At 40.5% G+C, this 288,358-nt stretch overlaps 3 protein-coding genes across 4 annotated transcripts; 1 reads left to right on the top strand and 2 right to left on the bottom strand.

Annotated features, from left to right (window-relative positions):
• Positions 1-33,325: 33,325 nt before the first annotated feature.
• LOC139452320 (phospholipid scramblase 1-like) lies at positions 33,326-43,982 on the bottom strand. Of its 2 annotated transcripts, none has more exons than XM_071233753.1 (6): positions 43,909-43,982; positions 39,980-40,057; positions 38,715-38,913; positions 36,554-36,665; positions 35,617-35,722; positions 33,326-35,152 (listed from the first exon to the last, which is right to left on the bottom strand). In XM_071233753.1, exons 1-6 carry the CDS (start codon positions 43,952-43,954, stop codon positions 35,058-35,060), a joined length of 636 nt encoding a protein of 211 aa, XP_071089854.1. In that variant the 5' UTR covers positions 43,955-43,982; the 3' UTR covers positions 33,326-35,057. The 2 variants fall into 2 exon arrangements, with proteins under 2 accessions (XP_071089854.1, XP_071089853.1); XM_071233752.1 differs by lacking the exon at positions 43,909-43,982 and adding an exon at positions 43,314-43,502.
• A 10,032-nt stretch (positions 43,983-54,014) lies between these two features.
• LOC139452426 (uncharacterized) lies at positions 54,015-201,280 on the top strand. Its single transcript, XM_071233899.1, has 36 exons — positions 54,015-54,084; positions 89,511-89,624; positions 102,537-102,751; positions 112,598-112,742; positions 112,929-113,030; positions 113,385-113,619; positions 113,754-114,163; positions 114,742-114,810; positions 115,042-115,155; positions 115,429-115,484; positions 115,800-115,955; positions 117,317-117,461; positions 117,648-117,749; positions 119,087-119,710; positions 122,331-123,038; positions 123,833-123,865; positions 135,497-136,171; positions 136,554-137,216; positions 137,402-137,464; positions 137,910-138,268; positions 138,353-138,442; positions 138,580-138,975; positions 139,074-139,150; positions 139,454-139,517; positions 139,823-140,065; positions 141,462-141,564; positions 141,894-141,999; positions 142,407-142,546; positions 142,757-142,860; positions 143,626-143,769; positions 149,354-149,540; positions 150,425-150,618; positions 151,425-151,652; positions 156,206-156,320; positions 161,456-161,597; positions 200,817-201,280. Exons 1-36 carry the CDS (start codon positions 54,015-54,017, stop codon positions 200,998-201,000), a joined length of 7,575 nt encoding a protein of 2,524 aa, XP_071090000.1. The 3' UTR covers positions 201,001-201,280.
• A 27,065-nt stretch (positions 201,281-228,345) lies between these two features.
• On the bottom strand, positions 228,346-230,410 carry LOC139453176 (homeobox protein HMX3-like). Its single transcript, XM_071234807.1, has 2 exons — positions 230,128-230,410; positions 228,346-229,043 (listed from the first exon to the last, which is right to left on the bottom strand). The coding sequence occupies exons 1-2, from the start codon at positions 230,408-230,410 to the stop codon at positions 228,346-228,348; spliced, it is 981 nt and encodes a 326-aa protein (XP_071090908.1).
• Between the last annotated feature and the right edge of the window lie 57,948 nt (positions 230,411-288,358).

Raw genomic sequence — 288,358 nt, forward strand, 5'->3', positions numbered from 1 at the left:
CTGAAACTTAGTGTCTAACTAAATGACAAAACTTAAGTCTTAGTCTTTTGTTAAATATGACTTAAGTTTTTCCACTAAACTTGAGTAAAAAAACAAGAAAACTAAATTTTTTTAACTGACTTAAGTTTTATTTATGACTTAAGTTGTTTGATAGATACGGCCCCAGAGTTATATGGTCTCTGCTAAGACGCAGCCAGGACACTTCACAAATTTTGCCAAGTGGAGATCTATATAAATTGCAAAACAATTTAGTGTGGACTCTTGCCAAGCCGGATCATTTTTAATATTTGTGCTTCTGTCCCCAATTTAAAACAGTTAGATCTAGATTTTACCGAAATATGTGCAAATTGTTACCTTGTTTCATTTTGTCGCTATTTGTACATATATGCATTTGCATCACATAAGCAGCTGACCAGTACAGGCAGACGTGACATCTCAATGACTAGGGTTAGAATAGCTCCCCTATAATAAAGGGTAGTTCCTCTAGCGGGCGGACCGATGGAAAGGCAAGGAGAAGCTATATGAAAAGGCATTTGTTATTTTGTCTGAATGTAGTTGAGGGGGACGGGCGGGGGAGATTTTACGTGCGCTTTCCGACACGGGGCCCCGCCAGGCCATTTATTACCCCCGTCACACCAAACGGGTTATATAGCTAAAACGGCACCTCAGCAAAACGGCACCTGGCGAAAACGTCTGTAGCGACCAGAACTGGGATAAACACCGTAGAGAATTATATCTCTGGCATGCAATTATGTGTTTAATTGACAAACATTCAATAAGAGCAAAATCATCTGCACTTCTTGTGTTTTGTATTTTTACTCCGTTCTGCAAAGTGCGCCAATGGCAATGCTACTGACTTGATATCCGACATTTGCAGCTAAATATAGCAGCGTATAAAAGTGGTAATGCGGAACTAAAGCGGAATACAATTTCTTCTTTTTATGCATATCGCTCATGAAAAAATGTAATTCCTATAACAATGGTCGTGTTGCCTATTATCTGTCATTACTGCCCATTGCCATGTTTAATTTCTAACCATGATATCACTCCCAAATGTATTATTTAATGGTCTATCATATCATAACCTTTGTGAGGTGGTGACATGTTTAATAACAGAGTAAATGTTCTGTTAAAACTTAAATAGCTATCTTGGCCACTTCTGAACACAGTGTTTTCCTACAAAATAGCAAAAGCCAAATGAAAATAAATTATTCTCTAATTTATGTATTTTAAAGATGTTATGCCACTCATTGGTGGGGATACTAGCGTAATAATTCAAGTTCCTAGGATGTTTGTGTTATGCTATTTTTCAAGAGTTACGAGAGTTGGACATTTCTTCTCATACACAGTAACACAGCAGGTAAATGTCTAGGAATAAATACTCATGACATTGTACAATAGGCCATGATGTTCACAAAATATATGTGGGAGGGTATATGTACATCAATATAATAATATTAATTATTTTGAATATAACTAAGTGTGTCATTAAACATCAAACAATGTCAGAGTTGAAAGGGGTACAGTTATATTTGTACTATTCAAGGGATTTCTAAGCCCCAAATCCTCATAGCCCTCTGGCAACTGATGCGTGTATTTTTGTTTGTATTCTCAAGTTCCGAAGTCATTTTTTGTAAATATTACTATCATTATCATGTTAGATGTTAGTGGTAACAATTATTCAAAATCACTCCATTTGATTATTGTGTACATGATAATAAAAGCAACTATTTTCTTATATTAATGGTGGAGGTGCATGTAACTGCTTCCACGCATAGCAGATGCAAGATGTGAGAGAGTTTGTGCTTCATCTTAGAAGTCCAACTTAAAAAATAATAGAAACTAATTACGTATAGAAATATTAGAGTAGAAATTGTTGAAAAAGATTTCTCTTGTTGAAAAAGATTTCTTTAATGTTCCTTTGATTCACCCACCACCCTATTCTTTTTCTCATTGTTTTAAAATAAAATATACCATATGTAATACCCGGCATGACAAAATCTCCTCCTGGTCAGCATTAAAATAACTGGGAAACTTATTGAACCATTCCATGTAGCTTATTGAGATATATACGTTAAAAGCTTTCATAACCGTTTTGCCAGCAAAATGTCCTCATATTTCTGGGGAGACCATATGGAATCTAAATGATATTATTTAATATGATTGAAATATTTAGAAAGGTTTCAAAATTACCAACTTAAGACAGATAACATATATTTAATAAACCCATTACTAATGGAGATCTGAACTTGTCATCTCATGCTCTGTCATCATTGACATTAATATTTGCAAGACAAAGCAACAGTAAGAGTTATCCTCCCTTCACAACTTGATCAAAATGGTCGTCTGGTCCTTGATGTTGAAGGCCAAGTGGCTGAAGTTTCTAAGAAAATATTTCTTTGAAAGACGGGAATGTGTAGGTAAGTCATTATACCTTTACTTTTTAATTTTTTTCTGTGGTTTCTATCAAGGCAGGTACAGACCTAGCACAATGTCATACATTGTGCAGTCAGTCCCTCCATGATGATCAGTTAGCCTATTACAGCTGTGAAGGGGACAAAGCCATTTTTTAAAACTATGTAGTTTCATATGCAAAGCTTATTGTCAAAGTACATGTTTCTCAAAGGTAGTAAATGTGAATGACAATAAATGTTCAGAAAACAAAACTCTCAAGATTCCTTTCATTCTTGAAAGCATTACATTTATGCCACTTCTGGTCGAGGGGAGATGAGTATTAATATAGTTGAAAATTTCTTAAAATTAGAAATATTGACCATTGCATTCAGATTCTGCTCACAAACTAGAAATGTGCTTACTATCAGCGGCCAAAAGAAAATCTTAAGATTCCATTATTTGTCAAGTTTATAGGTGTTATCCCATTTCTAGTCAAGGTTATATAAATAATAATATAGTAGAAAATCTCTTACAATTAGAAATCTTGACTCATAGCATTCAGGCTTTGCTCACAGGTTTGAAATGTGTTTTACTATCATCAGCCAAGAAGAAATATTAAGATTCCATTAAGTGTAGATTTTATAGGTGTTATCCCATTTCCAGTTGAGGGGGATATGAGTAATAATATATAGTAAAAAAATCTCTTAAAATTAGAAATATTGACCCATAGCACTCAAATTCTGCTCACAAGTTTCAAATGTGATTTACTATCATCAGCCAAGATGAAATATTAAGATTACCTTAATTGTAGATTTTATAGGTGTTATCCCATTTCTGGTCAAGGTTATATGAAAAATAATATAGTAAAACAATCTCTTAAAATAAGAAATCTTGACTCATAGCACTAAGGTTCTGCTCACAAGTTTCAAATGTGATTTACTATCATCAGCCAAGATGAAATCTTAAGATTACCTTAATTGTAGATTTTATAGGTGTCATCCCATTTCTGGTCAAGGTTATATGAAAAATAATATAGTAAAACAATCTCTTAAAATAAGAAATCTTGACTCATAGCACTAAGGTTCTGCTCACAAGTTTGAAATGTGATTTACTATCATCAGCCAAGATGAAATCTTAAGATTACCTTAATTGTAGATTTTATAGGTGTCATCCCATTTCTGGTCAAGGTTATATGAAAAATAATATAGTAAAACAATCTCTTAAAATAAGAAATCTTGACTCATAGCACTAAGGTTCTGCTCACAAGTTTGAAATGTGATTTACTATCATCAGCCAAGAAGAAATCTTTACATTCCATTAAGTGTAGATTGAATGATGATATTGTGTATAAAATGTCCTAGGTTGATTATGACCTGTGAACATCAGTATAGATTGATGTATTACCACCTGCCTTGGAAGTGTGTATTTGTCTATTTCTAGACTTGCTAAAGCCAAACTGGGGAAAGTGGAAATTGATAGTTTATACTGAAGGGTTCATTGGTCTGTTGAGGACTCAAACAACTAAATACAGGCAAGCTACTGCTAGCACTGACTCTACATGCTAGCCATAAACATGTCACAAGATGATTCCCTAATTACTACTGAATAGTTGTCTGTTCAGATCTCTTACTGCTTATGGCAAGGTTATGTTTTAACTTTTTTTAATGTCCGCTTGTCTGGAGCGTATGTCCAAAGTTACAGATAACCTATGAGTATCACTAACACTGACCTTTCTCATTGATAATGTTGTAGCAAGCCTATGATGCAGCTTACAAAACAAAAACATATTCAAGTATATGTAGTTGCAAGAAACAGTATTTGACAAATTGTTATAACGAGCAACACTGTTTTGTACTGTGTGCTCAATCAAAAAAACTGCGCAAAATTCTGTTTAGAGTCTGGCTGTAAAAGGAATATTCATATCATTATTTTCAAGAAGTTACATGCATAGTCTTTAATCTGATATCTTCAAAACTTATATACTAAGCCACAATGAGAATAACTGCCTTTCAAAATAAGGCATGTTTTCTTTTTGTCCCACATTTTATTGCAGGATTCAAATTAGCTTACCATATTGCTGCCATACAGTCATGACTACTTGGTGCAGACAGAACTAAATGACAACACAATAATAATAATATTATTATCGTAAAGAACCATACTGTTACGCCTTCATCGTTTACAAACTAACCATTTACATTTTCTCTATGCTGATAGAAATGATTATGATGCGAAGGTCATTGGCCAAGAAAAGAAGTTCAACAACAGATCATCAGATACAGGCATATGGAAAGCTGTAGATATGTAGACCCGTTACATGTGATCCAACCAAAAAACAGCACATTAATTATAACCTCAGGACACCTTCTTTAAAGTAAGGGTATACTTTGACTAGTAGCTCAGATTCTCAAAAGTTTTTAGGGGTTCCAGAAGCACATATGGCCCAGTCTAGACAAACACCTTGTCTCTGAAATGAACATATTTTACAGACCAAAACAGTTGTTAAATTATAGTTATAAAAATATAATAAAAAGGAGAGACTGGTTATAATTGTTTCAGGGTCTGTATGGCAGACTAGACCCAGTCATCCAAGGCATGCAATTAGCTGTGCAGAGTCAGTTCCCTTATACATGCCAGAATACTATGATTGTGGGTTCTAGTCACAGAATTGTCCAGGTTATGTTTCTTGGTTTAGCAGCAGAATGGTAAACGTCTTCGACTTGCATCATGTTCGGCATTCATCTCCCATTAATCTGACATGCCATGATAGGCCTGAAATACTGTTCCAAGTAATGTGTCACCAAACGAAGCAGATTATTTGTTTCTTGTTTGACACTGCACTTGTCAATATTCTAGCTGCATGGTTGGGCCTGTGAATAATGGAGTCTTGACCAAAAAATCCAGGGATTAATACATGTGACATATGGATATAATACAGCTAAGTAAGATATATGAAAACAACAATAAGTGTAACATATGTTTTACCACCTTTTTTTAAAATACCATCCCATCCATAAAGCTTTAATATTATCAAATATATCATTCTGTCAAGAAGTGGCATTACCTTTTTAAAATGTATAAACTGTTGAATTTGCTTTTGTTTGAGGATAGTCAGTTCCATTACAACCTTGCTTTCAAGGCAAAAGGACAAGAATTTTTATTTGAGAAGAAGTTGACTTCCAGTATATTATTTGCCAAAGGGTCCATGTAAGATGATGGTAGCAATTTTGTATTATTTCTAAGATTGCAAAATGGTACATATGAAATAAGAAATGTCACAATAGGTAGTTTGACTCCTATTTGAATTTCCTCCTGAATCTGTTGTGATTGTGATTGGCTTAACAATTGTTTTTACTGGTTTCAGGATTAGAACTGACAGAGAAACCGGTTATGGGCCGGAAACACCACATTTGAAACGCAGATAGCCCCGCGAATGCAGAACAGAGTTTTACTGTTGGTACCGTAAGTGTCACATCCATGGATTAGCCGTGAATGGGTACAGAAAGCGCTTAAGAAAATAAATCCTACTCGAGTTCTTGACTGTGTTTACAGTTACAATGAGTCTACTCACGAAGCAGATAGTTTTACAAAGGGCTTGTTTCAGAACACATAAAATATTGAAAACCTTTCATATGTCGAATCATAATATCATCAATATGACACTGAGTAAAAATGCATGCTTAAAGGGGCACTGATCTAACGCAATTCCCCGGGACTGGTTGTTGCCTTTGTTATTGTTTTTTCCCAGTGAGTACCCGGATGTAGAGCAGAAATCTAGACTAGCTCGCGACCTCTGTTGCGCCATTCGTAAGCGCATTAGTCACTTTTATGGATACCGGTAGTAATAAGAGCGTATGGTCACATTGATCAACAAAATGAAATACAGTTTTCGAGATAATAAGGAAATGTAGGTATTTTTGTGGGTAGCATCGGTAATGGTGACGAAGTTTTGATAAGTCACTTGCTTGGTAATTTTGCGATTTTCGTTTACACTATTTTGACTTGCAACACAAAGTAAATATTTCATCTGAGCATTGCTTTTTTTATAGTGTGTATATTTTTTTACTGTCAAAATGTGTAACATATTTATTAAACGTCTAAATATTCAGTTATTTTACAAAGTGACTGAAAAACATTTCCATCTGTATTATTATGATAACGAATTCCAAACATTTTGATGTTTAATGTCATCACCAAGAGACTGAAAATGTTACGTTGAAAAGTACATTTCTATGTTGTTTGGCTTCTAATCCTACATAATAATCTGTTGTGATGTTTGTAGGCCCTTTTGATCGTCTTAATCAATCTGGACAGATCTTTTAGTCAAAATGACTGAAATATTTACACATTTTATAAACTGCCTGAGAGAATCACATTTTACAAATTGACGGTAATCTATACACGCTTACAAAGGAAATGACCTATGAAAACAACGTCTATCGCGCATTGAAGAATTTCCCAACCAAGACGTAGAGAAACAAGAACGAATCGGTTCAAATGAAGGAAAACAAAATGCAAATACCATAATTACAACTTACCAAATTTATGTGTATAAATAGGCAGCTTCCTTGTTCGAGGAATGTATCCGTGAATATCCACACAAAGGAATAATGTCCCACTCATCTGCAGCTATACAAAATAACTTATTCGATGTCACGTGTCTCTGTAACTATCAAATATTCTAAAAGATATATATCGTTTCGGGATATTATAACCAGTGTTCGTTTCTCAACTGATCACTTGGATTGTTTCAGGTGTTTCACATAGGTGTCAAGTCTCAAGGGTTGGCTGAGAAAGGCCACGTGACAACTATTTTCATAACGTCCACGGTTCCTAAAAAATCCACTGAGTTTGATAACAATGAGCAACCAATCAACGTATTATCAGTTAACCCTTTGAACAAAGTATGTTGTTTTTACATCGGCACTTCACGCCATGATATGAGTGTATTCCCTTTGTTTTAGTAAACCTAGACATGTAAACACTCACTTTTGACATATCCACTGTGCAAGATAACAGTGATTAATCAATCAACGTATTTTCTGTTAATCCTTTGATGACTAGGAACGATCCGTTGATTTACCTAAAAAAGTAAATCAACTGATCATTCATCTCTTGCTGGGCTGCCACGTGCATATTACATAACGCACATTTCACCTCACTTCAAACCTGGATATAGATTGAATAATTACCCCAGACACAATAAATGCCAAATGAGAACCTTTGTCAGGTAATCTAAGTGGTGCTACCACTAATTGTACCTGTAATAAATTCATTAACTGAGCATCAAGTGAATGACGACAAATACACAAGTGTAGGGTTATACGAGAAAACGTTGATGACAACAAGGGAGTAGTAATCGTATTATCGACGCAATCCGAAATCCGAAAATGCTTTCACTGCATGGATACCTTTTTTTAGTATTAAACTATAACCATCTGGGGTATTTCCAAATGACGACTTCCGATGAGCTCCGCCGTTCTTTTTGTCTGTTTGTTTAGGCTGAAGAAATTAATTAACATGCGCCCTTTGTCGAATCTTTATAGATCACATTTAACTAATCAGTGTTTATTCAAAAATGCGTAAAACAAATATTGCCTCCAGCCTCCAAGTTTATTTAGCTGTCCTTGCAGACGGTAGCCCAGTCTCTGGTCACGCTCAGTTGCGTTGCGTATCATCCGGGTACTCACAGGGGAAAAAACAATAACAAAGGCAACAACCAATCCGGGAAATGGCGTGGAAATGTGCAACTGAGAGGGACTTTTAAGAGAGTGTGAGACGCAGACAGCAGCTGTATGAGACTTTTATTATGAGTATTTAAAAAAAATATATATCAAATATAATGAAACGGTAGACATTTACCAAGAAGTGTTACTTATAGGCCTTGGACGAGTCCAAATTAACTACCCGGGTACCCACCCCACTATTACCCGACCCTACTCGGGTACCTGCTGTTGGTCCCAAGAGATAAGTACAAATGTGGAACAGGAATAGTTTGACTGTAGCCCTGGCAAAATGTATGTAGGTATTCATAGAAAATGATCTGGTCATGCATACACTGAAGATGATTGAAGTTTTACCTCTATTCAAACATATAAAGTCTGAAGGAATGTGCATAGTCAGAAAGAAATGTGAACATTAGTCACTTATAGTGTAACCGTGGAAGTTCAAGATATTTTTGTCATTAAACAATATATCACGTGACTAACCAAGGGTCTGGGTTGTCCTGTGGGTATCTGGTCCTACTCAGTACCCGAGTTCCCTGTCCCAGCCCTAGTTAGTTAGTACAAGTTTACAATCCACCAACGATGTTCTTGATTGTAATAGAACCAAAGATGAAATACACATACACTGGTCATACACATTCTTAAGACACCTAAAGTTACTGGAGTTGATTGCAAATGAGTATTTAAAATTTGCTGAGGGAAAGCTACTCCCTGGTATGGAAAAGTTATTAATTTTCAACAGCGGAATAATACCTGAATATTGGCTGAATGGTATTATCTAATCTAATCATGAAAATATTTACTATTACCAGGGTAATATAAACTGTGTTGGGAAATTCTTTACTGCTGTATTAAGTACAAGAATTGCACAATGCCTTAAACAGAGTGAAATACTGTCAGAAAACGATGGTGGCTTTTGCGGAGGTTGTAAAATATTTAATTATGTCTGTATAACCAGAGTATTTTGGAAATTCCAGATAACAACAGGTCACCTGAATCTAGTTCAAACATAAGATGACCTGCACCATTTGGAACAAGTCCAATTTCACAAACTTCATGAATCAAGTCAATATCAGTAAGGAACAAAGCCAAATTGCATGAAGGATTTTGAAATGATCTTTGAGCTGGTAGATTGTGGCATTTTATAAGCAAATGATTTGGAGTGCAAAGTTCATATTGATCACTTGTGAATTCCAAAAACGTCTCGTCAACTGTAGAATTGGCAATATATGGTATTGTCTCCCCAACCACTGTGGCATCACCAGAAGTGTAATTTAGGGGAATTGGGAATGACTTAACTTGATAAAGTTGTGTTTCCCTATCTTTGGATGTTACTGGTAACATCATAGTGACATAAACAGTACTGTCATGTCTTATGTAATGTACCTTGGTAGCTGTGTAATAGTATGGCAAATCCTTATGAACCAGATGGAAATTTGGATATTTATCCTCTAATGCTCTCCTTTTTTTTGATAGAGCACGCCTTAAATGTCGGAAAGGTATCAACTCAGGTGATAGTACATTTTGTAACAACATATAATCCTGTGCTCAACCGATTAGTATTCCTTTCAACCATAGTAGCAAAATATAACTCCTTTGCAACAAGTTGTATCCAATGTGCATAGATGGCCTGAAACCATCGTATCTTATAATCCTCTACCTTTATCAGTTCAGTCAATTCAATATGATTTGCAATTATACCTTGCTTCAAACCATCCATTCTGTCATTGGCCTTAGACATGGATGGACCCATGTAATCCTGTGACACATTAAAAGCTGCTTCTTCAGCTCTCATTCTGTATGATAAGATATTGATATGTTGACATATTATATTCACGTCACTGTCAGGGTGGCACCAAATAAATTGTGTGAGAATTCACCAATAAAAGGTAGCAATGCTCTCTTGGAGCGAGTCTGAGAACCAACAATTTGACCTTGAAGAATAATGTTTCTGATCAAAGTAACCCCTTCTAACATGTCTTTGAAAGTGTCGTCATGTACGCGATAAGTAAAATTCAATATAGCCCTCATATTTTCATCACAGGACATATGATTCGCCTGAAGACTAATTCTTACTAAAGTACCGGTATTCATGGAAATGAAAAATAAACTGTTTTGCTGGATTTAATAATCGACACAAAGCATTATGTAGGTGTAAATACAAAATAACAAAACAACTGGAAAAGTACTGGTCTGGATTTGCTAGTTTTATCTCAGTGCTCAATACAAAAAGTACTTTACAGGAGGTAATTTGTAAGCACTTTCAACATTCAAAAATTAAACTAAGTCCAAACTGACATGGCAGAAACAGGCTATAGGCATTATACAAATTACCCTGGAAAAAAGTTATCAAAACAACAATGAAAATAACAGCTATGTTTATGTACATAATAATAATGACATGTAAGTTGATGTTTGAGAAGGGAATATGTTACTTTTACGTTCTGATATTTTGACGATGATTCACTATCCCACAATGCCACTCACAAATCACTAACCACTGACAAATCACATGCATGTGGGTTTCAAGCACCTGTTTTCATCTGTCGTCAAGGTGTCATAGGTCATGGACATTCACCTTGATCTACTAACACCTGGTTATGCTCAGTTTCACAATAGTCTGTTTTGTTCATATTTTTACACACTTTTATGTGTAAAAAGACATAAAAACCTTTGATATGCTGTATTTGTGCCAAGGCCCAATTAGTACTAATTGAGTTGTTTGAATATTTATATATTTTGTATATTAACTGCGTTTATTTTAAATCTGAGATCGAAAAAATAGTTTTTTATTCATTTCCGTGAGTACTTTAATACTTTGTACACCATGTCAGAACTCCTGAAGCAAAGACAAAAAGAAACTATTCTGCCTGACATAGATTATCAGTATGTACATTTTACCTCAACATTCAAGTAGATCTCCATACATTAACTATGGTAATAAGCAGTACTTCTTTTTTCTAGTTTTATTTGCCAGGTACTATACTCAACAACAAAAGTTCCTGTGACACCAATATTTTACTGTATTTTTCAAACAAGTAGAGTTTGGTTTTCAATATTGTAGTACATGTATAGAATCAAGTCACAAAAACGCAACTGCTACAGAAAAGTATGCATTCCATGCAAAAGTTGACTTTTATGCAAGCCCCATGCATTTCACTACCCAAGAATGGGTATAAAAACATGTGCGTTAAAGGGATTCCATATGCATTGTTTAGCATCATGCTGACAACAACCACTCAGAAAAACAACAAAATTATGCAATTATTCCATGTTACGAAATGCCACGCTTGTCCGAAAATGAGCACCTGTGAGCCATTTGGTGTTTATGGCAACGTTGGCAACAGATGAATGCAGTCAGAAACCATCCTCAGAGTGGCAGGCCACGCGTAACCAATAATCGACAAGACAACTGGATTCGAACAATACACCTACGAAATCGATTCCAGCCAGCAACAGTGACTGCAAGAAGCATCCCTGGCCTTTGACAAATATCTTCACAAACCGTACGTCACCACATCAGATGTGCAGGGATTGTCGCCAGAAGACCCTCCAGACGTCCCATTTTGACAGGAACCACCGTCAAGCATGTCTACACTGGAGTAGACAGCGTCTACGCTGGACGGCCATGCAGTGGGGACAAGTTATATTCACTGACGAGTCTCGTTTTCACCTCAGCCACAGCGATGGACGGATTCGTGTGTACCTACGTAGAGGTGAACGTTACGTCAATTGTTGTGTCATGGAAGAAGATTTGTTCAGGGGCGGCAGCATAATGGTATGGGGTGGGATTACAGCAAGACAGAGGACCCGTTTGATAGTGGTAGAGGGAAATCTCAATCGACAGCGCTACCGCGACGAGATCATTGGCCCAGTTCTACAGTTTTTGCGTCGTCATGGCCCAGGCATTACCTTTCAACATGACAACGTCTGGCCTCATATTGCTGGACTTGTTCAGTTTTCTCTTCAACGAAACATTGTGAATGTCATCGCCAGGCTGGCTCACTCCCCTGATCTCTCACCAATCGAGCACATATGGGATGAGATGGATCGGCGCCTTCGACGTCAACCACGTGTTCCACATACACAGCCGGAACTTCAAACATGCTTCAGCAGATATGGACAGATATCCCACAGGACTTTGTGTGACGCCTGGTCTATTCCATGAGGGGCGGTCGGGTAGCCTAGTGGTTAAAGCGTTCGCTCGTCACGCCGAAGACCCGGGTTCGATTCCCGACATGGGTACAATGTGTGAAGCCCATTTGTGGTGTCCCCCGCCGTGATATTGCTAGAATAATTGCTAAAAGCGGCGTAAAACCATATTCACTCACTCACTCACTATTCCATGAGACGAACGTGTGTTGCTGGCATTGCAGCCAGAGGTGGACGCACACATTATTGATTTGTAAATTGACATTTTGGCATGTTCATATTTTTTATGAAATCACACATTTTCTGAAGTCAGTATGGCAAATTAAACCATTTGAACACTAACAGGGGTCTTTTATCTGTTGCAAACCGAAATTGTTTCAGATTTGGTAAAAAACATAACTTTGCATTAAATCTTATTCAATGTCACAGGAACTTTTGCTGTTCAGTATATATTATTACTTATATGGCCTCGACCAGAAAAAAGGGAGAACACCTGTAAATCTACAGTTAATGGAATCTTATAGTCCTGTTTGTTTACTAGTTCTGTCAATGTCACTATTCCTTCCATTTGGAAGTGTTGGTAAGCAACACAAAAGTATAGTTTCTTTGTATTGAATACCGATCTGTGACCCCCTGTTTTCTTTGGGGTCACAAACACTGTGCTCACAAACTGGTTTCTTACTGGAGAAACCCACTGCACTGCCCCTTTCTCTGGACATTATGTCCATATCTGATTTTTGCATTTTTAGTTCTTTTGGTTCTGATTTTTGCTGAGGAATTTGATTGAATTCTATTCTGTACCCCAGATCAATGTTTAGAATGTAATGATCCTTTGTCAACTTTTGCCAATTTTTTATGAAGTGTTTTAATCTCCCCCCTACGACATCAGAGGTCACGTGACCAAACTGACCAATCAGAGGCTCGGAGCGATTTTGTAGCGCTGCACCTAACTACTGATTTGGTTTCTTTTGTGGGTTGGTGGACATTGTGGGTCATGCGTGAAGTCATGATGACGTCACGTCCGGTTCCGGTGGCGCGCTCATCAAAGATGGCGGCACTTCCGGTTCTGGTTGTGCACCCAAGATGGCGGCACGTCCGGTTCCGGGAGGCGTGCGCCTCCAAGATGGCGGCACGTCCAGTTCCGAGGGGCCATCTCCCCATCCAACATGGCGGCACGGCGCCTCCAAGATGGCGGCGGCAGCGGCAGAGGAGGGAGGGAAGGAGGCGGCAGCGGAGGAGGGAGGAGGGAAGGGAGTCGGGTTCTTTGGTTTTGGTTTGGTGGGTGGATGGTTGGGTGGTGATGGTGAAGAGGGTAGTCAAAGCAAGGATGAAAGTGTACATTCCGGAGAGATGGGTGGCCCTGAAATGGGCCGTTTGATCTTGAAGAAGAAGAAAACTTTTGTGGCGCTGTCCAAGAAGCAACATCAAGAAAAGCTTGTTTGAAACAGGAAGCGGAGACCGACTGAATTATCCACAACAGCAGCAGCAACAGCAGCAGACAGGAAAACGGAAAACCCAGAGATGAAACCTGCAACACCTGCTACTTTGGCCGTTGGCTCAGAGGTAGCTGCATTTACTTCTTCACCCCCATTACTGCAGTGCCACACATACAAGGATGGATCGTTATCTTTCATCTCACAGGACACTTACTGGCATGGGTTAAACGCCTCATGTACGTGTCCTTCAGGATGGTGTTACAATACACGCACTGGAATGTTCCGTCATGTGCCTTTGTCCCAAGAGCATAGACAGGCAGGCAGCCTTGACACTTGTTGCATTGCCATGGAGGAGGGGGTGGCAATGCTTCTGTCTCCATGTTCCGGTGCCCGACCTGAGCCCTGGTTTTCCAAACCGGACAGACCCTTGTGTTTCTTTTCCGTAGGAAATGGATTTTACCATGGGAGAGAAAGTACAACTCTAGTTCGACCAATCAGAGGTCAGCACCGGCAGAGCCCAGCCTCTGATTGGTCCAAAACCCAAGCCTCTGATTGGTCAGATTTTGATCCTGTATTTTGGGTAGTTATGTACACCGCCACCACGATCATGTTGCGGATTAGTCATCTGAATTCTAAAGGTGGACCGCCATGGACAGACATGAACGTAATGTAGGAATGCCTACGTGATGTACTTTGTGTCTCCATGCAAACGTGATGTCACTCGTGACTACAAACAGACGTTGTTTTGGTTGTTTTTTGGTTTGTTTTATAGACATACCTGATGTTGTCACTCGCTCATCCATGCCGATGCATGTCTTCAAACAGATGTTTATAAATGTTATTATTTATAATATTTAGATGGATAAGGATAGAGAGAGAGGTCGATAGACATACATGATGTTTTACTCGTGTCTCCATGCAAAGGTGGTGTCATGTGTGTACGCATACATACATACATACATACATACATACATACATACATACATACATACATGGTGTCATTCGTAGGCGTGTCCCTCCAAGAGGACTGGGGAGGATGCTCTTTTGGATTGTCCTTGTTTGTGTTGGCAAAGCAAAGGATGACAGTGTTCTTTCGGGAAAGATGGGTGGCCCTGAAAAGGGCCGTTGGAAAATAAACAGGAAACGGGAACCGGAAACGGGAACCGGAACCGGAACAGGGAAACGGGAAACGTGCTCCTAGGCAGCCAGCCATGCTACACCATTCGCGTTGCTCTGATTCACATTCTCCTCACAGAGATAGTGTAGCTGTAGCTTCTTCTTGTGTCCCACCAGACCGTTCAGCTTGACCGGTCTCCATGGCCTAGATATTTTACATGCCATGGAAAAAGTCCAACAGTCCAGCAAAGCCCTTAACATCGATGCCACCATGGTTGTGACCTTAGTACATGTAGCAGATCCTGACTGGCTAGGATCAGGCAGTGGCCGCCACCATCTGAAAAACATGGTTGGACTTGAAGCATTTTTAATGAAAAAGGGGTATTGTACGGATCAAGAACGAAGATCAATCCTGTTTGGCAAGGGCCCTTGTGGTGGCAAAGCATTATGCCCAGAAGCCCAACCCTCTGACCCAAGAATGGACCAACCAGCGAATGAGACTGATGAGAACGAATCGAGTCGACGTTCAAGGCATTAGGGCAGAGCGCCTTGACATTCCTTGACACGCGTGGGACGTGCCTTGGCCAAAATCAACTATCAACTGAAAGTCTACAGTCAAGAGGTGGACCGGAGACTGATGTACAAGTGTGATGAGGGTCCACCCAACGTCACTGTGCTGCTTTTATTCCATCATGAGCACCACTATGATGTGATCACTTCCATGCCAGCCTTTTATGCGTCTTACCATTACTGCAAACTCTGCGACCACCGTTATGATCATCCCGAAAAACATCCCTGCAGCAAGCAATACCGCTGCCACCGCTGCCTCCACTCCAGCTATTGCAGGCCCAAGGAAGAGCACGGGATCCCTTGCTTAACATGTCAACGATGGTTCACAAATCAACACTGTTACACCCAACATCTCCAGTCACCATCAGTTGGAAAACCCAGCGCCTGTCAATCGATTCACAGGTGCCTGACCTGTTTTCAGCTTTTCCGCTTCTTGGAGACCCCCATTGCTCATCACGAGTGCTCAGATGAATGACGTCCATGCTTAGAGTGTAGAGAACCCGTGACCCCAGACCATCGCTGCTACATGACTGCCTTCTGTGAAGCCCACGATGAAGAGGAAGAGGGGGAAGAGGAAGAATTTTACAACCAACCTGACGAGACAACGTCAAATACCTCTTCTATGATTTTGAATGTAAGCAAGACAGGGGGGAGCACATCCCAAATTTGTGTGTGGTGCAGTTAGGATGTGGACGATGCATCGGTCAAGAGACAAAGGAGTTGTCCGAACACTGTCCATGGAGACAAGAAGGTTACGGTCCAAGCCGCGAGATAGTGTTTCGAGGCCCAAACACGATACGCGATATGTGTGTCTGGTTGACGGCCGTTGCTGAAAAAAACAAGAAGAAGAACCAGGAGGAGGAGGGCGGCGTACGCAAGGGGACAACAGCACGGCTAGGCAAAAGAACGGAACCCTCTAAACCCATCCTCCAACAAAACGTCAGCGACGTCTATCACCCCAGGAGGAGGAGGGGAAGGGGGAGGATGCCATGGAGATGGACACACCCACCCTGTTGGAGGAGGGGAAGGAGAAGGAGACCACCACCACCGTCCGAGAAGGAGGAGCTCATTTATGTGATTGCACATAACGCGCGAGCCTATGATCTGCACTTGATCATGTAGGTGAAACTCTCCAACAAGATTCGGAATAGACAACAGATTTTACAGGCGACCCTGGGATGATTGTGTTTCGAAGACAGTTTGAATTTCATACCCTACCCGCTGAAAGCATTTCCAAAGATCTTTGGACTGAAGAAAGGGTATTTTCCACACTTTTTCAATACCAAAGCCAACCAGACCTACAGAGGTCCCTATCCACCAGCTGTCATGTACGATCCCGATGACATGTCTCCCGCGGAACGCATTACCTTCCTCCAGTGGCATACCAAGAAAGTTCAAGAAGGAGCCTTGTTTGACTTGCAAGAAGAACTCTTAGCCTACTGTCAGAGCGATGTCGATATTTTGGGACATGGATGTGCTGACTTCCGACAAGAACGCCATCAGGACGGTTCGCATGGATCCCTTTGTAGAGGTGATGACGCTCCCTGTGTTCACCATGAAATCCTTTCGAAAACACGATCTGAAACCCGATACCATAGCCATTCTTTCACCTCAAGCCTACCAACCCAAGAGAAACTATTCCCAGGCCTGTATGAACTGGTTAAGTTATCTCATGGAGACCCACCCCGATCTGCACCTCCAGCACGCCAGGAATGGAGGTGAAAAAGAGTTCACGTGCGGAGAAGGAAAACATCATTACAGTGTGGATGGCTACGATACAGCAACAGGCACCATCTACGAATTCCTGGGGTGTTTCTGGCATGGATGTCAGACATGTCACAAGACCGAATGTGGAGAACTTCATCCCATCCTGGGTACGTTGATGGGAGCACGTTATACAGACACATACCACCGCCTGAGTCTCTTGAACCAACACCCTGATGTGAACCGGTTGTCACCCTGTGGGGATGCGAGTTTAAAAAAATGCAACAGGAGGACTCCACTTTGCGTGGTTTCTTGCAGGGACCCACTGTATCCACTCACCTGGTCAGCTAAACCCTCGCGACACCTTCTATGGAGGACGAACCAATGCCACTCGATTATGCTACGAAGCCCTAGAAGCTGAAACCATGAAGTATATTGATATCAGTTCACTTTATCCCTACATTTGCAAGACCGAAGCGTTTCCCACAGGACACCCGACCCTTCTCCATCAACAGCCTGTGGACACGTTGTTTGAGCTGAAAGGACTCATCCAATGCCGTGTCCTACCCCCGAAACAACTCTAACATCCGCTACTACCCTACAAATCGGGTGGAAAACTGCTCTGTCCTTTGTGCCGCACATGTGCCGATACCCGGTCAGACTCACCCTGCGGGCACACGGACAAAGAGAGGTCTTGGGTGGGCACGTACGCCACTGTAGAACTCCATGGAGCCGTGAAGAAGTATGGCTACAAGGTGCTTCAGATCTTCGACGTTTGGCATTTCTACACCTTTGCAAAGCATGACCCTGACACCCAGCAAGAAGGACACTTTGACCCCTATATCGACCGTCATTTCAAGGAGAAGCTCAATGCCAGCGGATACCCCGATCATGATGCTTACATCACAGGACATCTATGACAGAGAAGGCATTCGGTTGGACAAGGACCGCATCGAGAAGAACCCAGGACTCCGCACTATTGCCAAGCTCTTTCTTAATTCGCTCTGGGGTAAGTTTGGACAGCGTTTTGACTATAGTTAGACTGTCTATATGAGCGACCCTGCGCAGTACTTTGCCTTGTGTAGAGATGACCGAAAAACCATCGAGGATGCCACCGTCGTCAACGAACACATGGTGGAAGTGACCTATACCCACAAGGAAGAATTCCAAACCCCTCATTCTCATTTCAATGTCGCCATAGCTGCTTTGGTCACCGCAAAAGCGCATCTCAAGCTGTACGAGACCCTCGCCCTGGTGGGTCGCAGGGCCTTGTAATTTGACACGGACAGCGTCATTTACATTCATCGACCCCATGAAACAAGCTTGGCCATTCATTGGGTGAGTTTACAGATGAACTGGACGGAAACACCATCATGACGTTTGTGTCAGGATGTCCCCAAAACTATGGCTATGAGGTAATGAACCCCAGACCCGATGGAACGCGCACGACCTGCGAAGTGCGAGGGTTCCCCTTGAATTACAGAAACCAACAACACCTCAACTTTGACACCATGAAAGGACTGATACCGGGACAACGGCCTGGGAAGGAGGGGGAGAAAATCAGCTTGGATTACCCTCATCAGATCATTCATAAAGGACCTCGGAATGGGAATGCTCTTGTGACCCGACCCACCCAGAAAAGACTACCGCACCGTTTACGACAAGCAACGCATCATCTATGACGAAACCACAGGCCTGCCTGTAGACACACTCCCCTTTGTGGACAGACGACTAGATCATTTGGTGTGTCACGATGTTCTTCACGTTGTGTTGGCTGTTGGGGTTTTATCTTGAAGACAGACGTGTTCGGAGAGAGTACCATCATGTGTTGACTCACATGCATAAAGACTTGGAAGAAACAATGGATCGAAAGTGGATTGACAACCGCAACCAGAACAACAGCACCAACCACAACAACAGTAGCAGCAGACAGCGAAACGAAAGGGAATCCTTTTTGAAACCTGCAACACCTGCAAAAAGACAACCACGGAAGAAATTGTCTCTGAAGATGCCTCATCAAGAACAACTGTAAGTCCCATGCTAATCTTTGGAATGTGTATGATGCCGTTATGATGATGATGATGATGATGATGATGATGATGAGTATAACGAATGCATAACTATGATCGTGGGTATACTTAAGGGTTCTTTTCTTGTTGGATTGACAGGACACCCATCCTTCCTTCCCCCGATGTCAGTTCACCCTATTGGAACACTGGTAGGAACAAATCCCTCGGGAGCTAACCTATTCGCCTAATGTGCCTGTGATGATGACGACCAGTGACGGTGATGATCATGAAGCGCTCAAGCTTCCCACACCCACCCTGCTTGATGCTTCTTGGTCACCAGCATCACCGGAGGATGTCATCTCCTCAGGTATGCCAGTGGTTTGCGACGACGACGACAACGTTGATGACGATCCTTATGGAGAAGCTCAACTCACTTCCATACAGCGTGAATGTAGTGCCTGTCGCCACAACAACATGTTGAGATACATAAGCTGCAACAGTGGTCAAGTGATGTATCATGTCTGTTTCAGGGAGGCCATAGACTGCACCTGTTTTACTGAGGAGTCGCAAACATGGTTGGAACCTGTTTGGGTCAATATGATGAAGGACCACATCTTATCGGTGACCTCAAGCTCTTCGAGTGAAGATGGAAGATGAAAGGTTTTCGCGTTGTTGAAGGGACATGCAAAGCACTCCCTCCTCAGTTGTCTTTTCCTATTTCTTATGTATCTGGTTGTTGTTGTTCATTATTAAACAGTGATTGATTGAACTGACTCTTTGTGTCTTGATTGATCTCAACTCCAATAGGGTGCCGAACCGAGGGTAGAGGCTAAAAGTAAAGTAAAGAAAAAGTAAAGAAAAAAATAGATAAAAGAGAAAGGCCATGCTTGAAAGATCCACATGGTGTTCAGACTGTGGTAAGACATTTTCTAGAAGAGAGTTGTGCTTTCTCTCCCATGGTAAAATCCATTTCCTATGGAAAAGAAACACAAGGGTCGGTCCGTTTTGGAAAACCGAGGTGCAGGCCAGGCACAGGAACGAACCAATCGGTGTGTTGCGTTTTGGACCAATCAGGAGGCAGGGTTCCAGTACCTCTCCTATAAAACAAGAGCGAAACCACACAAACACTGCATTCTATGAAATCAACCATGTCGTCTCGATACAACGGTATGAAGTGCCAGACCAACAGTCACAGTTACCTGTACTGCCCTGAAGTGACATGTACCGAGTGGCACGCTCAAGGTCACCGCCACTATGTCTGTCCGAAGATAAGCAGTCAAGATAATCAATAATATAAGCAGAAGACTCCCCAGGGCCCATGTTACAACTGTCAAGTCGTGGGTCATTTCGCTGCAGATTGTCCAGAACCCAGTCGAAAGAAGACTCCCAAGGGTCCATGTTACAACTGCCAAGTCGTTGGGTCATTTCGCTGCAGATTGCCCAGAACCCAGTCGAAAGAAGACTTCAGCAGCGCCGTCCATGTCGACACAAGTGACACAAGTGACACAAGTGCTTTATCTCATAGAAGCCTGCATATCGATGTCTGTGCCCTAAAAGAATGCATCGCACAACTCCATGTGGACGTCACACCACGTCTAGGCAAAAGAAAACAGGACAGAAGCCCCTCAAGAAACCACCCTTCAAAGCGCCGACGACGTCATCAGTCTGAGGAGGAGGTAGGTGGAGGATGAAGAAGATAGATCATATGAGCAAAGTGACTAACGCATGGCACATGCTGCTCCACTGTTTTTCCAGTTTCCAATCGTTTCCGGTTTCCAGTTTCCAGTTTTCTAGTGTTCCAGTTTCCAGTTTTCTAGTGTTCCAGTTTTCTTACAGTTTCCAGTTTCCAGTTTGTTTTCCAACGGCCCTTTTCAGGGCCACTCATCTCTCCTGAAAGAACGCTTTCATCCTTGCTTTGACTACCCTCTTCACCATCACCACCCAACCACCAACCCACCAAACCAAAAACAAAGAACCCTCCTCCCTCCTCCCTCCTCCCTCCTCCTCCGCCGCCGCCTCCCTCCCTCCTCCGCCGCCACCGCCACCGCCATCTTGGAGGCGCCGTGCCGCCATGTTGGATGGGGAGATGGCCTCAGACCACAGTTATCCCCCCTAAGTTTTACCATGAACCGGAAGGAAAATAGGAGAATATAGTGCCCTGTTCAAATGGGCTGTTCAGCCTTTGCCAATTTTTTTGGAGTGACTTGTGATAGCTTAAATGAAAGATTAGACAATGTAGTATGTTGCCAATTTTTTGTTAGCCACATGCTGTGAAGGTATTGATTCCAGCCTCCCATGACTTGACCCCCAAGTTGAAGGCTCGAAACTTCCGGTGAGCACTGTTGACAGTGGTTACCGCGAAAGGGGGCTGGTCAATGCAGGCCAAAACTCTGTGTATTAAGTGACAAGTGGCAGGTTGGTAAGCATGCAACAGGACAACGTCCTACGACCGATAATAATTATGGTGGGCTGTCATGCCACTGTAGATTACAAAGAAGGAAATTAATTGTGGTCTGAGGCCAGATGGCCCCTCGGAACCGGAAGTGCTGGCATCTTGGATGCGCGCGCGCCACCGGAAACGGACGTGACGTCATCTTGAAGTCAGGCATGACCCACATTGCCTTGCGTAGGTCACGTGACCTCTGATCAGAGGTCACGTAACCAAACCGACCAATCAGAGGCCAGGAGCGGTTCTGTAGCGCTGCACCCAACTACTGATTCGGTTTCTTTTGTGGGTTGGTATAAATGGATGCCGAATCCTGTGTGTTGTGAACCCGGGTAAGACGACCCGTCAGTACAGATGTGAAACCAATTTGGCCAATTTTTGTATGATGGTGTGATGGCTTTAGCGGTGTTGGGGTCGGTTTCTTTATTTAGTTTGGAGGAGAGTGTTGTGTCTATATTGGGGATTTGTAGTTTGGGTGTGAATATGTCGTTTAGGTTTGTGGTTAGTCTCAAATCGTTTAGGTTGTGTATGTTTAAGTAGTTGAGTAGTTGAGATTGGTGTGAATAATGGGGGGTTTTCGTGCTAGTGTTTGGTGTTTTAGGCTTATGTTGTTTTTAACCTTCACCGGTCTAAGTGTACTAAAATTCATGAGTGGGCGGGGCTTATGTGACCACGTGGCACTTGTTACGTACACACTGCATGTCACCTGAACAGGGAAGTGCATCAGACTTCTGTAACGTCTTTGTTAAATCAGCGATCATATCAATGAATCCCTATGAAATGAACAAAGCGAAATGTATATTGCAAAGTGTTGTTGAAAGATTGTGTATTTTTTAGACAAGAATGTTATAGTAGGATATTTTAATCTCTTTGATTTTCACCTTTCTTTTCGTCATTTGTCCCTGGAAAGTAAAACTACTGGAAACATGTGCTGAATACGAGGGCTGGTCAGAAAGTTCTAAGGCTGACTAACTTTCAGTCTCATTAAAATCAGATCTTAGTTCTCGCTACCGCTAAACAAAAATCTGAGGACATTCCATTACGGGTCACGTCAGACCGACCTTGCGCGGACTGACTAACTTTCAACTATATGGACCAAAACAATGTGAACTCGTCAATATAGTACATTGTTTGAGTTGTTCATTGCAAGTGTATTTTGGTCTGTTGAGGCCGTTTATATATCAGTGAAAGCCAGTAGAACGTGATAGGGGTCCAAATGGACACAGAAATGGAAAAGAACGAATACCGAGCAGTCATCAAGGTTTTTACTTTAGACAAAAGTACTCCCCAAGAAATTCGTGACCTAATGTCACAAGTGTATGGGGATAAGTACAATAGCTATTCCACTATTAAAAGAATTTAGCTGGGAGAACACGCCTTGATGATGGCCCTGGGTCTGGAAGTCTCTCAACTTCAATCCACTGTACACTTAAGACCACTGGAGGTTTAAGGGCAAAACACACGTGTCGCTATCAGAGCCCAGGGCCCTGTTCCACAAAGCGATCGTAGCGCTAAGATGATCGTAACTCCCACACTTTATCGTAAGCTTATGACAGTCGAAGCGCTATGATCGCTTGGTGGAACGGGGCCCAGGACAGATTTATATGGCTACGTCATGTACGTGAAAGAACCATCACGGCCACCTCCACAGTTACGGCAAATCCAGGATTGCATATGGATATCAGTGGGGATGGTAGACGACGTATGTACAGGCGTCGCGGGGAGCGTTATGCACGAAACTGCACACAGGAATTGCACCGATTATGTGTGGGCAGCTATCTCCTACACTGGTAGAACAGACTTGGTGTTGGTTCTGGAAAATGTTACGGCAGAACGTTACACAGTTGAAAATCTTCGGCCACACCTTCCCATTATGCAACAAGCGAACGTCATTTCCCAACAAGACAACGCCCGACTTCACGCGGCAAGACTGACAACAACATGTTTCAGAAATCACATCATCCAGGTCCTGCGATGGTCACCAAATTTAAACCTAGTCGAACATTTATGGGATGCACTAGATCAACGACTGCGAGCACATCAGCAACCGACACAGAACCTCCAACAGTTGGCACAAGCACTGCAGGCAGAATGGGTGAACATTCCACAGGCCACAGTTCAATCAGTTAACTGACGTTACATGTATAAAGGCGCACATTCGCATGTTTGTGAGAGATGAGAGCAGGTCTTTCGACGACTGAGTTTAAGAATGACATTATATGATAAAAGAGGTTATCACACTTATGTTTTAGGATTGTAAATATCCTGTATTATGAAAAAGCACATTGTATTTAGCTCTCCAAGGCTCGCTAAATGAAATGTTTATTCCTAATACAAGATACTTACCATCGCCAAAAAGCAGAAGCGTTATAACCTTTCTTGGTAACAGACGAATGCAGTCAGAGACCATCCTCGGAGTGGCAGGATACGCGTAACCAATAATCGACAAGACAACTGGATTCGAACAACACACCTACGAAATCTATTCCAGCCAGCAACAGTGACTGCAAGAAGCATCCCTGGCCTCCAACGAATATCTTCACAAACTGTACGTCGTCACCTCAGATGTGCAGGGATTGCCGCCAGAAGACCCATTTTGACAGGAAACCACCGTCAAGAAGACGGTGCAGACAGCAATTACGTTGGACAGCCCTGCAGTGTGGACAAGTTCTTTATTCACTGACGAGTCTCGTTTTCACCTCGGCCACAGCGATGGACGGATTCGAGTGTACCGACGTCGAGGTGAACGATACGTCAATCATTGTGTAATGGAAGAAGATCGGTTCGGGGGCGGCAGCGTTATGGTATGGGGTGGGATTACAGCAAGACAGCGGACCTGTTTGATAGTGGTAGAGGGAAATCTCAATGGACAGTGCTACCGCGACGAGATCATCGGCCTTGTTGTTCTACCGTTTTTGCGTCGTCATGGCCCAGGAATTACCTTTCAACATGACAACGTCTGGCCTCATATTGCTCGACTTGTTCAGTATTCTCTTCAACAAAACAACGTGAATGCCATCCCCTGGCCGGCTCGCTCCCCTGATCTCTCACCAATCGAACATATGTGGGATGAGATGGATCGGCGCCTTCGACGTCAAACACGTGTTCCACAGACACTCCAGGAACTTCGAAACATGCTCCAGCAGATATGGACAGATATCCCATAGGACTTTGTGCGACGCCTGGTCCATTCCATGAGACGAAGATGTGTTGCTTGCATCGCAACCAGAGGTGGACACACACGCTATTGATTTGTAAATTGACATTTTGGCATGTTCATGGTTTTGTTTATGAAATCACGAATTTTCCGAAGTCAGTATGGCAAATTAAATCATTTTAACACTTACAGGAGTCTTTTATCTGTTGCGAACCGAAATTATTTCAGATTTGGTAAAAAAAAATGACTTTGCATTAAATCTTATTCAGTGTCACAGGAACTTTTCAGTTGTTCAGTATATTTAGGTACACAATATTATTAATCAATTGTGTTGGTTGTAAACATTTAATGAGATTGAATATTTTGACCAAAACCAACTGTGAATTAAAGGAAGTCCTCAGTACTTCATGATCTTATGGTCAGTGTGTGTTAGTGGTCACAGCTCATGCTATCAGTTTTGAATATCTTACTTACTGCTGAGTTGACTGGTACAATGTGACTGCGGCAATAGCCAGGAAGATCATCCATCCAGGAGATATAATTCAGCCAGGTGTTCAAGGTGATAACGCAAGCAATCCTTCCAAACTCTATGCGAACTTTCGTCCTGAAATTATCAAAATGACATTAATTTTTTAAAATACGCATCAGTTACAAATATGGTATTCGATTCAATTCCCCATTTTGACAATTGACTTGCAATTACATGTGTGTTTTGTATGGTGGCCGAGAGGGGAAATGGCTTTCTCGCTTTCTCGCTCTATCGCTTTCTCGCTTTCTCGCTCTATCGCTTTCTCGCGGTATAGCAATATTTCCTTTTGGCCACTATATGTGTTTCTTTACGATAGAAAGTATATACCTAAAACAACATTAATGAATTGATAAACCTGACTTCAGTGGGGGGAGGGGTTTTAATCATAAAAGAGAGCTGAGATTTTTCCAGTCACATTACAAATTATACATATGGACAGAATGTTGAAATTTTCTCACTATCTACTTAGACATCATTCAACAGTACAGATATAGGTGTTTTTATAACAATCCACGTATTTCTGCGTAAAAAAGAATTTGATTGATTTATGGCCCTATTTAGGAGTTTTATTGGATCCCCCGCCCCCAGGCCAAGTTATCAAAACAAATAGCAAATAACACCGCTCATTACCGCTGAGTAGTGCGTACTAAAAAACAATATTTTTCCCGATAGAGCGAGGAAGCGATAGAGCGAGAAAGCGATAGAGCGATTAAGCGACAGAGGGAGAAAGCGATAGAGCGAGAAAGCGATATTTCCCATAATGCCGTACATTAAAACGGTTTTTCTGATATTTAGTGATCCATTCCTGTAATTCTCACCACAACTTTGCCTCTTATGATTGGATTTTTTAAACATCTTGTGGTAGATAAATATGTTACAAATGCACACATACTTTTTTCTCGTTTAGCTTGTATATTTTCTTGTTGTGTAGTAAATACGCAAGATTCACAGAATACAGATAGTCAATGTTCATATTTTAATTTTGTACATAATAACCCCCCCCCCCCCCCCCCCCCCCTAAAATTAACTACGTCTGTACAGTTAAATTATGTTTTAAGTAAATAGTGAGAAAAGTTCAACATTCCCTCCCAATTGGAGCAGATACCACATGCGGCCCCTATAGAGGTCAAGAGCGGATATTGCTTAACCGCGAGAAAGCGAGAAAGCGATAGAGCGAGAAAGCGATGTCCCCTCTCGGTCACTATAGTCTTGTGTGTCACAGAATACACGCAACTTTTTGGGAACACCTGGTATGATTAATATTTTGATACTGATTCATGCTCATGATACAGTCGGGACTACAGATGACACACTCTATATATCATACAACTGCAACCTTTACACCCTACAGCCAACAGAACACATCCTACACCTGCACGGCGCCCAGTAAACCTACACCTGGTATACGGTTGGTGGTACCAGAGACCATATAAAATCTATTATATGGTCTCTGGTGGTACAGGTTCTAGTTGGTTTGTTGTTTAACGCCGTACTCAGCAATATTCCAGCTATATGACGGCGGACTGTAAATAATTGAGTCTGGGCCAGACAATCCAGTGATTGATATCATGAGCATCGATCCACGCAATTGGGATCGATGACATGCATCAACCAAGTCAGCGAGCCTGACCACCCGGTCCCGTTAGTCGCCTCTTACGACAAGCATAGTCGCCTTTAACAGCATGCATGGGTGGCTGAAGACCTATTCTAACCCGGATCTTCACGGGTCGGGTGGTACAGGAAGTCGTGTGCGTTTGTGTGTGGGTTGTGTGCGGGTGATACAGGGTCTGTTGTATGGCTGGGTAGTACAGCGAGTCGCGGTTGTATACGGCTGGTTGGCTGGGTAGTACAGCGAGTCGCGGTTGTATACGGCTGGTTGGCTGGGTAGTACAGCGTCTGGGTTGTATACGGCTGGTTGGCTGGGTAGTACAGCGTCTGGGTTGTATACGGCTGGTTGGCTGAGTAGTACAGCCTCTGGGTTGTATACGGCTGGTTGGCGGGATGGTACAGGGAGTGGCGGTTGTGTATGGGTTGTGTGGGGCTGGTTCTTTAACATGTTGATAAACTGCGAATGTATTATTGACCAGAAATTGACCCAGATTCAATTCAGTAGAAGGACCAAGGTTTTACAGTTGAATTTTATAAACTGACCTTTTGAATCTAATGCTGTTTTTTGACTGTTTTGAAATCGCTATTTTTTACATGAATATTCCATGTCGTGAATTGAACCTGCAATCTCACATTTCGTGTTGAGTTTCGTGGTTTGTTTTCCCACTGAGCCAGCGGAGTAGGTGGTGAAAAGGTGTTCAATCTTACATGTCATGACTTCAGTTGTGTCTTTCTCGCTCACGCTTTCATCGAATTCCTTTAATACCCCGAAGCACGTACTGTATTGTTTCTCTGTAAGGTATCCCAATGTCTTCTTATTCATGCTGGTATTTCTTGCATTTAGACGAGTTGAATATAAAAAAAACCTCCTCGGGCTTAACTGAGAATGTAAGCCCGGGGCATCGGGCTTTTCGATCCCCCCAAATATTCCTCTGCCCTGGGCTTACATTTTCAGTCAAACTCTCGGAGTCGGTTTTCATCCTTTACCTGGCGAACTTGTGTCATTCCGGGACAAGACGTGCCCCTCTCGAAGATTTCCATATTGGCATACGAACACCAGAACTACTTCAAACAAGAAGGATAACACTTATTCTACCCGATTCTTATTGTAAAATGTAGAAGTTATAGCAGCGCACATTTATTCCGGTTGTCAAAGCATTGGACCTCTCTGGTATAAATATAGATTCTATCATTTTGAAAAAGAAAATATTTGGCAAACAATTTAACATTCATTCATTTTCAGCTGTCGTGACTGAATTTGTCCTTTCGTGGACAACGGTAACAAATACTATACAAGTCTTTGAATGGCATTTAGAAGTGATACACATAATATAGAAAAAAAATGGATGTCAACCTCTTTATTATCAGTAACACAACGTTAAGGAGTATTTGCTTACTCAATCGCGAGAATACAGCCCGGGCTGTCAAAACCAACATTAACGTCACTGATGTATCATTGAATATGTTTACACATATAGACTAGTAATATGTCTTCCTAATACCACTTTATAATGCACTGTTGATCATACATAAAGGAAATGTGTTGCTTAAAGTGAAGCCATTTCCTCTATATTCTCAGTTTCCAAGAAACGTTTGATCTGTGTTTGATCCGACTTGGCCCAGGTGGCTAAAAACAACTTCAACTTGACAGGTGTTTACATCAAATGTGTTTACACCTATAACATGGTATTATATTTCCCTAAATACCACTTTATAATGTCACTGTTCAACGTTCACATTCTCAACATTGTCTCACAGAGAGGTGATTGGTCTGTGTTCGGTCCGACTTGGCCCGGGGATTTAAAGCAACTCAAACCTCACAGATGTATCATCAAATTATTTATACCTAAGGAATAGTTATATACCTACCAAATATCACTCAGTAAGGTCACAGTACATCGTGTTAACACTTACACCATTAGCAATTCTCCAATCGTAAATACGTGGTAGAAAACGAATGCTTTGAATCATAAATGATACAACTGCTAAATGAATAGTAAAAGCCTCGCATTGTTCAGTTTACTGATCATTGTAACTATGGGTTTAGTGACCAGGGCCCACTTGCACAAAGCGATCTTAGCGCTAAGATGATCTTAACTCCCATACTTTAACATAGGCTTACAATAGTCGTAGCGCTAAGATCGCTTTGTGCAAGTGGGCCCTGGTATATTAACATTTGTCATCAACAGGTGATGACAAGATCCCACACCAGTCACAAGCGGCGAAAGGAGAAACGCGTCAAAGGATTATTCAAAACAATTAGATTCTGACAGGTTGCGAAGACTAAGAGGAACTACTGAAGATCATGAAGCTCCTTATCGTGACACTGTTACTGCAAGGCCACTTTCGGTGTTACAACTATACAAAACCCAGCCTTCCTAACCCAACCGTCACCCATGTACTACAGTGTTTGTTTATGTCCCAAATTAAGCGCAAAATAAGACAAAGAGAGAGAATTTTTCACTCTAAGCCAAGAAAAAAATACAATTTGTGTTATAACCATAGCAACAACAATCCTTAAACAGCAATTTGGTATCACACTTTTCACCTCTGCGATGCAGTGGAGTTAGCAACAAAATAAAAGCCAGAGAACTGTTCACAAACAAAAAAACAATTTCTACAAAGATGACATGAAATAAAACCAGCAGTTGAACATATAGAAAGCAGAATAAGTGATGCGAGTTCATTTATCGCAAGTTGACGACGCGCAAAGGGAGCCGGGAACCAGCTTACTGTACCGGCTCCTAGCTTGGCGCAAGTTGACGACGCGCATAGGGAGCCAGGAACCAGCTTAGGGTCAATGTAGCGCCAGCGCAGCATAACCAGGGAACCAGATTGAGCGACACGGAACGCAGGCGCTCAAGGGCAGGCAAACCAGTCAATGTTTAGCACAGTTAAGCCAAGAGTGTTCTCCCTTCAGTTGTGCCGGAACACGTTTCTAGGTCATAAATGGGAGTGATATCAAAATAAATAATAACAAATTTACATACGCAATTTTATTTTTAAACATTGAATTTGCGTACCAAATACGAAAAGGTGGTTGGGAGGCTCATTAATGTTTAGAGTTTTAACGTACAACTACATAATTAAGGGACTGGTAATTTATTACAGGGGAAGGGGTGGGGGAGCGGTGAGATTGGCCTAAGGACTCTCTCTCTCCTATTTTGTTTAGAACATGCACTCTTTGTTAATAAACCACGATGATTTTAATAATCTCCTATTCAACATTGCATGTGGATCTACACAAGCGCGAGATATTTTACTTCGGCGCTTTCTAAGGTTCATGGAAAGTGTGTTTGAACAGGAAACTGTTAATAAATGTTGTTTCCGATTGTTCTCTCAGTTCGGAGGTTGGATAAGAACATTTTCCTCGGTCTTGACTGAGAATGTAAGCCCCGGAATTGGGAAATTGCGGAGGTCAGAAGGAGATTTTTAATACTTTACAAAAAAACCCACAATACTGAGTGGATGATTGTTCCAGTAATAATCGAAGCTGGTAAATACTAGTTTAAGGAGTGACTGAAAGCACTATCAACAATCACCACCATGGGAACATAATAGCCCACAATGGCAGGAAGACGGTTAGGGGCATGAAAAATGACATATTTGTAAAAACAATTCGAATAGAAAAAAATATAATTTTGAACATTATTTAGTGACAGGTCATTCTTCCCCGCCCTGAAGGCGGGGACGTATACGGGAAACGTTAAATTTGTAGCATGTATGTCATGTTGGTTTATTTGAAATTTCAAGCCACGCATTTACGGAAACAAAACATACAAATCATGTGCGTGGAATGTTGATGCTATTCTTTTCCAGCAATAAGAGATACTTCAAAATCGTCTTTATGTAGTTAATTGATGCACCTGACCGTTTCTGGTCATTAGCTGACATTATTAAACCATTCATGTGTAATCCGATGTCCTTTTTTCCTCACGGACGAATTTTCTGATTTTCACGGTGCATACAAAGAAGAACTGTACTCCGGAGATCGTCAATAACAGCATAATATAAAATATGTTCTGAATAGCCTTATTCATGAACAACGATGACATGTCAATTTAAATGTAATATGTCCACATTCTACATTCCACACTTTTGATTGCTTGGATGCTCATGTTCACTGGAAATATTTGCAATAGTTATATTCCGTATCATGAATTAACCCAGTCCCCCGTTTGTTTTTTTTAATTTTAATTGCACCGCACATAGCCACATGTGAAACGTTTGGTAGCCAAGTCAAAGCAAAATCGGAGTAGTGTATCGGCGAATATGCATCAAGGCTGTAGTATCTTTCAACCGTTTAATGAAATTCAATGTACAGCCGTAGCTCTGGTCGCTATCATATATTTTGTGTCCCATGGCTCAAATCTATTTGCGTCTGTACCGTGTTCCACTGACCTCGATAATCGGTTGGATGGAAGGCACAACTCTCTACAGTCACATAGGCTATGAGGGGTATTTAGGTCATAATCAGTTTTATGGCCCCGTCACAGGTGCTCCAAATATTGAAGCAGGGAAAACAAATTTCATAGAATCATTTTAACAAGGAATACTGATATCCCAGTCACTTTTGGTAACTTTTAATGATGTCTCTATTGCAATTTTTACGGATTTTGATTCGTATGTATTATTTGACTCCCATCAGCGGAATGGTTTGGGTCAGACTTATCCGAATGGACAAGCAGATTTACTTCTGTTTAGTAGTATGGATGAATTGTTATGTTACATCTTAACAGTATATCAGGCGACTATGCTTGTCGTAAGAGGCGACAAACGGCTTTCGTTGATGCATGGCATCCATCCCAATTGCGTGGATCGATGCTCATGATATTAATCACTGGATTGTCTGGTCCAGACTCAATTATTTACAGTCATATAGCTGGAATATTGCTGAGTGCGGCGTTAAACGACAAACCAATCAATCATCATCATATGAACTCAAACCAGTAATTGATACAAGTAAACCACATTCCACAACAGTTACTGACACTGGATAAAAACAGTACATAGAAAAAGACCAAGTAACTCAACTCATCATGTTCACAATTACTATTCTTTGAAAGAATTACAAAAATGAAACTGACCAAAATACGCAAAACAAGAGACGAGGAATCTCCGTTATTGATTAGTTCCGGTATTGAATATTCTCGAACTATGTGATAATATTTTGAGTATGTGCATCTGTAGTTGTGACAAAAAGACCCTTTTTTGCCATATGGAGCCCTTAGTATTTTCATTTACATTTTTATAACCAAATACCAAGTGTTAAAAGAATGTGATCTATTATTTGAGTATGTGCATCTGCCAAAGTTGTTGGCGGTTTTGATACTATTTCAAAATGTTTACATTTGTGCCAGAAATTGCTTCCATTTCCTTCAATCTACTTTGTAAATAACCCCATGGATGCTTGCCGTAAGAGGCGACGAACAGGATTGGGTAGTCAGGCTCGCCGATTTGGTCGATGCATAACATCGTATTCCAATTGCGTAGTTCGATGCTCTTGGTGTCAACAGAGACCATATAATGTATCTATTGTATGGTCTCTGGTGTCAATCACTGGATTATCTGGTCCAGACTCACGCCGTTATATGGCTTGAATACTGTTGAGTGCGGCGTTAAACAAGAAACTATTTTTAAATAGACCTACCCTATGCACATGTATCAACTGCATTGCCCAATACTCAAAATATATTTTTAAAAATTCCACAACAGCGTTGTGTTATTTGTGGTTAATATAATTATGCTCCATCATGCCTTTCAGTAACATCATAATTATGCATTGGTGAGGCATCCATAATTATGCGTTTGTGAGGCATCACATATGGCGGGGAACTTTGATGCTCTGCATCAATGTCTTCATGTTTATTATAGGATGGGTGGTCCTGAAATAAATGCTACATGTCAGGAAAACATGATACAGTCCTTACACCAATCCCACCATATTGAGACATGACTAGTCCCTAACTCATTGGTGTCACAGATGAACAGAACTTGCGACAATGCCAAATCCAGGTTAGAATGGGTGACCAGTATCCTTCTCTTGTCCTATACAAAAACAACTAAATGGTTTGTGTGATCAGGCTCCAAGGCTTGGTTGGTTGCATGTCACTGTATCCTAACTGAGTGGGTCGTTGCTCATAATATCAATCATTGGTTTCGATACTGATTTTGAGAATGGAATAGTGTGGAGTGCAGCATTAAATGACAAGCAAAATTATCATTGATAAACACAAACAAGTTTTCAATAAAGAATTTATTCAATCAATCTAACCATTTGGTAACCTTCAGGCTGTTGCAGTAGCGTAAAATCAGCTGACCACCCCACCATGACAACCAGCAGGAAAGATGGATCTCAGAACAAGGATAGCTCATGCACAGTTTCAATATCATAGGCCTGGTAATGTCAGGAAATGCAGAACATTTAGAGGCATATGATAAAATGGCCGTTTGGGAGAGAAAACGAACACCTTCTACATAAATATCAATGTTTTATTTGGTATCAATTGGAAATACAAAAATATACATAAAGACTTTCAAGAAATACATGGATTATTTAAAGGATACCTCAATATGTTCTGTTGAAAGACAATATGTGTTAATTGTTCAATATGCCAGATAAAAGGATAAACAATGGAGTCATTCAGCTCTGCAGGACACCATAATCTTCTTCAATTTTTGCTACATCATAGGATAAATGTCCTACAGCACAGGAGCATAGTGTTATGAATGGGGCATATTGAATTCTAATTTTTACACAGCATGGTACTGGTATGTACATCGTGTATATTCTATGATATAAATAGTAATAATCTGAGAGGACTTGCGAGAGTGAAATCTGGATGTGAAATTGGCCACAGATCAGAATCAAACCATTAAAGTGAGAGTTATTAGTTTGTGTAGCCAAGGCCTCCATATAAAGACTCCCTGGTGTAATACAGTAATACAGGTACTGTAGGAAAACACTGTTAGGCTAGAGGCTTCCCATATTCAAATATGGCCTTCCCCCACTGTGGTTTAAAAGAGTTTCAGTTTTGAAATATATGACTAATATATGTACACTGAAGTACCAAAGGAATTGGTTAGCAATATAAATTAAGTATGGAATCAGTCTGGCTGAAGTAGAAACTAAATTTACTTGTCCAGGCAAGTAATCTGACAAAATCTACCTATTTGGAGGCTACTTGTCCAGAATGTTCTGGTACAAAACATGGTATGGTCATCTGTGTTAAACCTGTCTTTTTGAGTTTTTATTTGCTTTACCAAATACAAATCACACAATTATTCAACACAATACACACCTTGAATGTTTTTGTTTTTTTAAGGATTGATTATCAATAATCCTACCAATGTTAATGACATTAGCATACAGTGGAAACCCTCTTATCAGTACCCCCAGATATCCGGAAACCTAGCCCACTGGATGATATTTATGTGAAACAAAATATATACCACATAAAATGCTTTGTTTATCCAGAAGTCCAGTGAATTTCAACTATCAACAGTGCAAAATACACACTATTAGGGACCCACTTGCCAGACAGTTTACACGCTTGATGTTGTTTGTTTTGCAATTCATCACACGGCATACAACATCAAAGAGCTGGGTATCATGCAATCATAGTTTTTAATCATGTTAACTGAAAAGGCATTAAGATATCCGGGAAATTGTTTATCCAGACATTATTTGAGAAAACATAAGTGTCCAGACTGTATATAAGTTTCATCATCATTGATATTTTGGTTACAGAGTTTTCCAAACCACTGTAAAACCAGATCAAGGTTTAAAGGGGTATGTTAATGGGAAAAATCACAGCAGGACAAAAAACATCAGATATGCACCTGAAATGTAACATATATGCTACTGGGGAGCAAATTTCATTATATAAAGGCAGCTTTTGGAGGGTCAAGTTCCATAAGTGTTTTGGAATTTAGTCAGTATTTGTGAGACCTTATAATAGTTCCACACAGTGTCTGTGCGATTTTGCCACTTACATTCATGACTCCCAAGCAAATGTCACAATTTTTCAGTCATACTGGAAGTATCTGGAAAGCAGTTCATGTTCATTTCCCTTCTTGAGATTATAGATTCTAGTCCGGAGATTTCATTCTGTGGGGCATGCTGAGAGACACTGGCTCTCTGTCCAGTGGGGCCTTCCTGGTACCAGTAACTTGTCACATAACAGTTTTCACAGGACTGCCTTTCTCGATTAGCATCGACAGTGTTTCTCAAAATAGTTGAAACCTATCAAAAACACAGCTCCAAATATTGTCAACTTGTCTTTTACACCAATATCCTTAATATCTGCAACACAGAAAATATTTAATTAGAACACATATGAGACATTACATTAATTGTTGCAAAATGCTTGGTTAACAGGTTCTACCATAGCAATTGCTGGCTTTTTATGAAATCAAACCACATTGCATAGATTGTTAATCCAAAAGCTATGGAACTTCAGACTTAACACTCAGATTGTTGTTTTCTTTAACAGCTGTTTTAAGTGAACAAGCAAGTTTTAAACATAAACTTTGTTTTCTTGTTGAAAATATCCATTTCAATAATTATATATATTAAAACTGTAATGCAAGGAATAGAACCACTTGAACAGGTGTCATTCATGCTGTTAGTGTTGACATGTATGTGAAGGGCCAGCTTCATCAGTCAATTAGTTTCTGAACAAAACCAGTTGACAGAAGATGGCTGATGTTATAAGCCTCGGATTCTATTGAGTGTGAGCTAACATGTCTGCATCTTAAATCACTCACATGTTAGAGAGAAATCATTAGCAGCACCAATAATGTCCCTGCATCCAATCCAGTGCTTGGATAGATCAGCAACCTTGTCCTCCTTCTCCCTGGGGCCCTCATACACCTTGTGCCACACAGAGAATCACACACTGAATTAATTAGTAGATATCTCCACAACCTCTACACATGCAGACAACAGATATCACCTCAGACATGGAATGTGATATCAGCACACCACCAGCGGTAGAAACTAAATTTACAGTCCTTAATGCGATGATAACACTTAGCAAAACCCTTAAAATTGGCAAATTCTACTTATGATACCTTATCTACTGGGCAGTTTGGCAAGGACTACAAGACTAGTGCAGAAAACTGACATGGAATGTGAAATCAGCATAACACTGACATGGAATGTGATATCAGCATAACACTGAAATGGAATGTGATATCAGCATAACACTGAAATGGAATGTGATATCAGCATAACAATGAAATGGAATGTGATATCAGCATAACACTGAAATGGAATGTGGCATCAGCATATCACTGAAATGGAATGTGGTATCAGCATATCACTGAAATGGAATGTGATATCAGCATAACACTGAAATGGAATGTGATATCAGCATAACACTGAAATGGAATGTGATATCAGCATAACACTGAAATGGAATGTGATATCAGCATAACACTGAAATGGAATGTGATATCAGCATATCACTGAAATGGAATGTGATATCAGCATATCACTGAAATGGAATGTGATATCAGCAGAAAACTGACATGGAATGTGATATCAGCATAACACTGAAATGGAATGTGATATCAGCATAACACTGACATGGAATGTGATATCAGCATAACACTTAAATGGAATGTGGTATCAGCATAACACTTAAATGGAATGTGGTATCAGCATATCACCGACATGTTATATGACAACCATAACACTCACGTGAAATGTGACATCACCACAAGCCCGACAATGGCAGCAGTCCCCGACTATTGTGTACAGCAAACCTTCCTTCAGGTTGTAAACATTGTAGACAGGGGCCCCACAGCTCCATCTGACAGAACAATCAACACCTGAACATTAGCACATGAACATTAGCATACTTGACAATACAACAATTGACAACAGCACAATGGACATCAGCAACTGGACATCAGCAACTGAACATCAGGAACTGGATATCAGGAACTGGACATCAACTGGACAACAGCAACTGAATATCAACAATTATTGACAGTAGCGGGTGACCTCGCCTAGGTGAACACTTCCAAGCTGACTGTTGTTCATTTCCCGATGAACGTCAGTATGTCACATGATTACGTTGTCAATCAAGCGGAGACATACAGAACTACTTTAGGGGAATTCCTCAATCTCAAAAATAACATTAAAAATCATTAGGGACAACTGACAACATCAATGCAGGCTATGAATGATACAGGCTTTGAATCCAGACAGATCATATATGTCCAAAAGTGTCCATTCAAAGCTATAACAGAGAATGCTCAACTTAGCTAAAGAAATCACTGATCTCCACACTGTCGTGTATATTGCTTTGGGAAATCCAACCGTGCTGCCTCAAGCGGTATTCCCCATCAGCAGCAGCCGTAGTATGACTCATGCACACACCCAAAGTTCACAGAACGTTAATATCAATCCATTTTCAGCATTAGCTGGGTCTGGATTTCTCTCCAACTCTAAGAACTTTTTTGGGGTGCTCATTTCAAGTGAATGACATTTCCGTAGCCACCATTTTCTACCGTTTGTAAAACCAAGGGATGTCACTCCAAATGGAATGTTTGGGACTCTCCGTGTTGATATTGATCGCTTTAAATAATTCTAATTTGAGGTTTAATGGATAGTTTTGTTATTATTTATGTATCTGTCAATATAAGGATTGAAGTTCTTCGCATATCATGGAATTTGCTTACGGGAGTCACTGTCTTCATCAGCTGATGAACGTCAACAAATACAACTTCAATCCTCAAGTGAACATCAGTAACTAGATATGAGCAACTGGACATCAGCAACTGAACATCAGCACACTAGACATCAGCACACTGGACATCAGCAACTGAACATCAGCAACTGAACATCAGCAACTGAACATCAGCACTGTGAACATCAGCAACTGAACATCAGCACACTGAACATCAGCACACTGAACATCAGCACACTGAACATCAGCACACTGAACATCAGCAACTGAACATCAGCACACTGAACATCAGCACACTGGACATCAGTAACTGAACATCAGCACACTGGACATCAGCAAATGAACATCAGGAACTGAACATCAGCAACTGGACATCAGCACAATGGACATCAGCAACTGGACATCAGCACACTGGACATCAGCAACTGAACATCAGCAACTGGACCTCAGCAACTGAACATCAGCACACTGGACATCAGCACACTGGACATCAGCACACTGAACATCAGCAACTGAACATCAGCAACTGAACATCAGCAACTGGACATCAGCACACTGAACATCAGCAACTAAACATCAGCAACTGGACATCAGCACACTGAACATCAGCAACTGGTCATCAGCACACTGGACATCAGCAACTGAACATCAGCAACTGAACATCAGCAACCGAACATCAGCAACCGAACATCAGCACACTGGACATCAGCACACTGAACATCAGCACACTGAACATCAGCACACTGGACATCAGCACACTGGACATCAGTAACTGAACATCAGCACACTGGACATCAGCAACTAAACATCAGCAACTAAACATCAGCAACTGGACATCAGCAACCGAACATCAGCACACTGAACATCAGCACAGTGGACATCAGCACACTGGACATTAGCAGCTGAACATCAGCACACTGAACATCAGCAACTGAACATCAGCACACTGGACATTATCAGCTGAACATCAGCACACTGGACATTATCAGCTGAACAACAGCACACTGGGCATCAACAACTGGACTTCAGAAACTGGAAATCAGCAACTTGACAATACAACAATTGATATCCTCACACTGGACAACAGCACACTGGAGTGCGAGACAAGATGTTTGCATATGACAATAGCTGCAAGGATTCTCAGATTTCTCTGCATTGATTACTTACATTTCTCTCACAGTGCCTATCGGAGTCCCTGGAGGAGAGTGGATGGCCATCTCCTGTAGATGACAGCACATCCAACAACAGCGGGTTGAGCATCGTAACGGTCGGTGGAGAGAGATCACATCTTGGGATTCGTTGTCACTAAATTTCAACACAAGTCCACGAGAAGAACCCAAAACCTTACGTGCCAAACACACACCAACTGCAACACAAACACTACACATGTTACACTGTGAATCATCTCCTGCAATCACACACCAACTGCAACACAAACACTACACATGTTAAACTGTGAATCATCTCCTGCAATCACACACCAACTGCAACACAAACACTACACATGTTGCACTGTGAATCATCTCCTGCAATCACACACCAACTGCAACACAAACACTACTCTTGTTACATTGTGAATCATCTCCTGCAGTCACACACCAACTGCAACACAAACACTACACATGTTACACTGTGAATCATCTCCTGCAATCACACACCAACTGCAACACAAACACTACACATGTTACACTGTGAATCATCTACTGCAATCACACACCAACTGCAACACAAACACTACACATGTTACACTGTGAATCATCTACTGCAATCACACACCAACTGCAACACAAACACTACTCTTGTTACATTGTGACTCATCTCCTGCAATCACACACTAACTGCAACACAAACACTACACATGTTACACTGTGAATCATCTCCTGCAATCACACACCAACTGCAACACAAACACTACTCATGTTACATTGTGAATCATCTCCTGCAGTCACACACCAACTGCAACACAAACACTACACATGTTACACTGTGAATCATCTCCTGCTATCACACACCAACTGCAACACAAACACTACACATGTTACACTGTGAATCATCTCCTGCTATCACACACCAACTGCAACACAAACACTACACATGTTACACTGTGAATCATCTCCTGCTATCACACACCAACTGCAACACAAACACTACACATGTTACACTGTGAATCATCTCCTGCTATCACACACCAACTGCAACACAAACACTACACATGTTACACTGTGAATCATCTCCTGCTATCACACACCAACTGCAACACAAACACTACACATGTTACACTGTGAATCATCTCCTGCTATCACACACCAACTGCAACACAAACACTACACATGTTACACTGTGAATCATCTCCTGCTATCACAGCCCTCATAACAAGCCGTATGTCCTGACCTTGTGTACATGTAACAATAGCAGGCAGTGACCTTCCTTACCTTCATACCCATACAATATCTGTTTGCCATCAGCATCACAGATTTGATATCTGTTGCTCCTCTCCCATCCCAAGAGCACTGCAACAATAGAACTGACAATTAACAGGAGGGCCTTAATCAAGAGACAGCAGGATGGAGCTTAGCAAGGTGAAGCTAGCCTACTGGAGATGTGCCATGTTTTCAATCTGTGTTTGTACATGCAATGAAGAAAATACTCAAGGTGCAAGATTAGTTCACAATATTTCTGGTCTATGAGATTAGTGCATATGCCAACAACCTTTCAATTGAACAATCATTGATTTCAACATTTCTTTTTTATCCCAAAATAAGTTTAGCTTTTCCACACACCCTTTGGTGTGCACAAACATATGACTCGGTCCCACAATTGTTACACATCTACTTCCCCCTCCACTAAGCTTCTCACAAGAACATATGAGGCGGCAAAACATGCTAATATCATCTTTCTAAAATGATCAATATAATTCATGAAGTTTTGTTACGATGATTGGACATGTTGGCAAAGTTAAATATCATCTCCAAGCTACAAATTTCTGTTACTCTATACGTCTACAGAGGTCCATCATACACCCCGTTGACAGATTCACACCGTTGTAATGTAGATGTTCAATATACCTGAATGTTTTTGAGTGATTTCTGAAATAAAATTGCAGTGTGAAGATTAAAGGATTTTCTGTGATGTGATTGGTTTATTTGCTCCTAACATGACCCGATAATTTTTCAACAAACTTCAAAAAGTGATGTTTACAAAGTATTAACTTCACCTTTTGACTTTCACACAATTTTTGACCGGAACTACTTTTCATGGGGAATCCCCAAGATGTCTCGATCCCCTGCTAACTATGATCTTAAGGATCAGCAATATTGGACAATATAATAACATTCCCTTTTTACACAATGTTTCATTAAAACACTTATTTACATATTCACATTAACCCATGAATGCCAAGGACACATAAATGTCCCTCCTCTTCGACCCTTTAGTTAAAGTCAAATGAAATTCAAAATATATCATGCTCACAAATGGACTGCAAGTTTTCAATTCTGTGGGAAATTCCCTCTTCTGCAATATCATGCAAAATTTCTAAAAATGACCTCTGAAAATTTGGAACTTCATACTTGAAACAAATTACAAAATCACCATTATTATTTGGTGTATGTTTTGAAATCAAAATATCAGATATTTATTCTGAGAAAGCATTTCGAACATAGCATATTAGTGATCAGCATAATGATCATGGGTATCTGTTTTTAATTATCAACCACCAATGATCATTTTGAAACATCACCGTTAACCCTAGAATCAATTAGAATGTTTTGGAAAACCCGCTAACACGAACACCGAAGTGAACTTTCCATGAACTCAGCTGTGATACGCATATCCTCGAATTCCTCATACATTTTAGAATCAAATGATAAATGGTTTTTGTCACCAATACAAACTGTCTAGATGAACTCAAGCAAAATATATTAGGTGAGAAAACGAACATTGTGCTTGAACAACTGCACTTGTTTGAAATGTAAACAAAGCAAAATTCAGATTTTATACTGTGTATCATTTTCTCTTATTTTGAGAGATCCATTCTAGTCGTTGTATACAATCTCTCAATATTTTTATAATATGCATGGGAAGAGTATCGTAGCAAGTATTAGGGAATCAAAAATAGATACATTACAATGATTTGGTAAATTCAACAGAAATTGTCAAAGTTTCCGCCCTGCAGCATACAGCATAACTTACGCAATATCACACAAAACAACAAGGTATTTATCGGCATTTGTGAATATATTTCTTGGTTATAATGAAAAACATAAAAACAAATAACAATACTTAGATTGTCAGAATGTTCCCGACTACTCACATGGCACACTGAATCACTGAATCAATAAAAGTCCTCTCGAAAAAATCCTTCATACTGATGTCAGTAGACACGCCTTTTCTAACAGTTGATCACCGGTTGTGAAGTTATAGGTCAACATATGTTGTACATATTTGGTGACTTCTTTGAGGTGAAGGTCATTTGAGAAAAGAAAGTCATTTCTGATGTAACTCTCGTTGATTAACAATGATTTGTGTTTTCATAGTTATGGAATTGGAACTACTTTGTTTTGAGTATGTATCTGGTAAAGTCACTGAACACTTGGAACAGTGTAAGTTTTAGCATGATGCAGTCCTAATAACAATTAGCTCACCCCACCCAACCTATAATACATTACCAGTCCCTAAGAAAAAAGATAATTGAGCTCCAAAGCGTGAGTGACACTAATTTTAAGGAGCTTGAAGCCATGCTTTTAATCAATGTGATATTCTGTAATATACATGTATACCAGCGCCCCTACATAGTTTTTGAGCCTTTGAGTATCAACTCACACATAATTATTTTCATTGGGTATTTACATTTAACTTTGGGTATTTAAGACATATTTACCCCCTTGGGTCCAGTCTATTGACCAATGAGTGAACATTTAGAAAAAACCCATCATCCGCTTAAAATGCTGTTTCATATAACTTCTATTTTGCACCTGTTCATGTGCTGTCCCATGTTGCATTGGTGCACAACATTGATGTATGTCTAAGTTACAATAAGTGCAATTTTCAGTTAAGTAGGGTTCACGCATAAATGGCGTCGATCAGGAAATACAGATCAGGGCCTACTTGCACAAAGCGATCTAAGCGCTAAGATGATCGTAACTCCCATACTTAAAGCATAGTCTTACAATAGTCTTAGTGCTAAGATCGATTTGTGCAAGTGGGCCCAGGAAATACTGGACACATTGGGTAATTATGCATAGTGTCATTATACTATTGGGTTTATGGGATGTTCCATGTGTATTTGTATGTAAGATTAAAGGTTAATGCATGATGATCATTTTGTGCATATTTTATTCAGTTATGCAGCTTATCTGGTTCTGTGATATTCACAACAGATGATGGAATTTAACAATACAGTTCACACATGCAAATTGGAAAAAGGGAGGATACATAAGCCTACAAGATGAACTTTTATTAAAAAATGGTTATCATCACTGATTATAACCGCATACTCAAGCACGAGTCATGTTTTACCAACTAGTACTCAACTAGGTCGGTAATAAGGTCGGGGTACCCGGGTTGTCAATTTGACTTTCCCCAGCCCTTATTGATAGTGGACCTTTCGGTAAACTATGTCACTCGATACTTTCGCCAGTGCACAGTGTTGCGTGTGTCATTCAACTAGATCAAGAGGTTTTACTAGATTATTTAGTTAGTTGAATTAGTTTCATGGTCAACAGACTATTCCTTTCACTATACATTGCCCTGGTATTTTCCTTATACCTTCTAAAACATCTAAATGCTGATGAACCCTGAGCACGTTCGTCTTCGTCAAATCCTTCAAGCCTAGGGGTTGATAACCCCCTGCGTCCGTGTCAGCTGTCAGCGTCGTCTTCTCACCAGACTCGGGCTGGGCGGAAATCACCTGGTCTACAGCTGAAATCATGATCTACCTCACTATTCCCATGTTGCACGACTTGACGGACGTTGTCTACTGGAAGTAAGGGACATAACCCCATCTTATTTCACTGTTGAATACCGTGTAAGATATGCCCACACGTGCGTGTTCTCGTTCACCTTGTTCAAGGTGGGTATTAAAAGATTAGGGAACAACCACTTGATTTCCAGGGAGTGGGCCGGGATGTTTTATAAACAATATTTAAGACCTTGTTTTGTTTTATTTTGTTACATAAACCATGCAGCCATTATGCTTCGCATTGTAGAAAAATATTAATAATTTTCCCTTTCTTGCAGACGAGTCCAAAGAATACACATTATACAGTTAGTTATTTTTCGTATTTAATGACAAAACGTAATTAAGCTCCTACATATTGAAAGGAATTTAATTTATGCTGATTTCAAACAAAATTCCAGTCACCAATTTCAATGCGTGGTTGCTCCCAGTGATGAGGTGCTGGGGACATATATATTCAACCACGTCCCCAATGCCAGTCACTGGATTGTCGAGTTCATTTACACACTGCCGTGATATAGCTGGGGTGAGGCGTTAAAACAACAGACAAACAAATATACAAGTTAATTATTAAGCGATGGTGTTATACGTACAAGTCTTCAGATATTTCCTGTACAATCTTGTAGTTTTTCTCATGACCGGTCCTATTATTTAACACAAATCTCAAAATCATTGAGTTAAGGGGTGCGATTTGAAGTTAAATTACTGAAACAAATATCGAAAAAATAAAACATATAAAGAAAATTATCACACACACCACTATTCTTTTCAAATGTTGAATCTGATTATATTCGAACTGACGTAGTGGTCGTAACTTAGTCTTTGAAGGATACAATGTTAATTTGCTCATGTTAAAAAAAGTACATTTATAGTGTCATATATTCTGTATACTATTTCATAAATAATATTGAAAGTCAGACATTTTCAAACGTTCCTGCGTGGCCCCATATGGTTCACTGGGTGTAAAACGTCAGGGCAATCTTGATTGGTGAATTCTGAACATATATATACAACTGCAAATAATTACTGAAAAAAGAAAAAGTCCATCCTTCATGATCCTTGTTAAATTCCTATTTCAAATCAATCAAACCAGATCTTATAGTTCTCGCTACCGCTAAACAAGGTAGTCAAGCAACGTCCAGCGATCAACAGATATAGACGGCGGCGAGTATTAGACCTTCTCCTGAAGACAAGAGAAAAGACTCAACATCTTCCACGTGTTTTGCCTGAGGCGCATCCTCGGAATCAGCGTCAACATCGCGACTCTCTTCACACTGTCGAAACTGGCTCGGCCCAGTCCGTCGCATGGTTAACGGGAGGGTCCCGACAAACCTTTTGAAACCCGAGGAAATCAGACTCAGCAGAAGAACAGTCGGGGTGCAATTAGACGAGACTCCATCTGCAAGTGCAGCCACAAGTGACTGCCATTCCCGAGTAAGCCTGTACATCTACAGCTGACTTACCTTTAACCGAGGCACAGATCCATTATCTCCAAAGATCGACGGATGCCCACATGAAAAAACCCACAAAAACAGCAATTTGACCATCCTGTACAGACGACGAGCATAAGTGTCCAAAGAATACTTAGAGGCGGACCATTTGACAGCTGTTGGCTGTGATGGGGAATGACAATTAAGCATCATATACCCTTACTTGGAAATAAAATACAATATAAACATATATATGAATAAAAATAGTTTATTGCAATAACCTGAACTGACGAGCAAAAGGCCTGTTACCAATTAACATTGTATGTTTCTAAAAGCAGAAAGTAAATATACTTGAAGGTCAAAACACATGGATCAACAACATCGTTACAAGTTACGCCATGAGAATCAAGTGGGCCCAAATGTACCCTAATGCAGTTTGAGATGCAGCAGTTGGGAGGATGATTGGTTTGTTTAGGCCAGGATATGCAAAGGTGTTTGCTGTTTTAAGGGCTTGCTTTAGCTTTTCGATTGCCTGTTGAATCGTTGGACCATTCGAAGGACGCGTCTTTTTTCAGAAGGTTGAATAGTGGGGAGGCGATGCCAGAAAAGTTTGCTACAAATTTGCCGTAATTCGAGGCCAAACCTAAGAAATGACCACGTTATGGACATTTTTAGGGGGTGGGATCCATGTGACTGAATCTAGTTTTAAAGGATCAACATGGATGCCATCTTTGCTGAAGATATGCCCCAAGTAGATGACTTGTTTTGTCGCGAATGTACATTTCCTGGGTTTTACAGTGAGTCCTGCTTCTTTCATCTTGAGGTGATTCAAATGTTCTGAAAACGTTTCAGAAAATAATATAACGTTATCTATATACAGGTATATTAATATATAAAGCAAATTCATATCTTTTAGACCCGTGAAGTTCCGGGGAAGAATAGATCGTCAGCAACCCATGCTTGCCGTAAAAGGCGACTATGCTTGTCGTAAGAGGCGGCTATATGCTTGTCGTAAGAGGCGACTAACGGGATCGGGTGGTCAGGTTCGCTGACTTGGTTGATGCACGTCACCGATCCATATATTGCATGGATCGATGCTTATGCTTATACAAAGGAAGTCTAATGGGCCTGGTGTCACCTGTTTCTATTTGGTAATGATGTAAGTGAGTGTGTGAAAATCCTGACTAATCTGAGGCAAAACTGATCTTTGTGATTGGAGAAATGCATTTTACTGTACGTTTGTACTTCAATATTGTCACTATTTTAAGAACGTTTTTGAGGTCAAAAGCTCCACGAGGTTCAGTGGTATTGTTATAGTGCAAACCACTTCAACTGGTTTCTTTAAACTTCATTTATCCAAAATACCTAATTGTTTCAATATGTTTCCAAAGTGCACAGAAATTCTATCTCTTTTTTTCTGTTTAATGTATACAGCAAACATTCAGCGTGTCCCCTCTAATCTAGAAACAACAGTCTCAGCACCTAGAAATGAAGAAAAAAAACCATCCCCTACCCCAACCCCCCAAACTCCCCAACCCCCACCCACCCGACCATAACCCCAACCCCACACCTTACATATCAAATGTGTCGTTATTTTTATTCATTTAAAAAAATAGTTGATAACCGGCTTATGTTGAAAAAAAAATCGTCTCCTAAATATTAAGAAATGCTGTTCTCACTCTATCACCAACACCTAAATATTAAATGGTTGATACCTTATAGAAATATCTGTGGTCTAGATTTATGAGGAAATAACAAACTAAGAGAAGTAAACATGATCGAAATTATCACTGAATTTATCTGAGTAGATCTGTTTGCTGTCAACGTTTTGATCTTCAGTCTGCTAGATCTTTTGGCATACATATACATATAGTCGTGACAGAGCGTTTATGTTCAATGTATTCAAGTTATTTAATGTATACAATATTAGTAATTATAAAACTCTGCTACAGTGCGTATAGGATCGTTTAATTTCTTTCATTTTCGTTGTATTTTGAGAGAGGGACAGAAGAGGAGAGTGAGTGAGCGAATGGATTCAATTTATGTCGAATCCTACGATAGCATTGCGGTACTACATGAGGGTCTATGTCCCCCCAGAAATCCCACGGGGAACACATTACAGAACAGTATGATCACAGACGTTTCTAGCCACCATGAAAATATCTCATAATCAGAGCAAAATGAAACAATTGTATCAAACCAACTAATATATTTCTACATAGCAACAGATCTTTCTGAAACAAAAACCAATGTTCTATAGGATGCTGTCTGCACCATATCACCTGCCCCGGGCTGCCGTCACTGTCATACAAAGTGTCGACCCCTATCTGATCTGCAAATATATGTAGATTTAATTTAATGTAATTTACTGTTGTGTGTCAGATAAGACTAACCTCCACACCCAAGTCTGCTGTGTGGGCGGCGTTGCTCGGTTTCTAGACACAACCTATATCTTATTTGCGGCGCAACTCGATATTATCCACAGTGGTCCGTCAGTGTCCTATTGATATGATATGTACGCGGCACAAAGTGTTTCCAGAGGGTGTGGTACACATTGGTATGTGATCAGTCTTATCTGTGATCCAATGTGACGCATAAGAAACAGATGCATGAAACGAGATATGTATTTAATGTTGTGCGCATAAACACAGCTGACGGTCAACGGATAATGTTTAAACATCTAAAGCAACATTATTCAACTTCTTTCAGTGGCATTTAGAAGTTGGAGTGATGAAGTAAGACGAGTTCTATGGATGAACAACTTCTTTATTACAATTAGTGCGACGTTTCGGTGTAGATCCTAACACCTTTATCAAGCAATAGATGGATAGGGCTTACTTACTTACTTACTTATATTGGAGATTTAACGTGCGCTTTCCGACTGCAAGCGTATGTCGCACACGGGCCCGGCCAGGCCATTTAATGTGTTTCCAAAAAGGGGAAAAGTGAGTTTGTGCAACCCAGGAGGGGGCTTTAGGGGTTACTTATATAGTAATTTTGAAATTTTGAGATTTGGAAAGAATGCCAAGAGTGGGTGGGGGACGAACTAAGGGAGCTGTGTGTGTTGGGTGGTTATCAAATAAGGTAGTTTTGGTTTTAATATTTTATTTGGGGTTTAAATGCGACTATTTAGTCCTGTTTTTATTAGGTATATGCCTAAGGCTTTGAATTTTTCTAATTTATTTTGTGGGTTTAGGATTGATTCTAGTGTAAGTCCGGTTTTAAGATTTAGGGTGGTCTGTAGTGTTGTTCGGTGTGTTTGGTAGTGTGTGCAGTGAATGAGTACGTGTTCTGGTGTTTCTTGTTGTTTGCAATGTGGGCAGTTTCCTGTTGTGTGTAGTTTAGCTATTTTACGGTGATTATTTAGTTTGGTGTGGCCTGTTTGTAGTTTGGTAATTATTCTGTCGATTTTTTTGGATGGGTGTAGTATTTTGGGTTTATTTAAGGGTTTTTTGAGTACTTTCCTGATTTGGCTATTTGAGTTTTGGTATATATTTTGCCATTTTTTGTTAATTTTTTGTTTAGTGACACTTTTGATTTCTGATTTTGAGCTGGGTAAGTTTAAGCTTATTTCTGGGAGTTTAAGGGATAATTTTGCTGCTTTATCTGCCTTTTCATTTCCAAAGATTCCTACGTGGGCGGGGATCCAAATGAACTCTATTTGTTTACCTACCTTAGTTAAGTTGTTTGAGCTATTGAGTATTTGATTTATTAGTTTGGGGCGGTTTTTAGTGTTTTTATTTTTGAGGGCTTGTAGTCCACTGAGAGAGTCGGTTAGGATGAGGATTTTTTGGTGTTTTTTAGATTGCTGATTGTGTAGTGCTGAGGCCATGCCCATTAGTTCGGCCGTGAATATGGATTGGTTGTTTGGGAGTCGGTAAGATTGTGTGTCTTTGGTTGGTTGTGCGATGTGGACTCCGAAACCTGTGTGTTTTGAGATCGGATCTGAGGATCCGTCTGTGTATATGTGACACCAATTTGGCCAATGTTCATGTATGTATGCTAGTGTGGTGGTTTTAGCGATGTTAGGATCGGTCTGTTTATTTAGTGTATCGGCTAGTGTTGTGTCTATTTTTGGTATTTTAAGTTTTGGAGTGAAGATATTGGATGATTTATTGTTTTGTTTAAGATTATTTATTTTGTGTTCGTTTAGGTAATTGGTTATTCTTTGGGAAATTGGAGTAAGTAGTGGATGTTTCCGGGCTAGGGCCTGGTTTCTAGGGCTAATATTTTGTTTTATTAAGTTTTCGATTAGTGGGTTTGATTGGGACGCGGCCCAGAAGTTTAGGGTAAGTTGTTCCCTACGTAGTTTAAGTGGCATTTCTCCTGTTAAGGCCTGGAGTGAGGTGGAAGAGGTGCCATGTTGAGTTCGTGTGATTAGTTTTAGGGCCTGATACTGGATTGAGTCTAGTTTTTTAATGAGAGAGTTGTTTAAGGTGTCGTAAATGGCACTGCCATAGTCTAGTTTGGACCTAATTAGTGATATATAGAGTGAGAGGAGGGTGTTTTTAGAGGCCCCCCAGTTGGAGCCGGTTAGGCATCTTAACGTGTTTAGGTCTTTGCTGCATCTGGTTACAAGGTTTTTAATGTGAGCATCCCAGGTGAGATGTTCATCGAAGATTAATCCTAAGAATTTGGTTTGTTTTTGGAATTTGATTGGTTTGTTGTTTAGTTGGAGGTTTAGGGTGGCGGGTTGCATATTTTTGTGTTTAAATACTATTCCTGTGGTTTTTTCTGAGTTTAGGGAGAAGCCCCATTTGTCAGCCCATTTTTGTATTTTATTTAGAGATTTTTGTAGTAAGTTTTGGGCCATTTTAATGCTTTTAGTGCGGATCCAGAGGGCTCCATCATCCGCGAATTTTGATGTGTTTACTTTGGGGGATAGTCCCTCGAATAAATCGTTAATCATAATATTGAAGAGTGTTGGGCTTAGGATGCTGCCCTGGGGAGTGCCATTTTCTAGGGGACATTGGTCCGATAGCGTTTGGTCTATGCCCACGGTGATTTTGCGGTTTGTTAGGAAACTTTGGATGTAGTTAATTATTTGACCTTTAAGTCCTATTTTTTGTAGTTTTTGTATTAGTCCGTTATGCCAAACCATGTCGAATGCTTTGGAGAAGTCTAGAAAGATGCCTGTAGTATATTGTTTGTTAAGTTGGCCTGTTTTAATGTCCTGCTCTAGTCGGGCGAGGTTATCTAAGGTTGAGCGTCCAGGAGTGAAACCGCTTTGGTCTGGATTTATTATGTTGTTTTGTTCTAAGTAGTGTTGTAACCTGTTTTTGGCCATTGATTCCATTACTTTGCATAAGTTAGAAGTTAGGGAGATTGGTCTGTATGAATTAGCCTGGTCAGCTGGTTTATTGGGTTTGGGGATTGGTATGACCAGGGCTTGTTTCCAAGGTGATGGGACCTGTCCGTTTAGATATATGAGGTTATAGAGTTTCAGAAGAGTTTGGAGTAGTTTGGGTGGTAGTTGTTTAATTATCTGGTATGAAGTAAGGTCTAAGCCTGGGGCTGTGCCCTTTTTCCTATTTTGTAGGACGTGGAGTAGTTCTTCCATTGTGAAATGGAGATTAATTTCTAGGTTATTATCTTTTGGCTCTTTGGTAAATTTGGTTTCTGCTTTTAGTTGTTCCTGGAATTTTTGGTTGAAGTTGCTATTGCTACTGACGGCCGAGAAGTGATTTGCTAGGTTATTAGCTTTTTCAGTGGGGTTTGTTGAATTGTTTACGTTGGGAGTTTTTTTTATGACGTTTAATGCCCCTAATGGCGTGGATTTTGCGCCAAACTGTTCTGGCGTCTGTATGATGGTTAATTTCTTCGCAAAATTTTTTCCAGTCTCTTGTTTTAGCTGTTTTAACTAAGCTTTGTACTTTGTGATTTAGTTCATGTGCTATCTTTAGGTGTTTGGAGTCACGTTTGGCTTTATTGAATGCGGATTTGCGTTTACGCCTCGTTTGTTCTATCTCCTCGTTCCACCAAGGAACCGAGGGTTTGCCTATGCTGGTTGTTTTGAAAGGAATGGAGTTTTTAGCTGCGTTTATTATATAGTCAGTGAGGTTTTTACAGTAGATTTCGGGGTCGTTACTTTCTAGGTCAGCTAGGTTAGCCTGGTTGCAAATGTCCTGAAATTTGTAGGGCTAAACAACATAGGTATATATACACTTATTGACATCTAAGTTGTTACAGTGACTAATTGATGGACACAGAAAGGTGATTAAGCTAATTGGAAGCCAGTGGATGACTAATGAACACAGAGTAAACAAGCAGACTGATGGAGATGATGGAAGCCAATGTATTAATTGGATGGACAAAGGGATTTAGCAATTAGGTGATGGTAAGCAGGCGGGATGTAATAGCCTTGGTCTGTTCATTGCTAGATGTTTTGTAAACGTCTGGAAGTAGGGACATACTTTAGGTTTGAGAAAGTAGGGATGTGTTGTAAGTTAAGAGCCCAGGATTAACAGTCGGCTTGTGAATTAGAATAAACGTCGTGCAGCTCGGCGACTCTTCTTCACGAACCTACAGTTAATCCTACTTGTCATGAACGTCATGTTCACCTCTTATTACCAGGAAACCTTTATAAAATACACCAGGAAACCCATCAATTTATCCACTATTTGTGTATTATCTCTTAAACAACTACATATTAATGTATGTATATACTGGTTCAGTCGTTATACCCCCCACAAGATAATATATGAGATATAGATTTACAAGTGAGTTGATATCTGCTGTCGAATGGATACATGCGGTACCTGACATTATTCAAGGTGTATTTATGTCCAGCTTGTTATGTATTGTATTCAGAGATTGTAAATCTGAAGTACGTGAAGAGTAATATGCGGTCGGCTCTCCTCTACCCAGGGCCTATTTTACAGATAAAAACGATTGAGACATGTAATGACAGCACTGACCTGATGGTTATCATACAATGTGTGCCATATGTAACAAACTCAATCATTCCACCAAACATCATTGTATGACACGATTAGAACATTCGCGACTGTAAATCTGAACTGAAAAAAACTCTTAACCTCGCAGGTGCCATGTCCTAGCTCTTGGTATATACTTGTACAACTTGTTGCATGTCTACAGAGATAGATCGCGTTTATTCCAACATTCTGATGCGAAAGTAAAGCTAAATGTAATACTCACTGATATGTGAAAACCCAGCTAGAAGTATGCATAAACTACAGTCGTAAGATTCGTTGCTGGACAGTTTGAATGGTGTATTTTTGTTATATTGAGAAAAACGTTAAAAGAAAGGATCGTGTGCTATTAATTTTTATCAACCATTATCTCTTAATATGTGATAGATAGTCTGACGCATGAATCGTATTTTGAGTAAACACTCAATCACAACACTTATTTCGTTATCACACACACGTGGAGAAAACATGCGAGTTTTTACACAAGGGTCGTGCTGCCCATGTCAAGAGGCAAATGACGCAGGCATACGTTTCACGGCACCAGAACAATTCAGTATAGGCAAAGCATTGTAGGTCGAATCCTCCATGTTTTCAAATGTTGAATGTGCTGTTATATATCATTGTTTCTTCATACGGCTGTGTTAGTGATTTCTGTATTGGATCAGCCATTGTTATGACATTATCACATAAGCTGCTACTAACGCACATTAGAGCTTCATTATGTACACATTGGTTATTGTCTAGTACATATTAATCGCAAATCCATGCGTATGGCGCTCCGTTATGGGGATCAACATGAAACTGATGAGTGAATTTGCGTTGGGTTTAACGCCGTTTTTAACAGTATTCGAGTTACATCACTGCGTGTCAGCTTAAAGTGGGAGGAAAGGCCGAAGTGATGCAGGTCTCAGACGTTTACCAATTTTGTGTTACCCACGAGCACGGGTATGGTGCTGGCAAACCTAGAAACATAATCAGGGCGAACCGGGATTCGAACCCACAACCATAGGTTTCTGGCGTGCCCAAAGGACGCATCTCTGCCCAGTGAATTGCGGCGCCTTCGACGAGTGGGCCACCCGCACCCACATTCAATGGTTTCTAACATGTTATTGTAGTACGGTCCCCGTGCATTCCCCGGGACAACAGTCTCATTTCCATGGATGACAAAATACTCCCTCCCTCACGCTGATTGTAAATACATATTCGTATGTACTGGACATAGTTTAGCGTGTCATTTTATAAGAAAGAGACAGAAATGAGGATTGACGGTGTCTCAGTGGTATTCACTGGCATTCATATGAGTTTATAGTTTGAGTATCGCTATCACATGATTGGTGTAGTTGATAACTATTAGTTGTTTCAGTTGTTAATGAAGGTAGTTTCCGTGAGTGTGGACGCCCTGCAGTATGGTATTGTTGGCCTTCCAGTTAGCACAATACTCTCTCATCATTTCGACTTCGAATAAATTGAAAACAGTTGCAGGAAATGAGTCAATTGTAAACTTCCATTATTGACATGTATCTTTATGTACAACAACGCCTGTGTCCTACATATGCACCTTCGTACGTTCCGACATTTGTGGACATGACGTTATAGAGTTCAGCTATTATACCCGTCCTTACTTTGTAGCAACACACGTTATGACACAGCTGATAATGGCCAGGTCGGCAGCTGTGGGCGAGGCCAGGGTAGGTATATATAACCCGACAGACTGGGTAGTCGGGTAGTTTCAGCTGTGCACTAACCTGTCACTAGTCTTCTAACGACGTTTTCAGGATTGGACTGTTTTGAAAAGGCAAGCAAGTACCATTTTCCCATTTTGCAATTTCGCATGTATATTTAGCTGTAAATATGTTTATTTCTCTTTGACTGTACATGTAATTGTTTCTAATTACTCGATTCACAATATAATTACATAATTGAAAGAGTGATGATGACACCTAAAAGGTATTATATATCTTGCCCATTGACCTTGCCCTCCTCTGAGATATTAATAACGAGGTTAAACTGAACTCATTTATTCATATTTGTATATCATCATTGACAAACAAGCTAGCTTCAACCGACAGAAATGATTTTCTTGCTGTTGATATTTGTAAGGAAACCCTATATTTTCAGATTGTGTACATCGTTTGGGTGGAAGAGAACAATGTTCTCGCATATTCAAGTTCTCATACTGGCGTGTGTTATGACAGTTGTTCATGGCGAAACATCACAACGTATGTACAATGTTTTAATTTACTGTGATTATTGATGCTTGTAGTTACAGATATTATCTCGTATATAAACTTTGCCGTTATAAAATTAACCATGATCTTTCACCTTAACAAATGAAAGCGCCCAATCGATATCCTAAGAAATATCGGCTGAACTCGGCAAGAGTCAGTTATACTATTCTGTTGTGTGTGTTTTTTTAGTTTAATGCCGCGGTCAGCAATACTACAGCTATTTGAAGGCGGTCCGTAAACAATCGAGACTGGCCAAACAATCTGTACGATTAAGTTACAAGTATTGTCGGATCATTGGTTTTCTGACGTCATACGTTTTCGGACGGCTATGTTTATAGCGATTACTCGCGCTATAACGAGGGTGTAGCATCACACATACATTGTAAATACTCAGATGATGGCTTGTTTTTAAGAGAAAGTTGTCTTTTATGAACGAATGAGATGTTTTTTTTACAGTTGTTCGTGCGGTTAGAGAATGGTTAGAGAAAAAAAATACGACTGTTTCAAAAGCGTCCTAAAACCCATATCATGGGGATATACCATCACACATTAAAGAAAGGACTAAATGAACTAAAAAGATACATAAAAAACAGTCAGACTTGCAGATACGTAACTGCTTATTCCATATACTATGCAAAAACACTACAGGATATTTTGTCTTGTTTTACACCAATGTCTGGCATTAAAAGTCAGTGATATATGTGCAGGAACATTTCCGAAATCAAGCTCCCAAAACACAACGTTGTGACAGTCATGCACGTGACCTCAGAAAGAACATGCAATGAGTGGTATTCCAAATTTATCAGTCACAGGTCAATACTATCGGGACAACATCATTGCACCACTGGTGGTGCCATTTGTACACCATGTTGGGCAACGTTCATTTTTCAAGAAGATAATCCATGTGCTCACAGTGACAGGATTGTGAACCGGTTCCTCCAACATGGCTAGCACGATGTCCTGACCTTTCCCCCCAGTGAACACTTCTGAGACCTCATTGGCAGACTTGCACGTCAAAATCCACTCCCCACTTTCTATGAACTCGATCTGTCTTGCTCCATGAGAAGAACAACATGAGTCAAGCTGACATTGGTCGAATCATCAGAAGCATGCCTCGACGAATTCGTGCATGTCTGGCCACTACTGGTGGTTTTACCCGATATTAGTGACGTCGGCTTCAAAATGCAGATTTCGCGTTTGACCTCCGACCTCTTTAACGGCCTAATACGCCACTATCCCACACACCAACCATTAGAACCCATTAGATGTGTTTGCTTACTCCCCAGCTGATATGATCAGATCATTTCCATTTGCCAATACCATGTTGATCAGAAGATATGTGTTGATGCTTTTCACTATCCCCTACGTTTTTGGTATAGTGTGTATCATTTGTGAAAAACGGTACATCAGTCACGCTACCACATCAGCTTACCATCACCTTATGATTGTTGTCACAGACATCGGTATTTCGTCACATGTAACATCCAGATAATCTTGTCTTTGTGCAATGTACAAACATTCTATATTCGTAGACTCTTATACCTGCGCTGTACTATAGCAGTATGACAAATAGAGATGTGATCATTCCACTATTGCTGAATATATGGTATAAGGCATTTGTTTAAGAATTGACTTTCACTTTGTGTGAGTTCATTGGAGTATGAACCTTCATAGAGAGAGAGAGAGAAACTGTATGGCTGTCACAGCTTACAAAGACTGGGCACCACTTAATGAAGGTTCATACTAAAATAGACTCACCCAACGTGAATGGGAATTCTCCAATATATTTCTCGAAGGATCTATACACAACTTCATGTGGTACGTGTGGTACTTCATGTTTACACTGACATACAACAACCCGCTTCCCAGAATAATATAGTTCCTCAAAAGAAGAGGTGACATGAGCCATGTATGCTGAAATCTATAAAGAACTACCTCAGTAAGTCAGTGATTGTGCGTAGTAATACATTTATACCAAGTGTAGGAGGAAACATTTCCGAATCCGTCAACGTGACTGGAGAGATTTCAGAATTTGTTAATGACCCTGTTGTCAGCACTGATCCATTGGTGGATCATTGAAAGGTGATTATTGATATGTGTCCAATAGATACTGAGGTACATTTGCTGTAGACTGTCGAATACATAGCTTTCTGTAGACTGAGGCTGTCTGGACACGGATCAAGTCCTTAGTTTGCTGTTGACTGTCGAGTACATAGCTTTCTGTAGACAGTCACTGCCTGGACACGGATCAAGTTCTTAGTTTGCTGTTGACTGTCGAGTACATAGCTTTCTGTAGACTGTCACTGTCTAGACACGGACCAAGTCCTTAGTTTGCTGGAAACTGTCACTGTCTGGACACGGATCAAATTCATGGTTTGCTGTAGACTGTCAACGTCTTTACACGGATCAAGTCCAAAGTTTGCTGTAGACTGTCACTGCCTGGACACGGATCGACACCATAGTTTCCTGTAGACAGTCACTGTCTAGACACGGATCAAGTCCATAGTTTGCTGTAGACTGTCACTGTCTGGACATGGATCAAGTCCATAGTTTCCTGTAGACTTTCAATGTCTGGACACGGATCATCTTCATTGTTTGCTGTAGACTGTCACTGTCTAGACACGGATGAAGTCCTTAGTTTTCTGTTCACTGTCGAGTACATAGCTTTCTGTAGACAGTCACTGCCTGGACACGGATCATGCCCGTAGTTTGCTGTTGACTGTCGAGTACATAGCTTTCTGTAGACTGACAATGTCTAGACACGGATAAAGTCCTTAGTTTGCTCTTGACTGTCGAGTACATAGCTTTCTGTAGACTGAGGCTGTCTGGACACGGATCAAGTCCTTAGTTTGCTGTTGACTGTCGAGTACATACCTTTCTGTAGACAGTCACTGCCTGGACACGGATCAAGTCCTTAGTTTGCTGTTGACTGTCGAGTACATAGCTTTCTGTAGACTGTCACTGTCTAGACACGGATCAAGTCCTTAGTTTGCTGGAAACTGTCACTGTCTGGACACGGATCAAATTCATGGTTTGCTGTAGACTGTCACAGTCTAGGCACGGATCAAATTCATGGTTTGCTGTAGACTGTCACGTCCTTAGTTTGCTGTAGACTGTCACTGCCTGGACACAGTTCAGATCCATAGTTTGCTGTCACAGTCTAGACACAAATCGTGCACGTAGTTTGCTGTAGACTGTCACTGTCTAGATACGGATCAATTCCATAGTTTGCTGTAGACTATCACTGTCTGGACAGGGATCACGTCCTTAGTTTGCTGTAGACTGTCACTGTCTGGACACGGATCGACACCATAGTTTGCTGTAGACTGTCACTGTCTGGACACGGATCAAGTCCACAATTTCCTGTAGACAGTCACTAGCTGGACAGGGATCACGTCCTTAGTTTGCTGTAGACTGTCACTGTCTGGACACGGATCGACACCATAGTTTGCTGTAGATTGTCACTGTCTGGACACGGATCAAGTCCACAGTTTCCTGTAGACTGTCACTGTCTGGACAGGGATCACGTCCTTAGTTTGCTGTAGACTGTCACTGCCTGGACACGGTTCAGATCCATAGGTTGCTGTAGACTGTCACTGTCTAGATACGGATCAATTCCATAGTTTGCTGTAGACTGTCACTGTCTGGACACGGATCGACACCATAGTTTGCTGTAGACTGTCACTGTCTGGACAAGGATCAAGTCCACAGTTTCCTGTAGACTGTCACTGTCTGGACAGGGATCACGTCCTTAGTTTGCTGTAGACTGTCACAGTCTATACACGGATCAAATTCATGGTTTGCTGTAGACTGTCACAGTCTAGACACGGATCAAATTCATTGTTTGCTGCAGACTGTCACAGTCTGGAAACGGATCAAATTCATGGTTTGCTGTAGACTGTCAGTCTAGATACGAAACAATTCCATAGTTTGCTGTAGACTGTCACTGCCTGGACAGGGATCACGTCCTTAGTTTGCTGTAGACTGTCACTGCCTGGACTTGGTTCAGATCCATAGTTTGCTGTAGACTGTCACAGTCTAGACACGGATCAAATTCATGGTTTGCTGCAGACTGTCACAGTCTGGACACGGATCACGTCGATAGATTGCTATAGACTGTCAACGTCTTTACAAGGATCAAGTCCATAGTTTGCTGTAGACTGTCACTGCCTGGACACGGATCGACACCATAGTTTCCTGTAGACAGTCACTGTCTAGACACAGATCAAGTCCATAGTTTGCTGTAGACTGTCACTGTCTGGACACGGATCAAATTCATGGTTTGCTGTAGACTGTCACAGTCTAGACACGCATCTCGTCCATAGGTTGCTGTAGACTGTCACAGTCTGGACACGGATCACAACCATAGTTAGCTGTAGACAGTTACTGTGAAGACACAGATCAAGTCCTTAGTTTCCTGTAGACTGTCACTGTCTGGACACGGATCGACACCATAGTTTGCTGTAGACTGTCACTGTCTGGACACGGATCAAGTCCACAGTTTCCTGTAGACTGTCACTGTCTGGATAGGGATCACGTCCTTAGTTTGCTGTAGACTGTCACTGCCTGGACACGGATCAAATTCATGGTTTGCTGTAGACTGTCACAGTCTAGACACGGAACAAATTCATGGTTTGCTGTAGACTGTCACAGTCTGGACACGGATCAAATACATGGTTTGCTGCAGACTGTCACTGTCTGGACACGGATCACGTCCATAGATTGCTGTAGACTGTCAACGTCTTTACACGGATCAAGTCCAAAGTTTGCTGTAGACTGTCACTACCTTGACACGGATCGACACCATAGTTTCCTGTTCACTGTCGAGTACATAGCTTTCTGTAGACAGTCACTGCCTGGACACGGATCATGCCCGTAGTTTGCTGTTGACTGTCGAGTACATAGCTTTCTGTAGACTGACAATGTCTAGACACGGATAAAGTCCTTAGTTTCCTGTTGACTGTCGAGTACATAGCTTTCTGTAGACTGAGGCTGTCTGGACACGGATCAAGCCCTTAGTTTGCTGTTGACTGTCGAGTACATACCTTTCTGTAGACTGAGACTGCCTAGACACGGATCAAGTCCTTAGTTTGCTGGAAACTGTCACTGTCTGGACACGGATCAAATTCATGGTTTGCTGCAGACTGTCACAGTCTGGACACGGATCACGTCCATAGTTTCCTGTAGACTGTCACTGCCTGGACACGGATCGACACCATAGTTTGCTGTAGACAGTCACTGTCTAGACACAGATCAAGTCCATAGTTTGCTGTAGACTGTCACTGTCTAGACACGGATCAAATTCATGGTTTGCGGTAGACTGTCACAGTGTAGACACGGATCACGTCCATAGGTTGCTGTAGACTGTCACAGTCTGGACACGGATCACAACCATAGTTAGCTGTAGACAGTCACTGTGAAGACACAGATCAAGTCCTTAGTTTCCTGTAGACTGTCACTGTCTGGACACGGATCGACACCATAGTTTGCTGTAGACTGTCACTGTCTGGACACAGATCAAGTCCACAGTTTCCTGTAGACTGTCACTGTCTGGACAAGGATCACGTCCTTAGTTTGCTGTAGACTGTCACTGCCTGGACACGGTTCAGATCCATAGTTTGCTGTAGACTGTCACAGTCTAGACACGGATTAAATTCATCGTTTGCTGTAGACTGTCACAGTCTAGACACGGATCAAATTCATGGTTTGCTGCAGACTGTCACAGTCTGGACACGGATCAAATTCATGGTTTGCTGTAGACTGTCGAATACATAGCTTTCTGTAGACTGAGGCTGTCTGGACACGGATCAAGTCCTTAGTTTGCTGTTGACTGTCGAGTACATAGCTTTCTGTAGACTGAGGCTGTCTGGACACGGATCAAGTCCTTAGTTTGCTGTTGACTGTCGAGTACATAGCTTTCTGTAGACAGTCACTGCCTGGACACGGATCAAGTTCTTAGTTTGCTGTTGACTGTCGAGTACATAGCTTTCTGTAGACTGTCACTGTCTAGACACGGACCAAGTCCTTAGTTTGCTGGAAACTGTCACTGTCTGGACACGGATCAAATTCATGGTTTGCTGTAGACTGTCAACGTCTTTACACGGATCAAGTCCAAAGTTTGCTGTAGACTGTCACTGCCTGGACACGGATCGACACCATAGTTTCCTGTAGACAGTCACTGTCTAGACACGGATCAAGTCCATAGTTTGCTGTAGACTGTCACTGTCTGGACATGGATCAAGTCCATAGTTTCCTGTAGACTTTCAATGTCTGGACACGGATCATCTTCATTGTTTGCTGTAGACTGTCACTGTCTAGACACGGATGAAGTCCTTAGTTTTCTGTTCACTGTCGAGTACATAGCTTTCTGTAGACAGTCACTGCCTGGACACGGATCATGCCCGTAGTTTGCTGTTGACTGTCGAGTACATAGCTTTCTGTAGACTGACAATGTCTAGACACGGATAAAGTCCTTAGTTTGCTCTTGACTGTCGAGTACATAGCTTTCTGTAGACTGAGGCTGTCTGGACACGGATCAAGTCCTTAGTTTGCTGTTGACTGTCGAGTACATACCTTTCTGTAGACAGTCACTGCCTGGACACGGATCAAGTCCTTAGTTTGCTGTTGACTGTCGAGTACATAGCTTTCTGTAGACTGTCACTGTCTAGACACGGATCAAGTCCTTAGTTTGCTGGAAACTGTCACTGTCTGGACACGGATCAAATTCATGGTTTGCTGTAGACTGTCACAGTCTAGGCACGGATCAAATTCATGGTTTGCTGTAGACTGTCACGTCCTTAGTTTGCTGTAGACTGTCACTGCCTGGACACAGTTCAGATCCATAGTTTGCTGTCACAGTCTAGACACAAATCGTGCACGTAGTTTGCTGTAGACTGTCACTGTCTAGATACGGATCAATTCCATAGTTTGCTGTAGACTATCACTGTCTGGACAGGGATCACGTCCTTAGTTTGCTGTAGACTGTCACTGTCTGGACACGGATCGACACCATAGTTTGCTGTAGACTGTCACTGTCTGGACACGGATCAAGTCCACAATTTCCTGTAGACAGTCACTAGCTGGACAGGGATCACGTCCTTAGTTTGCTGTAGACTGTCACTGTCTGGACACGGATCGACACCATAGTTTGCTGTAGATTGTCACTGTCTGGACACGGATCAAGTCCACAGTTTCCTGTAGACTGTCACTGTCTGGACAGGGATCACGTCCTTAGTTTGCTGTAGACTGTCACTGCCTGGACACGGTTCAGATCCATAGGTTGCTGTAGACTGTCACTGTCTAGATACGGATCAATTCCATAGTTTGCTGTAGACTGTCACTGTCTGGACACGGATCGACACCATAGTTTGCTGTAGACTGTCACTGTCTGGACAAGGATCAAGTCCACAGTTTCCTGTAGACTGTCACTGTCTGGACAGGGATCACGTCCTTAGTTTGCTGTAGACTGTCACAGTCTATACACGGATCAAATTCATGGTTTGCTGTAGACTGTCACAGTCTAGACACGGATCAAATTCATTGTTTGCTGCAGACTGTCACAGTCTGGAAACGGATCAAATTCATGGTTTGCTGTAGACTGTCAGTCTAGATACGAAACAATTCCATAGTTTGCTGTAGACTGTCACTGCCTGGACAGGGATCACGTCCTTAGTTTGCTGTAGACTGTCACTGCCTGGACTTGGTTCAGATCCATAGTTTGCTGTAGACTGTCACAGTCTAGACACGGATCAAATTCATGGTTTGCTGCAGACTGTCACAGTCTGGACACGGATCACGTCGATAGATTGCTATAGACTGTCAACGTCTTTACAAGGATCAAGTCCATAGTTTGCTGTAGACTGTCACTGCCTGGACACGGATCGACACCATAGTTTCCTGTAGACAGTCACTGTCTAGACACAGATCAAGTCCATAGTTTGCTGTAGACTGTCACTGTCTGGACACGGATCAAATTCATGGTTTGCTGTAGACTGTCACAGTCTAGACACGCATCTCGTCCATAGGTTGCTGTAGACTGTCACAGTCTGGACACGGATCACAACCATAGTTAGCTGTAGACAGTTACTGTGAAGACACAGATCAAGTCCTTAGTTTCCTGTAGACTGTCACTGTCTGGACACGGATCGACACCATAGTTTGCTGTAGACTGTCACTGTCTGGACACGGATCAAGTCCACAGTTTCCTGTAGACTGTCACTGTCTGGATAGGGATCACGTCCTTAGTTTGCTGTAGACTGTCACTGCCTGGACACGGATCAAATTCATGGTTTGCTGTAGACTGTCACAGTCTAGACACGGAACAAATTCATGGTTTGCTGTAGACTGTCACAGTCTGGACACGGATCAAATACATGGTTTGCTGCAGACTGTCACTGTCTGGACACGGATCACGTCCATAGATTGCTGTAGACTGTCAACGTCTTTACACGGATCAAGTCCAAAGTTTGCTGTAGACTGCCACTACCTTGACACGGATCGACACCATAGTTTCCTGTTCACTGTCGAGTACATAGCTTTCTGTAGACAGTCACTGCCTGGACACGGATCATGCCCGTAGTTTGCTGTTGACTGTCGAGTACATAGCTTTCTGTAGACTGACAATGTCTAGACACGGATAAAGTCCTTAGTTTCCTGTTGACTGTCGAGTACATAGCTTTCTGTAGACTGAGGCTGTCTGGACACGGATCAAGCCCTTAGTTTGCTGTTGACTGTCGAGTACATACCTTTCTGTAGACTGAGACTGTCTAGACACGGATCAAGTCCTTAGTTTGCTGGAAACTGTCACTGTCTGGACACGGATCAAATTCATGGTTTGCTGCAGACTGTCACAGTCTGGACACGGATCACGTCCATAGTTTCCTGTAGACTGTCACTGCCTGGACACGGATCGACACCATAGTTTGCTGTAGACAGTCACTGTCTAGACACAGATCAAGTCCATAGTTTGCTGTAGACTGTCACTGTCTAGACACGGATCAAATTCATGGTTTGCGGTAGACTGTCACAGTGTAGACACGGATCACGTCCATAGGTTGCTGTAGACTGTCACAGTCTGGACACGGATCACAACCATAGTTAGCTGTAGACAGTCACTGTGAAGACACAGATCAAGTCCTTAGTTTCCTGTAGACTGTCACTGTCTGGACACGGATCGACACCATAGTTTGCTGTAGACTGTCACTGTCTGGACACAGATCAAGTCCACAGTTTCCTGTAGACTGTCACTGTCTGGACAAGGATCACGTCCTTAGTTTGCTGTAGACTGTCACTGCCTGGACACGGTTCAGATCCATAGTTTGCTGTAGACTGTCACAGTCTAGACACGGATTAAATTCATCGTTTGCTGTAGACTGTCACAGTCTAGACACGGATCAAATTCATGGTTTGCTGCAGACTGTCACAGTCTGGACACGGATCAAATTCATGGTTTGCTGTAGACTGTCACTGTCTAGATACGGATCAATTCCATAGTTTGCTGTAGACTGTCACTGTCTGGACAGGGATCACGTCCTTAGTTTGCTGTAGACTGTCACTGTCTGGACACGGATCAAGTCCATAGTTTCCTGTAGACGGTCACTGTCTGGACGCTGATCTTATTCATGGTTTGCTGTAGACTGTCACTGTCTTGACACGGATCACGTCCTTAGTTTCCTGTAGGCTGTCACTGTCTAGATACGGTTCAAGTCCATAGTTTCCTGTAGACTGTCACTCTCTCGACACGGATCATCTTCATTGTTTGCTGTAAACTGTCAATATCTGGACACGGATCAAGTCCATAGTTTCCTGTAGACTGTCACTGTCTGGACACGGATCAAGTCTATAGTTTTCTGTAGACTGTCACTGTCTGGACACGGATCACGTCCAAAGTTTGCTGTAGACTGTCACTGTCTAGATACGGATCAAGTTTATAGTTTGCTGTTGACTGTCACTGTCTGGACACGGAGCATATTCATGGTTTGCTGTAGACTTCACTGTCTGGACACGGATCACGTCCTTAGTTTGCTGTAGACTGTCACTGCCTGGACTCGGATCAAGTCCATAGTTAGCTGTAGACTGTCACTGTCTGGACACGGGTCGACACCATAGTTTCCTGTAGACAGTCACTGTCTAGACACGGATCAAGTCCATAGTTTGCTGTAGACTGTCACTGTCTGGACACGGATCAAATTCATGGTTTGCGGTAGACTGTCACAGTCTAGACACGGATCACGTCCATAGGTTGCTGTAGACTGTCACAGTCTGGACACGGATCACAACCATAGTTAGCTGTAGACAGTCACTGTGAAGACACAGATCAAGTCCTTAGTTTCCTGTAGACTGTCACTGTCTGGACACGGATCGACACCATAGTTTGCTGCAGACTGTCACTGTCTGGACACGGATCAAGTCCACAGTTTCCTGTAGACTGTCACTGTCTGGACACGGATCACGTCCTTAGTTTGCTGTAGACTGTCACTGCCTGGACACGGTTCAGATCCATAGTTTGCTGTAGACTGTCACAGTCTAGACACGGATTAAATTCATCGTTTGCTGTAGACTGTCACATTCTAGACACGGATCAAATTCATGGTTTGCTGCAGACTGTCACAGTCTGGATACGGATCAAATTCATGGTTTGCTGTAGACTGTCACAGTCTAGATACGGATCAAATTCATGGTTTGCTGCAGACTGTCACTGTCTGGACACGGATCACGTCCATAGATTGCTGTAGACTGTCAACGTCTTTACACGGATCAAGTCCAAAGTTTGCTGTAGACTGTCACTGCCTGGACACGGATCGACACCATAGTTTCCTGTTCACTGTCGAGTACATAGCTTTCTGTAGACAGTCACTGCCTGGACACGGATCATGCCCGTAGTTTGCTGTTGACTGTCGAGTACATAGCTTTCTGTAGACTGACACTGTCTAGACACGGATAAAGTCCTTAGTTTGCTGTTGACTGTCGAGTACATAGCTTTCTGTAGACTGAGGCGGTCTGGACACGGATCAAGTCCTTAGTTTGCTGTTGACTGTCGAGTACATACCTTTCTGTAGACTGTCACTGTCTACACACGGATCAAGTCCTTAGTTTGCTGGAAGCTGTCACTGTCTGGACACGGATCAAATTCATGGTTTGCTGTAGACTGTCATAGTCTAGACACGGATCAAATTCATGGTTTGCTGTAGACTGTCACAGTCTAGACACGGATCAAATTCATGGTTTGCTGCAGACTGTCACAGTCTGGACGCAGATCAAATTCATGGTTTGCTGTAGACTGTCACAGTCTAGACACGGATCAAATTCATGGTTTGCTGTAGACAGTCACTGCCTGGACACGGATCGACACCATAGTTTCCTGTAGACAGTCACTGTCCAGACACGGATCGACACCATAGTTTGCTGTAGACTGTCACTGTCTGGACACCGATCAAGTCCATAGTTTGCTGTAGACTGTCACTGTCTGGACACGGATCAAGTCTATAGTTTGCTGTAGACTGTCACTGTCTGGACAAGGATCAAGTCTATAGTTTCCTATAGACTGTCACAGCCTGGACCTGGATCTTATTCATGGTTTGCTGTAGACTGTCACTGTCTGGACACGGATCAAGTCCACAGTATTCTGTAGACTGTCACTGTCTAGACACGGATCACGTCCTTAGTTTGCTGTAGACTCTCACTGCCTGTACACGGATGAAGTCCATAGATAGCTGTAGAACGTCACTGTCTGGACAAGGATCAAGTCCATAGTTTCCTGTAGACTGTCACTGTCTGGAAACGGATCATATTCATGATTTGGTGTAGACTGCCACTGTCTGGACACGGATCAAGTCCAAAGTTTGTTGTAGACTGTCACTGCCTTGACACGGATCAAGTCCATAGTTTGCTGTTGACTGTCACTGTCTGGAAACGGATCATATTCATGATTTGGTGTAGACTGTCACTGTCTGGACACGGATCAAGTCCTAAGTTAGCTGTAGACTGTCACTGTCTGGACACTTATCAAGTCCATAGTTTGCTGTAGACTGTCACTGTCTGGACACGAATCACGTCTATAGTTTGCTGTAGGGTGTCACTGTCTGGACACGGATCGTGCCCGTTGTTTGCTGTAGACTGTCACTGTCTGGAAACGGATCAAGTCTATAGTTTGTTGTTGACTGTCACTGTCTGGACACGGATCATATTCATGGTTTGCTGTAGACTTCACTGTCTGGACACGGATCAAGTCCACATTTTCCTGTAGACTGTCACTGTCTGGACACGGATCACGTCCTTAGTTTGCTGTAGACTGTCACTGCCTGGACACGGATCAAGTCCATAGTTAGCTGTAGACTGTCACTGTCTATACACGGATCAAGTCCATAGTTTCCTATAGACTGTCACTGTCTAGACACGGATCATATTCATGGTTTGGTGTAAACTGCCACTGTCTGGACACGGATCAAGTCCATAGTTTGTTTTAGACTGTCACTGTCTAGACACCGATCAAGTCCATAGTTTCCTGTAGACTGTCACTGTCAGGACACGGATCGTCCCCGTTGTTTGCTCTAGACTGTCACTGCCTGGACACGGATGAAGTCTATGGTTTGCTGTAGACTGCCACTGTCTGGAATCCGATCAAGTCCATAGTTTGCTGTAGACTGTCACTGTCTGGACACGGATCAGGTCTTAAGTTACCTGTAGACTGTCACTGACTGGACACTTATCAAGTCCATAGTTTGCTGTACACTGTCACTGTCTGGACACGGATCACGTCTATAGTTTGCTGTCGGGTGTCACTGTCTGGACACGGATCGTTCCCGTTGTTTGCTGTAGACTGTCACTGTCTGGAAACGGATCATATTCATGGTTTGGTGTAGACTGCCACTGTCTGGACACGGATCAAGTCCAAAGTTTGCTGTAGACTGTCACTGTCTGGACACCGATCAAGTCAATAGTTTGCTGTAGACTGTCACTGTCGAAACACCGATCAAGTCAATAGTTTGCTGTAGACTGATACTGTCTGGACACCGATCAAGTCAATAGTTTGCTGTAGACTGTCACTGCCAGGACACGGATCAAGTCTATAGTTTCCTGTAGACTGTCACTCTCTGGACACGGATCAAGTCCATAGTTTGCTGTAGACTGTCACTGTCTGGACACGGATCAGGTCCTTAGTTAGCTGTAGACTGTCACAGTCTGGACACGGATCAAGTCAATAGTTTGCTGTAGGGTATCATGGTCTGGACACGGATCGTGCCCGTTGTTTGCTGTAGACTGTCACTGACTGGACACGGATCACGTCCATAGTTTGCTGTAGACTGTCACTGTCTGGACACGGATCAAGTCTATAGATTGCTGTAGACTGTCACTGTCTGGACACGGATCAATCTATAGTTTGCTGTAGACTGTCACTGTCTGGACACGGATCATATTCATGATTTCCTGTAGACTGTCACTGTTTGGACAGGGATCACGTCTTAAGTTTGCTGTAGACTGTCACTGCCTGCACACGGATCAAGTCCATACTTTACTGTAGACTGTCACTGTCTGGAAACGGATCAAGTCCATACTTTCCTGTAGACGGTCACTGTCTGGACACGTATCAAGTCCATACTTTCCTGTAGACGGTCACTGTCTGGAAACGGATCAAGTCCATAGTTTTCTGTAGACGGTCACTGTCTGGACGCGGATCATATTCATGGTTTGCTGTAGACTGTCACTGTCTTGACACGGATCACGTCCTTAGTTTCCTGTAGGCTGTCACTGAATAGATACGGTTCAAGTCCATAGCTTCCTGTAGACTGTCACTCTCTCGACACGGATCACGTCCATACTTTCCTGTAGACTGTCACTCTCTGGATACGGATCATCTTCATTGTTTGCTGTAAACTGTCAATGTCTGGACACGGATCAAGTCCATAGTTTCCTGTAGACTGTCACTGTCTGGACACGGATCAAGTCTATAGTTTTCTGTAGACTGTCACTGTCTGGACACGGATCACGTCCAAAGTTTGCTGTAGACTGTCACTGTCTAGATATGGATCAAGTCTATAGTTTGCTGTTGACTGTCACTGTCTGGACACGGATCATATTCTTGGTTTGCTGTAGACTTCACTGTCTGGACACGGAACAAGTCCACATTTTCCTTTAGACTGTCACTGTCTGGACACGGATCACGTCCACAGTTTGCTGTAGACTGTCACTGCCTTGACACGGATCAAGTCCATAGTTAGCTGTAGACTGTCACTGTCTGGACACGGATCAAGTCCATAGTTTCCTATAGACTGTCACTGTCTAGACACGGATCATATTCATGGTTTGGTGTAAACTGCCACTTTCTGGACACGTATCATATTCATGGTTTGCTGTAGACTGTCACTGTCTGGACACGGATCAAGTCCACACTTTCCTGTAGACTGTCACTGTCTGGACACGGATCAAGTCCATAGTTTGCTGTAGACTGTCACTGTCTGGACACGGATCAAGTCTATAGTTTGCTGTAGACTGTCACTGTCTTGACAAGGATCAAGTTTATAGTTTGCTGTAGACTGTCACTGTCTGGACACGGATCATATTCATGGTTTCCTGTAGACTGTCACTGTCTGGACACGGATCAAGTCCACAGTTTTCTGTAGACTGTCACTGTCTAGACACGGATCACGTCCTTAGTTTGCTGTAGACTCTCACTGCCTGTACACGGATGAAGTCCATAGATAGCTGTAGAATGTCACTGTCTGGACAAGGATCAAGTCCATAGTTTCCTGTAGACTGTCACTGTCTGGAAACGCATCATATTCATGATTTGGTGTAGACTGCCACTGTCTGGACACGGATCAAGTCCAAAGTTTGTTGTAGACTGTCACTGCCTGGACACGGATCAAGTCTATGGTTTGCTGCAGACTGCCACTGTCTGGACACGGATCGACACCATAGTTTGCTGCAGACTGTCACTGTCTGGACACGGATCAAGTCCACAGTTTCCTGTAGACTGTCACTGTCTGGACACGGATCACGTCCTTAGTTTGCTGTAGACTGTCACTGCCTGGACACGGTTCAGATCCATAGTTTGCTGTAGACTGTCACAGTCTAGACACGGATTAAATTCATCGTTTGCTGTAGACTGTCACATTCTAGACACGGATCAAATTCATGGTTTGCTGCAGACTGTCACAGTCTGGATACGGATCAAATTCATGGTTTGCTGTAGACTGTCACAGTCTAGATACGGATCAAATTCATGGTTTGCTGCAGACTGTCACTGTCTGGACACGGATCACGTCCATAGATTGCTGTAGACTGTCAACGTCTTTACACGGATCAAGTCCAAAGTTTGCTGTAGACTGTCACTGCCTGGACACGGATCGACACCATAGTTTCCTGTTCACTGTCGAGTACATAGCTTTCTGTAGACAGTCACTGCCTGGACACGGATCATGCCCGTAGTTTGCTGTTGACTGTCGAGTACATAGCTTTCTGTAGACTGACACTGTCTAGACACGGATAAAGTCCTTAGTTTGCTGTTGACTGTCGAGTACATAGCTTTCTGTAGACTGAGGCGGTCTGGACACGGATCAAGTCCTTAGTTTGCTGTTGACTGTCGAGTACATACCTTTCTGTAGACTGTCACTGTCTACACACGGATCAAGTCCTTAGTTTGCTGGAAGCTGTCACTGTCTGGACACGGATCAAATTCATGGTTTGCTGTAGACTGTCATAGTCTAGACACGGATCAAATTCATGGTTTGCTGTAGACTGTCACAGTCTAGACACGGATCAAATTCATGGTTTGCTGCAGACTGTCACAGTCTGGACGCAGATCAAATTCATGGTTTGCTGTAGACTGTCACAGTCTAGACACGGATCAAATTCATGGTTTGCTGTAGACAGTCACTGCCTGGACACGGATCGACACCATAGTTTCCTGTAGACAGTCACTGTCCAGACACGGATCGACACCATAGTTTGCTGTAGACTGTCACTGTCTGGACACCGATCAAGTCCATAGTTTGCTGTAGACTGTCACTGTCTGGACACGGATCAAGTCTATAGTTTGCTGTAGACTGTCACTGTCTGGACAAGCATCAGGTCTATAGTTTCCTATAGACTGTCACAGCCTGGACCTGGATCTTATTCATGGTTTGCTGTAGACTGTCACTGTCTGGACACGGATCAAGTTCACAGTATTCTGTAGACTGTCACTGTCTAGACACGGATCACGTCCTTAGTTTGCTGTAGACTCTCACTGCCTGTACACGGATGAAGTCCATAGATAGCTGTAGAACGTCACTGTCTGGACAAGGATCAAGTCCATAGTTTCCTGTAGACTGTCACTGTCTGGAAACGGATCATATTCATGATTTGGTGTAGACTGTCACAGTCTGGACGCAGATCAAATTCATGGTTTGCTGTAGACTGTCACAGTCTAGACACGGATCAAATTCATGGTTTGCTGTAGACAGTCACTGCCTGGACACGGATCGACACCATAGTTTCCTGTAGACAGTCACTGTCCAGACACGGATCGACACCATAGTTTGCTGTAGACTGTCACTGTCTGGACACCGATCAAGTCCATAGTTTGCTGTAGACTGTCACTGTCTGGACACGGATCAAGTCTATAGTTTGCTGTAGACTGTCACTGTCTGGACAAGGATCAAGTCTATAGTTTCCTATAGACTGTCACAGCCTGGACCTGGATCTTATTCATGGTTTGCTGTAGACTGTCACTGTCTGGACACGGATCAAGTCCACAGTATTCTGTAGACTGTCACTGTCTAGACACGGATCACGTCCTTAGTTTGCTGTAGACTCTCACTGCCTGTACACGGATGAAGTCCATAGATAGCTGTAGAACGTCACTGTCTGGACAAGGATCAAGTCCATAGTTTCCTGTAGACTGTCACTGTCTGGAAACGGATCATATTCATGATTTGGTGTAGACTGCCACTGTCTGGACACGGATCAAGTCCAAAGTTTGTTGTAGACTGTCACTGCCTTGACACGGATCAAGTCCATAGTTTGCTGTTGACTGTCACTGTCTGGAAACGGATCATATTCATGATTTGGTGTAGACTGTCACTGTCTGGACACGGATCAAGTCCTAAGTTAGCTGTAGACTGTCACTGTCTGGACACTTATCAAGTCCATAGTTTGCTGTAGACTGTCACTGTCTGGACACGAATCACGTCTATAGTTTGCTGTAGGGTGTCACTGTCTGGACACGGATCGTGCCCGTTGTTTGCTGTAGACTGTCACTGTCTGGAAACGGATCAAGTCTATAGTTTGTTGTTGACTGTCACTGTCTGGACACGGATCACATTCATGGTTTGCTGTAGACTTCACTGTCTGGACACGGATCAAGTCCACATTTTCCTGTAGACTGTCACTGTCTGGACACGGATCACGTCCTTAGTTTGCTGTAGACTGTCACTGCCTGGACACGGATCAAGTCCATAGTTAGCTGTAGACTGTCACTGTCTATACACGGATCAAGTCCATAGTTTCCTATAGACTGTCACTGTCTAGACACGGATCATATTCATGGTTTGGTGTAAACTGCCACTGTCTGGACACGGATCAAGTCCATAGTTTGTTTTAGACTGTCACTGTCTAGACACCGATCAAGTCCATAGTTTCCTGTAGACTGTCACTGTCAGGACACGGATCGTCCCCGTTGTTTGCTCTAGACTGTCACTGCCTGGACACGGATGAAGTCTATGGTTTGCTGTAGACTGCCACTGTCTGGAATCCGATCAAGTCCATAGTTTGCTGTAGACTGTCACTGTCTGGACACGGATCAGGTCTTAAGTTACCTGTAGACTGTCACTGACTGGACACTTATCAAGTCCATAGTTTGCTGTACACTGTCACTGTCTGGACACGGATCACGTCTATAGTTTGCTGTCGGGTGTCACTGTCTGGACACGGATCGTTCCCGTTGTTTGCTGTAGACTGTCACTGTCTGGAAACGGATCATATTCATGGTTTGGTGTAGACTGCCACTGTCTGGACACGGATCAAGTCCAAAGTTTGCTGTAGACTGTCACTGTCTGGACACCGATCAAGTCAATAGTTTGCTGTAGACTGTCACTGTCGAAACACCGATCAAGTCAATAGTTTGCTGTAGACTGATACTGTCTGGACACCGATCAAGTCAATAGTTTGCTGTAGACTGTCACTGCCAGGACACGGATCAAGTCTATAGTTTCCTGTAGACTGTCACTCTCTGGACACGGATCAAGTCCATAGTTTGCTGTAGACTGTCACTGTCTGGACACGGATCAGGTCCTTAGTTAGCTGTAGACTGTCACAGTCTGGACACGGATCAAGTCAATAGTTTGCTGTAGGGTATCATGGTCTGGACACGGATCGTGCCCGTTGTTTGCTGTAGACTGTCACTGACTGGACACGGATCACGTCCATAGTTTGCTGTAGACTGTCACTGTCTGGACACGGATCAAGTCTATAGATTGCTGTAGACTGTCACTGTCTGGACACGGATCAATCTATAGTTTGCTGTAGACTGTCACTGTCTGGACACGGATCATATTCATGATTTCCTGTAGACTGTCACTGTTTGGACAGGGATCACGTCTTAAGTTTGCTGTAGACTGTCACTGCCTGCACACGGATCAAGTCCATACTTTACTGTAGACTGTCACTGTCTGGAAACGGATCAAGTCCATACTTTCCTGTAGACGGTCACTGTCTGGACACGTATCAAGTCCATACTTTCCTGTAGACGGTCACTGTCTGGAAACGGATCAAGTCCATAGTTTTCTGTAGACGGTCACTGTCTGGACGCGGATCATATTCATGGTTTGCTGTAGACTGTCACTGTCTTGACACGGATCACGTCCTTAGTTTCCTGTAGGCTGTCACTGAATAGATACGGTTCAAGTCCATAGCTTCCTGTAGACTGTCACTCTCTCGACACGGATCACGTCCATACTTTCCTGTAGACTGTCACTCTCTGGATACGGATCATCTTCATTGTTTGCTGTAAACTGTCAATGTCTGGACACGGATCAAGTCCATAGTTTCCTGTAGACTGTCACTGTCTGGACACGGATCAAGTCTATAGTTTTCTGTAGACTGTCACTGTCTGGACACGGATCACGTCCAAAGTTTGCTGTAGACTGTCACTGTCTAGATATGGATCAAGTCTATAGTTTGCTGTTGACTGTCACTGTCTGGACACGGATCATATTCTTGGTTTGCTGTAGACTTCACTGTCTGGACACGGAACAAGTCCACATTTTCCTTTAGACTGTCACTGTCTGGACACGGATCACGTCCACAGTTTGCTGTAGACTGTCACTGCCTTGACACGGATCAAGTCCATAGTTAGCTGTAGACTGTCACTGTCTGGACACGGATCAAGTCCATAGTTTCCTATAGACTGTCACTGTCTAGACACGGATCATATTCATGGTTTGGTGTAAACTGCCACTTTCTGGACACGTATCATATTCATGGTTTGCTGTAGACTGTCACTGTCTGGACACGGATCAAGTCCACACTTTCCTGTAGACTGTCACTGTCTGGACACGGATCAAGTCCATAGTTTGCTGTAGACTGTCACTGTCTGGACACGGATCAAGTCTATAGTTTGCTGTAGACTGTCACTGTCTTGACAAGGATCAAGTTTATAGTTTGCTGTAGACTGTCACTGTCTGGACACGGATCATATTCATGGTTTCCTGTAGACTGTCACTGTCTGGACACGGATCAAGTCCACAGTTTTCTGTAGACTGTCACTGTCTAGACACGGATCACGTCCTTAGTTTGCTGTAGACTCTCACTGCCTGTACACGGATGAAGTCCATAGATAGCTGTAGAATGTCACTGTCTGGACAAGGATCAAGTCCATAGTTTCCTGTAGACTGTCACTGTCTGGAAACGCATCATATTCATGATTTGGTGTAGACTGCCACTGTCTGGACACGGATCAAGTCCAAAATTTGTTGTAGACTGTCACTGCCTGGACACGGATCAAGTCTATGGTTTGCTGCAGACTGCCACTGTCTGGAATCCGATCAAGTCCTTAGTTTGCTGTAGACTCTCACTGCCTGTACACGGATGAAGTCCATAGATAGCTGTAGAACGTCACTGTCTGGGCAAGGGTCAAGTCCATAGTTTGCTGTTGACTGTCACTGTCTGGAAACGGATCATATTCATGATTTGGTGTAGACTGTCACTGTCTGGACACGGATCAGGTCCTAAGTTAGCTGTAGACTGTCACTGTCTGGACACTTATCAAGTCCATAGTTTGCTGTAGACTGTCACTGTCTGGACACGGATCACGTCTATAGTTTGCTGTAGGGTGTCACTGTCTGGACACGGATCGTGCCCGTTGTCTGCTGTAGACTGTCACTGTCTGGACACGGATCATATTTATGGTTTGGTGTAGACTGCCACTGTCTGGACACGGATCAAGTCCAAAGTGTGCTGTAGACTGTCACTCTCTGGAGACCGATCAAGTCAATAGTTTGCTGTAGACTGTCACTGCCAGGACACGGATCAAGTCTATAGTTTCCTGTAGACTGTCACTCTCTGGACACGGATCAACTCCATAGTTTGCTGTAGACTGTCACTGCCTCGACACGGATAAGGTCCTTAGTTAGCTGTAGACTGTCACTGTCTGAACACGGATCAAGTCAATAGTTTGCTGTAGGGTATCATGGTCTGGTCACGGATCGTGCCCGTTGTTTGCTGTAGACTGTCACTGACTGGACACGGATCACGTCCACAGTTTGCTGTACACAGTCACTGTCTGGACACGGATCAAGTCCACAGTTTTCTGTAGACTGTCACTGTCTAGACACGGATCACGTCCTTAGTTTGCTGTAGACTCTCACTGCCTGTACACGGCGGATGAAGTCCATAGATAGCTGTAGAACGTCACTGTCTGGACAAGGATCAAGTCCATAGTTTCCTGTAGACTGTCACTGTCTGGAAACGGATCATATTCATGATTTGGTGTAGACTGCCACTGTCTGGACACGGATCAAGTCCAAAGTTTGTTGTAGACTGTCACTGCCTGGACACGGATCAAGTCTATGGTTTGCTGTAGACTGCCACTGTCTGGAATCCTATCAAGTCCTTAGTTTGCTGTAGACTCTCACTGCCTGTACACGGATGAAGTCCATAGATAGCTGTAGAACGTCACTGTCTGGGCAAGGATCAAGTCCATAGTTTGCTGTTGACTGTCACTGTCTGGAAACGGATCATATTCATGATTTCCTGTAGACTGTCACTGACTGGACACGGATCACGTCCACAGTTTGCTGTAGACTGTCACTGTCTGGACACGGATCAAGTCTATAGATTGCTGTAGACTGTCACTGTCTGGACACGGATCAAGTCTATAGTTTGCTGTAGACTGTCACTGTCTGGACACGGATCATATTCATGATTTCCTGTAGACTGTCACTGTTTGGACAGGGATCCCGTCTTAAGTTTGCTGTAGACTGTCACTGCCTGCACACGGATCAAGTCCATACTTTTCTGTAGACTGCCACTCTCTGGACACGGATCAAGTCCACAGTTTCCTGTAGACGGTCACTGTCTGGACACGGATCAAGTCCATAGTTTCCTGTAGACGGTCACTGTCTGGACACGGATCAAGTCCATAGTTTACTGTAGACGGTCACTGTCTGGACGCGGATCATATTCATGGTTTGCTGTAGACTGTCACTGTCTTGACAAGGATCACGTCCTTAGTTTCCTGTAGGCTGTCACTGTCTAGATACGGTTCAAGTCCATAGTTTCCTGTAGACTGTCACTCTCTCGACACGGATCACGTCCATACTTTCCTGTAGACTGTCACTCTCTGGACACGGATCATCTTCATTGTTTGCTGTAAACTGTCAATGTCTGGACACGGATCAAGTCCATAGTTTGCTGTAGACTGTCACTGTCTAGACACCGATCAAGTCCATAGTTTCCTGTAGACTGTCACTGTCAGGACACAGATCGTCCCCGTTGTTTGCTCTAGACTGTCACTGCCAGGACACGGATCAAGTCTATAGTTTCCTGTAGACTGTCACTCTCTGGACACGGATCAACTCCATAGTTTGCTGTAGACTGTCACTGTCTGGACACGGATCAGGTCCTTAGTTAGCTGTAGACTGTCACTGTCTGGACACGGATCAAGTCAATAGTTTGCTGTATGGTATCATGGTCTGGTCACGGATCGTGCCCGTTGTTTGCTGTAGACTGTCACTGACTGGACACGGATCACGTCCACAGTTTGCTGTAGACTGTCACTGTCTGGACACGGATCAAGTCCACAGTTTTCTGTAGACTGTCACTGTCTAGACACGGATCACGTCCTTAGTTTGCTGTAGACTCTCACTGCCTGTACACGGATGAAGTCCATAGATAGCTGTAGAACGTCACTGTCTGGACAAGGATCAAGTCCATAGTTTCCTGTAGACTGTCACTGTCTGGAAACGGATCATATTCATGATTTGGTGTAGACTGCCACTGTCTGGACACGGATCAAGCCCAAAGTTTGTTGTAGACTGTCACTGCCTGGACACGGATCAAGTCTTTGGTTTGCTGTAGACTGCCACTGTCTGGAATCCGATCAAGTCCTTAGTTTGCTGTAGACTCTCACTGCTTGTACACGGATGAAGTCCATAGATAGCTGTAGAACGTCACTGTCTGGGCAAGGATCAAGTCCATAGTTTGCTGTTGACTGTCACTGACTGGAAACGGATCATATTCATGATTTCCTGTAGACTGTCACTGACTGGACACGGATCACGTCCACAGCTTGCTGTAGACTGTCACTGTCTGGACACGGATCAAGTCTATAGTTTGCTGTAGACTGTCACTGTCTGGACACGGATCATATTAATGATTTCCTGTAGACTGTCACTGTTTGGACACGGATCCCGTCTTAAGTTTGCTGTAGACTGTCACTGCCTGCACACGGATCAAGTCCATACTTTTCTGTAGACGGTCACTGTCTGGACACGGATCAAGTCCATACTTTCCTGTAGACGGTCACTGTCTGGACACGGATCAAGTCCATAGTTTCCTGTAGACGGTCAATGTCTGGACCCGGATCATATTCATGGTTTGCTGTAGACTGTCACTGTCTTGACAAGGATCACGTCCTTAGTTTCCTGTAGGCTGTCACTGTCTGGAAACGGATCATATTCATGATTTGGTGTAGACTGCCACTGTCTGGACACGGATCAAGTCCAAAGTTTGCTGTAGACTGTCACTGCCTGGACACGGATCAAGTCTATGATTTGCTGTAGACTGCCGCTGTCTGGAATCCGATCAAGTCCATAGTTTGCTGTAGACTGTCACTGTCTTGACACGGATCAGGTCCTAAGTTAGCTGTAGACTGTCACTGACTGGACACTTATCAAGTCCATAGTTTGCTGTAGACTGTCACTGTCTGGACACGTATCACGTCTATAGTTTGCTGTAGGGTGTCACTATCTGGACACGGATCATATTCATGGTTTGGTGTAGACTGCCACTGTCTGGACACGGATCAAGTCCAAAGTTTGTTGTAGACTCTCACTGCCTGTACACGGATGAAGTCCATAGATAGCTGTAGAACGTCACTGTCTGGACAAGGATCAAGTCCAATAGTTTCCTGTAGACTGTCACTGTCTGGAAACGGATCATATTCATGATTTGGTGTAGACTGCCACTGTCTGGACACGGATCAAGTCCAGAGTTTGTTGTAGACTGTCACTGCCTGGACACGGATCAAGTCTATGGTTTGCTGTAGACTGCCACTGTCTGGAATCCTATCAAGTCCTTAGTTTGCTGTAGACTCTCACTGCCTGTACACGGATGAAGTCCATAGATAGCTGTAGAACGTCACTGTCTGGGCAAAGATCAAGTCCATAGTTTGCTGTTGACTGTCACTGTCTGGAAACGGATCATATTCATGATTTCCTGTAGACTGTCACTGACTGGACACAGATCACGTCCACAGTTTTCTGTAGACTGTCACTGTCTGGACACGGATCAAGTCTATAGATTGCTGTAGACTGTCACTGTCTGGACACGGATCAAGTCTATGGTTTGTTGTAGACTGCCACTGTCTGGAATCCGATCAAGTCCTTAGTTTGCTGTAGACTCTCACTGCCTGTACACGGATGAAGTCCATAGATAGCTGTAGAACGTCACTGTCTGGGCAAAGATCAAGTCCATAGTTTGCTGTTGACTGTCACTGTCTGGAAACGGATCATATTCATGATTTCCTGTAGACTGTCACTGACTGGACACGGATCACGTCCACAGTTTGCTGTAGACTGTCACTGTCTGGACACGGATCAAGTCTATAGATTGCTGTAGACTGTCACTGTCTGGACACGGATCAAGTCTATAGTTTGTTGTAGACTGTCACTGTCTGGACACGGATCATATTCATGATTTCCTGTAGACTGTCACTGTTTGGACACGGATCCCGTCTTAAGTTTGCTGTAGACTGTCACTGCCTGCACACGGATCAAGTCCATACTTTTCTGTAGACTGCCACTGTCTGGACACGGATCAAGTCCATAGTTTCCTGTAGACGGTCACTGTCTGGACACGGATCAAGTCCATAGTTTCCTGTAGACGGTCACTGTCTGGACGCGGATCATATTCATGGTTTGCTGTAGACTGTCACTGTCTTGACAAGGATCACGTCCTTAGTTTCCTGTAGGCTGTCACTGTCTAGATACGGTTCAAGTCCATAGTTTCCTGTAGACTGTCACTCTCTCGACACGGATCACGTCCATACTTTCCTGTAGACTGTCACTCTCTGGACACGGATCATCTTCATTGTTTGCTGTAAACTGTCAATGTCTGGACACGGATCAAGTCCATAGTTTCCTGTATACTGTCACTGTCTGGACACGGATCAAGTTTATAGTTTTCTGTAGACTGTCACTGTCTGGACACGTATCACGTCCAAAGTTTGCTGTAGACTGTCACTGTCTAGATACGGATCAAGTCTATAGTTTGCTGTTGACTGTCACTGTCTGGACACGGATCATATTCATGGTTTGCTGTAGACTTCACTGTCTGGACACGGATCAAGTCCACATTTTCCTGTAGACTGTCACTGACTGGACACGGATCACGTCCACAGTTTGCTCTAGACTGTCACTGCCTGGACACGGATCAAGTCTATGGTTTGCTGTAGACTGCCACTGTCTGGAATCCGATCAAGTCCATAGTTTGCTGTAGACTGTCACTGTCTGGACACGGATCAGGTCCTAAGTTAGCTTTAGACTGTCACTGACTGGACACTTATCAAGTCCATAGTTTGCTGTACACTGTCACTGTCTGGACACGGATCACGTCTATAGTTTGCTGTAGGGTGTCACTGTCTGGACACGGATCATATTCATGGTTTGGTGTAGACTGCCACTGTCTGGACACGGATCAAGTCCAAAGTTTGTTGTAGACTGTCACTGCCTGGACACGGATCAAGTCTATGGTTTGCTGTAGACTGCCACTGTCTGGAATCCGATCAAGTCCGTAGTTTGCTGTAGGCTCTCACTGCCTGTACACGGATGAAGTCCATAGATAGCTGTAGAACGTCACTGTCTGGGCAAGGATCAAGTCCATAGTTTGCTGTTGACTGTCACTGTCTGGAAACGGATCATATTCATGATTTGGTGTAGACTGTCACTGTCTGGACACGGATCAGGTCCTAAGTTAGCTATAGACTGTCACTGTCTGGACACTTATCAAGTCCATAGTTTGCTGTAGACTGTCACTGTCTGGACACGGATCACGTCTATAGTTTGCTTTAGGGTGTCACTGTCTGGACACGGATCGTGCCCGTTGTTTGCTGTAGACTGTCACTGTCTGGACACGGATCATATTTATGGTTTGGTGTAGACTGCCACTGTCTGGACACGGATCAAGTCCAAAGTGTGCTGTAGACTGTCACTGTCTGGAGACCGATTAAGTCAATAGTTTGCTGTAGACTGTCACTGCCAGGACACGGATCAAGTCTATAGTTTCCTGTAGACTGTCACTGTCTGGACACGGATCAGGTCCTTAGTTAGCTGTAGACTGTCACTGTCTGGACACGGATCAAGTCAATAGTTTGCTGTATGGTATCATGGTCTGGTCACGGATCGTGCCCGTTGTTTGCTGTAGACTGTCACTGACTTGACACGGATCAGGTCCTAAGTTAGCTATAGACTGTCACTGTCTGGACACGGATCAAGTCCACAGTTTTCTGTAGACTGTCACTGTCTAGACACGGATCACGTCCTTAGTTTGCTGTAGACTCTCACTTCCTGTACACGGATGAAGTCCATAGATAGCTGTAGAACGTCACTGTCTGGACAAGGATCAAGTCCATAGTTTCCTGTAGACTGTCACTGTCTGGAAACGGATCATATTCATGATTTGGTGTAGACTGCCACTGTCTGGACACGGATCAAGTCCAAAGTTTGTCGTAGACTGTCACTGCCTGGACACGGATCAAGTCTATGGTTTGCTGTAGACTGCCACTGTCTGGAATCCGATCAAGTCCATAGTTTGCTGTAGACTCTCACTGCCTGTACACGGATGAAGTCCATAGATAGCTGTAGAACGTCACTGTCTGGGCAAGGATCAAGTCCATAGTTTGCTGTTGACTGTCACTGTCTAGATACGGATCAAGTCTATAGTTTGCTGTTGACTGTCACTGTCTGGACACGGATCATATTCATGGTTTGGTGTAGACTTCACTGTCTGGACACGGATCAAGTCCACATTTTCCTGTAGACTGTCACTGCCTGGACACGGATCAAGTCCATAGTTTCCTGTAGACTGTCACTGTCTAGACACGGATCATATTCATGGCTTGGTGTAAACTGCCACTGTCTGGACACGTATAATATTCATGGTTTGCTGTAGACTGTCACTGTCTGGATACGGATCAAGTCCATAGTTTGCTGTAGACTGTCACTGTCTGGACACCGATCAAGTCCATAGTTTCCTGTAGACTGTCACTGTCAGGACACGGATCGTCCCCGTTGTTTGCTCTAGACTGTCACTGCCTGGACACGGATCAAGTCTATGGTTTGCTGTAGACTGCCACTGTCTGGAATCCGATCAAGTCCATAGTTTGCTGTAGACTGTCACTGTCTGGACACGGATCAGGTCCTAAGTTAGCTGTAGACTGTCACTGCCTGGACACTTATCAAGTCCATAGTTTGCTGTACACTGTCACTGTCTGGACACAGATCACGTCTATAGTTTGCTGTAGGGTGTCACTGTCTGGACACGGATCATATTCATGGTTTGGTGTAGACTGCCACTGTCTGGACACGGATCAAGTCCAAAGTTTGTTGTAGACTGTCACTGCCTGGACACGGATCAAGTCTATGGTTTGCTGTAGACTGCCACTGTCTGGAATCCGATCAAGTCCGTAGTTTGCTGTAGGCTCTCACTGCCTGTACACGGATGAAGTCCATAGATAGCTGTAGAACGTCACTGTCTGGGCAAGGATCAAGTCCATAGTTTGCTGTTGACTGTCACTGTCTGGAAACGGATCATATTCATGATTTGGTGTAGACTGTCACTGTCTGGAGACGGATCAGGTCCTAAGTTAGCTGTAGACTGTCACTGTCTGGACACTTATCAAGTCCATAGTTTGCTGTAGACTGTCACTGTCTGGACACGGATCACGTCTATAGTTTGCTGTAGGGTGTCACTGTCAGGACACGGATCGTGCCCGTTGTTTGCTGTAGACTGTCACTGTCTGGACACGGATCATATTTATGGTTTGGTGTAGACTGCCACTGTCTGGACACGGATCAAGTCCAAAGTGTGCTGTAGACTGTCACTGTCTGGAGACCGATCAAGTCAATAGTTTGCTGTAGACTGTCACAGCCAGGACACGGATCAAGTCTATAGTTTCCTGTAGACTGTCACTGTCTGGACACGGATCAGGTCCTTAGTTAGCTGTAGACTGTCACTGTCTGGACACGGATCAAGTCAATAGTTTGCTGTATGGTATCATGGTCTGGTCACGGATCGTGCCCGTTGTTTGCTGTAGACTGTCACTGACTTGACACGGATCAGGTCCTAAGTTAGCTATAGACTGTCACTGTCTGGACACGGATCAAGTCCACAGTTTTCTGTAGACTGTCACTGTCTAGACACGGATCACGTCCTTAGTTTGCTGTAGACTCTCACTGCCTGTACACGGATGAAGTCCATAGATAGCTGTAGAACGTCACTGTCTGGACAAGGATCAAGTCCATAGTTTCCAGTAGACTGTCACTGTCTGGAAACGGATCATATTCATGATTTGGTGTAGACTGCCACTGTCTGGACACGGATCAAGTCCAAAGTTTGTCGTAGACTGTCACTGCCTGGACACGGATCAAGTCTATGGTTTGCTGTAGACTGCCACTGTCTGGAATCCGATCAAGTCCATAGTTTGCTGTAGACTCTCACTGCCTGTACACGGATGAAGTCCATAGATAGCTGTAGAACGTCACTGTCTGGGCAAGGATCAAGTCCATAGTTTGCTGTTGACTGTCACTGTCTAGATACGGATCAAGTCTATAGTTTGCTGTTGACTGTCACTGTCTGGACACGGATCATATTCATGGTTTGCTGTAGACTTCACTGTCTGGACACGGATCAAGTCCACATTTTCCTGTAGACTGTCACTGCCTGGACACGGATCAAGTCCATAGTTTCCTGTAGACTGTCACTGTCTAGACACGGATCATATTCATGGCTTGGTGTAAACTGCCACTGTCTGGACACGTATAATATTCATGGTTTGCTGTAGACTGTCACTGTCTGGACACGGATCAAGTCCATAGTTTGCTGTAGACTGTCACTGTCTGGACACCGATCAAGTCAATAGTTTCCTGTAGACTGTCACTGTCAGGACACGGATCGTCCCCGTTGTTTGCTCTAGACTGTCACTGCCTGGACACGGATCAAGTCTATGGTTTGCTGTAGACTGCCACTGTCTGGAATCCGATCAAGTCCATAGTTTGCTGTAGACTGTCACTGTCTGGACACGGATCAGGTCCTAAGTTAGCTGTAGACTGTCACTGACTGGACACTTATCAAGTCCATAGTTTGCTGTACACTGTCACTGTCTGGACACAGATCACGTCTATAGTTTGCTGTAGGGTGTCACTGTCTGGACACGGATCATATTCATGGTTTGGTGTAGACTGCCACTGTCTGGACACGGATCAAGTCCAAAGTTTGTTGTAGACTGTCACTGCCTGGACACGGATCAAGTCTATGGTTTGCTGTAGACTGCCACTGTCTGGAATCCGATCAAGTCAATAGTTTGCTGTAGGCTCTCACTGCCTGTACACGGATGAAGTCCATAGATAGCTGTAGAACGTCACTGTCTGGGCAAGGATCAAGTCCATAGTTTGCTGTTGACTGTCACTGTCTGGAAACGGATCATATTCATGATTTGGTGTAGACTGTCACTGTCTGGACACGGATCAGGTCCTAAGTTAGCTGTAGACTGTCACTGTCTGGACACTTATCAAGTCCATAGTTTGCTGTAGACTGTCACTGTCTGGACACGGATCACATCTATAGTTTGCTGTAGGGTGTCACTGTCTGGACACGGATCGTGCCCGTTGTTTGCTGTAGACTGTCACTGTCTGGACACGGATCATATTTATGGTTTGGTGTAGACTGCCACTGTCTGGACACGGATCAAGTCCAAAGTGTGCTGTAGACTGTCACTGTCTGGAGACCGATCAAGTCAATAGTTTGCTATAGACTGTCACAGCCAGGACACGGATCAAGTCTATAGTTTCCTGTAGACTGTCACTGTCTGGACACGGATCAGGTCCTTAGTTAGCTGTAGACTGTCACTGTCTGGACACGGATCAAGTCAATAGTTTGCTGTATGGTATCATGGTCTGGTCACGGATCGTGCCCGTTGTTTGCTGTAGACTGTCACTGACTTGACACGGATCCCGTCCACAGTTTGCTGTAGACTGTCACTGTCTGGACACGGATCAAGTCCACAGTTTTCTGTAGACTGTCACTGTCTAGACACGGATCACGTCCTTAGTTTGCTGTAGACTCTCACTGCCTGTACACGGATGAAGTCCATAGATAGCTGTAGAACGTCACTGTCTGGACAAGGATCAAGTCCATAGTTTCCAGTAGACTGTCACTGTCTGGAAACGGATCATATTCATGATTTGGTGTAGACTGCCACTGTCTGGACACGGATCAAGTCCAAAGTTTGTCGTAGACTGTCACTGCCTGGACACGGATCAAGTCTATGGTTTGCTGTAGACTGCCACTGTCTGGAATCCGATCAAGTCCATAGTTTGCTGTAGACTCTCACTGCCTGTACACGGATGAAGTCCATAGATAGCTGTAGAACGTCACTGTCTGGGCAAGGATCAAGTCCATAGTTTGCTGTTGACTGTCACTGTCTGGAAACGGATCATATTCATGATTTCCTGTAGACTGTCACTGACTGGACACGGATCACGTCCACAGTTTGCTGTAGACTGTCACTGTCTGGACACGGATCAAGTCTATAGATTGCTGTAGACTGTCACTGTCTGGACACGGATCAAGTCTATAGTTTGCTGTAGACTGTCACTGTCTGGACACGGATCATATTCATGATTTCCTGTAGACTGTCACTGTTTGGACACGGATCCCGTCTTAAGTTTGCTGTAGACTGTCACTGCCTGCACACGGATCAAGTCCATACTTTTCTGTAGACTGCCACTGTCTGGACACGGATCAAGTCCATAGTTTGCTGTTGACTGTCACTGTCTGGAAACGGATCATATTCATGATTTGGTGTAGACTGTCACTGTCTGGACATGGATCGTTCCCGTAGTTTGCTGTAGGCTGTCGAGCCCATAGCTTTCTGTAGACTGTCACTGTCTAGACACGGATCAATTTCATGGTTTGCTGCAGACTGTCACTCTCTGGACACGCATCAAGTCCATAGTTTGCTGTAGACTGTCACTGTCTGGACACGGATCAGGTCCTTAGTTAGCTGTAGACTGTCACTGCCTGGACACGGATCAAGTCCATAGTTTGCTGTAGACTGTCACTGTCTGGACACGGATCAAGTCCATAGTTTCCTGTAGACTGTCACTGTCTGGACACGGATCAAGTTTATAGTTTTCTGTAAACTGTCACTGTCTGGACACGGATCACGTCCAAAGTTTGCTGTAGACTGTCACTGTCTAGATATGGATCAAGTCTATAGTTTGCTGTTGACTGTCACTGTCTTGACACGGATCATATTCATGGTTTGTTGTAGACTTCACTGTCTGGACACGGATCAAGTCCACATTTTCCTGTAGACTGTCACTGTCTGGACACGGATCACGTCCTTAGTTTGCTGTGGACTGTCACTGCCTGGACACGGATCAAGTCCATAGTTAGCTGTAGACTGTCACTGTCTGGACACGGATCAAGTCCATAGTTTCCTATAGACTGTCACTGTCTAGACACGGATCATATTCATGGCTTGGTGTAAACTTTCACTATCTGGACACGTATCATATTCATGGTTTGCTGTAGACTGTCACTGTCTGGACACGGATCAAGTCCATAGTTTGCTGTAGACTGTCACTGTCTAGACACCGATCAAGTCCATAGTTTCCTGTAGACTGTCACTGTCAGGACACGGATCGTCCCCGTTGTTTGCTCTAGAGTGTCACTGCCTGGACACGGATCAAGTCTATGGTTTGCTGTAGACTGCCACTGTCTGGAATCCGATCAAGTCCATAGTTTGCTGTAGACTGTCACGGTCTGGACACGGATCAGGTCCTAAGTTAGCTGTAGACTGTCACTGACTGGACACTTATCAATCCATAGTTTGCTGTACACTGTCACTGTCTGGACACGGATCACGTCTATAGTTTGCTGTAGGGTGTCACTGTCTGGACACGGATCGTGCCCGTTGTTTGCTGTAGACTGTCACTGTCTGGACACGGATCATATTCATGGTTTGGTGTAGACTGCCACTGTCTGGACACGGATCAAGTCCAAAGTTTGCTGTAGACTGATACTGTCTGGACACCGATCAAGTCAATAGTTTGCTGTAGACTGTCACTGCCAGGACACGGATCAAGTCTATAGTTTCCTGTAGACTGTCACTCTCTGGACACGGATCAAGTCCATAGTTTGCTGTAGACTGTCACTGTCTGGACACGGATCAGGTCCTTAGTTAGCTGTAGACTGTCACAGTCTGGACACGGATCAAGTCAATAGTTTGCTGTAGGGTATCATGGTCTGGACACGGATCGTGCCCGTTGTTTGCTGTAGACTGTCACTCTCTGGACACGTATCAAGTCCATACTTTCCTGTAGACGGTCATTGTCTGGACACGGGTCAAGTCCATAGTTTCCTGTAGACGGTCACTGTCTGGACACGGATCAAGTCCATAGTTTCCTGTAGACGGTCACTGTCTTGACGCGGATCATATTCATGGTTTGGTGTAGACTGTCACTGTCTTGACACGGATCACGTCCTTAGTTTCCTGTAGGCTGTCACTGTCTAGATACGGTTCAAGTCCATAGTTTCCTGTAGACTGTCACTCTCTCGACACGGATCACGTCCATACTTTCCTGTAGACTGTCACTCTCTGGATACGGATCATCTTCATTGTTTGCTGTAAACTGTCAATGTCTGGACACGGATCAAGTCCATAGTTTCCTGTAGACTGTCACTGTCTGGACACGGATCAAGGCTATAGTTTTCTTTAGACTGTCACTGTCTGGACACGGATCACGTCCAAAGTTTGCTGTAGACTGTCACTGTCTAGATATGGATCAAGTCTATAGTTTGCTGTTGACTGTCACTGTCTGGACACGGATCATATTCATGGTTTGCTGTAGACTTCACTGTCTGGACACGGATCAAGTCCACATTTTCCTGTAGACTGTCACTGTCTGGACATGGATCACGTCCTTAGTTTGCTGTAGACTGTCACTGCCTTGACACGGATCAAGTCCATAGTTAGCTGTATACTGTCACTGTCTGGACACGGATCAAGTCCATAGTTTCCTATAGACTGTCACTGTCTAGACACGGATCATATTCATGGTTTGGTGTAAACTGCCACTGTCTGGACACGTATCATATTCATGGTTTGCTGTAGACTGTCACTGTCTGGACACGGATCAAGTCCATAGTTTGCTGTAGACTGTCACTGTCTAGACACCGATCAAGTCCATAGTTTCCTGTAGACTGTCACTGTCAGGACACGGATCGTCCCCGTTGTTTGCTCTAGACTGTCACTGTCTGGACACGGATCATATTCATGGTTTGCTGCCGACTGTCACTCTCTGGAAACGGATCACGTCCATAGTTTGCTGTAGACCGTCATTGTCTAGATACGGATCAAGTCCATAGTTTGCTGTAGACTGTCACTGTCTTGACACGGATCAAGTCTATAGTTTCCTGTAGCCTATCACTGTCTGGACACGGATCAAGTACATAGTTTCCTGTAGACTGTCACTGTCTGGACATGGATCGTTCCCGTAGTTTGCTGTAGGCTGTCGAGCCCATAGCTTTCTGTAGACTGTCACTGTCTAGACACGGATCAATTTCATGGTTTACTGCAGACTGTCACTCTCTGGAAACGGATCGACACCATAGTTTGCTATAAACTATGTGGTGTTAGTGGCATACCACAGACACAGGCCAATTCACTGACGTAAGAGACAACATACCTTGCAACTCTGCCTGTGTGGTGTCAATTGTATACCACAGAGACATGGTCCATTTCAATGTCGTGAGAGACAACATACCTTGCAACTATCTCTCTGTGTTGTCAATGGTATACCACAAAGACACAGGCCAATGCACTGACGTGAGATAAACAAACCTTGCATCTCTATCTGTGTGGTGTCGTGTAGAACAGAGACACAGGCCAATTCACTGACGTGAGATAAACGGCCTACCTTTAGAATACAGTACCACAAACTTTTCAAACACGTGATCATACCCTATGACGTAATTTGTAGTATTTTGTTGCCAGTCAAACCAGCGAAACAATGCATGAGTGTGCATAAGCTCCTCTCAGTGATCTATTATCTCTACACGAAATGTCATTGAATACGCCAAGCGCTGTGGAGAGTTTTGAATATTTGTTTACTGAATATAGCCTGCGGCGGCGCATTTTATAGCAAGCGCTAGTTTACGAAAGCACTTTTATTTTTTATATATTTTTTATTTCGTTTTTCTCGTAATTCAAGTGGCTAAAAGGGTTATAAATGGGAACTAATATACATATATTATTTTTTCGGTGCATTAATTTTCATTATTATGCACAAGAATGTAGTTTGTTAGGGATATTTAGTGGTGCTGAACACATCTAAATGTCGCCAGTGTTAGGGTAGGTTATCCCGAACTCTATCCTTAACCCTTGGATCCCCTTTACGATCAATCACCCCTTTACGATCATTAGGGTTAGGGGCTAGGTACTCGTTTAGTGGCTATTGTAAATTATATAGCGGCTCCTTATATTCTTCCCACAAAAACGTTGAGTAAAAAGGATGAAATGGTTTTGTGTCGAACATTTTGGCTACTGGAAACTGTCCTGGAACATTCACACAAGCCACTTTCACCGGCTGATGCATCTTAGTCTTGCAAGTTCTGAAATAACTACGTCACAGTCACTTCAAACAACTTTATTGGGACCTTACATCTATCAAAAGTGAAAAGGCTTACTATCACGGTTTTTTAACTCTTTGTGTTCCGATAAGGGCTCCCAAGTTGGCCAACGCCTAGCCCAAGTGGTATTCGTTCACTGTAAATCATTCCCGAGTACACAGGCACGTAAGATAAGGCTTTGTACCCTTTCAGGATCTTCAGCTCACTGTTAGTGATTGTTTGGTCAGATTAGATGTGAATTAAGAAATTGCATTTAATATTGATACGGATTTGCTCCATATGCCTGTTTTGTCCAACCTGTCTCTTTCACAAGCAGGTACTTGTACATCACAGAATCGATCAGAGTCTTATTGGTGACAGTTGAGTGTAATATATAATAACGGGCGGGTCTGGTACACGATACAGATAGTATTTGCCGTGAAATAGATTACAATATTATCATCGTACAGTCACGTTAGAAAGCGATATATCTTTCAAAAGAAAATAGAAGGTATGCATCGATTTCTGAGTTAAATAAAAAAGTATACTGGATGTATTATCATATTGAAATATCACACAGACGACATAAACCAGTAGTTACATAGTGAATTTTAAGAAACTCTGTGTGTTTCATTTGACTCAAATGTTGTTTATTTGCTGTTGTTAGAATGGTTGAGCCTTCAACGGATTACGCATGAAAGCCATTTTGCAATTTGTAAAATAGAACACGTACTGCTTCGTTGATTGCATTCATGGATAGGTTTTGTATGGTCTTTCCTTCTTGTTAAATGTTGTAGGAAATTCTATTTCCTAGTATTTTACTTCAACAGAGTGCGACGTCCCACAAGGGATGCAGAGTGAGGGTATTCAAGACATGGCACTGGCCGTGTCGTCTGCAGCCGTTGGGAAACCCAAACAACATGCTCGATATGGCTGCTGTCAGAGTGAGTGTTTCTGTATATAGTTCTAGATATGGCTGCTGTCAGAGTGAGTGTTTCTGTATATAGTTCTAGATGTAGCTGCTGTCAGAGTGAGTGTTCCTGTATATAGTTCTACATGTGGCTGCTGTCAGAGTGAGTGTTTCTGTATATAGTTCTAGATGTGGCTGCTGTCAGAGTGAGTGTTTCTGTATATAGTTCTACATGTGGCTGCTGTCAGAGTGAGTGTTTCTGTATATAGTTCTAGATGTGGCTGCTGTCAGAGTGAGTGTTTCTGTATATAGTTCTACATGTGGCTGCTGTCAGAGTGAGTGTTTCTGTATATAGTGCTAGATGTGGCTGCTGTCAGAGTGAGTGTTTCTGTATATAGTTCTACATATGGCTGCTGTCAGAGTGAGTGTTCCTGTATATAGTTCTACATATGGCTGCTGTCAGAGTGAGTGTTTCTGTATATAGTTCTAGATGTGGCTGCTGTCAGAGTGAGTGTTTCTGTATATAGTTCTACATGTGGCTGCTGTCAGAGTGAGTGTTTCTGTATATAGTTCTATATGTGGCTGCTGTCAGAGTGAGTGTTCCTGTATATAGTTTTACATGTGGCTGCTGTCAGAGTGAGTGTTCCTGTATATAGTTCTACATATGGCTGCTGTCAGAGTGAGTGTTCCTGTATATAGTTTTACATGTGGCTGCTGTCAGAGTGAGTGTTCCTGTATATAGTTCTACATGTGGCTGCTGTCAGAGTGAGTGTTTCTGTATATAGTGCTAGATGTGGCTGCTGTCAGAGTGAGTGTTTCTGTATATAGTTCTACATATGGCTGCTGTCAGAGTGAGTGTTCCTGTATATAGTTCTACATATGGCTGCTGTCAGAGTGAGTGTTTCTGTATATAGTTCTAGATGTGGCTGCTGTCAGAGTGAGTGTTTCTGTATATAGTTCTACATGTGGCTGCTGTCAGAGTGAGTGTTTCTGTATATAGTTCTATATGTGGCTGCTGTCAGAGTGAGTGTTCCTGTATATAGTTTTACATGTGGCTGCTGTCAGAGTGAGTGTTCCTGTATATAGTTCTACATATGGCTGCTGTCAGAGTGAGTGTTCCTGTATATAGTTCTACATATGGCTGCTGTCAGAGTGAGTGTTCCTGTATATAGTTCTATATGTGGCTGCTGTCAGAGTGAGTGTTTCTGTATATAGTTCTAGATGTGGCTGCTGTCAGAGTGAGTGTTCCTGTATATAGTTCTACATGTGGCTGCTGTCAGAGTGAGTGTTCCTGTATATAGTTCTATATGTGGCTGCTGTCAGAGTGAGTGTTCCTGTATATAGTTCTACATATGGCTGCTGTCAGAGTGAGTGTTCCTGTATATAGTTCTACATATGGCTGCTGTCAGAGTGAGTGTTTCTGTATATAGTTCTATATGTGGCTGCTGTCAGAGTGAGTGTTCCTGTATATAGTTTTACATGTGGCTGCTGTCAGAGTGAGTGTTCCTGTATATAGTTCTACATATGGCTGCTGTCAGAGTGAGTGTTCCTGTATATAGTTCTACATATGGCTGCTGTCAGAGTGAGTGTTTCTGTATATAGTTCTATATGTGGCTGCTGTCAGAGTGAGTGTTCCTGTATATAGTTTTACATGTGGCTGCTGTCAGAGTGAGTGTTCCTGTATATAGTTCTACATATGGCTGCTGTCAGAGTGAGTGTTCCTGTATATAGTTCTACATGTGGCTGCTGTCAGAGTGAGTGTTCCTGTATATAGTTTTACATGTGGCTGCTGTCAGAGTGAGTGTTCCTGTATATAGTTCTAGATGTGGCTGCTGTCAGAGTGAGTGTTTCTGTATATAGTTCTACATGTGGCTGCTGTCAGAGTGAGTGTTCCTGTATATAGTTCTATATGTGGCTGCTGTCAGAGTGAGTGTTCCTGTATATAGTTCTACATGTGGCTGCTGTCAGAGTGAGTGTTCCTGTATATAGTGCTAGATGTGGCTGCTGTCAGAGTGAGTGTTCCTGTATATAGTGCTAGATGTGGCTGCTGTCAGAGTGAGTGTTTCTGTATATAGTTCTACATGTGGCTGCTGTCAGAGTGAGTGTTCCTGTATATAGTTCTACATATGGCTGCTGTCAGAGTGAGTGTTTCTGTATATAGTTCTACATATGGCTGCTGTCAGAGTGAGTGTTCCTGTATATAGTTCTAGATGTGGCTGCTGTCAGAGTGAGTGTTTCTGTATATAGTTCTAGATGTGGCTGCTGTCAGAGTGAGTGTTCCTGTATATAGTTCTAGATGTGGCTGCTGTCAGAGTGAGTGTTCCTGTATATAGTTCTACATATGGCTGCTGTCAGAGTGAGTGTTTCTGTATATAGTTCTACATGTGGCTGCTGTCAGAGTGAGTGTTTCTGTATATAGTTCTAGATGTGGCTGCTGTCAGAGTGAGTGTTCCTGTATATAGTTCTAGATGTGGCTGCTGTCAGAGTGAGTGTTCCTGTATATAGTTCTACATATGGCTGCTGTCAGAGTGAGTGTTTCTGTATATAGTTCTACATGTGGCTGCTGTCAGAGTGAGTGTTTCTGTATATAGTTCTAGATATGGCTGCTGTCAGAGTGAGTGTTCCTGTATATAGTTCTACATATGGCTGCTGTCAGAGTGAGTGTTCCTGTATATAGTTTTACATATGGCTGCTGTCAGAGTGAGTGTTCCTGTATATAGTTCTACATATGGCTGCTGTCAGAGTGAGTGTTCCTGTATATAGTTCTACATATGGCTGCTGTCAGAGTGAGTGTTTCTGTATATAGTTCTATATGTGGCTGCTGTCAGAGTGAGTGTTCCTGTATATAGTTCTACATGTGGCTGCTGTCAGAGTGAGTGTTTCTGTATATAGTTCTACATGTGGCTGCTGTCAGAGTGAGTGTTCCTGTATATAGTGCTAGATGTGGCTGCTGTCAGAGTGAGTGTTCCTGTATATAGTTCTACATATGGCTGCTGTCAGAGTGAGTGTTTCTGTATATAGTTCTACATGTGGCTGCTGTCAGAGTGAGTGTTTCTGTATATAGTTCTACATGTGGCTGCTGTCAGAGTGAGTGTTTCTGTATATAGTTCTAGATGTGGCTGCTGTCAGAGTGAGTGTTTCTGTATATAGTTCTACATATGGCTGCTGTCAGAGTGAGTGTTTCTGTATATAGTTCTACATATGGCTGCTGTCAGAGTGAGTGTTCCTGTATATAGTTCTAGATGTGGCTGCTGTCAGAGTGAGTGTTCCTGTATATAGTTCTACATATGGCTGCTGTCAGAGTGAGTGTTTCTGTATATAGTTCTACATATGGCTGCTGTCAGAGTGAGTGTTCCTGTATATAGTGCTAGATGTGGCTGCTGTCAGAGTGAGTGTTTCTGTATATAGTTCTACATGTGGCTGCTGTCAGAGTGAGTGTTTCTGTATATAGTTCTATATGTGGCTGCTGTCAGAGTGAGTGTTCCTGTATATAGTGCTAGATGTGGCTGCTGTCAGAGTGAGTGTTTCTGTATATAGTTCTACATATGGCTGCTGTCAGAGTGAGTGTTTCTGTATATAGTTCTACATGTGGCTGCTGTCAGAGTGAGTGTTCCTGTATATAGTTCTACATATGGCTGCTGTCAGAGTGAGTGTTTCTGTATATAGTTCTACATATGGCTGCTGTCAGAGTGAGTGTTTCTGTATATAGTTCTAGATGTGGCTGCTGTCAGAGTGAGTGTTCCTGTATATAGTTCTATATGTGGCTGCTGTCAGAGTGAGTGTTCCTGTATATAGTGCTAGATGTGGCTGCTGTCAGAGTGAGTGTTTCTGTATATAGTTCTACATGTGGCTGCTGTCAGAGTGAGTGTTTCTGTATATAGTTCTAGATGTGGCTGCTGTCAGAGTGAGTGTTCCTGTATATAGTTCTACATGTGGCTGCTGTCAGAGTGAGTGTTCCTGTATATAGTTCTACATGTGGCTGCTGTCAGAGTGAGTGTTTCTGTATATAGTTCTATATGTGGCTGCTGTCAGAGTGAGTGTTTCTGTATATAGTTCTAGATGTGGCTGCTGTCAGAGTGAGTGTTCCTGTATATAGTTCTAGATGTGGCTGCTGTCAGAGTGAGTGTTCCTGTATATAGTTCTACATATGGCTGCTGTCAGAGTGAGTGTTTCTGTATATAGTTCTACATATGGCTGCTGTCAGAGTGAGTGTTCCTGTATATAGTTCTATATGTGGCTGCTGTCAGAGTGAGTGTTCCTGTATATAGTTCTAGATGTGGCTGCTGTCAGAGTGAGTGTTCCTGTATATAGTTCTACATATGGCTGCTGTCAGAGTGAGTGTTTCTGTATATAGTTCTAGATGTGGCTGCTGTCAGAGTGAGTGTTCCTGTATATAGTTCTAGATGTGGCTGCTGTCAGAGTGAGTGTTCCTGTATATAGTTCTACATATGGCTGCTGTCAGAGTGAGTGTTCCTGTATATAGTTCTACATATGGCTGCTGTCAGAGTGAGTGTTTCTGTATATAGTTCTACATATGGCTGCTGTCAGAGTGAGTGTTCCTGTATATAGTTCTACATGTGGCTGCTGTCAGAGTGAGTGTTCCTGTATATAGTTCTAGATGTGGCTGCTGTCAGAGTGAGTGTTTCTGTATATAGTTCTACATGTGGCTGCTGTCAGAGTGAGTGTTCCTGTATATAGTTCTACATGTGGCTGCTGTCAGAGTGAGTGTTCCTGTATATAGTTCTACATATGGCTGCTGTCAGAGTGAGTGTTCCTGTATATAGTTCTACATATGGCTGCTGTCAGAGTGAGTGTTTCTGTATATAGTTTTACATATGGCTGCTGTCAGAGTGAGTGTTCCTGTATATAGTTCTAGATGTGGCTGCTGTCAGAGTGAGTGTTCCTGTATATAGTTCTTCATATGGCTGCTGTCAGAGTGAGTGTTTCTGTATATAGTTCTACATATGGCTGCTGTCAGAGTGAGTGTTCCTGTATATAGTTCTACATATGGCTGCTGTCAGAGTGAGTGTTTCTGTATATAGTTCTACATATGGCTGCTGTCAGAGTGAGTGTTCCTGTATATAGTTCTAGATGTGGCTGCTGTCAGAGTGAGTGTTTCTGTATATAGTTCTATATGTGGCTGCTGTCAGAGTGAGTGTTCCTGTATATAGTTCTACATATGGCTGCTGTCAGAGTGAGTGTTTCTGTATATAGTTCTACATGTGGCTGCTGTCAGAGTGAGTGTTCCTGTATATAGTTCTACATGTGGCTGCTGTCAGAGTGAGTGTTTCTGTATATAGTTCTAGATGTGGCTGCTGTCAGAGTGAGTGTTCCTGTATATAGTTCTACATGTGGCTGCTGTCAGAGTGAGTGTTTCTGTATATAGTTCTATATGTGGCTGCTGTCAGAGTGAGTGTTCCTGTATATAGTTCTACATATGGCTGCTGTCAGAGTGAGTGTTTCTGTATATAGTTCTACATATGGCTGCTGTCAGAGTGAGTGTTTCTGTATATAGTTCTACATATGGCTGCTGTCAGAGTGAGTGTTTCTGTATATAGTTCTATATGTGGCTGCTGTCAGAGTGAGTGTTCCTGTATATAGTTCTACATATGGCTGCTGTCAGAGTGAGTGTTTCTGTATATAGTTCTACATGTGGCTGCTGTCAGAGTGAGTGTTTCTGTATATAGTTCTAGATGTGGCTGCTGTCAGAGTGAGTGTTCCTGTATATAGTTCTAGATGTGGCTGCTGTCAGAGTGAGTGTTTCTGTATATAGTTCTAGATGTGGCTGCTGTCAGAGTGAGTGTTTCTGTATATAGTTCTACATGTGGCTGCTGTCAGAGTGAGTGTTTCTGTATATAGTTCTAGATGTGGCTGCTGTCAGAGTGAGTGTTTCTGTATATAGTTCTAGATGTGGCTGCTGTCAGAGTGAGTGTTCCTGTATATAGTTCTAGATGTGGCTGCTGTCAGAGTGAGTGTTTCTGTATATAGTTCTACATGTGGCTGCTGTCAGAGTGAGTGTTTCTGTATATAGTTCTAGATGTGGCTGCTGTCAGAGTGAGTGTTCCTGTATATAGTTCTAGATGTGGCTGCTGTCAGAGTGAGTGTTCCTGTATATAGTTCTACATGTGGCTGCTGTCAGAGTGAGTGTTTCTGTATATAGTTCTAGATGTGGCTGCTGTCAGAGTGAGTGTTCCTGTATATAGTTCTACATATGGCTGCTGTCAGAGTGAGTGTTCCTGTATATAGTTCTACATATGGCTGCTGTCAGAGTGAGTGTTTCTGTATATAGTTCTAGATGTGGCTGCTGTCAGAGTGAGTGTTCCTGTATATAGTTCTAGATGTGGCTGCTGTCAGAGTGAGTGTTCCTGTATATAGTTCTACATGTGGCTGCTGTCAGAGTGAGTGTTTCTGTATATAGTTCTAGATGTGGCTGCTGTCAGAGTGAGTGTTCCTGTATATAGTTCTACATATGGCTGCTGTCAGAGTGAGTGTTTCTGTATATAGTTCTACATATGGCTGCTGTCAGAGTGAGTGTTTCTGTATATAGTTCTAGATGTGGCTGCTGTCAGAGTGAGTGTTCCTGTATATAGTTCTACATATGGCTGCTGTCAGAGTGAGTGTTTCTGTATATAGTTCTACATATGGCTGCTGTCAGAGTGAGTGTTCCTGTATATAGTTCTATATGTGGCTGCTGTCAGAGTGAGTGTTCCTGTATATAGTTCTACATGTGGCTGCTGTCAGAGTGAGTGTTCCTGTATATAGTTCTACATATGGCTGCTGTCAGAGTGAGTGTTTCTGTATATAGTTCTAGATGTGGCTGCTGTCAGAGTGAGTGTTCCTGTATATAGTTCTACATATGGCTGCTGTCAGAGTGAGTGTTTCTGTATATAGTTCTACATATGGCTGCTGTCAGAGTGAGTGTTCCTGTATATAGTTCTACATATGGCTGCTGTCAGAGTGAGTGTTTCTGTATATAGTTCTACATGTGGCTGCTGTCAGAGTGAGTGTTTCTGTATATAGTTCTATATGTGGCTGCTGTCAGAGTGAGTGTTCCTGTATATAGTTCTACATATGGCTGCTGTCAGAATGAGTGTTTCTGTATATAGTTCTAGATGTGGCTGCTGTCAGAGTGAGTGTTCCTGTATATAGTTCTACATATGGCTGCTGTCAGAGTGAGTGTTTCTGTATATAGTTCTACATATGGCTGCTGTCAGAGTGAGTGTTCCTGTATATAGTTCTACATATGGCTGCTGTCAGAGTGAGTGTTTCTGTATATAGTTCTACATGTGGCTGCTGTCAGAGTGAGTGTTTCTGTATATAGTTCTATATGTGGCTGCTGTCAGAGTGAGTGTTCCTGTATATAGTGCTAGATGTGGCTGCTGTCAGAGTGAGTGTTTCTGTATATAGTTCTACATGTGGCTGCTGTCAGAGTGAGTGTTCCTGTATATAGTTCTACATATGGCTGCTGTCAGAGTGAGTGTTTCTGTATATAGTTCTACATATGGCTGCTGTCAGAGTGAGTGTTCCTGTATATAGTTCTACATATGGCTGCTGTCAGAGTGAGTGTTCCTGTATATAGTTCTAGATGTGGCTGCTGTCAGAGTGAGTGTTTCTGTATATAGTTCTAGATATGGCTGCTGTCAGAGTGAGTGTTCCTGTATATAGTTCTACATATGGCTGCTGTCAGAGTGAGTGTTTCTGTATATAGTTCTACATGTGGCTGCTGTCAGAGTGAGTGTTTCTGTATATAGTTCTACATATGGCTGCTGTCAGAGTGAGTGTTTCTGTATATAGTTCTATATGTGGCTGCTGTCAGAGTGAGTGTTCCTGTATATAGTTCTAGATGTGGCTGCTGTCAGAGTGAGTGTTCCTGTATATAGTTCTACATATGGCTGCTGTCAGAGTGAGTGTTTCTGTATATAGTTCTATATGTGGCTGCTGTCAGAGTGAGTGTTCCTGTATATAGTGCTAGATGTGGCTGCTGTCAGAGTGAGTGTTCCTGTATATAGTTCTAGATGTGGCTGCTGTCAGAGTGAGTGTTCCTGTATATAGTTCTACATGTGGCTGCTGTCAGAGTGAGTGTTTCTGTATATAGTTCTAGATGTGGCTGCTGTCAGAGTGAGTGTTTCTGTATATAGTTCTAGATGTGGCTGCTGTCAGAGTGAGTGTTCCTGTATATAGTTCTAGATGTGGCTGCTGTCAGAGTGAGTGTTCCTGTATATAGTTCTACATGTGGCTGCTGTCAGAGTGAGTGTTTCTGTATATAGTTCTACATATGGCTGCTGTCAGAGTGAGTGTTCCTGTATATAGTTCTACATGTGGCTGCTGTCAGAGTGAGTGTTCCTGTATATAGTTCTACATATGGCTGCTGTCAGAGTGAGTGTTCCTGTATATAGTTCTACATGTGGCTGCTGTCAGAGTGAGTGTTTCTGTATATAGTTCTAGATGTGGCTGCTGTCAGAGTGAGTGTTCCTGTATATAGTTCTAGATGTGGCTGCTGTCAGAGTGAGTGTTCCTGTATATAGTTCTAGATGTGGCTGCTGTCAGAGTGAGTGTTCCTGTATATAGTTCTACATATGGCTGCTGTCAGAGTGAGTGTTCCTGTATATAGTTCTAGATGTGGCTGCTGTCAGAGTGAGTGTTTCTGTATATAGTTCTAGATATGGCTGCTGTCAGAGTGAGTGTTCCTGTATATAGCTCTACATATGGCTGCTGTCAGAGTGAGTGTTTCTGTATATAGTTCTACATGTGGCTGCTGTCAGAGTGAGTGTTCCTGTATATAGTTCTATATGTGGCTGCTTTCAGAGTGAGTGTTTCTGTATATAGTTCTAGATGTGGCTGCTGTCAGAGTGAGTGTTCCTGTATATAGTTCTATATGTGGCTGCTGTCAGAGTGAGTGTTCCTGTATATAGTTCTACATATGGCTGCTGTCAGAGTGAGTGTTTCTGTATATAGTTCTACATGTGGCTGCTGTCAGAGTGAGTGTTCCTGTATATAGTTCTATATGTGGCTGCTGTCAGAGTGAGTGTTTCTGTATATAGTTCTAGATGTGGCTGCTGTCAGAGTGAGTGTTCCTGTATATAGTTCTAGATGTGGCTGCTGTCAGAGTGAGTGTTCCTGTATATAGTTCTACATGTGGCTGCTGTCAGAGTGAGTGTTTCTGTATATAGTTCTAGATGTGGCTGCTGTCAGAGTGAGTGTTCCTGTATATAGTTCTACATATGGCTGCTGTCAGAGTGAGTGTTCCTGTATATAGTTCTACATATGGCTGCTGTCAGAGTGAGTGTTTCTGTATATAGTTCTAGATGTGGCTGCTGTCAGAGTGAGTGTTCCTGTATATAGTTCTAGATGTGGCTGCTGTCAGAGTGAGTGTTCCTGTATATAGTTCTACATGTGGCTGCTGTCAGAGTGAGTGTTTCTGTATATAGTTCTAGATGTGGCTGCTGTCAGAGTGAGTGTTCCTGTATATAGTTCTACATATGGCTGCTGTCAGAGTGAGTGTTTCTGTATATAGTTCTACATATGGCTGCTGTCAGAGTGAGTGTTTCTGTATATAGTTCTAGATGTGGCTGCTGTCAGAGTGAGTGTTCCTGTATATAGTTCTACATATGGCTGCTGTCAGAGTGAGTGTTTCTGTATATAGTTCTACATATGGCTGCTGTCAGAGTGAATGTTCCTGTATATAGTTCTATATGTGGCTGCTGTCAGAGTGAGTGTTCCTGTATATAGTTCTACATGTGGCTGCTGTCAGAGTGAGTGTTCCTGTATATAGTTCTACATATGGCTGCTGTCAGAGTGAGTGTTTCTGTATATAGTTCTAGATGTGGCTGCTGTCAGAGTGAGTGTTCCTGTATATAGTTCTACATATGGCTGCTGTCAGAGTGAGTGTTTCTGTATATAGTTCTACATATGGCTGCTGTCAGAGTGAGTGTTCCTGTATATAGTTCTACATATGGCTGCTGTCAGAGTGAGTGTTTCTGTATATAGTTCTACATGTGGCTGCTGTCAGAGTGAGTGTTTCTGTATATAGTTCTATATGTGGCTGCTGTCAGAGTGAGTGTTCCAGTATATAGTGCTAGATGTGGCTGCTGTCAGAGTGAGTGTTTCTGTATATAGTTCTACATGTGGCTGCTGTCAGAGTGAGTGTTCCTGTATATAGTTCTACATATGGCTGCTGTCAGAGTGAGTGTTTCTGTATATAGTTCTACATATGGCTGCTGTCAGAGTGAGTGTTCCTGTATATAGTTCTACATATGGCTGCTGTCAGAGTGAGTGTTCCTGTATATAGTTCTAGATGTGGCTGCTGTCAGAGTGAGTGTTTCTGTATATAGTTCTAGATATGGCTGCTGTCAGAGTGAGTGTTCCTGTATATAGTTCTACATATGGCTGCTGTCAGAGTGAGTGTTTCTGTATATAGTTCTACATGTGGCTGCTGTCAGAGTGAGTGTTTCTGTATATAGTTCTACATATGGCTGCTGTCAGAGTGAGTGTTTCTGTATATAGTTCTATATGTGGCTGCTGTCAGAGTGAGTGTTCCTGTATATAGTTCTAGATGTGGCTGCTGTCAGAGTGAGTGTTCCTGTATATAGTTCTACATATGGCTGCTGTCAGAGTGAGTGTTTCTGTATATAGTTCTATATGTGGCTGCTGTCAGAGTGAGTGTTCCTGTATATAGTGCTAGATGTGGCTGCTGTCAGAGTGAGTGTTTCTGTATATAGTTCTAGATGTGGCTGCTGTCAGAGTGAGTGTTCCTGTATATAGTTCTACATGTGGCTGCTGTCAGAGTGAGTGTTTCTGTATATAGTTCTAGATGTGGCTGCTGTCAGAGTGAGTGTTTCTGTATATAGTTCTAGATGTGGCTGCTGTCAGAGTGAGTGTTCCTGTATATAGTTCTAGATGTGGCTGCTGTCAGAGTGAGTGTTCCTGTATATAGTTCTACATGTGGCTGCTGTCAGAGTGAGTGTTTCTGTATATAGTTCTACATATGGCTGCTGTCAGAGTGAGTGTTCCTGTATATAGTTCTACATGTGGCTGCTGTCAGAGTGAGTGTTCCTGTATATAGTTCTACATATGGCTGCTGTCAGAGTGAGTGTTCCTGTATATAGTTCTACATGTGGCTGCTGTCAGAGTGAGTGTTTCTGTATATAGTTCTAGATGTGGCTGCTGTCAGAGTGAGTGTTCCTGTATATAGTTCTAGATGTGGCTGCTGTCAGAGTGAGTGTTCCTGTATATAGTTCTAGATGTGGCTGCTGTCAGAGTGAGTGTTCCTGTATATAGTTCTACATATGGCTGCTGTCAGAGTGAGTGTTCCTGTATATAGTTCTAGATGTGGCTGCTGTCAGAGTGAGTGTTTCTGTATATAGTTCTAGATATGGCTGCTGTCAGAGTGAGTGTTCCTGTATATAGCTCTACATATGGCTGCTGTCAGAGTGAGTGTTTCTGTATATAGTTCTACATATGGCTGCTGTCAGAGTGAGTGTTCCTGTATATAGTTCTATATGTGGCTGCTTTCAGAGTGAGTGTTTCTGTATATAGTTCTAGATGTGGCTGCTGTCAGAGTGAGTGTTCCTGTATATAGTTCTATATGTGGCTGCTGTCAGAGTGAGTGTTCCTGTATATAGTTCTACATATGGCTGCTGTCAGAGTGAGTGTTTCTGTATATAGTTCTACATGTGGCTGCTGTCAGAGTGAGTGTTCCTGTATATAGTTCTATATGTGGCTGCTGTCAGAGTGAGTGTTTCTGTATATAGTTCTAGATGTGGCTGCTGTCAGAGTGAGTGTTCCTGTATATAGTTCTATATGTGGCTGCTGTCAGAGTGAGTGTTCCTGTATATAGTTCTACATATGGCTGCTGTCAGAGTGAGTGTTTCTGTATATAGTTCTACATATGGCTGCTGTCAGAGTGAGTGTTTCTGTATATAGTTCTAGATATGGCTGCTGTCAGAGTGAGTGTTTCTGTATATAGTTCTATATGTGGCTGCTGTCAGAGTGAGTGTTCCTGTATATAGTTCTATATGTGGCTGCTGTCAGAGTGAGTGTTCCTGTATATAGTTCTACATATGGCTGCTGTCAGAGTGAGTGTTCCTGTATATAGTTCTACATATGGCTGCTGTCAGAGTGAGTGTTCCTGTATATAGTTCTATATGTGGCTGCTGTCAGAGTGAGTGTTTCTGTATAAAGTTCTACATATGGCTGCTGTCAGAGTGAGTGTTCCTGTATATAGTTCTACATATGGCTGCTGTCAGAGTGAGTGTTTCTGTATATAGTTCTATATGTGGCTGCTGTCAGAGTGAGTGTTTCTGTATATAGTTCTACATGTGGCTGCTGTCAGAGTGAGTGTTTCTGTATATAGTTCTACATGTGGCTGCTGTCAGAGTGAGTGTTCCTGTATATAGTTCTACATGTGGCTGCTGTCAGAGTGAGTGTTTCTGTATATAGTTCTACATGTGGCTGCTGTCAGAGTGAGTGTTTCTGTATATAGTTCTACATGTGGCTGCTGTCAGAGTGAGTGTTTCTGTATATAGTTCTACATGTCTACAAGCGTGGACGATTATGATTTTAAGCCGTTTTAGCAATATGCTTCCAGCTTTATCTGCTGTCCCGGTTTTCTTAAACAACAAGACAATCCAATCGCCCCATGTTCGTATGGAATAGTGGTGCTTTTCGTGTGCTTGTTACTGCTACAGCCGAACAGCGTTATCCCCAATACGGGTACCCGGGATACATTCGTAGCTCCTAGGCGTCAGTTGGTCCAGACTTTTCTACCAGATACTACTGTGTTGTAGTCGATGACTGATTATCTTTTTTTCAGTTATCCCAAAACGCCCGGATATAACTATATTGAAAGTCGCTTATTGATGTTTCCGATAACGAGGTTCGACTATTTTTAGAATTCAAAGAGAAGTTATCAAATGGTTTGATGTGTGACGGCAACTTGTAACTACAGCTGACTGCGGTGCTGCCTGGTGTCCAACCGCGGATGACAACAGTCCGTACTTCGAGGTGCATCTGCAAAACCTGACCACTATTGCTTCAATTAAGTTCCAACATCCTACATCAGCAACACCCCCATGTTCCGACTTTGCAACGGAATATATGAAGACGTTTCGACTGCTTTACAAACCCGCCATTGGCTCAGATGAATTCCTGGAATTTAATCACGTAAGTTAAACATCTATTATTAGTTTAATACCGAAAGGCACTACGTTTCAGTAGATGTTATTAGCACATTGCACAATATGATCCGTAAATATACTGAACCAAATTAAAAACTTCACAATCCTAAAATTTTAACATTTTGACCAGTTATCATTGTGGGCCCTTATTGTGTATTTAAACAGTAATGGCCACGTATTGTCTTCAGATAAAACCCGTTTTTGTGCAGGTGAATCTATCAAAATCATGTGCACAGCACTATAGTGGCAAAAGTGGTTTTTCACGTGCAACGGGTCACGTGGCCATAATACCGCACGTGTTTTCAGCCATACTTGTTAGCAGTCATTAACAAAAAAAAAAAAAGGAAAACAAAAGTCTTTACGGCCATTTGTCATGCCACACCTTTCAAATGTGCAACGTGAACGTGCCATCGGCATGTTGCAGACGGGAACGTCCGTAGCTGAAGTTGCAAGGACGATGGGTTGTAGTTGACGGACTGTTTATGATTTACAGACGCGTCTACAGCAAACGGGTACCACCGCTGATCGCCCTCGGCCAGGTCGACCACGTGTGACGTTACATGCAGAGTGTCGTCAGATTGTCTTACGTCACCTCAGTAACCAATTTTTGACGGCTACATCAACCAGAAATGACCTGTTTAGGGGTAGACTGAGTGCCCAAACTGTTCGAAACCGTCTGAGAACTGCTCACCTTCAAGCACGACGGCCATACTGCGGGCCGATTCTGACTCAATTACACAGACGTCAACGTCAATTGTGAGCACAGCGACACTTACGATGGACTCAGAGGAATTGGAATCAAGTCGTCTTCAGTGATGAATCCCGATTTAATCTTCGATGTGCTGATGGTAGGGCGAGGATGTGGAGGCGCCGTCATGAACGTTACGCCCAGTGTTGTGTACAGGAAGTTGACAGATTTCCAGGCGGAAGTGTCATGGTGTGGGGTGCTTTCTGTGGCAATGCACGTTCCAGGCTTCTTGTCATTCGTGGCAACCTCAACGCTGCTGCTTATCGCGACCAGGTACTGGCACCAGAACTTCTGCCTTTTATGCCAGCACATGGACCCGGTTTGATCTTCTAACACGACAATGCCAGACCCCACACAGCAATTTTGACAAGAAATTTCCTTCAGAATGCGGGAGTCAACGTCATCGACTGGCCATCAAGGTCTCCCGACCTCAATCCCATCGAACACGCCTGGGATGCTCATGGCAGAAGTCTGCGCACTCTCCAGAACCAACCACGGAATTTGCAAGATCTTGGCGCCATTTTGCAGCAACAATGGCGTCGTCTTCCCAATCATGTGTTCACAAGCATCACAAGGTCGATGCGGAGGCATTGTGTGGCAGTTGTCAACGCACATGGTGGTCATACACGCTACTGAACTTGTCTGCCATCAGGTTCTCGTGCTTGGGACTTATGATTTAAACTGTTGATGTTATTACCGAATACCGTAGGTGCTTGGAACAAATTATGGTTACCACCGTTAATTCAAATCCTTCTTTGGACATTATTGATCAAAAATTACCTTCTCTGATACATTTGTCGGTTGTATATCATATATGGGATTACTTTTAAAAATGTGAAGTTTTTAATTTGACTCAGTATACAAGAGACGATTGTCTGATAAAGAATTCACCATTTTACGCGGAATACTAAAACCTTAGTTTGCAGTTTCTTCTAGAACGTTAACAAACTGACCAATTGCGAAACATAAACACCAAGTCGTGATGAAATACAATGTGCGAGGAACGTCTGTGGTGGAACCAGAGTGCAGACACAGTTCACAGCAAGTGCCCTGGGCTCAGTGGTTCAAAGTAGAGGCGCCCCCATGTCTAATTCTAGCCTCGTCACACACCTGTGTCTAATTCAATGATCGTCCTTACCCGTCGCACACCCATGTCTCATACAAGCTCATCAGACACCTATCACACACCTGTGTATAATGCGAGTCGCGTTACACATCCGTAACACATCTGTGTCCAAGTCAAGCCTCGTCACTCAGACGTTGCACATCCGTGTTCATTCAAGCCTCGTCTCTCACCCGTCACACACCTGTGTCTAATTTAAGCCTCGTCACTCAACCGCCACACACCTGTGTCTAATTCAAGCCTCGTCACACATCCACACATCCTTGTTCATTCAAGACACGTCACTCACCCCTCACACACCTGTGTCTGATTAAAGCCTCGTCACTCTCCGGTCACACACCTGTGTCTAATTCAAGACTCGCCAGTCACCCATCACACACCTGTGTCTAATTCAAGCCTCGTCAATCACCCGTCACACACGATTGCCAAGTTCAAACCTCATCAGACACCCGTCACAAACGATTTCGAGGCGGAAGTGTCATGGTGTGGCGTGCTTTCTGTGGCAATGCACGTTCCAGGCTTCTTGTCATTCGTGGCAACCTCAACGCTGCTGCTTATCGCGACCAGGTACTGGCACCAGAACTTCTGCCTTTTATGCCAGCACATGGACCCGGTTTGATCTTCTAACACGACAATGCCAGACCCCACACAGCAATTTTGACAAGAAATTTCTTTCAGAATGCGGGAGTCAACGTCATCGACTGGCCATCAAGGTCTCCCGACCTCAATCCCATCGAACACGCCTGGGATGCTCATGGCAGAAGTCTGCGCACTCTCCAGAACCAACCACGGAATTTGCAAGATCTTGGCGCCATTCTGCAGCAACAATGGCGTCGTCTTCCCAATCATGTGTTCACAAGCATCACAAGGTCGATGCGGAGGCATTGTGTGGCAGTTGTCAACGCACATGGTGGTCATACACGCTACTGAACTTGTCTGCCATCAGGTTCTCGTGCTTGGGACTTATGATTTAAACTGTTGATGTTATTACCGAATACCGTAGGTGCTTGGAACAAATTATGGTTACCACCGTTAATTCAAATCCTTCTTTGGACATTATTGATCAAAAATTACCTTCTCTGATACATTTGTCGGTTGTATATCATATATGGGATTACTTTTAAAAATGTGAAGTTTTTAATTTGACTCAGTATACAAGAGACGATTGTCTGATAAAGAATCCACCATTTTACGCGGAATACTAAAACCTTAGTTTGCAGTTTCTTCTAGAACGTTAACAAACTGACCAATTGCGAAACATAAACACCAAGTCGTGATGAAATACAATGTGCGAGGAACGTCTGTGGTGGAACCAGAGTGCAGACACAGTTCACAGCAAGTGCCCTGGGCTCAGTGGTTCAAAGTAGAGGCGCCCCCATGTCTAATTCTAGCCTCGTCACACACCTGTGTCTAATTCAATGATCGTCCTTACCCGTCGCACACCCATGTCTCATACAAGCTCATCAGACACCTATCACACACCTGTGTATAATGCGAGTCGCGTTACACATCCGTAACACATCTGTGTCCAAGTCAAGCCTCGTCACTCAGACGTTGCCAACCGTGTTCATTCAAGCGTCGTCTCTCACCCGTCACACACATGTGTCTAATTTAAGCCTCGACACTCAACCGCCACACACCTGTGTCTAATTCAAGCCTCGTCACACATCCACACATCCTTGTTCATTCAAGACACGTCACTCACCCCTCACACACCTGTGTCTGATTAAAGCCTCGTCACTCTCCGGTCACACACCTGTGTCTAATTCAAGACTCGCCAGTCACCCATCACACACCTGTGTCTAATTCAAGCCTCGTCAATCACCCGTCACACACGATTGCCAAGTTCAAACCTCATCAGACACCCGTCACAAACGCATGTCAAGTTAAAGCCTCGTCACTCACTTGTCACGCACCCGTGTTCATTCAAGACTCATCACACACCCGCCACACACGTATGTCAAGTTCAAGCCTCGTCACTCACCCGTCGCACACCTGTGTTTAATTCAAGACCCGTCACTCACCCGTCACACTCCTGTCTCATCCGTCAAGCACACATGTCTAATTAAAGACACACCCGACACACCCGACACACACGCATGTCAAGTTCTAGTCTCATCACACCCGTCACACACCTGTGTCTAATTTAAGCCTAGCCTCGTCACTCACCCGTCACACATCCGTGTTCATTCAAGCCTCGTCACTTACCCGTCATACATCTGTGTCTAATTCATGCCTTGTCACTCACCCCTCACACACCTGTGTCTAATTCAAGACACGTCACTCACCCGTCACACTCCTGCCTCATCCGTCAAGCACACATGTCTGATTAAAGACTCATCACACACCCGACACACACGCATGTCAAGTTCAAGTCTCATCACACCCGTCACACGCCTGTGTCTAATTCAAGACTCGCCAATCACCCGTCACACACGCATGTCTAATTCAAGCCTCGTCACTCACCCGCCACACATCCTTGTTCATTCAGGACACGTCACTCACCCCTCACACACCTGTGTCTAATTAAAGCCTCGTCACTCTCCGGTCACACACCTGTGTCTAATTCAAGACTCGCCAGTCACCCATCACACACCTGTGTCTAATTCAAGCCTCGTCAATCACCCGTCACACACGATTGCCAAGTTCAAACCTCATCAGACACCCGTCACAAACGCATGTCAAGTTAAAGCCTCGTCACTCACTTGTCACGCACCCGTGTTCATTCAAGACTCATCACACACCCGCCACACACGTATGTCAATTTCAAGCCTCGTCACTCACCCGTCGCACACCTGTGTTTAATTCAAGTCTCGTCACACACCCCTCACACACCTGTGTCTAATTCAAGACCCGTCACTCACCCGTCACACTCCTGTCTCATCCGTCAAGCACACATGTCTAATTAAAGACACACCCGACACACCCGACACACACGCATGTCAAGTTCTAGTCTCATCACACCCGTCACACACCTGTGTCTAATTTAAGCCTAGCTTCGTCACTCACCCGTCACACATCCGTGTTAATTCAAGCCTCGTCACTTACCCGTCATACATTTGTGTCTAATTCATGCCTTGTCACTCACCCCTCACACACCTGTGTCTAATTCAAGACACGTCACTCACCCGTCACACTCCTGTCTCATCCGTCAAGCACACATGTCTGATTAAAGACTCATCACACACCCGACACACACGCATGTCAAGTTCAAGTCTCATCACACCCGTCACACGCCTGTGTCTAATTCAAGACTCGCCAATCACCCGTCACACCCGCATGTCTAATTCAAGCCTCGTCACTCACCCGCCACACATCCTTGTTCATTCAAGACACGTCACTCACCCCTCACACACCTGTGTCTAATTAAAGCCTCGTCACTCTCCGGTCACACACCTGTGTCTAATTCAAGACTCGCCAGTCACCCATCACACACCTGTGTCTAATTCAAGCCTCGTCAATCACCCGTCACACACGATTGCCAAGTTCAAACCTCATCAGACACCCGTCACAAACACATGTCAAGTTAAAGCCTCGTCACTCACTTGTCACGCACCCGTGTTCATTCAAGACTCATCACACACCCGCCACACACGTATGTCAAGTTCAAGCCTCGTCACTCACCCGTCGCACACCTGTGTCTAATTCAAGACCCGTCACTCACCCGTCACACTCCTGTCTCATCCGTCAAGCACACATGTCTAATTAAAGACACACCCGACACACACGCATGTCAAGTTCTAGTCTCATCACACCCGTCACACACCTGTGTCTAATTTAAGCCTAGCCTCGTCACTCACCCGTCACACATCCGTGTTCATTCAAGCCTCGTCACTTACCCGTCATACATCTGTGTCTAATTCATGCCTTGTCACTCACCCCTCACACACCTGTGTCTAATTCAAGACACGTCACTCACCCGTCACACTCCTGTCTCATCCGTCAAGCACACATGTCTGATTAAAGACTCATCACACACCCGACACACACGCATGTCAAGTTCAAGTCTCATCACACCCGTCACACGCCTGTGTCTAATTCAAGACTCGCCAATCACCCGTCACACACGCATGTCTAATTCAAGCCTCGTCACTCACCCGCCACACATCCTTGTTCATTCAAGACACGTCACTCACCCCTCACACACCTGTGTCTAATTAAAGCCTCGTCACTCTCCGGTCACACACCTGTGTCTAATTCAAGACTCGCCAGTCACCCATCACACACCTGTGTCTAATTCAAGCCTCGTCAATCACCCGTCACACACGATTGCCAAGTTCAAACCTCATCAGACACCCGTCACAAACGCATGTCAAGTTAAAGCCTCGTCACTCACTTGTCACGCACCCGTGTTCATTCAAGACTCATCACACACCCGCCACACACGTATGTCAAGTTCAAGCCTCGTCACTCACCCGTCGCACACCTGTGTTTAATTCACGTCTCGTCACACACCCGTCGCACACCTGTGTCTAATTCAAGACCCGTCACTCACCCGTCACACTCCTGTCTCATACGTCAAGCACACATGTCTAATTAAAGACTCATCACACACCCGACACACACGCATGTCAAGTTCAAGTCTCATCACACCCGTCACACACCTGTGTCTAATTTAAGCCTAGCCTCGTCACTCACCCGTCACACACCTGTCTCATCCGTCATACACGCATGTCTAATTAAAGACTCATCACACACCCGACACACACGCATGTCAAGTTCAAGTCTCATCACACCCGTCACACGCCTGTGTCTAATTCAAGACTCGCCAATCACCCGTCACACACGCATGTCTAATTCAAGCCTCGTCACACATCCGTCACACACCTGTGTCTAATTCAAACCTGATCACGCACCCGTCACGCGCACGTGTCTAACTCAAGCCTGATCACGCACCCGTCACACACCTGTGTCTAATTCAAGCCTGATCACGCACCCGTCACACATCTGTGTCTAACTCAAACCTGATCACGCACCCGTCACTCACCTGTGTCTCATTTAAGCCTGATCACGCACCCGTCACACACCTGTGTCTAATTCAAGCTTCGTCACTCACCCCTCACACACCTGTGTCTAATTCAAGTCCCGTCACTCACCTGTCACACTCCTGTCTCATCCGCCATACACGCATGTCTAATTAAAGACTCATCACACACCCGACACACACGCATGTCAAGTTCAAGTCTCATCACATCCGTCACACACCTGTGTCTAATTTAAGCCTAGCCTCGTCACTCACCCTTCACACTCCTGTATCTAATTCAAGCTTTGTCACTCACCCGTCACACTCCTGTGTCTAATTCAAGCCTCGTCAATCACCCGTCACACACCTGTGTCTAATTCAAGCTTATTCACACACTCCTCACACACCTGTGTCTAATTCAAGCCTCGTCACTCACCCGTCACACACCTGTGTCTAATTCAAGTCTCGTCACTCACCCGTCACACACCTGTGTCTGATTCAAGCTTCGTCACTCACCCGTCACACACCTGTCTCATCCGTCATACACGCATGTCTAATTAAAGACTCATCACACACCCGACACACACGCATGTCAAGTTCAAGTCTCATCACACCCGTCACACGCCTGTGTCTAATTCAAGACTCGGCAATCACCCGTCACACACGCATGTCTAATTCAAGCCTCGTCACACATCCGTCACACACCTGTGTCTAATTCAAACCTGATCACGCACCCGTCACGCGCACGTGTCTAACTCAAGCCTGATCACGCACCCGTCACACACCTGTGTCTAATTCAAGCCTGATCACGCACCCGTCACACATCTGTGTCTAACTCAAACCTGATCACGCACCCGTCACTCACCTGTGTCTCATTTAAGCCTGATCACGCACCCGTCACACACCTGTGTCTAATTCAAGACTCACCAGACACCCGACGCACACGCATGTCAAGTTCTAGTCTCATCACATCCGTCACACACCTGTGACAATTTAAGCCTAGCCTCGTCACTCACCCGTCACACATCCTGGTTCATTCAAGCCTCGTCACTTACCCGTCATACATCTGTGTCCAATTCATGCCTCGTCACTCACCCCTCACACACCTTTGTCTAATTGAAGCCTCGTCACACACCCGTCACACAGCTGTGTCTAATTCAAGACTCGCCAATCACCCATCACACACCTGTGTCTAATTCAAGCCTCGCCAATCACCCATCACACACCTGTGTCTAATTCAAACCTCATCAGACACCCGTCACAAACGCATGTCAAGTTAAAGCCTCGTCACTCACTTGTCACACACCCGTGTTCATTCAAGACTCATCACACCCCCGCCACACACGTATGTCAAGTTCAAGCTTCGTCACTCACCCGTCGCACACCTGTGTCTAATTCAAGACCCGTCACTCACCCGTCACACTCCTGTATCTAATTCAAGCCTTGTCACTCACCCGTCACACTCCTGTATCTAATTCAAGCTTCGTCACTCACCCGTTACGCTCATGTATTTAATTCAAGCTTCGTCACTCACCCGTCACACACCTGTATCTAATTCAAGCTTCGTCACTCACCCGTCACACTCCTGTATCTAATTCAAGCTTCGTCACTCACCCGTCACGCTCCTGTATATAATTCAAGCTTCGTCACTCACCCGTCACACTACTGCGTCTAACTCAAGCTTCGTCACTCTCCTGTCACACACCTGTATCTAATTCAAGCTTCGTCACTCACCCGTCACACTCCTGTATCTAATTCAAGCTTCGTCACTCACCCGTCACACTCCTGTATCTCATTCAAGCTTCGTCACTCACCCGTCACACACCTGCGTCTAATTCAAGCTTCGTCACTCACCCCTCACACACCTGTGTCTAATTCAAGTCCCGTCACTCACCTGTCACACTCCTGTCTCATCCGTCATACACGCATGTCTAATTAAAGACTCATCACACACCCGACACACACGCATGTCAAGTTCAAGTCTCATCACATCCGTCACACACCTGTGTCTAATTTAAGCCTAGCCTCGTCACTCACCCTTCACACTCCTGTATCTAATTCAAGCTTTGTCACTCACCCGTCACACTCCTGTGTCTAATTCAAGCCTCGTCAATCACCCGTCACACACCTGTGTCTAATTCAAGCTTATTCACACACTCCTCACACACCTGTGTCTAATTCAAGCCTCGTCACTCACCCGTCACACACCTGTGTCTAATTCAAGTCTCGTCACTCACCCGTCACACACCTGTGTCTGATTCAAGCTTCGTCACTCACCCGTCACACACCTGTCTCATCCGTCATACACGCATGTCTAATTAAAGACTCATCACACACCCGACACACACGCATGTCAAGTTCAAGTCTCATCACATCCGTCACACACCTGTGTCTAATTTAAGCCTAGCCTCGTCACTCACCCGTCACACATCCGTGTTCATTCAAGCCTCGTCACTCACCCGTCACACACCTGTGTCTAATTCAAGACTCGCCAATCACCTGTCACACATCTGTGTCTAATTCAAGCCTCGTCACTCACCCGTCACACACCTGTGTCTAATTTAAGCCTGATCACTCACCCGTCACACACCTGTGACTAATTCAAGCCTCGTCACACATCCGTCACACATCTGCGTCAAATTCAAACCTTGTCACTCACCCGTCACACATTCGTGTCTTACTCAAGCCTCGTTAAACTCACATTATAACTATAAACTATGACAAAATTATAACAAAAAAATACTTATGGCGTGACCTAATATATTTCTTTTCCAAATCGTTTTACTAGAACCATGAATTGTTTTGGACATGTGATTCATGGTTCTCGCATGCTATACCTTCACAGTGGTAGTCTTGCGCCAATCAAACGCGAAGTAACACTAACAGAACTCCAACTATGACTAAACACAAGAGTATGAAATGTAAAGGTATAATACATACGTATTTCTCGGGGTTGCCACTGCCACATATAATCAAATAACATATGTATTTGTTTTAGGACATACAGTCGATTTACAACAAATCACTAACATTTTGGGTGGGATTCAAGCCATATATTGTCACAAAAGCCATCAGGATCGAACCTCAGACATATGAAAAAACACCTTGTTTTAAATTTGAAATACTTGGATGCGAACCAACAGGTGAGTGCTTATATCATTTGGATATATCTTGTATACCTAAAATATACGACGTTAAACCCAATTTCACCTCACCTCACATAGTTCATTAAGCTGAACGGTTGATTCCAACAAATGAAATTTCAAGATCTGTTCTTAGAATATCAAACTCTTCTCAGTGTTGTTTTACAAAGAGGTTTTCGTTTTTAGGTCTTTGCCAGAAGGACTTTTGCAAACACGGAGGAACATGTGTAGGTGATAACCTCTGTCAGTGTAAAGGAGCGTACTTCGGGGAACAGTGCCAATACACAGGTACAGTGTGACTGTATACCGACCTGAATAGTACCCGTGAAGATCCGGGTAGAGAATAGGTCTTCAGCAACACATGCTTTCCGAAATCTGAAGCGACTATGCTTGTCGTAAGGGGCGACAGTCGTAAGTAGTCAGGTTAGCTGACTTTGTTGATGCATGTCATCGTATCCCAATTGCATAGATCGAGCTCACGATGTCAGTCATTATATTGTCTGGTCCAGGCTCGTTTATTAACAAAGCGCCGTCAAAATGTTGCTGTGTGCGGCGTTAAACAAACAAATAAACAAACAAACACGACATGTATAGACGACCTCGTGGTTATACATACTGTAATTTGATTCATGCTTGTTTCAGAGATTGAGATACACACATTTATAACCAAGTTCATATTCTTGAGGATTGAAAATAACATTCTGCTAACCACGTCTTTCAACATGAGTGTATCGGGCAGCGTGGCGGTGGAGACTTTGGGGACACAGAGCCTCATCCGTCTGGGCAAGGGAGGAACAGCCACGGTCGCAGCAGGGTCAGGCCAGCCGTCTTCATGCCTACATAGTCTCGACACCTGTCTTTCTGGTTTCACCTACAGGTAAGGAGCAGGACACGTGTGTCATCTACCGATAGGAAGAAACCTAGCAATGATGATTATAAAACATTAATTTTCTTACGTTACATCAGTTCAAGTGTTCAATGATGGAAACGTTCTGCATTTATCCCCAACAGTCTGACACTGAACATTGAAAATGTGACATCACGGAAGCTATACCTGATTTCTAATGGAGTAGATGAAACTTCTCATAATGGAATATGGCTGTACTATGAAGGGGCGACCTTGTCATGTCACGTGGCCACCTCATCGCACGTCTGGGGGATCGACGTGAAGACTTCTCTTTTACTCAGTGTCTGGTACACGATTGAGATCTCCTGGAACAGAATTCTAGGGCTTCGACTCCTACTCAACAGCAAGACCATCGGCAGCATTACCCAGTCAGTTGAAAGACAACCTGGTAATTTTCCGACAGAGGCGCTGAGTATTGGGTCCACGCTGAACACAGGCGTCATCATGAGAATCTATCAACTACAACTGGCACCTCTTGTCAAAAGCGAGCTCATAAGGGCCCAAATCACAAATGGTTTGTTGCTTTCGATTTTTAAACGTTTTAAATACTGCGATCATTCTGACTGTCCTCTTATCTTTGATAGATACTTTGCACCCGTCAAAATTAAGATTGCAATTGTAGAAGTGTGTTTGGGTTAGGTGCATGAATGTTCGTGTAGGTGTTAAATTGATGTACTGTTATGCACTGTTGGTTCGAATAACTGATTATGGCATTTGGGTTATCAAGGCTGGTTTCAGTAAAGTCTGTGATATAGCTATACTACTGTTCAAAGCTGGTCATTTACTTGGAATTCCGAGGTATGCGAATAGTAAAGATACTTGATACTTCTAATTATGAAAAGAAAGTTTACTGCATTTGCAATAGCTGGGCCATTAGTGTTAACATTCCGAAATCCTGGAGCACGCAAAACAAAGCATCCAAATACATGCCCTGGCAATAGACCGGAACTACACCGAACGTAAAATAACCAGCCACATATTCAACGTTTTCTCTGGTCTATCGTCATGCAATTTATTCAAAATGAAATATGAAACATAACTTTCTTATAAAGCTCAAAAGCGCGTACCTACATCTAACGCTACGTGTTCCAGGACCCCTTCCAGCAGCTACAGCACCAGGCACAGCCACAGTCACGACTCCCTCATCACCCACACAAACTGGTATGCTGGTTAGTCGATACAGACGGACGGTTCTGTTTTGTTATGTATCTTCTACGTTCAAGTGGCAGTGACTAAGCCATTGATTAAAGCCATCAAGCTAACCACTGGTTTAACAGTTTCTCCGTGATATACTACTACAATACAACTTGAATCGGGAACAACCTCACTCGCTCACTTACATGAACGCAACACCACCTGCTGGTTCCAAAATTGACATCTCTCTTTCTACAGTTTGTGAAACACCGCTTGGAATGTCGGACAAAACAATAGCTGATGCCCAGTTGACTGTGTCCACTATCGACCCACACCACAGCAAGGAACAGCTTAGATATGGCTGTTGCACAGGTACCAATCTCCCCCCCTCTCTCTCTCTCTCTCTCTCTCTCTCTGTGCGTATAAATATATATGTGTGTGTGTGTGCGCGCGCGCGATAATAATCAGCCATAATGAAACATGGTTTTCAGTTTGAAAGATTCACAGATAAGTAGCCCACCTTATAACTGTCCACAAAGTTGTGTTCGTAGTAAATATCCTTTGTAATTCTGTGATAGTGATGCCTGACAAGATGTAAGAGTACTATAGTATGTGTGTCCATGCATGAACACTGTCTGTTGTCAGAGGAACACATCGGCGCCTGGTGCAGCGCGGACACAGATACTCATCCCTGGGTTCAGGTAACTGTTAACAACATCTTCACAGCATTAGTCACACTACTTAGTCACATTTTGGACATAGAGTTACTGCATTCTCCAGTATCCGAGCAAATTGACAACGTCGATGATACATGAATTTTTGGACAACAGAAGCTGTGAAACAAAGGACGAACACGGATAATGGCATTATGTAACATGTCCCTGTCACAAGCTTAATAGTAACATACCTATACCAACAACCTGCACCAAACAACTGCTCTCTCATACACACGTTATTTACAGCTCTTGAGACGAATACATAAAAGTCAGATCCTGGCTGTTTGATTCCCCCCTTAGGTGAAGCTAAAGACCCCGATGGCGATATCTAAGATAGTGTTCCAACATCCCGCCGAAAGGAACAGGACCGTAACCCCGTCACGTTATGTGAGAGATGTACAGATGTTCTACAATAACCTCTTCACAGATACATCACGTCTGGAGCTGTACAGTCAGGTCTGTTAAACTCTCCACTGTTCAGGGCGTGAATTTGTGTTCGATGTAGCAGTGTTTACCCATACTCAGGTGAGCTACAATCGCCACTGTTCAGGGCATTTCCTGTGAGAGATGTAGCAGTAATTAGCTGTACACCTAGGTGAGGTGCAATCGCCACTGTTCAGGGCATTTCATGAGTGACATGTAGCAGAAACTAGCTGTACACCTAGGTGAGCTACAATCGCCACTTTTCAGGGCATCTCCTGTGTGAGATGTAGCAGAAACTAGCTGTACACCTAGGTGAGCTACAATCGCCACTGTTCAGGGCATTTCCTGTGTGAGATGTAGCAGAAACTAGCTGAAAACCTAGGTGAGCTACAATCGCCACTGTTCAGGGCATTTCCTATGTGAGATGTAGCAGAAACTAGCTGTACACATAGGTGAGCTACAATCGCCACTGTTCAGGCCATTTCCTGTGTGAGATGTAGCAGTAATTAGCTGTACACCTAGGTGAGCTACAATCGCCACTGTTCAGGGCATTTCATATGTGAGATGTAGCAGAAACTAGCTGAAAACCTAGGTGAGCTACAATCGCCACTGTTCAGGGCATTTCCTGTGTGAGATGTAGCAGAAACTAGCTGTACACCTAGGTGAGCTACAATCGCCACTGTTCAGGGCATTTCCTGTGTGAGATGTAGCAGTAATTAGCTGTACACCTAGGTGAGCTGCAATCGCCACTGTTCAGGGCATTTCATGAGTGACATGTAGCAGAAACTAGCTGAAAACCTAGGTGAGCTACAATCGCCACTGTTCAGGGCATTTCCTGTGTGAGATGTAGCAGAAACTGGCTGTACACCTAGGTGAACTACAATCGCCACTGTTCAGGGCATTTCCTGTGTGAGATGTAGCAGAAACTAGCTGTACACATAGGTGAGCTACAATCGCCACTGCAAGCAAGCATATTTGACACATATGATGTAATTCATGACACATGAGACGTTAAATCGTCTGAATATATTTTTGTTCGGACCTGAAATAGTACAAAACTGATATATTTTATTAGGTTAGTGTATATTATTCGATAATAACTGTTTTCGTGATTGTGTGTTAAATGGAAAAATAATTGTGAAAAGCCGGGTGCTAAAATGATGGTAGGCGGACTCTTTAGGACGAAACAGTCTGAAGCGACATAAAATGCCATATACAAACTCATTTCGAACAGGAAAGTGTTGCCAAACAAAGCAGGAAAGAGTTGTCTCCCTTGTACTGTTTTGTTTCTGATGTTACCCTCTCACCGCGTGACAAGGACATCTCTTTTTAAAAAACGTTAAGAACAATGTCATGCGCAACAATTCTGAGATTATGTACGTGTTTGCTTTCAGCACATTCCTGTAACACATAATGCCACCGTCGCACATTCCGTGAAGTTGCATCCCGCTGTGGTGACTGACACTATCCACCTCATCATCACCCACTTCGTGGGCAGACCCTGTATGCGTCTGGAGCTAATCGGCTGCAACCCAGAAGGTGTCTGGACAATTCCTATCATAGAAGTGACTTAAGTACATCATTATTCTATGCTGCCGTATGTCTTCATTAATAGCCCCCCTTTGTATGCTAGACCACACACGTTTTGTTAATATTCAATGAACGTCTAGATAATTTTCATGTGAATTAAGACACTGGTTGATGAATGTCTTTCATGTTTTTCAGTTTTGTGTCAACTAGATTTTTGCCAAAACGGAGGCTCCTGCATCGGCGAAGATGTATGCAAATGTAAAGACAATTACTACGGGATTCGATGTCAGTTAACAAGTAAGTATGCTACTGATGTCTTGAGTCAGTACGCTGTGATACACCTCGTGTCTGGACACACGTGTAGACGTGTACATCCTCAATATCAACAGCAGTGTTGAGGTCTTGACTGTTCCTCATCTTTGTGATTTAGTGATTCAAAACTGCATGAACGAGAAAATGATAACAGTCAATCCGTTAAAAACTAACAATTGTGATTGTGAAAAACTTCAGATATGACATGAAGTGTAAATATCATGACACGTACACAAGTTTCAACAAGTTTAAACTTTGATAATGATCGTTATTTTCGACATCCTAACATGATTAAAAGTGTAACCAAATTCTATTCTTTGCTATATCTGCTACAATTGTAAGTAGTTCTTGTGATACCTGACTGAGCAACAATGTACACAGAAGTGAATAATATGGCTGCCTGGTGATGTGTGAACTCGCGTTACATGCAGCTGCCATTGCGGCAAGTCAGTTGGCAGTAGCGTCAAGTGTAAGTTGTTCAGTCATATATTTTTTTAAACACAAAATGCATGATATTGTTGGACGTTTTACTGCAATAATGTGAGAGACACAGTGGTTCATCACACACAAGCCGAATGCGGCGTCACCTGGTTGCGGTCTGCATAGGCAAATGCGTTTATTTACAGTGGAGAGACCTTCCTTATCCAAAACAGTATGTAAGGGTGTCAGAGAAATGATGTCAAACAGGGAATTTGAAACGAATGTTGTTCATATTGTTGCACATTTGCCTGTGTTGATTAAACATTTTTTGAAAATTATTTTATTGTAAAGTTGATTTGATGAACACCTGTTGGTGCCTCGCATTGTTGTTTTTTGCACATATGAATCTATATATAGAACATACTACATGTATGTGATATGCGCCAGTCTGCAATAACTAAATGGGTCCTAGTTTCAACTATTGATTGTCGTATTCCTGAATACGCCCAGTGCAAAGTCAAACTGTGAAGTTATACCTTCAAATTCATTTAATCAAATATCTTCTGTACGTTTATTTAATTATTTGTATTTTGCATATTTAGAAAACCCTATTTTAGGACGAATGTAACACGTGTTTCACGGATGCTATTACCAGCGTTTTCTATTTAGGTTTTCCGAGTCCATGTGTTGACAAAAAGGATATCACAGTACTAACGACTAAAGACGTTAATTCGTCGAGTAATGAACACAAAGATAGATGATCAAATTGTTAGTAATTACAGAGAATGTATTCATTATCCAATGAAAGCATGAACAATTCTCTTATCTCATTATTTAGAAACATGCATCACAAGCTCTAGCCATCAATAATTTATTGTCAGTATATTTCTTTTATTTTGCAGAATCAGAAATTGCTAACTACAACTACAGGGTGATTGAACAGATTGGGAACATTATTACAACAACACATCTAAATATGACAATTCACAACATGGTAGAAGTTAAGACGTACCAGACAGAGACATACCTGGTGTTCAGCAGTCACGGCTATGTGGAGATTCCCCAGACAGATCCCTGTATCCAGCACCTCGACCAGTGTAACTCAGGGTTCACATACAGCTTTAACATCAATTTCCGCAATGTAAGCAATGAGATGCCCATCTTGGCTACTGGGGACGGTGACAGTGGTGTTTTCATGCGGTACACAAACAGTAGTTTCATCTGCACAGTGGGGACATCAAAAGGCATGTGGACAATCAACGTAGCGCATCACCTAATACTTGAGACCTGGTACCAGATAGATCTGTCTTGGAGCAAGTTCCACGGTTTACATCTTTATGTGGATGGGGCCGACATCGGGGGAACTGTTGCTGCAGTTGTCAAGCAGCACAATTTCGCCAAGCATCACCTATGGATTGGTAATGGGTACACGACTATGCCTAAAGTTGAAACATTTACATATTGGATGAAACAGATCCATATCTTCTTCAACGTCCGCCAAGATCTGACCAGAGCTGGACTTCTAGGTATTTATCGTTTACGTATTCATTTCAGTTACTGATATTGCTGACCCGAGTTAGACGATCCGAGTTACAAGAGGTCTTCAGCAACTTATGCTTCTCGAAAGAGGCGACTAACGGGGTCGGGTGGTCAGGCTCGCTGACTTGGTTGATGCATGTCATCATATCCCAATTGCGTGGATCGATGTTCAGGATGTCAATCACTGGCTTGTCTGATCCAGATTCGATTATTTGCTAACCGCCTTAATATAGCTGGAATATTGTTAAACAACAAACAAATAAACAAAACTGATATTGCTACAGACAAATCCCACGGCTAATGCAGTTAACATATGTGGTAGTCACCTACACAATAATTCATGACCATTATCTATTGTTTGGTTCACATAGACGAGAGAGGCATGTTGTAATTCCAATGCCTTGATGACTGTAAACCTCAGCAGTTCCTCTTTTATATATGTTCTTACATTCCGCTTAACAAATTCATTCTAACTGTAACGGCCACAGACTCATTCTGATACAAAGCAATGGAATTGTAAAGAGTTAACCAGTTGGATAACCTAAACGTTCTATTGAAATATCCAGTGAAGAAGTTTTTATATATATCCTTAAAAAATTAAGAATCATGTAATTAATATATTAATACCAAAACTTAGAACTAAGATTAGTGTTGACGACAATCATTCTATGCAGAAAGTTGACGTCTGCAAAACGTAACACCAAAAACATACTCTATAGTTTGTACGCTCGAATGAAACGTGTTGTGCCGCTCCTTACAAATCGTCATATTGCCAACAGACGCCAAGAGTGTACACAGGGGTTGTCGTCACCGGTCACGTGTCATGTTTTCAGATGAGACCCGATTCACTTTGCACTTCTATGGCAAGCCGTTTTCACATTTATTACAGAATTACAGATATCTTGAATTGTTTTAAAGATATCTTGAATTGAAGATATCTTGAATTGAATTGAAGATATCTTGAATCGAATTGAAGATATCTTAGATACAGATAATTGTAGATATCTGCAATAAAATTTAAGATATCACGTAATGAATTAAGGATATGGTGAAGCGTATTACTGATATCTTGAAAAGAATTGCTGATATCTTAAATTCGATTATTGATATCAAAATATGATTTCAAGATATCAAAATGTCATGTTTTGTTATGATGTCAATAATTCAATTCCTGATATCTTGAAACTAAATGCAGATATCAATAATTAATTTTTGATATCTACAATTGTTGCCATTATCAAAGATGTTACATTAATAATGTTACTTAAATTAGATAACTGATATCAATAATTGATATAAAGATATCATCAAAATTATCAATGATATCTTTAATTGGATTTTTGATATCAGTAACGGTCAGAATTAAAGATATCTCGAATTGATTTGTGGATATGTATAACGTATTTCAAGATATCTTGAATTGAATTTAAGATATCTTGAATTTATTTCTAATATATTTATATACTGTAGGATGGTAATTGTTTAATGATATCTTCACTACATTTAGAGATATCACGAACTAATTTGTTGATATCACCGTAACATTTAAAGATATCAGTAATTGTATTATGGATATCAGAAATGAATTTAAGATATCTTTAATTATTTTTTGATATCTTAAAAACATAAGTGATATCTTTTAATAAAATACCGATATCTTTTAAACAATTGAAGATATATGTAATTCCGTAATAAATGTGAAAACGGCTTGCCATACACTTCCTTGATAGGCGTCGTTGTGTCCTTCTGTGTGTCCTGAGAACTTCTGACGAATTTGGCGGTGGATGGTGTGGGGTGGCGTCACTATGACAAACCGAACTCCACTTCATTTTGTGCAAGGGAGGGTCACTAGAAAGTACTATCGGGACAACATACTGACACCCTTTGATGTCCCGTTTGCAAGGCTTGTGGGTCGACGTTTTGTCTTCAGGACGATAAGTCCGTGCTCACCCCAGCAGCGCAACATCCATAGAATATCATGGCTAGCAATGAGCCAAGACCTTTACCCCATTGAGCACGTCTGGGACATGATAGGTGGACGTGTCCGTCAACGTCATAGACCGACAACCATGTTGGCTGAACTTGGCCAGGCGCTGCAAGAGGAGAGGGGCAGAATCCCACAAATCGCCATTTGCAAACTCATTCGAAGTGTGCCTCGTCGAGGGAATTAATGTTTGACAAATCGTAGCTGTATTACGCACTACTGTTTCAAAAAGTCTCCTTTGAAATTTCCCATCTTACCCCTTGTCGTCTTTCAAGCAAGATGTCGGTCATGATATCAACTGTCATACTTCACTACCGGTTGTAAAGTGTTCCCAATTCGTTCATTATTTTTAGCATACAACTATTACTTGAAACATATATTTCTTATTAGTTTTGGAGAGTTAGTTTAAGTTATTTCCAAGTATCCCCTACTTTGTTTGACGACTGCAGACATAAGTTAATTAACATTTAGTTAACGTGTGATATTAACATGTGAAACATGATCACATATCATTGACCGTCCACTTTCGTTTTAACCGTAGTTTACTGTAATTCACATTGAATTATTTATTTAGCCTGTTAGGATGAACAGTTCAAACGATTATCTGTTCATTATGTTCCTAGAGAACAAGGATCCATCTACAACACCAATCATATCACGTGCAACGACCGCCAAGCCAGAACCTTCGTCTTGCAACTCCTCATCCACTGACATCACGTTCACGAGCATCAATGGTACAGACCTCCTAACGTCACTGACCACAATGAAGGTCCATGGAGATGCCAATCTTGAGCAGTCAAAGATAGGAACAGTGTTAGTTTTGGATGGGCCAGGACAATACATTGATATGCAGAACACGGGTGTACCATGTCTAGATGATCTCACCACATGTTTTACAAATTTCAACTTCAGATTGACTTTCCAGTTCATTAAAATTGACCTTCAGCCTAATTACATCTTATCTAGCGGTGGGGAATTAGTGAACTCCAATGGAGTTGCGTTATTCTATTGGAATGGAAAACTAAATTTTTGGGTTAAGAATGGAAAATCTGTTGCAAAATCTATTTTCTCAGTAAATATGACAAATAGTACCTGGTACACGTTGGACGCATCGTGGGACAAGACAACTGAAGAGACATCAGTGCACCTAAATGGCAGAGCACTGCAGAATTCCCCCTTGCCGAAAACTGATGCCCCTCAAACAACCATGACACACTTTCTTCTCATTGGCAAATCATGGGGAAAGAATCACACGTCACATATAAAGCTACTGCTTTTCAGAATGCGGACAGATAGTCTGAAAGAAATGGCAGAACACAACTGTAGCGAAGGTAAATTCAATCACACATTAGTCTTGTATTTCCACGGTTCAGGGGTTCACTCGGCACGGACCCGATTTCCCTTCCCCACGTGGGTACAATGTGTGAAACCCATTTATGGCGTCACTCGCCATCATATAGCTGTAATATGGCTAAGGGCGACGTTGAACAATACTCTCGCTGATCATACCATATCATAACGGCGATTTTGTAGTTTATTTAGTTGTAAATTCTGTTCGAAATTGAAAACTATACGAATCGGAAAAATATACAGACATGGAATTTAGTTCGGAACACCTAAATTTAATAACACACATAGTTCATAGCACAATATCAACACAAAGTGCACTCTTTGGTTACAGCAGAAATGATTAGTGATGCGGCATCGGTTGGGCCTAACGTTAACCGTGTTCGAGAGGTTGAAAGGGATTTTAGGCATCAGCGAAGTCCGTTTTTTACCAACATATGTTTGCCTCATGTGCTCCCCGTGTTTTCCCCATAATACATGTACTTCAACCACTTAAATCTACACAATCGCGGGGGCAGATATACTGTAAACATAATGCAAAGTGATATCACTACAATCTGAATGCAGGATTTTAAAATGACATGGTAGAATAGGATACAATTAAATTGTGCTCTTTACTTTCTACTCTATGATATGCTTCCTTCCTAATGTCATTTGGAAATAATATCAATTCGAGTGTACAATAATATTTAGAATCATGGATCCCTACAAAATCACGTATACATTTACAACATAAATGATATTGCGTTTCATTTTCATTTCATATGTTACACTTCAGAACTCTCAATACCCGATGTTGCACCAACGCCAGGTATGTATAAGTTACGTAAACCTAACGCCTGTCTGTTTCTGTCTTTTAATGACATTTCCTTCAAACCATACATCATGTTTTTACCTTATAATCAAATAAGGAACAGTTATTTCCATATTCACTTAGGACTATATAGCATTGGTGAAGTTCTTCCGAGTTAGATGCCTGTTTCACCAAATTATTTTACTCAGCAAAGTCCGAGCAAAGGCGATGTTCATAAACACGGTATCTAACGAGAATGAATGTCTTATTTTGTTTAAATACGTACTGAAATATTATAAAAATAAACAATATTGTTTCGTTAAACATATCAAAACTAAAACTGGTTGGAAATCTGAATGCGCATGAATATTGATACATCTAAAAAACACACCTGGCTTTCACAGTAAATATCGAGGCAAGGGTGATAACTGACAATAAAAGTCCAGTTTCGTCCCTTGCCGAAACAGGCTGGAATTTCAAGAGCAGATTCGAATCCCCAGAAATGACGTCACGATAGAACGTTTTTATCGTGAAATATGCCACGCTTCTTTCTTCATTGTACTTTGGACCGCCTCAGTGGTCTAGTGATAGAGCGTCCGCCCGGAGAGCGGAAGGTCCGGGGTTCGATCCCCGGCCGCGTCATACTAAAAGACGTTAAAAGATGGTACTTGCTGTTACCCCGTCTGGCGCTCGGCATTAAGGGGCTAAAACAAGGACTTGTCGGCTCGGAGTCGGTATACTGTGTCTGAGTGGGGTATTCATATTAAACTGCGGCATGGTATCTCAGTGATCTAGCACTATAAATCGGCATCAGTCCGGACTAGTACAAGCAGCCACACAAACACACACACGTACATGCACGTCGCTTTATAAGTGCAAAAATATTGGACGCGACGTTATCCCCCATTTCGCCTCACCTCATTGTGATTTGCAATTTATCGCGTAACGATCTTATAGAGACAGTTTAACACCCTTGCCTCGGGGAGATAGAGATCAAGAGACAATGAAATTGCATCACAATGCTTTAGGCACCATTGTGACGTCATCGGCTACCACGTCACAATCAAATGACCCATGACATCACTAATCTCTTTGCCATTGAAGCTGGTTTACTGTCCAAACTGAAGAGTTGCAAGAGTGATTTTCGATGATAAATAGAATCCCATCCTCGTGTCTTTTACTTTTAAATCTTATCGACTCATGTTAAGATATTGTATTTAAGAAATGAACGACGTGTTGGTGTGGTTTATTGTACAATAAAACACTCTTTTCCTTTTAAATTTTATCGACTCATGTCAAGATATTTCATTTAAGAAATTAACGACGAGTGGGTGTGGTTTATTAAACAATAAAACACTTTAGGGAGAATAAACCATGTCATATCTCGCTCACTTTTGGATGCTATCGTTTGGCCAAGGTTTTGTTTGAATGGGATCCAGAATGTTCAATTCCAGTGCTCTGTTGATACAGTCTATGACGAACTGTCGATAGTATTGAAACAAAGCAATGACTTAACCAACTGGGTCCGACGCCCACAGACCACAGACACTACGGTGTTCGTCAATGGCCAATATTTATTTGCAGAAATTATGAATGTGATTTAAAAGAACACCACCCTGAAACAATCAGGTATACAATATAGCACATATAAAACAATATACACATATCATAAACACAGATATATGCATACTAGTATGATGAGATACAGTACATAGTATTGTTGTAAATGCACTGGGTAGAATATATTTATGTACATTTTAATTAGAAAAGTATTCTTTCTTGATATATGATCAAATGCATACACTAGACACCGACATGTAAACGACATGTAAACCTACCAGGCGTGTGGTCCTGGGTTGATATCACACTTTGGGACGATGTCGCGCGAAGTTTCTGCACAGTTGTGCAAAACTCATCTTGGAATTTGATCTAAGGTTCCCCAAAACGATCCTTGTGAAACATACGTGAATATATATATCTTTATCCTTGGAGAGGTATATGTGGAGTGGCCACAGTCCTCAGGTGTCCAGCATACAGCATGACTGAGTACCCAAGCTCATATAGACAAAAGGCTTGAGTAGGGAGAGGGTTGTAGCCATTGTATTAGTTCACAGGGTGTGACATTCACAAATAAACCATGCAGTAAGCATGCTAAGTAAGAGTGCTGTGCCTGATAGTTTAGTGTTGAAAGAAGGCTGAGCAATAAAATACCATGACTACAACTGCATTTAATTATGTACATGAATTATACTTAAAAGGTAAAATACAAGAAACATTCAAAATATGTAACTGTCACATACATTAAGACCATAAAGAAATTTTACCGCTAAGAAACGCTACATTCTTTGACAACTCTTCTGACTACAGAAGCTACGAGCCCTCCCATTCATCACCAATTCATATTTACCAGCATGATTGGGGATATTCTTGTTACGACGGACTCTAACCTCACACTTCACGGAAATGCCACTTTGGTGGAGGGGCAACGGAATAAGGAAAAAGTCATCAGCATTACAGGACCCGAGCAGTGGATTGAAATGAATGTGGAAACGATTGGTTGTCTCTCAGACATGAATACCTGCCACAATGGGATCACAGCACAAGTTGAAGTAATGTTTCTAGAAATGAAGAACACTGCCACGATATATTTGCTTGAAGCCGGCAATAGTCTTGCTACGTCGCCACTTGTCCTTTATTACCACGGAATACAGCTTCATGCCACAATACACGTGGGAAAGAGCATGTGGTCAGTTTCAACCAATTACAATATCACCACCAACCAATCACATGTGTACCAAATTGTTTGGAGTATGCAAAAAGGAATCCAGCTTGTCGTTGATGGAGTGGTCTTGACTGAATCTGACAATTCAACACAGACAAATACCAGTGCCAACACTCTACAAACACTGGTGATAGGAAAGGTTGAGAATGTAACGTCTACCGACCTTCAAATTTCTCAAATTCAAGTATGGAACGAAAGGAAGGAAACTGACAACACACGGACGACTTTTATGCGTAAGTATTTACATTTTTTAATACTTCAGATGTTGAAACTGGTAATTAACAATTCGCTGAGATTTACACATTTTTCCATCCTGTGTACAAGCCTGCGCTGGCGACAAACACGTTCTGTTTAGCTTTTAATCATGTAACAAACTGTGGTGGAAATGGATTGAAATATATATTTGTTTTTGCTTTTGAACAGTGATACCAACCGGAAATATGCCGACACCAACTCCCGAAGCCACGTCAGTAAAGACTACAGAAGCTACGAGCCCTCCCATTCATCACCAATTCATATTTACCAGCATGATTGGGGATATTCTTGTTACGACGGACTCTAACCTCACACTTCACGGAAATGCCACTTTGGTGGAGGGGCAACGGAATAAGGAAAAAGTCATCAGCATTACAGGACCCGAGCAGTGGATTGAAATGAATGTGGAAACGATTGGTTGTCTCTCAGACATGAATACCTGCCACAATGGGATCACAGCACAAGTTGAAGTAATGTTTCTAGAAATGAAGAACACTGCCACGATATATTTGCTTGAAGCCGGCAATAGTCTTGCTACGTCGCCACTTGTCCTTTATTACCACGGAATACAGCTTCATGCCACAATACACGTGGGAAAGAGCATGTGGTCAGTTTCAACCAATTACAATATCACCACCAACCAATCACATGTGTACCAAATTGTTTGGAGTATGCAAAAAGGAATCCAGCTTGTCGTTGATGGAGTGGTCTTGACTGAATCTGACAATTCAACACAGACAAATACCAGTGCCAACACTCTACAAACACTGGTGATAGGAAAGGTTGAGAATGTAACGTCTACCGACCTTCAAATTTCTCAAATTCAAGTATGGAACGAAAGGAAGGAAACTGACAACACACGGACGACTTTTATGCGTAAGTATTTACATTTTTTAATACTTCAGATGTTGAAACTGGTAATTAACAATTCGCTGAGATTTACACATTTTTCCATCCTGTGTACAAGCCTGCGCTGGCGACAAACACGTTCTGTTTAGCTTTTAATCATGTAACAAACTGTGGTGGAAATGGATTGAAATATATATTTGTTTTTGCTTTTGAACAGTGATACCAACCGGAAATATGCCGACACCAACTCCCGAAGCCACGTCAGTAAAGACTACAGAAGCTACGAGCCCTCCCATTCATCACCAATTCATATTTACCAGCATGATTGGGGATATTCTTGTTACGACGGACTCTAACCTCACACTTCACGGAAATGCCACTTTGGTGGAGGGGCAACGGAATAAGGAAAAAGTCATCAGCATTACAGGACCCGAGCAGTGGATTGAAATGAATGTGGAAACGATTGGTTGTCTCTCAGACATGAATACCTGCCACAATGGGATCACAGCACAAGTTGAAGTAATGTTTCTAGAAATGAAGAACACTGCCACGATATATTTGCTTGAAGCCGGCAATAGTCTTGCTACGTCGCCACTTGTCCTTTATTACCACGGAATACAGCTTCATGCCACAATACACGTGGGAAAGAGCATGTGGTCAGTTTCAACCAATTACAATATCACCACCAACCAATCACATGTGTACCAAATTGTTTGGAGTATGCAAAAAGGAATCCAGCTTGTCGTTGATGGAGTGGTCTTGACTGAATCTGACAATTCAACACAGACAAATACCAGTGCCAACACTCTACAAACACTGGTGATAGGAAAGGTTGAGAATGTAACGTCTACCGACCTTCAAATTTCTCAAATTCAAGTATGGAACGAAAGGAAGGAAACTGACAACACACGGACGACTTTTATGCGTAAGTATTTACATTTTTTAATACTTCTGATGTTGAAACTGGTAATTAACAATTCGCTGAGATTTACACATTTTTCCATCCTGTGTACAAGCCTGCGCTGGCGACAAACACGTTCTGTTTAGCTTTTAATCATGTAACAAACTGTGGTGGAAATGGATTGAAATATATATTTGTTTTTGCTTTTGAACAGTGATACCAACCGGAAATATGCCGACACCAACTCCCGAAGCCACGTCAGTAAAGACTACAGAAGCTACGAGCCCTCCCATTCATCACCAATTCATATTTACCAGCATGATTGGGGATATTCTTGTTACGACGGACTCTAACCTCACACTTCACGGAAATGCCACTTTGGTGGAGGGGCAACGGAATAAGGAAAAAGTCATCAGCATTACAGGACCCGAGCAGTGGATTGAAATGAATGTGGAAACGATTGGTTGTCTCTCAGACATGAATACCTGCCACAATGGGATCACAGCACAAGTTGAAGTAATGTTTCTAGAAATGAAGAACACTGCCACGATATATTTGCTTGAAGCCGGCAATAGTCTTGCTACGTCGCCACTTGTCCTTTATTACCACGGAATACAGCTTCATGCCACAATACACGTGGGAAAGAGCATGTGGTCAGTTTCAACCAATTACAATATCACCACCAACCAATCACATGTGTACCAAATTGTTTGGAGTATGCAAAAAGGAATCCAGCTTGTCGTTGATGGAGTGGTCTTGACTGAATCTGACAATTCAACACAGACAAATACCAGTGCCAACACTCTACAAACACTGGTGATAGGAAAGGTTGAGAATGTAACGTCTACCGACCTTCAAATTTCTCAAATTCAAGTATGGAACGAAAGGAAGGAAACTGACAACACACGGACGACTTCTATGCGTAAGTATTTACATTTTTTAATACTTCTGATGTTGAAACTGGTAATTAACAATTCGCTGAGATTTACACATTTTTCCATCCTGTGTACAAGCCTGCGCTGGCGACAAACACGTTCTGTTTAGCTTTTAATCATGTAACAAACTGTGGTGGAAATGGATTGAAATATATATTTGTTTTTGCTTTTGAACAGTGATACCAACCGGAAATATGCCGACACCAACTCCCGAAGCTACGTCAGTAAAGACTACAGAAGCTACGAGCCCTCCCATTCATCACCAATTCATATTTACCAGCATGATTGGGGATATTCTTGTTACGACGGACTCTAACCTCACACTTCACGGAAATGCCACTTTGGTGGAGGGGCAACGGAATAAGGAAAAAGTCATCAGCATTACAGGACCCGAGCAGTGGATTGAAATGAATGTGGAAACGATTGGTTGTCTCTCAGACATGAATACCTGCCACAATGGGATCACAGCACAAGTTGAAGTAATGTTTCTAGAAATGAAGAACACTGCCACGATATATTTGCTTGAAGCCGGCAATAGTCTTGCTACGTCGCCACTTGTCCTTTATTACCACGGAATACAGCTTCATGCCACAATACACGTGGGAAAGAGCATGTGGTCAGTTTCAACCAATTACAATATCACCACCAACCAATCACATGTGTACCAAATTGTTTGGAGTATGCAAAAAGGAATCCAGCTTGTCGTTGATGGAGTTGTCTTGACTGAATCTGACAATTCAACACAGACAAATACCAGTGCCAACACTCTACAAACACTGGTGATAGGAAAGGTTGAGAATGTAACGTCTACCGACCTTCAAATTTCTCAAATTCAAGTATGGAACGAAAGGAAGGAAACTGACAACACACGGACGACTTCTATGCGTAAGTATTTACATTTTTTAATACTTCTGATGTTGAAACTGGTAATTAACAATTCGCTGAGATTTACACATTTTTCCATCCTGTGTACAAGCCTGCGCTGGCGACAAACACGTTCTGTTTAGCTTTTAATCATGTAACAAACTGTGGTGGAAATGGATTGAAATATATATTTGTTTTTGCTTTTGAACAGTGATACCAACCGGAAATATGCCGACACCAACTCCCGAAGCTACGTCAGTAAAGACTACAGAAGCTACGAGCCCTCCCATTCATCACCAATTCACATTTACCAGCATGATTGGGGATATTCTTGTTACGACGGACTCTAACCTCACACTTCACGGAAATGCCACTTTGGTGGAGGGGCAACGGAATAAGGAAAAAGTCATCAGCATTACAGGACCCGAGCAGTGGATTGAAATGAATGTGGAAACGATTGGTTGTCTCTCAGACATGAATACCTGCCACAATGGGATCACAGCACAAGTTGAAGTAATGTTTCTAGAAATGAAGAACACTGCCACGATATATTTGCTTGAAGCCGGCAATAGTCTTGCTACGTCGCCACTTGTCCTTTATTACCACGGAATACAGCTTCATGCCACAATACACGTGGGAAAGAGCATGTGGTCAGTTTCAACCAATTACAATATCACCACCAACCAATCACATGTGTACCAAATTGTTTGGAGTATGCAAAAAGGAATCCAGCTTGTCGTTGATGGAGTTGTCTTGACTGAATCTGACAATTCAACACAGACAAATACCAGTGCCAACACTCTACAAACACTGGTGATAGGAAAGGTTGAGAATGTAACGTCTACCGACCTTCAAATTTCTCAAATTCAAGTATGGAACGAAAGGAAGGAAACTGACAACACACGGACGACTTCTATGCGTAAGTATTTACATTTTTTAATACTTCTGATGTTGAAACTGGTAATTAACAATTCGCTGAGATTTACACATTTTTCCATCCTGTGTACAAGCCTGCGCTGGCGACAAACACGTTCTGTTTAGCTTTTAATCATGTAACAAACTGTGGTGGAAATGGATTGAAATATATATTTGTTTTTGCTTTTGAACAGTGATACCAACCGGAAATATGCCGACACCAACTCCCGAAGCTACGTCAGTAAAGACTACAGAAGCTACGAGCCCTCCCATTCATCACCAATTCACATTTACCAGCATGATTGGGGATATTCTTGTTACGACGGACTCTAACCTCACACTTCACGGAAATGCCACTTTGGTGGAGGGGCAACGGAATAAGGAAAAAGTCATCAGCATTACAGGACCCGAGCAGTGGATTGAAATGAATGTGGAAACGATTGGTTGTCTCTCAGACATGAATACCTGCCACAATGGGATCACAGCACAAGTTGAAGTAATGTTTCTAGAAATGAAGAACACTGCCACGATATATTTGCTTGAAGCCGGCAATAGTCTTGCTACGTCGCCACTTGTCCTTTATTACCACGGAATACAGCTTCATGCCACAATACACGTGGGAAAGAGCATGTGGTCAGTTTCAACCAATTACAATATCACCACCAACCAATCACATGTGTACCAAATTGTTTGGAGTATGCAAAAAGGAATCCAGCTTGTCGTTGATGGAGTGGTCTTGACTGAATCTGACAATTCAACACAGACAAATACCAGTGCCAACACTCTACAAACACTGGTGATAGGAAAGGTTGAGAATGTAACGTCTACCGACCTTCAAATTTCTCAAATTCAAGTATGGAACGAAAGGAAGGAAACTGACAACACACGAACGACTTCTATGCGTAAGTATTTACATTTTTTAATACTTCTGATGTTGAAACTGGTAATTAACAATTCGCTGAGATTTACACATTTTTCCATCCTGTGTACAAGCAAGCCTGCGCTGGCGACAAACACGTTCTGTTTAGCTTTTAATCATGTAACAAACTGTGGTGGAAATGGATTGAAATATATATTTGTTTTTGCTTTTGAACAGTGATACCAACCGGAAATATGCCGACACCAACTCCCGAAGCTACGTCAGTAAAGACTACAGAAGCTACGAGCCCTCCCATTCATCACCAATTCATATTTACCAGCATGATTGGGGATATTCTTGTAACGACGGACTCTAACCTCACACTTCACGGAAATGCCACTTTGGTGGAGGGGCAACGGAATAAGGAAAAAGTCATCAGCATTACAGGACCCGAGCAGTGGAACGAAAGGAAGGAAACTGACAACACACGGACGACTTCTATGCGTAAGTATTTACATTTTTTAATACTTCTGATGTTGAAACTGGTAATCATCAATTTGCTGAAAAGTACTCACATATGTCACATATTCTGTTTATATATTCGGACTACTGGGACACAACCTGTAGTGGTGTATTTCTATGTCATATGACATATGATTGTTGTCCTGGTGAAATGGACAAATATGTCAAATGTACATTATAACGAATAATGTTGTTAAAGTACTGTTTTTTCTGTTTGTTAAAGGATATCCTTTGGGAACAACATCAGAGTCGACGCCAAAGATTGAACCAAACATTAATTCAATGGAGTTAACATTTACAGGGATTTTTGGAAATGTTGTTACCACAGACAGTTTGAACATGACTGTGAATGGAAATCCATCACTTTTGAATCATGACAATGGGACGTTCCTTAATCTGAATGGTCATAATCAATGGTTAGAGATACCTAAGGAAAGTGTTCCCTGTGCGTCTGGGCTAAGTGGCTGCATTTCAGGATTTACATTTCAAATTGACATTAAGGTCAAAATGATGCTACCTCTCAAGAAAACAATATTTATCTCAAGTGGAAATGACAATCCATCATCAATTGCCATGTTCTATGAAGAGAAAATCATGTTTGCCACTGTGAAACAAGGGCAGAAGAAATGGATGATCTCAACCCTATACACCATTGACGTGGATAAGCTTTATACATACCAGATATCGTGGAGTAAGTCCGAAGGGGCTAAGCTCTATGTGAACAATGTCCTTCTTGCTGTACAGCAGGCTCCCGTCTCAATCTCCCCAAACTCCACGATACCAATTCCTTTTTCCAATATTCGCATTGGAGGCAGTCAAGGCAGCTTTCTTGTCACCAATATCCGTACTTGGACAACAACCAGGACGGTTCTTTCTGAAAAGGGCATTCTTCAAAGTAATGTTTATTTTCCTGACTTTACTTCTGTCTTTGAGTGTGGCATCTTTCAGCAACTGCTTGGTGAAAGGTACTTTGCAAGTGTGTGAACTGTCTTTAGTTGTGTAGAATAACACAAATGATTTGCTAACCGCGTATACAATGGTACATAATCGGTGAGACTATGATGACAAATTTCTGCTCAGTATTCATGATCATAAAGACTTAATGTCAAATATATATTTTTCTCTCTAATCGTTATATATATAATTTCTTCACTTTCACATCATGATAAATGTGTTCTATATGTATTTACTAATTTGGGCTTTTGTGTAACAAGAAATATATTTGAACTTGACAATATACTATGTCTTAGTACAGAAGAATAATGAAGTGTAACCTGTGGATATTTCAATATGGGGTTGCTGTGTGTGTTGCTGAGCACGTGTCGTAACTAAAACGTACCCTCGTGTGAAGTGCTGCGTGGTGTATTTTACATAATCCCAAGATACAAAATGTATGTCTAGCTGATGTACGTGTATCTGCTTCTATCCATGTTTTCTCTACGTAAAGCGACAACATACAATTTGCATCTAGTTATTTATTTCTTACAATGTCCATAATCTGCCATGAAAAATATATAATTCTATTTCTTGACCGACATTTATTTAAGAATAGATAATAATGTACGTATTAGGGCAACCAACTTAAGTGTAAGTATAGCTTATTATGTAAATAGTCTTTGATTGACATCCATAAATGTAAATATATCTCTATCATATGCTTCACAAACTTAATAAACGCACGTGATTAACCAACTTGGTGTTAGCATACCGTATAATGTACACGTGGGGTTATTAACCTTAATACACATATGGTTCCCCAGTTTAAGGGTAAGTATTGTATTTAATGTACATATGTAGTAAGTGACTGAACTGTAAGTATGTAATCAAATTCACAACCTAAATTACCTAAATAAAAAAACGTAAACACCAGAGAACAATCAGTCGAAAAATCGTCGAAAAAGACTAAATAGAGATGGTAATTATGTGAATGGATCTTTGAAAATCAGTGATGACACGAGGTGTTCACGAAGAGGGTAATCATGTCCTTTAAGTGAACACTTAGTGTATACTGTACATGTGTGGTTGAATAGGTATACATGTATTATATATCTTTGGTTAACCAACATATTACATATGTGGGATATCCACATGTACTATTGTAAGTGTATATACATTAATGCACATTTTTGGTTAACTATATGTACTTAAGTTAATGTGTTTACTATAATGCACATATCTGGTTACCTATATGTTCTTAAGTGAATGTTTATACCATAAAGCACATATGTGGGTAACTATATGTACTAAAGTGAATGTTTATACCATAAAGCACATATGTGGGTAACTATATGTACTTAAGTGAATGTTTATACCATAAACCACATATGTGGTTAACTATATGTACTTAAGTGAATGTGTATACTATAATGCACATATCTGGTTAACTATATGTACTTAAGTGAATGTTTATGCCGTAATGCACATATTTTGTTAACTATATGTACTTAAGTGAATGTTTATACCATAAAGCTCATATGTGGTTAACCTATATGTACTTAAATGAATGTTTATACCACAATGCACATATGTGGGTAACTATATGTAAGTGAAAGTTAATACTTCAATGTGCATATGTGGTTAATCTACATCTATTTCGGTGAATGTGTATACTGTAATGCACATATGTGGTTATCCTGTATGTACTTAAGTAATTGTCTATACCATAATCAACACGTGTGGTTTACCTATAGTGACTTAAGCATGATTCTCAATCAACATATATTCTGCACGTGAATCTTTGTAAATGGGAATCTCCTGTTTTTTTCAGCTCCGGTGGAAACGTGCAATGGCACACCTGTCAGCTCGACAAAGACTACCATAGACATGTCCTTCTTGAGTGTAACTGGAAGCCGGTTAACGACCAAGGATATGGTCATCACGGTTCATGGAAGTCCTTCAATTATCCAGCAAAACGATACGATATCACTGGATATCTCTCAGCCTGGACAGTACGTTGAAATTGAAACAAGGTGCCTCCCTTGTTTCTCTGACCTTGAACATTGTACTACGGGCTTCACTGTTCAGCTTGTGGCCACATTCACTCAGCTTGTCACCACAGAGAGAATGTATATTGTCTACACGGGCCAAGACAAGCCCGGGTATACAGGAGTAAATCTGTTTTATGAACGTGGACATTTGAAGGGGGTCGTTGCATCCGGTCAGCATAAATGGCCAATCAACATACCTTACAAACTTGAGATCGGCATACCTTATATATTCCAAATAAGTTGGTCTCAAACATCTGGATATCAGTTGTATGTTAATGAATATACAACCCAACCAACACAGTCGCTTCCAGTATTCGTCGATGCGACTAAAATTCCGTCATCATTTCTGATCGGTAAAGAAGTAAATTCAAACAAGACTACTTCCATGGTTATAACTGACTTCAAGTTATTTATGGCAACGAGAACAGAGCTTGTTAACCTGGGAATTCTTCAGCGTAAGTAAATTATTTGAAGATAACAACATAAAGTACACATTTATGTATAGTGAAAGTGAGTGCATATTCACGACATGGAGCGGTTATCCATTTAAGAGAATTTTAATAGTTTAAGTATGTTATTCATTGTATCAAACAGTTACATGCTAGATGATAATTAAATAGTAACCAGGGCGAAATGTTGCTCCGCGTGGATTCTTAAAGCCTCTCAATGTATAACGTTTGTCTCTTAATACATGATTATCATGCCATACAAAACTCGAATGAAGCGTTATTGCTTGAGTTCTCTAAAGGAATCAGTATGGCTATGTTGCATTATGCTCGATGGAATGTTTAGGTTATTTATATGATGTTTCACATCAACCTGTTGTCTGTAATTCAGCTGCCTTGACAACTATTTCTACAACGACTCTGGTTCCGCCTACCTCACCACCTCTACCGGAATTCATATGGAGGTTTGAAAACCTGACAACCAACTATCTAAATTCCAGTTACCTTAAAGTAATCATCCATGGAGGTCCACACGGTACCTCGTCAGGTTTGGTGTTCACGGCAGACAGGGATTACTTAGAAATTCAAAATCTAGGTAAGAGCTGTCTAACAGACATCACGAAATGCAAACATGGACTGACAATATCTGTAGAGATGGTTTTCACAAAGCTCAATGAAAATACGGTTGTGTTCACAACAGGGGGAGAGGCGCCCGACCTCCCTGGCATCTCGCTGTTGTATAGATACGGCCAATTTCATGTCATAGTCTCCTCCTCTGTCAAAGCGTGGTTTGTATCCATACCAAGAGATCATATCGAACTGAGTACCCCACAAGTCATTTACATATATTTCAAAGAAACTCTCAAAGTTTACATCAATAGGAAACTCGTAGCATCAACCATGGAACACGTTACCCACCTGGATACGTCTCGTGAAATGAAGAGCGTATTCTATTTTGGGAAGTCCTTTACAACACTGACACCAGGACACCACCTACAATGTGTCCTCAAAGCCATACACATCTGGTACCAGGGCATCGACATTGTCTCACAGTGTGAGTATGTCCAACATTTATAAATATGTGCAATTAAGAGAAGAATCTTTCACAGCACATTCACAAACAAAGGCAATTGAATCGACATCACCAATTACAATGAATTTCTCTTCATAATATGTAAACTTTAGTTATTTATCTAATTATTTATCGAACGGAACTTTTACCAAGTTGTTGCCTTACAGTGACAAGCACCCCTGCAGTTACATCCTCGTCAGACCTCTGTCCAGTCGGCTGCATCTCACTAGGTAGGTAGCGACGCATCTTTCTGCAGTGTCAACACCAATACCACCAGCTGGCACTTTATTTGGGTATAAACTGTCCCTAGAACAAGGTAACAGTTGAGTGACATACTCACATATTACAATGCATGTCCCCTGTTTGGAGTCCGACTAAGAAAGACCCAATGTAACCAATGTGTGCTGTAAGAGGCAATTGAAATGGATCGGTGAGGCTCGGTGGCATAGTGGATTGGGTGCTGTTGTAACCTATTGTGGCTGTGGACGTTGTTCATAATATCAACCACTGGTTGTCAGGCGCTCACTAATTTACAGTTGCAGTGTTATAGGTGACTAGGTTTTCTTAAGTTCATTAGGAATGGTATATCAGAATGCACAAATGCATTGTACATGTGTCTGTTGTTCAAAGGTAGAAATATTTGTGAAAACCCGTTTTTATATGTTCACATTTTAGCATCAAAATCAATGCCAGAAACTACACAACGAATGACGTTTCCACCTACAAATCCACCAACAACGACAGCTCCTACTACTCATGCTGTAACAACTACCACCACGCAGGCACGGACAACACAAGACATCGGTGTCCCGCCATTTAATGTTGATCTAACAGTAATACCAATCGTTGACATGACCGGCACATACTTGGCCTGTAGACTGTCCACCTACACAACTCTGAATGTCTTCATCCAGTTCCAGTGGATCATTGATGGCGTGCCTCAGGCGTTGAAAGAAGTGCAGACTCCTGTCACTGAGGGTAGACTCTATATCACGGAGATCAGCAATGTCAGGGATAACCTGTATGATAAAGAGGCAAGTTGTGACTCGCATCCTGAAATTATGGCTATTGATTCGTGATTGGATGCTTGAATTTTTTAATGTCTGTATAATTTACAGATATTCTGCAAAGCCAAAGCCAAATTCACAGCAGGATGGCAGTGGACAGAATACCTCACCTTCAAAACACCGTTTATTCCGTCTATTACGGTACGTGTATATTGTCACAGTTATATTCAAGTCAACATACCCGTTATACAAGCAATTTGTTTTAACACAGACGTCGGTGTTATAAGTATACGCTATATATGCTCTGAACATACTTGTTTCTTTACAACTTTTTTCAGTCGCTGACGTCAACGACGGCACACCTCACTTTGACAGAAGGTCAGCAGGTCAGGCAAATAGAGGTGAAATCCAACTGTCCGCCACAACTGTTCTGCACGCTTACAGACAAAGGCAACTGCAAGGTAGAGGTGGTCGCCAGTCTGGTGAAGCATCCGTTGGACCACCTGTGTACCCGGGATATTGTACTTCCCCAGATTGTGATTCAGTCGTTCGGGAACACTGATGTGTGCGGCAAGGGCTTGAACTCCTCCAACTGGAAGAACACAATCCAGATTCCAATGAAAGCCACCATTGATGGACTGTATGATCATGACCAGACGCGAGATATAATGGTCAAGCTAAAGACAACAGGGGCACTCAAGGAGTCAATGTATAAGACAATAGCGACATACAAGGTAAAATAACGAAACGAATACTTGTCCCTTCCAACTTTTCCTTTTGTGACATTAACTGACCACATTGTTAATACATGTTTAATGATTCTCTGTATAAGGTGAAGGCAAAGGATTTCGACAAGTCTGCCCAGTGTGCCTCGCTAAATGACCCGCACATCACTACTTTCGACGGACTGTAAGTAGCAATGATACATTACTTGTCTATCACTTTGTCTTGTTTATGAACTACCTGTTTACAAATATTGAGTAGATGCTAGATTTATTTCAATATGCAATATATTGTTGTTGCGTGATGCATTTTGTCATCAACTAATACATCATGTGTTATATTGTTGTTGCGTGATGCTATTGCCTTGAACTAATACAGTATGTGATATATTTATTGTGTAAAGCATTTTGTCATGTAGTAATACAATATGTGATATATTGCTATTGTGTGATGCATTTTGTGAAATAATCTATTTTGTGAATATTGCAGACACTACAACAACTTTCAGCGTGGAGAATTCATATTGTACAAGCATAAAACATTGCCTTATGAGGTAATCAGACACTATATCTACTGAACGATGGGAACATTTAGCCTGCATGTTCTACACAACACACATAAACTAACTAGTCCTGAAATGTTCAAATTTTGTTTTCATTTACAATATTCTGTATTGTACAGTTGCAGTCCAAACGTTTAAGACTGCCTCTAGTAGTAGAGCGTCCGCTCGGAGAGCAGGAGGTCTGGGGTTCGATCTCCGGCCTCGTCATACCAAGATACGTTTATAGATGATACATGTTGTTACCCTGCCTGGCGCTTTAAGGGAACTTTCAGAACTGACACCCTTTGTTTCTCAAGGTTCGGACAAGTTACCAGGTCTGCAGTTCTCGCAACTCAAGGGGTCCTACTTGCAACTGTGCAGTTGCAATCAAATCTGGAGATGACGTCATAACGTTTACAGGATGTCATGGCCAAGCTCATCGCACCTATTACAGTCGATTCTTCCACCACACACCCAGTATAACGATGGAAATGTACAAGAACGGCGACCTCACCCCCGGAACCACTGTCAGGAGAATTGGGTGTGGTCAGAAATATGAAGTACGTGTCACACTGCTAGTTTAGTTCCACTACCCTAATTCTATACTCTCTATAATTCTGTGAACATAATGCACGCAGAACGCGTCTTCGAAATACCGAAAACTCATTTGAAGAGCTCCATTCGTTATGCCTCAAAGTGAGATTGACCAATTAGAGAGCAGAACTACTAACCCCACATGAGCCCGTATACCGTCAGTTAAAATCCAAGATGGTTGTTACTGACCTATACCGTCAGTAACAGCCATTTTGTATTTTGCAACACCCACGTCACATATTTCACATGAAAATTCTGGTACAGAAATTCGTTATCCAACAGTGTTCTGTGTTTTAATATCATTAATTTTGATGTGCAAGGACGTTAATGACTTTAATACAGATTATATGAAGTTGAAATCTTTTATCAACAAGGTTTGGCCTCTGAGGTTTGAAGAGTAGTCTCCCTTTGATCCTTACCGTCTTTGGTTGTGTATAGCGTAAATTTTTCGGCACAATAAATTTGTTATGGTGTCTTTAGTTGCCGTACACGGAGTCATATTAGGTTAGCAGGTAAATATTTTTCGGCTAACCAAATATGACACCGTATACGGCAACTAAAGACTCCATAACTAATAATATCTGATAATGGTTGTCACGTGTTAATGTTATGTGTACATTAACATACGTTAAATGTAAGATGTTATCTGACATGTTTTCTGTGAGTGCCAACTCACTAAACCAATATTATTGGTATCTGGTCTGCACTTGTAATGATCACAGTTTACGGATTAAACGTCAAGTCGTTGACACTGTATGTGTTATCACCAACATCTGCACTACTTTAATACTGGGCCACAAACGCGTGACAATCACATTCCAAAATAAAAGTGTGTAGAAAGGCTCATTAAAGCTGTTCTGGCCAAGCTTAGATATGCATTCATCTGACTGTGACATTTGTACAAAAAGTGGGTACCATGTTAAGAGATAACGAGGTAGTTTTGTACACCACACGTAATTGATTTGCATAAGTTACATGGTATCCACGTGTAGTTTTAGTCACTGATTATTTCCCAAATGAGAATATATTTTCTATTGCATTTAGAGACAACCTTCTCATTATAATGTACATGTAAAGTAGCTTGTTACATATACCAAAGGAGAAAAGAAGGGTTGACATGATTCGTGGACAATTTTGCAATATAGCAGTTTGTCCACCTGATAAACCAAAAGGGTAAGAAATTTTCTTCCTTTCTGTTTCAAGTTATTTTGCAGATATGTTATCAAAAATGAAGCCAAGGCAAGGGTGAACAGGTGAATATACTATTATGGTGTTATTGTGTCAGTTACTGTGGCCAATTATTGACATACTCCAGGACCAGGAGTGGAACATAAATACTGATACGCTGATGTTTCCTTGAAGGTGCATCTGCCCACAGGGACCATAGTGACGGTCCAGTCTAGCTACCTGTCCTTCATCAATGTCTGGGTCAGACCATCCTCCCTGGACTTCAGACAGTCTGAAGGTTCGGAATGTGTCTACATAGTTAATGATTTTTAGTTGTTCGATGTTCAGCTGTGGGTCCTGCTAATTATGACATATGTAATGGCATATTAACGAAGACTCTTTCATATGCTGAATACGAGCTTGCAATAACTTTTGTTAGCTGTGACAATATCAGTACATAAACGATACATGCATACGTCACTTGATATGTATTCTAGTGTTTCATCATATCTATTTCTGAACCTAAATTAAATATTGATGGGTTTTGTGCCATGTTATAGTTCATATATCAATGTAGATATTACTTTGTCCCCAAACTGTTGTGTATTGCTATGCCCACACGTGCAGGGTTGTGCGGTAGCTACACGGGGAGTAAGCATGATGATCTGTATGGCGCTGACCACAGGACCTACACCGTCAAACAAACCCCGGACGAATTCTCCAAAACATGGCTGTAAGACTATTTCTGAAACATTTCTGTACCCAAGATACTAAGCCGTGGGAACTTTATGACAATACATGGATGGGTGGGGAGTTGCGTTATATGAGGAAAACTTATAAAGTTGTCGATCGGTCATGTTTTCACTCACGCATGCCCATACCATAAATATATCATATACTTTAATATTATAATATCCGACCTGAATACATATCTACATCCTGGAGATGTCGGTTCTTGTATTAGTGGCTCTACGCGGTGTGTGTCTAAAACAACTCGTCTCTTTCCACGTGAATACCAACGATGAGGAGAGAATGAAATAGATATCCTGATGATACTTATCTGAAAATGAAAATCTATGGCAGTAGTGATCTTGCGTAGAGCTTATCATAGACCAATGAATATTACTTGTTTAATCTCAGGGTGTCTGAGAGGAACACCATGTTTCATGGTGTCGCGGCTCAAAAGACCACATCGGAAACATATTGCAGCTGTGTTGAAGGGAGGCAACTTTACTGTGCTCCTCATCTCGACATCTTCAGGTGCACCTCCATGTCATCTAGTAAGTGAACCACTCATAAAATATATCACATGTCTCTCTGAGCACACTCTGTTCACGTGTGGTACCATCTAAACTTGACATTCCTTTCAACTTTACCTTAATCAATGGTATTCTTCAAATCGTGTTTACAATATTTAAGTTTTGGATGTTGAATACGCTATTTTACTGTGTTTTTATGTCATTTCCATTTGCATTATGCAACAATTTCAGGGGACGATATTACAGCCACCTTGGTGCGACAGGCCAAGCTTCCAAACGCAGCCTTCCGCCGCTTTAAGAGAGAAGCACCCATGCAGACTGAGCCTTTGGGGGAGGTAGGTACCGAGCAGTGACCATGCAGACTGAGCCTTTGGAGGAGGTAGGTACCGAGCTGTGACCATGCAGACTGATCCCTTGGAGGAGTTAGGTACTGAGCAGTGACCCTTGGAGGAGTTAGGTACCGAGCAGTGACCATACAGGCTGAGCCCTTGGAGGAGTTAGGTACCGAGCAGTGACCATGCAGGCTGATCTCTCGGAGGAGTTAGGTACCGGGCAGTGACCATGCAGACTGAGCCCTTGGAGGAGTTAGGTACCGAGCAGTGACCATGCAGGCTTATCCCTTGGAGGAGATAGGTACCGAACAGTGACCATGCAGGCTGATCCCTTGGAGGAGGTAGGTACGGAGCAGTGACCATGCAGATTGAGCCCTTGGAGGAGGTGTAGGTAGCGAGCAGTGACCATGCAGGCTGAGCCTTTGGAGGAGTTAGGTACCAGGCAGTGACCATGCAGGTTGAGCCCTTTGAGAAGATAGGTATTGAGCAGTGACCATGCAGACTGAGCCCTTGGAGGAGGTAGGTACTGAGCAGTGACCATGCAGACTGAACCCTTGGAGGAGGTGTAGGTAGCGAGCAGTGGCCATGCAGACTGATGCCTTGGAGGAGGTGTAGATAGCGAGCTGTGACCATGCAGACTGAGCCCTTGGAGGAGGTGTAGGGACCAAGCAGTAACCATGCAAGACTGGAAACTGCATGTCTTACTTGAACTAAATAACAATGCAGTTGATGTAATGGCATTATATTCTTATACCTCTTCACCTGCAGGATACAGCTGAGAACACATACACCGAGCAGTCAGCCCACACTTTCTGTGAGGACTACATCAACAACCAGACTGCCACCAAGGCATGTGTGGACTATGTCAGTGTCACCGATGACCTCATCAAAGAGTGTACACAGGATCTTGTGGTAAGTATGTCTGTGTCACTGCTGAATTCCCAGAGGAGAGAAGCCTGGTATCGTGGTAACTATGTCTATGCCACGGCTAACCTCCCAGGGGAAAGAATACAGGGTCTGGTGATAACTATGTCTGTATCACGGGTAACCTCCCAGAGGAAAGAATACAGGGCCTGGTGGTAACTATGTCTGTGTCACGGCTGACCTCCAAGAGGAGACAAGACTGGTCTTGTGGTAACTATGTCTGTGTCAGTGCTGACCTCCCAGAGGAAAGAATACAGGGTCTGATGGTAACTATGTCTGTGTTACGGCTAACCTCCCAGAGGAAAGAATACAGGGTCTGATGGTAACTATGTCTGTGTCACGTCTAACCTCCCAGAGTAAAGAATACAGGGTTTGATGGTAACTGTGTCTGTGTCACCGCTAACCTCCCAGAGGAAAGAATACAGGGTCTGGTTGTAACTATGACAGTGTCACAGCTAACCTCCAAGAGGAAAGAATACATGGTCTGATGGAAACTATGTCTGTGTCACGGCTGACCTCCAAGAGGAGACAAGACTGGTCTTGTGGTAACTATGTCTGTGTCACAGCTAACCTCCCAGAGGAAAGAATACAGGGCCTGATGGTTGCTATGTCTGTGTCACTGCTGACCTCCCAGAGGAAAGAATACAGGGTCTGATGGTAACTATGTCTGTGTCACGGCTAACCTCCTAGAGGAAAGAATACAGGGTCTGATGGTAACTATTTCTGTATCACTGCTAACCTCCCAGAGGAAAGAATACAGGGTCTGGTGGTAACTATGTCTGTGTCACGGGTAACCTCCCGGAGTAAAGGATACATGGTCTGATGGAAACTATGTCTGTGTCACGGCTAACCTCCCAGAGTAAAGAATACATGGTCTGATGGTAACTATGTCTGTGTCACGGCTAACCTCCCAGAAGAAGGAATACAGGGTCTGGTGGTAACTATGTCTGTGTCACTGATAACCTCCCAGAGTAAAGAATACAGGGTCTGATGGAAACTATGTCTGTGTCACGGCTAACCGCCCAGAGGAAAGAATACAGGGTCTGATGGTAACTATGTCTGTGTCACGGCTAACTTCCCAGAGTAAAGAATACAGGGTCTGATGGTAACTATGACTGTGTCACTGCTAACCTCCCAGAGGAAAGAATACAGGGTCTGATGGTAACTATGTCTGTGTCACGGGTAACCTCCGAAAGTAGAGAATACATGGTCTGATGGAAACTATGTCTGTGTCACGGCTAACCTCCCATAGGAAAGAATACAGGGTCTGATGGTAACTATGTCTGTGTCACGGCTAACCTCCCAGAGGAAAGAATACAGGGTCTGATGGTAACTATGTCTATGTCACGGCTAACCTCCCAAAGGAAAGAATACAGGGTCTGGTGGTAACTATGCATATGTCAGTGGTAACCTTCCAGAGTAAAGAATACAGGGTCTGATGGAAACTGTGTCTGTGTAACGGCTAACCTCCCAGAGGAAAGAATATAGGGTCTGATGGTAACTATGTCTGTGTCACTGATGACCTCCCAGAGGAAAGAATACAGGGTCTGATGGTAACTATGTCTGTGTCACGGTTAACCTCCCAGAAGTAAGAATACAGGGTCTGATGGTAACTATGTCTGTCACGGCTAACCTCCAAAAGGAAAGAATACAGGGTCTGATGATAACTATGTCTGTGTCACTGCTGACCTCCCAGAGGAAAGAATACAGGGTCTGATGGTAACTATGTCTGTGTCACGGTTAACCTCCCAGAAGTAAGAATACAGGGTCTGATGGTAACTATGTCTGTCACGGCTAACCTCCAAAAGGAAAGAATACAGGGTCTGATGGTAACTATGACTGTGTCACTGCTAACCTCCCAGAGGAAAGAATACAGGGTCTGATGGTAACTATGTCTGTGTCACGGGTAACCTCCGAAAGTAGAGAATACATGGTCTGATGGAAACTATGTCTGTGTCACGGCTAACCTCCCATAGGAAAGAATACAGGGTCTGATGGTAACTATGTCTGTGTCACGGCTAACCTCCCAGAGGAAAGAATACAGGGTCTGATGGTAACTATGTCTATGTCACGGCTAACCTCCCAAAGGAAAGAATACAGGGTCTGGTGGTAACTATGCATATGTCAGTGGTAACCTTCCAGAGTAAAGAATACAGGGTCTGATGGAAACTGTGTCTGTGTAACGGCTAACCTCCCAGAGGAAAGAATATAGGGTCTGATGGTAACTATGTCTGTGTCACTGATGACCTCCCAGAGGAAAGAATACAGGGTCTGATGGTAACTATGTCTGTGTCACGGTTCACCTCCCAGAAGTAAGAATACAGGGTCTGATGGTAACTATGTCTGTCACGGCTAACCTCCAAAAGGAAAGAATACAGGGTCTGATGATAACTATGTCTGTGTCACTGCTGACCTCCCAGAGGAAAGAATACAGGGTCTGATGGTAATTATGTCTGTGTCACTGCTGACCTCCCAGAGGAATGAATACAGGGTCTGATGGTAACTATGTCTGTGTCACGGCTAACCTTCCAGAGTAAAGAAAACAGGGCCTGATGGTAACTATGTCTGTGTCACGGCTTACCTCCCAGAGGAAAGAATACAGGGTCTGGTGGTAACTATGTCTGTGTCACGGCTAACCTCCCATAGGAAAGAATACAGGGCCTGATGGTAACTATGTCTGTGTCACGGCTAACCTCCCAGAGGAAAGAATACAGGGTCTGATGGTAACTATGTCTGTGTCACGGCTAACCTCCCAAAAGAAGGAATTCAGGGTCTGGTGGTAACTATGTGTGTCATGGGTAACCTCCCAGAGTAAAGAATACAGGGTCTGATGGAAACTATGTCTGTGTCACGGCTAACCTCCCAGAGTAAAGAATACAGGGTCTGGTGGTAACTATGTCTGTGTCCCAGGTAACCTCCCAGAGTAAAGAATACAGGGTCTGATGGTAACTATGTCTGTGTCACGGCTAACCTCCCAGAGGAAAGAATACAGGGTCTGATGGTAACTATGTCTGTGTCAAGGCTAACCTCCCAGAGGAAAGAATACAGGGTCTGATGGTAACTATGTCTGTGTCACGGCTAACCTCCCAGAAAAAGGAATACAGGGTCTGTTGGTAACTATGTCTGTGTCACGTCTAACCTCCCAGAGTAAAGAATACAGGGTCTGATTGAAACTATGTCTGTGTCACGGCTAACCGCCCAGAGGAAAGAATACAGGGTCTGACGGTAACTATGTCTGTGTCACGGCTAACTTCCCAGAGGAAAGAATACAGGGTCTGATGGTAACTATGTCTGTGTCACGGCTAACCTTCCAGAGTAAAGAAAACAGGGCCTGATGGTAACTATGTCTGTGTCACTGCTGACCTCCCAGAGGAAAGAATACAGGGCCTGATGGTAACTATGTCTGTGTCACGGCTAACCTCCCAGAGGAAAGAATACAGGGTCTGATGGTAACTATGTCTGTGTCACGGCTAACCTTCCAAAGGAAGGAATTCAGAGTCTGGTGGTAACTATGTCTGTGTCATGGGTAACCTCCCAGAGTAAAGAATACAGGGTCTGATGGAAACTATGTCTGTGTCACGGCAAACCTCCGAGAATAAAGAATACAGGGTCTGGTGGTAACTATATCTGTGTCACGGGTATTCTACCAGAGGAAAGAATACAGAGTCTGATGGTAACTGTCTCTGTGTCCCGGGTAACCTCCCAGAGGAAAGAATACAGGGTCTGGAGTTAACTGTGTCTGTGTCACTGCTGACCTCCCAGAGGAAAGAATACAGGGTCTGATGGTTACTATGTCCGTGTCATAGCTAACCTCCCAGAGGAAAGAATACATGGTCTGATGGTAACTATGTCTGTCACGGCTAACCTCCAAAAGGAAGGAATACAGGGTCTGATGATAACTATGTCTGTGTCACTGCTGACCTCCCAGAAAAAGGAATACAGGGTCTGGTGGTAACTATGTCTGTGTCACGGGTAACCTCCCAGAGGAAAGAATACAGGGTCTGATGGTCCCATGTCTGGGTCAGGGCTAACCTCCCAGAAGTAAGAATACAGGGTCTGATGGTAACTATGACTGTGTCACTGCTAACCTCCTAGAGGAAAGAATACAGGGTCTGATGGTAACTATGTCTGTGTCACGGGTAACCTCCCAGAGTAAAGAATACATGGTCTGATTGAAACTATGTCTGTGTCACGGCTAACTTCCCATAGGAAAGAATACAGGGTCTGATGGTAACTATGTCTGTGTCACGGCTAACCTCCCAGAGGAAAGAATACAGGGTCTGATGGTAACTATGTCTGTGTCACGGGTAACCTCCCAGAGGAAAGAATACAGGGTCTGATGGTCCCATGTGTGTGTCAGGGCTAACCTCCCAGAAGTAAGAATACAGGGTCTGATGGTAACTATGTCTGTGTCACGGCTAACCTCCAAAAGGAAAGAATACAGGGTCTGATGGTAACTATGTCCGTGTCATGGCTAACCTCCCAGAGGAAAGAATACAGGGATGATGGTAACTATGTCCGTGTCACAGCTAACCTCCCAGAGGAAAGAATACAGGGCCTCGTGGTAACTATGTCTGTGTCACTGACTACCTCCCAAAGGAATGATACAGGGTCGGATGGTTACTATGTCAGTGTCACTGATGATCATGTCCTGAGCGAAACATGGAACTGGACAGTGTACATTTGGACTGTGTGACCAAGCCAAGTCATCGAACACTTATTGTCTTTCATATAGAAACGGGCCTCATGTATCATTTCATTCTAAAAAGTGCATGCAGATCAGGCATACATTGGACTAGGGCCTTCTGTTATTCGTCAGTCGTTTATCATTGCTTCTGAATCATTGTATGCACATCAGGCAAGTGCTGAACTGGTGTCTTTGGTTTATTAGAATTATTTCTATTTTGGGCGCGTTCCCAAGGCAACGGGGAAAGTTAGTAGGGATCGTTTCCTTTGCATCAGTCATTTTCTGTTTCTTATTTCTTTATGAAAGTTTGTATACACATCTCGCAAGTGCGTTGCTCAAATGTCGTACATAATAGAACCCTTTTGGAATTAAGTTGATTGTATGACATCACACCCTGATAGAGTGGCAATGTTTATTAAAGAAATATGTTTATTTTTTTCTATTTTGTTGACGAATTATGACTTTGAGTTTTGTAATATGTATATGTAAAACTGATATCAAATGAAAAGTTATGTCTATCTCAAAGTCCAATTACTAATTCACACATCTAAAATGCCATGTATTATAAATGTGATTGAATTCATTTGTCCCAATTTGAGATTAAAGATGATAACCTTTTAATTTCCTTCCTAATTAGATTCCTTATACATGTGTTAGGAAATATTTGTTTGTTGTTTAACGTCGAACTCATGACATCATGGGCATCTATCCAAACAATTGGGATACGATGACATGCATCATCCAGGTCAGCGAGTCTGACCACCCGCTCCCGTAAGTCGCCTTTTACGGCAAGCATGGGTTACTGAAGACACATTCTGTACCCTATTCACGGGTCTGTTAGAATATGCGAAGTGTGTAGAGTATAAACTATTCTATCCTCTCCAGGCAACAGGTGAAACGGAGTGGGCACAGTCTCATTTGGACGATATAGTAACCAGGTGTATCAGTGAGGCAGAGCGCAATGTTAGTATGTGGAATGGAGCAGACAACTCCACTATTTGGGAGAATATACCAAAGGACATCATGACTAACCTCTGCCCTACCGAATGTATCCATGGCAACTGCTCAGAAGGTGAGACTTTCTTACAGCCCCGTGGACTAAGACACCGGCAGCGCGTGGGTACAAACAGGTATGTTTATTTGATGAAATAAAAGACATAACCCTTATACATGTTGTATTTATCACACACGTTAACACATGACACAAGTGCTCGATATGTCGCATGTTTGTTTCAGATAAAATAAGAGCAGTAATAGAAGCAGTAGTAGTATGATATGTTATGAACGTAATGTAGGACTATTTTCGTATCCCTTGTAATCCACTATTTCTCTAATCGCTGCCATGCAGATGGTTGTATGATGTGTCTCCCGAGGCAATGAAGTTAACTGACTGTAAAAGTCAAGTTTCCATCCTTACCGAACTAGGCTGGAATTTCTGGGCTCGATCGTAGCGCCACCGTTGATATTACGAGTTATGTTCCTTCTGTGTCCCTCCTATTGACCAATCATATTCCCCCTCTTATATCACTTGCATTTGCTCCAAACAAAATGGCGGCGCCCAGTGAAAACGATCTGATCGATAATCAAGATTTATATTGTAATAAAGCGGGTCTTACTTTGCTAAGTGCATCAAATCAGGTGAGCAAATAAAATCATGAAAAGATTTGGAAAAATTCTGTTGAAGCTAACCTGACGGTACACATGTTTTGCAAATCCTTCAAACGACCGAAATCTGCACGGCAGTTTACGAACCGGATGTCGATTTCGTTACGCGTTTTTGCTTGGACTCTGCATAGACTCGTTAGTCCAGCCAAAATATAACTCCATAATTTCAGCCTAGTTCGGCAAGTGTGGAAAGTGGACTTTATAGTCAATTAACTCACTTGCCTCGGGAAGATGTGTATGATGTCCCCATCCACCAAGACCAACTCACTCACTCTCTACCTATTGTTTCAGGTGCGTGTGTATGCGAGGATGGGTACACGGGGTTGAACTGTTCCCTCAGCAAGGATGTCCAACCAGCCATATTGCCAGTGAATGAAGACAGCGGAGGCTGCAACATTAACCACATGGACTGTTCACAGATTACTATCATGGGATTAAACTTTGTCGACAGTTACACCCTCAGCTGCTTTTATCAACCCATAAAGGTAAATGGAGCGGACTTGAACCTTTCTGAGAGGGCATCGCAGTGGGGCAGCTTTAAAATATACACAGCCTGTTGGAAAAGGGGTGAAATCGTTCACATTTATTTTATCAAATCTTCCCGAAAACCACCACTGTTAGCTTCTCGTTCCGCCATGATGTATATAATGTGGCGACGGTTAAGATAAAAATCGTTTTCACGCCAGTGTCAAGGTCGCGGCTACCTGAGACCGGCTGCCTATGTTCAAGTGGCGCATACATACCTCGGAATGTTGAAGACTGGCAAAAGGACATTGTACCATTACTTTATAGAATCCTGCATGACTACATTTATTCTAAAGCACTTCTTTCACAAACGTGCTCTTTGGACAATTTCAGATACGGATATTACTTTAGTAACGTTGCTGAATATGTTGCGGTGCTTACATTAGTTACAGCAAGTGTGGCAATATGTACTAGGCTGAACACTGGACCAACAGATACATTGAGGGTGCATTGTATAACTCACTAACATCAACACAGCTTGACAATTATGTATGCAATTTATAAAACCAATCTTAACCGATGTCTGAATTCGCCCTTTCAACCTACTGAAAATACACAACCCTATTCATTTCCGATGTGGCCAGAGTTCGCGTTTGTTTTGTCATTCTGTCATGATAGAATGGCGATAATTGTACATGTTTCTAACTTCTAACTTAAAAACACTAGTTTCATTCTCTAATTGGAGTTACAGAGGAATCAGTGTCAGCAATAGTTTAATGGCTTTCATTTACAAATAACTCCCCTTCTCGTGACTTCCCTTACGCAGGTGACATCCCACGTGGTGGTGACTGACCAGTGGATCCCCGCCCCAGCCACGTTCCTCAGCATGTACCAGGTAGTATGTACCCTCCCCAGACCCCCTCACAGCGCCAGGGTAGCGGTCAGTAACAACGGTCAGCGGCGCAGTGACCAGACCTATCTCCATGTTGTGTATGATGACTGTCATACATGTGACATCAATGAGGAGGGAACTGAAGCTTCATGTAGTAGAAAGGTTTGTAAGCAGACATAAAACGCATAGGCCTAGTTTTATTTTATTGAGATATACCTTCCTATCATTGACAACATGTACCATTTCCAAGTATAGCACCACCAAATTTGACGTGAAATTGGGAGTTCATTTACAATGTAGGGACTCTAATGGTACACTCTGTGTTGACACATCATCTGCCTGTAGAATGGTAGCCACCTTATCTGCCCAACCTAATTGTGCATTTATGCGAGCCGTATGCACACATAATGGGTCTCTATAGAGAAACTCATGTTTGATGAACAGAAAATTCACTTTACTGTTGTTAAGTTTGAAGAAAATTCTACCCATTTCAAAGTCTGTCTTTGGAACGACTGTAAGTGAAGTGCCTGAGCGTACTATCCCAGAAACTCAAAGATGGCAAATCATTGGTATGCACCAAACTGGCATGTCATATCAAACAACAAATAACAACAAAAACAACAACAACAAAACAAACGAACAACAAGAGTCATCCGAAGATGACATATCCCCACGACGTGGCATGTCGGTAAACTGTGTGTACCTTCAAATGTATTTAGATTGGCAAGGAAATCTTTTCGCCTGATGCCCAAACCAGAAATATTATGAAGGTTATTAAATATTGGTTCATGTAGCTCACTTTCTGATGATCTCAAATGTCAGGGGCTACAAATTAAAAAGATTAAAATCTATAAATAACAAACTGCACTACTAGTGAACATGATTGATATGTGCATAAAGTTTGGTGAATCTCTGTCGCATGGTTTAGAAGATATGCTCCAGACGAGGACATTACCCTAAGTTCCTCAATTTTCAATTTGAACTGAAGAAAAGAAAAAATCTGTTAATAGCAAAGGCACCACTACATAACCTGCTTGAAAGGTGTAAAAACTTTTGAGAAGCTACGTTGTATGGTTCGGGAGATATGGTCCGGACAAGAGCACTACCCTCAAATTTCCTAATTTCATCATATTTCCATGGAAACGACAAAAATATAAAATTCTAAAAAACTCTTAATAGCAAAAGGCACTTCTACTGAGCCAGATTGTTAAGTGTACAAAGTTTTGCGAAGCTAGGTTGTACGGTTTAGAAAATATGCTCTGGACAAGAGCAGTACCCTCAAATGTCCGAAGTTCATAATATTTCCATGGAAACGACAAACATAAAAGATTCTAAAAATCTCTAAATAGCAAAAGCCACTTCTACTGAGCCTGGTTGGTAAGTGTACCAAGTTTTGGGAAGCTAGGTTGTACGGTTTAGGAAATATGCTCCGGACAAGAGCACTACCCTCAAATTTCCTAATTTCATCATATTTCCATGGAAACGACAAACATAAAAAATTCTAAAAATCTCTAAATACCAAAAGGCACTACTACTGAGCCAGATTGGTACATTGTACGTGTACCAAGTTTTGTGAAGCTAGGTTGTACGGTTTAGGAAATATGCTCCGGACAAGAGCACTACCCTCAAATTTCTTAAGTTCATAATATTTCCATGGAAACGACAAAAATAATAAATTCTAAAAATCTCTAAATACCAAAAGGCACTACTACTGAGCCAGATTGGTACATTGTACGTGTACCAAGTTTTGTGAAGCTAGGTTGTACGGTTTAGGAAATATGCTCCGGACAAGAGCACTACCCTCAAATTTCTTAAGTTCATAATATTTCCATGGAAACGACAAAAATAATAAATTCATAAAATCTAAAAATAGCAAAAGGCACTACTACTGAACCTGATTGTAGAGTGTACCAAGTTTTGTGAAGCTAGGTTGTACGGTTTCGGAAATATGCTACGGACAAAAGCACTACCGTTAAATTTCCTAATTATACCCCCGTTTACGAAGTAAGTCGGGGGTATTTAGCGTTCCGTTCGCCCGTCCTTCCGTCCGTCCATCCGTCCGTCCGTCATTCCGTCCGAGCTTTTGTACGGCCCATAACTTTTTAACCATGCACCCTAGCTTCACCAAACTTGCTGCACACATTTACCACAATGAGTACATGTGCCTTTTGCTAGTTTGAAGATTCTGAACTTTTTAATTTTTGGCGTTTCCATGGAAACATTAAGAAACTTAAACTTTTAGGGTGGGTGTTTTGTACGGCCTGTATCTTTTTAACTATGCACCCTAGCTTCACCAAACGTTCTACACACACTAACCACAATGAGTACTTGTGCCTTTTGCTAGTTTGAAGATTCTGAATTTTTTAATTTTTGCCGTTTCCATGGAAACATCAGAAACTTAAACTTTTAGGTTAGGTGTTTTGTACGGCCCATAACTTTTTAACCATGCACCCTAGCTTCACCAAACGTTTTACACACATTAACCACAATGAGTACTTGTGCCTTTTGCTAGTTTGAAGATTCTGAACTTTTTGAGTTTTGGCGTTTCCACGGACACATTAAGAAACTTAAACTTTTAGGGTGGGTGTTTTGTACGACCTATATCTTTTTAACTATGCACCCTAGCTTCACCACACATTTTACACACATTAACCACAATGAGTACTTGTGCCTTTTGCTAGTTTGAAGATTCAGAATTTTTTAATTTTTGCCGTTTCCATGGAAACATTAGAAACTTTACTTTTAGGGTGGGTGCTTTGTACGGCCCATATCTTTTTAGCCATGCACCCTAGCTTCACCAACTTGCTACACACATTTACCACAATGAGTATTTGTGCCTTTTGCTAGTTCGAAGATTCTGAACTTTTTAATTTTTGCCCTTTCCATGAACATATTAAGAAACTTAAACTTTTAGGGTGGGTGTTTTGTACGGCCCATATCTTTTTAACTATGCATCCTAGCTTCATCAAGCTTGCTACACACATTTACCACAATGAGTACTTGTACCTTTTGCTAGTTTAAAGATTCTGAATTTTTTTACTTTTGCCGTTTCCATGGAATCATGGTGAAACATAAATTTTGGGTAGAGTTTGTGTACGATCCATGTATTTTGTCACTGGAACTCAATCTTAGTTTTTAAAACATTGAAGTTAAAATCAGTGAGAAATATGTAATATTTCATTAATTAACAAACTATTTACTATTTGTTTTTTCCCAGCGGGGATTGCGGGGGTATGTGAGCTTTGCTCACTTCTTTCTTGTTTCATCATATTTCTATGAAAACGACAAAACTAAAAAATTCTAAAAATCTCTAAATAGCAAAAGGCACTACTACTAAGCCTGATTGGTAAGTGTAAGTTTTGTGAAGCTAGGTTGTACGGTTTGGGAAATATGCTCCGGACAAACAATGATTACGGACGGACGGACAGACGGACATTCTGATGGCTATACCCCCCCCCCCCCCCCCCCCCCCCCCGTCATTATATGTCAGGGGTATAACAAATCACATGAGGGAATGTTTCGTCTTGTGTCAACCCCCTGGATGTTGAGGTCATTCAGAAAGATTCGTTGGATTGACGCGAGTTGGATTGTATTGCACCCAACTGATGGTCGTGTCTTGAGGCAAAGGAGAACATCTTATCCTCAGCACAACATCCAGGAAACAGCAGGGCAGTGATGGCATGGGGCATGTTTCCCCTTTGATTGCAAACTTGATCTGGTCACAGTTCAGGGGACATTCAATAGACAAAGGAATCAAGATAACAGATTAGTTTTGTTGTGTGCCTCATTTTGATAACCATGCACTTGCCACACGTCCTGTCTTCATGGACAACAATGCCCGACCCCACCGAGCACGAGCTATGACTGACCATTTCTAGAAAAAAACGCCATGGAGACTCGGCCATGGCCGTCTCGAAGCCCAGACCTGAATCCAATCGGGCATCTATGGGATCCGGTGGGATGTAGGGTAGGGGGCCAGGGACTCTTCTTCAGTACAGAATCTCCAAGAATTGACCCAAATATTGCGCGATGAATGGCAACACATCCCACAGTTGAGGACCAGGCGTCTGATTTGGAGCAAGAGGAGACATATTGTGGAGGTAATCCGTGTATGGGGTGGTAACACCAGATAATGATTTACACGGATACAACGTTACTCAGACACGTACGTGTGGATCTGTCCATCTCATTCCTGACAGTTACAATACTTACACGGCCTCTCTTTATCCCAATTGCTGTCCTTGTAGTCGCTGGCGAATAAAGTTAATTTGTCCTCTTATTCGTAATCATAACATCTTAAATGACATTATGTTACATTTCTGATTGCATTTGTTTCGCTTCCCAGCTTCTCCTTGCCCATTATTTTTCTGATTATTTAAATCTTGGTGGCGGGATACTTTTGACGAAGTGTACATATCATATAGATTACTTGTATATGGATTACTATATATATATATATATATATAGTGTGTGTGTATGTGTGCGTGAGAGAGAGAGAGAGAGAGAGAGAGAGAGAGAGAGAGAGAGAGAGAGAGAGAGAGGGGGGGGGGGGGACGTATCGGGGTGGAATTTCATTGACGACACTATTTACCAAAGCACTCCACACTGCATGGATATCTAATCCGCCCCTGATAAACGAATAACAAACTATTGTTCCATCTTCGAAAATGCGAAGAAAGAGAGTGTTGACCAAGGCGTTGCATGTGTCCACACAGGCTGCCACGTGCCTCATCAGTGGTGCCTGCTACCGGGAGGGCGACAGGATGCCAGGCGACAAGTGTCAGCTGTGTGACCCACATACCAATGAGGCTAACTGGACAAGAGGCACAGGTTCATTACAATTGTCATATGTGTTGAACTCATGTTACATGGTGTTACATACCGTCTAGGTGTACTGTAATAACAGTACGTGCTACATGGTGTTACATACCGTCTAGGTGTACTGTAATAACAGTACGTGCTACATGGTGTTACATACCGTCTAGGTGTACTGTAATAACAGTACGTGCTACATGGTGTTATATACCGTCTAGGTGTACTGTAATAACAGTACGTGCTACATGGTGTTATATACCGTCTAGGTGTACTGTAATAACAGTACGTGCTACATGGTGTTACATACCGTCTAGGTGTACTGTAATAACAGTACATGCTACATGGTGTTACATACCGTCTAGGTGTACTGTAATAACAGTACGTGCTACATGGTGTTACATACCGTCTAGGTGTACTGTAATAACAGTACGTGCTACATGGTGTTATATACCGTCTAGGTGTACTGTAATAACAGTACGTGCTACATGGTGTTACATGCTGTGAGGCTGTACAGCAATTACAGTACATGCTAGATGGTGTTACATACTGTGAGGCTGTACTGTAATAACAGTACATGCTACATGGTGTTACATACCGTCTAGGTGTACTGTAATAACAGTACGTGCTACATGGTGTTATATACCGTCTAGGTGTACTGTAATAACAGTACGTGCTACATGGTGTTACATACCGTCTAGGTGTACTGTAATAACAGTACGTGCTACATGGTGTTACATACCGTCTAGGTGTACTGTAAGAACAGTACGTGCTACATGGTGTTACATACCGTCTAGGTGTACTGTAATAACAGTACGTGCTACATGGTGTTACATACCGTCTAGGTGTACTGTAATAACAGTACGTGCTACATGGTGTTACATACCGTCTAGGTGTACTGTAATACCAGTACGTGCTACATGGTGTTACATACCGTCTAGGTGTACTGTAATAACAGTACGTGCTACATGGTGTTATATACCGTCTAGGTGTACTGTAATAACAGTACGTGCTACATGGTGTTACATGCTGTGAGGCTGTACAGCAATTACAGTACATGCTAGATGGTGTTACATACTGTGAGGCTGTACTGTAATAACATTACATGCTACATGGTGTTACATACCGTCTAGGTGTACTGTAATAACAGTACGTGCTACATGGTGTTACATACCGTCTAGGTGTACTGTAATAACAGTACGTGCTACATGGTGTTATATACCGTCTAGGTGTACTGTAATAACAGTACGTGCTACATGGTGTTACATGCTGTGAGGCTGTACAGCAATTACAGTACATGCTACATGGTGTTACATACCGTCTAGGTGTACTGTAATAACAGTACGTGCTACATGGTGTTACATACCGTCTAGGTGTACTGTAATAACAGTACGTGCTACATGGTGTTACATACCGTCTAGGTGTACTGTAATAACAGTACGTGCTACATGGTGTTATATACCGTCTAGGTGTACTGTAATAACAGTACGTGCTACATGGTGTTACATGCTGTGAGGCTGTACAGCAATTACAGTACATGCTAGATGGTGTTACATACTGTGAGGCTGTACTGTAATAACATTACATGCTACATGGTGTTACATACCGTCTAGGTGTACTGTAATAACAGTACGTGCTACATGGTGTTATATACCGTCTAGGTGTACTGTAATAACAGTACGTGCTACATGGTGTTACATACCGTCTAGGTGTACTGTAATAACAGTACGTGCTACATGGTGTTACATACCGTCTAGGTGTACTGTAATAACAGTACATGCTACATGGTGTTACATACCGTCTAGGTGTACTGTAATACCAGTACGTGCTACATGGTGTTACATACCGTCTAGGTGTACTGTAATAACAGTACGTGCTACATGGTGTTATATACCGTCTAGGTGTACTGTAATAACAGTACGTGCTACATGGTGTTACATGCTGTGAGGCTGTACAGCAATTACAGTACATGCTAGATGGTGTTACATACTGTGAGGCTGTACTGTAATAACATTACATGCTACATGGTGTTACATACCGTCTAGGTGTACTGTAATAACAGTACGTGCTACATGGTGTTACATACCGTCTAGGTGTACTGTAAGAACAGTACGTGCTACATGGTGTTACATACCGTCTAGGTGTACTGTAATAACAGTACGTGCTACATGGTGTTACATACCGTCTAGGTGTACTGTAATAACAGTACATGCTACATGGTGTTACATACCGTCTAGGTGTACTGTAATACCAGTACGTGCTACATGGTGTTACATACCGTCTAGGTGTACTGTAATAACAGTACGTGCTACATGGTGTTATATACCGTCTAGGTGTACTGTAATAACAGTACGTGCTACATGGTGTTACATGCTGTGAGGCTGTACAGCAATTACAGTACATGCTAGATGGTGTTACATACTGTGAGGCTGTACTGTAATAACATTACATGCTACATGGTGTTACATACCGTCTAGGTGTACTGTAATAACAGTACGTGCTACATGGTGTTATATACCGTCTAGGTGTACTGTAATAACAGTACGTGCTACATGGTGTTACATACCGTCTAGGTGTACTGTAATAACAGTACGTGCTACATGGTGTTACATACCGTCTAGGTGTACTGTAATAACAGTACGTGCTACATGGTGTTACATACCGTCTAGGTGTACTGTAATAACAGTACGTGCTACATGGTGTTATATACCGTCTAGGTGTACTGTAATAACAGTACGTGCTACATGGTGTTACATGCTGTGAGGCTGTACAGCAATTACAGTACATGCTAGATGGTGTTACATACTGTGAGGATGTACTGTAATAACATTACATGCTACATGGTGTTACATACCGTCTAGGTGTTCTGTAATAACAGTACGTGCTACATGGTGTTACATACCGTCTAGGTGTACTGTAAGAACAGTACGTGCTACATGGTGTTACATACCGTCTAGGTGTACTGTAATAACAGTACGTGCTACATGGTGTTACATACCGTCTAGGTGTACTGTAATAACAGTACGTGCTACATGGTGTTATATACCGTCTAGGTGTACTGTAATAACAGTACGTGCTACATGGTGTTACATGCTGTGAGGCTGTACAGCAATTACAGTACATGCTAGATGGTGTTACATACTGTGAGGCTGTACTGTAATAACAGTACATGCTACATGGTGTTACATACCGTCTAGGTGTACTGTAATAACAGTACGTGCTACATGGTGTTACATACCGTCTAGGTGTACTGTAATAACAGTACGTGCTACATGGTGTTACATACCGTCTAGGTGTACTGTAATAACAGTACGTGCTACATGGTGTTATATACCGTCTAGGTGTACTGTAATAACAGTACGTGCTACATGGTGTTATATACCGTCTAGGTGTACTGTAATAACAGTACGTGCTACATGGTGTTACATGCTGTGAGGCTGTACAGCAATTACAGTACATGCTAGATGGTGTTACATACTGTGAGGCTGTACTGTAATAACAGTACATGCTACATGGTGTTACATACCGTCTAGGTGTACTGTAATAACAGTACGTGCTACATGGTGTTACATACCGTCTAGGTGTACTGTAATAACAGTACGTGCTACATGGTGTTATATACCGTCTAGGTGTACTGTAATAACAGTACGTGCTACATGGTGTTACATACCGTCTAGGTGTACTGTAATAATTGTACGTGCTACATGGTGTTACATACCGTCTAGGTGTACTGTAATAACAGTACGTGCTACATGGTGTTACATACCGTCTAGGTGTACTGTAATAACAGTACATGCTACATGGTGTTACATACCGTCTAGGTGTACTGTAATAACAGTACGTGCTACATGGTGTTACATACCGTCTAGGTGTACTGTAATAACAGTACGTGCTACATGGTGTTATATACCGTCTAGGTGTACTGTAATAACAGTACGTGCTACATGGTGTTACATGCTGTGAGGCTGTACAGCAATTACAGTACATGCTAGATGGTGTTACATACTGTGAGGCTGTACTGTAATAACATTACATGCTACATGGTGTTACATACCGTCTAGGTGTACTGTAATAACAGTACGTCCTACATTGTATTACATACTGTGAGGCTGTACTGTAATAACAGTACATATCACATGGTGTTACATACGGTCTAGGTGTACTGTAATAACAGTACGTGCTACATGGTGTTACATACTGTGAGGGTGTACTGTAGTAACAGTACATGCTACATTGTGTTATATACCGTCTAGGTGTACTGTAATAAAAGTACTTGTGACATGGTGTTACATACTGTGAGGCTGTAAGGTAATAGCATTACATATGACATGGTGTTACATACTGTGAGGGTGTACTGTAATAACAGTACATGCTACATGGTGTGAAATACCGTCTAGGTGTACTGTAATAACAGTACATGCCGCTTGGTGTTACATACTGTGAGGGTGTACTGTAATAACTTTACATATGACCTGGTGTTACATACTGTGAGGGTGTACTGTAATAACTTTACATATGACCTGGTGTTACATACTGTGAGGCTGTACTGTAATAACTTTACATATGACCTGGTGTTACATACTGTGAGGGTGTACTGTAGTAACAGTACATGCTACATGGTGTTACATACCGTCTAGGTGTACCGTAATAACAGTACATGTTACATGATGTTACATAACGTCTAGGTGTACTGGAATAACAGTACATGCTACATGGTGTTAGATACTGTGAGGATGTACTGTAATAACATTACAGTAGACATGGTGTTACATACTGTGAGGCTGTACAGTAATAACATTACATTATACATGGTGTTACATATTGTGTACTGTGGTGTGGTGTTATACTGTAAAAAAGTTCAACGTCACACGTCATCCAGTACCAAGTCTCCATGTTCAACACCCAATTCATTTAGTCTCCTCTGCCGCCAAATAAAGGTTACTTGTGACAAGATCCGATCCGGAATCACCACGAGGTAAAGCCCAGGAACACTGATATAAATATTAATGACGTGATATTTATAAACCTTAGCTCTTGCACATAGCCAGTGGACCAGTTCCCTGTAAACCATGTTACGACAAACTGACGGAAGGTGGAAGGTAAAATCGTCAGACTAGAATCAGAAAGTACATTTGCACCATTGTCTATTTTAGACCCTATTTGTACGGCCACCAAGCTGACAGCTTCCGGTCAGACAGGAAATGGACTGAGCACGCCCACCATTGCACTTGCTGTCGTCGTCGCCGTCTGTGCTGTCGTAATCGTCGCTGGAGTTGTCATCATATGTAGGAAAAGGTACGGGGTATAGCAACAACTGAAGTATCTTATCCGAAAATATTCACGGATGCCAGTGGTGGGTGGGCAGGATATGCTCACCTTTTCGCGAACACTTGGCACCATCAATATATGAAGGCGATTCATAAACACACGCTTATGATTTTAACGGAATCGTTCAACGAAGTCCGTTCTTAGCAGTGATATATTATCAAAGGACCTTTTCGCGTTTATTTGATGACCTAATATAAGGTGAGGTGAGATGTGGTTTAACGTGGCGTCTAAGATTAAATATTGCACTTATAAAGCAACGTGAATGCATGTGTGTGTGTGTGTGTGTGTGTGTGTGTGTGTGTGTATGTGTGTGTGTGTGTGTGTGTTTGTGTGTGTGTGGCTGCGTGTACTAGTTCGGACTGATGTTGATTTATAATGCTAGCACACTGAGATACCATGCCGCAGTTTAACATGAATACCCTACTCACAACAGTATACGGACTCCGAGCCGACCAGTCCTTGTTTTAGCCCCTTAATTCCCCCTCAACAACAACTACCATCTTTTAACGTCTTTTGGTATGACGCGGCCGGCGATCGAACCCTGGACCTTCCGCTCTCAAGGTGGACGCTCTACCACTAGGACACGGAGACGGTCGATGACCTTATATAATAATAATATACAAAGATGTCTATGCTGATATGCGAGAACTCAGTCGCCGGTTCAAGTCATTATCTATTACATAAATACTCTCTACGTTGGGTGGACATTCCGTGAACGTTGATAGCCCAATCTGAATGAAGCCTGCTTGGCTTCTTAAGCCAATCAGCTGTCAGCTTTCTTAAACGAGTTTAAACCTCTACGATTTGGAAACATTTATTTGTACTTATGAAAATCCACACCGAACACACGTTTCTTCGATGGAACCCCCTTTTAAGGGTGTGCAGGACACGGCACTCGGAAACAAGAGCATGTATGAACTGTCCACAACAATGTAATAGTTCCGCTATATTTTCTACCCTCTGAATTTGTAGTTTCAGTTGGTTTCGAGATGCTGAGATGATCTTTGAATTATTTGATCACTCGTACGGAAAAGTTAGAATCCTCGACACTGATTGGTTGATTACTTCAGATCTACATGCAGAGAGGTATCGTACCAGAGCAATAGATCTGATTTGATGAGATTGCCCGTGTGATGCAAGTGGGTTGATTTCACCGTGCTTTTGTACGTGCACCGTGGTGTTAGGAAAAGCGTATCCCGTGGTTCGCACATATACTTCCTACAGTACCAACACGAGGCTTTACCAATCGCCTAAATATTCATTTCCAACGTACATTGACCTATTATTAGGGCTCCAAGCCGAAAGGCTGTAGAGCCCTATTGTAATCGTTCGATTTATTATTATTATTATTATTATTATTTATTATTATTATTATTATTTATTATTCCGCCGATTTTTGTACCTGCCCTAGCAAAATAACCACTAGCTCGATTTTGTTCAAATGTTGTGTGTGTTTGTAGACCGTTGGGTACTAGTGCCCGCCAAAATCCCAAGGCCGTAGGCCCAAAGGCCAAGGGCAGATAACTGAAAAACAAGTATTTTTTGACGATATATTTTGCCCTGTTGCTCCACAACCGTTTGCCCGTTTACTTTCAAACCTTGCATGTATCTACTGCTTCAGTTGCTTGATATTTTTTGTTCTTTGACTTTGGTCATTGGTCACGTGGTTTGGCAGCCATATTGGATTCAAGGTTTTCCAAGGGTTTTTTGGGCACCTGTCTTCAAATACTATCTCCTCTGAATCCACTGCATGAAATGATTTCAAACTTTCTGTGAATTGTCTCCATACAGAACACAACAAATAGGCATAGCCGTTTTTCGATATCTTTTGTAGTTGCGGCCATATTGGATTTTGATTTTGATCATTTTTTTCACCGAAATTTTACTTTTAAGATCATTGCTTGTAAGGTTCTTAACAGAAACTATTGAAAGTTTGCATGAAACTTTGAGACTATATGCAGCTCATTTTGTCCTGGGTTGCATACTGAAAGCACCACTGCTTGGTGTGGTATTATTCGATTTAAGTAAAAAAATCAGACTTGAGTACAAATACTGAAGGAAGCGCCTCATAAATCTACTATAAACCCCCATTCACTGGCTATGCAGATACCCTAGCGTTCTCCACAGCCTTGTTCAATATTATGTGTACTACCCTTGACGACCAGAATTAGAATTGGCCTTTTTCAACCGATGCTTGTCTCAAGAGGCAACTATGCTTGTCACAGGAGGCGACTAATCGGATCGGGTGGTCAGACTCGCTGACTTGATTCTTCATTTCTCAATTGCCAATTGCTACGGTACCTTATTTTTGACAGCGTTGTTAAAAGCAAACCATTTGCAAACCATTTGCGGATCAGAATATGGAGGTCGGCATTTAGTCCACTCTGTGAAACTGTGGCACACGCCAATTTGGTAGCGGCAATGTCCTGCAAACGGTGACTATCTTTAGACGGAGCAGGTACAAGCAAACGATGTACGGATTCGAACATGGTCGAAGTCAAACATGGGTTAAGAATACACTGGGACACATGTCATGATGTCGCACAAGCGGTTTATTACATTTAACGGCGTTGGTACAACCAAACCATTTGGGGATTCGAACATGGTCGGAGTCAAACGTGGGTTAAGAACACACTGGGATACGTGTGGTGATGTCTCACAAGCGGTTCATTACATTTGATGGCGTTGGTACAAGAAAACCATATGCGGATTCGAACATGGTCGAAGTCAAACATGGGTTAAGAACACACTGGGACACGTGTGGTGATGTCTCACAAGCGGTTCATTACATTTGATGGCGTTGGTACAAGCAAACCATTTGAGGATTCGAACATGGTCGAAGTTGGAAATTGGTTTAAATATCATCTTGTCCGATTACTTTCAAACCTTACATGTATCTACTGCTTCAGTTGCTTGATATTTTTTGTTGTTTGACTTTGGTCATTGGTCACGTGGCTTGTCAGCCATATTGGATTCAAGGTTTTCACAGGGTTTTTGGGGTACGTGTCTTTAAATCCTATCTCCTCTGAATCCACTGCATGAAATGCTTCCAAACATTCTGCGAATTGTCTACACACACGACACAACAAACTCTGTAAGCCGTTTTTGGATATATTTTTAGGTTGCGGCTATTTTGGATTTTGATTTTGATCATTTTTTTCTCCGAAATTTACTTTAAAGATCATATCTTGTAGGGTTGTTGACAGAAACTATTGCAAGTTTCCATGAAGTTAGTGTGCCATATGCATCTCATCTTTTGTTCTTGGTTGCATGTTAAAAGTAACACCGCTTGGTGGTAATATTTGATTAATATTTGGGACTACTCTTGAACACGCCAATTTAGTAGCGGCGATGTCCTGCAAACGGTAACTATCTTTTGACGGAGTTGGTACAGGCAAACCCTTTGAAAATTAGAAAGTAGTCAGAAAATAATTACGAACACCATGCATCACTCATCAGCACGCAAATTTCTTAGCGACAATGTCCCGCAAGCGTTGCCTACATTTGATGGCGTTGGTACAACCAAACCATTTGGGTCAAGGTCAAGTTGGAAATGGATTTAGAACATCCTGGAACACCCTAACAAATGCCAATTTCGTAGTGGTGACGACGTTGGTACACGCAAACCCTTTCGAACATGACGAGGTCTGAAATAGGTTTAAAACATCCCGGTACATTCTGGGACACGCCAATTTCGAGCGTTGCCTAAGTTTTGACGGCGTTGTTACAAACAAACCATTTGAGGATTCGAACATGGACGAGTTCGGAAATGGGTTTAAGCACCCTGGGACACTTCGGCACATACAATTTCGAAGCTGCGATGTGCCGCAAGCATTTCCTTACTTTTGACAGCTTTGTTAGAAGCAAACCCTTTGAACATTCGAACATAGACGAGTTCGGACATGGGTTTAGAACACTCCCCGACACTATGGGATACGCTGATTTAATAAAGGTTATATGCCGCAAGCGTTACCTTACTTTTGTCGGCGTTAGTACAAACAAACCATTTGTGGATTCGTACATGGTTGAGGTCTGAAATTGGCTTAAAACACTCTGGGACACTCCGGCACAAATCAATTTGGAATAGGCCATATGCCGCTAGCGTTTCCTTGCTTTTGACGGTGATGCTACAAGCAAACCCTTTGAGGATTCGAACATGGTCGCGGTCTGAAACGGGTTTAGAACATGCTGTCACTTCCCAGCACATGCAATGTCGTAGTGGCGATATCTCGAAAGCTTTTGACGGCGTTAGTACAAGCAAACCATTTGTGGATTCAAACATAGTCAAGATCATTAATGGGTTTGGAACACTCTGGTACACGCCATTCGTATTGGTGATACGCTGCAAGCAGAGCATTACTTTAGAAAGCAATGGTACAAGGAAACCATTTTTTTTATTCGAACATGGATGAGGTCGGAAATGGGTTCAGAGCACCCTGGAACATTCCGACACACGCCAATTTCGCAGAGCCTAACCTATGACGTTGTTGGTACAAGCTAACCGTTTGAGGATTCGAACATTTGTGTAGCGTACAATTGTGGGCACATCCGTTTGTGAGAGAGGACGCCTGTGTGTACATTTAAGCGCGTGGACATACGTATGTACGGTGTATCAGTGTGTACGTCTGTTTGTGCATGCTTTTGTGGGCTCCTACCTGCTTACGTCTCTGTGTGTGTAAGTGCGTGCATTTTGTGTGTGCTTGTTTCTTTGCGTGTCCGAGTTTATTACGTGCATAAGTTTGTGCATGTGTGAGAAACTTTGCGTTTGCCCGTGCGTTTATTGGCGCTTCCGTGCATACGTTAGTATGTGCGAACGTGGCAGATACAAAGGAGCGATATCCTGATGAGGAGGGGACTCTTTCTTGGAGTACTACTCAAATATAACAATTTGTTTCAAACATGCTATTTAACGTTTTGTTCATCACCCGCTCATCCAATAACTGTCAAACTTTTGTTTTAACAATCATGAGATGCCGGTCACCTTTTATTCTTTGACGTCATAGGTGATCTAGTGTGGCAGTCACTTTTTATTAAACATTATAAGTGTCACATGATTGAGGGTTCGTTTTCCAGATTGTTCTCCGATGAACGTACATATTGAAATGTATTCTAATGTTCTATATAGTTTCAATGTATCCCACACCAAACCTATTATCTGAATAATGAACGAATAATGAAAATGTCTTTTGGTGGACAACAAATAGGATTTTGCTTCTGATTGATTATTCAAAGAAATAACACCAGGCTGAATGATACATATCTTTTTAATATTTCAAGTAACATGATACATAACTGAAAATGGAACATTGTTATTGAAAACATTTAGCCACTGTGTAACTTTGTTGTGCTTAACATAAAAAAAGTTATTTAAAAAAAGCTATCATTTTAGGGGATGGACTCAAATAGAACCATACCCCTTACAGTCTACTAATTTAGCCAAGGAGAGCAAATGCGCTCTGTTCTGATCGTAAAATGTTCCACAAGATTGATCAATTGATGCAAGTAGCATGTTTTGGTGTACAACCCACTCTTAAGAACAGGAATGCATGGGTTGATAAAGGTTTAAGGTTTAAGTTTCAGCACAAAAATTGCTCTTGAAAAATAAGATGATGAAATACTCAATGGTATTTCTGTGCGCTATATACCCTCTTAGGAAGAAATTAGGGAGCCTTGAAACTACGAAAACTTCGCTTTTACATAAAATTGTGAAAGGGGTCGATTTCTGATTATAAGAATTGATCATGGGTCAGCTGATAACATGAATGAAGAACTGGAGCTTGAAATGATGAACTCTGATGGATTTGGAAGGATGTCCCTGAAATCACAACTGTTATACTAGTGCTGGACTAGTTACTGACAACACTTTATGATGTGGCATGTTGACTTTGGAGTACAATTTCAAACATTGGTCCAATCAAATTGGAGACAAATTCAATTGTTCACAGTCAGGAATCCCTTTTAAGGTTGAGTGAGCACACAATACAAGCGTTGTCATACATCTGGCACCTGTCATCAGTGAAGGTAAAGGTCACGACATTCTGTTACTCTCACACAAGTCAACAGTTCTTGTTCAGTTTCCATATGTACCATCTGATGTCCACTGGTTGCATCAGAAAGATAACAGTTTTCGTTGATAGAAGATGTACTTGGTAATAGATGACAATTTAAGGTACTGGTCGTCCTCAGGTGATTCATCATCTGTTAAACTCTCGTTGAGTCAGCAGGTAACGTCGTGCATCTTCTTTATTTACTAGTAAAATGATGTCTCTTCAACTGTCATATACTGTATTTGAGAAATGTTTTCAAATACAAGGTAACCCATTCAGTTTTCAGTCCAGACACTTGTCATCACAACATATTTTGTTTACCGTTCATTGAACATGTTGAAGCAGAACCAATCAGTTCCAATTCAGATCGACCCGGTAACAATGCGGAGAAATCAGTGATGTTTTCTTCATAACCACCTGTTCATTCAATAATACAACAGGAGATTGTTGCCGAGATAAAAGACTTCTACTGAACTCTTTTTAAATATTAGCATGATAAGTATTCCCTAATTTCTTTCGAGCATCACACAGCAAGAACACATGGCTAAGAGGAGCATTACACAATCATAACAAGCGTATGCGTGACGAAGTCATCCATACCCCCACCCATTTTAACAGTTTCATTGGAAAATATTATGCGGCGTAAAAAAATAAAAATACTAAAAGTGCTAAATACTAAAAGGCACCTGTTCAATATGTGTCTGGTAAAGTTTTGTTAGTAAGTATTGAATGCGTTCTGAATTGTGCTCTGGAAACGAACTCTAACCTATAGAACCTAAGTCCAACTTGTTGCCCTGGAAACATAAAAAAATGTATAAAATTCCTAAATAGCAAAAGGCACGAATTCAGTATGTGTCTGGTAAACATGCAAAGTTTTGTTAGAACCATAGTCCATCTTGTTGCCATGGAAACATAAACAAGGCACCAGTAAACATGCAAATTTTGTAAGAAAGTACTTAACAAGTTTTGAGTTATGCTCCGGTAATGAAGTCCAACTTGTTACCATAGAAACGTAAAAAATAAAAAAAATAAAAAATCCTAAATAGCAAAAGGCACCAGTTCAGTATGTGGCTGGTAAACATTGCAAAGTTTTGTTAGAAAGCATTGAATGGATTTTGAGTTATACTCCGGAAACAAAATCTACCCTATAGAACCGAAGTCCTACTTGTTGCCATGGAAACAAAAACAATTTTTTATCTAAATTTCTTAAATAGCAAAAGGCACCAGTTCAGTATGTGACTGGTAGACATGCAAAGTTTTGTAAGAAACTATTAAACAGTTTTTGAGTTACGCTCCGGAAATGAACACCACCCTCATAGAACCTAAGTCCTAAATGTAAAAAATAAAAATTTCTAAAATTCCTAAATAGTAAATGCACCAGTTCCGCATGAGTCTGATAGATATGCAAAGTTTCATAGAGAAATATTAAACGGTTTCTGAGTCATACACACGCACGGACGGACGGAATCCATTACAATATCCCTCGCCAACTTTGTTGATGTGGGGCATAATTATAATCGTCAAGTCGTACACTGAAATAGACACATGTAAAAATGTCAATCTTTCATGAAACGGGAAAACAGAACATCAATAGGCATAACCAGCTCACCTAATTGACATCAGATTATTCATAAATCAGTTTTGTACACATTTACAATCTACAGGGGGCCCTTCGAGCTCAATGCCACACCCCTACTCCCTACACGCCTGGCTTTGATTATCATTATTACGTGACAAATTGTTTTCATCATTTGTACAGTTTGATTCATAGTTTGATTTCAATAGCTTCATGGTAACCATAATAAGTTGGAAGAATATGCGCAGATACATTCTCAAATCCTCGGATATATACATGGTCAATAAGCGTTCCACTTTCAGTGGTAGATTCTGAAACGATTTGTGTGAAACCATTCGATTCCATCAAAGTCTGTATGGAAGATGACAAAAAGACATTCTCATTGAAATCACCCATGATAATCGATCGAGCAGAATGTTTTTCAAGTTCCTGAACAAGTTGCAATAAATTCTTTCTGAAAATATCAGCTTTGAACGAGTTTGGCCTGTAGATGATAACAACATGAGCTTGCAGTTCCATGACATAAAATGACAGATACTCCAAATTGGATACTGGAAACTGAGGAAATTCACAGGCTTTGTCTTCACTACAATAAACTCCAACGCCACCATGACTTTGATTCTTTAATTCCATCAGTATTGGTTCAGACGATTCATAGGACTGTGCTCTGGGTTTATGATGCAATGTAAATCCATCAAGTTTTGGTTCATCAAGTGGATGTGTATCAGATAACCATGTTTCTGTCAAGCAAATGAAATCGGCCTCTAAAAACCTACGGTCGTTCTGCAAATCTTGAATATGTGATTGAAGGCCCTCAATGTTTTGCATAATGAATGTACATGTAGCATGACCATCATGTAGTTTCTGATTTGCATTCATAAACTTTGGCATACTAGACACTGCTGCCTCGACTTTTTCACTGCTGTATATGACCGACTCTTTGAAATTCTCAATGATAAGACCTCCAAGAGAGGATACTCGACTTAATGCCACATAAGCTTGTCCTGCTGCAAAGATCTTGCCCAATGAAACGACAGCTTTGTTCACTGTTATCCCTTGTACTTTGTGTATGGTGCAAGCCCAGGCTAGTTTGAGTGGAAATTGTCGTCTAATGCCTCCATTGTTTGAAACAGTTTCTTCAAGTGGTGCGATAGGAGTACTGTTTGTTTGTAATGCAGATGCAGTCTCTTTCAGGTTTCGTAATTTGTGACCAACTTTATCATTGTCAAACACAACATATATTCTCGAAGGAAACGCTTCACCATCAGTCAAAGATATGTGGCTAATAGTTCCAAAGACTCCATTCACAAGGCCATCTGATGTATCAATATTTTTTGTGATCATCACACGAGCACCAATTGCTACAAATAGACTTTTTTGTAAGACTGAGTTATAAACTTTCACATGAGGGTTTTCTCTCTTTTCAAGTTTTCCTGTTTTTAAGTTTCTTGAGAAATCTTGTGCTTGAATGGAAATTGGATCTGTGCATTTAGAATGAAGGGCAGTGACATTGAATTCATCAACCTGAGCGTTTGTCGCAAAAATGTGAATGCAATCGGCATCGTCTTCACCAGTTTCTTGTAGCTTCAGCATATTGATATCACTTGTTACAAGAGGCTGTGATCTTTTTCGTGTTCGTAACCGATTCAGAAGTTGTGCAAATGCAGGGTCTTTTTGTCTCATGATCGTGGTCAATTCTGTGACAGAGAAATTGTCATTCCACAGGTCATATCCATTTGTGCCAACATATAAAGGTGTACCCTTAACGGGTGGTAACTGATAAAAGTCTCCAACAGCAATTACAGATACATTTCCAAATGGTGAATAATCAGAAGTTTGTTTGATCTGTCTCAGTCTACCATGAATGTATGATAACAGCTTGTGATCAACCATTGATATTTCATCGATGATAAGTATGTGAATACTTTGCAACTTTGATCGAAGGCTATTGACCTTTTCCTCACCAAGTGGCTGGTATGGCAGTTTTGCATCAATTCCAATTGAGAGTGCACTGTGTATTGTGGATGCATTAATGTTAAATGCTGCAACACCAGTTGGAGCTACCAAAAGTAGAGAGATATCATCTGGATTGCTTTGGATGGGGGCTAGAAGTCGTGTAGATTCATAGCAAATTGCCTTGATCAAATGGCTTTTTCCAGTACCAGCTCCACCAGTCAGAAATAGCTTAAATGCATCAGGATTTTTGCCATTCTTTTTATCCAAACACCATTGTCTTATTTTGTAGAAAACATCAGCTTGTTCCTCATTCATTGATCTCAGAATAGTTTCTGCTTCTTGTCTTGACACTGTACTCTGAAGTAACTCTGTTTTAGATAGTGTTTTATCAGTCTGGAGCAAATCAGGCATGTTTCTAACAGATTCTGTTTCCTCATCGGACATACATGTATGTGCATCTTCACATTCTAGTCTTTCAGATTCAGTCTCTGGACAAATTTGAGCCCAAGCATCTTCCAATTGACCAGATTGTTCAAACAATTCCTTTGCGTCATCAATGACTTCGGCATCCTGCTCAAACATGGCTTTGTTTCTGTCAACAATGTCTTTCACAGTTTCTACAGGACAGTTTGCAATCTGGACAGCACCAGTTTGATAAAATTCTTCATATGAATTGAAGGCGGCTGGTTTTAACTGAGTATCAAATGTATATGGCAAGAATAGCTGCAGCATACTGTGATAGTATTTCTCAGGATCCTTTGTACGAGAAAATCTGGCATATCTGATAATTGCTGCATCAGTTCGAGTACGTTTCTTCACATGACCAAGGCCATTTTGCAATGTTACAAGTGGACTATGCCGTTTTTCATCAGACACCCTTGTTACTTCAGATTTTGACACCACTCTGTATTCTGAGCAAAAAGTAGCAAGACACATGCTATTGAACTCATCACCTTTGGGTCTGCTCTTGTATCGATCAACAATGCTTGTCATCCACATTTCATCTTCATCTAGTTCACCACTCTGTTGTTTGTTTTTCAAAGTTTCAAGAGGCAAACTCATTCTGACAGGGTCTACGGTTGGTATGAACTGTACTTTACGTGATCCTTCCTTCAATCTCAAATTGCAAACTCGAAACACAGCTTCCTGAGCACTCACTTCTCGATTGTGTAAGTATACAGCACCAATTTTCTTCAGAGCAGATTTTGCATCAGTATTATCCTTATTTGCTTCCTTTTGTGCTTGATTCAACAGTAATCCCATTTCTCTTTCTGCCTTTGAGATATACGAAATAATGTACACAACACAAGAGTAGGCATCAACTACATACTGAATGTCCATGTTTGCGTTCCAGCATCTGAGGAGATCTGCATTGTACTGATTCACCCATACATCATTTGGCTTGCGTTTCAACACAACATTTGTTTTTGTGGATAGAATTGCACATGCTATTTCAAACATATCTTGTGAAATACCAACAGCAGTAAATAATGCATCGACTGACTCAAATGTTTGCTCATCATTTGTTAGTGCTTGCCAAATCAGTTTCAAAATTGCTTTTGCATCAATGTTGGTCATCAGTTTGACAGATTCACATGTTTGTTCCAAGGTGTTTGGCTCATCTTTATTTTTTCCATTGATATCTTGACCACTTGGTCGTGAAATGAAAGTTTCACTGCTTGGTGGACGAGGGAAATTGAACCTGCATGTTGTGCCATTTTTCTTACATGACTTTGAGTGTCTTGCGCTATGTTTCTGCACACTGTTGACAATATTGTACATTTCTTCATCAATCTCAACTGAAGGCATTTCACATGTGACGTATTTGTCAATGAAGGATTTTACTGCTTCATCAGTGTCTTTATCAATCTTTGGCGCATTCTCAACCCAGAAAAGGCAATGAGTGTGTGGGGAACCACGGTGCTGGAATTCTACACGATAGAAGTAATCTTTTATCTTTCCAATTGGTTCTGCTGGAGACATGATAACCTCTTTCAAGAAGCAATGAAATCTTTGGTCAAACATTCGTGCTGCTGTCACAGGGTTCTTTCTCAGTACAAAACATTTTTCTGACCAGTCAAGTTCATAGGCTTTGCGTTTATCTCCCTCTGCTCTAAGTATTGTTTCGATCATTTCGGGCCACCTCATATCAGCCGATGAGAATGAACAGAACCAAGTTGGCACACCCAGTTGTCTCAACATTGCAAATAAATCTTTTTGAGCAGATTGCCAAAATGGTGGAGTTCCTCTTATGGGTTTCAAGAACCTGTATCCTTCATCAGATTTTAATATTCCCCTTAGGGAATCAGAATCTGTAAGATTTTCAGCGGTAACATTTCTACAATTTGACTGTGATCCCTTTCGCATTGCAATGGAAACATTTGACAAAACTTGTTGAATTTCTGAAAGATACTGAGCATAAAATATGTAGTCAGTGTTTTGAGCAAATCGACGATCAGCATTCATTAGGCGTGTGTGCAGGTAGCGTGCAAGTGTTATTCTCTCTTCACGATCATCATGGAAGGTAGATGACCCTGAAGGGAACAATACTGGAAATGATCTCGCTTCATTGCTTTCGTCTGTCAATACTCGGACAGGATTATTTTCCTCAGCAGGTGCAACACAGGTTATCCTTTCAAAGTGTTGATCAAGAACTTCTTGTCCAATATCAAGAGGCTGTAGACAGGTATTCAAAAGTAAGCCATGCTCTTTTTCAGTAATTTGTGTGTTTGAGCTATCCTTGTCAAGGTCAGGTAATGTGTCAGTGTCAGTATCAGAGTAATTAGTTTCATCCTCTTCATCAATAACTGGCAAGGGATTGACCCATTCTTCATTAAAATTTACATCTCCATACCATCTATTGTTTGCTTGAAGATATTCTAAGGCATTCTTAACATGAGCTTTGTTGACAAACTGATATTGATAATGGCCTTTGTAAGTTAACTTTCTTTTTAGTTTCACTCTGATCATCTCATCGTCTACATCACATCTCGGTAATATACTGGTGCTTTTCTCAATGTTTGAAGGAACACATACTACAGGTCCGTGTACGCCATTTTGTCCACCTTTTGGTAATGCCATCATTTTCATAAAAGGGATATTCAAGGCAATCAAGTGCTGCTCTAGTTCATTGAGACAATGTAGTTGCATAGGAACAGGGGTCAGTTCAAGGTTGTTGACAACAGCTTCTCCAGGCATTTTGCCAGACAAAAGTTTCCTATGACAAGTATAGCAAATCCATAATGTGCCTTCAGGACTATTGACAAACGGACATTGGTCATCACAACTGCCTGTGCATTTGTGTAGGTAAGTGTCAGTGATGCATTTCTCAGATACAGCTGCTACATTGCTTCCTTTGCTTTCATACACAGTTTTTTTGCATTGAACAACCTGTTTTTTGAAAAGTCTTCGATGACACACTGAGCACACAAATTCTGGACCTTCAGAAATGTTCTTCACAAATGATCCTGTAACATTCGCCATTATTTTTCTTTCTTTTCCAGTTTGCATAACCCTGGCTGACTGTCTCTCTTTCAAGTTCTGTCTATGTTCGCTACTAGTTTTGTACTTTGCAATGCTTGCTGATTTAACGGATTTCCTGTGGACTGTATCTTTGTCATATTTGTCAGTGCTATAGGTTTTTACAGTTTCTCTGTGTTTGGCATCTTTTGCATATTTGTCAGTGCTATAGGTTTTTACAGTTTCCCTGTGTTTGGCATCTTTTGCATATTTGTCTGTGCTATAGGTTTTTACAGTTTCTCTGTGTTTGGCATCTTTTGCATATTTGTCTGTGCTATAGGTTTTTACAGTTTCTCTGTGTTTGGCATCTTTTGCATATTTGTCAGTGCTATAGGTTTTTACAGTTTCTCTGTGTTTGGCATCTTTTGCATATTTGTCAGTGCTATAGGTTTTTACACTTTCCCTGTGTTTGGCATCTTTAGCATATTTCTCAGTACTGAGAGATTTCAATTTTTCCTTGTGCTTAGGATCTTTGGCATATTGCAGACTGCTATATGTTTTGACTGCTGCCCTGTGCTCAGAATCTGTGGCATATTTCTCACTGCTATATGTTTTGACTGCTGCCCTGTGCTCAGAATCTGTGGCATATTTCTCACTGCTATATGTTTTGACTGCTGCCCTGTGCTCAGAATCTGTGGCATATTTCTCACTGCCATATGTTTTGACTGCTGCCCTGTGCTCAGAATCTGTGGCATATTTCTCACTGCTATATGTTTTGACTGCTGCCCTGTGCTCAGAATCTGTGGCATATTTCCCACTGCTGTACATTTTGAGTGTTGCCTTATGTTTTGCATCTTCAGCGTATTGCTTTCTGCTGTAGTTTTTGACAGATTCCCTGTGTGCTTCATCATCTCTGTATCTACTTGAACTGGCCTCTTTCTTTCTGTTTCTGAATTCAGGTACAGTGTTGTACTTTTGTTTCTCTTTAGTCAGTTTACTCTGTTTCACATTCAAATTCGATGTTTCAGACATATCTTTCTCAGATTTTCTTTTGGCCTGGATATACTCTCTTTTGGCTTTTGCATACTTTTTTTTGTTTTTTTTACCCTCAGCAGGTGTCGCTTCATGAGAATGAATAGATACTTCGCTATCAAGTTTATGTTTTTTCAAAACTGATTGTCTGTCATCTACATGTAAATGGTTAGCTTTTCTCTTCCTCATTGTTCGAACACTGCTAAAATGTTTCTCACAATATTTGTCCGTACAGGAGTTTCTCAAGGCACCAAGAGCGTTCACACAAACCACCACTTCGTAATGTGAACCACAAACATGATTTAGATATATGCATCTGCCAGTGTTTGGTACTTCTGTGTTTATCTGATTGCTTGGATATCTCAACCATCTGTTATCAGTGAATGTGCATATGTCAATACCGAGCAGATTTGCAGCTGCAAACATTTCTAGTTCTGTTGCCCATGTTCCAACATACCACATTCTTGATTGAGAGATGTATTGTTCAACAGAGTCATAACCTGCTCTTAAGAATGGATGGAAGCTTTCAGCATGTTCCCTTAGGTGTGCCACAACAGCCAGTCGGACTTTTCTGTGATTGTTTTCTTTGCCAGAGATTGCAAAGGACAAACTTCTAAAGAAACAATTGCCATCACCTTCAATATGTACTGTTCTACATGGTTCACCAATTTCCACACCAAACTCATGGTCTTGACATTTTGGTAAACAATGATGTTGAATATGGAGTTGTTCGCACAACTGTTCACATACATCGGATGATATTGGGCAGAAAAGCATCGCATTTTGGTCAATGTTAATTATTTCCACACTACCATCTTGTGAATTCTCGTGCTCATCAATGTGTACCACATCATGTTCAGTTTCATTTGTTTCACTGGCAGTATCATCAGGCTGATTTCCAGAGTTGCTCAAATCATGATCATTCACATGTGCCTCAACATCAGAGGTGATTGTCATGCCTGTCACTTCAAATTGCGTGTCTGCATTTAGGTTCATTGAACGTGCAAGATTCATACAGTGTTGCTGGACCTGAAGGAGGGTTGTGTACTGCATAAGAATACTTGTCCCATTAGGGACTTGTAACCCAGCAGTGTTCCGAGAATGGGAATCAAACACATAATATTTCTCGTTTCTTTTTGTAACGGCAAATGTTGCTCCTCCAAATGTCACAAATGTGGAGTTATGTTCTGAAAACACTGTGCGTAGTGCAGTATCGAGACACTTGACTTGTGGAGTATCTACACTTTCAATAATATCCTTAAGCACAAAGCCACTGAAAGATTCACCACGGCTGAATGTGTATTCTTTATCAAAGAAGTTCACGTTTGAACGAATCTCAGAAACCAGAAGGTATGGATTATGAGTTGTTAATGATCTCTCATCTAATGAATCGCCATATAGTTTATTTCCTATGCATAGAACGTTATCAAGATCATAGCGATCCCATGAGGAAATGTCCAAAATCTGGTTAAACAACATTGCAGATGCGCTGTTAGCAACACATTGTCTACCACTGTTTTGTCCAAATCTAGGGTGACCTTGATGAAAAGTTCCTTGTACACACAGTGGTTTTCTATTTACACGCAAGTGCTTTGATGTTTGGGCATTACCAGTGGATTGTTCATGACTTTTTGCAGTGCTTGTAGATGCACAGTGACTTTCATTTGTCTTATCTTTGTGGTTTGCAATATCCCTCACAGGCATTTGTTCAAGAACATGTTCAGTGTTTGCGGTTTGATGACAAATTTTAACGAGGCTGACTTCCTCAATATCATGTTCAAGGATACGTTCAGGGTAAGCTTCCCCCTGATGATAATTTGTATCGAGACATGTTTCATTTGTTTGATTACTCAATTGCTCATTCATTTGATTGCTTGTAGGCAAATTTTTGTGTGTTTTGTTAACGGGGTTTCGTTCCCCGGTATCTTTTTTAGGGAGGTGATACTCCTCCATCCGCTGCTGCATCGCCTGCACCTTCCTCCAATCCTTCCTCCGTGGCATATCTGAAACAAAACAAGAGTAATGAAATTCCCCCCGCCCAACAGATATACAAATATGCACCTGGAATAATGTTTACACCCTTTTGTTTGTTTTTTGACGCCATAGTCAGAAAAATTCCAGCTATATGACGGCGGTCTGAAAATAATCGAGTTAGAACCAGACAATCCAGTGATTGACATCATGGGTTGCTGAAGACCTAATACCCCAGATCTCCACTGCTGACACCGAAAAATGTTAAGCTCTATCCCTTAACCAATGCTTGTCGTAAAAGGCGACTAACGGAATCGGGTGGTCAGGCTCGCTGACTTGGTAGATGCATGTCATCGATCCCACATAGCGAGGATTGATGCTCATGATATCAATCACTGGATTGTCTGGTCCAGACTCGATTATTTACAGACCGCCGTCATATAGCTGGCATATTGCCGAGTGCGGCGTTAAACAACCAACCAAACTTCCCTCAAGTTAAATTCCAATTAAAGGGAAATATGTATTATCTGTATTCAGTATGAAGGCCTTAACAGGGATCGAGTGGTCCCAATTACGTGGATCGATGCTCATTATGTCAATCACTGGATTGTCTGGTCCAGACTAGACATGCATCGAACCACAAAGATAAGATAAATGAAAGCAACTGTGCATCAACCAAGTCAGCGAGCCAGACCACCCAATCCCATTAACGACAAGCAAAGTCACCTTTTACGCAAGCATGGGTTGAAGACCTATTCTACCCCGGAATCTTCCATATAGCTAGAATATTGCTGAGCGTAGAAATTGACACACCTTGTTTTCTTTACCCTTTAATAAATTGCAAATATCCCGCATGATTCCCCATTGATAGACAACTTCAATATACAAAAACCAACAACACACATTTCTTCACTCTTTACTGTAACTGTGAAATTCTTGCAAAATAGGTCAAATCTCCAACTTGAAGATTCAGCTTGTTGTAAAGTTTTGATTGTTATTTAAGGCCAGATTCAACAATATTTCAGTTCTGTGATAGCAGTCTGTAAATAATCGATAATGGACCAGACAATCCAATGATCGGTCAGAACATTGGTTGGTGGATTAACTCAGCTATAGTGAGCGAGTTGGGTTTAACGCCGCTTTTAACAGTATTCCAGTTATATCGCGGCGTGTCAGCTTAATGTGAGTGGGAAGCCCGAAGTGATACAGGTCTCAGACGTTTACCACTTCGGGGAAACACACGACCACGGGTATGGTGCTGACAAACCTAGAAACATAATCGGGGCGAACAGGGATTCGAACCCACAATGATAGGTTTCTGGCGTACCAAAGGGACGCAACTCTGCACATCGAATTGCGGCGCCTTAGGCAACCCGTGCCCCCTATTTCAACTATATGACAGCAGTCTGTAAATAATCGAGTCTGGACCAGACAATCCATAATGAGCATAGATGACATGCTTCAACCAAGTCAGCTGGCCTGACCGCCCGATCCCGTTGGTCGCCTCTCACTGCAAGCATTGATCTTTATTGTGAGTGAGTGAGTTTTACGCCACTTTTAGCAATATTCCAGCAATATCACGGCGGATAACACCAGAAATGGGCTTCACACATTGTACCCATGTCAGGAATCTAACCCAGGTCTTCGGCGTGACGAGCGAACGCTTTAACCCAGGTCTTCGGCGTGACGAGCGAACGCTTTAACCACTAGGCTGTCCGACCGCCCTCTTAATTGTGAAGAATAAATGTATTTAACAATCCAACAGTCTTGGATATGTCTGTCTCCCAGACCATAGAAAATACATTAATTGAGTAGTCCAACTCAAGTCTACAATCATTTGGCAAGTCTAGATTGCCTCAGCAGTGAAATTAAGAGTCTGGGCTCCATTTGGATTATATTATGTTATTTAAAAATATATATCTACAAAATAAGTATAAGTTTATTCCTGAGACTAAGTGTTAATCTATCTTACCTGGTATTGTTTTAGAAATGACCATGTTGGGTTTTGAAACCAACTACTAAGTTTAAACATACTGTCACTTCAAAATCTAGAAATTGACACAACACCTTGTTTTATTCACACTTTAATAAATTGCAAATATCCTGCATGATTGTTCATTGATCTTCAACTTCAAAATGTAAAAACTGACAACACACACTTTTCTTCACTCTTTACCATAACCGTGAAATCATATTTTACTTATTTTGTAGATATATATTATTAAATCACATAAGTTTATTTCTGTGACTAAATGTTAATCTGTTACCTAATATTGTTTTAGAAACCATATACTAAAGTTTAAACATCGAAGAATTGAGAAATTGACACAACACCGTGTTTTCTTCACACTTTAATAAGTTGCAAATATCTTGCATGATTCTTCATTGATCTTCAACAATTTCAAAATGCAAAAACTAACAACACACACTTTTCTTCACTCTTTACCATAACCGTGAAATCATATTTTACTTATTTTGTAGATATATATTATTAAATCACTTAAGTTTATTTCTGAGACAAAATGTTAATCTATCTTATCTAGTATTGTTTTAGAGATTACCATGTTGGTTTTTGAAACCAATTACTAAAGTTTAAAAATCCTGTCACTTCAAAATCTAGAAATTAACAACACAACACCTTGTTTTCTTCACACTTTAATAAATTGCAAATATCCTGCATGATTCTACATTGATCTTCAACTTCAAAATGTAAAAAACTGACATCACACACTTTTCTTCACTCTTTACCATAACCGTGAAATCATATTATTAAATCACATAAGTTTATTTCTGTGACTAAATGTTAATCTCTGTTACCTAATATTGTTTTAGAAATTACAGTGTTGGTTTTGAAACCATTTACTAAAGTTTAAACATCGAAGAATTGAGAAATTGACACAACACCGTGTTTTCTTCACACTTTAATAATTAAATTGCAAATATCCCGCATGATTCTTCATTGATCTTCAACAACTTCAAAATACAAAAACTAACAACACAGACTTTTCTTCACTCTTTACCATAACTGTGAAATCATATTTGACTTATTTTGTAGATATATATTATTAAATCACATGAGTCTATTTCTGTGACTTAATGTTAATCTCTGTTACCTAATATTGTTTTAGAAATTACAGTGTTGGTTTTGAAACCATTTACTAAAGTTTAAACATCGAAGAATTGAGAAATTGACACAACACCGTGTTTTCTTCACACTTTAATCAATTGCAAATATCCTGCATGATTCTTCATTGATCTTCAACTTCAAAATGTAAAAACTGACAACACACACTTTTCTTCACTCTTTACCATAACCGTGAAATCATATTTGACTTATTATGTAGATATATATTATTAAATCACATAAGTTTATTTCTGTGACTAAATGTTAATCTCTGTTACCTAATATTGTTTTAGAAACCATATATTAAAGTTTAAACATCGAAGAATTGAGAAATTGACACAACACCTTGTTTTCTTCACACTTTAATAAGTTGCAAATATCTTGCATGATTCTTCATTGATCTTCAACAATTTCAAAATGCAAAAACTAACAACACACACTTTTCTTCACTCTTTACCATAACCGTGAAATCATATTTTACTTATTTTGTAGATATATATTATTAAATCACATAAGTTTATTTCTATGACTAAATGTTAATCTCTGTTACCTAATATTGTTTTAGAAATTTCAATGTTGGTTTTGAAACCATATACTAAAGTTTAAACATCGAAGAATTGAGAAATTGACACAACACCGTGTTTTCTTCACACTTTAATAATTAAATTGCAAATATCCCGCATGATTCTTCATTGATCTTCAACAACTTCAAAATGCAAAAACTGATGACACAGACTTTTCTTCACTCTTTACCATAACCATGAAATCATATTTTACTTATTTTTTACATATATATTATTAAATAACAAAAGTTTATTTCTGAGACCAAATGTTAATCTTTCTTATCTAGTATTGTTTTAGAAATTACCATGTTGGTTTTTGAAACCAATTACTAAAGTTTAAAAATCCTGTCACTTCAAAATCTAGAAATTAACAACACAACACCTTGTTTTCTTCACACTTTAATAAATTGCAAATATCCTGCATGATTCTACATTGATCTTCAACTTCAAAATGTAAAAAACTGACAACACACACTTTTCTTCACTCTTTACCATAACCGTGAAATCATATTATTAAATCACATAAGTTTATTTCTGTGACTAAATGTTAATCTCTGTTACCTAATATTGTTTTAGAAATTACAGTGTTGGTTTTGAAACCATTTACTAAAGTTTAAACATCGAAGAATTGAGAAATTGACACAACACCGTGTTTTCTTCACACTTTAATCAATTGCAAATATCCTGCATGATTCTTCATTGATCTTCAACTTCAAAATGTAAAAACTGACAACACACACTTTTCTTCACTCTTTACCATAACTGTGAAATCATATTTTACTTATTTTGTAGATATATATTATTAAATCACATAAGTTTATTTCTGTGACTAAATGTTAATGTCTGTTACCTAATATTGTTTTAGAAACCATATATTAAAGTTTAAACATCGAAGAATTGAGAAATTGACACAACACCTTGTTTTCTTCACACTTTAATAAGTTGCAAATATCTTGCATGATTCTTCATTGATCTTCAACAATTTCAAAATGCAAAAACTGACAACACACACTTTTCTTCACTCTTTACCATAACCGTGAAATCATATTATTAAATCACATAAGTTTATTTCTGTGACTAAATGTTAATCTCTGTTACCTAATATTGTTTTAGAAATTACAGTGTTGGTTTTTAAACCATTTACTAAAGTTTAAACATCGAAGAATTGAGAAATTGACACAACACCGTGTTTTCTTCACACTTTAATCAATTGCAAATATCCTGCATGATTCTTCATTGATCTTCAACTTCAAAATGTAAAAACTGACAACACACACTTTTCTTCACTCTTTACCATAACCGTGAAATCATATTTTACTTATTTTGTAGATATATATTATTAAATAACAAAAGTTTATTTCTGAGACCAAATGTTAATCTTTCTTATCTAGTATTGTTTTAGAAATTACCATGTTGGTTTTTGAAACCAATTACTAAAGTTTAAAAATCCTGTCACTTCAAAATCTAGAAATTAACAACACAACACCTTGTTTTCTTCACACTTTAATAAATTGCAAATATCCTGCATGATTCTACATTGATCTTCAACTTCAAAATGTAAAAAACTGACATCACACACTTTTCTTCACTCTTTACCATAACCGTGAAATCATATTTGACTTATTATGTAGATATATATTATTAAATCACATAAGTTTATTTCTGTGACTAAATGTTAATCTCTGTTACCTAATATTGTTTTAGAAACCATATACTAAAGTTTAAACATCGAAGAATTGAGAAATTGACACAACACCTTGTTTTCTTCACACTTTAATAAGTTGCAAATATCTTGCATGATTCTTCATTGATCTTCAACAATTTCAAAATGCAAAAACTAACAACACACACTTTTCTTCACTCTTTACCATAACCGTGAAATCATATTTTACTTATTTTGTAGATATATGTTATTAAATCACATAAGTTTATTTCTATGACTAAATGTTAATCTCTGTTACCTAATATTGTTTTAGAAATTTCAATGTTGGTTTTGAAACCATATACTAAAGTTTAAACATCGAAGAATTGAGAAATTGACACAACACCGTGTTTTCTTCACACTTTAATAATTAAATTGCAAATATCCCGCATGATTCTTCATTGATCTTCAACAACTTCAAAATGCAAAAACTGATGACACAGACTTTTCTTCACTCTTTACCATAACCATGAAATCATATTTTACTTATTTTTTACATATATATTATTAAATAACAAAAGTTTATTTCTGAGACCAAATGTTAATCTTTCTTATCTAGTATTGTTTTAGAAATTACCATGTTGGTTTTTGAAACCAATTACTAAAGTTTAAAAATCCTGTCACTTCAAAATCTAGAAATTAACAACACAACACCTTGTTTTCTTCACACTTTAATAAATTGCAAATATCCTGCATGATTCTACATTGATCTTCAACTTCAAAATGTAAAAAACTGACAACACACACTTTTCTTCACTCTTTACCATAACCGTGAAATCATATTATTAAATCACATAAGTTTATTTCTGTGACTAAATGTTAATCTCTGTTACCTAATATTGTTTTAGAAATTACAGTGTTGGTTTTGAAACCATTTACTAAAGTTTAAACATCGAAGAATTGAGAAATTGACACAACACCTTGTTTTCTTCACACTTTAATCAATTGCAAATATCCTGCATGATTCTTCATTGATCTTCAACTTCAAAATGTAAAAACTAACAACACACACTTTTCTTCACTCTTTACCATAACCGTGAAATCATATTTGACTTATTTTGTAGATATATATTATTAAATCACATAAGTTTATTTCAATGACTAAATGTTAATCTCTGTTACCTAATATTGTTTTAGAAATTTCAATGTTGGTTTTGAAACCATATACTAAAGTTTAAACATCGAAGAATTGAGAAATTGACACAACACCGTGTTTTCTTCACACTTTAATCAATTGCAAATATCCTGCATGATTCTTCATTGATCTTCAACTTCAAAATGTAAAAACTGACAACACACACTTTTCTTCACTCTTTACCATAACCGTGAAATCATATTTTACTTATTTTGTAGATATATATTATTAAATAACAAAAGTTTATTTCTGAGACCAAATGTTAATCTTTCTTATCTAGTATTGTTTTAGAAATTACCATGTTGGTTTTTGAAACCAATTACTAAAGTTTAAAAATCCTGTCACTTCAAAATCTAGAAATTAACAACACAACACCTTGTTTTCTTCACACTTTAATAAATTGCAAATATCCTGCATGATTCTACATTGATCTTCAACTTCAAAATGTAAAAAACTGACATCACAAACTTTTCTTCACTCTTTACCATAACCGTGAAATCATATTTGACTTATTATGTAGATATATATTATTAAATCACATAAGTTTATTTCTGTGACTAAATGTTAATCTCTGTTACCTAATATTGTTTTAGAAACCATATACTAAAGTTTAAACATCGAAGAATTGAGAAATTGACACAACACCTTGTTTTCTTCACACTTTAATAAGTTGCAAATATCTTGCATGATTCTTCATTGATCTTCAACAATTTCAAAATGCAAAAACTAACAACACACACTTTTCTTCACTCTTTACCATAACCGTGAAATCATATTTTACTTATTTTGTAGATATATGTTATTAAATCACATAAGTTTATTTCTATGACTAAATGTTAATCTCTGTTACCTAATATTGTTTTAGAAATTTCAATGTTGGTTTTGAAACCATATACTAAAGTTTAAACATCGAAGAATTGAGAAATTGACACAACACCGTGTTTTCTTCACACTTTAATAATTAAATTGCAAATATCCCGCATGATTCTTCATTGATCTTCAACAACTTCAAAATGCAAAAACTGATGACACAGACTTTTCTTCACTCTTTACCATAAACATGAAATCATATTTTACTTATTTTGTAGATATATATTATTAAATAACAAAAGTTTATTTCTGAGACCAAATGTTAATCTTTCTTATCTAGTATTGTTTTAGAAATTACCATGTTGGTTTTTGAAACCAATTACTAAAGTTTAAAAATCCTGTCACTTCAAAATCTAGAAATTAACAACACAACACCTTGTTTTCTTCACACTTTAATAAATTGCAAATATCCTGCATGATTCTACATTGATCTTCAACTTCAAAATGTAAAAAACTGACAACACACACTTTTCTTCACTCTTTACCATAACCGTGAAATCATATTATTAAATCACATAAGTTTATTTCTGTGACTAAATGTTAATCTCTGTTACCTAATATTGTTTTAGAAATTACAGTGTTGGTTTTGAAACCATTTACTAAAGTTTAAACATCGAAGAATTGAGAAATTGACACAACACCTTGTTTTCTTCACACTTTATTCAATTGCAAATATCCTGCATGATTCTTCATTGATCTTCAACTTCAAAATGTAAAAACTAACAACACACACTTTTCTTCACTCTTTACCATAACCGTGAAATCATATTTTACTTATTTTGTAGATATATATTATTAAATAACAAAAGTGTATTTCTGAGACCAAATGTTAATCTTTCTTATCTAGTATTGTTTTAGAAATTACCATGTTGGTTTTTGAAACCAATTACTAAAGTTTAAAAATCCTGTCACTTCAAAATCTAGAAATTAACAACACAACAAATTATTTTCTTCACACTTTAATAATTAAATTGCAAATATCTTGCATGATTCTTCATTAATCTTCAACAACTTCAAAATACAAAAACTAACAACACACACTTTTCTTCACTCTTTACCATAACCGTGAAATCATATTTGACTTATTTTGTAGATATATATTATTAAATCACATAAGTCTATTTCTGTGACTTAATGTTAATCTCTGTTACCTAATATTGTTTTAGAAATTTCAATGTCGATTTTGAAACCATTTACTAAAGTTTAAACATCGAAGAATTGAGAAATTGACACAACACCTTGTTTTCTTCACACGTTAATCAATTGCAAATATCCTGCTTGATTCGTCATTGATTTTCAACAAATTCAAAATATAAAAATTGACAACACACACTTTTCTTCACTCTTTACCATAACCGTGAAATCATATTTTACTTATTTTGTACATATATATTATTAAATAACAAAAGTTTATTTCTGTGACTAAATGTTAATCTCTGTTACCTAATATTGTTTTAGAAATTACAGTGTTGGTTTTGAAACCATTTACTAAAGTTTAAAAATCCTGTCACTTCAAAATCTAGAAATTAACAACACAACACCTTGTTTTCTTCACACTTTAATAAATTGCAAATATCCTGCATGATTCTTCATTGATCTTCAACTTCAAAATGTAAAAAAATGACAACACACACTTTTCTTCACTCTTTACCATAACCGTGAAATCATATTTTACTTATTTTGTACATATATATTATTAAATAACAAAAGTTTATTTCTGAGACCAAATGTTAATCTATCTTATCTAGTATTGTTTTAGAAATTACAATGTTGGTTTTTTAAACCAATGTACTTAAGTTTAAACATCCTGTCACTTCAAAATCTACAAATTGACAACACAACACCTTGTTTTCTTCACACTTTAATAATTAAATTGCAAATATCCCGCATGATTCTTCACTGATCTTCAACAACTTCAAAATGCTAAAACTGACAACACAGACTTTTCTTCACTCTTTACCATAACTGTAAAATTCTTGCACAATAGGTCAAATCTCGATCCAACTTGAAGATTCAGCTTGATGTAAAGTTTTGATTGTTGTTTAATGCCAGATTCAACAATATTTCAGCCCTCTGTGATAGCAGTCTGTAATAATCAATAATGGACCAGACAATCCAATGATCGGTCACAGAACGGAGTCGAAACCCAGGGTTAAATGATACCGTGGTTGTTTAGGTTCCAGTATATACAAGAGCTGATAAGTCTAATGTATCTCCAATAATCTCTCATGATTATTATTCTTAACCACACATGAGCATGTTTGGTTTGTAGCTTGAAAGGTTGTTTGTTTGTTGTTTAACTCAGCTTAAAGGTGAATACCATGATTTAATTATCATTTCTGTTTTTATGTATTATAAAAAGAGAATTGAATTCAGCTGTAGCCATCAATACTGAAATTTGCAAACACAGGCACTGCTTTTTCTGAAGACGAATCTGGCTTTATATCCAAAAAAAATAATTGTCATTGCTGCAATGTATTTTTCTTTTACATAAAAAAAAATCAAGCTCAAAGTCTAAAATAAATTAAGCGGTAAAAATATCTGTTTGTTCTTTAACGCCTCACTCAGCAATATTCCAGCTATATGACGGTGGTCCGTAAATAATCAAGTCTGGACAAGAAAATCCAGTGATTGACATCGATCCACGCAATTGGGATACGGCTACAAAGTCAACGAGCCTGACCACCCAACCCTGTTAGTCACCTATTTAACCCAAGTATGGGTTGCTGAAGACCTTTTCTACCCTGGATCTTCACGCGTCATAAAAATGTCTTATCTTCAATACAAAATCCAAGCCTCGACAAAAGATAAATTGTCATTGTAGCAATGTATTTTTCATTTTAAAAAAATCAACCTCAAAGTTTGAAATAAATAAAGGTGTGTGTGTAAAATATCTAATCTTCAAAACACTACCCCTACCCCTCCCCCCCCTTCAAAACACTAATCTTCAAAACACTACCACTACCACTACTAATTCTTATTTTTTTTGGAAATTTGCATTGAATACCTATTAATTATAACAGATACTTCTCCGAATAAATCACTGAAGTCTGGCATCATCCTACTTTGTGGTTGGTGGCATTGTGTCGTCTATTTGGTCCTATTCGAGCATCTATACAGAACTTTTCCCTGTTCCGCGATTTGGAGTTCGCTTCCTTGTCAAGTCCAGCACGAGGCCGCGCGACAAATGTAAATAATGAACTTCTATGTTTAATATGAAAAGTTTGATAAAATGGATTACAAAATTGCATCAGCTATAGAGAACGCGAATAACCATAAAGGTTAGTGAGCGCGGTTTATTCCGTTCAACTTACATGACACGTACTGCGATAACCGAGAATGCATGCTTCACGCTACGATAAGCCGAGAGCCGCGACATGACCCAAGGCTACGATGTAATTTTCAAAAAACTCACATGTCTCCTACATTATGGCTACATGTTAGTCAACATGAACATCAAATATCCGTTTGTAAACATATTTACAGGAAAACAATGATGGCATAATACTTATTTGCCGTATTATGTCAATTTCAATCATGCACAAATATGACCTGTCCTCACCTGCTGAAAATGTCGGTCGAAAATGAGGCATTGGACGAAGAGAGTTACCTCCCTTTTGAGAGACCCAAACCGGCAAGCAGCAAAACGGACCATAATTCTGACGAAAACTGTTAGTCAAAACGGACCAGTGAACTACCAGATTGAAAATAAAGACTATTGTTAAGTCATATACAAGTAATTATGAACACCGATACAGCACATTCATTAATAAATACAGTTTTTTCATGTGTCATAATATTTTAAAGTAATTGGCAAGATATTTACTCTGGGCTTCCCGCCTTATATCTGTAATAATGCCGATGTTACTCAACCGATGCGATCCTGTCTCAACCCAAGCCGAGTCGGCGCGCCCGTCTTGAGCGGGGCTGGGTCTTTGGCTGCGTTTGATTGTCCGCAAGTGGGCCCTGCGGCAGTAAACTCCCTTCATTCAGTCACTGAGGCTCATTCGCTTTGCGCTAAGTGGTATTAAAGCTGTCGTTTTTGTGTCCTATAAGGCCACAGCATTGTCAAAGCACCATTTATCGTTCGCTCAGTTCCTCGATTATGTTTAAATTATGTATGCGTATGGAGACAGTTGAGTTCCAGATACTATTTAAATGCCAAGGTAGTGCATTCGTTTTTCCGTACGTTTGTGCGTGCGTGCGTGTCACTCATAGCCCGACAATGCGGCTTGCATCTTTATAATTATTTATTATTCCGCCGGGTTTTTTTCAAGAGCTAGCAGAAAAAAACACTGGCTCGATTGTGTTGAAATGTTGAATGCGTTTGCAGATAGTTAAGTACTAGATACCACACAAATTCCTAGGCCGTGGGCCCAATGACCAAGGGCAGATAACTGAAACACAAGTAATTTTTAAGGTATAGTTTGCTCTATCACTCCGCAACCACTGGTCCCATTACTTTAATACTTTGCATGTATCTGCTGCCTATGGTGCTTGACACCTTTTGGTCTTTGTCTTTGGTCATTGGTCACGTGGTTTTGCAACCATATGCGATTCAAGGTTTTTCTTTTGATATATGTCTTCAAATCCTCTCAACCCACTACAGGAAATGCTTTCAAACTTTCTGAGAATTGTCTCAATGCATAACACATCAAACCCCGTTTGCCTATTTTGGATATCTTTGTTATTTGAGGCCATATTCGATTTAGAGTTTTCCAAGTGCCTTTGGGGTACCTGTCTTCAAATGCATACTCCCCTGAATCCACTGCATGAATCCACGTTTGTCATATCTGTTTTAGTTGCGGCCATAATGGATTTTGGTTTTGATATTCATTTTCACCGAAACTTTACTTTAAATATCATATCTTGTAAGGTTGTTGACAGAAACTATTGTAAGTTTACATGAAGTTGGTGTGCCATATTCATCCTATTGTTGATGCATCCTATTGTTCTTGGTAGCATGCTAAAAGTAACACTGCTTGGTGGTAATATTTGATTAATATTTGGGATAACCTTGGAACACCCAAATTTAGTAGCGACGATGTGCGGTGACTATCTTTTAACGTCGCCGGTACAAGCAACCCCTTTCAGGATTCGAACATGTGCGAGGTCGAAAATGGGTTTAGAACAGATTTCTGCACACGACAATTTCGAAGCGGCGATACCCTGCAAGTGGTGCCTACATTTGACGAATGTGGTACAAGGAAACCCTTTGAGGATTCGAACATTGCCGTTTGTGCACAGTAATACTTGGAGCCCGCCATTGCTGCTTGCAGCTTTAATTGTTGTTGTTGTTGTTGTTATTATTATTATTAGTGTTTGTTTCTTTGACAAATGTAAGTCACAACCAACTTTCTTTAACAAGCTTTCGTATGTACGTTCAATGAACGTTGGAGATGAATTTAGGAGATACAGTTGCGTATGTCTACATGTTTTCTAGCGTTTTATCATATAACGGGTAGGTTTCTCGGCAGAATAAAGCCCACGGATAAAAACGATATCCGTTGGGGTCATATGCGGATAGAGATGCAAATATCAAAAGTCAAGTAGGGACTACTTTCTGTGATTATAAACAAACGTGGCGTCGCACTTGTCATTCGGCGATCAAGTCAGAATTAACCATCGGAAATCTGGAGAAACTACTGGTATAATGTCTATCATTATCAAAGGAAAAGTCTGATAAAGTGAAAGTTAATGTCTAACTGTGACGTAGCTAAGGCACTGTACACGTTTTGACAACTTTGCAGATATAAATTGCGAAAAGGTTTTGCGAGGGCACTAGCCAAGCGGGATCAGTTTCCATATATGTGCTTGTAGACCTCTGCTGCTTGGAACCTTTTCGACCAATGAGAACTTTTGGATTTGGCCGAAATATGTTCGAATTGTTACCTTGTTTCGTTTTGTCGCTGTTTCTACATCTGACTGCACTTCGTAAAGTTATGACAGGACAGGCCGACTATCAACAACTTTTGACTGTGGCCGTGACGTCTCATAGTCTAGTGTTAGAGTAGCTTCCCTTTGATAAAGGGCAGTTACTCTATCGGACAGATCAATGGATTGCCGCGTAAGGCAAGTAAAACAATGTGTGTAGGTAGTCGTTGTTTTGCATATATGTAGATACGCCACTGTATAGTGAGAGAGAGAGAGTGAGAGAGAGAGAGAGAGAGAGAGAGAGAGAGAGAGAGAGAGAGAGTGTGTGTGTGTGTGTGTTGAACAAGGCGTCGTGTCCACACAGGCTGCAACGTGTGTGTGTGTGTGTGTGTGTGAGAGAGAGAGAGAGCGCGTGTGCGTGTGCGTGTGTGTGTGAAAGAGGAATTTCATTGATGACACTATTCACCAAAGCACTCCACACTGCATGTATATCTAATCCGCCCCTGCTAAACAAACTATTGTTGCATCTTCTAAAATGCGAATACACTCTCCGGTATCTCGTTTACAGTCCTTTTCAATTTCAGTAATGAGCTCTTTGAATATCTGATGACAATATGAGTCTGGACGATGTTGAATTTGAGTGTTATTTGCAGTTATGATCCTCTGCGTGATTTAAACACGTTAATCGCTTTAGTAATTGAATTAGTAATCAAAATGAATAAGAGAGTCTATCTCTTACGCTTACTTAATGATATAATTATTTCGTGTCATTTATGCGTCGGAAAATAAATTTTCATTTGTACATCCGTATCGTGAGGGAAATGAAACGACCACGCTCATAAAAGATATCCATTCTTGATATGTTATAATGTAACACTAATATAGCCCTTTCATGCCGCACTCAGGCAAGATAACATTGAATAGCTCGCCATAATGGATGTGTCTACAATATACCCAATTCCTTCCAGTTTTATGTCGTAATAATTATACATGGAAAGATAACACATCAATAGAAATCAATAGAAATTAACTCACACAGAGAAATCATCAGTATTTAATGGACGTCTAAAAAATAGAACCCATTTGGGTGTAGTTTTATAGTGACAAGGTATGCAGCTTTTTCTCAAGCCAATATTTCGTTTACCGATCAACCCATTAAAGACAATTTATTTCTGTACTCACCTCCCTAGTTTTAGACAAGGCGGTACTCCTGTGACGGCATTAACAAGATATGTCACTGTTGCATGACGGGTATTAGATCATACATTGGTCCTTAAATCTGTATAAACGATAGGAGTTAGAAATTAATCTAAGGGATATGTAATTAACACGACATTTATCAATAGTTCGCGAAGATTTAATTGCAATTGCGTCCTTTTTGGTTACATTTTATTGCTGTCATATCTCAGGTATGTCCATGTATTGCAATTAATGATGTCTCCAGCTATACGCGGCCACTGTGGACCGCCCATTATAAAAAACCCTTCAACTCTCTCTCATAATTCCAAATTCACCCTTCTTTTATCTCAAAGATATTGTCTCCGCTTTCGTATATACTACTTTCTCGGGCTAACGGAAGATTTAATTGAGCAATAAAGTATTGGCCGGGATCAAATGTCAAAGAAATAATTACTTCAAAGAAAGCTGGGATTTATCGCAATTATCCACGCACCGCGTTTCTTGGGAGATCAAAAAAGACTTGTTCCGAGCCGCGAGGCTTTTCGTATGGATTGCCCATACCTGAATCAATTTTACCTGGCTCAATTAGCGAGGCTTTTCAGTTTTTATCTTCCAGTTTTGAAGTTTCGGGGATCAGTTACAGGAAAGTAAACTGTGTAGTTATAATTAAAGGGCTTGCGCCTAGTTTCGATTTGCGGTACGAGCCCCGACTTTGAGAAGACGTGGGTAGTTCCGTGTGAGTGTCAATATTCCAGAGTAGTGAGCCAGTAAGCAGATGGAGACGGCATTACCGGCCCTAATGATCACTTGATGCACACTGTTTAGTTAGACTTGGATGTTTATAGACTTTGTTTGAAAAATGTTGCGATCACTTTTATGTAACAATACCAAATTAATCAGGAATAATCGAGACATTTGTATCACAATATCTAAATATCCTATTTCAGAATTACTTCAGTGTGTTACGAAATCGCTGAGGTAATGATACACAGAGATTATTAACTGAGTGGTCTTCCGCATCATAACTATCATGTATATGGAACACAAAGAGCGACGTTTTAATCCATATTTTGCATTTATAATATATCGTATTTAAGATACGGAAACACGCAAGTGTAATGATCCCAGTTTATCGCATAACGCTATTCTTACAGCATTTGTAAGATATTTCACTCAGTGAAATACGTTTCGAAAATGCGAAACCTGTATTAGAGTTGATCAAATAGTGCCTAATGATTTGTAGCTGTGGTTGTTTACATAACACCATCACAATGCTCTAAACGTATTAGCATCGATGTACAGAAATGAATAAAACTTTAAGTACTTTTCGATGGTTGACCTGACATGTATAGGATCGTTATCCCAAGTTCGTTATCGGATTGGTTCACATCAATAACACTATCCATTATATGATGGACTAACCTTTCTTTGTTTCCAACTGCATTATGTTTTCTTTTGTCGACTGTCCCATTGAGTAGTATGAATAGGCTCTTTACTGTGCGGTAGAAAATCATTCAACGGTCGGTACAATCGGATGTAGCTAATAGGAAAAGTCATAGTTTTTTTCTAGTTTGTTTAGTTTAGAGAAATACACTGGTTAATAACAAGCAGCTGTTACAGAAAATCAACGATTCTATCTCATCATGTTGACAGACAGTAGATTATAAATTTTAAGAGAACGACCCTTCATATAGAGGCAGATATGTAGGTAGCTTCTAACTAATGGGGATTCTATGGCGCTTCTAGTCATCCAGCACGAATAAGCGACAAAACCATTTCCATAATCAAAATAGACCATAAAAGCATGTGTTTGTTAGTCACTGTCAATACCAGGTGTCCACGGTGAGGTGTATACCCAAGACTCTGATGCTGCTACAAGCTATTTAATGACATCTTTCGAGGATGGCTACTGGGGCAGCCAGACCTGTGTATTTACAAGGACGTGAACACCGCTCTGAATTCTGAGGCGTTTTCCACAACAATCCTCAAGGGATGAAATAGCTATAAAATAAACATACGATTGCTGGAATTCAGTAAACATTATGGCAGCTCACAGAACACATAACTGCATGTGTAGACATGTTAAAAGTAAGATACACCAACCCCGGCCCCACGCTTATATGTCTGATTTCTTGAGAATTGTTGTGGAAAAATATTTCTTCATTTTTATAAGGCCGGTTAACGACGCAGGCGAACTTAACATTTCATAACATGATCATGTGCAATGCTTTTAATGTCAGGTATCGTAGTGATGTAACGTAATGATGGATTTGATTCCACAAGCAAGGAGAACATATGGACCTCCAGCAGTCAGTAGGTCGGCCAGGTAGTGAAATGCTTCAGGTTTTGTGTTAGCTCATCTGGCCTCAGCTATATTAGCATACCCTGACCTGCCACCTAGTACCTGGGTTGTATTTATTGTTTTACTCAGTGACTAATCATCAACGGTGTGATAGGCCGTCAAATGAACCGAGTCATGATTAGTTTTCCAGTAAACCCATTACATTAAATACCCGGGATTCCAAATGGATTTTCTCCATGTTCATGTCGTTAAAATTCTTTGTGGAAATATGTCCATTCTAGTGATATTCACAGGCAACAAGAATTTATATTAATAATGCACAGAAAAGTGAAGCATGTAAAATGATTAATAACTTAAATAACATATAATAACATATATATAAATATATATATATCGTTCCTTGACATTCTGTTCGAAGTATGAACAGGCAGGCGCACCGCTGGTGATATGGTCAGTAAACATTACTGATAATTTGCGTTATACACGTGTGTACTTGACTTCGTGGAGGTCTGACTGATTATTAGGTTTAAAGCGCTATGAGATAGCTATCACATTATATATACCTCTACAATTCCCTCTTATCATTTCCATTTCAGCTTTTGTGTTGTTTTCATAATATGTAGTTTCTAAGCGCTCATGTAGAACCCTTTCTTCGCATATTCACTCTGGGACACCTACATTTGTTGTTCCTGGTTTAGTGCACATGTTAACGTGCTGAAACAGCATCTAACTGCCACCTATTACTTGCGGAAACTATCGCACGATTGCTAAGTGTATATAAAGTTTAGCAGCGTTCGAGTTTGACGAGTGGGAGTAACGCCACTAGAACTTGGGAAAATGCGAACATTGGTTCTCTACTCCGTCTCTTGACATATTCTGTTGCCTCAGCGCCAGTAGAGCAAGTGGCGCAAGGAATGGCAACTTAATCAATGGAGTAACTGTGTTACAATTTAACTAATAAACTACTTTGTACAGGTACATATAGTTGTATCCCAGGATCTGACACACTGCACGGCCCTTGTGTCCAGCTTGATCATGGGTGTTGTTAATCTTGGTATAGCCAGCATTGCTATTACCCTACAAATCACTCTAAGTAATGGTTATGCAGACTGATCGTCAATGTCGATGGCGGTGCCTGATTTAGCAAACCCAGGACTATTAAGATACGGAGACAGACCATATTAATTATCTGTACTGCGGACTTCTTTGATGATAAATTGCAGCAATTCTTACTTCAAATTTGATATGACATGTCTCGATTTGGACAAAGTTGGTTTCTATTGATTTTTGGTTGACGCATTAATAGCAAATGACAAATTGTACATGATTGGCAGGAAAAAAGAGCAAAAAAAGTGCCATCACTACACATATGAGTGCGTTTCGGAGCTTAAAGCAGTACCTAATTGATTTCCTTCAGCAAGTCTCCGGTTATTAAATGACAGATGTAATAAGTTCTGAAGTGGAAATATTGATAAATGTTCAAGCAGTTCTTCAAAGGGTGTTTCATTCTGGTGAAGACACGGTGTTTTAAGCTCGCTTCCTGATTGTCTTTCCTCAACAAAGACGACCATCGTTAATACCAGGACCAGTCAAAAGCTATCAACGTTTCGATAGCCACCGTGCAACCACTCCCGTTCTGACGCATGCGACGTTTCGCATTATGAAGAAATCCTGTTTCAATCGCGGTGTTCTTCATGAGGGTAGGTTTTCAAAGATGATGTAGGCGTACAGGCACTCTGTTTATACGGACGTCAAAGTGATGCTGCTGTGGGATGTGTCAAAGAAGAGAGCTACTTCTTACAGAATAGGGTCACTTAAACGTTAGGCAGAGTGCGTTTAATACCAACGTAAGCCCTCTGATAACGTCACCCCCGGTAGTGCTGATGGAGAAATAATTTTGTTTCGTGTGTGTATGTTTATCTGAAACAGATGTTTCTCGTGTGTATGTTCATCTGAAAAATATGTTTATCGGATGATTATCTGTAAACCAAGAAGACACTGCAGGTTAACGGGAGTTTATCAATTAGAATAGAAACACTTACAAAATGCCACAATGCACGTACAGTACAATAAATGCAAAATCCACAGGTTAATTAGGAGATAAACATACTGTGCTAGGTACATGTATATTTAATCGCGTTAAAGAGAACTTTGTACCGAACTCGCTGCTCTCCATTGAATAGTATGCTTATCTCTGTTCTTCCATGACAAATTCAAACCCCAAATCTACAAGCCTTGATGATGACCCTAGGTCTGCACGTCTCTCAACTTCCATCAATGAAGATTCAATCAAGGAGACAGAAAAAACGTATACTGCTTGATAGAACTTGAGGAAGACACAGGTCTAAGCCATAGATCTATTGAAACATGAACATTTACAGATGAATAAGATGTTTGCTCGTTGGGTGCCAAAGTTTCTTAATTCTGATTTTAATAAAAAAAGAACTGACATTGCCAGAGAAAATATAGAGATAATTGAGGATTATTTCGTCAAATTTAAAAAAGAGATTAGTAACGGGTGATGAAACATGGGCCTACCACTATGATCCAGAGTCAATCCATGGAATGGCACCATTCCGCTTCTCCAGCACCAAAGAAATTTAAGTCTTCATGATCAGTGAAGAAAGTTATGGCCACTGTATTCTGGGATGCAAAGGATCTGATCCTTGTTGATTACTTAGAAAGTCAAAAGACGATACCCGGTGCCTAATAAGCTGATTTGCTTCACCACATGAGAGAGTTTATCCAAGAAAAACGGCGAGAAAATCTGCTGGATTTCTACTACTTCATGACAATGGCTCTCCTCACACCCATTGACTTGAAAAGACTGCTGTGCGACAATGTGGGTTCGAAGCCCTCCCTCACCCTCCATACTCGCCGGAACTGGCACAAAGTGATTTCCACCTGTGGAACTGAAACGAATACCTTCGTGGAAAGCGCTATGATGACAACGATGACCTCAAAGCTGAGGAATGGGTTTTTCAGGGTGGCTTCAGAAAACTTCTTTCTGACTGTAATTGAAAAGCATCACTATCAATATGAGTTTGTGTTTTTGAAAAGCAGATAGATAATGTTGAAAAATATAATTAAAAACACTTTTACAAATATTGGTTTTGTTTGTTGGACTCAGAACGTTTTGACCAGCCCCCGTATACCTACGTCTTAGACGTAGACCAACATTTGAAAGGATTATACACTAGTTCAACAATGTAAAACAGTTGGAAGCTGCGATAACTTCCCGAAGGAGTTCAAAGAACTCAAAGAATGTTATGAAACTAATTTTTTCCTGACATTTCTGCAGCCTTGTTGGACTTAAGTTCTGACTTAAACACCCCATTCTCAGACGATGAACTTAAATATGCCATGGTGAAAACAAACAATTTCTCTCCTGGACCTATGTTATAAGGTGTTTAAGCATATATCCGATTCTGCTCTTTTGGTTATCCGAGATGTACAAAATATTTGTTGGAGTTCCGTGACTATTCCTAAAGCCTGGACACATGCAGTCATTGACCGAGTACCAATACCAAGGAAGGATCCAACTATACCTGCTTCATATAAACTAATTTCATTAACTTCTAATCTACACAAAAGTATGGCAAGAATTGTCACAAATCTAATTGAATTATTTTCTCGAGAAGGATAGGCTTCCCTCAAGAATGAAGTCAGGCTTTGGAAATGGACATTCAATGTACAGATCATCATGTACGACGCAAGACTGAAGCAAAAAGAGCTTTATGCAATTAAGAGTATATGTTGTGCGTCCTCCTGGGTATTGAAAAAAGCATATGTGATGTGGAGACAATGACTCCTGTTCAAATTATAGAATCTGTGGATAACAGGCAACATATACAGTAGGATTCGATCGTTTCTTTCTGAAAGGTATATTCAAGTACGCATTGGACAGGACTTTGCTGGAATGCATTTAATTGAAATGGTACCTTTCATGCTAGTTATTTGCCCCGTGCTTTTCAATATTATGATAAATGATATATGCTCTAATGTACCATAAAATGTAGATGCAGCACAGTTTGCTGATGGCGGGTGACTTTGGAGACGGTTTGGAAAATTCAAGTTTGTCACTGAATCAATTCAGAAATGGAAATCCACAAAATGGAAATTCTAAGCGAGTTTAAATGTATTGGTGTTTATTCTATCCAGCGACTGAGCATGGGATTCTCACATATATCATGTTGTGGACAAATGTAATAAGGTCATAAACCTTTTGAAGTGCATCGCCAAAAAGAAGTGGGGTGCAGATAAATCCTTAATGTTATTGCTTTATAAATCATTAATACAACCAAAGCTTGCCTGTGGCCGCAGGTATTCATGTCTGCTTCAAAATATCATTTGTGTAATCTTGATAGCATTCAGTCAAAGTATTGCGAACTTGCTGTTACAACTACCTAAGTTTCAGCTCCACAAGTTGAATGTGTAGAAATGCCTCTAGGCCTTCGTGATGAACTTATGTCTCTCGAATATTATATCGAGATATTTTCAGCTGAAAAAAGGTCCCCTTTGGGGTTGGGCTGCTTGGCATGGAGTTTTACAGTGCAACACAGTTGACTTCTCTGCTCCTCCAGTTGCTTCACCTTTACAATGGTTTTTAAAATCTAAATTCAACCATTAGTCCAAATGTCATACAAGCTGTAAGTCAGAATTTCTTAACTGAACAGTGTACCAACTTCACACACATTTTTACTGATGCCTCAAAAGATGCTGGGCATATGGGATTGAAGACTTTTGTATCTCAAGTGTCTTCAGGCTAAATGACCATCCCTCGGTATTCTTCAAGCTCTAAGATGGGTTCATGAGTATGGCAGACTCAATGGCAATCGAATCTGGTGCCAGTGGTTCTCAAGTGAATTTGTCTATGAAATATAAAAGCCGTATACACTTTTTGAACTCAAAATATATAACGTGTGATATTGTGTGGATTCAAGCTCAAATTGGGCTTCATGGAAATGAGACAGCAGACCAACTTGCGATAAATCTGGTTTGCAAAAGCTTGGGGTAACGATAATTGAATTCAGGCCCAAACCAAAAGGTTTCGACTTCTAGCAACTTCTTTCACCACGAGCCTGCAACAGTCGTGCGATGCTGGGACAACATGCAATCAGTGTGTCCCTCTGTAAAAACCAATAGGACAATTCGTTTAAGGAAAGAAACGTGAGGAAGTCATAATTTCAAGCCTTCGTCTATTACATTGTGGGCTAAATGCTAGCCGCAGTGTAGCTGAAAAGGAGGTCTTCCCTGTATGCACTCCTTATGAACATTATTAAAATGCAAAGATCATATCAGACTAAATTTAAGAGTGAGTGAGTTGGATTTAACGCCGCTTTCAACAGTATTCCAGTTATATCGCGGTGTGTCGGCTTAATGTGGGAGGAAAGCCCGTAGTGATGCAAGCCTCAGAAGTCTGCCGCTGCGGTGAAACCCACGAGCACGGGTATGGTGCTGACAAACCTAGAAACATTACAGGACGAACCGGGATTCGAACCCACAATCATAGGTTTCTGGCGTGCCCAAGGGACGCAACTCTGCACAGCGAATCGCGGCGCCTTAGACGACTCGGCCACCTGTGTCCCCTATATTTAAGAAGTGCAGTACTTGAGAAAGACGGCACACTTGATCTAATTTCAATTTTTGGTCCCAACATATTTTATGGTTCATTTCAGCGGTCAATATTAGACTTCGTATCTGCATAATATTTTATAGAAAACTAATACTTTCATACATTGTGTTTTGTTTTTAAAATATTTTTATAGGTTTTACTATTTTGTCTTATCTGCATTTTTATGGAATAAGTATTTACTTTTCAGAAATGAAATAGTGTTTACCTTTTTTTTTAGAAATATGAACTAGGCCACGAAGCAGATTGGTTAATCATCACATTTTCATTACTCACGTTGCATTTGTTTAGATCCATTTGGTGTGTTGGGCGCAAATATACCTTTAATGGTCGCCCCAAAACTTAAATACCATCATGTACCGTACCCCCCATACCACACCTATAAGTGTACACTATCACTATTATTTCAAACACCGACAAAGATAGACAATAAAAATATACGTTTCTATATCAAATATTCGCATCCACAGTAATGCTGCCGTCAAATCAGCTGTTGCAAACATAATTACACGTGGATATTTTGATTTGAAACCACTGGTTAATTAAATAGATTTGTGTTGTTCCCAAATTCATCACAGAATATAGAGACAATGTTATGTTTTTTCACATTTCACAGGTTTATATTGTTTACTTCAGTCATGCACCCATGCTGTACATCTAATTATCTTGTGGTTTTATGGTTTTATTCATCAAAATAGTGTGCATGGCAATTATAACTGCATCAACACGATTGTAAACAATTATTGTATTTGTCGATGTTGAAGTGCCCCGGCACGGAGAAAGAAGTTCATGGAGGAAGGGCATTACGACTCTCCACAGTCACGTCTCTCTGCCATGCCACGCCCCAACCTCAGGGACATCAGCTTCAGCAACTTGGCGTACGACGGTAATGCATCTTCCCTGACAACCCCCGAGATGACGGAGACACTAGGTGGCGTGGGACAGTAGGTCTACTGTGCTGATCACCCTGTATGTAAAGACAGACGTGTTATAGACGAAAAGTCACAATTCAAGTAATCCGTTAGTTTACTGTTAGGGATGAGTATATTGATTTGAATAAAACAATTATATATCTTGTTTATATTGCCTATATATACTCTATGATCATAGGTATAACGACACACTACTTTAATTCCACCACATTGATGATTACGCTCTCGTAAAACTAGTAAAAGCATTACTAGCTGTACAGCTGTGCTTTTTCCTATACATGTGTTTACAAATAAGACACATGAAGCAATCAGCCATTGATTATAGTCCGCAGAAACAGTAATTCAAATTAAGTGATGCGTGCTGTCATTTCTCATTAGTAGTAACAAATTAAGTTTGATGTGTATGTATATAAATTCATTCATTATTTGGGATTGAATGAAACTATGTGTAATTAAACGATCATTACAAATAATTATGTGAGTAAATGTAGGTATTATTCAGCTTCACTCCAGAATACAGAACTGATAACACCTATATATTTGCTTACACGTGTGACATATTTCATTTGTGATCATGTATATGATAACCTTGTACCTTAAACTTGTTGATTGTCCTGACAATAAACACAGATATTTGCACGTTCATTATCTTTTTGGTTTGTAGCAAATGATCTGTTACTTTAAACGTTTAACGTTAAGTTTCATAATATATTCAAACAGGAATGGAGATCTGTACTTCAAGCTGGACCACGTTGGCGGGTGCTGGTCTCTTGCGTACTCTCTCCGCCCGCGAACATCCCACAAATGCTGTGGTGGGAGTTTCAGGGGACGTAGCGGGCCAGTCCATTGTCTGTATGCCTTCCCGTCGGAGATAATAAGCACGATGTGGTCTGACATTGTAATCTTTCTGTTCAAAATTTCTGTCGATAAATCCAAAGAAACGACAGGTCGGACAATTTTGTCAACATAGGCAAATCAAATGTCCAATCACAGTAACCAGATCAGTTCGCCGCACACCATGACAATACCGTTCCCATAGCGATCATGGTCAAGAACAGTTGCCCTGGCATACTGCACACCGCTACGTCGCCAACAACGTTTCATGCCATCTGTGAATCGGAGGCAAAACCTTGTTTCATTAGTAAACACGGTGTAACATTGGCGAACATCCCGTCCCTGATGTTGCTTAGCCCTACCCAATATTTGCCGCCTGTAAGGGTCACATCCTTTACTGTACGCCTTGCTTTCTGTCGGGCTGCATATAACCGGTATTTAACGGTAGATGTTGAAAGTCGCCTTCGTGTTATTGTAAGGGATTATCTATTGATAACTGGAGTAGATTACGTAATAATATTACATAACGAGACGGTTATGTCTATGTGTCGTTTTTGTTTGGCCTCCCACGCCCAGGTATCATTGCAACCCCATCTGTTTGACAGTAATGTCTTGGAGGAATTGCATTAGTGATTAGTTACCCTATCCGTGCTCTCACTTTGGCTTCATTGTGCACGTGCATGACGTGCTTTTCATGCATGGCGTGAAATATATATTTATAACTAGCATAGAAAACCTATAATTCTAACCCTGAATCTCCACGGGGACAGCTAAAGGTATCCACTCATACACATGGGATAAAATAATCCATCTTGACAACTGCAAATTGTTCGTGTTTTAAAAGACCAATCTGGATAACACGAGAATCAACATCATAAATATCAATATCGAAAACAGTCAGACAATATTTATGCGACGTTTTTGGTCTGACTGATATTTAACCTACATTCTATGTTTTTATCGCTATCAGTGAACACCACTTATACAAATTAGTTTCATGCTGAAAGTTCACGGGGAATTCCTTGAAACATCATTGTGACATGATTGACATCAGTGCATTTCAAAACGATATAATCATAGTTTGAGATATCTTAAATTTTTTATATCTCCAGCAAGAAAATATGAAAGAACACCCATTTGATGATCAGTTCCCCAGCAATACGTATCAGATGACTCACGGAATAGAGACAGTTCAGATAAAAAGCAACTTTCAATTGAAAGCTTTCCAAGACTTTCAAAACCTTTAAATGACTTTTTTCAACAAGCATTACCATGTTTGAATTTCATGGCGTCTCTTGAAAAATATTCTCCTTGCGAATTACGTATCAATTTGCTATAGAATACAGCTGGTCTTTAGCATTCCGGGACATCGCAATGGCGCCCATCATATTGATTTCAAGATAGGAACTGCCTCAAAGGTCCACGGAGCGCTATGTTTGCCTTCTGTTTGGAACATCCCTCATCAAAAGCTATATTGATTTGATTGGCGAATAATAGAGGCAAATCCCCTATTCCTGTAGCTCGAGGACTTTTATTGAGTCTGCAAGTCTTCTACTTGACGCACTGACTTCGTTTTATTTTCGCATATACGCGGTTTATTACTCTCAATTAAGCATAAATCTCTGATATTTGCTGGAAGGAACATTGCCTTGTGGCCTGCTTGAACCATGAGACTAATGAGACCGCAGTCCAAGCCTGTCAACTTCGTAGCCATTGCTTGATGTATTGTCCATCTTAAATTACCGACTAATGATCAGCTTTCTGAGTGACACTGAAATACTTGGATGATGAAGAAGAAAAAAAACATAATAAGCTCTGTTAATTGTGCTGGCTTGCCCGTCTCCATGATAATGTTCGGTTGGTGGACCTCTCGTTACGACTGTGCCAGGAGCCAGTTGGCTATATAGTAGAGACGAGAGAGTCTAGTATGCTGGATACCAAACCCTGTCGCCGTGTCGAGGATTTGCGCAATGAGAATAAAACTGTTGATACGTGTCGCCCAGGCGTCAGGACGATTATATGTGTCGTTCATTAAACGTGTGTAGGTGATACCGGCATGAACAGGCATCAGTTGATCAGACTGTTCCGTTTGTCTGACGCCGATGTCATACTGATTATTTGTTTGTAAATACGGTAGATCCTTACTTAACGCTAACTTCAAGCGGAACAAAATTGGAACATGGATGTCCTGTACTGAATAAGCCAAATTTGACGTAAAAGGGTCAAATAGTAATCCAAACCTATCCTTGATTCAGTAATATGTCGAGTAAATGAAGCCGGCATTACGAACCGTCACTGTAACGGGTATCTGACACTGAGAGGATGCATCACAGGAATAGTTATGTTTATAGCCTTCATAAGTGTCATATATAGAGCATTTCTATTCCTATTTACTGGATATTGCAAAGTAAACAATTATTTATCTACATTCTCTCGATGGCCTTCAATCAAAATAAGAATCTCTTAAGACTCCCGTGTTAGTGCCTTATGTGTTTTCACCGACATAATTTTCGCCTGTATTCAGCCAAGAACAAGAACAAGAACCACGTGAACAGTCAAAGAGAAACCCGATAAGCATCACTGGAAAGCAAGATTTGGCGTTTGAATTGTTACGCTAATTACCTAAATTATTTTTATGGATATTAGATGACAAAGAACAAAAGAAAATATGTAAAAGCTGAGCCGTTATAATAAACTACATGAAAATCAATAACGCGGATTTCTTGTCGTATAATTGTCTGTGAAGGAAAAGAAACTCTACTCCGATATCTTCTATTGCAAGTCGTAAACACAGGAAAAGATTGATTTACAATGAGATCAGTTTTTCTTTCGATGATTCAATCTTACATCGCTGGTGCTTCAAAGAAGATTGAAGTTAGTAAATAATGACGATGCAGGATGTCGGGCGAGCCAGCTGTAATGATCGCAATTAACGAAATACTAATAAACTCATTAGAAAGGCGCAATCGTATATCCTTCAAGTATTTTGATTGACGCACAATCATTAAGTAGCGTTTAGATTTATGTCTTGGTTATAGACGCCAAATGAAAACCATTGTTTCTTAATTGGTTCGATTTACGGCACTGGCTTGAGCGTTCATTTTCAGATATTTAATAGCCTTAAAAATACGGGCCATAACTATAATCGCTTTTGTCAGTTAAGAAATGTATCATTTGAAATATGTTAATGTATTATCGTCATTATGGTACACAACATGTGTTGAATACTATCGCAGAAATAGATTCCTTAACCTGATTCCGGTTTTAACGTGGACAGTTGTGCGTTCTGTAGGGAAGCAACTTTCACGAAATGGATATTGGTTCTCACGTGGCCGTCCCTGCGTACAAGTTACTTCAACCCCATTCGTTTGTTTGGAGAATTGCAGCCACTTGTAGTTATCACACACACAACAGAATCTATACATAAATGTTGGCATGCATATTTCGAATGACTTTATTCAATGCAGAAAATAAAATATATGTTCTCAGGCAAAAAATCGATGTTTGTCTGTTCTTCCTTTGTTCTAGACAGGCGGGTAGGTACAGAGTCGCTGAAATTGGAAATGAAACAGACGTAATAAACGTGATGAACTCCGCCCGTGTGGCTGACCACATTAATACCGTCACATGTTCCATAGTTCTCAGAACATGCGCATAGCCGGGACGAAACTTATATAGCGACTCACACAAAGCTGTACCCCGTGTCCGTATCTTCATGTACACTTTCGCATAAATAATATGATTGCTTCATGAACAATCACAGGATGATTAATACCAATATTTCCTGTACGCTCAGGCCATGAATAATAAAATTGATTTTTGTACACTCACGTGATGATTAATAACATTGCTTTATGTACACTCACGTGATGATAAAATACATAGATTAATGTACACTCACAGGATGATTAAAAGCATTGCTTGATGTACACTCACAGGATGATTAATAACATTGCTTGATGTACACTCACGTGATGATAGAGACATTGCTTCCTAGACACACACAGGATGATTAGGTGAGGTAAGGTGAAATGGGGTTTAACGTCGCGTCCAAGATTATTGCACTTATATAGCGACTTGTGTGTGTGTTTGTGTGGCTGCTTGTACTAGTCCGGACTGATGCTTATTTATAGTGCTAGCTCACTGAGATACCATGCCGCAGTTTAACATGAATATCCCACTCAGACACAGTATACTGACTCCGAGCTGACCAGTCTTTGTTTAGCCCCTTAATGCCGAGCGCCAGACGGGGTAACAGCACGTACCATCTTTTAACGTCTTTTGGTATGCCGCAGCCGGGGATCGAACCCCGGACCTTCTGCTCTCCGGACGGACGCTCTACCACTAGACCACGGAGGCGGTCCACAAGATGCTTAATAACATTGCTTGATGTACACTCACGTGATGATTAGTAACATTGCTTTATGTACAATCACAGAATGATTAAATTACATTGTTCGGTGTACACTCAAAGGATGATTAATAACATTGCTTGATGTACACTCACGTGATGATAGAAAAATTGCTTCATGGACACACAAAGGACATTGACTTAAGTACCTTTCACATGATGATTAATAACTTTGCTTCATCTGCATTCACAGGATGAGAAAATAAATTGCTTCATGTACACTCGCAGGATGATTAATAATATAGATTTATGTACACTCACAGGATGATTATTTACATTGCTTTATGTACACTCACGTGATGATAGAAACATTACTTCATGGACACTCACAGGATGATTAATAACATTGCTTGATGTACACCCACGTGATGATAGAAACATTGCTCTATGGACACTCACAGGATGATTAAAATCATTGCTTGATGTACACTTACGTGATGATAGAAACATTGCTCCATGGACACTCACAGGATGATTGATAACATTGCTTCATATACACTCACGTGATGATAGAAACATTGCTTCATGTACACTCACAGGATCATTCTTAACATTGCTTGATGTACACTCACAGAATGATTAATAACATTGTTCGGTGTACACTCACAGGGTGATTAAAAACATTGCTTGATGTACACTCACGTGATGATAGAATCATTGCTTGATGTACACTCACAGGATGATTAAAAACATTGCTTGATGTACACCCACGTGATGATAGAAACATTGCTTCATGTACACTCACAGGATCATTCTTAACATTGCTTGATGTAAACTCACAGAATCATTAATAACATTGTTCGGTGTACACTCACATAATGATTAATAACATTGCTTGATGTACACTCACGTGATGATAGAAACATTGCTTCATGGACACTCACAGGATGATTAAAACATTGCTTGATGTACACTTACGTGATGATAGAAACATTGTTCCATGGACACTCACAGGATGATTAATAACATTGCTTGATATACACTCACGTTATGATAGAAACATTGCTTCATGGACACTCATAGGATGATTAAAAACATTGCTTGATGTACACAGCCGTGATGATAGAAACATTGCTTGATGTACACTCACAGGATGATTAAAAACATTGCTTGATGTACATTCACGTGATGATGGAAACATTTCTCCATGGACACTTACAGGATGATTAAAAACATTGCTTGATGTACACTCACGAGATGATAGAAACATTGCTCCATGGACACTCACACGTTGATTAATAACACTGCTTCATGTACACTCACGTGATGATTAATAACATTGCTTCATGTACACTCACAGGATCATTCTTAACATTGCTTGATGTACACTAACAGAATGATTCATAACATTGTTCGGTGTACACTCACAGGATGATTAATAACATTGCTTGATGTACATTCACGTGATGATGGAAACATTTCTCCATGGACACTCACAGGATGATTAAAAACATTGTTTGATGTACACCCACGTGATGATAGAAACATTGCTACATGGACACTCACACGTTGATTAATAACATTGCTTGATATACACTCACGTGATGATTAATAACATTGCTTCATGTACACTCACAGGATCATTCATAACATTGCTTGATGTACACTCACAGAATGATTAATAACAGTGTTCGGTGTAAACTCACAGGATGATTAATAACATTGTTTGATGTACACTCACAGGATGATAAATAACATTGCATCATGTACATTTATATATGATTAATAACATTGCTTGATGTACACTCACATGCTGATTAATAACATTGCTTGATGTACACTCACAGGATGATTTATAACATTGCTTTATTAACACTCACAGGATGGCTAATAACACTCGTTCATTTCCAGTCACATAATGATTAATAACATTGTTTGATGTACACTCACAGGATGGTAAATAATATTGCTTGATGTACACTCACAGGACGATGAATAATATTGCTTGATGTACAGTGACATGATGATCAATAGCATTGCTTGTTGTATACTGACATGATGAATAATAACATTGCTTCATGTACACTCACAGAATGATTAATATCATTGCTTAATGTACACTCACAGAATGATTAATAACATTGATTGATGTACAGTGACATGATGATCAATACCATTGCTTGTTGTATACTGACATGATGAATAATAACATTGCTTGATGGACACTCACAGGATGATTAATAACATTGCTTGTTGTACACTCACAGGATGATTGATAACATTGCTTGATGTACATACACAGCATGATTAATACCATTGCTTGATGTACATACACAGGCTGATTAATAACATCGCTTGATGTACACTCACAGGATGATTAATAACATTGCTTGATGTACACTCACAGGATGATTAATAACATTGTTTGATTCACACTCACAAGATGATTAATAACATTGCTTTATGTACACTCACAGGATAATTAATAACATGATTCATGACTTGGATACTGAAGATGTCATGAGCAAAGTCAGTCAGTTTGAGGATGTTGATGATAAGTTTATTTCTTTCAAAGGCCTTCTTACTACCATACTGGACAACCATGCCCCACTCAAGAAACGCTCTGTGATACTGCGTCCAAACACCAACTGGTATGATGATAACATCAGGAAGAAGAAGCAACAATCAAGAGCTGCTGAGAAAACATGGCGCAAAAGCAAGCTGGAGATTCCTCGCAAGATCTTCAAATCAGCCAGAAATGAAGTAAACAGTGCCCTCAGAAGTGCAAAACAAATATACATCTCTGATAATATCACCCGTAACAAAACAAACAGGCGGGAACTTTTTTCACTTCTAAACGGTTTGTTGAAAGGGACTCCAAAAGCAACACTTCCGGAATGTGATGATGATTTCTTATTGGCAAATGAATTTGCATCATTTTTCAATGACAAGATACAGAAAATCAGGAATATTTTGGACCAGAAACGTCAGGAATCTTCTGAATCTAGACCATGCCCTGACGACAACTCTTTTTCTGGAAATGAAATAACCTCCTTCAGTCACGTTTCTTTGATAGTCGTATCGGACACTATCAAGCATGCTCCATCCAAGACGTCTTCACTTGACCCAGTTCCTACCTGGCTATTCAAGACCATAATGGATCACGTGACACCTTCTATGTGGGACATTATCAACACGTCTCTGTCCCATGGCAAGTTCCCAAGTGAACTGAAACATGCTCATGTCACTCCCATCATCAAAAAACCTGGTTTGGATCCCGACAATTTCAAAAACTTTAGACCTGTGTTCAATCTCTCGTTCGTGTCTAAATCATCTGAAACAAAACAATCTCGGTGAAAAATTCCAGTCTGCATACAAGTCAAGTCACAGTACTAAGACAGCACTCGTTCGGGTCTACAACGACATCCCGACATCTTTTGGGCAGCGGAAAACCACTCTTCTTGTTCTCCTTGACCTCTCATCTGCTTTTGATACTATTGATCACGCAATATTATTACACAGACTCAACTAACGACTTGACATTCGGGGAACAGCTCTCCAGTGGATCCAGTCCTACCTGTCTGACCGGATCATGTCTGATAAGATCCATGATCGTCACTCTACAACATGCAAAAGTCACTATGGTGTACCACAGGGTTCAGTCCTTGGACCTCTGCTATTCACAATTTACATCCTGCCAATTGAAGATATCATCCAGAAACATGCTCTTAACTTCCACCTCTATGCGGACGATAACCAGATCTACATTTCCTTTAAAACTTCCGAGCTGTCTCTGAACCTTGCCGCCCTTGAGCGCTGTATTGATGACATACGATCCGGGATGAGCTTCAATTATCTCAAACTCAATGAAGAGATGACTGAGTTTTTAATTCTTGGTTTGCGACAGCAAGTGTGAAAGCTTCACCCTGACTCTGTATACCTTCATATTGGTGATACCACTGTGTACCCAACTGCCAGTGCCCGTAATCTGGGAATCACCTTTGATTAAACAATGGCCGTGGACCCTAATAATTCACTAACCAACAGAGCATGCTACCATAGCATCTATAACATCAGTAAAGTCCGCCATCTACTTGATACTCCAACAGTTAAATTGTTGATGCAATCTGTTGTGACCTCCAAACTGGATTACTGCAATGCATTGTATGCTAATCTTCCCATGAATGCCATATCAAAGCTACAACGCATCCAGAACTCTGCAGCAAGATGCATCTCTAAAGTTCCAAGATCCAATCACATCAGTCCTGTCCTCAAAGCACTACATTGGCTTCCAGTCTCCTTTCGTATAAACTATAAGATATGTATCATCACTCACGACTGCCTCAACAATAGCGACTATCCAGACTATCTCAAAGATCTGATATCCCTGTACTCTCCAGAGCGTGCTCTCCGATCCTCTGGTGGAACTCTACTATATCAGCCTCTGTCTACTTCTGCTATGTCTGACCGTGCCTTCTCCTTTTGCAGTCCACAGTTATGAAACTCTTTGCCTTTGAATCTGAGAAACTCTGCTTCCAAGGAAAAGTTTAAGTCTCTCCTCAAAACCCACTTCTTCACTTCTGCTTTTCAATAGATCTCCTGATTGTTGGCATATGTACATAGGCTTTACTTTTTAACTTTGTCACAGCGCCAGTGAGCAACTGTTGATGTATATTAGGCGCTTTACAAAGCAATTATTATTATTATTATTATTATTATTATTATTATTATTATTATTATTATTATTACATTGCTTGATGTACACTCACGTGATGATAGAAACATTGCTTCATGGACACTCACAGGATGATTAAAACATTGCTTGATGTACACTTACGTGATGATAGAAACTTTGCCCCATGGACACTCACAGGATGATTAAAAACATTGCTTCATGTACACTCACGTGATGATAGAAACATTGCTCCATGGACACTCACATGATGATTAATAACATTGCTTCATATACACTCACGTGATGATAGAGACATTGCTTCATGTACACTCACAGGATCATTCTTAACATTGCTTGATGTACACTCACAGAATGATTAATAACATTGTTAGGTGTACACTCACAGGATGATTAAAAACATTGCTTGATGTACACTCACGTGATGATAGAAACATTGCTTCATGGACACTCACAGGATGATTAAAACATTGCTTGATGTACACTTACGTGATGATAGAAACATTGCTCCATGGACACTCAGAGGATGATTAATAACATTGCTTCATATACACTCACGTGATGATAGAAACATTGCTTCATGTACACTCACGGGATCATTCTTAACATTGCTTGATTTACACTCACATGATGATTAATAACATTGCTTGATGAACACTCACATGATGATTTATAACATTGCGTGATATATACTCACAGAATGGTGAATAACATTGCTTGACGCACAGTGACAGAATGATTAATAAAATTGCTCCATGTACACTCACATGATGAATAATAACTTTGCTTGATGCACAGTCACAGGATGATTAATAACATTGCTTGATATATACTCACATGATGATTGATAACATTGCTTGATGGACATACACATAATGATTAATAACATTGCTTGATGTACACTCAAAGGGTGATTAATAACATTGCTTGATGTACACTCACAGGATGATTAATAACATTGCTTGATGTACACTCACAGTATGATCAAAAACATTGCTGGATGTATACTCACATGATGATGAATAACATTGCTTGATGAACACTCACATGATAATTAATAACATTGCTTGATGTATACTCACATGATGTTTAATGACATTGCTTGATGAACACTCACATGATAATTAATAACATTGCTTGATGTATACTCACATGATAAGTAATAACACGTCTTGATGTACACTGACAGGATGATTAATAACTCTGCATCATTGTACATAAACAGTATGATTAATAACATTGCTTGATGAACACTCACAGGATGATTAATAACTTTGCATCGTGGTACATACACAGAATGATTAATAACATTGCTTGATGAACACTCACAGGATGATTTATAACATTGCGTGATATATACTCACAGAATGATTGATAACATTGCTTGATGCACAGTGAATGAATGATTAATAACATTGCTCCATGTACACTCAGAGTATGATTAATAACATTGCTTGATGCACAGTCACAGGATGATTAATAACATTGCTTGATGCACACTCACAGAATGATTAAAAACATTGCTTTGTGTACACTCACATCATGACTGTTAACAACGTTGCATGAACACACACATGACGATTATTAACAATGTTTCATGTTCGCTAGGGCCTTGAGATAGCTTATGGGTTAAATCGTTCGCTCGTCACGCCGAAGAAGCAGTTCCGATTCCCCACATGGGTAAATGGGTGAATCTCATTTTTGGTATCCTCTGCCCTGATATTGCTATAATATAATACACGACAACACTATAATAACATTACTTCAAACACAGCCGTAGCTTGATTAGGAATAGTTCTATATTAGCAAGGATAGCACGATTATGACATAACCGTGTACAAATAGCGTGATAAATAATATTTTATTCCATGAACACGTACATCGTGAGTAATAATATTGTAAGCAGCACAACTGATTTCATTACGTCACCAAGAGCACGGTAACCTTGGCATGGAACAAAACGATGCATGCCATGTTCAAAGGAACACGACCCAGGAGTTTGAAAGAAACTTAGTTTGTCCAACAGTTTGTCCTGGATATGTTCCAGCATGTGCGTGCGGTGAAAGGCCCATGTTGAAGAACAAATTCCCGGCATAGGCTCTGTGACATACGGACATACGGATAAGTATAACCTACAGATGACAATGGCTTAATTGATTAAATATATGTTTCAACAGTATTTTACGAGGGATATATAACCCGTAATTCCGACTTGAGCGAAGGTTAGTCTATATAATACTAGTGTATCATCCATAGCCTTTACTGAGAAAATGTTGTAAAATATAGATTCCCAATCACTGGTGGAGACATGAGCACAGTCAATCTATTGTTTGAACGACATCACATAAATCCGGTTTTGAAGTCATTGATAATGGATGACGTCATCTCTAATTATACGCGAAACGCTTGAATGTTATGACGACACGTTTCCATGTGCCGCGTCGCAAATATTGAAAACAGTGGAACAATCGGTGTGAACTAAGCATAAAGCAAACATTAAAATGCTCTGTGAGAAGTACTGAAAATAATTGCACCGGTGTCCTTGTCCCTATGTACATTATGCCTGGTAGTGTTAGGTATTTGCATAACATCGTGTAATTCACGAATCTACCATACAGGATTGCAAACATACGATAGAATTCCAACATATACTTATGAGCAACAAAAATGCGAGAATTCATGTTTCAAATGCGTCAATTATGTAGTTTATTCGATTGAGCATAAGATCTAGTTGTTTTTGGAAGCCATTCTGCAAAAGTCTTTAAATGATTCTCAGATAATCAAACGGATTCAAACATGTGGAGAAATATTTTAAAGAAATGAAAATACCTGACACAACGTCATATATTTTTCCTGGAGGAAATCCGGCCTTATTTCGCAAGTTTAATTTTAGAAATACACATTTAGCTATTACTACTAATAACAATTGCATTGGAAGGGAAATAGATACACCGCGATGTCTTGAACGTACTGGGCCGCTATAATCAATACTCACTTACCAAACGGCCTGATAAGAAGCCTGGGGATAAATAGTGTGAGAAGCGGAGTAAAATCCCCATCAATGATGTCGCTCTTATTTAACTACATGAACCAGTCGCCTTATTGGCGATAAATGTCGGAAACAGTGGTTCAGGTTTCCTCTCCTACCAGTATACCGTGTGAGGCTGTATGGAATTAGTTGTCACGCTGACTGCTTGACACAATGTATAAATGAATACATAATGGTTCGACATCATAAATATATCTTGTACAGTTCACGTGTGTTTCAAACAACGGACCGCTACAACTACTACTGCGTCTACTGCTGCTGCTTGTCGTCGTCCTCCTCCTCCTCATCCTACTACTACTTCTGCTACTACAAGATATTATGAATGGGAAGGTACAACATATTCTGATATATTTCTGGCATAACATCAGTTTTACTGTATACTCCTAAAGTATTTAGATTAAAAAACAACTCTTTTTATATGAAGTGTTATAAGCAGCACGTGATAAAACAGAAATGTGTCACCATAAGTTCAAATATAAATTAATATAATAAATATATTAATATAACTTATTTAACACAGTGTTAAGCAGTGTGTAAGGTCAGTTCAGATCAGTTCAGATCATCTTTATCATATCTATTCAATCTTAATCACATTTGAAGTCTCGGTATTAATGTAGAAAATGTCAAAATGTGGCCAATATTGCAACAATACAACTATGAAAACGTCTTTAATAACGATTCGCTTAAGTACAATCTTCTGACGGAGATTTAATAAAGATATGGTTATGAATATTATTTTAAAGTTCAAATATTATTAATATTGTTCATTCTGTTAGAATTATAAATGATATATATATGTTCAGAAACTTTGCAAGAATAAGTAATTAAATTGACAAACCTACTTTTGGTGAACGATTGTTAGATATCCATTTTTCTTATGACCGGCCATGGGGACATATAAAAGGTACTTCCCTGAAGACGTGACCTCATTAGCACCGAGAAATGTTCAAAGAGTGAAGCAAAATAATAATCGTGTGTAGACATTGCGGAGATTAGGCCACCAACTGTAAATATATAGCATTAATTTAAGTATCAAAGTTAAATTACAAGTTACACAGGGAGCTGTATTCGCAGCTACTCATCTCCTAAAAAGCGATTATTCCATGTATTCCCACATATAAAACAAAGTTAACACACAACTGGTACTTCTATACAGAGAATATATCAGATGTGTAAAACAAACATGAAAAATGTGGTTACAAAATGTGGTAAGATACCAAACACAAATCTAAGCGAGTTGCTTGTCCCATAATTTTGGTGCGCTTTGGTTTAGGATTTTGTTTTACAGCTAAACTTGTTCAGGGTCTAATCATGGTTAACAGCTGAACGTGTTCAGGGTCTGAATGTGTTTAACTGCTGAACGTGTTTAAGGTCTTAAGGTGTTTAACAGCTGAACGTGTTTAGGGTCTTAAGGTGTTTAACAGCTGAACGTGTTTAGGGTCTTAAGGTGTTTAACAGCTGAACGTGTTTAGGGTCTTAACGTGTTTAACAGCTGAACGTGTTCAGGGTCTTAACGTGTTTAACAGTTGTACTTGTTTAGGATCTTAACATGTTTAACAGCTGAATGTGTTTTTGGTCTTAATGTGTAAAACAGCTGAACGCGTTTGGAGTCTTAACGTACTTAACGGGAGAACGTGTTTTTGGTCTTAACCTGTTAAACAGACAAACGTGTTTAGGGGCCACACATGTTTTGGTTTGTATCCCAGTGGTATCCTGGGTACATTATGTACATATATATGGTACATGGACGGTACATGGTCTCTGAGCAAATGGATTGGAAGGGAAGTAATTGCAACCTCATCAATTGAAGCTTTCTGTCTGTGTCTTGGTATCTAACAGACCATCATGTAAATAATGATAATACTCTGGGTAATCTAGGTTAGAATTTTTGGCGGCAGCTTCTCCAAATATATGCTTCTCGTTCATTATCAGCTTGCAGCATGACCGCCTTTGTTGAGAGAATACACTTCCGGGAGGGAAAGTAACAAAGTGCTTCTTTACCTTGTTTAACTACTCAAGATCGAGCCTCATATATTCGATCTTAAAAAGAACTTATATATATTTACAAATATTATTTTAACTCGTGAGATTTCCCTAAAGTAACTGAATTTAATTAAGTTTTGTTGCAGACCGTGTACATATATTTATTGTCTACCGTAATTATTAATATGCAATATGAGTTGTTTGTTAATAAACTTTATAATGTCCGTTTGACTGCTAAATTCGAGTCATTTGATAAGTTCTGTTTTTACCATTATAACACCTCAAACGACATTAGTACCAGACTATATGTTTTTATACAATCACATTGAATCATTGTTGCCATTGGAACAACTTTTAATTATGAATATGATATTTCATAATTTGGGAAAACACGTGTTTTCGATATTTGACTTATGCCCAATGTTATGCACTTTGTCGTAAACATGTTAAGATTGTTAGGATAATATACAATGATGTGCGCGTCTTCGTTAACATGCTCACATTATAAAAAGAACATGTTTAGATCATGGGGATTTTGTGTTTAGGCGGTGTTTAGGCTGTCAGACGATAGCTCATTTCATGTGTTTAGACGCTAAACGTGTTAGATGTATTTCCTTTGGGATTTAAACACATTCTAAATTTTTACATTTAAACGAGTTTAGGTTTCTAGTCTTATAAGAAAAATGTGTCACATGTGTAAATGTAAGTTATGTTGGATTTAACGCCACTCTTGAAAATTCACATGAATATCACAATCACAGTCGCTATAGAAGTAGAATAATCTTGGACGCGACGTTTAATATATATTTATTTGCTAAATATATATATAGGGAATTCCTAGTTGTCACCCTTGAATTGCACATATACTTATGCCCGTTCCTACTGGAATTATGCCAGGGATTTGTACACGGCGAACAATGAAACAGCAAAGAGTTTGGTGTCAGAATAAAGTTAATGTTTACTATATCTTCAAATACTGTCAGTGAGTCCTGTTTCCTCAGTTTGTCCAATGCAAGAAGTTAACAATATTTGCTAGCTAAGGGATATAAAAAAATCAGCCTTTTGTCTTTCTAATATGGGAAATTTGGGAAAACTATATAGGCAAATGTCATGGGCTCGACAAATATCCATCAACTGAGCTTTGGTTGTCATTTATCATATATAAGAAACACGCGTAAGGAATCATATTTAGTTTTGCGATTGATATTTTGACATTATTAGCAATGACAGAGGCTACACTTTTTGCAAAAATAAAAAAGATGGATATGCATAGATTCTTTCCGCAAGTATACAAAACACTGACCAGCCGAAGGAAACTGATATGATGTGAATGACAACACACGTTGTGTGTGTGCTTTAGAATGTAACATCTAACAAACATAACAACCTGATATCAGCACGGCGTGCATACCAATCTGGTGCATACAGTAGCTTTTTAAATAGTGAAAGAGTAATGGAATATTTCTACAAAACAACATATTGTCTCAATACTTCATAAGTTTTCCGTTCATTTCCTTTGGCCCACAAATGTCGTTGCAATAAGCCATACACAATCATAGGAAAATATACATAAACATTTTCTCCGTACTCCCATCACCCTGTCTCAGGAAGTATTAACGCCCTGCCTGGTAAGTCAAAAACGAATAATTCAATTATACTGACATTGTATTAATCGCAGATATATAGCAGTTCCATGTTCATACCTTGTTTCTCCCGCCACAGAAATCGTCCTTCGGTATATATATATAGAGAGAGAAGTTATCACGCGAGTGTGTTTGGGGATGGTAAATATCCTGCATTAGGAATAAACATTGTATTTAGCGAGCCTTGGCGAGCTAAATACATAGTGTTTATTTCTAATAACCTCTTTATCATATAATGTCATTCTTTAATTCTGTGCTTCAAAATCGCTTTCCCCCTCTCACAAACATTACCGAAACATTGCGAGTTTTCCTGGAATGCGCGCATTAATATTTATTACGTCACAGGGTAAGTGATGTGTCAGTCGGAAAGTGACAGTAGCCAGTGTAGTTCCAACTGAAATCTCTTTCTTATACAGTGGCGAAGCAACATATACGCAAAACAACAACAAACATTAATTGCCTTTCGCGGCGATCCATCGGTCTGTCTGCTAGAGTAACTACCCTTTGTCAAAGGGAGGCTACTCTAACCCTAGTCTATGAGACGTCACGGCCACGGTCAGACGTTGTTGACAGTCGGTCCGTGCTGTCATAACGTTAAGAAGTGTAGTCAGATGTACACACAGCGACAAAACGAAACAAGGTAACAATTAAAACATATGTCGGCCAAATACAACTATTTTATTTTGTGGAGAAAGGTTCAAGCCGCAGAGGTCTACAAGCACATATATGGCTACTGATCCCGCTTGGCTAGGCCTCGTGCCCTCGCAAAATTGTTTCGAAATTTATATCTCCAAAGTTGCCAAAACTTTATAATGCCTTAGCTACGTCATAGTTAGACACTGATTTTCAGTATATTAGACTGTTCTTTTGATAATGAAAGCAATTATCCCTGTTGATTCCCGATGGTTAATTCCGACTCGATCGCCGAATGATGAGGGCGACGCCATGCTTGTTTATAAACAGTGAAAGTAGTCCTTACTTGACTTTTGATATTTGCATCTCTATTCGCATATGACTCCAACGGATATCGTTTTTATCTGTTATCTTTATCCTGCCGAGAAACCTACCCATTATCTGATAAACAAATTTATCTAACATCTAACAAACAAAACAACCTGATAGTTTATATTAGTTGACATATAAGACCTACAATGAAAGAGGGCGGTCGGCGAGCCTAGTGGTTAAAGCGTTCGCTCTTCACGCTGAAGACCCGGGTTCGATTTCCGACATGGGTACAATGTGTGAAGCCCATTTCTAGTGTCCCCCGCCGTGATATTTCTGGAATATTGCTAAAAGCGGCATAAAACCATACTCACTACCAGGAATGAAGAGTTTACACTCAATGTAACCGAGCCTCTGGTAAAGAGTAACTTACTTTGCAATGTCAGAATGTCTCTTTGTGTCTTGTTTGGAAAGCTACATAATACTGTTGTTCTTCTTAGAATATGAACATTCCTCTTCATGTGGTGTTAATTACTGGTACATTACACTGACATGCAGTGCTTGGAATATGTACATTCTACCGAGTCGTGTTCACAATATTACCAATTGAACGCCGAGGCTGAGTGCTGATCGATGAGTGCTGATATATTTGATACAAAACGACACAAGGGGGAGTGTTTTAAGCTTTTAAAAATCATTCTTCCGACGTCTTAAGTTTGTAAACAGTAACAAGAGGAGCATTTGCAAAGAGATTAGTGATGTCGTTTGATTTTGTCGTCATCATAACCGATGACGTCACAGTGGTGCAATTACATTGTAGCGATATCACATAGGAGAGATAACTTTATCTCACCCAAGTAAATTTCCTTTTTAAGCCAGTTTGGGATAGTAATTTGATATTTAGTTTGTGTTCAGAACCTCATATTCAACCAAATGTAGTGTTTTGTACATTACAATTTATGTAATGATAAGAATGTTACATGTTATTTCATTTCACCCGTGTGCCATTTAAAGAATATGGGTATTTCATTTTATGTGTTGTTAAGAAAGTTGAATTTAATTTCACTACTGGATTCTAAATTGACAACTGACGTTGTACTAAGTATTCTGAACGCACTGCTGAGGGGAGTCACATTTACAGAACAAAATGCCTACATACTGAAGCGACACATGTATTGTAAACAATGTGTACAGATAGCATAAGATAAACTTATAATGAGTTTGTAAAATCACATTCAAAAGGATAAAACATGCATGCACTTAGGTGTTCTAATTGACAGCATGTATAGCAACAGTAGCAAGTGTGCTTCCCAAAATGCAAACAAAATAATTTTATTTTTTTATACTGACATTGGTGATAAAGCATCTGACAGAGGTGTTTCTTCTGGCGAAACCCAAAGAAGTGTCAAGCATTTGGGAAACTTCATTCACCGGCTAAAGCCATGGTCGACCGCAATGAAAAAGAAAACTTCACAGGCAAAATTATAATTTAATTTAGTAATCCGACTTCTGTGAAAATCGTGCAAGGCATCTTCACCAGGAATGGGACCAATTAAATGAGAAAATAGCTGTTGGCAACTCGCACAATCTTTACACGGACCAGGGCGGTGTCGCTTAATTGATAATGGTTGTCGTCTGTTCTAACAAAAGCTGTCGTGAGATGGGTGATGGATTCTGACTATCGTATATCCGCTCTGTACGAAGATCACCTATCAGAAAGCCTGGCTTCTACTTGGCTATATTAGGCGCCATTCATTTAAACCCTGGTCTGATGATTAGAAGCAAAGGGGAACAACTCCGGAGGCTGATGCCTGCAGAAGAAGATAATTTGTGATTGCTCCAAAAGAATAGCGAAGATTCGCCTGCTCAAACTAATCAAAGACCTTGCAAGATTTGCGCCTAAGGCGAACCGTTCTTGAGTCTATATTGGCGCTCTGTCTTGTTCGCATAGACCGGGAATGATCGCGGACTTAATTTTCCCTTACAATACCCAATAACACAAGTTTTGATGTTTTTCATTGTTCACGTTAACTATGACAAATGATATCTGTAGATAGCTGGGGGATTGGCGTGTGCACCTTAATGAGTTTCTATGGGTGGTCAACCTCCCGTCTATTGACGATCAGACGAGCGTGTTAACATCAAGGCTCTTATTACGAGTATTAAAATTGACTCCTGGAAAATTGTGGTTATTGTTCCTATCTTTTTTGCGCTTGGAGGTCTCTCGCTTAAATGAATATCAGTATATTGGCTTTTGAAATTGCCTGCAACTATCAAAAAGAAATGAATACAATTGGTTTTTGGCGATGGAAGGGTCTTCCAAGATTAATATGGGCGTCTTTGATGGCATATTCCTGATCATGTCGACTGATGTATTGTGCTCGTGTCTTTGCACATCCGGTACAAAGGAAGCGCTATTAGGATAATTCCAAACTCCATGTCTTATGTTGGACAGGAGATTTTCTCGAATGATTCAGATAGATCGCATGCGATGTTTTAATTACGCTCATGCCAGGGCTGTAATTTACCTTGCAATCTTATTTTACAACACGTTGTTCTGTGTTGTGTATTTGCGAGAGATTACCTTTCGATTAGGTTTAGCATTCGTGTACTGATGATTCAGCACTTACCATAAGGGGTATAGACGAGGAAATATGCCTTATGTAATAACACGTTCTAACGCACAGTGTTCTAAGACCTCGGCATTTTTTCTGCAAGTCATTTTGGAAACTATTACTGGAACAATTGGCACGGTAAAAGTCATTGTCAAATTGTACCCAGAGTGAATCTGATGGGTGTGACAGAAGAAACTCTAATTTCCTAGAAAACCTTTGAATAATATATGAGGGATGTAAATACAACTAAAACTTACAGACTGTTTGTCGACTGGAACTTCACATCTCCTTCAACTTTAACACTGGGTTTGGTGGATAAAAACACACTCATCTCTCAAGCAGAAACGAAAGCAGTTCAGGCTTTGTTAACTTAATTATAGTGTTTTATCAAGTCATGAGTGCTGTATAATTCCCTTCAAACTGAGGCGTTGTTTTGGGAACAGCCGAACACAGTTCGCAAATTGACCGGTAAATTGTTGGAATGCTCGCCAATAGTCGACGATGCAATCTGCCATAGTGTTTTCTAAAGCACCCGGAGGCGATGCATTGAAAGCAGCGATTAAGGAACAATGGAACAGCAGGGTCGACTTTCGACTTAAGTTTGTGTCTTAAACTCCCCACGTCATTGGCGCCATGTCTACATAGCCTGTGTTGTGGATTTCTATAGCAGCTCCGGGAGGAGAAGCGGGGCTCATCGCAATTAGGAGATAATTTGGAGAGGATCTGCCCAGACTTTACACTGGTGACAGGGTTACTTAAGTACTCCAACTGAGGCGTGTGCGTGAATGCTGAAAAACCTTTACCTTTGCTCGCTACGTTTGGTGTTTCCGTCGCTCTTATGCCAGTACAAACCGTTTAATGCAGACTCTCATTAATTACACACCCTACAGAAGATTCAGAGGATCGTGTAAAATGAAACGTCTTTCATCCAACATTCTTCAACATTTCGTAATTTTGGGGGATTTTTGGACGCTTTTTGAAAACTCGATGTGTCAAGATATATAATCAGGTACATCCCCTTGAATTTGTCCACGTTCTGTTCCTACCGCTATCCAGGATATAACAATGTAAAACTATGTAGATACAAACATCCCTCTGCCTACATCACAATACCAGATTGCTACTTACCACGTTTTATCAGAATAACACATGCAAATATCGGCATTGTATTTATATTCTTCATTAAAAGTAGGAGGTACTCGGAAATAAGTAGAAATTTCCAAAATTGTAAGATATATTAGTTTCTAGTCATAGTTGTATGACAATAATGAACGAACTGAGAACACATTACAAACGGTAGTGAAGAAGGACAGTAGATGTTATGACCGTCAACGATCTTGAAGGACGAAAGGGGCAATATGGAAAATTTCAAAGTTGACGTTTTTGAATCAGTAGTGAGTAATACTGCCACGAGTTTGCAAACATTCATTCACCCGACGAGACAATCTGCGTATAAGTCTCCGAATGGCAATTTGAGGGAGTCTGTTCCTGTTTCCTCTTTCAACGCCTTGCCAAGTTGAATCAACGTGGTAGAGGGCCTATGACGTTGACGTAGACGTCCCCCTATCATGTCCCAGACGTGTTCAATGGGAGAAAGGTCTGCTCTCAATGTGGCCACGGTGACCATTGGCGATTTGTGCACGGTGAGCACAGGCGTTGTCGTCCTGAAAAAGAAAACGTCGATCCACACGCCTTGTAAACGGGACAAAGAAAGGATGTCAGTCTGTTGCCCCAATAGTACTGTCCAGTGACCCTTCCTTGCACAATATTGAGTGGGGTTCGGTTAGTCATGGTGATGCAACCCCACCGCCAAATCTGTCATGAAGTCTCAGGATGACATTGGCTTGAAGTTCATTTCGACGTCGCCAGACACGACCATGCCTATCAAGGAAGTGTTCAGTGTCTCATCTGAAAACACGATACGGGACCAGCAACGATAATCCCAGTTTCGACGTTGTGTACACCATTGACCTTTGTTGGCAATAAGACAATTTATAAGGGGCTGCACAACACGCGGCCGTCGAGCATGAAGATCAGCTGCATGTAGATGATTTCTAATCGTCTTATTCGTAACACGTACTGCAGTAACCTGATGCAGCAATTTGATTCGCCGTTTGAGCTCGATTTCGTTGAGCCTGGTTTCGGCTCAATCGATCCTGTACTCTTGTCGTAGACTTGAGACGCCCTGAACTGGGTCGGTCGTCAACATTTTGGGCTTGTTGGTACCTGTTCCATAGTCTGCTAATCACAGACTAAATTGAACGTTTTGGCCACTGCACACTAACTTCGGCTAGTTCCCAGCATACAAATAGCCCGTAGACGCTCCGCGCGTTCATACACAAACACTGAATGAATCAAGTTAATCAAAACTGTATGATAAAGAGAATCTACAGAAATAATTGACAGAAATAATGATCCTGAGAGATGAATCGACCTTCCTTGAAAGTTTCAAAGACAGGAATGACAGCCTACGCATGTGTGTAGCTACTGCTTGAGCCACGTGCTAACTATAGGATGTGATTTGGTGTTAAGTTTTAAAGACATTGCCGTTCTTGTATAGGATGTTTGTTTTATTTGTCTTGTCACAATTTATCTTTGTTCTAATACTTGGTATCAACATTTATATTTCATCATGTTCCCGAGGCAAGGGAGTTAACTGACTATAAATGTCCAGTTTCCACCCTTGCCGGAGTAGGCTGGAACTTCCAGCCACCAGTGGCTATCACGAATTATGTCCCTTCTATGTCCCTTCTATTGACCAATCAGATTCCACCTCTCTCGCTTACAATTGCTAAAAACAAACTGGCGGCGCCCAGTCAAGACCATCTGATCGATAATCAGGATCTTTATCGTAATAAAACGGGACTTTCATAGACAGGAAACGCCCTTGCCTCCGGAAGATGATATTTCACGATTTCCTACTTTTTTAAATTGTATATTTGATGACTAAGCTTTCCTAAATACCACAAGGAAGAGTTATCGGCTCAGCTCATCAACACTTTAAGTGTGAGCTACTGTCTGCAATACTACTATATATGTTTTGTTTTTAATTTTAAATATAGAGATCCTTAAATTTGGAAGGTCTGACTAAAGACACAAAACAGGATCTGGTAAAAACATAACTTGAGGGAGACAAGTTGTATCTGGGTGACACGGTGTACACAGAAATAAATACAAAGGTTATGTTGAGTGGAGGAGTCCTGTCTGTCTCAGCTCGGTATACACATTAACATTTGCTCTGTACAAGGCTATTCCAGAGTTTGTATTTTGTTTTTTGTCTTTATTGTCCCGGATCGTTTTATTATCAAATGAAAGTGTTCCATGTTATTAAATAGGTTTGCAGTAAGGAGATATGTATCAATGAAAATTGAAATGCCATATTGTTTTCCATGTAATTGCTAAATATAATAGGTCTATACTAAGTGATACATCAATACAAATGATATTCTGAATATTTGAAACGGTAAATTATCATTCCATGGACATTTTAATACTTCAGATGTTTTACTTCTTAAATGATTATTTGATAGATGAAAAAGGCTTGTTAGGTTTCATGTTGTAATTGCACGAGTATATATGGTCTATTGCTGTGTTAGGAAAAGGAGCATACGTAGAACAGACCAGCCCATTATTTGAAATGTTTTCTTTACCTATGATTAAAATTATCTTTTGAAATCACAGATATGTGAAAATGACCATGGCGTCTCGTTAAAAGGAAATACCGCTATGAAGATTACTTCACGCAGGAAATTAATGTCAAGTCTAATCTTGGATGTTAAACTTTTATCTTAATTATCAAATGTAGCGTCCGATCAATGAAAAAGTCATGTTTGAGTAATCAATTTAAAAATGTAAATCTTTCAAGTATAAACAAACTTTTGAAATATTGCCTCAAAACTCATTACACCAAAGACAGAATGAAAAGTGAGTTTTGAGCAGAATAACACTCCAGGATGCTAATGGGCATTATTACTTCAACTGATGACAAATGAAGAAAGGTTTATAAGCGCATGGTTTTAGGTTACTGACTGGGTGAAGGAGTTGACATGTCACATCAGGGCTGACAGGCGTATTGATCGCTTCAACGTAAGAGCCAAATCGCCGCCATTAGGGAAGATCAGCCCTCAAACAATTAGTTCCCATGAAAGACCAAGAAACGTCAATTGAGGCAAACCTTAGTTAAACGACGTTCTTATGTGAGCACTTGAGAAACCAAGCTAGGAAACGGGTGACTAATTTGAGAACAAATTCGCGATTTCTGACCTATGGTGAGCCGTAGGGAACATAATCCGTACGTCACGAGCCCGTTAGCTTCGACAGGCCGCCGTAGGTCAGATTTGAAGAGGAGCCAGAACTCGCGAACGCGCGTGGCTGTCAGTCTTCAAAAGTCAACCATGTCTTTATAAGCCCAATGTTCTTCTTCCCCGACTTTTAATAGTGTCCCTGTTAAGGCTTCAGCAAGATCGTGGCTAATCAGCACCCAGTAATGAACGATCGTATGAAATCGTCTTTGAGAAGACGATTCGCTACACTATAATGAGGCCAATAGTGACGACTGCTTTCCCCTTCGTATATCGCCCTCTCCGGGGAAAAGAGAGCTTTATGGAGCAGCTAAAAGCCCTAAATGGAAGATAAATTGGCCTGCACGTATCGACTATCACCCAGCAATTAGCTTGAACAGGCACTGTCGCTGACTCGAAGTTTAAAAGACAGCAAATCCAAGACGGATGGCTTGAGCCTTTGCGAATGACAAGGAGCCCGTAAAATCTGAGCTTGATGTCATCTCCTCGTATCTTGAGGGAAGGGTCTAGCGGACAAATTCGATTACAACCTAATGACGTTTTCATTACAGTAATTGTGTTTATTCGCAGGCCCTCTCACTGAGCGCGAGGCGCATCATTTTGCTGTGGGCACCGAAGACCTACAAGGGCTTCATCAATGGCATCCGACTCCCATACTTTCTAATGATTAGGAAGGTGTCGGGCTCAATAAGTCCAAATAGCAGGGCTTTTCTTGCGTTTAGAGCTAGCCTCGGGGCAAGCGATGCCTCTCTGTTTACTAAATACGCTTTCGCTGTGGGGTGCTACCGTTTTCACGCTAAAGTAATCCCAATCTAAAGATTAGATTCCTCATAAAACAAATTACTTGTGCAATATAAAAACAGAACTTGTCGTTTGTAAATATAACGGTTTACACATGGCAAAGGCTGCACAAACACGTTATATCACTAATCTAAATCAATCAGCGACACGTACAATGTAGGGATTTGTTGTCATTGGGAAACTAACTCACCTTCAGATTGTCTTTTAGTGGATTTTGCGAAACTTTAATACATTCTGTTATGGTTTATGATTCATTTTGTATTCTGTTTACGTGCATCAAAGTAAATTACAATTCTTACATTGTGTTCATATGAAACATGTGCGTTAAGTGCTATTTTTATCTGTCAAACAGACAATGAGTAAGAAATGATGTTCCCAAGTGAATCATAAAATGCTAGAAAACAATACCTGAGTTTAAAATAATACATCCCATGTAAATTATAGATAAACGATTACATTTTCAAAACCTCAAATTTCGTTTCTTTGAAGTGCGGGCTTTATTTACGCTTTCCAGATCAGGCTTGATCTTGACGTTTGTAATCAGTGTCTAGTGTTAACCGTAGCAATCTACTTGTGTCATAGGTTATCACTGACGGTTAGATTGATGAGACAAACACTCAACACACTGATGTCACACAGCGTGAGACATACACTCAACACAATGACGTCGTACAGGGTGAGATATACACTCAACACACTGACGTCATACAGGATGATACATGCACTCAACACGCTGACGTCATACAGGATGAGACAAACACTCAACACACTGATGTCACACAGCGTGAGACATACACTCAACACAATGACGTCGTACAGGTTGAGACATACACTCAACACACTGACGTCATACAGGATGATACATGCACTCAACACGCTGACGTCATACAGGATGAGACAAACACTCAACACACTGATGTCACACAGCGTGAGACATGCACTCAACACAATGACATCGTACAGGGTGAGACATACACTCAACACACTGACGTCATACAGGATGATACATGCACTCAACACGCTGACGTCATACAGGATGAGACAAACACTCAACACACTGATGTCACACAGCGTAAGACATACACTCAACACACTGACGTCATACAGGATGATACATGCACTCAACACACTGACGTCACACATTGTGAGACAAAACACTCAACACACACGTCACACAGGGTAAAGCATACACTCAACACACTGAATTCACACAGCGTGAGACATACACTCAACACACTGACGTCACACTGGGCGAGACATACACTTAACACATTGACGTCACACAGAGTAAGACATACACACAACACACTGACGTCACACAGCGTCAGACATACACTCAACACGCTGACGTCATACAGGATGAGACAAACACTCAACACACTGACGTCACACAGGGTAAAGCATACACTCAACGCACTGATGTCACACAACGTGAGACATACACTCAACACACTGACGTCACACTGTGTGAGACATACACTCAACACACTGACGTCACACAGAGTAAGACATACACACAACACACTGACGTCACACAGCGTCAGACATACACACAACACACTGACGTCATACAGAGTAAGCTATACACACAAACACACTGGCGTCACACAGGGTAAAGCATACACTCAACACACTGATGTCACACAGGGTGAGACAGAAACTTAACACACTGACGCCCCACAGCGTCAGACATACAATTAACACACTGACGTCATACAAGGGGAGACATACAATCAACACGCTGATGTCACACAGGGTTAGACATACACTCATCACACTGACGTCATACAGGATGAGACATACACCCAACACACTGATGTCATACAGGGTGAACCATCGGGGTGGGGCATATACCCAAGATGCTGACGTCTCGTAATGTGAAAAATACACGCCCTACAATGCATATACTCAACATATTTACGTACAGAAAGTTGCAGCATACCGGCGCAGCATTTATATCATACAAAGTGAATCACATATGTCATATTACTAAATAGTACATAGCAAAATTTGTTGTTAAAGCTTTATTTGTCTCATAAATAGTAATATGATAATACATTTTCATGTCGATTGTCAGTAATAAATTACAAGTATATATGTACATGTTATGACTCTTAAACACATAGGCTATTGACACAGACAACGGACCCTATACGTCCGTAGAAGGTTTGCTCAGCGCGTATGAGTAAGGATGGAAACCTCTTGTGAAATAAAGGGATTCGCTTAAGTGTGGGAATCCAAGCTGCTTCGTCCTATCCCCCACATCGGGTGTGCTGACTCTCTGCAGATCCCTGTAGAACAGATTAGGAACTCTCAGTAGCCGGGAAGGAACATGGCCCATGTTAGCATTTTCAAGTTCGGAAGTAATCTGTCTTTTCCATTTGTTTCTGCGATTTTGGAACCAGATTTTGACTTGAGTTTCAGTCAGGTTTAAGGAAGCTGCCAAACCTGCTCTCTCGGAACTGGATAGATACCTCTTCATGTCAAACGTTGATTCAAGTTGAAAAACTTGACTTCTGGAAAACACAGTTCTGGTTTTCTTCTTCCGTTGTTTATCTGTGTGCCCACATCCATCTGTAGAAGGTACACACCCTTCACCTTGAGAGGACGAGAGTTTATAGTCTTCATCTTCGTGAAAGAAGTCTGACTCTTCAGCACCGGGTTCTGGTGAATCCTTATCCACTGCTGTTGTAGCCGTGGAGGTAGGGGATATTACCGGTGGTGTTGATGACGTTTCAGGAGCAGAAGAAGGTGGTGTCGGTTTAGTGTCTTGGTCTCTGCTGTCTCTGTACGCATGGTACCTTTCCAGTGCCCTTCCATACATCAACTGTTGCTCAATGTCTCCATCTAAGACCAATCATTGACAAAAATAGAATTTAGACATAAAATATTAAATATAAACTACGCAAAGCAGTACGCGTTTTAAAAGGAAAAATACACATTTCGGCAAATTGTAATTGACACGATGTCCTAAATAACTAAGAGTTTGGTGGTATTCAATTCTATATTTAATGTCCCATTTACTTTAAATCCTCTGTTTATAAAATAAATTCTAAAATGATTCATATGACAACTTCTCAAAAAGCACGAGGCATACATTTACTAAATGAAAATAATTTTTCTATCTTTGACAAAACGTACAGAAAATTCTATATGACAAATGCGTGTACCTAGTATTTATCAATGCATAATGTATACATGCGAACTGTTGTAATTGTATACACACAGTTAATACTATTTGAAGACAGTACTTCAACAATGACTGAGAAAACAATAAGTGAACAGTTCAAACATATCCAAGGAAAACTATCATCTTCTGCCACCACTCTGTAAATGATTAGTGCATGTGTAAACTTTCAATAACAGTTGCATTCGTAGTTACAATGTAAGAATATATTTTAGCATCTGTCACTGACAACTGTCTATGTTGAAGTGTTTTTTTATGTTCTAGTACACATCTAAATCATGGTCATCATACAAAATATAATTAATATTAAATGTAACCGTTTTCTACACAAGAAGAGCATCCCGTCACATCAGTAATGTTTCGACGACTCTCAGATTATCACATACAACGGGAGACACTGTAATCGATATCAGCATTGTATTTGGCTTCCTTTCATAATACATCAAAATCAATAAAACTATTGCATCTAGATTCAAACACGTCAAAATATATTACAGTATGTATGATGGCAATATGTTACAGATGTATGATGGCAATATGTTACAGACGTATGTTTATTTAAGTCGCATTTGGTTCCTGCTTGCAAAAACACTATTTGTTGTATTCCCCTGGATGATTGGGATGTAATGTGCACTCTGCTACATAAACTCAACACGATGGAATAAATCTGTACTTAAAGACATTCTTGGATGAAATGAATATCCAAGCAAGAACAGCATTATGAGGAATTTATATAATACTCACACTGAAGCTGCTGCCGTGTTTGTGAGAGCTGATACCATGCCTGTAGTTGTCCGAGGAGGGTGGGGTTAGGTAGTGTCCGGTTGACTTGACCCCCGAGGGTTAACAACTGGACGTCTGGTGTGACCAGTGGGAGGAAGCCCAAATAGGCCCTCCGCAACACTTCCGGATCTCGGGTATCCCATAGCGGCTTTATCACTTCTGGAGACTCACACGTATCTGTGGACAGAATACTGTCTATAGAAAATGTCTTTTTTCCCCTACTTGATCCGCCAGCGTCAGACATTGTTGGCTGAAGTCCTTAGTGGGCTGGGTAGTATGTGATCTTTCTCAAGTATCACATCTAATATTGACAAATATATGTGTTTCACGTGTAGTCGTCGGTGAATAGATCAAACACAATGTCAACGTGGATAACGACAAGCACTAGATAAGTTAGGGGGCGATCGGACACACCTGTATGATGCGTCAGGTGAATGGACATGAAATTGAAGATGTCTGTTTATGAATGTATGAGAGGAGGCAGGTACGAACGCTCATTGTTAGAGTCACAGGTAATTTCAAAGATCATTAATAATCAAATTGCGCTTCAGATGATGCCACGCCCATGTGATATGGCATTTCTAAGGCACTCTTTGAGGCAAATTATGATTGGTCGCCTTTGGCATTGGCATTGTAAACCTTTAGTGCTGCGAAATGGACACGCACTAACAGTGTCGCGTTTTGGATATGTAATTGACTCTTCTTGTTAATGTCAATGATCGTGTTGCTCCTTCATAAAGACAACGTGAGTGTGAAAAATGAGATTTGACATAAGTGATAATTACATTATTCAGAAATGTCAGAAATAGGGATCTATCAAACAGTAATATACAACGATCCTATTTAAAATTGACATTAGGAACATGTATTTAGCAGTCGTTTTCATCTATTCAATACAAGGGTGATACTTATCTTCATGACATTGCATGACTTAAATGATTTGTAAACTGTAATTAACAAGACAATAGTTTTTGCAGAAAGTTAGAATTGATTCATAAAACATTCAAAATATCTATTCACACGCACTTCCTCCGTGCCATATGATATTGAGAAAGCATTGTGTCATCAAAACATCAGATGGAAAAAGAAATCTTAAACAAGACTTTGTGGGGGTTTCGTCAGCTAAGATGTATCTTTACGGAATTCAGATTTAAACAAGATCAGTACTGCTCAATACATCTCTTTGGCTAAGAATAAACATGCATGTCAGTGACGTACTTTCTCTAACTGGCTACGTCACTCTACTGAACTAAGCTGGGGATGTTATTGGAGGAAAAGGAAATATGCGACCATTACGCTCTCATTAGCGTGTGAGTATGTGATGACATCACGATGTAACTAAAACTTTTCTTGCGTATCATTCTTACAAATCAATTTTGGTTTCATCTATTCTTCTGTAATGAGTGTAACATTTACTATTACATTAATGTGTAGTCCATGGACCTGACTGATCAGGAGACTTCGGGGATACTGTCCATGATGATGACTTAGAAACATAACTTAACGAATAATTTAAAAGAAAAATAGATATAAATTTCCACTAATATTAGCATTTGTACGAAATAGTCCTCGCTTTATGATGAGATTTTACGACAGGCACTATCGCATGACTTTATTTGATATATTATAACGTTATATAGCTTATTAATAATGAAATAAAGGAAAACCCTTGGCTTTAAACTGATATAAATGATATAAAATGTGCAATAATTCATAGAAAGTCTGCAGTGTTTACTTACTCGTTAATATCTGTTAGTTGATTACATCCCACAAGAATGTCCTGCATATACAGGAATCTCATTAACTACGGTATCAGTCAGCAATAGTCGCAATACATTGCTAAATGTGACTACATGTCCTCAGATAACCATACTATCAGATACATCCGAATCCATGACAGTTTGGAGCAAACTGCCTTATTAAACTCAGAGCCTTGTAAATTTGTGTTTAGCGTACATACTTATTATATCAACGACAATGTTGTTAAAGTTCCATTCGTAAACGAATATTTGTCACGAAACTATATATTCAAGTTGCACAATGAAAGTGTTACTGTAATAATCATAATTAGCAAAACATATTTTAGTTTTATCTTATTAAAATTCCGAATGCAACATATGACAAAAACTGACTTAACTTGCCTCACGTATATATATTTTACAACTGTTTGATGTTGTAAGTTATTAATAACTAATGAAAGGTATGTACTGAATACAGATACCGTCAGTGAACACACTTTATGGGTTACAAGTAACTTACACATACTTACATGAGGGAATATTTCACACAAACATTATTACAAAAACGATAAAGGTTTAATTATCCCATTTGAAGTGACTAAGCTTTTCGTGATCGTGGACGTTGCTGTTACTGATGGTCCGTGTTGTCCATGATTGTGGGCGTTGTTATTGACGCTCCATGTTGTCCATGGTTGTGGGTGTTGTTACTGACGCTCCGCGTTGTCCATGATTGTTGGTGTTGTTACTGACGATCCATGTTGTCCATGATTGTTGGCGTTGTTATTGACGCTCCTTGTTGTCCATGATTGTGGGCGTTGTTACTGAGGCTCCTTGTTGTCCATGATTGTCGGTGTTGTTACTGACGCTCCGTGTTGTCCATGAATGTGGGTGTTGTTACTAACGCTCCGTTTTGTCCATGGTCGTGGATGTTGTTGCTGACGGTCCGTGTTGTCCATCTTTGTGGGCGTTGTTACTGACGCTCCGTGTTGTCCATGATTGTGGGTTTTGTTACTGACGCTCCATGTTGTCCATGATTGTTGGCGTTGTTACTGATGCTCCATGTTGTCCATGATTGTTGGCGTTGTTATTGACGCTCCGTGTTGTCCATGATTGTGGGCGTTGTTACTGGCGCTCCGTGTTGTCCATGATTGTTGGCGTTGTTACTGACGCTCCATGTTGTCCATGATTGTGGGCGTTGTCACTGACGCTCCGTGTTGTCCATGATTGTGGGCGTTGTTACTGACGCTCCTTGATGTCCATGATTGTGGGTGTTGTTACTGACGCTCCTTGTTGTCCATGATGATGGGCGTTGTTACTGACGCTCCTTGTTGTCCATGATGATGGGCGTTGTTACTAACGCTCCGTCTTGTCCATGGTTGTGGGCGTTGTTACTGAGGCTCCATGTTGTCCATGATTGTTGGTGTTGTTACTGACGCTCCGTGTTGTCCATGGTTGTGGGCGTTGTTACTGACGCTCCGTGTTGTCCATGATTGTGGGCGTTTGTACTGACGCTCAGTGTTGTCCATGATTGTGGATGTTGTTACTAACGCTCCATGTTGTCCATGATTGTGGGCGTTGTTACTGAGGCTCCGTGTTGTCCATGATTGTTGGCGTTGTTACTGAGGCTCCTTGTTGTCCATGATTGTGGATGTTGTTACTAACGCTCCGTGTGGTCCATGATTGTGGATAATGTTACTAACGCTCCGTGTTGTCCATGGTCGTGGATATTGTTACTGACGCTCCTTGTTGTCCATGATTGTTGGTTTTGTTACTGACGCTCCGTGTTGTCCATGATTGTTGGCGTTGTCACAGACGTTCCGTCTTGTCCATGATTGTTGGTGTTTTTACTGGCGCTCCGTGCTGTCCATGATTGTGGGTGTTGTTACTGACGCTCCGTGTTGTCCATGATTGTGGGCGTTTGTACTGACGCTCAGTGTTGTCCATGATTGTGGCCGTTGTTACTAACGCTCCATGTTGTCCATGGTTGTGGGCGTTGTTACTGAGGCTCCATGTTGTCCATGATTGTGGGTGTTGTTACTGACGCTCCATGTTGTCCATGGTTGTGGGCGTTGTTACTGAGGCTCCGTGTTGTCCATGATTGTGGGCGTTGTTACTAACGCTCCATGTTGTCCATGGTTGTGGGCGTTGTTACTGAGGCTCCGTGTTGTCCATGATTGTGGGCGTTTGTACTAACGCTCAGTGTTGTCCATGGTTGTGGGCGTTGTTACTGAGGCTCCGTGTTGTCCATGATGATGGGAGTTTTTACTAACGCTTCGTGTTGTCCATGATGATGGGCGTTGTTACTTACGCTCCTTGTTCTCCATGATGATGTGCGTTGTTACTGACGCTTCGTGTTGTCTACGACTGTGGGCGTTTGTACTGACGCTCCCTGTTGTCCATGATTGTGGGTGTTGTTACTGACGCTCCTTGTTGTCCATGATTGTGGGCGTTGTTACTGAGGCTCCGTGTTGTCCATGATTGTGGGTGTTGCTACTGACGCTCCTTGTTGTCCATAATTGTGGGTGTTGTTACTGACGCTCCGTGTTGTCCATGATTGTGGGCGTTGTTACTGACGCTCCGTGTAGTCCATGATTGTGGGTGTTGTTACTGACGCTCCTTGTTGTCCATGATTGTGGGCGTTGTTACTGAGGCTCCGTGTTGTCCATGATGATGGGAGTTTTTACTAACGCTTCGTGTTGTCCATGATGATGGGCGTTGTTACTTACGCTCCCTGTTGTCCATGATGATGTGCGTTGTTACTGACGCTTCGTGTTGTCTACGATTGTGGGCGTTTGTACTGACGCTCCCTGTTGTCCATGATTGAGAGTGTTGTTACTGACGTTCCTTGTTGTCCATGATTGTGGGTGTTCTTACTGACGCCCCGTGTTGTCCATGATTGTGGGCGTCGCTAGTGAAGCTCTGTGCTGTCCATGATGATGGGCGTAGGTACTTACGCTCCGTGTTGTCCATGATGATGGGAGTTTTTACTAACTCTCCGTGTTGTCCATGATTGTGGACATTGTTACTGACGTTAAGTGTTGTCTATGATTGTGGGCGTTTTTACCTACGCTCCGTGTTGTCCATGATGAGGTGCAAATATCATAACAAATATCTGTATTGCAGCATGAGTATGTGGTACAAAACATTATGGATAGATAATTAAATGCAAAATATGTCGACAATTGATTACAGTAATTGCAATTGATTACAGTTGTTGATAGCTTCTATTGATGCATTTGCTATATGAGTATTCGTTTCAGAAAAGTTAGAAAATGCTCAGATGTGATAGGATATGTTGATATGAGTAACATGACAAAGTAGTTCCAATACTTGTTCTGTCAATTATTTCTTCTTCAAGCTTTACTGCGAGTCGCAGTATTATTTGAAATTTTGTATCTCCGACTCCATTGCGGTGTGAAAACTTTCTTAATTTAAATGTTTAAACTGTTTACGATTTGTCGTGCTATATAACACCATCACAAATAAATGAATGACATTGAAATATTTCATTGATGCGATGTTATCGCTGATTGCTAGAATGGCAAATACCCAGGCATTCGTGTGAGATGAAATTACAACATTTCATATTACTTACAACACCTAAAATAGCTGCTGCATACACACTTCATGATCAGACTTGACATATCGAGGGCATTTGTACTACTGGAATAATATTGCAATGATTTACATGACTATCGTAATATTATTACAATATAGAAAATGTTTTGCAAACATATTAATTGAGCACCTTAATCGTCCCACAACATAGATTTCCTTCCATTATTCGACATACTGATACCACGTCCATGAAGTCCTATTTTCAGCAATATTCTGGAGATTATTGTCACATATGATTGTAATAACGTTATTAATTTGCTCCCTTAAAGGCATGTAGGTATATTTTGAATCAAAACTAATGGACAAGTTCACGAGTAAGCAGTTATTTCCTTCTGCGTCTATCGACGTTATAGATAGTGTGGCGCGGCATCGATGTTTATATATGGACATTTTACCTGTGCGTTGCCGCCATAATTCTATCAATAATCATACCCTATACATCATCTCATAATGTTGCAACAAAAGTGTATAACAGCACAATATATCAGCTTAAGTTTCTGCATTAAATAACCCTGCGACTACACAAGATAGGGATTCATTCCAGACTGACCAACTTGTCACGACAAGAGATAAATGAGAATTATGAACCATATAAATCATCCTATCTTCTTTTTGTCAGTTCTAGTTGTAAGGTTCGGCTTCCCCAGTTTGAGAAAGAAATTAGCCTGGGAGACAACATAGCGCAGTCTTCAGAAGGAGGGATCGGGGTTTTTGACAGTCTTCAATCAGGGCGCTAATCCGGCATCGCGCCCACATGGAATTAAAGATATGATTACGGCTAATTATTCGTGAAACACTGATGCCATAGAAGTGAGGCCCGTAGACAGAATTAAGTCCTTATACACAACTTAATGCCCAAATAAAGAGCTAATGGACCCATCATTAGGCAAGGAAACAAATCGGGACTAGTTTAAGTGATGGCCGCAAGCGTGCAACACTACTTCCGATCAGTGCAGTGAGAGTATTAGTGGCGCGCAGTTCCTTTCAACATGGCCGCGGGTTGAAAGATTGGTGAACACAAGCCCGTATCAGACTCTCGATGCCACAGGGTAAAGATGACTCTGTTAAAGACTCGTTGTATATTATATATCCGTGTTTCGCTTTGTTTATCAGCGGCGTTAAGGTGATGAGGGGAGGGATCACCATACCGTTTCTTTAAGAGCGCCCGCGATTTAATCTACAAGCCATTATTGACTGCGGAGAAGAAAATGGGTTTGAATAATGTGACTAATGGGCCATTCGAACAATAGAGGGAAATAATCAGCTGCATGTGGTGAGAGTAGACAAACACAAGAACAAAAGCGAGCACTGGATGGATGTCATTGAGCAGCCTGTTAGATGTCATGTGGTGATAGAGATCGCAAGACTACAAAACCTGGGCACTGTTATAAGCTACTCTTGATTAAGATGACTGTGTTCTTAATCAAATCGATACAATAGAATACAAATTTCCATTGTCGGTAAGGGGGTATGGCATGACTCCTTAACATGGGGTAATTGATAATTGTAGTATTAATTTGTCAAATCGAATCTAGTTTCACAAATGATGAAGATAATTTCTAATATACACAAAATAATCAAATACCCACGAAATGGTAATTGTAGGTTTGACAAGAAAGTGGGTGACGTAATGGTACTTCATGGACTCGGTGCATGATGGGGTGATTTCCTATATCTGTTTCTTTTCTCGATCAGTTTGTAAACTAACACACTTTATTATTTCTTTAATGACACAACCTTTAAAGATAAAAGTACACATTTGATGCATGTGGATATGAAAAACGTCCGTGAGCCCAGTGTGGACAGAATATGTTGTCCATATCAAATGAATAACTGAACGTAAGCAGGACATTTTAAAAAAAAAGAAAGATTACTTATCAATGCAAGCTGACTATATCACAATTAAAACGTTTCGGTAGGTTTGCTGCTATACCAGTATGTAAACGGGCCACGTTACCTCAAATTGGTATTAATGGGTCTAGTGGGACTAGTGCTTCAACGTAATTATGAACTTGCCTGCAATATTTGAAAGTGTGTTTTATTTTAAAAAATATAATATACTTATTCTGAAGTAGACACAAACGTAAAGGAACATCAAATTGAACCAAATAAAACACAGTTATCCCTTATATTGGTTGAAAAGAAAGTTCTTCAGAAATCTTCTCAGGATAATTCTTACACATTTGTTGAGAAGAAATCATATTTGATTCTCGCAACTGTTGCCATTTTCACGCATAAAAATACTGTTGAATCTAAGGCACATCGTTTATATTGGGAATTTAATGTAAGGCTCGATTGATCCATCCTTATAAAGTCATTTATAAATACTTACAGGGGAATTTCCCAATTTAATCAAAAATATTGAAACAGGATATCGCACTTTGAAGCAATGTGAAACTTTCAGTGTACACATTTTGTTTACGAAACTAAAGAATAAGAATTGTCAGGTCAGGTCAAAGAATCGCATTATTCAGGAACAATTTTCTCCCACATTGATTAGCTCTCCCGAGGTTTAAACATTATTAGGATAAGAAATTCATATCTCTTTCGAATAGAGATGATATATGATTTGTCAATAATGTTCCTACTTGTGCGTTAACTAAAGACGACTCGTCGTTCATTATCATTAATTTGCCATGTTATAAAGCAGTTAAAAAAGAACAACAATCAATGTAATTTTTGAATGCCAACGGACACGCCTTGATATAAAGTGAAGGTACCCTTGGTTTTACACAGTAATTATTAACATTGCGAGACCGGTAAGTAAACGCGCTCTATGAATCAATAATTAATCTTGTTTAGGTATTGAACCAGGTGTCTGTATCTATACTTCATCACTGTTATCACCTCGTTTATCAATTGAAATTGATATGTTTGCTAATTATAATACGCCCGGAATTGGTCTTGTCTGTCATCGTGTTTTGCTAATTAATTTGAACTATAATGAACAATAAAAGACGTTACATTTTTCTATAAAGGATATGTTATTTTTGAGCAGAAACCGCGAGCCTCCCGTAAGACAAGTACATTTCAGCGCCTGATATGTCAGAAACTGACTAACTCAAAGCGAAGCCAGCATTATGAAAAGTCTACTAAACATGTTAATTTAGTCAATACTGGAAAAGAAGAAAATCAGTTTTGACGGGGGATGCTGTATTGTGATGGAGTCGACGGTATCAAATCTACCAAGATTCATTGGCAAAATAATAGCGTCTGTTTTTGTACTGAACAACAGAACAACTTATCTCGGTTGTACATTAAGTTACCTATAATTGAATAATTATTAAATCTACAAAATCAAAATGACAGCATGTAAAAAATATGCCTCTTCAGAATACAAAATACACTCCGTCTCTGATTACAATCTGATGACAATATCCTGCAACCGGGCTATGACGTGTTAGAAATATCAAAAGGCGATGACGAATAGATGACTGATCGAAGTACATGATTCTCAGGTTAGAAGGTTGTTGTTTTGTCAAATCCTAGTCAATTTTAAACTTTAGATTATTCAACATTAATATGAGGCTTTCAAATGTACAGCGACAACCCTATTTTATATATCAACACTGTCCTTGCTAAATGTATGTCACATTAATTTTCGAGAAGGTTATCAATACTCACTGTGTTTGAAGTACATAATTATCTTACAGAAATGTTTATTGTTGATGAATGAAAGATGTCTGGCAAAATACGATATATTGACTTCAGATTTACTGTTGTTGTTCAGAACGCTTTGAAACTATATTCAAATCATAGTTAAATACTTATTAGTGATGTTCAAATGTCTGTTTTTCTAGAGTATTCTTCGGTTCGTTAGCTATGGATAGTGTTGGATCAGTTTGAAGTGATGCTTAGCGATCTGGTTCAAGAGGTATGGAAGGTCAGATATCAGGTTCATTTCAAGGAGAGTCTTATACTGTCCTACAACACTCAGTCTCTCACTCATAACGGGTCTTACCTCTTACCTTACTTAACACGTGGATTTAGAATGCGTGCGACTAGTGACGTGTTCAAATTCATTTTCAGCTGCTTTTGTTACTGTCTGACATCCGACAGTACGCATCTGTCGGTGGTTGTTGTCTGCATTTTAACTAGGGTAGTGATTAAGACACTCGGGTGATAATGTTGCAGCAGTAGAATAGCATGATTTCGTGGCCTAACACGCCTGTCATCTCTGGTGGATTGCTGGGGAAGATGGTTTGGTTGTCATCATGTTGAACGTGTTAGGAATGGATACCCACATGGCTGTTGGTTTGAGGTGAATTAATTATTTAGTGCTAACGATGTGCAAGTGTTCAGTATAACTTTTTAGTCATTTCCATGCCATGTAATACTATTTGAAAACAATCATTGCATATATATTCTGTAATGGAGATATATATTTATTTACTTTATTTAGCCATGTTTACTTTTCAGCATTTTGTCGGTAGATGTAGGGTAGACATTTTGTAATATAATATATAAACTATGATATAAAAGAACTAGTGTCAAAGATGATGCCAGAGATTTAATGAATTGTAACACATTTTCGAGAATGTAACTGGTCCTGTGGTGATGTATAACGAACTCCAGATGAATAGCTAAGTTCTCTTTGTATGGGGTTAATTTCAGAATGATACCAACGTGAAATGAAACGAAAGTAATGTAATGTAGCCGAAGAATCAGTCATTTCAACGACATATGTTCACATTTGTCTTGGCTGGTCATAACACTGCACCATGGCAGCATCTAATAAACTAATGGACTCACTCCAACCGGGAACCCTACTCCAACATTAGGTATATACACCGAGACTGTAGCTTAATATTTCCGTCCTATTATCAGTCTTTGGCGGAACACTGACATGTATATATAACAGTTTACACAAACACAAATATCATCCTACACTCAATGATAGTTCATACTCTAAGCTGGATTTGTCGCTTGAACTTGCTCACCAGTCGAAGTATTCCATTAATCATATTTTCCTTTTTTATGTTGGTTAGACATGAATGATGTTGTTATTTAATATGTTCTCATCCTAGGTTTCCCTTATGAGTTAGTCTATGTTCAGGGTTTCAATAAAAAGTTACACAACAGTTTCTTATCAATACCGATCGTATTCATTTGTGTCACATTTACACAGTACATTTTTATTTTGAAAAAAGCGATGATAATAAATTGCGTATATAACGCAAGAAATACTGAAATACACACATTCAACAACAATTTCATTTACATGTATAAGGAAAACGCTATTGTTCTCTCCTGATATTTCATGATCAATTGAAGTTTATCCAAGGTGAAAGATATACGTGTAATAATATGTCCATATGTTATTTTAATTGTATCGCATTACCACGTGTTATAGGTTACAGTGTTACCCACGTATGTTGGCAATTTGCATTAAATATAGCAGAATAAAATTTAATCGGCTTTGTCCAGTTAAGGAATTATCTCCCTTCAGTTGTAACTCTTCTACTTCTTGGCAGCAATTGGTGAATTCTGCAACGAGTCCTCTAACCTTTTGTCGTTTAATAGACTTGTCAACTACGTCGCCAAATACCCCTTGACAATATAGATTTCGGTCACCTTTCGGTGTCCCCACGATCGACCAGCTAGTTGAATGATCACATACACCATTGCGGAGTTAAGAGTACTCTCGGGGGGTTCCAGTGATAGATCTATGTTGGGCGTAGGAGAGGATAGCAGCGTCGTGCAAACCGGGGCATTAAAGACAGCGTATAATTGAGTTCTGCATGCTTGTGTATAAAGGAGCAATTTGAGCAAAACGAAGGAGAAAGCTTCAATAAGAGCTTAGCTTCAATAAAACCCATTTCGGCGAAATAGATCTCTAGGGAGACTTGTCTAGGTTTGGGGATTAGTGCAAAGGAAACCCAAGCCAAAACAAGTCTTCATGTCGCCACCAATGACAGTAAATAACTTTGTAATCCCCAGCGGTATGAGATTTTTCAGTCTTAAAGTGACAATTCTTTGAAAATCGCGAGTCTAGATTTAATGTCCCTCGACTTAAACCGACCCAGACGGAGAGGATTAGAAAGATATCAAAACAAATGTCAAGAATGTTTTTACCGTTCATTACTAATAGATTTCTAGCAGATTCATTCTGATTTGTTTTTGTGCTTCCTCCGAGTGAGTTGTTTTCTTAAAACTTTAATAATGATGGTAATTCCGACAGAGTTTCCCAACGTGTTCCATCCGAATCAATTAGTTTGATTCAATACGTCGATAATGACACGCTACTGTTTGTGTGCTACAGTCACTCGTAGAACATACTTGACTTCATAGAGTAACTTCCCGTCGATGTCATATATATCGCGATAATAATCACTTTCTAACTTAATGCGGAAAAAACGATGAAAAGTTACAACTGCGGAGCCTGGGTATGAAAGAGAATAACAAATAAAGAGTTTTTCATCTTGTAATTGAAAATTTCACTTTGCTTCTTGAAGCTAAATCAAATCTTTTGTTATTCTGTTAAATGAATTTGTTCATCTATGTCAACGGATTAAAGCAGTTTACATTTGTGACAGAAAATGAAATGATATAGTATATTGTGTGCAAAAGTACTAGGACGAGCTTGCTACCTTTTTATTCAGTAGGTGTCTGTCACTCTTGATACCGCACCTAGTACATGTACAGGACATGCTGTCGTCACCATTTTAATTCGCTGAAGTTGCTCAATATTCAGTTATGTAAAACTGGGCAATTGTGTAAGTTTGAAATAGTTCAAGTATAGTCATGACAATCTTTTACTTCAGTCATGAACGCGAAATATTCTTGTCTTTCACTCATAGGGAGTGTTGTCTTTAATGTAACCGCTTTTCTTCAGAAAACACCTGTTTCCAACACTTAGAACAGAACAGAATATATCCAATAGTGTTGGCCATGTGGCCTATAGTGTAATTAAAGTACAACATTATAAAATGTCACATGACAGTGTTAAATATAGCATTAATAATCACGTTTTGCAAACACATATTTTAGATAAATAGCAGCATTTCTCATTACATCAGTGGTTGAAGTATTTAGAAGACTTAACAGACAGATATTTCAAGCAAGGGCTTTTATATTTTTCACAAAATATTTTTCACAAGAAATTCATCTTCTTTGCTTCCAATGTTACTTGAAATACATATTTCATTTAAAAGATCACCATGTTTTACTTTTAGAGTAATAATTAATCTTTAATTATGAGACATTCTGAATTTACAAAATGCTTACACCGCTTATGATAGTTACATATGACAGAATTTGTGAGAAAACATAAATTATCTTTTCTTTGATAAAAAACAAGTCCACAGTAAACAGTATGTAGAAATGATACCTAAGTATGTGAGGAGCTCACGCAATACTATCAAAAAGTACCCCAGCACTTCAGTACTTGAAGTACTTAGTTTCAACGGAGAAAGTAAGAATATACTAAGAAGGCTTCACTCGGGAATGTATATATATACTTAGCAGGCTTCACTCGGGAATGTATGGATAAACTTAGCATGCTTCACTCGGGAATGTATGGATATACTTACACGGCTTCACTCGGGAATGTAAGGATATACTTAGAAGGCCTCACTCGGGAATGTAAGGATATGCTTAGAAGGTTTCACTCGGGAATGTATGGATATACTTAGAAGGTTTCACTCGGGAATGCAAAGATATACTTAGAAGGCTTCACTCGGGAATGTATGCATATACTTAGCAGGCTTCACTTGGGAATGTATGTATATACTTAGAAGGCTTCACTCGGTAATGTATGGACATAATTAGAAGGCTTCAGTCGGGAATGTATGGATATACTTAGAAGGCTTTACTCGGGAATGTATGTATATACTTAGAAGGTTTCACACGGGAATGTATGGATAAACTTAGAAGGCTTCAGTCGGGAATGTATGGATATACTTAGAAGGCTTTACTCGGGAATGTATGGATATACTTAGAAGGTTTCACACGGGAATGTATGGATAAACTTAGAAGGCTTCACTCGGGAATGTATGAATATACTTAGCAGGCTTTACTCGGGAATGTATGGATATACTTAGAAGGCTTCACTCGGGAATGTAAGGATATACTTAGAAGGCTTCATTCGGGAATGTATGGATATACTTAGCAGGCTTCACTCGGGAATGTAAGGATATACTTAGAAGGCTTCATTCGGGAATGTATGGATATACTTAGCAGGCTTCACTCGGTAATGTATGGATATACTTAGCAGGTTTCACTTGGGAAAGAATTGATATACGTATTGTAGTCTTGTGAAATAATTCATGTCTTACTTTGTCGCTAGATATGGTACAATATTGTTTAGTGTCCTAGAAATATGTTTTCTTCTGACACAGTATCATGAAAGCAAACTTTTAGCTAATTATATTTACCCATGTGATATGCATGTAAACATGTTCCCCAAAATGAAACAATACCACCAGTAAATCTGTAGGTTCTCGGATTGCTTAATATAATCCACACAGATGTATTCAGTACGCATTTTACACAGTGGTTATTAAAGCGTTGTTAATATATTTTGTCATTAGTATGTGGTGGATCCTTCTCAGGGTCAGGCTGCTGCATTCAAGTGACATGGTTGATGTTCTAAGGGAGATAACTGTCATACATTTGGAATTAAACTCTTAATAAGATGGGTTTCATTTACGGCAGTTCCCATGATCACCTGCGCACACTGAGCTAATCACCCCTCCCCGCCCACTGTTTCGAACCTCGTGCTCTCAGATGAAAGTTGTGTGTAATTGTCTATTGTTCACGGCAATCAATGACCATCGTAGCACCTGAGTTCCAGGCTTTAAAAATATGGGCGAGATTACAGAGAAAGATTTTGGCGTTTCTGTCTAATTTGACTTTTACTCGAACTTAGCGATTTTCTAGAAATGCACCCATTGTGGCGACAACAATGGGAAAGCCTCTCTCGTTGAGGGCGTTTCAATCGCATCTTAGGAAACCAATAAGCGAGGCCCATACTCTGATCTAATCTCACCATGAAATCCAATGTAAGGGTAATAATTTAGAAATACGGTGCCCTAGGCCAGTTTTAAGTAATAGAGGCTCTTAAAATTGAAGGCATAATTACCTGAGTCAATATCAGAGAGGAACACCATCAATAATGTCGATCTTGAGTTGGCAGCGGAGACATTGGCATTTCTTTTGTACGTATTCATTGTCCCTCCCAAGAACTGTTACCTTACTCCCTGGTGTCTGTGACTGGTAATTCCCTACATGGGGCTGTCCGGGGGTGTGGAAGAGGAGGGGCGGGGCCAGGCAGTGGGGGAGTGGTAGCAATAATTGGAGATTGGAAACACTGTGAGTTCACAAACCATTTAAAGAAATGGAGAAACCAAATTCAGATTAAATCAGTGCCGCGACGATACATACCGCTATGGTAAAATAAGTGCTAATTAAAATACATAACATATGTTTCTGTATATTGATTGCCTGTTTACAAATTATTTTATTTCTTGAATTCTATATAGATTGTTTCAAATGTAACAAGGAAATGAAAATATATTAACGAAATTATAAATTAAACTGATTATGTTTTGAAACTTGCTGAAGTTAGTGCTTTACTTTCTAAATACAATTTGAATTCCAAATCAATAATAATGATAATAATGATAATAATAATAATCTTAAGCGGCATGATGGTGTAGCTCGGTCATTTTATTACTGTCTTCGCCATGCTTGTGGTTTTGACACACAGGTCCCGCCATGGTTCGACCCGGAATATGTAGATGGCGACATCGAAAATGATAAATACACACTTCTTTTGAATAGGCCCATATCCAGTCTCGGTCGTATCCAGGCCAACAAACCTGATCTTGTCCTTTTTTATAAATCCAATGAAATTATTTATATCTTTGAATTTTCTGCCCCTTTTGACACTGATGGAATTGGCCAGATTCAGGAAAACATGGCAAACAAGCGGACCTCACTTTCGAAATGTCACGCTTGCATCCGAAGTACCAAGTTGTCCGACTCCCCATTGTTCTCGGGGCCTTAGGTTTGTTACCTCCCAATCTGCTGACTGACATTGGGAGAGTACCCGGGTTTGCTACCTGGAATACAGTCCTTCTTACAATCTTGGTGACGCAGAAGGCTGCATTGTTTGGGAGTCTTTACATACTCCGAAAAGTTCTCGGTGGGTTCAACTCGGCAGCGCTTCCTGGGAGAAGTCCCATTCGCTGTCTGGGCTGCGTTTAGAGGGGACAAGGGCCCTGAGCTGATGATGAGCCTTACCATCCTGACTGTGCGATGATCACTCGAACCTTATTTACTGCATTTTTTATTTTAATCTCCAAATAAATTCTTTGGAATAGGCCCGTATACAGCCTCTGACCTATCCAGGCCAACAAACCTGGTCTTGTCCTTTTCGATCATTTATATCATTGAATATTCAGTCCGTTTTGACACTAATGTGATTGACATGATGCAGGAAAAACATGGCAAATATGCAGACCTCACTTTCGAAATGTCACGCTTGCACCAAGTACCAAGTTATCCGACTCCCCATTGTGCTCGGTGACTTACTTAGGGAGAGTACCCGAGTTTGCTGCCAGGAATACAGCCCTTCTGACAATCTGGGTGATGCAGAAGGCTCCAGTGTTGGGGAGTCTTCACATTCTAAGAAAAGTTCTGGATAAGTTTGACTGGGTAGCGCTTCCTGGGATAAGTCCCATTCGCTGACTGGGCAGCGTATAAAGGGGGCAAGGGCCCTGAGCTTATGATGAGCCTAACCAGCCTGACTGTGCCAGGATCACCCAAACCATCTTTGCTGCATTTTTTATTTTAACCTGTTAATGATAATAATAATAAGAAGAACAACAAATACAACAATAATAATATCGGCATGTCCTTTGGACATATCAAGGAAAAACTTTGTGCAGAGTAGAAATGTAGACTTCAGCTAATCTGCTGTTCATAGTTGAAAGATAGGGAAAATGTTAACGCCACAAACACTTATGCTGTACCCGTCCTTTCGTATTCTTTTAAGTGTGGTTGATTGGACGAAACAAAAAAAATCGGGGCATTGACACCCTCACACGAAGAATAATGTCAGACAATAGATCCAACCACCCCCATTCTTCAGTCAATTGCTTATATTTACCAATTATAACAGGAGGGCGTGGTTTGATTAACGTGAAGGCGCTTTATGATGGAATTGTCTTGTGCACTTTTGCGCACATTTATTTGTCTGATGATCCTCTTGTGAAGCATGTCAAGACTACTGATGAAATCAAGGCATTCCACAGTTTTGTTAAACAAGCTAAGGATGTGGGACATAATCTCAATGTCAATGTTGATATTATTGATGGTTCTGTACTGCTGGAAGGTAAAGAAAGTTTTGAAGCTGAAGTTAGTGCTTGCAACTCTTCTATCCATTCGCCCAGTACAAGAGGAAACAGATGGATCCTTATAGAACATAACATTACTCATTACTTTCTAAATACAATTTGAATTCCAAATCAATAACAACAACAACAACCAATAATAATAATAATAATAATAATAATAATAATAATAATAATCTTAAGCGACATGATGGTGTAGCTCGATCATTATATTACTGTCTTCGTCATGCTTGTGGTTTTGACACACAGGTCCATCCAAGGCACGACCCGGAATATGTAGATGGCGTCAAGGGAAATGATAAATACACAATTCTTTCGAATAGGCCCGTGTACATCCTAAGACGTATCCAGGCCAACAAACCTGATCTTGTCCTTTTTGATAAATCCAATGAAATTATTTATATTATTTAATTTTCAGTCCGACACTAATGTGACTGACATGATTCAGGAAAAACATGGCAAATATGCTGATCTCGCTTTCGTAATGTCATGGTTACATCCCAAGTACCAAGTTGTCCAACTCCCTATTGTTATCTGTGACTATTGTTATTGGTACCTCCTAATCTGTTGACTGGCACTGGGAGAGTACCCGGATTTGCTGACAATCTGGCTGCAGTGTTGTGGAGTCTTCACATTCTAAGAAAAGTGGGTTCTCTGGGTGGGTTTGACAAGGTCGCGCTTCCAGGGAGAAGATCATTCCCTGTCTGGGCTGTGTGTGGAGGGGGCAAGGGCCTTTTATATTTTAACCTGTAAATAATAATAATATTAATATTTAGACTGTGAAAGTAAAGATACTCTTGCCATGTGTATGACACTTACAACTACACGTATTCTCAAGCTAAATATCAAATGGTACAGCAATCAATCAACTTTTCTTTACACTAGCATTTGATTTCATCACTTTTTCAGTGAAATGTGGCTGTTATGTCTCTATCATCAATTTTCAGTAATATCAAAGCTAAAGCATGCAACTTGAGCTGCATGTTTAAGTAGCCATTTACTCAGCGGGGTTAGCATTTAAATCACATGGGACCTTTATTTCATGTGATTGATGGGATGTCCATTTCCGCGAATTCTTGTTCATTTCGTACCTTTCTTTACTTCGTAGTTGTAATTTTTATTCTTTGATTGATCACGTCCTTCGATTAAAACAGATTTATAACATGTGAAATCAATAAAAAATAATGCACCGAGTGTGAGAAGATTTTGATGACCTAATTGGTTTTGCTTGTTATTGTCGCACAGAAAATCTGGCTGTTTTTCTTCTCAGAAAATGATAAGTATTCTAAAACAGTTCGAGAAATGTGGAATGAAGCCTTTTCATCCGCCTAAATAATAATAAAACGTAAGCAAATGTGTAAATGTTATACACATACCTCTTAGGTCTATGTATTCACCAGTAGCCATGTGTCATCATTTATATCAATAGCATCGGGTTCAAAAAGGTCACATTATTTTTTTATACACACAAGGTTAAATGTGAACCATTTTATATCACTCAACATAGCCTGGCTTTTCAGATCGAACAGAGTAATTTAGGATGGTCGACAATACTTGAACGAGTGCTGGTCTCTGAGTGAGTCTAGGGCCGGACACCCCTGATTCCGGATAATGAACTTCTTGTCATTTTGTACATCTGCATGTGAAGACAAAGTTTACAGCACGTCACTATGTATCAAGCGTATCACTGACAGAGACATATATCGCATATAAAACAACCTTCAACAATCTGGCTGACAACTTCTATGTATTTAACACACATGGTGTCAGCGGTGTACTCATACCACTTTCATTGAAGTGCAAGAAATCGATATCACTCATGCTACCTTTCGACTGTTCTGTGGTACATATCTACATATAATTAATGAATGTCTTACACAATATAATATTGATATGCATAAACCTCATACATAAAGTATATACTTGACATAGAGATTTGGATCCATCTGAAATACAGCTTTTGAGTGTCGATGAAGTGTTGTCAACCACCAATGACGTCATGACGTAACAGATGATGTCGCGTATTGAACATTATCATCAATCAGTTATGTTGCATTTATTTGTTTCGCAAGAAGTTGATTTTCTACCTAGTGTTGGGTTCAAATTCCCTTACAGCCTCAAGGTAGATGACATTCGTGGTTAGCAACTAAAACACCAAGCTGAAATGCATTATTATTGCAAGTTCCTGAAAATTATTCATATACATTTTCACATATGGATGCATATCCACATAAAATTCCAACCTATTCACACACACAATATCTCACACACTCTGTCTCACATATACACTCACACACTTCCTCCCTCACACGCACACACACACCACTCTCGCACGCAGACAATCCCTCAAACACCCTTACACACTGACACACATGCTTACACACACACACACACACACACACACACACCACCACCACCACCACCACACCCATACACTGTATAATACGTTAGAGTAATAGCACAATAGACAAATCCTGGACATCCGATTTTCGGCGAATATTTATTTATTAGTAAAAAATGATAAATAGACAAAAAACGCTGTTTATATTTTGCCAAATTTAAACAATACACAATCATATCCTTACAACTTTGCTATATACCATAGTGATCTGACCTCTTGAATGGAAGTCGTTCCAAAGTATGAGCTGGTCACGCGTGGAGAGAAACATGGTATTTGACAGTACAATTACGCCATCCACTGAAGGTATTATTAATTAGACTAAAGAAAGATCGACGCCTTTCGTGTAAGTTCATGGAGGGTAAAGGAGTAATCGTTAGCGATTATGTGAACAATGTACCACACATCGTATTTTACCCTCTTATAGACTTGAACTTCTTTCCAAGTTAACAGAGACCGTATAGGCTCGGCTATCTAAACTGAGCCGTGGCTAGCTAGACGATCTCTTATATCAATCATGGTCTTAAGTAGCCGCTGCTTTCACCTGCATCTCTCCGACCGTACCCAAGATCAGATTAAGACTGGTGACTTTACAGCGACGTTTTAGCGCTTGCGATGTCGTTCCTCCCTTGGGCAACTATTAGACAAGAAGCAAAGCTTTCATGTACGAGTTTCCGAGATCATTGGGTAAAGAGGCAAGGTAGCGGCTAACATATCGCTTGGCTAAGAGGTACCATTAAGATTTCTGCACGGCTCGGAAATTGATAGAAAATACCCGATACAATGATATTAATCAATATATGTGGCCTCCACGATCTCGTCAAATTACTTTGAGTCCCTTAATCCTAACGGTGGAGGATTTCAGTCGCGGTAAAGAGCATCTTTAGGAATAATTGGTCGGCGCTTCGGCGAGCCGGGCAAATGGCTGTAATTGACGAGATTAAAAGAAATGCATTTAGTTTGCTAGGATACAAAGTATGTTATGGAAGGAGAGGAAGGCCAAATGACCGCCAGTGCCACGGATATGACACTGCCAGTATGAGGGAAAAACTCGGGTCCTTTTACAAAGCGTTGCTTGTTTGCCTAATGTATCATGGCAAGCACACTATGATGGTAATTGTGCCATTTGCTTCCACTCTTTCTCGTATCGGTCCCATCACTTATTAGCATCTTATAGCAATAGACATCGCTTAGTAGCAAAGCTTGTGGATCGACCTGCATAATCCAGACCTATTAGCTAGTTTTAAGACCTCTGAAATTGCGTAAACCATTCAATTTAGAAAAGTTTCGAGGAAAAGGGAGTTTTTATCAAAAGGCATCTCTCGATCTCTTACATTGTGCCACTTGGGGGTCTGCGCTGTGATTCAGGCGTCGGCTAATAGCTTTCCTGCACGAGCCTATCGATTAAAGTTGACAAAATAAAACTTCCAGGGAAAGCACGAGCGAGCAAACTCTACTTTAATTTAGAGGATGGAAATAGATTTTGAAGGCGAAAGTATGTGAACAAATATAAATGAGTTTTTTAGATTAATTCCCAGTGTACTGAAAGTGATGAAAAAAAGACAATTTGGTTTCGATTTCGTTTACAACAACTTATAACTAATTCTTTTACTATTGATTTGCCAGCATTGAAAGCAATTTTGAGTCATACATATGTCGGCAACTATTGTAATTTTAAGTGTTGTATAAATCAAGACACTCAGTATCCGTTTTCATGCAACAATTTACTTACTAAACTTTGAATGTTGAAAGATATAAATTAAACTGTTTCCTGGAAGTAGTTATCTTGTCTGTGTCCACGTGGCTGTGTGATGTACCTCACTTGAGATACCACGCTCCCGCTGTTGTTTAAGCTGACAAGAGCCGTCACTACCAAAAGTACCTCACTCAGTAATGGCTGCGTTTAGCCATTTACCAATATGACAAACTGTTCTGTACATTCTTCTTTGATACTTGCATGCGCTGAGTGATTGGCTACCAGACTAAGGGGAATCATGAAGCTCGGTTGACATTATTTCGTGTTGAGTTTGGATTAAGTCAACTCATGAACAAAGACGATATTAGTTCGGCCAAATTGTCAATATTATACCGCTAATTTGTTTGTAATTGCTGCAAAAAACGCATGTCATTATTTCTAATAGCCCTGATGTTTCGGATATTAATTAGAGTAATTAAGTGAAGACTGGCAAAGTCGGTATTATCCACGGACGTGAACTGCCATGTCGAAATAGGAAGTCGCGTGTGGGATCACTTTGGCGGCCTCAAGACGTATGTCCGCCATGTGAATTACAGAGCGAAAGCGTTCGGAAATTAAATACAAGCTAAAATTACTCTACATAAAATTGGCATCAGAACATGATCTCTTTTCTCTTTATTGCTCACGAAAATGTTTCATGTCGCCAGTGATTTCAAATAATGACAATCAGCCATAAATCTTCCCTCGCTCCTCCTCGTCATTTCATTGTAGCGACACCACACAGCTGCCAGAGCGAGGCCACCTGCTGCGCGCGCAGCTCACAGCTAAGATCTTTGCTCAAAGCTTGAAGCGCGGGGAAATTAAAGAGTTGCAAATCAATTTCGACCTCTCACGCAATAGCAAAGACTTATTTTATGTGGCATAAATGCAGTTAAGAGTATCAAAATATTAAGTTTCTCTTTGCATGTAAAGAAATATAATATCATTTGGCGTCTAGATTATTGCTTTTCCTGTCGTATTCGTAGCAACGATTTATATTGCTGCTTTCGCCGACACAAGAACTATAATTCGTTCTCTTCGCCCCAAAGCATTGTTTGTAATATGTTTATTTAGAAAACTTGAAATAAAACGCCAATGCCAACGTGTAATGCATTGTATGTAAGTCTTACAATCGAACAGGTACATATATGTGATATTTTGACCCTGTGTATAGCGATGTTAGCATGTGTATTGTGTGTTCGTCCATTGTAAATGTCATCGTCGGGTATGTTATGTTCATCCGTTGTGTGTTGATATGTCACGATGGGGTATGATATGTTTACCGGATAATAAATACAAGCAATAAAACCCTTTCCATATTCATAAGAAATATCTGCTCAAAGCAGAATCGATTGTCCGAATCCGAATATGTCATGGGCATGTGTTTATGAATCACTAGCAAATAATGATGATACCAGGTGAGCGTTTCCTGTCCCACAATGTCACATTGTCACAAACACATGCACATGCAAGTCAATTGTTAACCTAATATTAACGGGGACATCTGGTACAAGTCAAAATAGGCAATTGCATCGGAGATCATTATTGTCATGGTAACTGGGTATGGTAGGGTTACCCGTTGTCTGTTGTCATGTACTAAGGTATGGTAGGTTTACCCGAAGTATGTCGATATATCCCGATTGGGTAGGGTATGTTTACCCGTTGTATATCGATTTGTCACGACTGGGTATGGTATGTTTACATCGACATGCCACCGTAAGATGTAATATATTTACCCGTTGTATATCGATGTGTCATCATGGGGTATGGTATGTTTACCCGATGTATATCGATTGGTTTGTTTGATGTTTTACGCCGCACGGAGCATTATTCATGAGATATAACAGCGGTACTAAAAGTATACTAAAGTATGGCATGTTTACTCGATGTATATCGACATGTCACGACTGGGTATGGTAGGTGTACCCGTTGTATGTTGACATGTACTAAAGTATGGCATGTTTACTCGATGTATATCGATATGTCACGACTGGGTATGGTGGGTGTTCCTGTAGTATATTGACATGTACTAAAGTATGGCATGTTTACTCGATGTATATCGATATGTCACGACTGGGTATGGTAGGTGTACCCGTTGTATGTTGACATGTACTAAAGTATGGCATGTTTACTCGATGTATATCGATATGTCACGACTGGATATGGTAGGTGTACCCGTTGTATGTTGACATGTACTAAAGTATGGCATGTTTACTCGATGTATATCGACATGTAACGACTAGGTATGGTAGGTGTACCCGTTATATGTTGACATGTACTAAAGTATGGCATGTTTACTCGATGTATATCGATATGTCACGACTGGATATGGTAGGTGTACCCGTTGTATGTTGACATGTACTAAAGTATGGCATGTTTACTCGATGTATATCGACATGTAACGACTAGGTATGGTAGGTGTACCTGTAGTATATTGACATGTACTAAAGTATGGCATGTTTACTCGATGTATATCGATATGTCACGACTGGATATGGTAGGTGTACCCGTTGTATGTTGACATATACGAAAATATGGCATGTTTACTCGATGTATATCGATATGTCACGACTGGGTATAGTAGGTGTACCCGTTATATGTTGACATATACGAAAATATGGCATGTTTACTCGATGTATATCGATATGTCACGACTGGGTATAGTAGGTGTACCCGTTATATGTTGACATATACGAAAATATGGCATGTTTACTCGATGTATATCGATATGTCACGACTGGGTATGGTAGGTGTTCCCGTTGTATGTTGAGATGTACTAAAGTATGTCATGTTTACTTAATGTATATCGATATGTCACGACTGGGCATGGTGGTTGTTCCTGTAGTATATTGACATGTACTAAGGTATGGCATGTTTACCCGATGTATATCGATATGTCAGGACTGGATATGGTAGGTGTTCCCGTTTTATGTTGACATGTACTAAAGTATGGCATGTTTACTCGATGTATATCGATATGTCACGACTGGGTATGGTGGGTGTTCCTGTAGTATATTGACATGTACTAAAGTATGGCATGTTTACCCGATGTATATCGATATGTCACGACTGGATATGGTAGGTGTACCCGTTGTATGTTGACATGTACTAAAGTATGGCATGTTTACTTGATGTATATCGATATGTAAAGACTGGTTATGGTAGGTGTGCCCGTTTTATGTTGACATGTACTAAAGTATGGCATGTTTGCTCGATGTATATCGATATGTCACGACTGGGTATGGTGGGTGTTCCTGTACTATATTGACATGTACTAAAGTATGGCATGTTTACTCGATGTATATCGATATGTAAAGACTGGATATGGTAGGTGTACCCGTTGTATGTTGACATATACGAAAGTATGGCATGTTTACTCGATGTATATCGATATGTAACGACTGGGTATGGTAGGTGTTCCCGTTATATGTTGACATGTACTAAAGTATGGCATGTTTACTCGATGTATATCGATATGTCACGACTGGGTATAGTAGGTGTTCCCGTTGTATGTTGAGATGTACTAAAGTATGTCATGTTTACTCGATGTATATCGATATGTCACGACTGGCTATTGTAGGTGTTCCCGTTATATGTTGACATGTACTAAAGTATGACATGTTTACTCGATGTATATCGATATGTCACGACTGGATATGGTAGGTGTACCCGTTGTATGTTGACAAGAACTAAGGTATGGCATGTTTACTTGATGTATATTATGTTGAATAACTCAAGTCGGAGGCGTTTATCGACGAACACGGATACGGTGCTGACAAACAAACGATTTGTATTTTCATCTACGGTTTATCTCTGCATGATGAGTGTGTATCATTATAGAATTATTAGAAAGCATTAATCATCTTCACTACCAGACCTGAGAATCTGACAGCTTTCCCGTTTGCGATGTTCATCTCCCTGATTAGCCACGTGCACAATGTCTACTTACTGCAAACATAGAGTATGAACCCACACTACCTTTTAGAAAATTATCAAATGTAACGAATGTAATGTTATATTTGGGATAACATTTTCTTAGTTAAATACAAATTCTAGTACTTTGGGGGATGGAGTCCCTTCAGGGATTTGGACCCACATTCTCAGTATTACTAAGAAAGTTGTATCCAAAATATATAATCTGTTATATTTGACCACTTTCCAAAGGCAGTGTGTATTTCTAGCTTTCTGCCATGGGATCAGTGGCAATTTACACGTGTCAGACGGGTACACAAAGTACGTAATCTAGAACCCCAGTTGTCGGTCTACCTATGTTTGCATAAGCATCGGTGGCTGAGAGGGTTTGATCGCAGACTTTACGTGCCTCACACGGAGACTGTGGGTTTGAATCCCGTATGTGGATGGGACTCAATCAAAACAAGTACTAGTATTTGTACTTTATGAAGAACGTATTATCCCAAATATAACATGTGTTAAACACAGAGTTATTTCCATAAAACTAAATATATTGTATGATTCTGTTATGCCAGCTACGGTTGCAAGATGTATAAGCAATTATTCCTCGCTATACAGCATTGGCATGTCACGAGATTACGCTGTAGCGCTAGCCCATACTCGCCAATCTGTTTACAGGATATGTTCACAGCAAGGTGCAGACAGTATGTTAGAATATTTTTTTCCTTTGGTAACATCTAGTGAGATATTTGATAAAAGTGTCTTATTTTACAACAGCTGACGCACCATCGAGAGACAGAGCATGAGGCTTACTGTCACATAATCCAATATTTCCAAAACACATGGCAATAAAGCTTGATAGGTGTCATGTTACCGAAAGTAAATCATAGAATTAATTTTAAATTGTATTCTTTAAGTACTGATATGTGAATCCTAGTAATTGAGTGACGTACTTCTGTTTCATATTCCTAATCTCCTACCATTCTAATGCATTTCTTATAGCCTATTAAAAAGCAGCTAAACTAAAGAGGCTCTCCGTTTATATCAACGAGAAGTTAATATTAAAGCGTTCAGAAAGCACGACGCAGTTCATGAGTAGAAACATTATATCTAAGTGCCACTTACGACAACCAATTATCAGAGATACTAGGTAAATGTACACCAATATTGTGATTAAAAAGTTTCATTTGATATTCCAAGACAATGGTCAGATTGAAGCGTTGAATTGCTCTCCTTATCTTGTCTTAAGCAACTATTTTCAGTGTTTATTTTCTTTCATCTAATTGTCCCCGCGCATGATAAAATGTCGAACTGGTGTTATCATATTTCGAATTATTTTAAACTTGACAATATTAGTAGTTGATCAAAATTCATAATTATTATCTTTGGCTACCGAAGGAAGCATATAATTACTGAGACAAACGATTTATGTGGTATAAAGAATAAAAGAAATGTAACATGTACGTGTTCCATTGCAGTATTCACAAAATGCCACACTGGGACATCAGTGCCAAGGAATTCCATCAGACGGACAAGTAATAGATTCCAACCTCGACATGGTGCATATGATTAATGGTGAATAGAGACGCAGATGTTTATATTACAATATGATAATCGAATTTGATTTGGTAATGCATATTTCATACTTATAAGAATATAATTAACACAGTGGCATTTGAAATATATCAAGTTCAGAACTATGTTCCTTATTTAGCCATTTGTCCAGACTCCTTCAGATGGGAATGACAAATAATGCTTACTTATGGTAATGATAAGAACATGGTGGACTCGTTGACGTATTTCATTATGTCATAGTAAATTTAGATGGCTCCAGCCGTACGTTCTGAACTAGTTTAGAATGTCAACACCATCGAAAAATTACTCAACATAAACGTCTTTAATACCAGTTGTTTACGACTTGATATGTCTACTCTTGTACAATACGTATACAGATATATAAGCCGTTTTTCTTTATGTTTGTAATACGTATATCAGCACAATAAGATAGAAATAATGAATCTAAAAATATCAGCACTTGTTTTCTATAATTTGAGCTGTGTCGACATATGTAAACGGCACTGGTAGTTCTTGCCCCTAGTTTCCTCACGATGGATAAAGTGTTCGCATGTTCTCCGAGACATATGGAGTAACTAGATTGCAACTTCAACTATGCAACTATTCAATTATTCATCAGATGATCCACTTAAACCATGACTAATTTGAAGCTGAAGACGTAGTGAAACGTCAACACTACTGTACTGGGTAATTGACGGAGCAAGCAGAGTAATACACTTCCTCTGTAAACGAGTAGGATCGAGGAGCTCTATAGTCATGGCTCTTTTTTATCTCAAGTGTCCTTGAATCTCTGTGAGTGCAATTTGAAACGTTTATTTTGTCTGCTGAATTGACATGGGACAGACGCCTTTTGTCTGCTAAATTGAATGGGAGGTACGCCAAGGCGCCTAACTCTGTCCCTCTCTTTAACGTACGACTGTTAACAAGGACAGTCCATCGATTAGACTGACTCGGTGTAGTCTTAAATGTTATCTTAGGTGTTTAAAATAATGAGTGTTATTCAGATAAATTTCCTTTGCTGAAATGTTCCCTCAAGAATATCAATAATTGCTGATAGAGAGAGGGATAGGGGTTGGATGGGAAAGTTGGTAAGTTGTATGTTCTACGGATGTATGTTTGTTTACTTTCAGGGTGTCTTCGCTATTGTAATATCGTGATTACATTGTCAAATATATTGTAACGTTCTTCTATACCTTGAAAAATGGGTTCTGTCAGAGTGTTGGATGCTGTTAACAGCTCCAATCAATATTTTTTTCTTTTAAGAAAAGATCGCAATTCCTATTGAAGCATTGCAATTCATAAAAATACTGGAATCCTCGCAACCTATTCCAGTTCTGCATAGGACATCTAAAAAGTAGAAAAGAGCTCTCTTTCTAACACTTAACACATATCAGCTGCACCATACCTTTTAAGTGTAAAACAAACTAAATGACAAGCTGCCGTGGAAAGTTGTCCAAAATTACGCATCATTATTCATAAGAGTTTCAAAAGACGGCGTCGGTTATTTAAGAACTGTCAGCTCAACCAGCACATCAACGTACGTATTTTTTCCTAATTTGCATAAACTTTTCCCATGATCTTTAAGTGGCATTTAACGAGGCTCCCCGTGGCGACGGATAAAGGCAACAATTTGACAAGGCCCATGATGTAGTGATGGAAAGAAGAGATTGCGACACCGTGACTCCTGTCATTTCACTCTCATTGTAGGGGACAACTAGTTCCCTATTGTTAAGCATTAGGCTGTTGAAGGACTATGAGGAGTCAATTTATTTGTCAACAGTTTATCTATGCTGCTTGAACAGCAATGAGGCAACGAAGCAAGAATGGAGTGGCGCCAATAGGGACATTAGCGTCAAACGAAATTTGCCGCGACCAATGCGCGTGACAGGCAAACAGGAGGCGCTTTGTTCGGCGGTGTTTTTAGGGAGTTGTAATGAGTTCAGGGTCCCGTGGTGAATTTACTTTCTGCCAATTGGAAGGTACTAGGAATAGTGTATGGTACGCTATACTTAAAAAGATAAACGGTAAAGCTTGACAAATTGGCAATTTGTTGTTAAATGTTGGACATTGATGTTAAATGTCTCCAATCACGACATGAATCAGAGCAAATAGAAACGCTGCTGCTAGTCCTAGTTTTACTTTAAATTGCCACTTGCCAACTGTTTCAAACCCATCCTACTGTGAGCGTTAGTTGATATAGAGATCACTGAGAAGTTCACATACTTGTCGTGGTATTTCACATATTCAAGAGTAGGTACGTCGCACAATAATGATGATATTCACGATATTCAATTCACAGGCCATTATGAATGAAAGAAGGTGACAGAAATGTGGCAGTGATTCCCATTTTTACACTTGTTTACTTAAATATGGTGAAACTGATATTTTGGTACATGTGTATTGTGGCTCAACATATATGTTCTGCTTTTCACGATAAAATATATGTTGACTTTGACTTGACCTTTGCACTTTTATCATGCTCCTAAATTCTTCTTGCACTGGAAACATCATCTCCACAGACTCCACAGGACCAATGAAGCTGAAAATTCACATGCTTGTTCCCACCAATGATGGCATCCCATTTTGCTCATGTGTAGATAATAGAGGGCGCAGCATATATGTCCCGTTTTTGTGGTATTTTAAATTTTGACCTTTCTTCTTTGACCACACTGAAAACTGAAACTTCTTATGGCATTATTTTTCCATTTTATTTATTTGGTATGTGTACAGTTAGTCTATTTTGACCACGGCGGCCATGCGGAAAAGTCCATTTATGGACATTACTCAACCATTTATGTGCAAAATGTAATGATTTTGTTTGATGTGGGAATCAACACATATGCTGTTTTGTTTGTTTTTTAAATTTTGATCTTTTTTCACGATGCTGTTAATTTCTCTCAAACTGTATATTTGGCCCTGCAAACCTCTCATGTGAAATCTCCAGGATGAGGGAACTGAACTTTGGCGTGTGTTTCCACTTAAGACATATGTAGTTATTAGATTTTATTGTTAAATATTTCATTCATTTGTATTTGTGCAGAGGATATAAAGGCTGACAGCAACTCTTGTTAGGTGGGCTGATGGGCAGTGGGGTCTTTCGAGGACGACATACTGGACTGATGGATAGCTGTACCTTCGAGGACTCGACATACTGGACTGATGTTTAGCGGGTACCTTCGAGGACAACATACTTGACTGATGGATAGCGGGTACCTTCGAGGACAACGTACTTGACTGATGGGTAGTGGCTACCTTCGAGGACGACATACTTGACTGATGGGTAGCAGGTACCTTCGAGAACGACATATTGGGCTCGTGGGTAGTGGGTACCTTCGAGGACAACGTACTGGACTGATGGATAGTGGCTACCTTCGAGGATGACATACTGGACTCGTGGGTAGTGGTTACCTTCGAGAACAACGTACTTGACTGATGGGTAGTGGCTACCTTCGAGGATGACATATTGGGTTCGTGTGTAGTGGCTACCTTCGAGGACAACGTACTGGACTGATGGGTAGTGGCTACCTTCGTGGACAACGTACCGGACTCGTGGGTAGTGAGTACATTCTGGACGACATTCTGGACTCTTCGGTAGTGGGTACCTTTGAGGAGGACACGACATACTGGACTCGTCGGTAGTGGGTTCCTTTGAGGAGGACACGACATACTGGACTGGTGGGTAGTGGGTACCTTTGAGGAGGACACTACATACTGGACTGGTGGGTAGTGGGTACCTTTGAGGAGGACACGACATACTGGACTGGTGGGTAGTGGGTACCTTTGAGGAGGACACGACATACTGGACTGGTGGGTAGTGGGTACCTTTGAGGAGGACACGACATACTGGACTGGTGGGTAGTGGGTACCTTTGAGGAGGACACGACATACCTGACTGGTAGGTAGTGGGTACCTTTGAGGGGGACACGACATACTGGACTGGTGGGTAGTGGGTATCTTTGAGGAGGACACGACACACCTGACTGGTGGGTAGTGGGTACCTTTGAGGAGGACACGATATACTGGACTCATGGGTAGTGGGTACCTTCGAGAACGACATACTGGACTCATGGGTAGTGGGTACCTTCGAGGACGATATACTAGACTGATGTATAGCGGGTACCTTCGAGGACAACATACTTGACTGATGGATAGCGGGTACCTTCGAGAACGACATATTGGGCTCATGGGTAGTGGGTACCTTCGAGGACAACATACTTGACTGATGGATAGCGGGTACCTTCGAGAACAACGTACTTGACTGATGGGTAGTGGCTACCTTCGAGGACGACATACTTGACTGATGGGTAGCAGGTACCTTCGAGAACGACATATTGGGCTCGTGGGTAGTGGGTACCTTCGAGGACAACGTACTGGACTGATGGATAGTGGCTACCTTCGAGGATGACATACTGGACTCGTGGGTAGTGGTTACCTTCGAGAACAACGTACTTTACTGATGGGTAGTGGCTACCTTCGAGGATGACATACTGGACTCGTGGGTAGTGGCTACCTTCGAGGAAAACACGCTGTACTGATGGATAGTGGGTACCTTCGAGGACAACGTACTGGACTGATGGGTAGTGGCTACCTTCGAGGATGACATGCTGGACTCGTGTGTAGTGGGTACCTTTCGAGGACAACGTACTGGACTGATGGGTAGTTGCTACCTTCGAGAACGACTTATTGGGCTCGTGGGTGGTGGGTACCTTCGAGGAAAACACGCCGTACTGATGGAGAGTGGGTACCTTCGAGGACAACGTACTGGACTGATGGGTAGTGGCTACCTTCGAGGATGACATATTGGGCTCGTGTGTAGTGGCTACCTTCGAGGACAACGTACTGGACTGATGGGTAGTGGCTACCTTCGAGGACAACGTACCGGACTCGTGGGTAGTGAGTACATTGTGGACGACATTCTGGACTCTTCGGTAGTGGGTACCTACGAGGACAACATACTAGACTGATGGATAGTGAGTACCTTCGAGGACAACGTACTGGACTGATGGGTAGTGGGTACCTTCGAGGACAACGTACCGGACTCGTGGGTAGTGAGTACATTCGAGGAAAACACGCTGTACTGATGGATAGTGGGTGCCTTCGAGGACGACATACTGGACTGATGGATAGTGGGTACCTTCGAGGACGAGATACTGGACTGATGGGTTGTGGGTGGGTGCTATAGTTTTTTATATATCTTAATATTTCTCAATCTATGTAATAGCATTAATATACAAGAACATGAGCCAGATGGAGGGAATTTGATATCTCATGATCAGAGGCTCTTGTGGATACTGGTGTTTGTTTTCACCTGACTGTAGACGTGTTGCGGATTCATCATTCTTGCCTTCACGCGCTGATCCTATGAAATGAAACAAGTTATATAAAACAATATAATATATAAAAGTTTGTTGGATGTTCCTAAAGCAATGGCCTGTTCAAAGACACAATTTTCTAATACAGCGGTGTCTGCACTAAACCTAATGACATGGGCGGTAATACTGTCGTGTTTCCATCTTCGCCCATCCAACTACCATTTGACTAATTCTGCAAAGCTGATTCAAGCAATACGCCTCCAAATGTCAAATAATCGCGTGACTTGGAAAAAAATTAAGAAAAAAAAACAATTACGCTTTTTGTGTACCTGGTCAGGCGTCTATGAGACCAAACCCTGTAAATGTGACTTCAAAGCTTGGTGTGATCAACCTCCCAGTTGTGTTCTAGCTATCAATCACAGATTAGAAGCACTCCAAGCTCCGTCCTCTACAACTAGAATCTGGCGTCAAATTTCTTCCACAGTTCGCATTAGTATCGCATAACCATCTGAGATCATACGCCTAGAGTCGAAGGAACACGATGCTATTTAACAACCTGACAATAAGAGTATTTAGACGTAATTATTGTATTTGAAAATCCTTTTTCTTTTTGAGACCACGTTCTCTGTCACTCGATCACGTCTATTTATTTCTGGCTAAATGAGACGACACGGGCGCTTCCACAAAGACGCTTAGCTCCAGTCTCCGCTAGAGAAGTCCTTTCCTTCCAGGCTCTTCAATTTCCCCTCTATGCAATTTTCTACCGTTGTGTCCCATTCCAATTAATACCTGCTGAAGATACATTACTTTCGAAAGACTGACTTCGTCGATTGCCGTGATACTCCTGTTAAATGTCGCTTTAAATGCTCGCCTTTCAGTCTTCTTTGTTTTCAGCTCTCATCATCCCGTGTGTCAGAAACAAAAGGTACACTGCCTCAACATCTCCAAAATCACACAAAATGTTAAGAGATCAGACAGCGTTTCAGTTGTAAATGAATATGTTTACTACAATCACAAAACTGTTATCAACATGTAATATGTAAATCCAAATGTGTCTGACAAGTAACTGCTTATGCCAGTTTGATGCTAAAATCGTTCGCAGGGCCGTACGTGGTGATTACGAACAAGCGAATTAAGAAGAATCATTTACTAAATGTTGTTGTTATGCCACAAAAAAACAATAATACGTGTCTTCCTTACGTTTTTTGCCTGCTTCCCACATCTGCACACTTCTGATTGTCTCAACGAACCAATTTTATCAAAATGTGAATAGAAAGTTTATTTATGTCTCATCTTAACAACATAACATCATCTGTTCTGAATGCTGTTGAATGTTTTATCAGACTATGAATATGTCATCAGTATTATTTTGTCAGTGACCAGGGAGAGGTCCTTTACTCCAGGCAAGTCTATGCTTATCTGCAATTTCCCATCCACACTTAACCTTCCGCGGGAAGCAGGTGTCCGGGGTTACCACTGTCCAGCTTCTGGCCAGTGCTAATGAGCATCTGTACAGACATCGGGATACCTGGTCTGCACAACAAAGCTTATTACGTGGAGCAGGTGTCAAGTCATTTCAGGCAGGTAAATTGATATCATCGTTAGGAGCGTCGTGTTGAGATCATAATCAGTGTCTTAGCTACCACCTAACCAAGAGGAATAGTCATTAATTTTGGATGAATTTCTATGTACGTGTGATTACAAACGATTCAGTCCTCACTTGACATCACGTGAACACTGCAATTACACTGAGAAGGGTTCTCCCCGTCACCACCACCCTGTCACCAGGTGATAGACGTAAGGCACATAGAGTAAGCAACTACAAATAATATATATTAGAGTTCCTTGGGAGGACATAAAACCTAAAATATGTATGTAAAGCACAGTAAAGCTCCCATTAGTAATAATTAAATAAATGGAGTAAGATTGAACACAGTTATAATTGGCTAGGGCTTTATGAGTCTCATTAGGACATGTTCGTTATTCAGTTATGGCTTTAAATATAAACAAGTGTTTTCATCAGGTGTGTAAGTATTATATATATAAATAAACAGAGTCCAAATATTCGTGCTTGTCAAATCTTCTTTGTCCACACAAGATCCTTCGGCTCTTCGGGTGTAATGAAAACTTTAACTTACATTGTAGTTCTAGGCGACGCACAACAGTAGTATTTGTGGCGTCATAATGCCTATGATGGAACAGTGACAATAGAGGGAGAAGTAAAACATAGTTGTTCTAGGGGCCGTTTCTAGCAGAAAAACGGTCATGGCCAGAAACGTGGTTTAGCGTTTTCGCGCTGCTTTCATTCTGAAAGTCGTTTTCGCGCCAAGGTCAAGGTCGACAAGGACCAAGCCTCGGTCCTCGGTATATGACCAGCCGCCTTTGGTCAAGTCGCGAAAACGTACTCCTAGGCGGCAGCCAAAGTTATGCTTTTGACCACTCCCGCATTGATAAATGTGTTTGCTTACATTTATACAACGTACATATGGATCTTGAATGTGTTGTCTGTGTACAGCGATTCGGTCTTTTATATATATTTATACAACGTACGTATGAATCTCGAATGTGTTGTCTGTGTACACTGATTCTGTATTTTATATATATACACACACACACACACACAAACATATATATATATATATATGCACACATGAAATTAAGGTTTCAGAAGTGAACGTAACACTTATAAAGCAAGAGTCGTTTGACGGTCTTTGAAACTATCGTAGAGAGAACATCTATCGATTGCTCGGTTGTTCCTCAAAATGGTGTGACGTGTAAACACCAAACGCTTGGAACTGACAGAATATTGCTCGACATATAGGAAAGAAAATAGTGTAATAATGAAAAACTTGAAGTCATCCCTCTTGTCATAGAGTTTTGTGGAGAGTTTTGTGTGACTCTCAATATGTATGCATATATCAAAATATGAAACAGATGAGGCACATCAGTGGAAGGGGACTGGCTATTTCACAGCACTGCAATCTACGTTTACAAAAGTCACTTTCCGAGGGTAGGGTTATTTTATTGAGAACTAATGTCTTACAGGCCCATGAGGCCGGGTGCTGCACGGTATTAGGACACTTTTTCATCCAACGTTAATTGATGCAGAAACCTCTTCTCCGTTGCCGTTGATAAATAAAACTAAGTGTAATTTCTTTCTATGCATGTCCTGGGTCTAGGGGAATATCTATCGCCCATCCTATTTTCTGTTTTCTTTACGACAAGGAGAGTTTTCATCCAGATCACTCATGCGAAGGAAAAAACTCTGCTGGAAACTTTTGTATTATTGTATGCTGGTGATACTGTACTTTGACAAAACGTACACACCAGCTTCAGAACACAGTTAATAAATTTGAATCCTCTATTGTGACAAATGAAACTGATTATTTTTTAACCAGGACCAGCGCATAAATGCAATGAGAAACTTTATTTTGATCGGCAACAAACAGAGATACCCGACAGTTAAAAAGTTATTAGGGATTACATCACACAGGATGCTGACATTGGCACGAAAGTTTCAATAACAATACTGCTTCAATGACAATTCCTAATTATGGCTGCTGGTTTAAAAGTTAACAAACCAACTTTCAGGTAATTTGTGACGAATTCCACTACTTATTTGTAATGTAATGTAATTTACTTTGAACCTTACGCACTGGATGTATCAATTACTATTCCACAAAAAGAAAAAGATAATGAAATATCGTAAACTGTTCACAAATGGTAAATTATCTACTTTACAAAAAACTCACAGTTCCTAAGACATTTGAATGCTCTTCCGTGACACATTCTAATACATATGCCATCTTGTTTGTATACATACATCTAGTACTTCTATGACGCATGTGCATGGTGGTTATCGAGTAATAAAAAGGAGAAACAAGGAAATATGACAGCATTTTGTCACGTCCTTCCTGGGTGTATGAATGCATGCGCTTATTAAACACTAGACCTTTGAAAATAAGAACATTATTATCTCAGACTTGAGACTGCCTGAGGCTATGTAGAATTTACACACTATTTTCAACAAGAACACATGAAATGACAAATACTAGGTTAAGGCTTCCACTACATATAGAAACTGGGAGACATGGTGGTCATACAATCCCAAGGTTAGATGGAATTGTAATGTATGTAATGATGCTAAAGGCCATTTGTAAGCAAATCACTTTAACACATACGACTCTTCTTTTACAGTGTGGGAATTAGTTGCCTGTGAGTCAGATGCCAGCTCATGAGTTAGAATTCAGCAGTAAACTATCAAATTATAGCTTAAAACAGTCGCGTTTCTTGACCAGTGATTGTAAAAGATATAATAACTCCTGAGTTAACCCGAGGTTAAACGGGTCACATTAAGCAAAAAGACAACCCATATGTAACTGACCGCGTTAATATCATACATATACAAGGCTCGCGTGACCTAATCGTTCAGCGAGCATCCCTTGCAGTTGTATACGGCTTGATGCCGCAATCCGTTCATGTACAACACGTGTTAACTCGTGACAACAAAGACCGACAGCGAGAAGTAATTATTACACTGATCAATATATCCGGTCTGCTTGTTGTACATCAATTAGCTAGACACTTTTTTCCTGGAGGATTGTTAAATGATAATTACTAGCTAAAGTTTTGCACGTTATCAACGCCACGGACGCCACTGAAGGACTGAGTTGCTCAGTCGGTTTACATTGGGGCGTCCCACGAACATCGTGACGTGTAGAATAGTGGGGCTATACCTAGCACCTATAATTACAGTCGCACATGTTATCTACACGACACGGTGGTTATTCACTGCCTTCGACAAACATATGGTAAACATTATAAAACACATGTAGTTCAAGATAAGCGAGTTAATGAAAGACTTCGTACGAGCATGTGCAATACTGTTAATGACGTCACTGCGTTTCGTTGTTTAAGTCACGTTGACACTCGAGGCAGCGGTCAATACACAAGTCTATTTCTGATGTGCCCCGCTGCCATATTGCTAACAGGGGCGTAAACCATACTCACTCCCCGCCTATTATAGAAGTGACCCCCTTATAAGGTATTGGTAAAAAAAGAACATTACATCCTTGTGTGCATCTTAATGATTTCACGAAAGTACTGTCAGAATCCATGCATATCACTCGTTCTGGAAATGCACATAACTTGTTACATACTTTGGGAGAAATCAGGACGACACCAAAACTCATGTAATAGTCTCTCCGTATCTCCGAGCATGCACTGTCCCACTGGAGTGAATCTTCACTACACGTATCTGTAAGACCCCATAAATCAGTCAATATGGCGACGATTGTTTCATCGCGAGAATGTATCACTGTCTGCGTAGTACCCAAAAGATTCGTAGCTCGCTATGTTATACGAAACACATTCTTACGGCGACAGATTCCCTCTTTTCAATTTTAAGTGGAAGAAAATATCATCACCTCGCTGGAAAGCGAAGGTAGCTTTTCAAGTTACAACAGTTAGATGTTATCTGTAGTTCATTGAAAACGTATCTGTCACTCAAATCAGGGTATGCCACTCGGTACACAAAAGCCTGGTCTTAATGGGACTATATTTTACAGAGGATTAAGAAGTGTTCATCCCTTGTTCGTCGCCCGTAGTTGATCCTCCGGCAATTTGCGCAATTAAATGATAGAGTAGGGAAATCGCTTGATTAAGCACATGAGTAAGCCTCGGCTAAGTAGGAAATAACAAAGCCGTTAAAATCCTAGTTCCGACGATTAAGCTTTCTGAGATCAGTCTGTCCTCAACATCAGTGAATCATGAAAAATCTCTTGAGCATTTTCCCGATAAAATCAAGTGATCTGACGGCGCCCTACTTTTAATCCGATTCGCCCCAAGCCCAGGTTAGGAGCCAACCTACAAATGTATTTATTCTGCTCAATTTGCCTCGGTGGCGCGTTTACTGTAGACACTAATCACATAAATGTCAGCAGAAACCGCTCAGCCATGTAACAATCGATTTGATTGGTTGTAAGCAGAGATCCAGTGACAGCGAAGATAAATGATCGTGATTGGCCGATTTCATGCTACTTCTGTCTTTTTGTGATTGAAATTATGTGTTTTTGTGTGCAAATGGCTTCCGGTTGGGTTTTTGAAAAAAACATCATGTTTTGTTTATACCGTAAACATGGAAACGACGTAATTTCTGAGAGAAACGGTCGATTTAACCACCACTTGCACACTGCAGCAGTGTTCTGAATCTAAGATGCAAGATGCCCCTGTTCTGTGATACATTTGTATTGATAAACATTGCTTACTTTCCCAAATAAATCGTCTTACTGATTGTTATTTGTCTGACTAACACTTTGTCTGAGTGCTTTGTATTTTATACAGCACTATTACAGCCCTTGTACGATGTCTGGATCACACACATTAATGGATGATGGCATAAACAACGCTCCTCGCCGTCGAGTATGAAGATAGAACATTCTAAACAGTATTTAGTCGACTCTAAACTGTCAGCCAAGAGGATTGGGAACTATTTGAATGACTAGCTCCGAAGCGCCATTTTATCCAGTGGACTTGCTGTGTAACCATTAGACATGGGTGGGCAACTATTTCTGTGGGATTATTAAATACGTATTAACAGCTGCGCACTCACATTTGGACATACTCAACAACATGGACGTCACAGACTGACTGTACAGATCACTCGGTCTCCACTGCCGACCATGGAACGTGCAACAAGTAGTGGCGGTGCACGTATACCGGGCATACAACACTGACACGTTCACACAGATCGAAGTCTGTGTTCCACTCACTATCAGTTGTAGAACTTTAAACACTCTCATGCAGTAAGCAGTTTTCTCAAATGCGTTTTTAATGACCATATTGTGTGGCGACACATGTTTGACACAGGCTTAGAGCGTGAGGCGAGTACTGTTTTCAGCAATGTTGTCGACAGATAGCAGATAACTCTGATTGTTGTTGTAGTTTATGTATAATTATAAGGTTGTGTCAATAAACCAGTCATTCATTGTGGCCACTGTAGGAAATATTCACAATTCAAAAATAGCACAATTATATATTTGTTTTTGACAATAATATATTATCAACGCTGTGGTATTCTAGAGATGCATCAGACAGAAATAACGGCTAAATACTGTAGGTTATCGACGGTTCTACCCAAAAAATGTAAATACATGTTGATACAAAAATTGAATGTGTTTTGAATCATATGTTTTCAGCCCTCTCTGATCAACATCCAGTCACAGTACCCACAATAGATGTATTTGTTTGTATACTTGTACCAGACCAGTCATGTTCTACAGATGAGAGAGAAATATTCCCACACGCCCACTTCAGCCAGACAGGGAATTAGGGTGTTATTCAGTTATTCAAGTGTGTTTTACATCTGATATAACACGTGGTAAGAATACGTAACATTCATTTCACTTTACCAAAAGAACAGCGCCTATTACATCAAAGAAAACACTTATTTCTATGATGAAATACACACTGATGCGTATTGCTTAGCCCTACTTACCAGTCTGAGAAAGCTCTTAAGACCATGCCAGACCGGATTCCAATATATCGTAGTTCACCATCAAGATAATTCACGATAACGACCCCTAGTGTCAACCATTTGTCTGCGAGTAATGCTGCAACATAAAACATCAAATGAGGCGGTAGTAGTTCAAGCCACTGATCATTTGTCACGTATATTTTTCAAAGCTATTAGTGTCAACAAGTCTATACAAATCCTATACCCGATTTCGGTTTGGTTGATTACAGATTTATGTAATTGTGTGCTGTCTATCGTGAACGCATAGGCCTGTTTGTATAGGAAATATGTTGATAACCTGAAGTCTGTTTACCACATAACCAAATGGGTGTTTTGTATACATACTCCACATACACTCAAAAGCAGTAGCAGTAACGCAGGTTTCCAGTAGAGGCGGAACCTCATATCATCCATTATGCAGTATGCTTGCTATTACATGTCACATAATTTGCTAGCATGTATTGTTAGAGTGTTAGACTTTTCAAATATTGGAACAAAATCATTACTACACGTTAGGTGTATCCTAAGTAATCAGAAAAGGTGGACAACCGATTCAATGTCCTTCTCGTTTGGAACTGCAGGGTGTTCTGTTGCCGTCCTTAGTCGATAATAATATACACACCCAACACTACATTAAACGGATTATCATAGCTTTGCTAAGTTCCCTTAATGGTCAACAACAGCACACAAACAACATTATTTTTGGCATGTACGTGCATCGATTTTAGCAATGGAGCCGTCTGTCTTTCCCGAAGATTATGCTCGGATAATTTTATAAATAATCTGCTTACAGCTCTCAGAATTCAGAAATGCGGGCAGCATTAAAGTCCTGTGATTAAACGATTGCAATTTCTTCGATTGCCGTCAGTTGCAACCAGCTAAGGGGCTCTGGCAATTACGACATAAGCCTGACATAAATAGGCTCTGACATGCGCATAGAACTAGGCGCCATCTTGACTCTTTCCAACATAGCCTTGTTATAGGCCATTAGCAGCAAAACAAAGAACGACGGTTCGGGTGTTACTCAGTGAAAGTTATCGCTGGGGCATCGTGGGTTATGGATCACAGATTTCGACCAAAATGACAGAAAGAAATTTGTTATAGCGGGTTGACAGTAGATTTCACAGCATCGTGCTTGTTGGTTTATAGTTCATGGAGCAGTACCAGAGCTTGAGCAACGTTCGTTCTGGTCTTTGCATTTTATATTTACTGTCTGACAAGTATGCTCACCAGTCACGTTTATCTAGCGTAATGGCAGAATTTCTGTCATCTCGTACAGTACAAACATATATATTTGAAATCATCGTAACCTGTGTTATGATGCCATTGAATCCCAGCACGTTTGAAGCTGGTGTCAATTTCACACAACGTTTCAACTTGACATGAATTGTATTTTCAGCCATATCAAGACGTACCATTAATGAAAAAAAAAATCGAATTTTATAGCTTGTTCAATCTGGCAATGAATCCTTCTTAACCAGTACACTTGTTGACAACATTCCAACAGGACACTTAGATGTAGGCAGATAGCCATTGGCGCTGCAGAAAAACAGATAAACGGGGAGTACATAAGTTAGATACCACAAGCATAATCATGCAGTGTACATAATACACCACTGAATACATACATCATCTAATTTTGAACTATGATGGCCTAAACCGGATAGGGATATGCATTTCGTTTTGATATTTTTTATAACCAAGTTGGACGATGATACATACAATAAAACTAAAATATTTTCTGTTAAGGAAATAACTTGGATTCGTCATGAATTGATATGCGTTTAGAAAAAAATTTTCTCGGAATCCTTAAGGCAAGAATCATCCGGACTATATTGGACAGTACACTCGAATTGCATGTACTTATACTTTCTAGCTAAATATTTCTTTGCCAACACGCAAATCAAACCGCTTCATGACGTATACGGCAAGCATAGGTCTCCACTTTTTTGGTACATTGCGATGTCGTCTATGCTCCATTGCTAAATTATGACTGCTTAATCGCATCGACAAAAAAACAAATATTAATTAACTTGAAGGGATCAATGTCATATTATCTTCAGAGTTCATTGTATTTTTGAATTGGGCGTAATATAACACTTTTTATCCCCCCGGAATATAACGCGGGGGATATAGTCGACGCATCGTCCATCTGTCCGTCCGTAATCAATTCATTTCCGGACCGTAACTCAAAAACCGTTCAATTTTCTTTAACAAAAATTGGCAGATATACGAAACAGATCATAAAGTAGTGCCTTTTGATATTTACGGATTTTTTGCGTGTTTATTTTTGTTGATTTCCATGGATACAATTTGGACTTAGTCTCATAAAGGGGGTGGGGGGTGGATTTCGTTTCCGGAGCACGACTCAAAAACCGTTCATTATCTTTCGTCTCAACTTGGCAGATATATCTGACAAACACTGAAGTGGTGCTTTTTGCTAATTGCGGATTTGGGACATTCTTATTTTTCTCGATTTCCACGGAAAATAATTGGTGGGGGTATGTGTCGCCCAACATGAAGGAACGTTCATCGAAACCTGGTACATTTCTTCACAAAGGGCTGAAGTGGTGCCTTTTGCTTTTTAGAAATTTTTCAAAATTTGATTTTCCTCTGTTTCCATGGTAACAAGTTAGACTTAGGTGAAACGGGGCAGGTGTCGTTTCCGGAGCATAACAAAATCCACTATTCAACACTTTTCATCCAAACTTGATACATGTTATAATGAAGGGCTGAAGTGGTACCTTTTGCTATTCAGGAATTTACAACAAAAAAGTTTTTCCTGTTTCTAAGGCAACAATTTAACTTTGACTCTGTTCATAGTGGTGTGTTTATCCGGACCATATCTCCAAAACAATCAGGCCCCTAAATAGCTGGTACCTTTTGCTAATTTGCTATTTGGGGGCTTTTAGAATTTATATTTATATTTGTTTCTGTGTCCATGGCAACACGTTTCATTTCGACTCTGTTCATAGTGCTGTGTACCTGACAAAGAAATACAAAGTTCCGAATACCAATTTCATGGTATGATTTAAACAATATGTATTTCCAAGAAAAGGGAATGGGATTGGTGAACAGGTTCAACTTATTTAAACACCTCATTTAACAATGAATAAGAGTGAACTGTACATAACATAATAAATTTAGATTGATTGTGCCTACTGTTGCTAATATTATGATGATATACAAGTCACACACAAATACACGCATACATATATCGGTACATAAACAAACAGCCAGCATACCAGCATATCACACATACAAACAACTATTTGATCGATGTTATCGTTATGAAGACATTTTTAGATTTTAAATCTTTTTGATTTTGCAATGAACAAATGGACAGATTTTACAATAACAAGGTTAGTATCAGTAGATGTTGTAGCATTTCCATATGATACTGAATCCAAGTCATATCCCTTTATATAGTTGTACATATTGTTCCGAAGCTTACAGTGGTTACGACATGAAAAGAAGTAATGTGTAGGATCCTCATAATGATATCCACAGGAGGAGGTAGTAGAATCATGAATATGTCTATGATATTTGTGTGCATTTAAATCACTCCATCCTAATCTGAGGCGGCAATGGATAATTTGACAGAAACGGGTACCATAGTCTAAGTTAAAGCTAAATATTTTAGGATTTTCTGTCTTGGTGATACATTTAGTGAAGTCATTTACAGTATATTTTGACTGAACAATATCCGGTAATCCATTCCACATTCGCAGTGTGTCGGTTAAAATGATTTGTGGTAGTTAACTGTTCTAGCATTTACAGTCTGTGGCTGTGAAGAAGTTCTTGAATTGTAACGTGAGCCCACTGAGACATTAGGAGGAACAAGATTACTTAGAATTTCAGGGGCCAACTTGTTGACCATTTTGTAAAATGTTTTTAATTTATGTGATTGCCTTCTTTTGGATAAGGGTGTAAGGTTAGTTTCAGAGTATAGAGACTCGTGGCTGGCACCACGAGTAGCTCCACATATTGTTCTCAGTGCGTCCAAATTTAGCTTTTCCAATACCAACGCTTGTTCTTGAGAACAGTTATCCCATACTTGGTCACAATAGTCGAATATTGGTAAAATAAATGATAAATATATATTCTGTAACGTTTTTTTCTGGACAGGCGGTATTTGAAAGTTTTAAAGCAGTTAATCATTGGGCTTATCTTATCTACTTTATTATCTATATGATTTTACCAGTAGCCATCTTGCTGTAAAATTAGCCCTAGGTGTTTGTGCGATGAGGCCTCTGTTGGAGTACCTTTCATTTTAAGAACAGGTTTTTGACTTGGGTTAATTTTTCTTGAAAACATTATCGTTTCGGTTTTGTGTGAATTAAACGTTACTTGCCATTTGTTCGCCCATACGGATATCCTTTCTAGATCAACATTTAAATTAATCGCTGCTGTTTTAGGATCATCGACAATGATATAAAGTGACGTATCGTCTGCAAGGAGACGTATATTACTGTCTATATCATCAACCAGGTCATTTATAAAGATCAAAAATAATAATGGTCCTAGGACCGATCCCTGTGGAATACCTGCAGTGATAGATTTTAACTGTGATTCTTTACCATTAATAACTACTTTTTGTATTCTATTTGATAGATAACTATCAAACTATTTCAACAACTTTCCTCGAATTCCACATGAATATAATTTATAAAGTAATCCTTGATGCCAGACTTTATCAAAGGCCTTGCTAATATCACAAAACACTGCCCTTACTTCTTTTCTATTGTCAAGAGCCTTTGAAATAAAATTATACAGATCTAATAATTGGTAGCTCGTGGAATCGCCTGGTATAGAGCCTGACTGGAGATTGTTCAGAATACTGTTGTCTTTGAAGAAGTTAAACACATGTTTATGGATACATTTTTCAAATACTTTTGCCAAACAACTTGTTAGTGCGATTTCATTAATTAATGTCATGGTATACATTTGATAGATCACTAACTACTCTTGTTTACGACAGACAGATTAGATAGACATTTTCTCATCAAGTTGGACTTAAAGTAACAGTCAAATTATTTGTTCTTCCGAATTTGTCGGGCAGGGGGATTTGTCATCTTCTGATAACTCTTGTTTATCTTGATAGTAGTTCACTATACAAATTCTGCCGAAAATTATCTTGCAAGCCTCGCGAATACATTTCATTCTACAATTTTGTTGCCATACATTTGGAATAGCCACACATAGCCAAACCCATGGACAGCAGTCTCTTAACTTCGTTACCAGTAGACCAGACTCTGTTCATCATACAAACGTATCATTACATTTTTTTCGAAATGGTCAGTATATTTAACCAACATTTTACAGACTTGGTAAAATCATATTTGTAAATAGGATACCTACCAAAAATGTTTATGTAAGTGTAGTATAGGTCGAGTGAATACTCCATGTACTTGGAAGTGACACTATGTTAACATTCTCTGTTTTCTTGTGTATTTAAATCCGAGACATATTCTAGTTCTCGTGTGAATGCCTTCACAACTATTTTTGTAAAGCTATTTGCTCGTTTCGTTATCTACAGTACTGACTGATGTATATTACATGTTAATGCTGACATTTGCTGTCTTGGAGCAGTACCTAAGACTGAAGGTGTTGTGAAGTGGCGTGCAAGTGTGTGTGTGTGTGTGTGTGTGTGTGTGTGTGTGTGTTTGTAATTTTAGCGTATTTTTATATGACGCAGCCGGGGATCGAACCCCCAACCTTCCGCTCTCTAGGCGGGCACGCTACCTTCAAGTCTTATTTTTTATCATATGACCATAAGGGCGAGTAGCTGACTTAATACGACGAAAGCATTCAACCTGTTTAGTTAATAAATTAAACATATGTGTCATCAAAGCACATGGGAGATCCCAACATGTGCTAAGCACGCATAGCCATGGTCAGTAATGTATAAAATGTGTGTAAGTGAGTGAGTGAGTAAGTATGGTTAACGCTCCTACTTAACAAGAATGAGTGAGTGAGTATGGTCAACGCTCCTACTTAACAATAATGAGTGAGTGAGTATGGTTAACGCTCCTACTTAAAAATAGTGAGTGAGTGAGTGAGTATGGTTAACGTTCCTACTTAACAAAAGTGAGTGAGTGAGTGAGTATGGTTAACGCTCCTACTTAACAATAGTGAGTGAGTATCATTAACGCTCCTACTTAACAAAAGTGAGTGGGTATGGTTAACGCTCCTACTTACGAGTAGTGAGTGAGTAAGTATGGTTAACGCTCCTACTTTACAATAATGAGTGAGTGAGTATGGTTAACGTTCCTACTAATCAATAATAAGTGAGTGAGTATGGTTAACGCTCCTACTTAACAATAATGAGTGAGTGAGTATGGTTAACGCTCCTACTTAACAATAATGAGGGAGTATGGTTAACGCTCCTACTTAAAAATAGTGAGTGAGTAAGTATGGTTAACGTTCCTACTTAACAATAATGAGTGAGTGGGTATGGTTAACGTTCCTGCTTAACAAAAGTGAGTGAGTGAGTGAGTGAGTTTGGTTAACGCTCCTACTTAACAATAATGAGTAAGTATGGTTAACGCTCCTACTTAACAATAATGAGTGAGTGAGTATGGTTAAAGCTCCTACTTAACAATAATGAGTGAGTATGGTTAACGTTCCTACTTAACAATAATGAGTGAGTATGGTTAACGTTCCTACTTAACAATAATGAGTGAGTGGGTTTGGTTAACGCTCCTTCTTAACAATGATGAGTGAGAGAGTATGGTTAACGCTCCTACTTTACAATAATGAGTGAGTGAGTATGGTTAACGCTCCAACTTAACAATAGTGAGTGAGTGGGTATGGTAAACCCTTATGCTTAACAATGATGAGTGAGTGAGTATGGTTAACGCTCCAACTAAACAATAATGAGTGAGTGGGTATGGTTCACGCTCCTACTTAACAATAATGAGTGAGTGAGTATGGTTAACGCTCCTGCTTAACAATGATGAGTGAGTGAGTATGGTTAACGCTCCTGCTTAACAATGATGAGTGAGTGAGTATGGTTAACGCTCCAACTAAACAATAATGAGTGAGTGGGTATGGTTAACGCTCCTACTTAACAATAATGAGTGAGTGAGTATGGTTAACGCTCCTGCTTAACAATGATGAGTAAGTGAGTGTGGTTAACGCTCCTTCTTAACAATAGTGAGTGAGTGTGTATGGTTAACGCTCCTACTTAACAATAGTGAGTGAGTGGGTATGGTTAACGCTCATGCTTAACAATGATGAGTGAGTGGGTATGGTTAACGCTCCTACTTAACAATAATGAGTGAGTGGGTATGGTTAACGCTCCTGCTTAACAATGATGAGTGAGTGAGTATGGTTAACGCTCCTGCTTAATAATAATGAGTGAGTGAGTATGGTTAACGCTCTTACTTTACAATAATGAGTGAGTGAGTTTGGTTAACGCTCCAACTAAACAATAATGAGTGAGTGAGTATGGTTAACGCTCCAACTAAACAATAATGAGTGAGTGGGTATGGTTAACGCTCCTACTTAACAATAATGAGTGAGTGAGTATGGTTAACGCTCCTGCTTAACAATGATGAGTGAGTGAGTGTGGTTAACGCTCCTTCTTAACAATAGTGAGTGAGTGTGTATGGTTAACGCTCCTACTTAACAATAGTGAGTGAGTGGGTATGGTTAACGCTCATGCTTAACAATGATGAGTGAGTGGGTATGGTTAACGCTCCTACTTAACAATAATGAGTGAGTGGGTATGGTTAACGCTCCTGCTTAACAATGATGAGTGAGTGAGTATGGTTAACGCTCCTGCTTAATAATAATGAGTGAGTGAGTATGGTTAACGCTCTTACTTTACAATAATGAGTGAGTGAGTTTGGTTAACGCTCCAGCTAAACAATAATGAGTGAGTGAGTATGGTTAACGCTCCAACTAAACAATAATGAGTGAGTGAGTATGGTTAACGCTCCTGCTTAACAATGATGAGTGAGTGAGTGTGGTTAACGCTCCTTCTTAACAATAGTGAGTGAGTGTGTATGGTTTTACGCTGATTTTAGCAATATTCCAGCAATATCATCGCGACCGGGCACACCACTAATGGGCTTCACACATTGTACCCATATGGGAAATCGAACCCGAGTCTTCGGCGTGACGAACGAACGTTTTAACCACTCACCCCACCTCTCTACTAACTATAATAATATTAGCGGCATAACTTGAAAGTAAAATCAAGAATTATCATTCAATAGTAATTTCAACTGACTAAGATCTAAAACAAAGGGATGCTCAAGAGCTATGGATCCAGCTGAGGATCAAACATAAATGCAAGACGGGTTTGCAGAGGAGGAGGATATCCTTGATATTGCAGAGGTTGATGGAAAACAAGATGAAATACAGAGTTCGACTGAATGAAGGCTTGAAGTTAGTCAGGTGGTTTTAACAATTATAACCAAGCAAAGATGTAGAATAAAAACCAATGCGTGTTAAATAAATCCTCAATCATTGTTTTACATGTACACTTTTCGTTGTAATTGTTCTACAGGTTAATCAGTGACACGCATTTCTTCTGTACCTACTGCACCCTACCATACTAGCCTAGAATAGCTTCAGAACACGATTCGGCTCGCACATTGCTGTATTTTATATTATCTAAAAAATAAAACAAATGCAGAAATAACCGTTACTAGCTAGACTTGAAATCCAAGCCACGTGAAGCAGATCCGATATCCTTCAATACACGCTAAGTAGTCAGTCATAAACATCAGTTGAGAGGAAATCAGTATCTTTTGTCAGCACTCATGAACGTACAGCCATCCCTTCTTGCCACTGCTCATTCCCAGACGCAGGCCAATAAACTATAATCCTTTCTGTCGGTTTTGTCAAATATTTCAAAACAAATGTACGCGTGCTTTTCAGCATTGTTAATTCTCAAGAGAGTGATCATCCCCGTATTTCATCTTGCCAATAGGAGCTCATTCAGGTTCACGTTCAAATCGCATGCCCGGCTGGTCACCAATGAAAGACAACAGTGGCCTCAACAAGGATCGTTTTACTCAACAAACAGGTATGGCAAATCTGTTTGCTGTTAGCATTTTGCCACCTTCTGAAGTGAGAGATCAACTAAATGGGACGACTTCACTCGATATGTCCGGCTTTTGATGAAGTGTAACTGCGATTTCTTCTTTATTTGGCTTCTTTAAGCAATGTTTGACTTCCTGATTCGAATATTTGGAGATCCGTCAATTGTTTGTTCTTGTTATTCGTGTGTCGACATATGTTTACCCTTAGCTGTTTGACTTTTGACATTTTTAATCGATTATGTGAAGTCAAACAAAAAGACACTCTTATAATAGCTGATGCTTGATCTGTGAATGTAGTGTTCGTGCAGTTGTTAAGAATACTGGCGCATGACATTATCAACTACTTCACTTGGTATTCGAGCTTCTTATTTAAACTCAATATTGGATGCGAAACATTCCACGAGTTTCATCATCAGCTTAGTAGTTTTTATTATGCTGAGTCAACTACAAGAGAAATGTTTTGGCCGAGACATAAAAAAGCCCCCTACTGTGTTGCAAACAAACATATTTCTTAAACGTTTTGCTTTACCTGTACGCAGCAGACGTAATTCAAAGTTAACACATATCGTTTTCAGTTACAACAAGATCAGCAAATGCGCTATCCTGTCACTGGATTCTAGTCCAATTCCTTGATTGTCTGGTTTGTCTACAGGCCGCCGTCTCATGATGTGATGTGAGCGAACATTTACTTTTTGATGCTAGTTGCGTGAGTGGTGGGTGATATCATTAAGGAGGGACATGTTTACTCTTATCGCGAACACCTGGTGTCATCATTTTCAGTGATTATATTCATATAATTTTCACCGCTGTCTTGCATTTTAGGCCCAATGGAATCTTTTCCGGGGGATAGTGGAGAAATGTTATTGTCTGGTGTTGACGTTCTATATTCCAGTGTTTCGAGTGTTATTTTATTTCAGTCATCACCAAGTCCTCAGTCTTGATTACGTGCTTAATTAAATACACGTAACAGACTTCAGGTACGATTTAGATTTAATTTTGTGTATATCTAGTTTGAAGTGAGCCCAACGATTGAGGCGGTGAGGGAAAGGATAGAGTATAGCGATTTATGTTTCACCATCTGGTGTTCGCCTCGGGAATTACCAGTAATTCCTCCTGATAATAAGGTCACTGTTCTGAAACGGTAGACCCCATTATTGGAACACTCACATTGCTTACAGGGTTTATTAAAGAGACCCTAGCTGCTGTTTTAGACGTAAATTGTCCGTTAAAGGGCATTAATACATTATTAGCTGTAAATAACTGTAATGATAGAGGGCCGTGAGTTTGGGTCAATTATCTCATGCACGATCTGTGGCCGGATGTTAGGGAGTTCTTTATAAGTGATTGTGTTGTGTACAGTTCAATATGCCCAGACATACCCTATTTATCATTAGGGTAAAAGTTCGTTAAAAAACAGAAAATGTCTTTATGGCAGCTGTAGGTTTCTGTGGAAAGTATTTCTGTCGGGTAAAATCAACAAGAGTTAGTCCTAACTGTAATTCACCATCATTTGGGATCACGTAGGTCAACAACCACAAACACAGGAGACGGAGAGTAGGCATACGTGAGAAATAAGGTGGTAGCAGAATCTTGTGAACGTTACATCTAATTAGCTTTATTGCAGGTGCTACTAAAGTTGGACTGTATGACAGTATGCATGTGATGTCACTAACTCTAATACTATAATTAATGCCATGAATAACACAGCTGCTAGCCGAATTAGTTTCACTCCTATTATCAATGTAACATACGCTATCACTATCAATAGGATGCATTATTATTATTATTATTATTATTAGTAGTAGTAGTAGTAGTAGTATCACAATGGCACCATGGATACTAGTTTTAGCTATATAGTAATATAACTAAGATATTACATCCATTATTCAATCACTATTACAATGGGGTTTTTGTGTTTACTACCACTATCACATTTGCGATTATTATAGAAATAACTGCTGTTTTACTATATATGTGCAATTTGTTCTATGTGACTTAAAGTATCTTTCACCTTTTTTTCGTTTATCCGTTCTCTTGATTAATAGAAACAAAACTATCAGTTTCTATAAAGACTTGACAAGAAAGTAAAAGTGTGTGGTGATTTCTTTTGAAACGTAAATATGTGTATTCTGGTAACATAAAATTCTGCTCCTACCATATGCAGTTGTCTTGACAGTGTGGCTTATGATACTTTCTGTTTGAAAAAAGTATTCACCGGATGTATACAACATTAAATCGCTCTATATCCGTAAACATTATATCACGTATCGGTTGAAGTATAGCTACATGCGTAATATTATTACTAAAGTAATATAGACGCCAATACTGTTTCTAAACACAGTAATAGTTCCAAACATGACACTTATTAAAACAAGCGTTTACCTCCACATTGAAATTGAACATATCGCCATATGTGGCAGAACCATATTGCAATCTGAGGCGTTTAACTATTTCCCTTCAGCTCCAGGGATCAGACATATTCAGGGGAGAAGGCCTCTGCGACTAACTTCAAATATACATTATCCATAAGATAATCAAGATAATAACCGTTTAACAGCAACTTATTGAAATTATTTCATGAGATATCACTTTACACCCGAATGAATAGATATCGGATCTCAAACGCTTTCTTATTCAGGAGACTGTCATATACAGCGATTGTACAGCCATGCAGCAACATTAAAACCCCATATCACAAATGTTGGGACTACAGTCTAATGAATATGAAACTTTATTATGTTCACTGACTCAGTCCCGTTATATTTCAGAATGATTAATGTACATTATAACACATTGGAAACGAGGTCTTCGTAAAGCCAGTGATTCAATTCCTGCTGAATGAACTTAGTGTTGAACAATTTGGAAAGTTTTAATGATCATTGTTGAGAGTTGTAAAAGGGGCTATTAGATTACACCTGGTAATTGACTGCCATAGCACACCAGCAGTTTCAAACGCATAGTAAAGTAACAGAATGAGAACAGCCAGGGTTCTTTAATTACTATATGATAAGATAGTGAGTAAGTTGGGTTTAACATGTTTAACGCCTCTTTGAGCAATACTTCAGTTATATCACGGCGTACCAGCTTGATGTGGGAGGAAAGGCCGGAGTGGTGACCCGCCAAGAAACAACCAGGGCGAACAGGAATCATCAAACTGCGGCACCTTACACGACTGGGCCACCCTTGCTCCTATATGATACGATAGTCACGTATACCCAGTTTCTTTATGTTTTACGTTCTAAAATGTGTTCAGACCCAATAACACATATCATTGCACGCCATGGAGTATTAAAGAATGAGTATTTGGTACATTGTTTTGTACCATGATTCGACAAATACTCGTGCTACTTGGACAATCAGAGGTTTCAAATCACAATAACATCTTTCTGATAAAAGCAGTTGATTTGACTACCAAATCCCCACAAATTCCACAGGCCATAGCTGTTTTGTATTATTTGTCGTTGCAGCCAAAGTTTTGTTCAAAAGTGTACTCTACCTCAGCAACGGAGATAGAGATACTATCAGTTGAATAGAACTTGAATTATTTTCAGAATAAACGAAACACACGTATACTGGAAATAAGGTGCGTCAATCACACCAGCATATTTCAGTTTTGAACATGTAAACAGTCATCTTTCATATATATTCTGGTGAATACTTTTGCTCCTGTGTGTTCAGTATCAGACATCATGAGTGGTGTGACATTTCGCCAAACCAGAGAATCTGGTTATTTCAATGGAATACATGCAGTTTTTGTCCGGTCATAAAATAAAAACAGAAGTTGTTTACTGATGTCAAAAGTCAAGATTGTGCCAAAGATCAAGCTCTTACAAGTGCAATGTTAAAATAATAGCTTGGTTTTAGAGAAACAACAACATTTGTTTACATTATATTAACAATATTTTTACCCAACATTCCTGTAAGTTAAAGATGTTAAGTTTCGACAGCTGCGAAAACCTCGCACATTAAAACGTGAATGTCCTATGAGACACACGTAATGCTTTGTATAGTTTCCTGGGTTCGAATGGTCTGTAATTTCTGCGTCATTCTAAAAACCGAAATAATTCCAGTGTAGTTATATCTGCTTAAACACTGTTTACTTTCATGTTATTCAATTGACAACGCATGCACCAAATTTCCCGTGTGTATAAAGTACAGTTTACAATCTTCTCTTGTAATCATTAAAATGTTTTTACACAATCTGAAAAGACTGCCAACGGTTCTTGGGCATTTGCTGTCTTCTAATTATGGTAAATTGAAATCCTTGACAAGAAGACTTTTTTGGCTTAAAAGTTTCCGAAGTCTAACAAAGACCGTCTTTCGCACTTCTGTCGCGATATCGATAATGCTAGTAAACGATATTGTTGACTTTGACAGAGTTTCATAGTGAAAAACCATCAAAGAAGTTTTTTTGAATTCCTATCAAATATGTATCCGAATCGGTCAAATCTCAGCGGTATTTCTCGCGTAAGATTGATCTTGCGAATCTGGGCATTTTTAACCATAATTGAAAGAGCCATCGGATAAAAAAGCAAAAATGATCATTTCACTGGATTGCTCATTTCGTAAAAATGATTTTGATCAAGAATTAGACAACCGTGGCCTTTCACACTCGAGAGTAGTTACCTCCCTTTGAAGCCACGACTCGTACTTTCCCGAAGGGATAAGAGCCGTGTTTTCTTGAGGTTTCGTAAAGGCACTTCAAGCCTATGCCGGAACGAGCTATCTATCACTGCTATGATGTGAACAGATTGGCAATCCATCAAGCGGGTTTTAAATAGGATTTGAGAGAGAGACCCAACCACGGGAAAGCCCCCAGTCACAGAAGAGGAATTCCCAATGCTGAGAGAAAAACTTTGTGTCGTTGTTGTTAGCGAATGAGGAGACGACGCGAGCGACGATGATGGCGAACAATGCCCTTTAATGTGTGTGCCTGTTTAATCTGGAGAAGCCAGCAAGTGAGAGAGTGTCCCTGGTAATTAATTATCTGTCGCAAGCTGCTAACACGATGCGACTGGATATTTAGCGCGATCGATGTCAACTAACAGTTGGGGAGAGAATACCCACAGCCGTCCTTTGGTGGGGTTTAGGAGGCTAAATTAAACGTAAAACATCAGTAATTATCACTTAAATCACTTTCCGAACCTTCCTCCTTGCAAGCTATCACATTAGATTGATTATAAGAAAGTATTTAGTCATATAGACATGCATATATATGAGGTAAAAAGTAACTTTATGCATTGTGTATTGGAAGCACCTTTCCCATCAGTAATATTCACCAGATCGAAAGGGAAGCAGCAAGATGTGAGAAGTTTTCTGTTTACATAGCACAGTACATAACACGGAACCCACGGATTTCCCAACCCAACCGTTTATGGACGGTTCATAAGTAGCAAATCCTTAAAGTCAGATACTGGTGATCATTTATTGTAAAATGCACACGAACACGATAACTTTCTCTCGTATATATTCCAAAAAACAGTCTCGACCACCCGCCGACACACACCCAACTGGGCGCAAATGGAAAAACAGCTGTGGAAACAATGTGAATGGACCACCGAAAATCAGTGATGACACCAGGCGTTCGCGAAATAGGCTTGCATGCCCTGCTCTGCCGGCATCCCCCGCCAACTACACACTTTACATAAATAGCAAGTGTTGGTCTGTTGCCCGCGTTGTTATATCTTCAGACAATCTATTTACATAAAGGACATTACCTTTACGATTACATAATACATGTTTTAGAACATTAACGCTAATTTTGAATTTCGTTGGGTGAAATAGCTTTTTATTGCGTTACAAATTTCATATTTTTACCATATATTTACAAGAAGAATTTCTTGTTTAAGGGAAGCATCAGTATGTATAATATGTGACAAACAGGCGTGCTGGTGAAAGCCTCTGTCAGCCCATCACATGCCATCGACGCTGCTGTTAGTCATATCTACCAGTACATCGGCGGCTCCACAATGTCAAGCCAAACCTCAAGCGGCGGTTGTCACCTATAAAATCAAAGGTTTCTACCTTCAGGCAGAGTTCACAATGCATAACATTGTGATCGGATTGGATCTTCTTCTGTTGAGGGATTACACTTGAAGCTTACCAGGATCTTCATCTGCGGAAGGCGTATTACCTCAGCTAGGAATAAACGTTGATTAAAGTAGTTCCAATCATTGACCAGCACTCTTACTTCCAACAAAATATCATCCAAATCGCAGCCGATAGATTAGAAAAGAGCAGTCCAGACCCGTATGGCAATATTCCACCTTAATCATCTTTTCCATCAAGTACAAAGCACAAGATCAATACAAGTCAAGCGAACAGCAATTTTCATCTATTTCAAGGCGCTTGTCAATAATTTTGATCACGGCCCAGACATACGGTATCAATGTGAACTAATCTTTGATTTTTCCTAACCACAGATACTATTTATCATTAGGATGATTTTATGTTTCATATTTTTACGATATCATTGTTAGAATCTTAGGCCAGATGTATGTGTTTGCTCGTCATGTCAAATACGTGTAATTTCCTTGATTGGAGATTGAGCTCCCTCTCGGTTAAATTAGACCTGTGTGTGCTGAGGTACTTAGTGTGGCAGGTAAGCTGTAGTGGAGATGAGTATTACACTGCTAGGGAACTAGAGGGATTACACAATCTCAGTGTTTAATATGGCAATAGTGATATATTAATTATGCATGACAATATTTAAATTTCATCTTTCTGTTGTCATTGATAAACAGGAAACAAGATCAATAGTCCACATAACATTCATCAAACCTCTACATGTCACAATATGTCGAGAGCAACACGTTATTTGGCACTTTCACAATATTTGCAAGAAGCTGTATAATTCCCATCTTGACCAATTTATAAGTTATTAATATTACATCACTATTTTGCCTTTTACGTCTCATTGAATCTTTTTTTCGGCAGAAAATCACGACTGATTGTTCTCTGGCGTTTAAGTTTTATTGTATCTATCTATTTAGTATTTATTATGCTCAACACATCATAAAACTTGGAATGCATTCATAGCCAAACCAACTCGTAAACATATTTGAACTGGGTTTTCTTACTTGTGACGTGTTACTCTAATATGTCTGGTGCAATAAAGACATTATTTCTCATACGACCCACGTAATGCGCAATAAACATGCAGTTATAATGTTGCATTTAATGTTAATAACCGGTGTTATATTTCTAATCATGATAGATGGTCCAATCATCGTGCTTACATTTGTCAATTGTTATAAAACGCATTTTCAAAAATGTAAAGCCGATATGAAAATATTTTTAGTTTTTAGTTTTTAAAGAAAGCAACTCAAAAACAACTTATAAAATATGTTATATACTTATATGTTTAATAAAGGTCGTCTCCCGCTGAAAATGTATGTGTTGAAAGAACAAAAACTGGTAATTGAAAAATCTAACATTTGCCCATCCCAAAGCTCTGTTCATAAAACCGAACGGATTTGATGTCAAATAAATGTCCGATTTTTCTGGCCAACGCATGCCAATGAGTCCTCCACGGCACAGTTTGTCCGTTATACAGATTACCGCATAGCCTATCATTGTAAGATAACATCTGTGATTACAATATCTTCGCAGTGAATGGTTACATTACTAAACATTATATTGAATTCTTACACATTCTTGCAGATGATACTGAAACAGAATGATATCACCTGCCAGCTTTTGCAGAATATAATTGATGTAATTAAATCTGTTTAATTCGCCATGCTAAGGACAATTCCATATACCATTGCTACCCGAGCTGTAAACAGAATGATTTCAGCAGGTCACGTATTGATGAGAAGAAGCCCCATCCAGAACTACCTGTCTATAAATCCTGATTAGAACTGATTCCGCAACACTCCTCATTGAATTATTCGTCAATCATGTGATACACAAAAAAATATAGCGAATTGATTTTGAAAGACGAAATGCAACAATTTAGCAAAAGCAGTGATCATTTGTGACAAAAACCGGAACCATATTAATTACGGAACGCGGATTTGAATTGAATTTAGTGAAGTCTCATACTATGTCGTATAAGTAGGGCTTCTAGCTGTGCAATCTAACAGTGTATGGTTTCTGAAGGTGCCAGGCCGTTTTAATGCAAATCGACTGCTTATTCTTCGGAAGCGACAGTACAGATATTCAACTATATTTGTAAAACTTTAATTGCAACTTAGGACTTCATAGTTTTGAGTCTGGATGTTAAATATTGAGACTTTTGACAACGTAGACACTGTGATTTTAGGTTGATGTCTCACCCCAACTGCACTTGCGTGAAAGCTACAGTCTATATGGAAAAGCGTGTTCTATTGAATGAACTTTTCTCATTGGGATAAGGCATATATGTTGCAGGTAGTTAATATTATTTCAAATGACGGGGTCATTTCTACTGCATTTTAGTTACATTTGCAACCGACTAGCGTCTCACGGAATAGTTCATGGTGTGAAAGGACGATATGCATATCGGTCTAGACCAATTCTTTAGACTGACCTTAGTCATCAAGGTTACTGAGAGTTACCGCAGGTGTGAGATAAACCCAAAATAACATTTGACGGTAAATACCAACGTCAGCCATAAATTAATGGTTAGGGATAGTAGTTAAGCGGAAACGAAGGCTGATTTATAAGTCCAGTAAACTGAACTGTCACATGAAATTGCTCCACAACCATACAGAGAAACGGACTTATTGCTTTATAGCCTTATATTCAATGTTGACCAAAACAATAACAATATGTTGTGAAAAAATCATACATATATGCATTGTTTATTCATGTGCTGTAATTTGACAGATGAACTTCTCGGCATGAATGTTGTCCCTACAATTAACCAAATGTAAGAAGTAATTCCGGATCAAGTAAAAGCACCACCAGTAACTAAATTATATTGTTTCAACTTTCATTGCTTAAAGCTGAGAAGTGGTATTAAATATGCAATACTTTTGTGAACTTGAAGGCTTTTGTACCCGACGGAGCTGACAGATCAAGAATGTAACGTCTTGAAACATGCATCAAATGAAAATGGCTCGTGTCAAGGAGCACAAAAAAGTAATTGCCTCGTTGGTATGATATGGATAGTTTAGGACCAAGGTTATCAGTATACAAAACTACACATGGTAATAGACAATGTAAAGCGCCGTAATATATTGATTAATCTATGTGATATGAGCTGGAGCTAGTGAAGTTCCAATCAACTCATGTAATCGGAACACGGCTTATATACTTTACCCCAGGTGCGGGAACACCGACAATGCTGCTGTATGAGCGTGGAGACTTAAGGGCGACTCAAATACGCTTCCCTGGGGAATGCGTTATGAGAAAAGCGGCGGGGAGGGGACTCTACGGTGAAATTAATGATTAAGTGGTACGACAATCAGATTGGAAATTACCTGTGATGTGCCGAAACAATGGCAACGTGACAGGTAAGCAGGTGTTCTTGCAGGGATGTTTTAGTATCGATTGCCGCTGGATTGAACACGTCGGCAGGAGATCCGTTTGAGGACCTTTTTAGACCGCTGATATTTTTCGCAAGATTTCAATTACCGACGAGATTTATACCTTTTATGAAGCGTCTTATGCGTGCCGTGTACTGGGCATCAGTCGTGACGCTATTGTTTTCTTTGTGAATTATTATGCTATTGACTTTTAATATCGGTCCCTTTTAAAGGCTGATTAGTTGTTTGTGGAATTTTTTGTCCCACTAGAGATTGAGTCTTTTGTATGCCGCGAGTTGCTGATAACTGCACGAGAAGCGGATGAGCATTTGAAAATACGGGTTTAGTACAGGGCTATGAATCACGAATGAAACAGGCACTAGTATTTCAGTTCACATGGTGGGAGTTGAGGGTTTGTAGATGGATGTCTGTAAGAATACTGTTACTTCTGATACTAGTAGAGTAAATTATCTTTCATTTGTTTATAACACCGAACATCGGAGATATAGTGTGCTGTAGTTGAAT

This window comes from Haliotis cracherodii, unplaced genomic scaffold, assembly GCF_022045235.1.
Source record: "Haliotis cracherodii isolate W230 unplaced genomic scaffold, xgHalCrac1.p SCAF_9, whole genome shotgun sequence".
NCBI classification, from domain to species: domain Eukaryota; kingdom Metazoa; phylum Mollusca; class Gastropoda; order Lepetellida; family Haliotidae; genus Haliotis; species Haliotis cracherodii.

What these genes read in the sequence shown, in the direction of transcription:
- LOC139452320 (XM_071233752.1), bottom strand. Translation starts at nt 43,476, where the DNA reads ATGATTTCAGCTGTAGACCAGGTGATTTCCGCCCAGCCCGAGTCTGGT. An exon ending in GATATTGTATGGGTATGAAG is followed by an intron (nt 38,914 to 39,979) that starts GTAAGGAAGGTC and finishes TTTGTGTTGCAG; the next exon opens with TTGGTGTGTGTTTGGCACGT. An exon ending in ATAGGCACTGTGAGAGAAAT is followed by an intron (nt 36,666 to 38,714) that starts GTAAGTAATCAA and finishes TTGTTCTGTCAG; the next exon opens with ATGGAGCTGTGGGGCCCCTG.
- LOC139452426 (XM_071233899.1), top strand. Translation starts at nt 54,015, where the DNA reads ATGTTCTCGCATATTCAAGTTCTCATACTGGCGTGTGTTATGACAGTT. An exon ending in CGTTTATTCCGTCTATTACG is followed by an intron (nt 138,443 to 138,579) that starts GTACGTGTATAT and finishes AACTTTTTTCAG; the next exon opens with TCGCTGACGTCAACGACGGC. An exon ending in ATCACTACTTTCGACGGACT is followed by an intron (nt 139,151 to 139,453) that starts GTAAGTAGCAAT and finishes TGAATATTGCAG; the next exon opens with ACACTACAACAACTTTCAGC.
- LOC139453176 (XM_071234807.1), bottom strand. Translation starts at nt 230,410, where the DNA reads ATGTCTGACGCTGGCGGATCAAGTAGGGGAAAAAAGACATTTTCTATA. An exon ending in AACACGGCAGCAGCTTCAGT is followed by an intron (nt 229,044 to 230,127) that starts GTGAGTATTATA and finishes GATTGGTCTTAG; the next exon opens with ATGGAGACATTGAGCAACAG.